Raw genomic sequence first — 288,358 nt, 5'->3', positions numbered from 1 at the left:
AAAATTATTTGTAAGTCCAGAAATGTATTAAAATTACATTTATTGACTGGAGCCAGAAACTTTGGAAACACCTGGGATCTTGTAGACTATGTTTAAGCATCTCCCACTGTGAAATAGTCCCAGACATGAGGAACCCAGTTAATGGATTGTTTTATTTAAATGAAAGTGGCAAGGTTTAATTAGAACTAGAGGAGTTAACTACAACCTGTCAAGGGGATTGTGTTTCACCACCTTATTACCCTACATAACTTTGCATCAGAAACTTCATTGATTTATAGCTAAGAATGTCCTCGAAAACATTTCCCTGTTTTCAAATGAAGGGAAACACCCTTATGTTTTGTTCACCAGGATAAGATTTTTCTCTCTTTAAATTTTGTAAAGCATTTTATCTGAGGCACACTTGGGTTATTTAGTGTAATTTGTTAGTTAGGCATTGTCCTATAACCTCCATAAATTGCAAGCTATATGAAGGCAAGCAGAGCCTCACTCAATTTTTTAATCTCCTGATCAAATATATAAGACACCGATTCAGGCTTTTGGAGAAAAAATTGTGACAAAAAAACTCATAATATAAAGTTTACCATAGTAATTATTTTTATGTATACAGTTCATTTATGCTAAGTAGAGTCACATTGCTGTGAAACAGATCTCCAGAATTTTTTTTTTTTTGCAAATCTGAAACTCTATACAAATGAAACAACTCCTCTTTCCCTGAAAGATTCAAATTTGTAAGTCGACACTATGTTTAGAAGCTATTGACTCAAAGCTTAAACAAAGGACTCCTATAGGTATAATTTTTGCCAAGTTTTGTAGGGGTTGTCTTTTGACTTATTTTTTATAAGACCTTTGTAGATTTTAATGTTTATGCTAATTTACTGACAAAGGATCAGATGGTACATATTAATTTTTGCTTTTTTAATCTAGGAGTGCTAATCTTTTTTTTTTTTTCTTTAGGTTAATTATTAGATGACTCTTGGTCAAGGCAAAAAGTTGAAATATTCAACTTGGGGAGGTAAAGGTATAAAACACTCAGATTAAGGCATCTCTCCTATCCATTTTGTCTATTAATTAACAATTTCCAGAGAAAATTTAGTGATTATCCTCTTGATACTATAAGAAAAAAAAAACATGTTTTTATGAAAATACAAATAAGCTCATTCTCCTAAAATGTATCCAAAGACTTGATATGTCATGACTTTATATAAATTAGAGCTGTTGTTGAGTCCTCCAGATGTCAGTAATTCTAAGTTATCATTTTAAACTGTTTGGAGGATTGCAGTCATGAAAACAATTAATTTAGCAAGGTTGAATGTCTGAAGGGCCATAAACTCTTCTAGTACTAATGCATTTACAATAGAGAAATTGTTTTTTTTTCTTTCCTCCTTCCTTTCTTTTTCTATTTTCCATCTTATTTTTCTTCCTTTCTTCTCTTCATTCCACCATTCTTTCCCTTACCTTCTATCCTCTGTTTTTCAGAATTGTGTAAGGGAAAAAAAACAATTAAAATTTTATGGCAAAACCAATCCCTTGAAAATTGAAGAAAGCTTTACTATCTGAAAGGTAATGTATTCAATTAAATTTGATATTTAAATGTTCATTTTTTGCTTTCAAAAGTCTCCTGGGGATTTAGAGAGGAAGAGTCATGTGAGAGGCAGGGCCATATGATGGGCTCAGCTGTAACAGTTCCTCACTAAGTCCCCATGAGACATTAGGAAATGCTTAGTTGTAAGAGAAACTCCAAGTCTTACTGAACACTTTCTGTGCCAAAATCAGTAAAGATGGAGACATGAAGATCACTGAGGACCCCTCTGCTTTCAAGTAGCTTAAAGTTACATTGGAAGATACAGGAAAACATAGAAACCAGTGAAAGTATATGCTAGATACAGAACAAATATACAAAGTACTATACTTTAAAAAAATGTGAAATGTAATGTGAGTTGGAGGTAGAAGATAAGAGGGAAACATATTTAAGACTGAGTTTGAAGAACAGATACAGTATTTATAGGTGAATATTTAGGTATAGAAATTTCTAGGTGGAATAGCATGAGAAAAATAAAGGTTTTAAAGAAAGTTCCATAACAAGGGAAAGTAGAATTATTTAAACAGTATAGTAGGTATTTGGTTGAATAATTAACTTTCCTTCACTCTTTTTATGTATAGACTAAATTTTATTAGCATCTGCCTCACAGGATTCTATGATAATTAAGTGAGGTAATAAATGGAAGGCACTTAGTAAAATATATGGAACATAGTGATTGCTAAAAAAAAATTAGTAAACTTATTAAGAAAGAAAGAGAAACAGTGTAAATGTGAGGACTAATTTATAGTTAATTTTGGTTGGACCCTAGTGACCAGATGAAAGAATTATGAGAGAAAGTACTCAAGAGATTGAGAAAAGAATCTAATTTGAACACTTCTGAGAAAAGGAAATTAAGTCTTGTGTTTATATGATTAGGATTTCTGCTTCTACTTCATTTTCAGTTATATGATTCCTTAATGTAGTATTTTATTTTAAAAATTCTACTTATTATAGTAATCCTTTAAAAATTTAAAAAATAAAACTAGTCTCTTACTACAGTGAATATGAATATGTACATCCTTTGTATTGTAAAATCATAGCATTATTATTAAATGTCAAAAGTGACAATAAAAACAGAACTAATTGTGTGTCATCAGACAAAATACTGGTTGTTATTAAGTGTGTATACAAGCTTTAACATTTATAAGAATAACGCTAAATATGTCATTCAAAACTTAACTTGTAGAGTATTGTAGGAATACCATTTATAGCTTAATTTGGTCTCCGGAGACCTTTTAAAATATAAGATTGCTCAAAAGCAAATGCTCTTTAAAAGTTGTATTTAATTTATATTATGGTCATTTCTTTTATACTTTACATTAGAACTTATAATCCTTTTTTTCCTCCTGACATCATATATTAACTGTTGTCTACTTGTTGATACATAACCCACGTATGCAGGCCAAACAATTCCCAGAATGCTTTTGGAAAACCTATCCACTTCTCTTTTTCTCTTATTCAATAAAATATATGAAATTGCAAGTAATGATACAGCATTATTCTAGGGAAAACTTTGAATCTTTTCCAAATTTTTAAAATTTCTGACTGAGATGTTATTTTAAATAACATAAAAATAATTTACCTGTTACACGTCAGAAAATTGGTCACTAATCACAGATTGCTGTGATACTGTGGTATATAATGCTTTCTCTGAGAAATTTGGTTCAATTGAGTCCTGTTGAGGCCTTTTGAGAAAATTCATATCTTCCAGAGGTAGTTTTTCTTTTGAATGAAGATATTTCCATGGTCAGTAAGTGAAAGTATTTCTTATTCCAAATCCTCTGAGGAAGTGAATAATTTGGTGGGAACTCAGCCAGCTGTGTTGGGAGGGGTGACAATTTATAATTTGTGAGTTAAATAGGATGCTCAAAATATTGGTCTCAAAGGCAATCAGAGGAAATGGAAGGTATCAGAAGTCATCTTAGCAGGCTTTATCATGTACACAACAGAAATGAGGAAGGGTTGGAGGATACAAGCTTGAAAAGATGATGAGTCTAGCTAAATTAACATTATGTAATATAAAATTTCTATCACAACCTGTCTATCAGGAGCCCCAGGGTATATAACCTTGTATCTTTTCTTGTAAACTGTGTCAATAAACATGTATTATCCCAACCCCTCACCCCACCTCAACTAACCAACAAACATACCTAAGATTGATTTACTTAGGCATCAGAACAACTGTTTTCCTTTTAAGCCTGAACCATTTTGTAAGTAGAGAAAGGGCACCTTGTCCTACCGTCTTGATATTGTGGTCTTGGAGCTCAATGCTCATAACATAGGAGAGTTCCTTTGCTTAAGGAATTTGAATTTGGCTCCAAAAATTTCTCCTTCATGATCTATATAGAATTATACACTTTGATATATAAAAATCGAGTTCTCTACTCTCCTACTTCATTCTTCTGGGACTTCTACTTTATCATTCTGTGTTTAAGCATAGCCATAAGTGTGGCATCATGGTATAATATGCCCCAATACCATGCTATTTGTTCCTGTTACTTGAAACTCCACTCTCATGTGCTACACTCTTACTCATTCTTCAAGATCCAACTTAAGCATCTCTTGTACTGTGAAATCTTTCCTCAGCTTGCCAGATGAAGTTAAGAAGTTAGTTATTCCTTTCTTTGTGACAACCCTGAATCCTATAATTTTTTTTCTATTTAAGCACAGATCATACTCAATTGAAATTATTTGATTACTTGTTTGTTTGCCTTCCTAAACTATGATTTTCCCTGCACTATTAGAAAGTATATGATTAATAATCTGAAGTTCAATAAGATATGATGAATAACTGAAGATAAAATGGAGACAAAGGTAATGTAAAAAGAAATTTATAGCAGAAGAAAAACAGAGTATTTATTCAATTAAACACTTATTTAGCAAAACACTTAGAAAAATAGTCATATATATGACTATAACAGCAACTATCTAGATTTACTACAAAATAGAATGTAATTCAGTTTAAAGAGAAATCTAATATGTGAAAGAAGTAGATTCAAAGAAAAATACAAAATTTCATCAGTAGCAGTTGTGATTGTTATAAGGATCAGCTCATAATCTAGCCCATGTGTATTGAACTGTACTCTGAATCTTAGGTATATAGAAGAAACCATAAACTCTGATTATTTTTTTAAAGCAACACTCATTTTAAAGAGCTTATGGTATGAAAAATAATTTCTATTTTGGCTCCCTCTTTGTGGCAGGCAAAACAATCTGTTTGTGTGTTTATTTATTAATTTCTTTAATTTTTTATCTGTTTAGTCACAAAACACAGAAAGGGGGCTTACCTGTTTTCTTTCCAGGCTTTCTCTGTCTTCTATGGAGGCTTGCTTTTCAGAAATACTGTGGTTGCTTTCTAAGGTTCCTGCTTGAAAGATACAACTGACACATACCGAGAACACACAGAATGTCTCCTGGCAAAGTGGAAGGGTTTCTAAGTCAAGAAATATAATATAGATGGATTGCTAGGATCCCTGATTGGTACATAAGAAGGTCTTTATGTTGAAGATTCTATGTGTTTATACTCATTTTCTTATGACAATCAGGAAGAATTAAGCAACATTGACATTTATTACACATACACTAACATAGTAGTGTATGTGTAATTTATAAATTAACCTGTGTGTGTGTGGGTGTGTGGGGGGGTGTGTATTTGGGGGCATGCCAATAAAAACTTTTATATTTATTTTTTTTATGAATGGGGGCATGTCAATAAAAACTTTTAGATAGTGCTAATATGCAAAGTGGTAGTCACTGATGTATACAGAATAGAGAGTTACTAGGAATGTGGTAATCAAGTCCAGAAATATGATCAATTTCCTGATCTAGTTATATTCAAAATATACAGGAATATAAATATTATATAAAATTGCATTTGTTTTCTTGCCTGAGTATTACATTATTGCTGTTGTTTCTGTTGTTATTTAATTATGATGATGATGATGGTGAAAATGATGACAACGATGATGGGGGTTTTGGGAATACTTCTTCCTCAACTTTGAAGTGTCTACTTCACAAAAAGAAAAATTGTTATGCTTCTGGACCTTTATTTTGTCTTTTCTATTATTGATACATAATGAAGAATAAGTGCATGGTTGGCTCCCACTACACATTTTCTTTTTTGGGTGGAGAGGGGAATGCATCTGCTCAGCAAGATCACAAGATATATCTATTCTTTAATGTCATAGGTTGATGCAAACACCTAATTGCCTAATTCTGGGATTTAGTTAGAAAGCTCATAGGCCAATAGAATTAAAATCTTATTTTCCAATCTGGACTCATTTAGTTTAAAAAAAAAGGTTGTTTTGCTTCATCTTTACCCCCTAAATGGTCGGATGCTCTCTCTGAGACTTCAACAGTAATTATGATGTTGATCTAAACTGAATAAAATCTTAGATAAGAAGATGAACACAAAATTTTACCTACATCCTGTGCAGCAGGAGTCTGACTAAACCAGGCACACAAAAACAGTGGGAACAGAAAGTATTTGACATGGATTCTAAGTAGTTAAAAGTGGTGTGAAGGGCTTTAGCACTATTGAGTATATTGCTATCTGTATTAGATTTCTATTGCTGTTGTAGTAAATCACCACAAAATTAGTGGCTTAAAACAACACACATTTATTATCTTATAGGCCTGGAGATAAGAAGTTCTAAAATCAAGGTGTTAGCAAAGGCTGAGTTCCTTCAGAATTCTCTAGGGAAGAATGCATTTTCTTGCCTTTTCCAGCTTCTAGAGGCCATCCATGTTCCTTGATTCATGGACTCTTCCTCAAACTTCAAAGCTGGCAGTGTAGAGTGTTCAATTATTTTTCTCTCTCTCCTTGACCTCTTTTTCCATGTCACATTTTTTTTTAAGACTCTGATTTCCTGCTTCCCTCCTTTAAGAGTTCTTATAATTATGTTGCATCCATCTAGGTAATTCAGGAAAATATCCCTATTTTATGATCTTAATCTGACCTGCAAAGTCTCTTTTGTCATGTAAGGTAACCTATTCATATGTTTCAGGGATTAAGATGTAGCAATCTTTGAGGACTATCATTCTGTTTATCACACCATCTTTTTAATAAGATGGTAAATCCTTTAAGAATCATTTCTTGCAAATAGATTTAATGGAAAATTAGAATATATGAAATAAGAAAGCCATGACTAAACATTTATTCAAGTTTAGATTTTATTTATTTATTTATTTATTTATTTATTTGCAGTTTGTGGGTCTCTCACTGTTGTGGCCTCTCCCGTTGCAGAGCACAGGCTCCGGACATGAAGGCTCAGTGGCCATGACTCATGGGCCTAGCCGCTCCACGTCATGTGGGATCTTCCCAGACCGGAGTACAAACCCATGTCCCCTGCATCAGCAGGCAGACTCTCAATCACTGTGCCACCAGGGAAACCCTAGATTTTATTTTTATAATTTAACTTTTCATCTGAAATAATTTCACATTTATATAAATGTTGCAAATATAAATAAAATATTTATTTCCCATATATCCTTCACTTGACTTCCCTAAGTGATTATATTTTTCATAAACACATAAAATTATCAAAAGTAGAAAATTATCATTGGTACAATGTATTAACTAATTTATTGGACTTGCTCAAAATATATTTGTCCCACCAATATCCATTTTCTGGGCCTGCCTGGACCATATCAAATATCTTATATTAAAATTAGCAGTCTTATTAATCTATTTTAAGATCCTTAGCTTTTCTTTGCTGTTCATAGCCTTGATATTTTGAAGAGTACTTGTCAATTCATTTATAGACTGTCCCTCAATTTGAATTATCTGATGTTCCTTCATGATTAAGTTCAGAAGTGATGTTGTGCCTTTCTCAGCACATCATATCAGGGAGTATATGATATATTGACCAACAATATAGAATTTAAAGAGTCTTTCATTCATTAAAAAATAAATTAAGTAAAAACTTACTACAAATATACAGTAATCAAGTCAGAATTGTACTGGAAAAACAAAAGATGTTTAGGTCAATGGAATAAAGCTGAGAGTCCAGAAACAAACATCCACATTAACAGTGATTTGATTTTTGAAGAGATTGTATCAAGGAAATTTAATGGGGGAAAAGAATGGTCTTTCAACAAATGGTTCTAGGAAAACTGGATATCTACATGCAAAAGAATGAAGTTGGACAATTACATCATACAGAAAAACTAACTCAAAATGGGCCTAAATGTGAGAGCAAAAACTATAAATCTATAAAAAGTGTTCAGTATCATCACCCATAAGATAAATGCAGGTCAAAAACACAATGTGATACCACTCACACCCACTAGGATGACTATAATCAAAAAGTCAGATAATGTCAAGTGTTGCCAAAGATGTGGAGAAATTAGAACGCTTATACATTCTTAGTAGAAATATAAAATCATGCACCTACTTTGGAAACAGTCCAGCAGCTTCTCAGCATGTTGCACATGGTGTTATCACTATATGATCCAGTAATTGCACTTCTAGGTAAGTACCTAAGATAAATAAAAACATATGTCTACACAAAAACGTGTTCATGGATATTCATTACAGCATTGTTTATAATAACCAAAAGTTAAATGTCCATCAACTGGACGTATTGCAACCGAATGTCCATCAACTGATGCAATATGGTATATCCATACAATGAAATATGATTTGCCAATTAAAAAATGAAGCATTCTTATATGCTGTAACATAGACAAATTTTGGAAATATTATGCTAAGTGAAAGAAATGAGTCACAAAAGATCATGTATTGAATGATTTCACTTACATCAAATGCCCAGATTAAGCATATTTACAGAGAGAGAAGGTAGATTAGTGATTTCCTGCAGCCGAAGTTGGGGATGCGGTGGGACAGTGATTAGGGAGAAGTGGGAAGTGCTTGCTAATAGGTACACATTTTCTTTTCAGAGTGATGAAAAGCTTCTAAAATTGATTATGGTGATGGCTGCACAAGCCTGTGAATATACTAAATCTACTGAATGTTACAACTTTAGGTGAATTGTACAGTAAGTGAATTATATCTCAATGATGGTGTTATACTAAAAGACAAAAATTACTTGTATCTTTCTCAACATACTTTGCTCTATTATCTTTAACATTTTTTTATTCCTCAAACATATTCATTATTTAATTCAATAAATATTTATTGAATGTATACTGTGTGTTAGGAATTAGTACAGCCATTTGGACTACAGGAGTGAAAATTGAGGCAAAAATTACTGCCTTAAGAATACATTTTAGTGAGGCAGATAGAACATGATCAAGATTAGAAGTATAAATATCATGCTAGATAGAGATATTACCTAAGAAGAAAAATAAATAAATTAAGGAAAGGAGAATTGTTCAGGCACAAAACTTTAGACAGCATAGTCAGGGAGAGTCTCATTGAGAACATGGTCTTTGAAGACTGGAAGGAAATGAGGCAGTGAGTCCTGGATTTATCAGGGGAAAGAGGAAAATAGAGGAGACAATAAGTGTAAAGTCTGTGAAGTCTTCTCAGGACTATTAAGAGAACATTGTAGCTGAAGAATATCAAGTGACGAAAAAGAAATAGTAAATGAATTTAGGAAGAAAGTGTTGACAAAATCACATAGAGCTTTGTCTATTATGATAAAGATTTAGACATTTTTTTGATTGAAACAAGAAAACATTGGTAGATATTTGTAATAATAGTAATGTCATGTATATGATATTTTTAAAGAATTGATCTTATTTTGGTTTCAAGGATAGTCTGTAGCAGGGTAAAGGATAAATCCAGAGACCAGTTATGAGGTATTTGCAGTAATAGTGGCAAAATATATTAGCTTATATCGAGGTTATGGTTCTGAACCCAACACACAGAATATAGTGTGAATGGTGCTCCTTGGAATTTTGCCACATGCAGACTTTAGTTAATGCAGTTGGTGTAAGGTGTCAAATTCAAAAATATTTTGAAGATAGAACCAACAAAATTTATTTACAGATTATCTGTGGAGGAATTTGTAAGTATAAGAGAATCACAAAATATGATCTTAGGTCTTCAGCCTGAGCTCCACTAAGAAAGGAGTTGTAATTTCTGAAATTGGGAAGATTGTAGGAGAATCATGTGAGTAGAATATCATGAGCTCAGTTTTGTGCAAGCTAAGTTTAAGACATCTATTAGATATCCAAATGAAGCTGTCTTTGCAATTAATAGATGAAGTTGAGGGAAGAAGTCTGGTATGGAGTCATAAATTTTGGAAATATCAAATGGATGCTATTTAAAGCCAACAGCCAGAATGAGAACATATTAAGCTTTTTAAAATTCTCACCGAATTCATCACCTCTTCAATTAGACTTTCTCTATGCATCCAAACTCTGTTAGATGCTCCTCCCATGCACTTTTTAAGTGATCAGTACAGCATACTGCAATGCCATAACATTCTTATATGCTAAATGTTGTGTGTGGTGGGAATATGCACCACCTTATTACTTCGGTGTAAGCTTTATTTCTGTATAGCTTTTCAAAGAATAAGGCATTTATAAATATGTATAAAATGGATGAATGAAGGAATTTTGAAGCAATCTACAAGGTCTGAGATAAAAGGATGACTCTAAGAAATGAGTTTGTAATTAGTGTAATGAATTCCCTTATGAGATTATGAGAATCTCATCACTGAAAGTATCCAAGTAAAATGTAAAATATTTAATTTCTGTCAAGAATCTTGTAAAGGGCAGTCTTGTACATGATGGACAGTAGCTCTGAGAAATCTAGCAACTAAAATTTTAATATCTATGAATCAAATGAATTTATTAGTAGGGCAATGAAATAAGTGAATAATACAATTGTAGGAAGATCCACTAAAATAAAAGGTAGTGATGTTAAGGTATCATCTGCATGTCCAGCTGTCTTTCTAAGAAAAGGCATCAATAAAATCTTATTACCTTGGCAATTTCATCAAATTCCATGTTACATCTCTCAGCCAGATCCTCAAGGATTTAAAGATGCTTATTTATGAACAGAGAATTCACAAAAGACTTGATATTGTATTAATTTATTATACAATGAAAAATTGAACTGTCAAGCGTATAAGATAGTCAAATAAGTCTGAACAGTTTTCTCTGTAGGAAAGCCATAAGGAGAATGAATTTAGCAAAATAACATCTTGTTTAGCAGGAACAAGAAGTCATCACAAGAGGAAATATAGGTTTATCATTTGAACGTTTCAATGTTTGTTCAGGCTTGGATGTTCTAAGGCCAATCTTCTTAATAGGATGCACTTCCTCTCAGTACTCTCTCCTATAGAGGTGTTAAGAACTTTGCCTCTGGCTGTTGCTTTTCTATGTTCCATTTCTTCCTAACACTACTCTGATTAACTTGTTTTTTATAGATATATAATGACTTCAGTTTAATCTTGTTCTTCTTATGAAATATTCCCTTTTGTTAAACCATCTGTTATGGTTAATGTACAACGTTGTGTTAGTGCCAGGTGTATAGCAAAATAATTCAGATAAACATATATGTGTGTGTGCATACATATATAAATATATATAAATATATATATTTATATATATAAGTGTCTTTACCTGTCTCTTCTTGATAAATGATGAGTTGAGGAATGAATTAAAGCAGCTGGCCTGCTGTCCATTCAATTTGTTTAAAAAGAAGACACTCCTAGAAGCAAGAAAACAAGGCAGGGAACCATGTTCAGTCTCCTTTTCTGCTGGACCTCTGCATAAAGAGGAGGGAGACACTTCACCTCTGAAATGATCTCAGGATCTGTTCTGGCTAAGGGTATTCTATAACTAATAGAGCCTAGGATCTTTGAAGCATGACAGGGGAATGTCACCAAAGCACACAGCTACATAGAATTAAAAATAGAGATATTTTGGGACTTCCCTGGTAGTCCAGTGGTTAAGACTCCAAGCTTCCACTACAGGGAGCATGAGTTCAATCCCTGGTCGGGGAGCTAGGATCCCACATGCCACATGGTGTGGCCCAAAAATAAACAAACAAACAAACAAAAAAACCTTCTCTAGAGCGAGCACTCACCAATCCCACTGATTTATCACTTTAAAAAAATAGAGGTGTTTTATAAATTAAGTGCTCCTTATTGATAAGAAAATCTGCAGACTTAACTCAGACACCTCATCTATCTGAGCCAGAGGTGCATGCCATACATAGTAACAAGAACCTGGGGAGCCACCCTCAATGTCATAGATGTATTTCTGCTTCTTCTGAGCTTCTAATTTATGGTACCCTTGAAATTACTTAGTAAATCTTGTTACTGGGTAAGGTCTTTGGTTTCTGTGTGGCCGATTTAACAATCAAAACCTATGAGTTAGATCAAATGATAGAAGAGATATCTTATTCCTTCATCTCAAATATGTAGAAGAGTGAAAAGGGAGATCACTTCATTATTACCACTATGTAATATCTCCAAGTGTTATATCTGTAAAGAGTTTTTAAATACACATATGCATATATATATATATATATATATATATATATATATATGCTTATATGTGTATGTATGTAATTCAAATAATAGAATGGGACCATTAATCCTATGACTAATACAAATATGTTCAAATAAATTTGAAGGTTTTACTAGGTAATGTGATGTAGAAAGGTGATATAGAAAGTATTTGATGGTTATAGAACTAACCACACTGTTTTAGCAATATTCATTCTTTGAAATCCTGTATGCTTTGAGTGCCAGCTCAATAATATTTGTAAGAATATGATCTTATTTATCTATAATGAGATGCATTACAAAACTATATAGCATTTAACTTCTTTATGTACTACAAAGCTTATTGTTCCTCCTTTACAGCTCAGTAATCAAGACCCTTACAATTTATGTACATTGTTCAATATCACACAATTATTAGCACGAGGGACAGAGCTATAACCCAGATTTCTGACTTTTCTTTTACTGTTACCTCCACTATAGAAAAGTATGAAGCACGAAATTCATGTTTGAAAATCTCATACTTGTGAAGGGTGGGTCTATAAGGAAAAATGTAAAATATTTTTCTGATGTTGTTTTGCTTTCTTTTTTTTCTTCCTTTTTCTTCTTTTCTCTTTGAGAAATAGTGTTTTGTTGACTCTCTCACCCTTCTAGGTATGTTACTGTGTGATCTGTATCTAGAAACCGTAATAAAATTTGTCAGTTTTCTAAGTCTAAGCAATTTTCTTAAACAGTATAATTTATTTGTAAGAATGCATCAGCCAACCGTAAAGTTTGCAATTTCAAATTGCAAGTCAGAAACTTATTAAAATACAAGATTTGCCATAAAAGTAAAATGATAACAATAGCAACCAAAGCAATTGAAATCTAACATGTAAAAAAATTGCATCTATGTTATTAGGAAAATTATAATTAATGCTATGTCAAGAACTTTCAATAGGAGATCCATTTTTAGGGTGTTTATAAGTTAAACATACCATTATTAATTCTGATAAGTATAGTAGTTTACAATAAGAAAGCATAGACATTTTCTATGGATGTACAAAATAGAAATTATCTTCAAAAAGTAGTTTATTTTTTCACTAGCAATAAGGTGGTTTCTTGAATATATATAATAAGCTATTACATAGCTAGTAGGTCTAGATATTTTAGTGAATTAAATTTTAACCGAATTTTATATTTATTTCCTCAATTAGCTGTTCATTTCTATGTTTAATTTAAAACATAAGATCATATAAAATTATATTTGAACCAAACCATATAGTGTAAATTTAGTGTGGATGCAACAAACCTATCTCATTTAAAAAATGTCATTAACAATATATATATACATAAATTTGAGGTAACAAATCTCCCCCCAAAATCTAACATTTGGCAAATAATTTAGATTTAGAAAACAAGTCCTAACATCCCAAAATGAAAACAAAAACAGTCCCCTAAAAATGTGCAATAGGCTCAAGAAATCACTTCACAAATGAAGATATAGGAAGGGCCAACACATTAAAAAGTGATCAGTGTCACTGGTATCAGGAAAATAAACACTGAAACTACATTTTGTTACCATTTGAAACCAACTGTAATGAATTGAAAAGAAAGACTGACAACACCAAATATCAGTGAGGATGTAGAACATATGTTACTGGTGGGAATGTAAGTGGCTTACCTATATTGTAGAACTTCTTTTGCAGATTTTAATAATTTTAGAGATATCTAGCCAAGAGAAATGAATATATATATTTCAGAGAAATACTATAGTCTTATTAATTTAAAAAATCCAAATATCCACCAAAAGGAAACAAATTTTCATTATGTCATATATATTCTGCTATTCAACAACAAAAAATAATTTGATATGCACAAAAACATGAGTGAATCCCACAGTCATTAAACTAAACAAAAGAAAAACTGACATAAAAGTATTTATACTGTAGCATTACATTTATATAAAGTTTAAGAACAGGAAACATTAACCCTTGTGCTAGAAATTAGAAGAGTGGCAGTCTCTTCAGAAAGTGAGGATGACAATTTGACTAGGAAGGATACAGGGGCTTTCCTGGGTAAGAAAAGTGTCATAACAAGTGTGATCCAAGTGTGGTTTACATGAATGTATACCTTTGGCAAGACTTACTGAATTTTATGCTTAAGATCTATTCACTTAACATAGATTATACTTCACACTTAAGAATACTTGTTCATCTTTTGTCTTCCAAACTAAATTGTATTTTCATGAAGGCCAGACTTATACTACATTGCCTAATATAACAACTTATGTATAGTGGCCAAGTGTTTATTGAATCAATGGATGAGTTTGATGGACTGATCTTGATGAACAAAGAAGATAAGTTAATTATGACGTGTATTTTTGGTCTGACAAAAAGTGGATGGATATCAAAATTAGTCAAATGCATTTGATTTGATAAATACTGGAGGAAAATCTAGTTATTTTGAAGAGATAAGTTGAGTTTTGAATATGTTGACTTTAATGTAAATGTATGGCAACCATAAGATATTACACAAAATTTGTATCTTAATTTCTATTATTTGTTCCATAATAATCCAGAGAGCAAGCAGATATTTCAATCCAGCTCAGTCATGATTGTTGGGATGAACTCCATTATTCATTCCACCCAAATGATGGACAGATATAAAAAATGAGAAAGTCTCATTCAAGACTTTTGGCAAATAGAAACAAAGAAAAGCTATTCTCTTTCTGGATAAAAAGAAAGGAACACATTTCCCAAGTTGCTACTGGCGGCCAACTTGTGACTCTAAAAGGAATTAATATTCTTACAAAGTTAACCTACAAAAAAAATCATAAAATTGTGTGAAATAAAATATGGCTTTCTGATGTTTCTGCTAACCCACAGAATCAACCAACCTTTGAGTGTATCTTACCTGTGGGATTATAATTGGAGGTAGCAATTCCCTTATTGGTTAAAAAACATGTCAGAATTTCTGCTACATACAGCCAGAAATATCCTAACAGATCCAGTTAACATGATGCTCATATTACTAAAAAGAAAATGTGTACTCACTCTTTCATTACAATGACATAATGTTACTGTGGGAAAGACCAAGTACCCCTAAAGTGTTTGTTATCTATTTGTAATCTTGTTGAGATAACCCCTCCCGAGTTGTCAAGACTCAGTTAGCTGCCTTAAAGACCTGTCCCTCTAAAAGACCCTTGACTAATCATTGATCAAACACACAATCCTGAATGAAAGACTGAATGTATGCCCATGACCCCTTTCCTTCCAGCTAATTTTCTGAATTTTGACTTTGATTGATTGCTCACATCCTTCCCTAGAACTAACAGGTAAAACCAAAGTTTGATTTAATACCCCAGTTAAACTCAGTCACACCAGAAATCTAAGCCTCCCTGACCATTCACTTTTCACACAGATCCTTATCCTCATAATACTCTGTACATCTCCCAGATATGACCACATCAACTCCATTCTTGCCCATAGCAAAGATTTCCTCTGTCATCAGTCAACAATATTTCTCATCAAAAAACCCTATATCTATACACATTTTTATAAAGTTCTTTTCATATTCTTGCTTTAATTGAAACATGTTTTTCCCCTTAAAATACTATTTTCCCTATACCCCTCACAATTATAGGCTACTTACATCATTACCTCTTCATATTCCCATGTACTTTGAGGCCTAGAATTGAAGACATTATTCTTTTTGCAATTTATTGCTTTTTTCCCAACTACTTTTCTTCTTCACTCGTTTAAAACCCTAAGACATTTCAAGCATGTATTGTCAGATTCAATACATTTTATTTTCTAGGAGTCATCTTTTCTGCAAACAAGTAAAGATCAGAAAATGACAAAATATTATAGTTTCAAAATTCAGATCCCTACACACACACACACACACACACACACACACACAGGAGTAAGATAGAGGGTCTTTTGTCAAGAGACAAAATAATCAACAGAATCAGATTCAGAGATAACCAAGCAGTTGGAACCAATAGAAAGAGAGACTTTAAAATAAACATAATTATGTCTCCAGGACAGAAGACATAGTGAAAAAGATGTGTACCATATAAGAACAAATTCAAGATATTTCTTTATAACTAAAGTAGCACATAAAGTATCTCCACATGAATCAAAGCCATTGAGTTTTGACATACTCATGACTATTCATAAGAGTGTGAAATCAGAAAATTGGAACTGAAGAAAATCTTGAAATGTTCTTGTAAGTTTAAAGAACAAACAAAATCAAAGATGTTTGTGAGTGTATGTGTGTTTGTAATTTTATTGGATATCCTGTGTAGACTGAGAGAGACTGATGTAAATATTATTTATGTCTGAGAATAAAAACACCTCTCTTAAGGCATTTAGAGTGGGATCAAACCAATCTAATCAGGAGTTTAGATAGATTTGAGCTTTGTTGCTTGTCTGGGTATCTTCAGTGTACCAGAGGGTTCAGATTTCTCTAATGATTCCATGTAATTATAGTATGCTGAAGGGTTTTTCTTGATATAAATGTTCGTTCCACCCTCAACTTTGAGCCATTCTTATATGTTTGCCTCACAGAGGGTTCTCTCTCCATGGTCTTTCCTCTCCTTCAGATTTACACCACTGTTGCTCATTATTAGGTACTTGCTAGGTTTGAAGTAAAAAGGCAGAAGAGGTTCCTCATTTCTAAGTTATTTTTCTTAACTTTACTTTTGGGTAGTCCATGAATGCCTGGCTTCAGATTTAGGATTTTCTTGCATTTTGGCCACTCCTCATCACAGTTAGCCAAATTATTTCTTGTAACTCTGCTCAGGAGGAGCAGGCATTTGTGTCTTTACCCACACCACCACACTATTTCCTCTTCTATATCTGCACTGTGAAGGTAGGCTCTCTCCAGTTTTTTCCCTGTCCCCACTCGTTCTTGTGAGTAGCTAGTGAAACTCTGTCAAAAACATCTTTGATTAGGTTTAAACTTCTTCTGTGTGTTTCTAAGAATTTCTATAATAATATGCTAGCCCATATTAGTAAATGTTATGTCGTTTATTGAGTACTAAATAATTTATTGAGTACTATATATGTTTAAAATTCTACCAGAAACTGAAGACTAATAACTGAAACATAATCATAGATATTTCAAATACTAGTTCTAAAAATGAACTTAAAGATCATTTATTTTAACATCTACTGAATTATTGTCCATAGATATTAACATATTTTAGGCCAAAATATTTGCATATTTTAAAACATATATAAATGTACATTTAAAAAAACTGTCAAGTTAAACAAAGTTAAATATTTTTCTTTATCTCATGATTTTAACATTTAATGCCCCCTGAGAAATACCACAATACAGATATTTTAAGCAGTGTTTGTCAAAATCATTTGACTAGAGAATTCCTAACTTTCAGAGAAAATTTCTACTGAACAATTGGACATTTATTGGCAGATACTGATCTAGTCTAACCCTTTCATATAAAAATTTGCATGGTGAAGCTCAGAAGGTTAGGTTTTTTGAGGAACTAAGTTGTAATATATAAAATGCTTAATTAAATATTAGATCTGATATATCTTTGAATTTGTGTAGCATTTTATAATACACAAAATAAGGTCCCTTAGTTTACCACTAAATCTACAGAAAAGCCATAAAATATATTATTATCAGTTCCACTACAAATATTACTATTAATTCCAAACTAGTTTCAAAGAAGTCAAATGACTTATCCAAAGTACTAGCTCTAAACAAATAGCAAATTTTCCAGGAATTGAAATTATCCTTTCTTATTCATTCTATTACAATGAGTGGATTTTTCTTAGAGAGAGAGATTTCTTTTCTATAAGGAAAAAACTTTTCTGCAAACTAAAATGATTCAAGAAGGCTTCATTGCAAATTGGCAACAGTTACTGGATGAGTTGCATTTGGACAGGTAGAGAAGAACATGGTTTATGCAAAGAGCATAGTATAAAGAAAGGTATGAAAATAAGAATAGAATGGCAAAAGTGGAGGGAAGTGAGGTAGAAAACCTAGTTAGAGTGCAGTGTGCATAGGCTCCATGGGAGATAAGTTTGGGTAGACCAGGAGGAGCTCTGTTAAAAGATACCTAAAATAGTTCTAAAACATTGTTTTTAAATTTGCACAGGAGAGATAGGGAAGAAGGCATCCTTTTTTAAAACATTGATGTTGAATGCAAGATTAAAAATAATGCAATTAAAATCATGAATGCAGTAGTTAGACTAAGAATTACATTGCAAATTTAATTCCTTCACAGTACTTTATAAATTTTATCCTCATTATTCCTTGTGGGTAGAATTTGGTCTGTGCTCAAAGCCCCTTATTTCTTAAAAAATATACTTGTGGTATTTTTAAATCCATTCATACAGTTTTGAGTAATAAGTAATAGGAAACTTTTGTCCATTTAGAAGAAAAACACTTCAACTCTTTTTTTTTTCCCTTTGGTATAATTCAAAAACAAAAACAAACAAACAAAACAGAAGCTGATGCTGAAGCTATAGAGCTCCAAAATTGGCAAGAGTGCAGTTTTTACTAAGGTAGGATAAATTATACCATATTTGAAGAAAATTGGTTAAGTATTTTTGGAATTTTGAGGATTTAAGATATGCATTAGAGTATGTATAAGGAAAATGTTCTTATTTCTGTTCAATGGCTACCTCAACTATAGCCATTTAAGAAAGCATCAGCTCAAAATTCTTCAGTAAAGATAGTTTTTCTGGATTAGGTCCAAATTATGGATACTAAAGCAAAAATGAATTTTCTATGTGTAAATGTGTATCATCAAAGGAAGCAATTATCAATTGAATGAACTAAAGATTCTTCCTTTTTTTCTTTATAAATTGCCAGTGAAATATAATACATTTATGTAGAATGTTCCCACTCTAAAACTTTCAGTGTGCTTCAACCTCACTGAGGTAATATTTATATGATGCTGTTGTTTGAAGGAAGGATTTGTGGATGTATAAACCAAATTTGGCTGTAGTTTTCATATGGGACCAGAATTTTCCTTACCAATTCTTTCAAGTGTTTTTGTATGATTTACTCTACAGAAAAGAGATATCAATAGTCTCTTACTCGTTCATGCCATTCTGAGTTTTGCAATGCTTATTTTTATTCAGCACCATTAGAGCCAGTCACTTTGTAGTTGAAGAATACAAGCCTTATTAAGCATAAATAACTTGGTCAAGGTAATGAAGGTAAAAAGAAATAAGACCAAGTTTCAAGACCTCCTCTATTTGATCATAAAGTCCAAGCTCTTCTCATGACCAGAGACTCACTGCATAAAAAAGAAATGTAATGTGCCTTTGTCTTTTTTGAAAATTATAATTTATTTCAGTGTGAAAAAGATGTGTAAGAATAAACACTACAAGTTAGAATATATTTAAATACTAAATTGGGTGATACAAACATTAAATGCTATTAACATTTTAGTGGGGGACATAGTGAGGTCTAGTATACTCTACCAAGTCTAATGAAGTGGGTGAGACTTGCTCTGTTGTACAAAACTTGAGAATCATTTAGAAGAGTAGAGAAAATATAATTGTTAATATTTATGTTTTTCCAAGAATATCCTCTGATAGTTAATTGCCATCTTCCTTCCTTCTGAGATCACTGCATAATCTTGTCAGGTGACCCAGATTACCCCTTTTATCTATTCCCCTAAGTTTGGCAAAAGAGACCCCGTGATAGTGATGTCCACACCCTTGTTATGGCACTATTGGTTCCTAAGGTGGCTTCACCACATAAATTGTATGTTTATGTGTATGTGAGTATGATACCTCCAAAGGATGAAATCCTTTTGAGGACAAGGTCTATACCTTCTTCAGAAAAACTCTGTATACTCAAGAACTAGTATAATTGTGATATTTAGTCAATAGGAGTCCTAATAAAGGTATCTAATGGATTGAACATAAATTACTGTACTTCTGACTCCTGTTCTAAGTTGCAGAGGCCAGGAAATAGGGTTGCTACTTAAGCAAAGCATAACAAAACTAACATCTTTATGATCTATTGAGTATATCAAAGAATTGAGGTCACATGGCCTTAATTTGGCCCAAATTCTAAGGGAAGAGAGGTGACTGGAGGTGGGGGGGTGTTGCTTAGGAGCCATGAGCATGCACTTACTTACAGGATACAACTAAATATAAAAGAGTTTATCTAGAATAGTTCACTAGTTGGTGAGTTGGTGAAGGCCATGTACAGGATGGCAGGACTGTGTGAAACAAGATAATCACAAGCATTTGAAGACTTTAAAGCATTAAGTGTTATCTGAGCAAAAAAAAAGAGTCAGTCTTAGCTCAAACCGTAACGAAAATAATTCATAACTCTTCACTTAAGGCTTAGCAAGAGGGAAATATTTACCTGTTTCCAGACATTTAAAAGTATCTACCTCCATTTCTGCTTACTTACATGAGTTGTCCATCTTTCAATAAAATATTACAAAATATATGGAAAGACAAGAAACAACACACTTCCAAGACACAAGGCAATAATCAGAATGAAAATAAGAGATGACACAAATGTTGGAATTATCTGATAAGGAATTTTAAATAACCATGATTAGTATGTGAAAGTTTTAATGGAAAAGTGGGAGCGTATAAGATGGGATGGGTAATCTCTGCAAATTTATGGACTCAATGTAAGAATCAATTAGGAATGTTAATATTAATTGAATGTTAGGAAAAAAAAAACTTAGTAAAAATGGTTTTCAATGTTTCCATCAACACGCTTGACATAAATGATAAAAGAACTAGGGAACACAATAATAGGTAAACATAAAATAGCCAAAATGAAATAAAAAGAGAATAAATAGTGAAGTAAAAAATACAGAACATCTAAGAGCAGTGGCGCAATATTAAATGTTGTAAAACATGTATAATTAAAATCTCAGAAGGACAAGAAATAGAGAAAAGAAGTAGAGATTGAAGAAAAAGTATTTGAGACTTTCAAAAATTAATGACCGACACCAAACCACAAGCCCACAAATCTCTGAGAGCACTAAGAAGAATAAATAACAAAAGCAAAATGAATGTCAAACTGCTGGAAAAAAACTCAATATTCTGTAATAACCTATATGGGAAAAGAATCTGAAAAAGAATGAATATATGTATATGTATAATTGAATCACTTTACTGTACACTTGAAGCTATCACAACATTGTAAATCAACTATACTCCAATAAAATTAAAAAAAAAACAAAGATAAGCAAAAATTTTTAAGGCAACTAGAAGAAAAAATAAAAAAAGAAAGAAACATTATGTTCACAGGATAAAAGATAAGATTATAAACGGCATCTCATAGGAAACCATGCAGGCTAAAGACAATAGTGACATCTTTAAAGTGCTGAGAAAAACAGCAACAACAATTATCTACACAGAATTCTACAGTCAGCAAAAATATCTTTCATAAATGAGGAGAGAAACCAAAACATCTTATACAGATAAAAACTGAGAGAATTCATTACTAGAAGACCTAATCTACAAGATTAGGAATTTAATTCAACTAACTGGTTACTCAGATAACAAAACTACTGATAAATCAATTAGTGATGCAATCTAAGGTTAAGAGACAGCAGCATCAGATTGTGGCTCTGAATAAAGAATAAAGAAGCTCTGCTGTATAGCAGGGGCTAGAACTCTGTTACCAGAAGCATCTGGAATCTCAGAGAAGCCACAACCACACATAGAGATGCTTCCTGAAATAACAACTCCCTCTGGGAATTCAATTGGCTAAATGAAGCTGGAAAAGAGTCAACTCCCTTTGGGAATTCAACTGGCAAGCTAGGGTAAATTAGCCGAGGGTATACAGACTGCAGCATTCAGCCTCTCAGAGATATAAAATAAAGAAAGAGTAAGAATTGCATCTGAGAGAAAAGAGACAAATGACCTATCCCATTCACATTTAAAATATTTTTCTGTAACCATTTCACCACTGTACTCTAACTCCTAAACAAAACGTCATGTCTCTGTCTAATATTATGCAACTATATTTCATAAAACACAACTAATCTTCCTCTCTCTCCAAAGTCTCATCAGTCATCACATTAATTTCAATAGCTTGGGATCTCCAGGTAATATGAAGACTTCCCCATCAATTCCATATATAACTTCTTGTGGTTTTGTGACACATGGACTAAATTGAATATTTAAACATCATTCATACTCTTCATAGAAATAACAGGACAGAAGGAGGGAGACAATAGAATTAGTTAATATATACAGGTTAATGTAGTAGTATACAGCTATATATAATCTCTTTCTCTGTCTCTGTCTCTCTCTCTCTCTCTCTGTTTCTCTCTCTCTCACACACACATGCACAAACCTGCTAAATTCCTCATTGCCTCATTTCTATTATTTTCTAGAGAACTGTAATTATTTATCACTTCCTTTTTCTACTACCTATAACTCCTTTGTCCTAAGACAGCACCTCAGCTGATCACTTTTTTCTTTAAGAATCTTGTTGAGCTAAATTCATTCCAGAAAGGTCTACATATTTAGTTATCCAGATTTTATTGAGTTGATGTACTTTTTACTTAATGTTAGATATGAGACATGACAGTAATCAGGAGAATTCCAGTGATTCCTCTGGTTCCACAAATAGACCCACAATTGCATTATGGAAACAAAAAAACCCACTTATCCCTGACAATCAAAATGAATCATCCCAGCCAGTACAGACCTTGTTTTTGGCTTATTGAGAACCAGTGATATAACATAAGCACCTAAGAAATCCAGGCTTCCAGTAAGAATTAATGGAATCATTCAAACAGCAGTAAATGTTTCTAGCTATGTGTGGGAGACTTGTTAAAAATATTGTTGAGTTAATGTTGACTTTTAGAATATTAACTTTGATATTTTCTCACTATGAATTCCCTATTGTTAAACCTTTAGTGTTGGTCTAGCACAACCTTCACTCTGAAGTCAGTTAATACAGACAAAAGTTGTGTAAACTACGAAATATATTCTTTCAAAAAAAATATGACAATCTACATAGATTTAGGAGAACGCTGTTAGCTCTGAGAAGCTTGGCTTATGGAAACTAACTGGTTTCTCATTTTTTTTTTTCCATAGTACGCAGGCCTCTCACTGCCATGACCTCTCCCATTGTGGAGCACAGGCTCCAGAAGCGCAGGCTCAGCGGTCATGGCTCACGGGCCCAGCTGCTCCGCAGCACACGGGATCCTCCCGGATTGGGGCACGAACCTGTGTCACCTGCATTGGCAGGTGGACTCTCAACCACTGTGCCACCAGGGAAATCCTAACTGTTTTCTCTTAATGACAGCTATCCTGATTAGGTTAGCTTTAACTGCTTGCATTAACTGCAGCTCTTTTAGATATGTCTGTTTAAAAGTCACAGGAAGGATTGAATATACTGAATATACTGAATTTGATCTGCAACAAGACAAATAATGGCTAAACAAATGTCATGATTAAATGCACAGAAACCAACCAAACTGTTGAAGTATGATGACTTTTTCGTTCCTCAAATGTAGTGTTAGTTTACAAAGAATAAAATTCAATATTATTGCATTTATTGACATTTTAAAATGGCCACATTTTTAGTTAAAACCAAAAACAGCAGAATTAGAGAAAACAAGTTTATGGAGATTGATATGCTTCCTATAATTGCTGAGGATATCAAATTTTCCATTAGGTGAATTAGATTTGAAATGCCTTAGGGTAAGAAAATTGTAGTTAGTAAATATAAAATTAAAGAAAATATCTGTGATATAAATAATTTCCTAATTTTTTGTAAACTTTTTTTTTTTTGCGTGAGGTTTTCTTGAACAGGGATATACTATAATCTATATATCCTAATTGATATATGATTTAGTTACTACAAATCAACCTTAAAGTTTCTTTACTATCCCACTTGAATATTCCTGAATGTCTAGGGAACTCAAATGAAAGAGTGGCCTTTAATTAAGAGATAAAAGGGTGCATTTCTTAAAACAAAAACATGTGGCAGGATTATTGACTCCACTTTGCCACCAGCTCAGTACATTGGCTGATGGTATTGATTGCTGAAATACCGACAAATAATGGGACCCTAAAAAACTGCAATTGTCTTTTGCTATCATACCAGTATCAAGAGGTACCAAAAGCAGACTAGTTGCCTTCGGTCATTTGAAAATTACAACAATCAAATATATTCCATCAGTGATTTACAATATAGCTGGGTTTTGTTTCAGGAGCTTTTCTTACTTTGTTCTTAAATTTAAAAACATATTTCAAATTAGAATGGTTGAAATTTGTGTGAAACATATAGGCTTCAAATACCAACTACTTAGAATTTTGCTGCTACCAGAAAGAATGAAAATATTAATTCAAAATATCACTGCTTCTTTCTTAATGATCTGTTGTTCTCTGCTGCTAATTATATATTCCAGTAAGGGAGACAGCAATAAAATGCAAACTTCTCCCCACTGCTCTCAGATATTCATGAATTTCAGTTTATATCATAAATTCTATAAAGTAGAAGAGAATGTTGCTATAAAGACAGATCTTATAAAACCAACATTATACTGAAATGCAAAAAAAAAAAAAAAAAAGAATTTCAGACATTGTACAGAACCTAGACCTATTTCTATACCTATACATGTCTTATATGAAGGCTTATTCACATGCTTCAAATTTTTCACTGTGAAAGAAGTGTCTTTAAAAGACTTCTGGGATATTGCATATTCAAGTCATTAGTAAAAAGAAGATGCCCTTTGTATTTAAATAGATTTGAGATTCCTTGTGTGTCACTCACCAGCTTTTATTTACTTCTGTTTAACCTTGAGAAAGTTACATTTTCTAAACCTTAGTTTACTATATGTGTAATAAGGAGATTTAATTATTTATGTATTATATTAATAAGAAATAAAAGTGCTTTGCATCTTCTAAGCATTAAATGAATACGTTTTCCTTGTATGCTTCATCTTCCCCTTTAGAGTTCCTTCTAGCTCATCCTATGGTACCATCCTATGATTCTAATAAATACAAAGAATATTAAATAAAGCTAGTGTTACTATGATAATTTACTTCAACAATATTTGATGGGTATAATCATCTTATTTGCTTACTTGAGGTATTCCAGTCAAATAGTTTGCAAATTATGCCATAAGAGTAACCCTCACATTAAAAAAATTGTGGTTGAGTGTTTCTAAAATTACCATTTGAAAAAAAAAAGCTGTATATCATAAGCAGTATAATTTTCTCTAACAAAAATATTCCTTTTAAAATAAATATTTATTGTATTTCCTCAGAGAGTTATAATTTTTTTTATTCTAACAACTTTTAATTTACCAATTACAGGATTGCATGTTACATACTAAAATTTTTTTCTTGTTCAGTCAAAGCTTAATGTTTACTCCCAAGCATGGTTAAAAGAAAAAATCAACCTTAGAACTTATTTCATTTGACCTTTCTGATATAGTATAAAACACAGTTCCAAACCTATATACCTCCATGTTCTGTGACCAATAGGCCTATGGCTTGAAGCTTTGGGTATAGAGGACTCTTACTTGGGAGATAAGGAAACACTGACCTTTGTTCGAGGGGCAGAGTTAAAAAAACAGGAAAAATGGAGACCAAGAGGCAAGATTAATCTCAGTCTAACTTCTTTCAGTATATCAGTTTTTTTTTTTATTAGTTTCTGCATTGTAACAAAGTGAATCAGTCATACATATACATCTGTTCCCACATCCCTTCCCTCTTACATCTCCCTCCCTCCCACCCTCCCTATCTCACCCCTCCAGGCGGTCACAAAGCACCGAGCTGATCTCCCTGTGCTATGCGGCTGCTTCCCACTATCTATCTACCTTACGTTTGGTACTGTATATATGTCCATGCCTCTTTCGCTTTGTCACAGCTTACCCTTCCCCCTCCCCATATCCTCAAGTCCATTCGGAAGTAGGTCTGTGTCTTTATTCATGTTTTACCCCTAGTTTCTTCATGACATTTTTTTCCCATAAATTCCATATATATGTGTTAGCATATGGTATTTGTCTTTCTCTTTCTGACTTACTTCACTCTGTATGACAAACTCTAGGTCTATCCACCTCATTACAAATAGCTCAGTTTCGTTTCTTTTTATGGCTGAGTAATATTCCATTGTATATATGTGCCACATCTTCTTTATCTATTCATCTGATGATGGACACTTAGGTTGTTTCCATCTCCGGGCTATTGTGAATAAAGCTGCAATGAACATTTTGGTACATGTCTCTTTTTGAATTATGGTTTTCTCAGGGTATATGCCAAGTAGTGGGATTGCTGGGTCATATGGTAGTTCTATTTTTAGTTTTTTAAGGAACCTCCATACTGTTCTCCATAGTGGCTGTACCAATCCACATTCCCACCAGCAGTGCAAGAGTGTTCCCTTTTCTCCACACCCTCTCCAGCATTTATTGTTTCTAGATTTCTTGATGATGGCCATTCTGACTGGTGTGAGATGATATCTCATTGTAGTTTTGATTTGCATTTCTCTAATGATTAATGATGTTGAGCATTCTTTGATGTGTTTGTTGGCAGTCTGTATATCTTCTTTGGAGAAATGCCTATTTAAGTCTTCTGCCCATTTTTGGATTGGGTTGTTTGTTTTTTTGCTATTGAGCTGCATGAGCTGCTTATAAATTTTGGAGATTAATCCTTTGTCAGTTGTTTCATTTGCAAATATTTTCTCTCATTCTGAGGGTTGTCTTTTGGTCTTGTTTATAGTTTCCTTTGCTGTGCAAAAGCTTTGAAGTTTCATTAGGTCCCATTTGTTAATCTTTGTTTTTATTTCCATTTCTCTAGGGGGTGGGTTCAAAAGGATCTTGCTGTGATTTATGTCATAGAGTGTTCTGCCTATGTTTTCCTCTAAGAGTTTGATAGTTTCTGGCCTTACATTTAGGTCTTTAATCCATTTTGAGCTTATTTTTGTATATGGTGCTAGGGAATGATCTAATCTCATACTTTTACATGTCCCTGTCCAGTTTTCCCTGCACCACTTATTGAAGAGGCTGTCCTTTCTCCACTGTTCAATTATTTTGTTAAATAATCATTTAAAGACTTAATCTGAAATGCCTATAACAATGTATCATTGGTTATAAAATCTTCTCACTTTGTCAAGTGAATGAGTATTTATCACTGCCTAAAGCTAATCACCACTTCATTCCCTATGGGTCTGATAACAAATTATTTAAACTACTACCATCATTTTAATTTTTCCAATAATATAGGAATCTTAAGCAATCTGTATGGGCATAAGTAGGCTTCTGATGAAGTACTGTAAGATATTAAGAAAAGCTCATGTGTTTATTTGGAGGGAAATGAACAAATAATGATATATCAAGTAAACATTAAAAAAAGAAAAACAGAGAGAGAAATGGTTTTACAGAATTATAGAGTGAGCAGCTAGTGTTTCTGTTAGAATCTAGAATTTGTTCCTCTTACTGAATAATTGTTACTCAAATTTTCCCAATAATGGCAAATTTATGCCTGTCTCAAGACTTAAAGTTTGGTCAAGAGAAAAAAAAAAAAGAGTTTTTCAGATTCCCTGCAATTCTTGAAGAACTGCAAGGTTTGGGCCAAAAACAAACGGAGAGACTATGTATTGAATAGAGTTCTAAGTTCAAAATCCAGCTCTGCCTCATTTTAGTTGTCTTGGGCAATTATTTTTGCAATTCTAATTTCAAGGGTCCTTATTACTGAAATTGGATAATAATAATAGTATATTCCTTGTAGACTTACTTTAAAAATGAAATGATTTGATATATGTAAAATGGCTATTACCAAGTCTGATATAAATGGTTACTAACTGAAATAAAATAACACAAACAAAAAATGTGAATAGTTGGGAGAAACCCACTTTTCTGTGGTGTAGCTAGACCCAGCCAGATTGTCACATGGTCACTAAAGTACTCATCTCAGTCTCTCCCCCTCCTTCCCTTCCCACCTTTCTTCTTTCATCTGCTTCCCCCATGCCCTACCTCATTTACACACACACCTATATTTTAAAGTATAATACTAAGGGTTTATTGTTGTTATTTAAAGGTGAAAATATGGGAGTTATAATTCATCTTAGTAAGATTTTTATTGTCAATATTTTTCAACTCCTGTAGATATATCTATATTAACATACAGATGTGTTAGTACTTTCTGCTGGTCTGAAGTTCTCATAGGCTAGTTTTTCTATTTCCATTTGTCCTGAGTTCTCTCCTTATAGAGTCCCTAGTGATTAGGTACCTATTTGGGTACCAGATGTAGTATGCGGCCAATCAGTTTAAAAATACACCAGTGTAAGCAAAACGTTCATGTGCAGAACATGTTAGGGTTTTGAAACATTTTAAAGCTATACAAAACATTTGAAACAACTGTCCTCATCTTTTATGTAGATAAAAAGGTGAAGTGTCCAAAGGCAGAATTTGATCTAAATCTGTAATAAAGGAGTAAAAAAACACTTGGAAAACATAAGAGATTATTTCAATCTATTCATGAGTTAAACTCACTTATAAGCAGAAAACATTGTTTAAATTGCAAATGTCCAAAATTAGTTAGAAAACATTTAGAAATAACCACATTTTGTCCCCAGCACATCCAAGCTAATATTAATTGTAAATAAAAACTTTAGTCAGAACTTTCCATCTTATGAATAAATGAATAGATGAAATTATCTTGATCCAAGGAGGTCTATCATACCCAGGCAGAATTAATAAATAAGTATATGGAAATATCCAGGAAGATTTATCAGGTATTGACTCAGAGCAAAGCTGAGTCCTCATTACCTTATTAGTACAAAATATTCAGGTACCTCTTATTTGTGCAGTTATGTTCCAAGAACATTGTGATTTTATACTCAAAGATACCAGTGATAAAGGTACTTTTGAAAGAAATGAAACAATACTATTGCTCATCTGCTAATTTGTCTTTTATCTTTAAAAATTTGGTGTATCTCAGGGTTGGTGTTTAGTCCAGTATTACTTCATTAATTTTATTGAATAAAAATCAAACATTTTGTAAACTATATCTTCACTATAATACTGCTTGGGCTCTATCCTGTTAAGGCCCTAAATGATATTACATTATGAATATGAACATTATGTATAAGTATGAATATATTAACATTATGTTTAAAACTAAACAATATTGAATATTGGACTAGATTGAAATGTGTTAAATTCTAGGGCTAGGCTCTAGCAGATACCTACTTATTGTTGTAAGTTCCTTCACTTTTCTGTGTCATCTCTGCTTGTAAACTCTCCAGGCAGTTGATTCTCTCCTCTCTGATTGAAAGCTATTGCCTTGCTTGGTTGCTGTTTAGAGATTTATTGAGCAAATAATTTTTGCTTTCTGCCACAGTGCTTCTAAAACTGAATATTTGCCATTTTCTTGCTTTAGGAGAAACACGATATTCTATGGTGTACATTTTAAATGCTAAGGAAGCAATAAACAAAGCTCCCTTATTTTTAACTTTTTGGTGTGTTTTTTTTTACCCCCTTCCTTATGCAGTTCTTTAATGAAAAACTCAGATTCATTCCCATGGCCTCTGTGGTAATATTCATTGCAAACATCATTACGGATGTGAGGTCTCTCCCTTAATTAAGAACTAAAAGGCTTCATTTCCTAAAACGAAAGCATGTGGCAGGTTTTATTGATCTGGTTTGTGTCACCAGCTGAACACATTAGCAGAGATTATTGATTACTCTAGTGGTAATGAGCTTGGGTTCCTTGTCAGGTGAAGTCCACATTCCTTGGGAGCATTTTCTTGAAATGGGCTAATGTGCAAGTACATGTTCACTGTGATATATGATTCAGTAGACTTTTTAAGCTTTATGGCCAATGAATCATTCTTTAAAAATATAACAGCAGTCATTAAAAAGGTTATTTTCCAGTCATTATCTTTTGATAATTTCTTCTGAGTGCTAACGATGCATTTATGAATAGATGTTAAACCAAAACTAGTGGAACATTAAAGAGATGTGATCACATATGGCTCATACTGCTTTTAATAAGTTTTCAAGTAACTGTCTTCATTATCATCTGATGACCAAGCTGGGCAACTTAACTAGTTCAGCTTCATCATGATAAATAGTCATGATCTCCACCCATTGTTTGAATAAGAATTGATGAAAACAACTTCAAGGACTGATGAATAATAAGAAATGGTAATCTAGGTAGTAAATATGTGTGACGTTTCTTAAGAAAAATGATGTAACTTCTTCATTACAGGAAATGCTTTAGATAAACATTGCTAAAATGTATCTCACCACAAGATTTCTATTCAGGTAAAAGACCTACTTATTAATTCATTAGCGTGGAACTTTGCCAAATGGGATGAATGAAAGCAATGAGGGGCTTATTATCCTTTTGACAGGATAACGTCATGATAGTTGGACTTCTTGGATTATTATAGATATATATGTGTTCAGCCAAAATAAACTGGGTGATCTTAAAAACATTCAGAAATGTCTCTGGGAAATCATTAGAATATTTGAGTTTTGAATATGCTAGCTTCATTACAGATAAATTCAAAACGACCTGAGGGATAAAATTCTATCCTGCTAAATGGAAGGAAGAGACACTCATGAAAATACTGTGCAATGGTTTAATAAGTAGTACAGCTAATGAAAATTCTAAGAGATGTTATTCAGAGCCTGGAATTTTCATGTTGATTTTGGACTTATGAAAAATTATTTCATTTCAAACCTTCAGTCTTTTTATAGTCTACTGAGAGGTTTCTGCTCAGTCACTGAATGTGTTACAAGGCCCTCTGGGGCCCACTTCCAGACAAAGAAAACATCTACCTTTCCTCTCTGACCATTTCTACAACACCTGATTGAAGGAACAAAATTGTTTCTGACCTTTGAATCAACCCAATTCCCAATTCTCATCAGTCTGCAAAAAAGTTATCCACAATACATTGATAGTTTATATTGCTTCCATCTCTGGTAGATCGTGCAGTATGTGAACCCTAATGAAGTGATATATAAAGTTAATGGAGATGCAAACAAAATGGACAAAATAATATGTTATTTGTAATTTAGAATAAGTTCACCTTTGAAAATGGAAAAAAATTTGATATTTGGCAATGTGGAATCAGCAGCAGGTTTCCAAAGCCAGGTTTATCAATATAGCTACAGAATTTTGTTAACAAATTCTTATCCAGATAATACATAGTTCTTCTGAAAATTTGCTTACCTGTTTCATTTACATGGCAATTTTTTTTTGCAGTATGCGGGCCTCTCACTCTTGTGGCCTCTTCCATTGCGGAGCACAGGCTCCGGACATGCAGGCTCAGCGGCCATGGCTCATGGGCCCAGCCACTCCACGGCATGTGGGATCTTCCCAGATCGGGGCACGAACCTGTGTCCCCTGAATCTGTAGGCGGACTCTCAACCACTGCGCCACCAGGGAAGCCCTACATGGCATTTTATATTGATTACATTATCATGTTAAATGACAAACTTTCACGCAGAATAATTTTTTCTGAATGATTTAGTATTTGTTAGGTAGCATCAGTAAAACCATCTTGCATGGTAACACAAATGGGTCCACCTCATACCAAAAGTTCTATACTCTTCAACGTTGGTAAGTGTGACAGGCTATACATTACATACATTTTTATTTTCTAATAGCATGATTTTTAGTAGAGATGGCCCAATTCTTGAAAATAAAAATTGAAAACTTTAATTCAATGAACATCTATAGAGTAAAATATAAATCCTCATCACAAAATCTCAATGCCTCCAAGATCTTGCCCTACTATCCTTCCCAGGTTAGCTCATTTGCACACACACACAAACACACATATACACACACACACCCCACAACAATAGCAGGGAAATAACTTTTTTTTTCTTCTCTAGACATTTTCTTTTCTCCAGTTCTGTCTGTCCTGTTTGCTCTTCTTGGAATGTCCTCTATTCCATCTCTACTTGGCAAAGTTGTTCCTGTGGCCAAGTGGCCCAAATCCAAGGAGACTTCTCTGACTTATGGAATAATAATAATAATAAAACTATGCTCACAAGTGTTTTTGTACCTTTATCTCACAGTTTAATTTACATAGAACATCTGTTGCCTTCCTAGGCCTGAATATTCTGCCAATATAAGTTTTGAGGCATGTACCTCTGTTTCTCTCTAAATATCTGGAACAATTTCTTGCATGCAAAAAGTATTTATTTGAATAAAATTGAAATGATACCTTAGAATGCTCTGTCTAAATGTGCTGTCACTTAAATGCTATAAAAGGATTTCACTTCCTAAATACAAAAAGGGTTTGTTGTTAGGGGTTCTCTTTATCTATGGATAAAATAACTGATAATGTATGCAGTAGTACTTTCTAACATATGGAAATTGAGAGTAGCTGCAATATACCACCCTCCCCCCTTTTCTCCTTATTCAGGCTCTGGATTTTATTTTTTTGTTATCAAAGAAAACAAAGTATATTTGTCCTATACTGCTTCTTCCTAATATCACCATCTTATTCCATCTGTGGTGTGGCTTTTCAGTAAAGACTAAGGTGGACCTGGGTTCAAATCTAGCTTTTTAATACTTAAATGTTCTGCATTACTTTGCATGTTATTTATCAAGTTTCAGTTTCCTGATCTGCCTCACAAGTTTTTCATGAAAATTAAATTAGTTATGCAAGGAGATATTGAGAATGGTATGGGCTTTGAAATATGATTAACTTGAATTTACATCTTTGTTCTACTGTCTACTAATCTACAGCCAGGTACCTCTCTAGAGCCACAATTTCCTTGTCTTTACATGAACATAATAGCACCTATTTAATAGAAATGCTGGAAAAATATTAAATTAGACTATTTCTGTACATGAATTATACCAATTAATCTACAAACGTTGATATATTCCCTTTCTATCAAATACACAAAATACACACACACTGATAAGTTGTTGATACTGATGATTTGTTTGATATCCACATCAGAACACATGCTTGTTTTTTGTTTTCTACAAATACTCCATTTAATAGTACATAAATGATGTATTAAATAGGGTCTAATGCACATGTGGATTTTTAATTGTTTTCATTTTTCTGAAGTGTATAATGTTTTTTGGGGGGTAGTTTCTACCTATTTAGTACTCTGGATAAGACAAGTTATAGCAAAGTATCATAAAATTATCTTTCTTCATCACTTTAAGAAAGGAAATAGGATATATTATCTAGTGACATACTTTTTTGTGTGTGTGTGGTATGCGGGCCTCTCACTGTTGTGACCTCTCCCGTTGCAGAGCACAGGCTCTGGACGCACAGGCTCAGCAGCCATGGCTCATGGGACAGCTGCTCCGTGGCATGTAGTATATTTCTGGACCAGGGCATGAACCCATATCCCCTGCATCGGCAGGCGGACTCTCAACCACTGTGCCACCAGGGAAGCCCATACATTCTCTTCTTATCAAACATTCATACCTCCCTCCATATCTTTCCCTACCTATTTGATTCTATTCAAATTTGTCATATCAATCAACATTTTACATCATAATGTAGCTGATCCTAAACTGCTCAAAATTCTTATGGAAGTCATTAGTTATATGAAGAAATTTATCTTAAATTAATTCATATAGTCTCAGGACTTCCCTGGAGGTCCAATTGTTAAGACTCTGCACTTCTACTGCAGGGGGTGTGGGTTTGATCCCTGGTCAGGGAACTAAGATTCCATGTGCTGGGCAGCATGGCCAAAAATAATAATAATAATAATTCATATAGTCTCATAATATCAAGTGTACTGATTATACAATATGTAAGCCTCTTTAGACTGCAGCAGATAACAAAGCTCTAGCAATGTCTAAGAGGGTGATGCAGTCTTCTATCCATCTTTATGGAAACCGTCCACTCAGGTCACACAGAAGCAATGGCTTTGCACCACACTATATGAACAATCTTGAACAGGCCCTTTGTATGAAGATAAGAAAGTGAGAAGTGTGTGTGCTGCCTAGGAAGCCACAGGGAAAGAGAAGAAAGTGACCTCTACATTTGTAACTAAGGCTCTTCATTCTTTTCTGTACATAATACATTTTAAAATAAACAATTTCAATTCTGTCACTGACATACTTTAGTCAGGGCATTCTTTATGACTATTTTTCAGACAACTATTATACTCTGATTTGAAAAAATACATATTAATACAGATTTTCTTTTAAAAAACATGGCATAGAGGGGAAGTTTAGACTATTCACTTCTACTGACAGAGAAACAGGATAATACAGATTACCCACGCAAATACTTATTTTGAATTTTAAGTCCTAGAGATAACTGAAAGAATTTTTAAAATCTCATTTTTTCTGATGCCACTTTAGAAGGAATAATATGGTAACAGCACAGATGACATTTTTGTTTAAAAATCTGCTTTGATTTATCTCATATAAGCTTTAGTTATAATTTCCCTTGGGTGTTTTCTGGTGGATATTCTTATATATTGAATAAATTCTCATTTGGTTCAAATGATTCAGCAAAATGTGATTTGTTTCACAATATATGTCATGTCTTAACTCACACCTTGTTTTAGTCACATAAAAGAATATTAGTTAATAATTAAAATTCATAAATGACAATAACATGCAAACATGTGAATTAATCTAGCAATATGATAAGGGGAAAATACTACCAAATGTTTATACATATTGCTATATCTTTCAAGTAAACAAAAAGTCATTTAAAGAAGACATATAGATTTAAAAATATATATATATATAAAAGAGAGAGAGAATGATGAAAGCAGGATTTGAGATAGTAGCTACACTAGTGAAAGGCAGGAAAATAGATTGGTGGGAGGCACTATGTGATTTGATAGGCTATTGGGGCTGTTGATGTCAAAAACTCAGCCTCTGTGCACTGGCACTGAATTGAATCTCAGAGGCAGATTTTCGTGTGAGGTAGACAAGAATAGCTTTATTGCTTTGCCAGGCAAAGGGGGACAGAGTGGGCTCCTGCCTTTGAAAACTGTGTGTCCCAACCTGGGAGGATTTGGTAAGGAGTTTTGTAACAGTGGTTCAAGGGCAGAGTTGCTGATAAGATTAGGGTGTGTACAGGGTCTGCACTCTTTTAATCTGGGCTCAGGTAATCTCTTGATGAGCTTCTCTGGTTCCTTTATTCTGGCCTCAGGTGGTCTTCTCTGGCATGAAGAATGCTAACTGCATTTGTTGAGTGTTTTGTTCTGTAAAGAGCTCAAAGATATTGTTATGTGTATTCCTTGAGGTGGAACCAGGGCCCTGTCCCAAGGCTGCACTATTATTTCTTGGCTGCTCCTCCCTTGTCTCTGCATTCCCTCCCTTCCCTGATTAGCAACTGTTTGAACCTACCCTTTTGGGACTCAGGGAAGGTCATGGAGCCTGGAGTCTCTTTCCAGCAAACAAGGAATGGAGGGGCACAGAAAGCCTTCCATACCCAGGAACCCCATAGTGTCCTGCTTGGTTTCACTATTGATCCTAAGTTTTAAGATAAGTGTTGGCCAAAGATATGGCCAAAGATAAATAATTTGAGTGTCAAAATATATAATGTAGAAAATAAGTCCATTCATATCTAGATAAACAGTTGATTAGTTAAATAAATTGGAAAGAATAACTGCATCTCCTGTATAGAAGATTCCAAATAATTTATGTACCTACTCCTCCCTCCAGGAGGGGAGCTAACATCTCCCAACAACTTGAATATGGGATGTACTTAGTGAACTTGCTGCCCAAGAGTAGAGTGTAGAAGAGGGAGGAGGGGAAAAAGTAAATTTACAATGAAGAAACCTGGCAAATACTAACTCTGCCAGGTGATCAAGTTTAATATAATCAATTACATCATGCTGATAGTATGTAGCCTTGATATGATGTAAGGAAAAGACATTTCACCTCTGTGACTTTCCTCTTAAAACCCAGTGAGCTCAATCTAAACATGAGGAAAACAGCAGACAAACCTAAATTGAGTGTATTAGTCCACTCAGGCTACCAATACAAAATACCACAGGCTCCATGATTTAAATAATAGACATTTATTTTCTGACAATTCTGGAGGCTGGAAGTCCAAGATCTACATGCTCACAGGGTAGTATCTGTTGAGATTTGTCTTCCTGGCTTGCAGATGGCCACTGTGTCCTCACATAGTCTTTCCTCTGTGGGAGAACACAGAAAGAGAGATCAAGCTCTGGTGTCTGATCCTCTTCTTATAAGGACACCAGTCCCATCAAAATAGGGCCCCACCCTTATTACCTCATTTAATCTTAATTACCTAATTCAAAGCCCTATTACCACGTAAAGTTGCATAGGAGGTTAAAGCTTCAACATGTGAATTTGAAGGACACAACTTAGTCCATAATATTGAGGAACATTATTGAAAGCTAAAACTGTATTCCACAAAACAATCAAGGTCATTAAGGATAAGGGAAGTCTGAGAAACTGAATAGAGGAGCTGCAGTTAGGAAAACATAATAGCTAAATGTAATGTGGTACGTGGATGAAATTCTAGAAGAGCAAAGGAACACTGGGGGAAAACTTGTGAATTCTGAATAAAGTGTTCAGTTTAATTAATAATAATGCATCAATATGTGTTTCATTTTGTTACAAACATAAAAATGTGATGGAGGGTATTAACATTACGAAAAAGTGAGTGAGGGGTATACAGGAATTCTGTGTACTATGTTTGTGATATTTCTGTAAATCTAAAATTATTGTAAATTTAAAAATTTATCTAAAAAATAAAATTAAAAATTACTAATGGAGGACCAAAGTAAAAGAGAAGCAAAGAAACAAAATTGTCCATGGGTGAGCTAATTAATGTGTAAGCTTTACTAAAAAAGGCTTATAATTGTGTTGGGGCTTCCAAGGACAACTCTCAAGCTCAACAACTTGCTAGAAGGATTGACAGAGCTTAGAAATTCATTATATTCATGCTTATGATTTATTAGAGAAAGGATGTAGTGAAAATTAGCAAAGGGAAAACACACATAGACAAAATCCAGAAGAAATCAGGCAAAAGCTTCCAGGTGTTCCCTTCAAGTAGTGTGGTGTGGAGATGCACTCAATTCTCCCAACAGCAATGTGTGACAACTCTTGTTAAGTATTGCCAGCCAGCGAAGCTCACCTAGTCCTTGGTGTCCAAGATTGTTATTGGGGATCAGTCACGTAAGCATGAAGTACTCACAACTCAGTCTCTAGCATCAGAGATCAAACAGAATTAGCATGGCCCAGAGCCTCAGGCAATCCAAAGCACTCTTATCAGGAAGGACATTCCCCAGGCTTGGAGGTTATCTCCTAGGGTCTGGTTAAGGGCCAGCCCTCCTGAAGGCAAGCCTGTCTTTGGAATGTGGGGGACTTGGGCAACCCAGGCCTGATGAGTTCTCTTTTTTTACACAGTAATTAATTTGATTTTGTATACTTGAAGTGCTCAGTAATATATGTAAGGTCAGATCTTAACAAACGGCATCGCAAAACAGAGGAAAGCTTCAAGTGAGCTTTATTAGGGGGTGTTCCTGTGCGAGGTTCACTGGTCCGAGAGAAAGGGGCCAGAGAAGTTGCACCCAGGTGAGGGTTGCGCAAGATTTTATAGGGGAAGAAGGGAAAGGGGTGTGGTGAATCTGGGTGGGCGCAGGGTATTCCTTATTTGGTGGTCTCTTCGGGTATCATGGCAATATCTGGTGCCGGTTACATCAGTCTTGGGACCGCTAGTCCCGCCCCTGGAAAGGCGGGAAGGCTGGGCCGGGTGGAAAGCCCCCAGGTCAGTTCCTGGAACTGGGTGGTCTGGAATGTCTCCAGGTCAGTTTCTGGAACTGGGTGGTCCAGAGAGTTTCAGGCTGATGCAACCTGTGAATCTGGTTGCGTTCCCCTGCCTCGGGCCAGTTGGCCTTACATCCCGACATCTTTGGTGTAATGGGGTGGCATTCTGATCTCTGGCTACTTCATGCTGAATGGGGGTGTCAAAAGGGGAGTCAGGCAACCAGAGGTCCGAGGCTTAGGGGAGACCAGTTGGGGGTCCTGTAGGAAGCAAGGTGTAAGGACCGAGGAACATTTGGTTTGTGGCCACCCAAGAGACTTCCTCCATGAGCCTGTGAAGGAACCTAAGAAAACAGGGGGCAAACATGAGCAAGATACAGATGAGAATTAAGGGGCCTAAGATTGGTGTTAGCCAGGTATAGAGGGTGGATTGCCACCAATCGAAGCGATGGAGGGCGTTTACGTTGTCTTCGACGAGTCCTGTTTCATTGATGTAATAGCAGCATTCTAGGAAGAGGCAGGTACATCCTTTGTCAGTGGTCAGGAGATCCAGGGCTTGTTGATTCTGGACAGCGACTCAGGCTATGGAGGTGATTTGGTGCTGGAGAGAGGAGATGGAGGTGGCGGAGTCTTCAATGGCTAGCTGGAGTTTATGTTCTAAGTCGCGGGATGTTGAAACACTGTGTTAGAGCTCCCCGCTCCCCCACGAGGCCTGCAGTGACCAAGGAGGAGGCGAGAGAGATGCCTGCAACCAGAGGAAGAAAGATAGCTCTTTTCCATCGGGTAAGGGGCAACGTGATTAGCAAGGAAAATTCAGCTTGGCTATACAGTGTGAGTTGTGGGACGAGAGTAACGGGGATACATGGGAAGGGGAGGAAGAATTGACCTCTTTTGTGAGGTAACCATTGCACCACAAAACATGCCTGGTGGTGCTTCAATTAAAGTGTTTACCGTGAGGGATGAGTTGCAAAGAAACCCAGTATCAGCTAGATTTGGGCAGCTGCCTTAGATTTTTTGAATCAAGGAATATGGGGAATAGTAGGTGGAACTCCTGGATACGGGGGGTGCCCAGGAGGGAGAGAGAGACTTGTGGCCTGGGAGGTTGACCAGTCGGTGGGAGGAAAACACAGTTAGTGGGTGGGCCAGAGTCAGTTTGAGTGTTTGTTTGGTCAGTTCGGCTGCTGCTGCTAGGGCCTGAAGGCATGGTTGCCATCCCAGAATGGTTGGGTCTAGCTGTTTGGAGAGGTAAGCCATGGGGCAGTAGGAAGGCCCTACAGGCTGGGCAAGGAGTCCAGTGGCTATTCCGGCCCGTTCATCCACAAAAATGTGAAAAGGTCGGTTTGGGTTAGGCAGAGAAAGGGGAGGAGAAGATATCAGAGCGTTATGGAGGTTGAGAAAGGCCTGTTGAACGGCAGAAGGAGAGGTGAGGGGTCCTTGAGGGGTTTCTTTAGTGGCTAGATATAAGGGTTTAGCGAGGAGAGCAAAGTTAGGGATCCAGTGTTGGAAAAAATCCTGTAAGGCCCAAAAAGGAGAGAATTTATTCCTCTGTTTCCGGAGGCTGGATTTCACAGATAATCCGGGTGCGATCAGCAGTTAGACCTTTTGTGTTAGGGGTGAGGTGGAGCCCCAGGTAGGTTACAGAAGATACAGATAACTGAGCCTTGGCTGGGGAGACCCGACAACCGTGAGAACCAAGGTAATTGAGGAGATCTGCAGTATGTTGTCTTGAAAGGCTGAGAGATGGGCTACAAAGGAGGAGGTCATCTACATATTGAAGGAGTGTGCTGGGGGTAGGGAGCAGGAAGTGAGGTCCCGTGCCAGTGCCTGACCAAAGAGGTGAGGACTGTCGTGGAAGCCCTGGGGAAGAACTGTCCAGGTGAGCTGACTGGAAGTATGAGTATCTGGATCCACACAGGTAAAGGCGAAGAGGAAATAGGAGTCAGGATGTAGGGGGATAGTGAAAAAGACATCTTTGAGATCCAGAACCGTAAAGTGGGTTGTGGATGGGGGGATATGGGAGAGCAAGGTGTATGGGTTTGGTACCACTGGGTGGAGAGGAATTATGGCCTCATTGATTAGTCAGAGGTCCTGGACCAGGTGATAATCCCCAGAGGCCTTGTGGACAGGCAGGAGGGGGGTGTTGCAGGGAGAGTCAGTGGGGATAAGGAGTCCCTGGTTTAGGAGTCTGGTGATAATAGGTTGTAGGCCCCTAAGGTGAGTCTCAGAGATGGGAAATTGGGGCCTTGATGGAAATTTGGAGGGGTCAGTTAGGCGGATGAGGACGGGGGAATGGTGTGTTGCTATTATGGGCTTAGAAGTATCCCAGACTTGGGGATTGATTGGGTTCGGTGTGATTGGAAGAGGGGGATAGGAGGGGGAGGGTTCTAGAGACAGGCCAAGAAGAGGAAGCAGGAGTTGGGAGGAGGGGACCTTAGGGTCAAGTCTAACCAGCTGGGGGAGGCCCTTAAGTGGAAAAGGACATCTCGGCCTAGCAAGGGAACTGGGCAGGATGGTATGACTAAGAAGGAATGAGTAAAAGGGAGTCCTTCATTATGACATGGGAGTGGACTGGTCTGGAGTGGGAAGGATGGTTTGCCATCAGTACCCATGACCGAGATCTGGGAAGGAGAAACTGGCCTGGAATAAGTAGGCAGGACCGAATAGGTAGCCCCCGTGTCCACCAGAAATGAAATGGACTACCCGCTACCTGTAGCGTTACCCTGGGCTTGGCGAGTGTGATGGGGGTCTTCGAGTCCGGGCGCCATCACTCTTCAGGCAATCCCAGCAGTTCAAGTGGTAATGCCGTTGGGTCGGCCTGCCCCCCCGTGTGGAGACACTGAGGGAGGGCCAGTCGTAGGGCAGTCACTCTTCCAGTGGCCCGTTAGCCCGCAGCTGGGACAGGGCTTAGAAGGAGGTTGGGGATTGGGACATTGGCGAACCCAGTTGTCTTCTTTTCCACATTTGAAGCAGGCCCCCGGCGGGGTTGCCTTTTGCGGACCCTGTGGATGCTGTGATCCGTGGGAGATGGCCAGCCTTAGGGCGGCTACAAGAGCTTGGGTTTGGAGGGCCACCTTCTGGTGCATCCGAGCCTGTCAGCTGGATCCTGCCAAATCCTCATGGCCATTGTAGACTTTAAAGGCCATCTTTACCAGATCTCGAATAGGGGTTTGAAGGCCATCTTCTGCCCGTTTTAATTTCTTTCGGATGTCCAGGGCTGATTGGGTGATAAAATGGGTGGCTAGGACCGCTGCCCCTGCTGGGGTGTCAGGATCCAGCCGGGTGTAGAGAGTTAAGGCCTCTGTAAGGCGATTGAGAAAGATAGCTGGATTTTCGTTAGGTTCCTGGGTTATCTCTTTTAGTTTTTCAAAATTTACTACCTTATGAGCAGCAGCCTGCATGGCAGCCAGGAGGCATTGGATCATGAGGTCGCGTTTACGATGGCCATTTTGGCCATCCTGATAAGTCCAGCCTGGATAGGTGCCAGGTACAGCAGTCGCTCCGACAGGCATGGAGTTGTCGGTAAGGTGAACCTGATCTGCATGGTTTCGGGCAGCAGTTTGAATTCTTTCCCTCTCGTCAGGGCTCAGAGTAGAAGATAGGATCACAAAGATATCATGCCAGGTTAGATCATAAGCTTGAGAGAGGTAGCGAAATTCTTTAACGTAGCTGGAAGAGTCGGCAGAAAAGGAGCCTAATCGCTTTTCTATTTGAGAGAGATCTTGGAGGGAAAAAGGAACAGGAACTCTAACTAATCCTTCCGCTCCTGCTACCTCCCTCAGAGGGCAGAGGAGATTTGAATCTTGGGAGTCATGAGAGCGTGTAAGTGCACTAATTGGCGAGGCAAGGGGCATGGGAGGAGAAACCATTGAGGGAGGCGGGGAAGAGGTTGGATGGGCCGGAGAGGGTTTGGGAGGAGGAGGAGGGAGAGCTTCAGGGTAGGGTGGAGGCTGGAGAGGAGCTCTGGAGGGGGGAGAGGCGAGAGATTCGGGTGGGTTGGCTAGTGGAGAGGGGTCATCATCAAAGAAAATGAGGGGCTTGGATGTAGGAGATGTCTGTCTGGCAAGAAGGATCTGGGAAGTGGAACAATGGACACAGAGGGAGGGGCGGGAGCGTAAATACCAGAAGGCCTGAACATAGGGGACCTCAGACCATTTGCCCTTCCTGCGGCAGTAATTATCTAGATCACGGAGGATGTTAAAATCGAAAGTTCCTTCAGGAGGCCATTTGAATTGATTGTCTAGAGGATATTGTGGCCAGGCCACAGTGGAATAGAAAATAAGTCATCGGCGACGGAGATCTTGGGAGAAACCAAGGGCTGTAAAATTGCCTAGGAGACACCCCAGGGGCGTCTTAGAATCTGGTTTCGATTGTGAGATTCCCATGACCCCCAGTCTGTCCCTGAGTGAATGGAGAGGGAGAGAGGCGTCCCTGGTCTCTGTCTCCAATTCACGGCAGGTCGGAGGGCGGTCAGGCAATTGGGACATCTCCACAGTTGGCCGAGGCCCAGAGAGAGGACGGAGGAGTCCCTGACACGGCCGCGATTAGGGACAGGGAGTCCGGTGGGTAGGGACTCTGGGGTTTGGAGGGAACAAGGGAGGAGGACTTACCCCGTTTTCTGCCAGATCGGGTGGATAAGTAGAGGTTCCCTAGTTGTCTCCTGGGGGAGGGGAGGAGCGGCCCACGCAGTAACCCACGGGGCTTGGTACCCCTCCCGGGTTTCAGCACCAAATGTAAGGTTGGATCTTAACAAATGGCATCGCGAAACAGAGGAAAGCTTCAAGTGAGCTTTATTAGGGGGCTCTCCCGGGCGAGGTTCACTGGTCCGAGAGAAAGGGGCCAGAGAAGTTGCACCCAGGCGCGGGTTGGGCAAGATTTTATAGGGGAAGAAGGGAATGGGGCGTGGTGAATCTGGAAGGGCGCAGGGTATTCCTTATTTGGTGGTCTCTTTGGGTATCGTGGCAATATCTGGTGCCGGTTATATCAGTCTTGGGACCGCTAGTCCCGCCCCTGGAAAGGCGGGAAGGCTGGGCCGGGTGGAAAACCCCCAGGTCAGTTCCTGGAACTGGGTGGTCCGGAATGTCTCCAGGTCAGTTTCTGGAACTGGGTGGTCTGGAGAGTTTCGGTCTGATGCAACCTGTGAATCTGGTTGCGTTCCCCTGCCTCGGGCCCGTTGGCCTTACAATATAGTATAATGAATAAAATTGTATCATGCTTATATACTTGAACTTAAGGAGTATAAAACTATAGGCAATATAATCATGTACAGGAGAAACTTACAAAGCAATATAATTAGTGATTTAATAAAGAAAATGAAATTTCAACATGAACCCATAGGAAAGAAATTATTGTATTTGAGAAGTGAGGTCGACATAATTACTTTAAAAATATATATATATATCTGCCCAGTACAGCACCATCTTCTTTTCTGAAAAGCCCTTTTCTTTGTGGTTTGAATGGGAGTTTCCATGCAGAGCCCAACCAGCTGAACACAGCTGCTCCTAAGTAGACACTTTATTGATGTAAGTTAATTAACATGCTTCTTTAGGATTTTTTTTTTTAACTTGGAACTACAGAGAGTGAACTTGAATCCCTTAATAATATGAAGTTTGGACTTACAAGTTTTGGGTGTTGTGAAACTCCATGTTATCAATCTGTGTAGAGGAAGTCATGCAAAAGACTGAAGACAGGAAGAAAGAACAGGTGTGAGGTGCAGAGAGTCATAAGTACATTCAAACCCCTGATTCACCCCTGCTTGAAGTTCATATGCCCTCCTGTATTACTTGGTATTTTGTTTCTGTTTTGATCTGTGTTATATCAAGTTATCACTTGATTGTTACCAAAGGTATCCTTCCTGAAACAACCAAGTTAAGACTTTCATAGAGGAAATGGCATTTGACTAATTTTTTAGAGACTAATCATCACCAATATTTGTTAAAGATGTTCTATGTTTCAGATACATGCTAAATGTTGGAACCTTTAGGCCGATAAAATATGAACGCTGTTCTCATATAGTTGACAGTAGAATGAAGATGAACATGTAAACAGTTTAGAGGGATTTAGCATGCTTAACACTCTAAAGAATTATAGTAAAAATATTGAGGCATGAATCTGATTTTGCTGGTAGAAAAGAGAAGACACTACATTCTAGGAACAAAGTATTCAAAATGATTTCGACTAGTTGAAGTATTGGAAGTAGCTGAGATCACTCAGAAGGAGTAAGATATTAATATAAATATTACGGCACCTAGGAAAATGTTACTCTTACAGAATGAGTTCTAGAAAAGTAAAAGAAAAAACAAAGCAAATAAATATCACGAAAGAAAAGAAAGGTAAGTCTAATATTTTCCAAAGAGATTTCTTTGTTAGAATGAATTAATGCTTTAAAAAATGATTTATTTTGAATCACCCCTGAACATTTAAACTAAATCCAATTCCTTAAAACTGGTTCTAATTTTCATACCTCTACTATTAAAAAATTATGTAAGAGACCCTGAAAAACTTAGTCCCCCAAACTGCTCCTCCCCACCCACACTGATAAACCCAAGCTTCTCAACTGGGTGACTACAAAATCTCAAGAACAGTTTCTTCATTTTCAGAATACATTTTTTAGCCCTCTATCTCTGAAGCAAACTGAATTTTCAACTCACTCTTTTCTAGATAAAGCCTCTCCCCCAACAAAAAACAAAACATTCTTTCAGAACCTTCTCATGCCTGGGATTTTAAATCCCAGATTTATGCTTAATGATACTCTAGTTGATTTTCTTCAGTTTCATGTGTTGTGCCTTGAATCAGTACTGGACCCCTTCTGCTCAGCCCAGGACCTCAAAGAGGATAGATCCTGTCAAGTAATCCTTGATGGCTCTGTTCCTCAGAGTCCCATTGACTACACACCTGAGTAAATTCTGTTCCCAACAAACCAGTGCCCTTCCCTTTTTACACTGATGCACCACATAAGCCTTTATTCTTCTGTCTTAAGTGTGTTTGGGACAATCTTTGATTCATTTTGTTTCACTGTTCAGGAGTCTCATAGATGATGCAGGAGCACAGGGACAAGACTCTCTGTATGTGACTGTGTCTTGTTCATTCTGGTCGTTTGAGTATGAGCAATCATCTGTCATTCAACATGTCTCCAGTTTGTTGCTTACCTTCTTACATGTGCAAACATTACTTTACATATCACACTGTGATACTAAATTTGGTACATACATAAGCACTCTGTGTGATACCTTAAAATAAAAAGATTCAAAGATTCTAAGTATTCAATGGTCAGCATTTTTTTTTTTTCTTTTTTTGCGGTATGCGGGCCTCTCACTGTCGTGGCCTCTCCCGTTGCGGAGCACAGGCTCCGGATGCGCAGGCCCAGCGGCCATGGCTCACGGGCCCAGCTGCTCCGCGGCATATGGGATCCTCCCAGATCGGGGCACGAACCCGTATCCCCTGCATCGGCAGGCGGACTCTCAACCACTGCGCCACCAGGGAGGCCCAATGGTCAGCATTTTTTGATTGGCATGAAGAAACTGCAAAAAAAAATGAAAACCCTAAAATTACTTCCATTAAGAATTTATTTAGAAAAGCCTAATAAAAATGTAGAATTTGTTTCCTCTCCCTCTTCCAGCCCTACTGAAAATTGATATCCCTACTGTACTCTTTTACATGGACTTCCTCTTCCCTCTTACTCTGCTCTCCCTCCTCCTGTACCTTTTCCAAACTTTTTTGCCTTTTCCATGACCACCTCTATCTAAACACTCCCCTGTCACTGGTCAGTATTTCTCCTAATGTTTATCCTGGGTGGAGAAAATGCCCAGCTCCATTATTTCTCTAGTTTAGAAATTCGGTGAAGGTCAGATTTGCAAAATCTAGCTAGGGACTTATCCATCCCTCATAACAAAAGACAAGATTTCACTAAAGAACTTAGAATTGTTCTAAGAAATTACAATTCAAAATTATTTTATCTAGATGAATTAGTTATATCCTCAAGAGATGTAAAATTGTCAAAACTTGGTTAGAAAAATCAGAATGAATGGATTACTAAGAAAACTTTAAACATATGCATGGACAGTTGAACTTGGATGGATATGAAAATAGTATAAAATAGATCAAGACCTTTTAGCAGCTATCCTTTTGTATTTTCTATTAAAATTGCCTGTTTAAAATTCAGATGTGTAAACAGAGAAATGATAAATTCTTCCTTGATTTCAGAGTTCACTTAACTACCGTCTTCTGGGAATACTTTGATTTTAATAAGGGTGAATATATCATAACTACCTAATCTACCTCTGTTATTGTTATTGTTGTTGTTGAGTGGCCCTCCCAGGGTAGTGTATTCAAGGCAGTAGTCCTTATTCTTATGATCTAAAATCATGTCAATCTTGTTACCACTCAGACTGAATACCAGCCCAGCCTCTCTGGATGTCCACTAGGGAAAGGAAAGATGCTTGAAGACCAGGAATATTTAAGGTAGAATCTTGAATATTCAAAAAAACATCTATATAGCATCCCCTGCGACCTCCACTTTGTCCATCTCAGTACTTAAGTAGACAAGAGAAAGTCATCCCTTCCTGGGAATAGTTACATTTAATGAACAGACTGCCTTATTAAGATGTGTGTACCAGGAGGACATGAGAGAAGTAGAGGTAGGCTATCAGCTTTTTGAGTAGTTTCTGCCATAAAAGTCACAGATTGAAAACTGCCATCAGTCTGGAATGCTGAACACATGACCCATATTAATTGCAATGGCCCTATCAGTATGGCAGGAAGAGAAACAGAAACTGGCTAAAACTCAATACTGGAAATGTCACAGATGACACCAATGCTCATCAATAGCCAGTGTAGTCAATCTGTCAGAATTAACAGAAGACCATGATCCATAGGATGTTTCCTTTCCCATCTTGCAACTATTGGTGGGAATTACAAATTTGACATGCAATTATAGCCTCTGCATCAGAAACAGAGTCTGTTTTGTTTTGGTTTGCTTTGGCTTGCTTTGGGTGTTTTTTAGTGTCTAGTCCACGATGTGAGCATGTTCCCGTGATTGGTGTGGTGGATTTATGCAACAATCTGGTAGTCCAAGCAATACAGACACTGTTAAAAGCCTGATGCCAGTTTGTTTCATCAGTGTGGAGGTTCTTTCTGTGGGCATCTATGAGTCACCCAGACAGTTCAATCAGCAACTACAATTTGATTCCATGGTTCATGTCCCTGAAGAGACATTGTCTCTCTCTAATCTGCAACAGTCCCAGAGTTTGAGTTTCATCCACTGAATGGAGTGACCATGCCCACTTTCTGTTCATGAATTTAATCAACTCACATTTCTTATCAAATTATGTGTATGGATTGTTCCTAGGTAGGAAAGAGTAAATACTGAATAGTATATTTGCCTGTAGATACTTACAAATTCATAGTACTTTCTGGGGAGACCATAGTTGATATGTCAGTTACACAAATTTTTCCACGAATATCCAAATTCAAATGTTTGGCAAAATATTCATATTTTTTAAAAAACATTTTTCAGTGTGACAGATTGATAGGTGCCAGTTAGCTCTCTGTTATGGTAGGAACTCTGAGTTTACTTATTAGGCATAAGCAGCTTACCTACTATCGCATTTGTAATTCTATGTCCCTGAAAGTCATGGTCTGGACTCTCTTCATTTCACAAGTGCCTAAACCAGTAAATAGGAATGAAAAAAAAAAAAAGAAAAAAGAAAAAGAAAAACCCACTTTGTGGGGTTGAAAGTCTAAATGAGTTCTTCATGCTAAGTTAATTCTGTAAATGGCCACTTCAACAAAAACAATGTAGCTTCAAAAAGAAAAACTAATATATTGTTTTACGGAAGGATCTGTCTAGAAGAAATGGTAGACAATTTCTTTATAAAAATAAAGATATGTATTTTCTTTCACTGAGAGCTTTATTAGAATTCTAGAAGAACAAGCAAAGTAAGATAATAGAATGGGGCTGATTTTATGAAATTAAAGTAAGATAAATATGTTGATTAGGCAACTGAATAAAAATCCAGTACAGGTCAGATATGCAAATTAATAGTTTTAAAAAAATTTAATCAGAGATATCTGTATTTGAAATTCTAGTGAATAGAATCCAAAGCTGGGAGAAAAAGGCCCAGGGCATTTTCTCTAACTATGCTACCACTTCTTATATATTTATGTTGTATACTTGAACTATGATTTTTTTATACATACAATTTGTTACAATACAACAGGACTATTCAGGCATATCATATATAGAAACATATAATTTACATAATCATATGTAATTTCATCATTTTTAAGCTATGATCAGTATTATGTATTGGTTACTAACATGTTTAAATTTTATTTGTTAATTTCATAGACCTTATATTTATAGAGGAAAAATAATATTTTTATATATTTGCAATCTTAAAAGCATATGGCTTCTCAAAAGAATTCCGACCAAGACATTCATTCACTACATTTTTACTGTTTGTGTAAAATTTTTCTCCCATTCTTCAAGCAAGGGCCACTAGAAATTGTATATATGATTTTGAGGGAAAAAAAGCAAAATCGACTTGGAGTGTATGAGGTTGTTTTTATTCACAATATGCTATTTTACAGTCTCCAGCTCTACATATCAGATCCAAGTCAGATAGAGAAAAAGGGAGCAATCATCAATAGAGACATTTTGAATCTTTTCATGGGGTGACCTTTTGAATAAAACCTATTAGTATTCTGTGAAGATACAGAGGACTGTACATTCAAAATAGAGGACATGCAAAAGAAACTGAATTCTCAGAAAAGAGTTACCTGCACACATATTCATCATCAAAATAGCCAGCTAACAGAAAATAGGGCTGCAGACATTACATGTAACCCTGGACAGCTGTAGCTCTGAGTGGGTCCAAGAGGAATGGGATCCACACAGCCATCTGTTCTTAGATATTTCTGACATTCTAGAATTAATTTGCTACTATCACAAGTCAATTAAGGACATTTGTTTTTAACAGGACATACAAAAATAGGAGACAAGATAACATTGAACCGCCAACATTTTGCTCTGATGGCTCATCCTGAGAATAGGAATGAATAAAAAAAAAAAAGTGAATTGTGAATATGCCTCTTTTTTTTTTGGTAAATTTATGTGAGCAACTCTAATATCTCACAAATGATTCCTTTCTCAAAGAAAGATGTAGACATAGACAGTTGGAAACCAGAGGACCTCTGTTCCATTTTCACAACTGATTGAACATCAGGAATATTGGTATATACCAAATTTGTATTAACGCTGACCATTAAGGAAATTATATTCTTAGGTTCTATAAAGCTGTCTTTATAATTAAAATACATTTGGAGCACAGATGTATAGTTTGCTACTTTCACCTGGGGATCTCAAAATGCTTGCAACACGTTAACATTTTTAAAGTTTGGCTACATCTGAATTCACATAAAAAATACATTTGTGCTGGAAAACGCTATTACAAAAATTAGACATCTTCATCAGTGTGTTAATTATGGCAGTATATGTGAAGTGATGAAATTGAAACAATTCTTACTGCTAAACAATTCAGATTTCATAACTCACACTTGAGCCCTCTTTTCATGGAACCTGCATGTACTTGCCCTAAGAGAAAGATTTCAGCATATGAAAATGCAAATAATCACTTCTCTTTTTAAACTAGGTAGCATCATAGTTCATTGATTATTGAAATGACATTAGTAATGGCAGCAGTATGCTATAGATGAGCAGCAAATGCTTTTAAGGGTGATTTTGTCATGGCATTTCCACATTTACCCCATTTATCTAGCATTTTATCTGTACCACCTAAGAACATGTGGAGAGCAATTTTAAATAATTTACAGGTGGAAGAATATTCCTCACATATATAGTCATGTTTAGTCTTCACAGTGATTTTGTAAGGTAAGCTTGGGGCAAAGTGTGAGGCAATCAGGGAGGTATGAAATATAGAGAGTAGATACTGTCATAAGATAGTAAAGGCTGCTATTGACTATATTTTTAAAATGATGTGACTAGTATATATTTTTAGTTTAATTCATTTTTGGTAAAAGTTGAAATTATAGGATTTTAGATATACATTTAAGAGCCATGATGTTAAGAGAGTAAGACTGCCAACCCTCAGCAGGTGATGTCTCTGAATTTCACACTAGTTCTTTTCAACTTAGAAAATGTGAATAAAGTAAAGCTTGGCAGAAACAAGATAACTCACTAGAAGAAACAGTGGAGTAATCGTCTGCTGAATAAAGTTCAGATATGAGAAATGCAACAGAGTTCTGTTTTATATGTAATATTGCACGAATTAGTGCAGAAGAATGAATAACATGTGTACACTTTGTGTGAGATTTGGTGTAGGTAGAGAGAGAAGTACAGAAAAGAAAATGTAAAAGAACACAAAAGTCAATGTATAGCCATAAAAGTGCATTACAAAGTCCAACCCTTCGAATATATATATATATATATATATATATATATATATATATATATATATATATATATAATTTTTATTTTATTTTTTCTATTTTAAATACAAACTAAGGGTTTCCCTGGTGGTGCAGTGGTTAAGAATCCACCTGCCAATGCAGGGGACACAGGTTTGAGCCCTGGTCCGGGAATATCCCCCATGCCATGGAGCAACTAAGCCTGTGCACCACAACAACCAAGCCTGCACTCTAGAACCCGCAAGCCACAACTACTGAACCTCCGTGCCACACCTACTGAAGCCCACACACCACAACTACTGAAGCCCACGCACCAAGAGTCCATGCTCTGCAACAAGAGAAGACACCATGATGAGAAGCCTGTGCACCACAACGAAGAGTAGCACCCACTTCCTGCAACTACAGAAAGCCTGTGCACAGTAACAAAGACCCAACACAGCCAAAAATAAACAAATAAAATAAATAATTTTTTTAAAATTTAGAAAAAAACAAAAATTGACACAAAGTTGTCACAAATTTTTGGCTCTCTAATGTAAAAGATTGATACAATTAACATTTAATACAATGTTTATGAAGATTCAAGCAATAAAGTGATGCATAAGTACTTCTAGAATAACTCATAATTTTTGCATATCAGACCAAGTATTCAATTCTTGAAATACAGAAATGCTTCTACATTTCTAAGTGGCACCTGAAAATGCAGAGGGACAGTGTTCCTGTATTGCCCTCGGGAGACAGTGGAAGGTAGGGAGCCCTCAGAGTCTGAGAAGGTATGACAACTCCGCTTGTGCAGCCTTTCTTGCTTTCTGTCTATAATTTCCTTTGGAACGTGGCAAGGACAATTCTAACCTGAGAGAAATGCATTGACCTTAACAGACAAGGGGGGCAAGCAACTTGGGTTTATTATTAGATGTGCTTTTCAGAAGTGAAGTTTTTTAAAATGTTTCAGAAAGTGGTGTTTAAATTGCTATAGCTGCAGGCACCTGCAGTTTATGTGCTAACCATGTATGTATGTTTTATGAAGCTTTATAATCTGTAATTCACTTTTTTAAAAAAGGCAATCACCATAGAAACTATCAGAAAGTTTTGTGCTGGTTTTGATACACAGAGTACCCAAGCAGATAATGTCATATATATCCTATGAAGCCTGCTTAAGCTAGGAATGCCTGGTTTCAGGAAAGTGAGAGTTAACCCATTATTTTAGTCTTTTTTTTTTCTCATCACTTTAGGCAAATGATGAGGGTGCTGAAGTAAAAAAGAAGTAAAAAACTACTGAATGTGAAGTATACCACTGCTACTGGCTGAGAGGCCCCTTCATTAAAATGACCTTAGCAATTTTAGAAGAAAGCCTAATATAAGAGATCAGAATTTTCCTTTCAATCATAAGGTATTCTCTGTAAGGAAAATAATTATTTCCCTTCATGATCACATAAATATGATTTTCACATTAAAAATTCACAGGAACTATGGAGACTAACTAATTTTTATCCCAGTAGCATGGTAAGGCTACATCCATTATAAACCATCTTCACCTCATATCAGCACAAAACAGTGAAAAAAAAATTTTAATACTTATTGTAATTTTACCAACAATAAAAAATTGAGAATCTGATAATTGTTATATTTTGATGATATCGAAGTACCTGATATTGTTTTCTTCTGCTTGTAATAAAATTAATAGATGTCTTTTATAAATAGAATATTAAACATGTTTGCCTATAAAACCTGATTAAAACAAATATAATTCCACAAATGTATCCTCAATTTTGAAGCTTTACAAAATGATTTTTTTAATTTTTATTTTGGAACTATGTTTTAATGTGGGATTTTCATTCTTAAATCTCAGTTATTTAAATGTAATTCTGAAAATATTTCAAGCAAATCATCGTTAGTAAAATAATGACAATCTGGGTCATAGTTAATAAATAATAATTAACTTATCATTCAATTATGTTAATCATTATATATTTATTGAACATACTTTATTATATGTGCATGACTTCTAGGTATTACAGGGATAATATTTCAAACTATTTATATGATCCCTGCCTCTAATTTGTGTGTACTATAAAATGAGATGATAAATAAAAGACAACTTAAGAGCTAAATTATGTGCTCCATGCAATAAGCAATCATCTGATCATCTTCACATCTACTTCATGAAATCCACAAGGAAGGCCGCTACAATCTTTTGTTCTTATCTTTATGAAAGGAGATAATCACATGTGTATTATTTCCTCAAGGCCAACATATATCCATGGAAAATTACATTTATGTTCACATATCTGCTGGGACTTTGAGGAGTAAAGTTTAATCTTGGCTTAATCTCCTCTATGGTGGAGCTCCACTTTTCTTTTTGCTTTGGAAGTCAGCATGTGGATTCTACTGCCATAAAAGACTTCATCACCCCAGCAAACTCCATCTCAGATGCACATCAGGCATGTGACACATGCTTTTACTTTTCTGGTTGCACACTTGACCCTGAGATATTCACAGCCTCACCTAAAGCTCAAGATCGGGTTTGTCTTAGACTTTTGAATCTTTGCCTGATATCAAGGAACTACCTTACTTGATTCCCAACTAACTTCATTTTGTTCCTCAGGATCTGAACGTTGGGATATTTTACACGTTTATTTGTTTATTTATTTGTATGTCTGATATTCCATTTGTTTCTTTTGATCTTAATTTGTAGCCTCAAGTCCATATCCTGCTTCTAACCCATTTCTCAAAGGGGTGGTATTTTTTCCAATTGTTACTCTTAGCCCCATTCACTTCTGTTTTCCTGAAGAATCTTCCTCTACATTTTTACTCAGCTCTTTCTAGAGTAGGGAATGACCCTTCATTTGTGAAAAGAATTATAGATGTCAGTAGACACATAAAATGTATGTAAAAGATTTTCATGTGTAAACATTTACACATTTCTTTCCTGGAGAGAGTTTTATAGCTTTTATCGGTTTCCGTAATGGGTCACTGACCCTCTAAAAGTTTGACTATTATTGCTTATATTTCCAATATACACACCCATTTACTCCTAGACACTGCACCTTCTACTGGCTTCTTTTCCTTCCTTCTTCTCCATTGCTGGGTACTACATTGAACTCAGTTTTTAACCCTGCATTACATTGTCTGCATTAGAGGAGATACCTAATTTCACTACTTTGGCTGCATGTGAAAAAAGAAGTCCTCAACATTTCTGGCCCAGACACCAAATATTATTAAATTCAAATTAACTAAAATTGGACTGATTATCTTTCTTCCAAAATTAGATATCTCACATATATAGGTGGCACTATAATTCTTTTGATCCACTAAGTGCAAAGCTTTGGAAATATCCCTAGGTGGAATTGACCTCCAACACTACTGCATCATACAATATAAACTTGCTACTATCGCCTTCCATTTATCTCAGGCTAAAATTATTGAAGTAGCTTGTTTTATCTTTTCTTATTCTACAGTTCATCTTTAAACATTACCATCAGAAGAAAGTTTCCTAATGTTTTATCATTTGTTTTCAATTTACAGAAAATTTCTGGTAGATGCTAATTGTCCCAATGCCAAATCTCATACTTCTACACCTATTATTAAGAGGCCTAACAATTTGGTTCTTATTACTGTCCCCAGACTTACATCTCCAGTGTTATACAACCTAAACCTCTTTCCAAAAGAACCTGTTGTACAAATATACCATGTGCAATATTGCTGTTTTAATGTTGTACCTAAAACTGTCACTCTTATCTTTGTCAAATTATGTTCATTATTTTAAAAAATCATTTTAAAGTTCTGTATTATCCAAGAAGGCTTTCCTATTTTTTCTACACGTTCATGGTTTTCACTCCTGAAAATCACATTAAAAATACAACCACTCTTTATTTTCTTTGCAAAGTACTTAGCACATTTAGAAGGCATGAAATAGTTTAGTGACCTTGACATTTTGTGAACATTTCTGACTAGCATGTGAGGTCCTTAATGGCAAAGATTGTGCTTTTACCATATGTTTTCTAATCCAGAGATTTCTTAGTTATGCGGGCTACATACTCAGAGATTTTTGTGTAAAGAATGAATTCCATAGAAGCATATCAGTTTTAAAATTGTGTTTATAATAGGGTTGCCAGATAAAATAGTGAATATCCAGTTAAATTGGAATTTCATAAACACAAAATAACTTATGAAATAATTATTTATGATAATTAATGAACAATTTTGGTACACATGAACCATGCAATGTTTGGGTATATTTATACTAAACAACATCTGTTATTTATATGAATTCAAATTTTACTTTGTGTCTGTATTCATATTAATTGAATCTGGCAACTTTAATTTTCTTTATAGGGATAAGCAATTATATGGAATTTAAAACTAAACAATAATGATGTGAAAGCTGAACAATAGATTCAGTGTTTTCTTCCCTTCCCATTTAGAATATAATAGAATATATTGTGAAAAACTATCTAGAAACAGATATTTTGAATTTTGTGGCCTGAGGTTCAAAACCAACTGTCTTTATTTCATTGCTAGTTACCATAGTCTCCCAAGTGAGTTGATGGCTTATTTGTCTCTTTTCTTAATCAGTGTTTATTTAGTTTTTCAATCTTTATCATACTATAAAAGCTTGATATGTGCCAGGTATTTTTTTACCTTTTTACCTTTAGATGCTGGTGTTATAGCAACAAATAAGACCAACAGAATACCTACTTGAAAGTGACAAATATAATAATATAAAAAGAAAAAAAAAATTCAGACAGCAATAAATGCTATGAGGACAACAAATCAGGTAGAGTGATAAGAGTTGGATGGTCAGGGAGCACCTGTGGAGGAGGCCACAGTTGAGTTGAGTAGAGGTTTGAATGATAGGAAACAGCTATCCATGAGAAAGGGTGAAGCAAGGGCATTCCAGGCAAAGGCAACAGCTGAAGGAAAACTCAAATGGAAGAACAAGCTTGACATACCTGACAAACCAAGGAATTGTATTGTTACTAGACCATATAGAGCTAGGGAAAGGTGAGTGGTTACAGATGAGGAGGGAGAGGTGGATAGAGGATAGATCATGCAGAGTCCCATTGCTCTTGTTAAAGGTATTGGATTCAATATTAAATATCTTAAAGATCTACCAAAAAAGGATCGTTTTAAATGACATGTGGAACATTAATTGTTGAGGGTGGAGACAAGAGCAATAATAGAGCATCCAGTGTGGTAGCTCTTCTGGTTGCCCAGAGAATACACACTGGTGCTGTCTACTAAGGTATGAGAACTGGAGGTAGTGACTCACAGACAAAATCAGGATTCATTTTGTGGTCAGAGATAACAAATTGTGTTAATAGAATACTCAAGGCAAGAGAGGAATCCAGGGTAAATTTTTAGTTTTGATTTGAGTATCTGGATGAATGGAAAGCTAGAGGAAGAACCATGATTAGCAGTAGTGAAATGATTCACAAATTCAGGCTTGGGGTGAAATACCCATTCCCTTGTCTAGAGTTCTGGATAAAATTGCATTTTATTAGGGCAAGAGAAAAAGTCCTTGCTAGGGATTATGAACCCTTTCTGATCAGTTTTAGAGAGTAAATAATGGTTGACAAATCCTACCCAGGTACAATAACATGTGTATTATTGGAGGGGAAATGTTTTAGGAACATTAACTTCAATTAAATGTACATGCCAATATTTAAATTTCTCAAAGCCAGAGGTCAGTCTTATTATTAATCTTTGGTATAAATGTCTTATACACTTTATGCCAAGTGCCTAGTAGATGTTAATTAATAACTTTCCATTCTTAATGGGCTCCTTTCTGTCTATACCTGTATCATATTAACTGAGTTCACATTATTTTCTCAGATAATCTTCTAATGTTTTTTTTAATCCACAGTCTTCCCGTCTAAACTCTGGCTTTGAGACCAGAAAACTAGTTAAAATATCTTTTTATATTAAAAGATTTTTTCACATCATTATTGAACAGATAAAACCTACTCATAAGCACATGTTAAATGAAAGAGATTCATACCTTGGGGAAAGAAATTAAATTTGAAAATAATTCTAAAACCACTTTTATTTTTTGTATCAGGTTTATAATGGGTAAGGTCATAATAAAAAAAGTCAGCTTTAGAGACTGTATCTCATACTGATATCAGCATGTGAATCTCAGCAGGGATACTAAATTTTGAGCATTAACCAGGTTAATCCACAGAGCAAACATCATAGCTCTCAAAATCTAAGGCAGCTTTTTGACCCTTTATGTCATCTCTATCTATAAACCTTATAGTTCACATAAGGATTCTGTTCTTTCTTTCTTTTTTTTTTTTTTTTTTTTTTTTTTTGTGGTACATGGGCCTTTCACATTGTGGCCTCTCCCGTTGCGGAGCACAGGCTCCGGATGCACAGGCTCAGTGGCCATGGCTCACGGACCTAGCTGCTCCATGGCATGTGGGATCTTCCCAGACCAGGGCACGAACCCGTGTCCCCTGCATCGGCAGGTGGCCTCTCAACCACTGTGCCATCAGGGAAGCCCAGGATTCTGTTCCTTCTGATTCAGAGAGGAAGAAAATTCTGTCACCTAAATCAATATCTTACTAGTGGAAAAACAGAGAAAATTATAAATAACAGCAGCTACTTTCTGTGATTGGTGAAATGCCATGGCAAAGCAAGCATGATTCTCTCCAGGGCTAGGAAATTCAAGTTTCATCTTAGACATCTCATCTTCATCATTTCAAGGTTTAAATGAAAACAAAATATGTTTTCATAGCATTTTACACAATTATATTTTAAGTTCCATGAGTAAAACTAACCACAACAATTACTAACATTTGACCTTTCTACCTATATTACCTACTTCATAGGATTTTATGAGCTAATATTTGTAAGTACTTAGAACATTGCATGGCATATATTAAGAATAATATCCAAGGTTTCAATATAAAAAAGTAAATACCATTATATAATAAGTGCAGAGGCATATTTTCTGGTTTTTTTTACTTTAATTTTCATTTCTTTATTAATCAGAAAAAGTAATCATTTTTCAATTCCACAAAGTGAGGAAGACATAAATGTTTGGTGTGAGTTTAAGAGAGTATTCTTTAGTTTTTTGTGTGTATGCTTGTTTTTATATCTTTATTGGAGTATAATTGTTTTACAATGCTGTGTTAGTTTCTGCTGTACAAAAAAGTGAGTCAGCTGTATGTATACATATATCTCCATATACACTCCCTCTTGAGCTTCCCTCTCACCCTCCATTTCCCACTCCTCTAGGTCATCACAAAGCATAGAGGTGATCTCCTTGTGCTACGCAGTGTCTTCCCACTAGCCATCCATTCTACCTTAGGATATATATATATATATATATATATATATATATATATATATATATATATATATATATATATATATATCGATGCTACTCTCTCACTTTGTCCCAGCTTCCCCTTCCCACTCTGTGTCCTCAAGTCTGTTCTCTATGCCTGTGTCTTTGTTTCTGCCCTGCCACTATATTCATTAGTACCTTTTGTTTTAGATTCCATATATGTACATTAGCATCTGGTATTTGTTTTTCTCTTTCTGACTTACTTCACTCTGTATGACAGACTTTAGGTCTATCCACCTAATTACAAATTATTCCATTGTATATATGTGCCACATCTTCTTTATCTATTCATCTGTCAATGGACATTTAGGTTGCTTTCATGTCCAGGCTATTGTAAATAGTGTGGCAATGGACATTGGGGTACATGTATCTTTTTGAACTATGGTTTTCTCTGGGTGTATGTCCAGTAGTGGGATTGCTGGGTCATAGGGTAGTTCTATTTTTAGTTTTTTAAGGAACCTCCATACTGTTCTCCATAGTGGCTGTATCAATTGATATTCCCACAAACAGGGCAGGAGGATCCATTTTCTCCACACCCTCTCCAGCATTTATTGTTTCTAGATTCTTTGATGATGGCCATTCTGACTGGTGTGAGATGCTACCTCATTGTGATTTTGATTTGCATTTCTCTAATGATTAGTGATGCTGAGCATCCTTTCATGTGTTTGTTGCCAATCTGTATGTCTAATTTTGAGAAATGTCTATTTAGGTCTTCTGACCATTTTTGGATTAGGCTGTGTGCTTTTTTAATATTGAGCTGCATGAGCTGCTAGTAAATTTTGGAGATTAATGCTTTGTCAGTTTCTTCATTTGCAAATATTTTCTACCCTTCTGAGGGTTGTCTTTTTGTTTCATTTATGGTTTCCTTTGTTGTGTAAAAGTTTTTAAGTTTTATTACATTTCATTTGTTTATTTTTGATTTTATTTCCATTACTCTAGAAGGTGGGTAAGAAAGGATCTTGCTGTGATTTATGTCATGCAGTGTTCTGCATATGTTTTTCTCTAAGAGCTTTATAGTGTCTAGACTTACCTTTAAGTCTTTGCTCCATTCTTATTTTATTTTTGTGTATGATGCTAGGAAGTGTTCTAATTTCATTCCTTTGCATGTAGTTGTCCTGTTTGTCCAGCACCACTTATTGAAGAGGTTGTCTTTTCTCCATTGTATATTCTTGCCCCCTTTGTCAAAGATAAGGTGACCATATGTGTGCAGGTTTATCTCTGGGCTTTCTATCCTGTTCCACTGATCTATATTTCTGTTTTTGTGCCAGTACCATACTGTCTTGATTACTGGAGTTTTGTAGTATAGTCTGAAGTCAGGGAGACTGATTCCTCTGGCTCTGTTTTTCTTTCTCAAGATTGCTTTCGCTATTCATGGTCTTTGGTGTTTCCATACAGATTGTAAAAATTTTTGTTCTACTTCTGTGAAAAAATGCCATTGGTAATTTGATGGGGAGTTCATTGAATCTGTAGCTTGCTTTGTCTAGTACAGTCATTTTTACAATGTTGATTCTTCCAATCCAAGAACATGGTATATGTCTCCACCTGTTTATATCATCTTTGATTTCTTTCATCAATGTCATATTTTTCTGCATACAGGTCTTTTGCCTCCTTAGGTAGGCTTATTCCTAGGTATTTTATTCTTTTGTTGCAATGGTAAATGGGATTGTTTCCTTAATTTCTCTTTCAGATTTTTCATCATTAATGTACAGGAATGTGAGAGATTTCTGTGCGTAATTTTGTGACCTGCTACTTCACCAAATTCATTGATTAGGTCTAGTTTTCTGTTAGCATCTTTAGGATTCTTTATGTATAGTATCATGTCATATGCAAACAGTGACAGTTTTACTTCTTTTCTGATTTGGATTCCTTTTATGGCTTTCTCTTCTCTGATTGCTTTAGTTTTATTGATCTCTGCTATTGTTTCCTTAATTTCTTTTTTATTTATTTCCGATCTGACCTTTATGATTTCTTTCCTTCTGCTAACTTTGTGGGGTTTTTTGTTGTTGTTGTTGTTCTTCTTCTTTCTCTAATGGCTTTAGGTGTAAGGTTAGGCTGTTTAGTTGAGATTTTTCTTGTTTCTTTCTTTTTTTTTTTTTTTTTTGCTGTACGCGGGCCTCTCACTGCTGTGGCCTCTCCCGTTGCGGAGCACAGGCTCCGGACACACAGGCTCTGCGGCCATGGCTCGCGGGCCCAGCCGCTCCGCGGCATGTGGGATGCTCCGGGATCGGGGCACGAACCCGTGTCCCCTGCATCGGCAGGCGGACTCTCAACCACTGCGCCACCAGGGAAGCCCTTTTCTTGTTTCTTGAGGTAGGATTGTATTGCTATAAACTTCCATTTTAGAAATGCTGTTTCTTCATACTTCGGTTTTGGGTTGTTGTGTTTACATTGCCATTTTTTTGGTAGGTATTTTTTTATTTCCTCTTTGATTTCTTCAGTGATATTTTCATTGTTTATCAGCATATTGTTTAGCCTCCATGTGTTTGTATATTTTAAAGGTTTTTTTTCCTGTAATTGATAAACTAGTCTCATAGCATTGTGGTTGGAAAAGATGCTTGATATGATTTCAATTTTCTTAAATTAACCAAGGCTTGATTTGTGACCAAGACATGATCTATCCTGGAGAATGTTCCATGAGCACTTGAGAAGAAAGTGTATTCTGTTGTTTTTGGATGGAATATCTTATAAATATCAATTAAGACAATCTGGTCTAATGTGTCATTTAAAGCTTGTGTGTCCTTATTTATTTTCTGTTTGGATGTTCTGTCTGTTGGTGTAAATGGGGAGTTAAAGTCACCTAATATTATTGTTTTACTGTTGACTTCCCCCTTTATGGCTGTTAACATTTGCTTTATATATTGAGGTGCTCTTATGCTGGGTGCATAGATATTTACAATTGTTATATCTTCTTCTTGGATTGATCCCTTGATCATTATATAGTGGCCTTCCTTGTCTCTTGTAATAGCCTTTATTTTAATGTCTAATTTGTCTGATATGAGTATTGCTACTCCAGCTTTCTTTTGATTGCAATTTGCATGGAATATCTTTTTCCTACCCCTCACTTTCAGTCTGTATGTGTCCCTAGGTCTGAAGTGAGTCTCTTGTACATACACGGGTCTTGTTTTTGTATCCATTCAGCCAGTCTATGTCTTTTAGTTGGAGCATCTAATCCATTTACATTTATGGTAATTATCTATATGTATGTTCCTATTACCATTTTCTTAATTGTTTTGGGTTCGTTATTGTAGGTCCTTTCTTTCTCTTGTTTTTCTTGCCTAGAGAAGTTCCTTTAGCATTTGTTGTAAAGCTGGTTTCGTGGCATTCAATTCTCTTAACTTTTGCTTGTCTCTCAACCATTTGATTTCTCCATTGAATCTGAATGAGATCCTTGGTCAGTAGAGTAATCTTGATTATAAGTTTTTCCCTTTCATCACTTTAAATATATCCTGCCACACCCTTCTGGCCTGTAGAGTTTCTGTTAAAAAATCAGCTGATAACCTTATGGGGATTCCCTTGTATGTTTTTTGTTGCTTTTCCCTTGCTGCTTTTTATATTTTTTCTTTTAATTTTATTTTTGTTCATGTGATTAACATGTGTCTTAATGTGTTTCTCCTAGGGTTTATCCTGTATGGCACTCTCTGCACTTCGGACTTCATTGTACTATTTGCTTTTTGGGAAAAGTTTTTCATCTCTAATCTCTTCAAATATTTTCTCAGACACTTTCTTTTTTTTCTTCTTCTTCTAGGATGCCTATAATTCAAACATTGGTGTACTTAATGTTGTCCCAGAGAGAGGTCTCTGAGGCTGTCCTCCATTGTTTTCATTCTTTTTTCTTTATTTTGCTCTGCAACAGTTATTTGCACCATTCTATATTCCAGCTCACTTTTCTTTTCTTCTGCCTCAGTTATTCTGTCTTTGATTCCTTCTAGAATATTTTCAATTTCAATTAATGTGTTGTTCATTACTGTTTGTTTGCTCTTTAGTTTTTCTAAGTCCTTGTTAAACATTTCTGGTATTTCCTCTATTCTATTTCCGAGAGTTTGGATCATCTTTACTATCATTACTCTGAATACTTTTTCAGTAGTTTTGCCTATTTCCTCTTCATTTATTTGGTCTTGTTGGTTTTTATCTTGCTCGTTTGCCTGCAATATATTTCTCTGTCTTCTCATCTTGTCTAGTTTTCAGTATTTGATGTCTCCTTTTCCCAGGCTGCAGGGTCATAGTTCCTCTTTCTTCTGTTCTCTGCCTCTGGTGGTGAGTTTTGTCCAATGGCTTGTGTAGGCTTCCTAGTGGGAGAGGGACTTTTGCCTGCATTCTGTTGGGTGGAGCTGAGTCTTTTCCCTCTAATGAGCAGGGCCATGTCAAGTGGTGTGTTTTGCGGTGTCTGTGAGCTTAGTATGCCTTTAGATAGCCTGTGGGCTGTTAGGTGAGTTTGTTTTCCTGTTTTGTTTGTTGTTTGGTGTGAAGCATCCAGTGCTGGGAGCTTTTGGCAGTTAGGTGGAGCCAGCTCTTGGGTTCATTTAGAAGCCTCCGTGAGAAGTCTTGGTGAATAATCTTCCTTGGGGATAGAAATTCTCTAGTGGTCTAGAGTCCTGGACTTGGTGCTTTCACCCCAAAGCCTCAGGCCTGACCTCTAGTTAAGGGACCAAGACCCTGCAAGTCACTCGTCACAGCAATAGGGCGATAAAAAAAAGACTAACAAAACCCCAACAAATGGTAAAAAGTAAAATCAAACAAACAGAAACAGAAACAAGGAAACACGCACACACACAAAAGAAACAAATACAGAACCAAATAAATCAAAAAGCAAGAGAAAAAATAGACAAACAAAAGAACCCAAGAACAAAATCAAACAATTAAAAAGAAATCTGACAAAAACCTAAAACCAAAAACAAAACCGAAGCAGATTTCCAATTGAAGAATGAAACAAAGAAACAAAATGAACCAAAAATATTTTTTTATTAAAGAAAAAGAAAAAGAGAAAGGCGAAAGAAGACAGAACAGAAAAGCAAAGTAGAAGTAGAAATATTTTTAAAAAAAGAAAATATACTAAAGAGAAAAAAAAGACAAAACCCCAGAGAAATGGTGAAAACACAATCAAGCAAACAAAAAACAGAAACAAGGAAACACATACACATGTAAAAGAAACAAAAACAGAGCCAAATAAAACAAAAAGCAAGAGAACAGCCAGACAAATTGAACTCAAAAACAAAATCAAACAGTTAGGATTAAAACTAACAAAAACACATAACCTGGAAACAAAACCAAAGTAGTGGGCCAACTGAACAATAAAGCAAGGAAACAGAGCTAACTGGTAAAAATGATTTAAAAAAATAAAATAAAATAAAAATGAAAAAACACTGGTCAACAGAAAAGCAAAGTAGAAATGGAAATATAAGAAAATATATTAAAGAAAAAGAAGAAAAAATAAAATGAAGGAAAAGAACACAGAACAACAGAAAAGCAGATTAATAATAGAATATATAAAAAAATAAAAATAAAAAATATCTTATAAAACATAAAGATCCCAAAAGACTGAATAAAAAAAAAAAGAAATACTAAAACACCAAAGGAAAAAAGAAAGTAAAAAAAGAAACAAAAACAAAGAAGCCAGACCCAACAGAATGAATCAAAACATGATAAAATTCATAGTAATAATTATGTTTCCCTGGGGTCTCCATTGTCAATGTCCTTGCACATGCTGTGAACCACAGCCCACCTCTGCCTCCACAAGAGGCTCTACTCTGCCTCTGGGCTGGTCTCTGGACCTGTTGTGGACCCTGTGGGCAACACTCAGACTCTGATCTGGCCCAATTCCTGCATGTGCTTGCCCCTAAAGTCCACAGATGTTAGAGCTAGACTGTTTTCATTTGTGGGAGCACTCATAATCTACTCAAATATTCCATAGACACAGGGTCTACCTAGCTGATTAAAGGGATCTAATCTGCATCTTGCATTGCTGATGGAAAGATTTTTAATCTTCTTCATTAATCACCCTATCCCTGGGGTTCAGCTTTGGTTTTATCCCCACCTCTGTGTGTGGTCCACCAACAGGATTCTGTCCTGATGCTGCCTTAGAGTTCTTGGTCCTGTGAGGACCAGGCACAGAGGTGGTAAGACTGCTTGGATCTCAGAAGCCCCAGCAGTGCCAAATGGGCAGGGAAGCTGGTGGCCATGGGTACAAGAGATATGACCCTAGTGAGGACCTTTTCTGGCACCCGGAATAAGACACATGATGGCCAGCCCTGGCTGTGCTTTTTCTGGCACCCGGTAGCAGGCGTGGGAGGGCTGGGTCCAAGGGGTTTTTTTTTTTTTTTTTTGCTCAGCATCCAGCGCACAAGAGCCAACCCTGAGCTGGCTTCTTTTATTGTCACTGGCAGGTGCTGGAGTGTGGGGAAAGAAAGGTTACAATAGTGGTTCTGCCCCCTGTGTGTGATTCAGCAGTAGTGCTCTGCTCCCCTGGCAGCCCAGTCTTCCCCATAGGCATTCCCTGCTGCAGATTTCCTCCCTCCTGTCCCCTCAGTCAGTCTCCCCACAGCCAACAGCAGTTCCTACTCTGAGCCTGTTCTCCAAGCCCCACACACTAGCTCTCAGCCACTTGAATAACTGTGAACACATGTCCCAGTCTGGGACACGTAAGGCCATGGTTCAGACCGTCTGTGTATTTCTCATTCTGTCTCACCTGCCACATATAGGCTGCTTCACCCTCCGCCAACAGCCTCAAATGCTTCCCTTCTGTCCCAGTAGATTTCCCTGTTTGGTGGGGGGTTTCTCCATCCAAGTGGGTTTCCGCAAATTCGGGAATCTCTATTTTGCTTCAGCTCCCCTGCCCTGGGATTCAGAGCCAATCCTAATTCCTCTCCTGCTCCTTCTCCCTTCTTTTCTTCATCCTACCCAGTTATGCAGGGATCTTTATAGTCCTTTCCAGTGTCCAAGGTCTTCTAAGTTTTCAGCTGGTGTTTTGTGAGAATTGTTGCATCTACAGATGTATTCCTGGTGCATCTGTGCAGACAGATGAACTCTACGTCCACCTAATTCACTGCCATCTTGAATCTCTTGAGAGTTTTCAATTTTGTGGGCTCTGGATTTCATCTCCTCACTGCTTCTGCAAGTCCACAGGCGCCTATCACACTGAACATGTGGGCTTGATCATTTCACCTTCCCCAACAGCTTTGTTGTCTGGCCTGTTTTTTTGTGGTTAAATATAGGCATTACTGTGCCCCTTCACATCAGTGATTTGTATAACCAGCCGTGTGCTGGCAAATTTTTAACAAACTACTCTCCAAAGGAATAAAAACAAACAAAAAAACAAACAATCCTGATTTGTAATATTTGACAATATCTGTGGTATAAATACTCCAACTATGGATGATTTTGAACTATTTATGTGACGTCATTGAATGGTATAGTTTGGAGGAAATGGGAATTATCCATTTTCATGAGCTAGTATCAGTTGTACTACATATAAAAGTTGTGTATGTGAGAGTTACCATTGTTTTTATCTCAAATCAAAAATCTTAAAATATAGCAACCTAGAATACCTTTAATCAATATTAACAATGACTAACATTTATGAAATTACTTCCATGTGTTTATCAGTACTCTAAATAGTTTGCATGTGACAATTCATTTAATTATCCTAATACTATTAAATAAATTCTATTTTTAAATATATTTGTATCTATAATGAAATCAAGAAACAGAGAGATTAAATAAATTTCTCTAGGTTTATGTGTCTCAGATATGTAGAACCTAGGATCAAAGCCAGATATTTTGAATTTCTTATTTTACTTTCAAATCAAGATCTCATCTTCTTCTTTAAGTATTTTCCTAGAGTCCTTTAACATCCCCATTTCCCCAATTCTTCTGAAGTCCCTGTCTTCATTGTCCTTTTTCAAACACATCTACTAAGATTATTATTAGACTATTTTTCTCATAAAACTAAGCAAAATTCAAAATTATATTATACTTTTATATTGTCCAATTCAAGACCATAAAATCTTTTATCAGCATAATTTACTCAGATTTTGAGTTCTAAGCACCAAATTGACTTTTTCCTAAAATAATCATAGGAACGCTGGACTGGCTGCTACTTCATTTTATGCTCCATATGATTGAGTTACAGGTTTGTTTTTTTTTTTTTTTTTTTTTTTTTGTGGTACATGGGCCTCTCACTGTTGTGGCCTCTCCTGTTCTGGATCACAGGCTCCAGATGCACAGGCTCAGTGACCATGGCTCAGGGGCCCAGCTGCTCCACAGCATGTGGGATCCTCCCGGACCGGGGCACGAACCCGTGTCCCATGCCTCGGCAGGCAGACTCCCAACCACTGCACCACCAGGGAAGCCCCTGGGTTACTCTTATATTCTTTAGGAAATATATAAATTAAGTACTCATTTTCTAACCCTTAATTGATATTATTCTGTATTTCAAAGTGGTATACATGTTTTCATTCCTATGTTTTTTGACTTACATTAGTTGTGTTTTCTTTATTATTATTTATATACATAAATATACACCTAGTGAAATGTATATAAACAAATATATAAAACATGATATTTTTCCCTTGAAGAATATACGATATATGGAGGAAAGAAAAATAGGAAAATTGAGGGGAGCCAGAGGAAGATGGCGGAAGAGTAAGATGCGGAGATCACCTTCCTCCCCACAGATACATCAGAAATTCATCTACACGTGGAACAACTCCTACAGAACACCTACTGAACGCTAACAGAAGACCTCAGACCCCCCAAAAGGCAAGAAACTCCCCACATACCTGGGTAGGGCAAAAGAAAAAAAAAGAATACACAGAGACAATAGGATAGGGACGGGACGTGCACCAGTGGGAGGGAGCCGTGAAGGAGGGAAGGTTTCTACACACTACAAGCCCCTTCGCAGGTGAAAACTGCAGGTGGTGGAGTGGGAAAGCTTCGGAGTAGCAGAGGAGAGCACAGCAACAGGGGTGCGGAGGGCAAAGCGGAGAGATTCTGGCAGAGAGGACTGGTGCCCTCAGGCACACACCAGCCCGAGAGGCTTGTCTGCTCGGCCACCGGGGCGGGCAGGGCTGGGAGCTGAGGCTCGGGTAGCAGCTTTAAGTCGGAGCGCAGGGAGAGGACTGGGGCTGGCGGCAGGAAGAGAGCCTGAAGGGGTTAGTGCACCACGGCTAGCCTTGAGGGAGTCCGGGGAAAGGGTCTGGAGCTGCCGAAGAGGCAAGAGACTTTTTTCCCTTTTGTTTCCTGGTGCGCGAGGAGAGGGCATTAAGAGGGCTGCTTGGGGAAGCGCCGGAGACAGGCGCGAGCCGCGGCTAAAGGCGCGGACCTCGGAGATGGGCGTGGGACCCTGGGGCTGCCGCCGCCGCCGCCGCCACCACGGGGCCTGTGTGCGAGGGTGGGTCACTGTCCGCCCTGCCTTCCGGGGGGCCTGTGCACCCCGCCACTGCCAGGGTCCCGAGACCCGGGGACGGCTTTCGCGGGAAAGCACACGGAGTGCCATGGGCTGCTGCAACATCACGCCGGTCTCTGCCGCCGCAGGCCCGCCCCACACTGGGCGCCCCTCCCTCCCCTCTGCCTGAGTGAACCAGAGCCACCGAATCAGCGGGTCCTTTAAACCCGTCCTGTCTGAGCAAAGAACGGACGCCCTCTGGTGACCTACACGCAGAGGCAGGGCCAGGTCCAAGGCTGAGACGCGGGAGCTGTGAGAGCAGAGACAGGGAAATCTCTCTGTGCAGCCTCGGAGGCAGCGGATTAAAGCTCCACGGTCCATTTGATGTGCCCTGCATCTGTGGAGTGCATGAATGGACAGCGAATCATCCCAAATTGAGGAAGTGGACTTTGAGGACAAGATTTAAGACGTTCCCCCCTTTTCCTCTTTTTACAACAAATTATCCCAAATTGAGGAGGTGGACTTGGAGAGCAAGATTTTTGATTTTTCCCCCTGCTCTCTTTTTGTGAATGTGTATGTGTAATCTTCTGTGTAAGATTCTCTCTGTATAGCTTTGCTTCCACCATATGTCCCAGGGTTCTATCGGTCTGTTTTTTTTTCAATAATTACTTTTTAATTTTAATAATGCTACGATATTTCATACTTTATTCTATTTTACTTTACCTGCTCTTTCTTTTTTTCCTACCTTCCCTTCCTCCCTCCTTCCCTCTGCTCATCCTTTCCTTCTTTCTTTTTCTTTCCTCCCTCCCTCCCACCCTTCTTCTTTCCACTTTCTTTTTCTTTCCTTCCTCCCTCCCTCCCTCCTGTCTTTCTTTCTTTCTTTCCTTCCACCCTCCCTCCCTCCCTTCTTCCATTCACTCTTCTTTTGCTTTCATTCCTCCCTCCCTCCCTCCTTTCTTTCCATCTTTCTTTCCATTCTTCATCCCTCCCTCCCTCCTTTATTTCTTTCTTCTGTCCTTCCTTCCTTTCTTCCCTTCTTCCTTTCTTTCCCTCTCTCTTTCTTTCTTGTACTAATTCTTTCTTTCTACCTTTTCTCCCTGTTATTTTGAGCCAGGTGGATGAATGGTTCTTGGTGCTGCAGCCAGGAGTCAGTGCTGTGCCTCTGAAGTGGGAGAGACAAATTCAGGACACGGGTCCACAAGAGACCTCCCAGCTCCAAATAATATCAAGCAGCGAAAATCTCCCAGAGATCTCCATCTCAACACCAGCACCCAGCTTCAGTCAACGAACAGCAAGCTACAGTGCTGGTCACCCTATGCAAAGCAACTAACAAGGCAGGAACACAACCCCACCTATTAGCAGAGAAGCTACCTAAAAACATAATAAGGCCATAGGCACCCCAAAACACACCACCACACGTGGACCTGTCCACCAGAAAGACAAGATAGAGCCTCAACCACCAGAACACAGGCATTAGTCCCCCCAACCAGGAAGCCTACACAACCTACTGAAACAACCTTAGCCACTGGGGACAAACACCAAAAACAACGGGAACTACGAATCTGCAGCCTGCAAAAAGGAGACCCCAAACACAGTAACATAAGCAAAATGAGAAGACAGAAAAACACACAGCAGGTGAAGGAGCAAGATAAAAACTTACCAGACTTAACAAATGAAGAGGTAATAAGCAGTCTACCTGAAAAATAATTCAGAATATTGATAGTAAAGCTGATCCAAGATTCTATTTCCAAGATCCATAATCGTGGAAATAGAATAGACAAAATGCAAGAAACAGTTAACAAGGACCTAGAAGAACTAAAGATGAATCAAACATCGATTAAAAACACAATAAATGAAATGATAAATACTCTAGATGGGATCAATAGCAGAATAACTGAGGCAGAAGAACGGATAAGTGAGGTGGAAGATAAAATAGTGGAAATAACTGATGCAGAGCAAAATAAAGAAAAAAGAATGAAAAGAACAGAGGACAGTCTCAGAGACCTCTGGGACAACATTAAACGCACCAACATTCGAATTATAGGGGTTCCAGAAGAAGAAGAGAAAAAGAAAGGGACTGAGAAAATATTTGAAGAGATTATAGTTGAAAACTTCCCTAATATGGGAAAGGAAATAGTTAATCAAGTCCAGGAGGCACAGAGAGTCCCATACAGAATAAATACAAGGAGAAATACGCCAAGACACATATTAATCAAGCTGTCAAAAATTAAACACAAAGAAATCATATTAAAAGCAGCAAGGGAATAACAACAAACAACACACAAGGGAATCCCCATCAGGTTAACAGCTGATTTCTCAGCAGAAACTCTATAATCCAGAAGGGAGTGGGAGGACATACTTAAAGTGATGAAAGAGAAAAACCTGCAACCAAGATTACTCTACCCAACAAGGATCTCATTCAGATTTGATGGAGAAATTAAAACGTTTACAGACAAGCAAAAGTTGAGAGAGTTCAGCACCACCAAACCAGCTTTACAACAAATGCTAAAGGAACTTCTCTAGGCAAGAAACACAACAGAAGGAATATACCTACAATAACGAACCCAAAGCAATTAAGGAAATGGGAATAGGAACATATATATCAATAATTACCTTAAATGTAAATGGACTAAATGTTCCCACCAAAAGACACAGAGTGGCTGAATGGATACAAAAACAAGACCCATATATATGCTGTCTACAAGAGACCCACTTCGGACCTAGAGACACATACAGATTGAAAGTAAGGAGATGGAACAAGATATTCCATGCAAATGGAAATCAAAAGAAAGCTGGAGTAGCAATTCTTATATCAGACAAAATAGACTTTAAAATAAAGACTATTAGAAGAGACAAAGAAGGACACTACATAATGATAAAGGGATCGATCCAAGAAGAAGATATAACAATTGTAAATATTTACGCACCCAACATAAGAGCACCTCAATACATAAGGCAAATACTAACAGCCATAAAAGGGGAAATCGACAATAACACAATCATAGTAGGGGACTTTAACACCACACTTTCACCAATGGACAGATCATCCAAAATGAAACTAAATAAGGAAGCACAAGCTTTAAATGATACATTAAAAAAGATGGACTTAGTTGATATTTATAGGACATTCCATCCAAAAACAACAGAATACTCATTTTTCTCAAGTGCTCATGGAGCATTCTCCAGGATAGATCATATCTTGGGTCACAAATCAAGCCTTGGTAAATTTAAGAAAATTGAAATTGTATCAAGTATCTTTTCCGACCACAATGCTATGAGACTAGACATCAATTACAGGAAAAGATCTGTAAAAAATACAAACACATGGAGGATAAACAATACACTACTTAATAACGAAGGGATCACTGAAGAAATCAAAGAGGAAAAAAAAAATACCTAGAAACAAATAACAATGGAGACACGATGACCCAAAACCTACGGGATGCAGCAAAAGCAGTTCTAAGAGGGAAGTTTATAGCAATACAATCCCACCTTAAGAAACAGGAAACATCTCGAGTAAACAACCTGACACTGCACATAAAGGAATTAGAGAAAGAAGAACAACAACAAAAACAACAAAATCCCAAAGTTAGCAGAAGGAAAGAAATCATAATGTTCAGATTAGAAATAAATGAAAAAGAAATGAAGGAAATGATAGCAAAGATCAACCAAACTAAAAGCTGGTTCTTTGAGAAGGTAAACAAAGTTGACAAACCATTAGCCAGACTCATCAAGAAAAGAAGGGAGAAGACTCAAATCAATAGAATTAGAAATGAAAAAGGAGAAGTAACAACTGACAGTGCAGAAATGCAAAATATTACGAGAGATTACTATAAGCAACTCTATGCCAATAAAATGGACAACCTGGAAGAAATGGACAAATTCTTAGAAATGCACAACCTGCCAAGACTGACTCAGGAAGAAATAGAAAATATGAATAGACCAATCACAAGCACTGAAATTGAAACTGTGATTAAAAATCTTCCATCAAACAAAAGCCCGGGACCAGATGGCTTCACAGGCGAATTCTATCAAACACTTAGAGAAGAGCTAACACCCATCCTTCTCAAACTCTTTCAAACAATATCAGAGGAAGGAACAGTCCCAAACTCATTCTGCGAGGCCACCATCAGCTTGATACCAAAACCAGGCAAGGATGTCACAAAGAAAGAAAACTACAGGCCAATATCACTGATGAACATAGATGCAAAAATCCTCAACAAAATACTAGCAAACAGAATCCAACAGCACATTAAAAGGATCATACACCATGATCAAGTGGGGTTTATTCCAGGAATGCAAGGATTCTTCAATATACGCAAATCAATCAATGTGATACACCATATTAACAAGTTGAAGGAGAAAAACCATATGATCATCTCAATAGATGCAGAGAAAGTTTTCGACAAAATTCAACACCGATTTATGATAAAAACCCTGCAGAAAGTAGGCATAGATGGAACTTTCCTCAACATAATAAAGGCCATATATGACAAACCCACAGCCAACATTGTCCTCAATGGTGAAAAACTGAAACCATTTCCACTAAGATCAGGAACAATACAAGGCTGCACACTCTCACCACTCTTATTCAACCTAGTTTTGGAAGTTTTAGCCACAGCAATCAGAGAAGAAAAGGAAATAAAGGGAATCCAAATTGTAAAAGAAGAAGTAAAGCTGTCACTGTTTGTAGATGACATGATACTATACATAGAGAATCCTAAAGATGCTACCAAAAAACTACTAGAGCTAATCAATGAATTTGGTAAAGTAGCAGGATACAAAATTAATGTACAGAAATCTCTGGCTTTCCTGTACACTAATGATGAATAATCTGAAAATGAAATCAAGAAAACACTCCCATTTACCATTGCAACAAAAAGAATAAAATATCTAGGAATAAACCTACCTAAGGAGACAAAAGACCTGTATGCAGAAAATTATAAGACACTGATGAAAGAAATTAAAGATGATACAAATAGATGGAGAGATAAACCATGCTCCTGGATTGGAAGAATCAATATTGTGAAAATGAGTCTACTACCCAAAGCAATCTACAGATTCAATGCAATCCCTATCAAACTACCACTGGCATTTTTCACAGAACTAGAACAAAAAATTTCAAAATTTGTTTGGAAAAATAAAAGACCCCGAATAGCCAAAGCCATCTTGAGAACGAAAAATGGAGCTGGAGGAATCAGGCTCCCTGACTTCAGACTATACTACAAAGCTACAGTAATTAAGACAGTGTGGTACTGGCATAAAAACAGAAAGATAGATCAGTGGATCAGGATAGAAATTCCAGAGATAAACCCACGCACATATGGCCAACTTATCTTTGATAAAGGAGGCAGGAATGTACAGTGGAGAAAGGACAGCCTCTTCAATAAGTGGTGCTGGGAAAACTGGACAGGGACATGTAAAAGTATGAGATTAGATCATTCCCTAACACCATACACAAAAATAAGCTCAAAATGGATTAAAGACCTAAATGTAAGGCCAGAAACTATCAAACTCTTAGAGGAAAACATAGGCAGAACACTCTATGACATAAATCACAGCAAGATCCTTTTGGACCCACCTCCTAGAGAAATGGAAATAAAAACAAAGATATACAAATGGGACCTAATGAAACTTCCAAGCTTCTGCACAGCAAAGGAAACCATAAACAAGACCAAAAGACAACCCTCAGAATGGGAGAAAATATTTGCAAATGAAGCAACTGACAAAGGATTAATCTCCAAAATTTATAAACAGCTCATGCAGCTCAATAGCAAAAAAACAAACAACCCAATCCAAAAATGGGCAGAAGACTTAAATAGGCATTTCTCCAAAGAAGATATACAGACTGCCAACAAACACATGAAAGAATGCTCAACATCATTAATCATTAGAGAAATGCAAATCAAAACTACAATGAGATATCATCTCACACCAGTCAGAATGGCCATCATCAAGAAATCTAGAAACAATAAATGCTGGAGAGGGTGTGGAGAAAAGGGAACCCTCTTGCACTGCTGGTGGGAATGTGAATTGGTACAGCCACTACGGAGAACAGTATGGAGGTTCCTTAAAAAACTAAAAATAGAACTACCATATGACCCAGCAATCCCACTACTAGGCATATACCCTGAGAAAACCATAATTCAAAAAGAGACATGTACCAAAATGTTCATTGCAGCTCTATTCACAATAGTCCGGAGCTGGAAACAACCTAAGTGTCCATCATCGGATGAATGGATAAAGAAGATGTGGCACATATATTAAATGGAATATTCCTCAGCCGTAAAAAGAAACGAAACTGAGCTATTTGTAATGAGGTGGATAGACCTAGAGTCTGTCATACAGAGTGAAGTAAGTCAGAAAGAGAAAGACAAATACCGTATGCTAACACATATATATGGAATTAAAAAAAATGTCATGAAGAACCTAGGGGTAAAACGGGAATGGAGACACAGACCTACTTGAGAATGGACTTGAGGATGTGTGGAGGGGGAAGGGTAAGCTGTGACAAAGTGAAAGAGGGGCATGGACATATATACACTACCAAACGTAAGGTAGATAGATAGTGGGAAGCAGCCGCAGAGCACAGGGAGATCAGCTCGGTGCTTTTGTGACCGCCTGGAGGGGTGGGATGGGGAGGGTGGGAGGGAGGGAGATGCATGAGGGAAGAGATGTGGGAACAGATGTATATGTATGACTGATTCACTTTGTTATGAAGCAGAAACTAATAAAAAACAAAGAAAGAAAAATAGGAAAATTGAGAAAAATTAGGGAGCAGTGAAAAGTGTTGTATTGTTAGCACAATAATTTTAGATAATCTTTTATTTTAGCACATCTATTTCAATTAATTATTAATATATAATTCTAATATTTAAGAATCTCTAAAGCACAAAAGGCATCTTAAAATATTTTTATTTGAGTATAATGTATACCAAAGGAAACAATAGAAATTACATCTCTCTTCTCCTCCAGCCTCATCCTCAAATTCTTTTGTGCCTCTGGTCAAAACTTATTTACCAAAAAAAAAAAAAAAAAAAAACAAACTTATTTACATCTCTGGGATTTTTTCTGTTGTTTTTTGTCTCTGTATAGATACTACTGGCATTCATTGTAACAGTAATACTTCAGTTAGAAAATGCATTTTTTTTTGTAGTGGCCTCCATTTTTTTGTTTTCTGGCTTTTTTCCTTTGAGGAAACCAACAAGGTCCTGAGGAATCCTAAAGCATCATTTGACAAAAGCAAGATGTCCACCACTGAGATGTGTGCCTCCTTACAGGGCTCTAGTTCCATCACTCTTTTATTTTGTCCATCACAAAGATTGGCCTCAGATGCTTCACTCTACTCCTAAGTGGTTAAAACATAAGTGAAGTATTTTCACTGATTAGCTTATTTCCTCCAAAGAGTGTAGAAAATTATTATTCTAAATATTATTAGCTCAAAGAATATTTACTTTAAAAATACACATCATTAAGTACTAGAAGAAGAGAGGAAAATTGACCTAACTAAATATAGTTAGAATGCTATTTCTCTTTTTTTTTCAGTTTAAGAGGAGAAAATCATAACATACTGTGTAGAAAAAATTTAAGAAATAAAATATCTACTTTTTCCATCTTCATTCTCCAGGTATACAGTAAAGATTTTATACATGTAATGGATGGAATTTTGTGCAAATATATGGTAAAAAATTATTTTGGTTTTTGTATTTCTGAAAATTTTATTTTGCCTTTACTTAAATATATATGGATATAATTTTGTTTTATTTTAGTTTAGTTTAGTTTAGTTTAGTTCTGAGTCTATTTTATTTCTTATTTAGTTTATTTAGTTTAGTCTAAATTCTTAGATTTTTTTTTCCCTTCAACACTTTAGATATGTTGTTTCACTGTATTTGGCTTTCATAGTTTTGACATGCTACTATTCTTGTTTGTTCCTTTATATGTACCATGACTTTTTCCTTTAACTGCTTTTTTTTTTTTTTTTTTTTTTGCAGTACATGGGCCTCTCACTGTCGTGACCTCTCCCATTGCAGAGCACAGGCTCTGGATGCACTGGCTCAGTGGTCATGGCTCATGGGCTTAGCCGCTCCATGGCATGTGGGATCTTCCTAGACCGGGGCACGAACCCATGTCCCCTGCATTGGCAGGCAGACTCTCAACCACTGCACCACCAGGGAAGCCCTTAACTGCTTTTAATTTTCTCTTTATTATTGGTTTTAACAAATTTGATTATGATGTACATCAATGCCATATTCTTGATGTCTTTTTGGCTTCGGGCTCATTGAGCTTTTTGCATTTTGAAGCTTATATTTTTTTCTTAAATTTTAAATACTTTCAGATGATGTTTCTTAAAATAATTTTTCTGTCCCTTCTTCCCTTTCCCATCTTTACTCCAATTATACATATATTAGGCTCAGGGCTAGCTGATACTGTATTCAGATTTCTTAAGTTATTAATCATCTGTGTTACATTTTAAGTAGTTTCTACTTCTATATTTTGAAATTCATTAAACTTTTCTTCTGTGTCTAATCTAACTTTTTAAATCCAAGCCAGTGGTTTTCTAAATTTAAGATTTAAAAATAAAAATCCGTAGAATTCTAGATTCTCAATTGAGCTCTTTACACACCTTTCATATGTCCATTTAATATGCTCTAGTTTTCCTGTATTTTCTTGAGAACCTGGAATATAATTACAATACATTTTAATGTCTTGGAATACTTATTCTATCAACTTAATTATTTCTGGATCAGTTTCAATTGAGTTTTTCCTTTTTACACAAGCTGTAATTACCTGTTTCTTTTGCAAGAGTGGTAATTTTTAAATTATATTTTAATTTAATTTAATATTTTATTTTATTTTTTGAATGCTAGCAATTGAAAATTTTATGTTTTTGTATGCTGGATCTTATTGTATTATTTTAAATATTTTGAGGGTTCTTTTCTTGGATGCAGTTGAGTTATTTGGAAAGAATTTGGTCTTTTTGAGGAAGCTCTTTAGGGTCTTTTAGACAGCACCACTGCAACATTTAGTCTAGGGCTAATTTTTATCCACTACTGAGACAATAGCTTTCTGCATACTCTGATGACATGTGAATTACAAGTCTTTTCCACTTTGATTGTTAGGAACAAATTTTTTTCCTGGCCTTATTTGAGCCTCAAGGATTGTTCTATCCATTCTTTCAGATAGCTCTTTACATACATTTATTTCTCACCACTCAACTGAAGACTTGGTGAGTACTCTCTAGAGATCTCCATAGTTGCTTCTCTCTCTCTCCCTGTCTTTCTCCTAATCTCTCCTCTCTTGTGCTCTGTTGTGCCATGCAAGCTCTAGATGCTTTGTGCTCTCTAAATCCCAACTGCATTTCCTCAAATCAGGAAGATGATAAGGCTCTGACTGGTGATTGATGGCATCCTGGAAAATTTCTCCAAGTGCTAAACTAGAGCAATCATAGGACATTCCTTATTTGTTTTCTTTTCTGAGATCACACTCCTGCTCTGACTGTTCTCCAAACTCTAAAAGCAGTTGCTCTATAAATCTGTCCATTTTTTAAAGTTGTTACATCAAGACTGACCTGAATTGGAAGTATTGGAATAGTTTCTTTAACAGAGCTTGAGAGTTATTTAGTTCTGTATATTCAGAGTTAATTAATTAGTATATATATATATATATATATATATATATATATATATATATATATATATATATATATACAGAGAGAGAGAGAAACTATTATATATCTGAGTTAAATCATAGATATTGATCTCAGGTTGTTTGCAGTCTAAAAGTCAATCTAAAAGACAGATGAGCAAAAAAATGCATTAAATGATCCATCAAAGAGTACAACTACTGCAAGGGACTAATAGGAGGCAAGAGGTGGATTTGGCATTACAATGTAATGATAACACTTCTGGCAGTTTTAACAACGACAACAATCAGTGGCTTTTCCAAATAAAAGTTTATTTCTCATTTGAGTCACGGTCCTATATATCAGATGAATCTTTCAGATGTCTCTCTTCTGACCAGTTAAATGAAGGTGTCAAATTCCTCCATCATAGCATATTTTTCATTTTTTAAAAAAATTTCTAGCAGCATTGGTGAGAGAAAGAATCAACCAAAGATATCTCAGGAAATAATAAGGACCAAAACTTCAATTAGTATACATCACATTTAAATACATCAATTAGCTAAATTAGTTCACATGAACTGGATCTAACTGCAAAGGAGCCTGAGAGATAACTTTATAAGTACTCAGAAAAAATAATCAGGATTGGGAGTACTTAGCCAGTGTCTTCCATTGGCCTATGTGGATGACTAACGAGTTCCACCTTATTATTGATAGCTTGGATATGGATACTGTAAAATAAGAGGAAAGAGGCAATTTGGCGAAAAAAATGATTCAGGGCTTTGAAATCCACACAGAAACGTTTGGGATATATAGAATAAGAAATATGGAACTATTTTAACTTCTTAAAAAATGTTTATATGAAAGATAGATTTGGGAAAATTCATGTTACAAAATTCATGTGAGACAATTAAAGAGGATGCATGATTGAATTGGGCAAAATCTTGGAAGTTTTGTTTTACATGGTGGTACAAAATGATTAGGTCATTAACCAGAAGATTAACAATTAAAAATCTAGTGGTTAAGAGTCCACTTTCCAATGCAGGGGACATGGGTTTGATCCCTGGTTGGGGAACTAAGATCCCACATGTCACCGGGCAACTAAGCCCACATGCTCTAGGGACTATGCACCACAACTAGAGAGCTATTGCACCATAATTATTGAGCCTGCACCCCACAATGAAAGACCCCGCATGTCACAACGAAGATCACACATACTGCAACTAAGACCTGATGCAGCCAAATAATGAATGAATGAATTAATTAATTAATTAATTTTTAAAAAGTCATGAAAGTTGAGACTCAATGAAAATTTCAGAGGAAAGAGACATATTCTTGGTGATAAATAAGAAAAATTGGAAAAATTGAAGGGAGAATTACAAAATAAATCCAAAGTCAACATAATAAAAATTTCTGTGGAAAACAGAGAGCATGTATCCATTAGAATCCCTGGACAAACTTAACAAATTAGAAGATTAACCTAAGTTTTGTTTGTAAAAATGTAATGATGTTATATATTTTGCCTCAAAGGCATATGCATAGAAGAACAAGGGAATAAAAGGAGAAAAGGGTGTCATGGCTATGTGGCTAATTTTAAGAATTATCAATGAGCCAGATGGTTTTACACCTGTCACAAGATACTCATGACCAATGAAAAAAGAGCTTTGGAAAATGACTGAAATAAGAATATAAGAAAGTTCACAGTAGCAAAGTTTATTGCTTATTGTAGCACTGAGGAAACTAATCTCCATATACTATTACTATGAATGTACTAAGTACAATATGTTGGAGGTGAAACTTCTAAACTGGCAGAGAAAAATGTGCAGCATATAAAGAGATAAGAAAAGTAATGGAAGATATGTAAAATAAGTAGTAGGAATAGTAGTTACAGCTTTCCATGTTGACATTTAGATTTTCCAAAGACCTTCTTTTTTGATGTAATTCTCTTGGAGAAACCTTCATACAGAAAAGATAGCTATCTGGGTAAAAATAAATGCATGGCTAAAAATAATGACTTCAATCCAAATGTTAGCAGTTTGATCAAGAACAGGGCTGGAGGTTATCCTTCCCATTGTAGGAATTTTACTCATTCCTATAATGAGAAGATTAGAAGTTGAATGGAATCACATCTGGGTAATGTATTTTATAATGGGTTACATATATATGTTTGTTGACTTAAACACAGCACATGTGCACACACATGCAAAATCAATTATTTGTATTGTCATCAATCAACTATTGAGGCAACACAAAGTTTTCATCACTGAGCTAAAATTTAAATCAGGAATATAAAGATAAATAACATATGAACCCATTCCCTGACGACTCCTACCAATAGTATTATCATTTTTTGTACCTTAGTGACTGAGTAGGGACACCCTAGGTGGTATCTTCAAAACAACTAATTTCAAAACCTTATTTTATAGAACTTCTGTCAGAATAGGTCTCCTATCTCTATTGGGAAGCCTATCTCATGAATCTGAATGTGACCCATGAAGAAAAATTCCTCTCTAATCTACTTTATTAAAGCACACAAATTGAAGTTTTGGAAAATATCTTTCTGTCTGACTGTGATTCTATGCATTAGAATTATTATTCTGTTATTAGAAATATATAAAGATTGATAAAAATCTATGTCTCCAGCCAATACAATGAAAATGAGAATGCCTATTTATGTTTTATGTGTATTCTGAAAGCACATAAATAAAAAGGTATTAAATTTTCATTATCATACCTGTTCAAACATTAGGCATGATTATTATAATATTGTAAGGTATACTAGAGATTACACGTAAAAATAAAGTTATCTAAATTATGTCAGTTCTGTAGAACAGCAGTCCCCAACCTTTTTGGCACTAGGGACCAGTTTCTTGGAAAACAATTTTTCCGCAGAACGGGGTGTGGGGGGAAGGATGGTTCAGGTGGTAATGTGAGCAATAGGGAGCAATGCGCAGCAGCAGATTAAGCTTTGCTCACTCACCCATTGCTCACCTCCTGCTGTGAGTTCCTTTTCTAACAGGGTGTGGACCAGTACCAGTCTTCCGTTCAGGGGTTGGGGACTCCTAATGTAGACCATTTATTACAGAGAATGACAGATTCAAGTACTAAATATTTACTTCTGATTCTATTATCATCCTTAGCTTATATATAAAGTAAATACTTCCAGCTCTTCAGAAAACAATGCTCAATGCCAATGTAAGACATATTAATAATAGCATAAAAGATCAAAGTCTGAAATAACAAAAAATACTAGGAAAATATATTGCAAACCTCACTTTAAGAAAGAAATATCTCCCCTTTAACCAGAAAATGCATGTGGATAATTTTAAAGCAGGAAATGAAATTCTTCTAACAATCATTAGTTCTCTAGAATTTTTTTACTCTATGTGAAATCACTTAGTGTGTAGGACTTGTCAAGATGGAAGGAGACACAAAAGACCCATGAAACCAATGATACCACTCTTGTATTTTCTGTGTGACTTTTAACAGTTTTATGAACAGTTGAGCTGAAAATGAATTTCAGTCATTGGAGTTAAAATTTGGATAAATATGTCCTAAACACTGATCTGAGTGTGGGGACAAGTCTCCTAGTTCCAGATAGGTTGTTTCTTAGAGGGAATGACATAATATAGGTCCCTATGTTTTTCAGTTTATCCTTGGTGTTGGTGATTTCATCTTGACCATTATAGTGAAAAGTTGCTCAGCTTCTTTTATCCTACTATAATACATGACTTTTTGGAAGCCCTAAGCAACAGTTCTCTTACTTAGTTTTATTTTTTTCTAATACTTCTTTGTGAAAGTCTCTGACAGATCTAAACTCATGATAGAAATATTATAAATGAAGGCCAGGTTAAAACTGAGGAAAATGTCAAATGTTCTTCATATTAGAAATTGTTCAATGACATTTTCTAAGCTGTTGAGAAGTGAAAGTAAAGAAAATAAGATTTGTACGTTCTGCCCTTTCCAGCACAGTAATAGGTGTTCCTGTAAAAACATAACAGCAGAGGATCCTTTCCGTTGAACAATATCAGTCAGAAAGTGAGATGATGGGGAGTGCCACATGGTATACAGGATGATGAAATGCATCAGGGTTTAAGGACAGAGTTAGGAAAAATACAAAATAGGAGTTGATCAATCATATGAAAGAAAAAGTGCCTCAGGCTGATTTGCAGTAGTATTTTTGTTCAAATAGAGACCAAAAAAAGAATTGTGTTATTTCACTGAAGGGAAAAAAAGATTTTTGTTTTGCTTTGTTTTTGTTTTTCAGAAGATATAATAATTAATGTTTTATAAGAGTAAGCAATTAGCTTAGAAACGAAATTATTGCTTTTACTTATTTACATATGCCTAATGATGCCCAATTTTGTTTACAATTAATTGAATAATTAAAATTAATTCACAAAATAGTAGATAAATAAAGGAATAATTGACAATCAGAAGAAAACTTATTGGTGCCATTGGTGGCTTATTTAGTATGACAGAGAAATCTTTCTTCCACGGTATTCATGATGTCCTTTTCTCCATAATGATAAAAATTTTTAACCTGGAAGTGGTCAGGGAAAGAAAAGACTATGTTACACACCTCCAATACATTTATATGAGGCCACAGAACTATGTTCTGGCCAACACACAGAAATGTGAAATATCAGCTTCTGGAAAATTTACTTCAAATATTTGTTACATGCTCTTTGCTCACTTTTTAACCCTGTTTTTTACATCTTACTGCTTGGATCATGGATGTGATGGGAAGGTATCCTTAAAGAGTGGTGAGAATAGGATTAAATTTTTCCTATAAAGCTACATAAAGTCTGGATCCTCAAGGACACCATGGATTCCAGTCCCCATCCTTATCCTGACCACTTACCTCTAGCATCTGTTTATGAAAGAGAGAAAAAAATATATTGTATCTCATTTCAAACACTTTTTTTTTCAGTATTTGAATTCAATATTATTCTATGTGAAGTAGATCTGAGAACCTGGAAATGATGATTTTTTTAAGCTTTTAACTGACTCCTACAAATAGAGAAAAACTCAGGCTAGAACCAATTTATCTGACAACAGAGGTGGAAGGGGTTATAGCTTTGTCAAGTGAGAGTCTATCTCTCTGTAGCCTGAAACCTAAGCTGATGAAGAGAGTACAACTAATTTGGAATTTTGGAGGATTGAAAAGTTCAGTGCATCTGGAGTACAAACTGAAGCACACATAAAAACAATGACAATGAAGAGGAATACTTAGCAAGAGATAACTATTGTCCCAAACATTTTTTAAAGAAATTTTCACTGATATCTCCCTGTCAAACAGAGGGAGATGAGAGCAGTAGCAAAGATCAAGTTAAAGCTGCTACTTTACTACAGATGCTAAAAGGAAAAAAATATAAGAAACTTAAAGCTTAAAAGTAGTTCTAGGCAAGATCTCGGCTATGGTTACTTGCAAGTATGCCGTCTAAGATTTGGGGGAAATTATATTGCCAAAGAATTTATAGGTCTAAGCAATAAAAGCCTGTATTTATACCTCTAATGCAACCCTTGGAGCCTCAATTTTGCATCAGCAGAAAGGAAATGGTTAAAGTTGTTATGATTACAGAAATGGATACTCTTCAATAATAACTTTATTTTTGCTTATAGAGGTAAAATATATGTAGGAAGTACTGAGAAAACAGAGCCGGGAATTATGGCAATGAACAAGATTATCTGTTCCACAGAGTAGAACAAGAAAAGTCTGGATGAACTCACAAAACAAATTGTACTACTAAAAATATAAGTATTTCTATTTCTACCCAACAAGATGTGATAGTTTTTGTAGACAATGAATGCTAGTTGCCTATCCTCATTTCCAGGTGGAAGTTTTTATTGCAGTTGTCTTATTCTTATCCTACCATCAACATCACATGCTGGGTAGGATGGATATGGTAGAAAGTCGATTTCACGTTCTTTGGTTCAGAGGTGTCTGGAGAAACCACATTCACATCTAATAGAAAAAAAATTGTGTGGCACCCAAAAGCTCTGAGCTTTGAGCTGGAGGCAGAAACTGGATGAGACTTTATTGGTATTTTTCTCCTAAGGTAGTTAGTACAGTCTATGTGAACAAATAATGCTGCACATGAATATTGAGGTTACCAAAGAGTAAGATTATGGGAAAAAGTTGTACCGTTATACCTGTTCCTCATGTCTTCCATATTAATAGAATGTTCATCTGTTCATAGAACAGAAGAGAAATTCATCTGTTTACATGTGACTATATGTGACTGTCTTGGCTAAGTGTCAGGTTTTATATTATGCAAAATTATCTATGTAACAGTCTTTAGTTTAGGTTTCAGGTTTAGTTAAAGATCAACTGATGCTACCCTTCTGAGACTTCGTCTTCTCTCTCTCTCTCTCTTTTTTTTTTTTTTTTTGGCCCTGATTCTTGAACTATAATCATAATGTTAGAGACTCTGTCTTGGACCGTGAGAATTAAGGTACACCCTGGAGGTGATGGAAAGATATAATGAGCCTGGGTCCCTGAGGACAACATAGAACAGAACTAGTATTGTAGCAGGAATGAACAACTTCTAGACTCATACATAAGAGGCAAATAAACTCATATATTATCGAAGCCACCTTTACTTTGAATTGCTGTTAAATCACAGTCAAACATAATTTTAATAACATAATTAAAGTAATCACCTAATTCTGAACCTTAAATGATAGGTTTTGTACGAATTGCAGATGCCCTTCCATATTCTGCTGTTACACTACTGTTGTATTTATTTTTAGACTTGTTGTTTTGATGAGACTTTCTACTCTTTGTTTATAATCTGAGAATTTGTTCAAAAAATGGTCTATATTGTATCTCAGTCAAGGTTTTATAAATATGTGAAACTCACCTTATCATTTCCTGGTTACTTTTTATGTAGGGCAGCTTTACAAAAGTCCCTTATAAGTCTTAAAACTATAAAAACCGAACCTTAAACTAACAACTCTATAAGAAGAGAGAGACCAAGGGTGTCCAATGTTTAACTAGGAAACTGATGGAGCTGAAATGTGTATCTCTTAGTGACAAGTTTAATAGTCTCTCTCTATACCTTGTTCCTTTACAACAATATCCACAACCTATTATGTATTATCAATGTCTTTAGTCACTGGTAGTATTTACACAATTTTAAAGTAATAGAAATATATTATTACCACCACAGTTCTTGGATCTCTAATTTAGACAATGATTCAATTCATTTTAATTCATTTCAGAATATAAGTGTTAGATGTCAAATATACAAATATGATTAAATATCGATTATTCATGAGATGTCATATAGTCTAGTGGGAAAAATAAATAAGAGTAGATAATTTGAATGTAATGTTATAAGCACAAAGATAGAGGAACACACAGTGGATTCTGAGAATAAGGGTGGTTGTCCCATCCTGGGGAAGTTTAACTGCTCTCTTGACCTCAGCCTCCACATTGATGACTCTTGACCTCCGTAAGGAGGGGATACTCAACAATAGTAACACTTTAGTTTCAGTCTACAGCACGAGAAACTCACATGTTTCTGAGCAGCTGTCTCCTAACTTGTCATTCTCTACAATGTTTCCTTCACTCTGACACAAACTTGATAGGTAATTCATTATTTTTAAGATATATTCAAAAATTTACTAATCAGCATGCTTATTTTCTCTGCCTGTGGAGAACAAATAGTTAACTATTTAAAGAGAGAATCCTGGACAGTATTAACTTTTAGTTATCTTTTGCTTTAAAATGAGTTACTCATAATTTTAGAAAAATATGAAATATAAATACTTCTGGAGAATAACTACTATTTAATTTGACTATGCAATGCAGTAAGTCCTCTACATATGAACAAGTTCCATTCTGAGAGCACATTCATAAGTCCAATTTGTTTGTAAGTCCGACAAAGTTAGCCTAGGTACCCAACTAACACAATTGGCTATATAGTACTATACTGTAATAGGTTTATAATAATTTTCATACAAATAATAAATAAAAACAAAAATAAAGAAAACATTTTTAATCTTACAGTTCAGTACCTTGAAAAGTACAACAGCTGACATACAGTGGCTGGCATGCAGTGAACAGGCAAGAAGAGTAACTGACTGGAGGAGGGAGAGGAGGTGGGAGATGGTAGAGCTGAAGGATTATTAACAATAGGAGATACTGCTACATCTTAGCAGTACCAGTTACATCACTGCTGCTTTTATGCTTGCTTCCAGACATCCTGGGCTTGTACTAAAGATACTGTACTACTGTACTCTATATAGTACTGTACAGTGAAGTACACTAAAGCACACCTACTTGTAGAGGATGCATGCATGTGACATTGTACGCCAGACTCGTGAACTAACTTACGTGACTGGACATGTAAATGCACATTCCCATATGTTTTTTTTTTTTTTTCACGGTACATGGGCCTCTCACTGTTGTGGCCTCTCCTGTTGCAGAGCACAGGCTCTGGATGTGCAGGCTCAGCGACCATGGCTCACGGGCCCAGCTGCTCCGCGGCATGTGGGATCTTCCCAGACCGGGGCATGAACCCGTGTCCCCTGCATCAGCAGGCAGACTCTCAACCACTGCACCACCAGGGAAGCCCATATTCCCATCTTTGAAAGTTCACAACTTGAAACTTCATATGTAGGGGACTTACTGTATTAACTTTTTGGCAGAATTTACTTATATAGCTATAGTTTCAGATTCAGAAATGTATTGTAGATTTCATTCAAAATATAGTTAATACCCCTTAGCTATTACAGATATAGTTGCAATAAGGCAAAAATCTTTTTGTTTTAATGAATTTATACTGAGATAAACTATTTATTAAATGGATATTCATATAAATATTTTGAAGGGTAATTTGAAAGTGTGTACAAAAATTTTTAACTTTTGAGTAGAAATTTTTACCTTCACATTATTCTTTTATCATTGTATACTGATGCATCTGTACATTGAAATACTGGACAGATACTAAAATTATGATAAATAAAATTTATGATGCTATACACTGTATATTCACATTATTCAAAAAGATCTATAATGTACAGTTAAGTAAAAATGGTAAGTCATAAAACAGTATATATAACATGACTCCATCTTTACAAAATATAAAGGTATATGTATGAAAAGATTAAACACAATATATACTAAGAACTAACTTTGCAGCAGGTATTGAATTAAGGACTTTATAAGCATTATCTCATTTATTTATGGTATTGTGTTATAACCAATTTGAAGATATACACAATGAGTCTCAAAGATTAAGTTTTGTATGTAAAATCACAATATTGCCAGCTAGTGGCAGAGTCAATACTGAAAGTAAAATCGGCTGAATGAGAAAGTCCATACTTGTAATAACCTGACTACATGCATATATTGCATTATGGGTATAGACATATAAAATGTAAACTTCAGAGAATATACAGTAATATGTTTACTTGTGGAATAATTTACCCACTCAAATGATCAGCATAAATAAGTGAGTTATCAAGAATTGTAACCTTAAATACAATTTACCATATCTCACACTTACTTTAACCCAATTTCCCTCAAAAGTTGAGTGGCAAGAATTACTAGGTACAGGCATAGAATAATTGGAGTTGGGTGAAGGGAAGGTGGGGCACTATACAGGTGAACTTAGATTATGTCTGACAAAATAATTTACTTATTCTGTTAAACATAAATATTTCTATAATGTTGTTTTGAAATCAGTTAAAAAAGAAAAAATGTGCGAAAGAAAGTGGCTGTAGATGGTAAAATAAATATTTGATTTGGTTTGGAACAGTTTTGCTGATTAATCAGGTTCTCCCATTTTACTTTTTTTGCTAGTAAGATTTTGTCCACTCCTCACCTAATTTTTAAAAAAAAATCTGTGAGAGGGCACTAGGTGTTCAACAAGACATCAGTATGTTCCTGGCTCATTTCATTTATTATTTCACAGCAAATGAAAGCTCAGGCAGTCCAGCCCCATTTTGCAAAAATTAAACAGGAAGGGCTGACTTTAATTGCTTTGCAAGTCTTCTGTTATTCAATGACTTGCATAGATGGGTTGGAAATTTATTGGCAAGCAGCTTGATTGTTAGAGCTTAATCTCCAGTTAACAATTCCTTCTGACTTTGTTCTTCATTGAGTGGGCCTCCCTCTGCTCAGATTAAAATGCACAGAAACCCCTGTTCTCTCAGTCTTTTCTAAACAAAGAATGTCCCCAGTGCCAAGCCTATTTTGATATAATAGAAATGACATTAAAATTCACTAAACTCACTTAACCCAGCACATTGTGTGCTTGTCTGTTCAGAATGACTTTTCAGTCACTCTTTACTCTATTTGCTATAAGAAAAGAGCATTGAAGCCCATATGTTCACACAATCGTATGGCAGAGATGAGGCTGCTGAAAAAAGGTAACAAGCAGAGAATGCTTTAGAGAAAACTATTATGTACTTCTGGGAATAGTCCTTGGAAATGACACACCGAAGGATGAAAATCAGTACCCAGAACACTCCACTCCAGCTAAATGCTCCATATATGTATTGCTAAATTGTTCTGAGATATATATATATGTGTGTGTGTGTGTGTGTGTGTGTGTGTGTGTGTGTGTGTGTGTGTGTATATATATATATATATATATATATATATATAGAGAGAGAGAGAGAGAGAGAGAGAGAGAGAGAGAGAGATTCTCTGAAGAAAGTGAATACAAAGTAATATCTTGGAAATTATAAGGATCCAGAAAAGTGGTATAAGTGTGATCAGAATACTGAAAAACAACATCAGGAAACTTCTCCACATAGTAAGAGCCCTTAAATGTGAATGAAATGAATGGATGGGGAAAGAAAAGACCTGTAGTCACTGATGTTCTCTTGGGTAGCAGTTCTCTGTCAAATTGATACAGGAAATCAGTCATCTCATTTTAAATATCCCTTTCAAGGTTTCAGAGTAAGAACAAAATGTTATAGTTTTCATACTCTACCTACCTTAGGTTATGAACACTACAAATAATCCCTGAAATCTGCCATGAAAAATGTGGCTGACCCCAGAGTGTTAGGATATCTGGTCCAGTTTAAATTAAATCAAGGAAGCAGAAACAATTTTTTTTTAAGTATCACAATAAGAAAAAGAGATTGAGAAGGAGATAGCTGGATCTTTGATTATTCAGTCCACTGCTCAAAATATTTACATACAACTGGTCACATAATTAGGGCTTTTATCCTTCTGGATCTCTTCTTTCTTTCTTTCCAAGTAAACTTCCTTTATATGGCTCCTTCCTGCTTGCTCACAATTCTTCTCATCCTGACTTATCATTTATTATCTTAGCAATTTCTTCCCTCTCTCTTCCCCTGATAATTACCACTCATACATGCTGCCCCTTTTTTAGTATCAACAATATGACTTTTAAGTTAAAATACTTAATTATTTAACTTTAACAATCTATCAAACTCAAACATGGGTTTCTCAAAGTAGGTGATTTTAGAGAGCTACCATTATTTTAGATCATATTATAAGAAACCAGTAATGATTTCTGAGTTTTGATATAACTGAGGCTATTAGAAAATAAGTAAAAGAAAGAGAGAGAGATAGACACCCAGGGAGGGAGGATGAGAGGGACAGAGGAGGGACAAAGGCAGAAGGTGAGGGAGAGAAAAAAGAAAAAAGAAAGAGAGAAAAAAAGAAAGAAAGAAAGAAAGAAAGGAAGGAAACGACATAGGCACATGGCTATTCACTGCAGTGTTATTTGAAATGTTAAAGACTATTACAACCCAAATATACATAAACAGGCTACTGGTTGAAAACGTTATAGTAGTAGTCTCTTATGATCCTTTGTATTTCTGCAGTGTCAGCTGTAATTTCTCCTTTTCCATTTCTTATTTTTTTAAATTGGGTTATAATTGCTTTACAATATTGTCTTAGTTTCTGCTGTACAACGATGTGAATTGTTATATGTATACCTATATCCCCACTCTCTTAGACCTCCCTCTCACCTCCCCCCATCCCATCCACCTAGGTCACCATAGAACACCTAGCTGAGGTCCCTGAGCTATAAAGAATGTTCTCACTAGCTATCTGTTTTACACATGGCACTGCATGCACCTCAATCACAATCTAGCAATTCACTCCAGTTCCCTCTCCCCCATGTCCACATGTCTGTTCCCTACATCTGCATATCTATTCCTGCTCTGATCACCTGTACCATTTTTCTATATTCCACATACATGCATTAATATATGATACTTCATTTTCTCTTTCTAACTTCACTCTGTATGACAGATTCTAGGTCCACCCATGTCTTAACAAATTACACAATTTCATTCCTTTTTATGGCTGAGTAATATTCCATTGTATATATGTACCACATCTTCTTTATCCATTCATCTGCCAATAGACATTTAGGTCAATTCCGTTTCCTGTCTATTGTAAATAGTGCTGTAGTGAATATTGGGGTGCATGTATCTTTTAGAATTATGGTTTTCTCAGGGTATATACCCAGTGGTGAGATTGCTGAGTCATATGGTAGTTCTATTTTTAGTATTTTTAAGAACCTGCCATACTGTTCTCCATAGATGCTGTATCAATTTACATTCCTACCAATAGTGCAGGAAGGTTCCCCTTTCTCCACACCCTCTCCAGCATTTAATATTTGTAGATTTTTTGATGATGGCCATTATGACCAGTGTGAGGTAGTATTTCATTGTAGTTTTGATATGCATTTCTCTAATAATTAGTGATGTTGAGTATCTTTTCATGTGCCTCTTGGTCATCTGTAGGTCTTCATTGGGGAACTGGCTATTTAGTTCTTCTGACGATTTTTTGTTTCTTTCTTTTACATATATATATATATATATATATATATATATATATATATATATATATATAGAGAGAGAGAGAGAGAGAGAGAGAGAGAGAGAGAGAGAGCTTTATGAGCTGTTTGTATAGTTTGGAGATTAATCCCTTGTCAGTTGCTTTGTTTGCAGGTGTTTTCTTCCATTCTGAGCATTGTCTTTATGTCTCATTTACAGTTTCCTTTGCTGTGCAAAAGCTTTTAGGTTTCATTAGGTCCCATTTGTTTATTTTTGTTTTTATTCTCATTACTCTAGGTGGTGGGTCAAAAAAGATCTAGCTGTGATTTATATCAGGAAGTGTTTTTCCTATGTTATCTTCTAAGAGTTTTATAGTGTCTAAGAGTTTTACAGGTATTACATTTAGATCTTTACATTTAGATCTTTAATCCATTTTGAGTTTATTTTGTGTATGGTTTTAGGGAGTGTTCTAATTTCATTCTTTTATGTGTAGCTGTCCAGTTTTCCCAGCACCATTTATTGAAGCAACTGTCTTTTTCCCATTGTATATTCTTGCTTCCTTTGTCATAGATTTGGTAACCATAGGCATGTGGCTTTGTCTCTGGACTTTCTATTCTGTTCCATTGATCTGTATTTCTCTTTTTGTGCAGTACCATACTGTCTTGATTAATGTGCCTTTGTAGTATAGTCTGAAATCAGGGAACCTGATTCCTCCAGCTCCGTTTTTCTTTCTCAAGATTGCTTTGGCTATTTGGGATCTTTTATGTTTCTATACAAATTGTTAAAATTTGTTCTAGTTCTGTGGAAAATATGCCATTGGTAGCTTGATAGGGATTGCATTGAATCTGTAGATTGCTTTGGGTAGTATAGTCATTTTCACAATAGTGATTCTTCCAATCCAAGAACATGGTGTATCTCTCCATCTGTTTGTGTCATCTTTAATTTCTTTCATCAGTGTCTTATAGTTTTCTGCATACAGGTCTTTTGCCTCCTTAAGTAGGTTTATTCCTAGGTATTTTATTCTTTTTGTTGCAATGGTAAATAGGATTGTTTCCTTAATCTCTCCTTCTGATCTTTCATTGTTAGTGTATAAGAATGCAAGAGATTTATGTGCATTAATTTTGAATCCTGCAACTTTATCAAATTCATTGATTAGCTCTAGTAGTTTTCTGGTAGCATATTTAGGATTTTCTATGTATAGTATCATGTCATCTGCAAGCTGTGACAGTTTTACTTCCTCTTTTCCAATTTGGATTCCTTTTATTTCTTTCTGTTCTCTGATTTCCATAGATAGAACGAAAACTATCTTGAATGATAGTGGCAAGAATGGACATCCTTATCTTCTTCCTGATCTTAGAGGAAATGCATTCACTTTTTCACCATTGAGAATGACGTTTGCTGTGGGTTTGTCATATATGGGCTTTATTACGTTGAAGAAGGTTCCCTCTATGACCACTTTCTGGAGAGCTTTTATCATAAATGGGTGTTGAATTTTGTCAAAAGCTTTTTCTGCATCTATTGAGGTGATTATGTGTTTTTTATTATTCAGTTTGTTAATATGGTTTACCTCACTGATTGATTTGCTTATATTGAAGAATCCTTGCATCTCTGAGATAAATCCCACTTGATCAGGATGTATAATACTTTTTATGTGTTGTTGGATTCTGTTTGCTACTATTTTGTTGAGGATTTTTGTGACTATGTTCATCAGTGATATTGGTATGTAATTTTCTTTAAAAAGTGGTATCTTTGTCTGGTTTAAGTATCAGGTTGATGGTTGCCTCCTAGAAAGAGCTTGGGAGTGTTCCTTCCTCTGCAAATTTTTGGAAGAGTTTGTGAAGTATGTGTGTTAGCTTTTCTCTAAATGTTTGATAGAATTTGTCTGTGAAGCCATCTCATCCTTGACTTTTGTTTGTTTGAAGATTTTAAATTACAGTTTCATTACTTATGATTTGTCTCTTTATATTTTCTATTTCTTCCTGATTCAACTTAGGAAGGTTGTATCTTTCTATGCATTTGTCCATTTCTTCCATGTTGTCCATTTTATTGGCATATAGTTACCTGGAGTAATCTCTTATGATCCTTTGTATTTCTGTGGTGTCCTTTGTAATTTCTCCATTTTCATTTCTAATGTTATTGATTTGAATCCTCTCCCTTTTTTTCTTGATGAGCCTGGTTAAGGTTTATCAATTTTGTTTATCTTCTCAAAGAACCACCTTTTAGTTCTATTGATCTTTCTCTTGTTTTCTTTGTTTCACTATCATTTATTTCTGCTTTGATCTTTATGATTTCTTTCCTTCTACTAACTTTGGCTTTTCAGTTTTTTATTGTTTTGTTTTGTTTTTCTTTCTCTAGTTTCTTTAGGTGTAAGGTTAGATTCTTTTTTTTTTTTGAGATTTTTCTTGTTTCTTGAGGTGAGATTGAATTGGTATAAACTTCCCTCTTAGAACTGCTTTTGCTGCATCCCATAGATTTTGGGTCATCATGTTTTCATTGTCATATGTTTCCAGCTATCTTTTTCTTTCCTCATTAATTTCTTCAGTGATCTCTTGGTTACTTAGTAGTGTATTGTTTAGCCTCCATGTGTGTTTTCTACAGTTTTATTTCTTGTAATTGATTTCTAATCTCATAGTGTTGTGGTCAGAAAAGATGCTTGATACAATTTCAGTTTTCTTAAATTTATGGAGGCTTGATTTGTGACCCATGATGTGATTTATCCTGGAGAATGTTGCATGTGCACTTGAGAAGTAAGTGTATTCTGCTGTTTTCAGGTGGAATATCATATAAATATCAATTAAGTCTATCTGTCCTCTTATGTCATTTAAAGCTTGTGTTTATTTTCTGTCTGGATGATCTGTCCTTTTGTGTAATTGAGGTATTAACTATTATTGTGTTGCTGTCAATTTCCCCATCTTTGGCTGTTAGAATTTGCCTTAGGTAATGAGATACTCCTATGTTGGGTGCATAAATATTTATAATTGTTTTGTCTTCTTCTTGGATTGATCCCTTGATCATTATGTTGTGTCCTTCCTTGTCTCTTGTAACAGTCTTTATTTTAAAGTGTAGTTTACTGATATGAATATTGCTACTCCAGGTTTCTTTTGTTTTCCATTTGCATGGAGTATCTTTTTCCATCTGATCACTTTTGGTCTGTATGTGTCCCTACGTCTGAACATGTATATGGATCTTGTTTTTGTATCCATTCATCCAGTCTGTGTCTTTTGGTTGAAGCATGTAATCCATTTACATTTAAGGTAATTATCAATATGTGTGTTCCTATTACTACTTTCTTAATTGTTTTGGGTTTGTTCTTATAGGTCTTTTTCTTCTTCTTCTCTTGTGTTTCCCACCTAGACAAATTCCTTTAGCATTTGCTGTAAGGCTGGTTTGGTGGTGTTCCATTCTCTTAACTTTTGCTTGTCTGTAAATCTTTTGATTTCTCCATTGAATCTGAATGAGATCCTTGCTGGGTTGAGTAATCTTGATTGTAGGTTTTTCCCTTTCATCACTTTAAATATATCCTGACACTCCCTTCTAGCCTGCAGAGTTTCTGTTAAAAAATCAGCTGTTAACATTATGGGAATTCCCTTATATTCTGTTTATTGCTTTTCCTTTGTAGCTGTTTATACTTTTTTCTTGAATTTAATTTTTGTTAGTTTGGTTAATATGTGTCTCAGTGTGTTTTTCCTATGGTTTTTGCTGTACGGGACTCTCTGCCCTTCCTGTACTTGGATGGCTATTTCCTTTCCCATGTTAGAAAGTTTTCAACTGTAATATCTTCAAATGTTTTTCAGATACTTTCTCTTTCTCTACTTTTTCTGGCACCCCTATAACTTGAATGTTGGTGGGTTTAATATTGTCCCAGAGGTCTCTGAGACTTTCCTCATTTCTTTTTATTCCTTTTTCTTTATTCTGTTCCACCCCAGTTATTTTCACCATTCTATCTTCCAGCTCACATATTCGTTCTTCTGTACAATTTATTCTGCTATTGATTCCTCTAGTGTATTTTGTTTCATTTCAGTTATTGTGTTGTTCATTGTTTGTTTGTTTTTTTTAGTTCTTTTATGCCCTTGTTAAACATTTCTTTTTTTTTTTTTTCTTGATCTGTGCCTCCATTCTATTTCCCGTATTATGGATCATGTTTACTACCATCCCTCTAATTAATTTTCAGGTAGCTTGCTTATCTCCTCTTCATTTATCTGGTCTTGTAGGTTTTTAACTTGCTCTTTCATATGTAATATATTTTTGGTCCTCTCATTTTTTTTTTATGTGTGGGGCTGTGTTTCTGTTTTGCTGGTTGTTTGGCTTGAAGCATCCAGCAGTGGAGTTTGCTGACAGTTCAGTGGAGCTGGGTCTTGGTGTCAAGAGGAGTACCTCTGGGAGACCAAACACTGATTATTATTCCTTAAGACCTGAAGTTCCCTGTCAGTCCAGTGGCTTGGACTCAGCACTCCTACCACAGGAGCTCAGGCCCAAACCCTTGCCTGGTTACCAGGATCCTGCAAGCCATCAGGCAAAGCAAAAAAATAAAAAGCAAAAATAAACAAAAAAGCAAGAAACATAAAAGAGCAGAATATTAACAAAGAAAAGCATAAAATAAAATTTTTAGAAATGAAAAATAAGCTAGAAAAAATAATTAAAATGAATCAAGAACAACAAAACAAAATAGAACCACAACAATAAATAAATAAAAAGTAAAAAATAAAATAAAGAAAATAGAAACAATTAAAAAATAAAATATAAAAATTAAAATTAAAAAACTAAAAAATTTCCTAGTTCCTCCTCTGTCAGTGTCCTTGCCCCCAATGTGAGCTATGGCCTACCCCTGCCTCCCCAGTAGGCCTCCAAGACCTCTAGGTAGGTCTCTGGTCCCTCTGTGTCAGCTTCACCTCTGCATGCATTCCTTTCACCACTCTCTATTCCTGGAGCTGGTCTGGAGCACATGTGCAAACACAGGTCATCATCCACAGAGGACAGTGCAGTTGGAGGTGGCCTTGTGGGGGGCTGTGCTCAGCCTGCCTGGATCTGCATGATCAGAATAGGCCCTGTCACATATGGCACTAGTCTCCAACATATTTCTGTCTTCTCTTTTTGTCTAACTTACTGTGTTTGAGGTCTCCTTTCTGCAGGTTGCAGGGTAATTGATCTTCTTGCTTCTGGTGTCTGCTCCCAGAGTGTGGGATGGACTGCTCTCTGGTGGGTGAGCTGGACCTTGTCCTTCTGATGGGCAGTGCCATGTCAAGTGGTGTGTTTTGGGCTGTCTGTTAGCTCAGTACGACTTTAGGCAGCCTGTCTGCTGATGGGTAAGTTTGTGTTCCTCTCTTGCTTATTATTTGGCATAAGGTGTCCAGAACTGGAACCTGCAGACAGTTGGGTGGGGCTAAGTCTTGCAGTCAAGATGGAGACTTCCTGGGGAGCTCTTGGTTAATATTCCCTGGGGCTGGGAATCCTCTGGTGGTCCAGCATGCTGGACTTGATGCTCCCACACCAGAAGCTCAGGCCTAACCCTCAGCTGGACAACCAAGACCCAGCAAGTCACAGGCTGTGGGAAAAAGAAATATGCAGGTTGTGTGGGGTGGGGGGAAGAAAACAAACAGACTAAGAAAACCGAAGACAAATAGCAAAGACCAAAACAAACAAACAGTAACAACAACAGCTAAAACAAAAACAGACAAATAAAACCCAAGACAAATGGTAAAAGTAAAACCAAAGAAAGAAACACACACACATACAAAAAAAGAGAAACAAAACAAAACAAAACAAACAAATACAAAGAACAACCAGACAAATAAAAGTACCCCCAAAATGAAAGCAAACAATTAAAAACAAAATGAACAAAAACAGAAAATAAGAAACAAAGCAAAAGCAGAATGCAAACTAAAAAATAAAAAAACAAAGAAAACAAACACACAAATATGATTAAAAAACATTAAAAACAAAAGAATGAAAAAACACAAATCACTGAAAAAATAAAGTAAAAATAAAAAAATAAAAATAATAAAAATATGTTTTTTTAAAAAAAAACTAAAAACTAAAAATAATAAAAAAAGGGGCCTCCCTGGTGGCGCAAGTGGTTGAGAGTCCGCCTGCCGATGCAGGGGATACGGGTTCGTGCCCCGGTCTGGGAGGATCCCATATGCCGCGGAGCGGCTGGGCCCGTGAGCCATGGCCGCTGGGCCTGCGCGTCCGGAGCCTGTGCTCCGCAACGGGAGAGGCCACAACAGTGAGAGGCCCACATACCGCAAAAAGAAAAAAAAATAATAATAATAATAATAATAATAAAAAAAGAACAAAACAAAACATTAAAATAATAGTAATAAACATATTTTCTTGGGATCTCAGCTTTCAGTGTCATTGCCCCCACCATAAGTCGCAGCCAACCTCCAGCTCCCCAGGAGACATTCCAATACCTCTAGGATGGTCTGTGGACTCACTGTGGGCACTATGGGGGCAGCTCAGACTCTCACCTGGTCCAACTTTCACCTGTACTTGCCCCTGTAGACGAGTCTCTGTTGTGGGAACACTCGTTGTCCATACAGATATTCCATATACACAGGGTTTACCAAGCCAATCGTGGGGATGTAATCTGTGGCTTGTGCAACTGAACGGAAAGATTTTTGTTCCTCTTCTTAGTTGCCCCACCTCTGGGTCTCACCTATGCTTTTAGCTCCACCCCTGTTTGTGGACCACTTGCAGGGGTCTGCTCCCAAGTGTGCCCTGGAGTACTCTTGTGAGGAAAGTGCACAGAGGTGGCACAGCTACTGGGGCCCCAGGAGTCTGGCGGTTACAGTTGCATGGTGGGGCTTGGTGGCCACAAGAGATCTTGTCCCACCAGTGAGTAGGTGTGGGGAAAGCCGGCAGCCTTGTGTGTGAGAGATCTGGCCCCAGTGGGAGCCTTTCTTAGCACACATCAGCCATTGTGAAGAGATCAGCCCTGACAGTTGCCTTTCCTAGTGCCTGGCAGCACGCACACAAGGGCCAGCCCTGGCAGGACCCTTACTTAGTACCCTGTGGCAGATGTGAGAAGGCCAGTCCCAGTAGGGGTTTTCCTAGTGCTGGGAAGCAGGTGTGTGTGAACCAGCCTTGGCAGAGAACTTTCCTAATGCCCAGAGGCAGGTGTGAGAGAGCCAGTCTTGGAGGGGACCTTTCTTAGCACCTGCAGGGGCAAAGGCCTGTGAACGGGGAGAGGCTGCAATGACAGCTCCACACTGTGCATCACACAACAGTGGCACCTTGCCTCTATGGCAGTCTGGGTTTCCTCCATAAGCACTCCTGGTAGCAGATTACCTCCCTCCCATCCCTTCAGGCTGTCTCCTCACAGTCAATGGCAGTCTTCTCCTTGGATTTGCTCTCTAATCCCCATGTTCCAGCTCCCTTGCACACCTGTGGGCACACGTTCCAGTCTGGGGCACACAGGACTGTGACATGGACTGTCTATATAGGTCATACTCTGTCCTGTCTGCCACAGACCGGATATTGCACCCTCTTCCAACAGCCTCAGATTCTCCTCTTCTGTCCCAGCTGATTTCCCTGTTGGTGAGGGGCCTTCCCTGCATGCGGGAACGTCTCCTCTTCCTCAGTACCCACACCCTCAGGGGCACAGGTCCCATCCCGTTTCCTCTCCTCTTCCTTTTCCCTTCTTATTTCTTTTGTCCTACCCAGTTATGCAGGGATCTTTCCTGTCCTTTCCAGTGTCCGAGGTCCTCTGCTAGTGTTCAGCTGGTGCTCTGTGAGAATTGATCCTTCTGTAGATATATTCTTGATGCATTTGTGAAGAGAGGTAACCTTCACGTCCTCCTACTCCTCTGCCATCTTGAAAAAAATCTCAACATTAGTTTTGAACTGGCAGAGTACACAATGAGTAAACTTGAATATACACAGATAAGTTATGCAAGTTGAAAAATGGAAAAAGAATAGGAAAAAAATGACCGGAGACTCAGAAAAATGTGGTATACCATTAAAAGTATCAACAAGCATGTAATGGGAGTACTAGAAGAAAAGGAGAAAATAAAAAATTCAAACAAATAATGATTGAAAACTTTCAAATTTATAAAAAAAATATTTAAAAAATAACTTACACATCTAGGGAATTAAAAGAAAACTTTAAGTAAGAAAAATATGGAGACCCACAACCAGATGCAGTATAGTAAAAATACTCAAGGTTAAATACAAGGAAGAAAAGTCTTGAAAGCAGAAAGAGAAAAGCAATGCATCACTTATGAGGGGAAACCCAGTAAGATTAACAGCTGACTTCTTAACAGAAAATTGAAAATAAATGCCAGAAGGCAGTAGGGTATTGTATTTAAAGTACTCAGAGGAAGAAAAAAATAAAAATAACCTGTCAAGACTCCTATATCCAGCAAAGTTATCTATCAAAACTGAAGGGGAAATAATTTTTAGATAAACAAACACTATGAACAATTTTTGCTAGCAGACCTGCCATAGAGGAAATACTAAAAGAAATTGTTCCATATGAAAGAGAGTGTCCCCAAACATTAATTCAAATCCACACAATGAAACAAAAGGAAGAGTAAAAATAATTATGTAATTATTAAAGACAAAATAGTTTATATTTGTCTTTCTTTGTTTAACTGATTTTAAAAAGTAATTGTACAAAATAATGTATATAGAATAAATTTTCAGTATATCTATATAGAAGTTAATATGTGTGCAATATGTTTGCCAGTAAAAGTACAAAAGAGGTGGGTGGAAACAAAGCTGTAATGGGCAAAAGAAATGACTACAGATGGTAAAGAAATAATCATAACAATATATTTTCAGGTTTATAACAGTAATAGATTAATATCAATAAAAATAATAATCCCCCAAAAAGGGATGAGAGGATAGAGCTATATGCGAGTAGCAAGAGACTAGACCTATACAGAAATAATCCTTTTTGTATCTATTATTATTATTCATATTAAATCTGTTAATGTCATATATGAATATATATATGTATATGACAGGGTTTCAGGATACAAAATCAATATACAGAAATCAGTTGTATTTCCATTCTGGAATTAACAATCCAAAATAAAACCAAGGAAAGCAATTCTACTTACAATATCAAAACAAATAAAATATTTAGGAATAAATTTAACAAAGAATTGAAAATCTTACACTCTGAAAACTACAAAATGTTGTTTGAAGAAATTAATGAGTAGCTAAATAAGGGAAGAAATGTCCCATGTTCATGGATCAGAAAATTTACTTTGTTAATATAACAATACATCCCAAGCTGATCTCCAGATTTAACAGAATCTTGATGAGAATTCCAGCTGACTTATTTGTAGAAATTGCCAATTGGATCCTAAAATCAATAGAGAATAGTAAGAGACCTGAAGAGTCAAAACAATTCTGAAAAAGAAGAAGAAAGTGGTAAGCTTCACATTTTCTGATTTCAAAACTTACTGCAAAGTGACATTAATCAAGACAGAATATTATTGGAATAAGGATAGATAACAGTGGAGTAGATCTAATAGTCCAAAATCAAACCTGTATATTTATAGTCAATTATTTTCAACAAATGTTCAAAGACAATTCAATGGGGAGAGTACAGTCTTTTCAACAGATTGTACTGGGACAACTGGATGTCCACCTACAAAAGAGTCATGTTGAAATAGACACTTTTCCTAAGGATATGTACAAATGGTCAATAAGCACTTGGAAAAATGCTCAGTATTATTAAGAATTAGAGAAAGGCAAATCAAGACCACAATTACAAGCCAATTCACACACAATAGGATTGCTATAGTCAAAAAGGGAAAACAAACAATAAGAAGTGTTGGCAATGGTGTGGAGAAATTGGAACTCATACTTTTTTTTCTGGGAATGTAAAAGTAGTACAACCACTTTTGAAAACAGTACAGCAATATTTTGAAATGTTGAACATAGAATTATCATATGATCCAGGAATTCTACCCCTAGAAAGTCATTGCATTGTTTTGGCTATTATGAATAATGTAGCTCTAAACATTCATGTGAAAGTTTTTGTGTGGATGCATGTTTTCATTTATCTTCTAATGTATCTAGGAGTGGAATTGCTTGGTTCTGTTTTTTAATCATTTATTTTATTTTTCAAGAATATTTTGTGTTATGTTTGATTTTCTTTGTTGTTTTTAATATTTTAAATGTTATCCTAAGTGTAATGACATTCAAATTATACCGCATATTCTATGATTCTATATATATGGACTTTAAAAATATATATTATTCCATTTAAGTAAAGTGTCCAGAACCCAAAGAAATAGTAGGTGAGATGTTGGGGATGAGGAATAACTACCAATAGGTAGGAAGTTTCTTTCATAGGGTATTAAAAATATTCTAAAATTAGATTGTTTTCTTAGTTGTGCAGCATTTGAATCTACAAAAATTATTGAACAGTTTAATGGGTGAATTGTATGTTATATATTATATTTCAAAAATGGTTATTAAAAAGGTAATTTACTGTTTGAACAATAATAGACTATCAGACAATTCACTGTGGGTTTATAACACATGTAAAATATAAGGTATGAAATCATAAAGTCTATGAGAAATGTTAGTATACTACTGCACAATTCTTACTCTATATCTGAAGTGGTATACTAGCATTTGAAGTAGACTTTCATTTAAATAAATCTATGCTTTTTCTGTAAATCTAAACTTTATACTATAAAAGCTAAAGCAACACTAAAGTAGTAAAAAAAAAAAGAGTGTTATAACCAATAAGTTAATAGAACAGATAATATGGAAACATTGTTTGTTTTTCTTAAATTACTCAGTAACCTCAAAAGAGAATAGGAAAAAAGGATAAAGGAAACAGAGAACAGATGGGACAAAAATAAACCAAATACTAAATGATAAATTTAAAACTAACAACATTAATTATCTCTTTAAATGTATATTGTTTATACATTTCAATTAAAAACAGATTTTTGACTACATAAAAGAGCAAGATCCAAGTCTATTTTGCCACCAGAAACATATTTTAAATATAAAGACAAAAATGGTTAAAAATTAAATGTTGGGGTAATATATACCATGTAAAAACTAGTAAAAAGAAATGTGAGTAAATGTATTAGTATTAATGCACCTACTAATAGAGCTACAAAATATAGGAAAAAATAACTGATAGTACTAAAAGGAGAAATATACATTTCAACAATATTTGTGGAGATTTCAATTCCTCTCTTTCTGTCTCAATAATTTACATGAGGTAGACAAACACTATCAACCAATTTGACATGATTAACATTTATGGATCAATGCACCTAATGATAGCAAAATACACATTTTTCTCATGTGAATATAGAAATTTGCAGACCTTAATCTGGATCTTATAAAATGACTCGATAAATTTAAGCAGTTTAGAAACAATACCAGAAAACTCTAAAAAACTCAGAGACAAGAATCACAAGATGTATCCATTCAGATATGGAATTACTTGAAAATAGAGCAGAACAAATCAGGATGCACAACAGTTGTGTAAATTAAGCTCCTACACGGGAATGTGTATTTATATGGCAGGGAGTTATTGTTGGAAGGTTATGTAGGAAATAGGTATTTTCATTTGAAGGGTGGAAATATAGGTCTTTAGAAGCAAATCTAACTTTTCATTATTTACATTTCATAATTGCACAGAAGTGTATATGTTTTATAGTGTGTGGACGTCTATTACTTCCATGCTTCAAAAGTTTGCCTGTAGTTGGGAACACTCATGCTCATTTGATTTCTTGATTTCATCTTTCGATGCATTTTATTTATTTATTTATTTATTTTGCAGTACGTGGGCCTCTCACAGTTGTGGCCTCTCCCGTCACAGAGCACAGGCTCTGGACACGCAGGCTCAGCAGCCACAGCCCACAGGCCTAGCTGCTCCATGGCGTGTGGTATCCTCCCAGACCAGGGCATAAAATCATGTCCCCTGCATCGGCAGGCGGACTCTCAACCACTGTGCCATCAGGGAAGCCCCTGATGCATTTATTTTTGCATGTATTTTTGATTTAGGAAGAAAGCTAAAATAAAGTTTACTTATCTTGAAATTGTAGGAATTAAAATGACATAAAATTTGTCATCATAAATCAATATAAACATTGATGTAAAATTACCTTTTCAAAAGAAAAACATAGTTAAAATTATTTTAGGTATGAACTCTGCCAAATTTGGGTTTTTTAAATGTCTGTCTCAATAAACATGCACTTAAAAATTTATTGACTCATTCAAAATTTTGTTGTGAACTTGTACAAGACGTGTTGTTTTTCTAGCACATAATTGACAGTACATATGCACCACAAATTTTTTTTTATAATTTGCCAATAATACAATAAAAATTGCAATTATTTTCTTGAAATATATGAGAGTAGGCAGAGAAAGTGTTGTAACATTTGATGTGCACATCATATCATTAAATTATAAATTTTAACTTTACAGCATGGTTAATATAGTGAAAAATACGAGGCTAAAGATGGAGGATACACTTAAAACATTTTTTTCCTTACTGACAATTAATCAACTCTTTTCATTTTACCAACATTCTTTCAAAATTTATGGCTTCCCAGGACTAATTAATGACCCTCTTAACAATATTCCAGGTTAGAATGTACTCTCCTGAACGACTTGAATTCTCTTCACACTGAACTAGAAACGTTATTGCAACACCTTTGGGTGAACATCGGGGACTTGCTAAGCCTTTCAGCATGTATAACATTATGCTGTATTTTGTTCCTGTAATCAGTATTAATATACCCACAGTATTCTTTTAGTTTTAAGAAGTGTTTAATTTTAAAACAAAATGTTAATGACTTTATTCATTAAACACAATCGGAAATACTTAGGTGACTTTTTTTCTTTTTTTTTTTTTTTTTTTTTTTTGCTGTACGCGGGCCTCTCACTGCTGTGGCCTCTCCCGTTGCGGAGCACAGGCTCCGGACACACAGGCTCCGCGGCCATGGCTCGCGGGCCCAGCCGCTCCGCGGCATGTGGGATCTTCCGGGATCGGGGCACGAACCCGTGTCCCCTGCATCGGCAGGCGGACTCTCAACCACTGCGCCACCATGGAAGCCCAAGGTGACTTTTATAAAGTGATCACATGCACTCAAAGAACATCCTAATTAAAGAAAAAGAATATTACATATTTTCTAGCAGTATATGTGTGTTTCAATATCTTTACATTACATCAACTCTTGTTATCTTACATTTTGATTCTTCAAACTCTAATGGATGTAAAGTAGCATTGCACTGTGGTTTTGATTTACATTTTCCTGATGACTAATAATGCCAAGCATTTTTTATGTGTGTATTATATTTTGAATATAATCCTTGGGAAATTTTCTATTCAGATCATTTGCTATTGTTTTAATGGGGTCATTGGTCATTTATTATTGAGTTAAAAGTTAATTATGTATTTTAGATACAAATTCCTTATCAGATATATGTATTATAAATAGTTTCTCCCATTCTATGGGTTGTCTTTTCACTTTCTTGATTGAGTATGCTTTTAAATTTCTACATTTGTGAATTTTCCAATATTTTTTTCTGTTATTGACATATAATTTTATTTTATTGCTGTCAAAGGATATATGTTGTATGACTTCAATCCTTTTAAATTTTCTGAGATTGGTTTTATGACCTATATATAATGAATCTTCAAAAATATATCCTGTACACTCAAGAAGAATGTTTATTTTGTTGTTGTTAGGTGGATTATTGTGTAGATGTCTTTTAGGTCTAGTTGATTTGCAGTGTTGTGCAAGTCTTCTCTTTGCTTATTGATATCCTGCCTAATGGTTTGATCCAGTATTAACAATAGGATATTAAGTTTCCAATTACTAATGCTGAAGTATCTAATTTTTCCTTTAATTCTGTAATTTCTGTTCCATGTATTTGGGGTTCTATTGTTAAGTGCATATATGTTTATAAATGTTATATCTGTCTTCCTAGGTGATGCTTTTATCATTGTAAAATTTGGCTCTTTATTTCTTTAATATTTATTTACTTTAAAATTGATTTATGTGGCTATTTTCAGAATAAATATTGCAGCTCAATTGTGGTTATTGTTTGCAAGGTATATACTTTTCTCTTTTACTTTCTCAGTTCTTTCATTTTGATAATGTTATATTTAAAGAGTATATAGTAAGATCCTTAATCTGTTATCATGCTATTACTCTTCTAGTTTTATCATATGTTTAGTCCTAATAAAAATGTTTGTTGTTTTGTTTGTTTGTTTGTTTTGTGGTATGCGGGCTTCTCACTGCTGTGGTCTCTCCCATTGTGGAGCACAGGCTCTGGACGCACAGGCCCAGTGGCCATGGCTCACGGGCCCAGCCACTCTGTGGCACATGGGATCCTCCTGGACCAGGGCACGGACTCACGTCCCCTGCACTGGCAGGCAGACTCTCAACCACTGCACCACCAGGGCAGCCCTGTTGTTGTTTTTGTTTTCCTTTTATTTCAGAAAAGTTTAAGATAAAGTTTGTATGTTTTCTGGGATTTATGTATTCACTTATATTATTAGTAGGGTTATTATTTACATTTTTTTGTAACTATACTTAATTTTGTTGACTATCCCAGTGAATGACAATATCAATATTTATCCATTATATACTTAATGTATTTGGGCTGTTTTCCATTTCTTTTCCAGTTCATACAGTGCTGCTGTCAATATATGTGTACATGTCTTCAGCTATATGTGTACAAGAGATTTATTGAATTCATGCATACTAAGAATGGAGTTTCTGTGCCAAGGTATATGTGATAGTAAACATCAATATGGTACTAAACTCTTTTAAAAGTGGTTGTACCAATGTATAATCATACCTGTATGAGTTTCTACTGATCACATTTTGATAATTTTGATTAATTACTTTATGACATCAGGTAGATGCAGAGTACTGTTTCATTTGGGTGCTGTGAAAGACTACTTTGTTCTAAGATACAAAATTTCCTTGCTTCCTTGCTTTTATATTATTATTCCACATTCTGCTTTGATGATTAACTAGAACCCCATCTTGCTGTATCTCCATCTTCCTTGTATGGGTTGCCTTGTTTTCCTGTATAGCCTCCATTAGTTTTACATCCAAGTGCATATGTAATATAATCCAAGGACAAAAACAACCTCACTAAGTAATGGCAAGAGAAGTATTTTAATAGTCTGTGAGCACATAATTTACATAATTCTACCATGTGCCCCATCACACAGAGGCATGTAGTTTTCAGCTACAGCACTGACTCATAAATAACATTTTGCTGGTTTCAGATACTCTTCCTCAGAATGCAATATTTGCACTGAAGCAAAAACAGATTTTTAAAGCAACTATTTGAAAAAAAATCATTATGGAATTTGATTTTTTCTACTATTTTTAACAAAAAAGTTGAAAATATTTTATATGTATCAAAATATACACACAGAATTTGCTAACTAAATCATGGAGCCCAAGAGATTAATAGTATCCAAAAATATGGAAGAAAATTGCATTAATTAATTTAAAAATATAAATTTACCAAACAACTAATATATTATATATAGCAAACTTGATCATCTTCTGAGGATATAAATTTTAAATAAAAATAGTTCTTTCAGAAGTTCAATTACAGAAGAGGATCACTGCAATGTATTTTATGAGTGTAGTCTACTATATAGAAAATATTTACTGGAGGAGCAAATGACTTTTATCTAAGCTAGCTTTTGTGGGTTTTTCTTTTTCATATGCCAGAAATAATAAAGTAAGATTATCTTTATTTTAAGCATTAAATAATCTTATGTTTCATTACCAGAAAATTTTGTAAACATAATTTTACTTGCTCATGAGACTTCCTGTTCACCCAGAATATTTCTCAGGCTAAGCTATTAGCATCACAGTTTTTTTTTTTTTTAACTAAGGGGGCTATAACCTTCAGGTTTAGGCAATTGCATTGGTATTTTTTTATTCTAGTTTATGTATAAAATTTGTATTTCAAGATGTACACCTATAATCAGAAGTAATCAAAGATGGACATTTCACTAGAATGAAGTTTTCATATTAATCAAGCCATCGTTTCATTTGGATTTCAGAATATTTTCCTACACAGTTTCACAAAGACACACACACACACACACACACACACACACACACACACCTAAAGTAAAGTAAAAATTGTTGTAATCAAGATGTAATAACTTTATCTTGTATGACACATAAAGAGGTGTAGTTTCCCTGAATAATGACAGGAGTTGTGGAGAAGAGAAAGATTGTTATCCAGGTACCAAAATTCTTATAAACAAAGATAAAGTACATAAAGATCCTCAACAAATTCAGGAGAAGAATAGACGGACACAGTGAAAAGTTTAACAAAGAATCAAAAAATTTAAAGAAGAACCAATAAAATACACTCAAAGGAATCAACAGTAGAGTACCTGATACAGAGGAAAAAATCAAGACAGAGTAGTGGAAAGAATTCAAGCTGAACAAAAAGTAATAATTTTTTAAAATGAGCACAATTTAAGAGAACTTGGGGACAACATTAAGCATACTAACATTCACATTATAGGATTCCCAGAACCAGGTGAGAAAGGGAGAGAGAGAGAGAGAGAGAGAGGCAGAGAACTTATTTGAAGTGATAATAGTGAAAAACTTCCTTAACCTGGGAAAGAAAATATGCATCCAGTTCCAGAAGTACAGACTCCTAAACATAATCAACCCAAAGAGGTCTGCATCAAGACATATTTTAATTACAATGAAAAAAAATCATAAAGAGAATATTAAAAGCAGCAAAGGAAAAGTAGCTAGTTACTTACATGGGAATTCCAAAAAGACTGTTAGCTGATTTTTTAGCAGAAACTCTGTAGTCCACAAGAGAGTGGCATGAAATATTTAAAGAAACGTTAAAGGGACTTCATTTATTCTTCAAACTTCCCTTATTTGTCTCTGCATCTATATTTTGGAACCTCTTCTTCCCTACATAAGAACAAGTTCCACTTCTTCAAGGGGTTTATCTAAAAACAAATAAAAAAATAGAATAATAAAAATATAATAAAATATAGCAATATTAATAACAGCAATAAAAATAGTGCCTTTCATTTACTATGGGCCAGGCATGGTTTTATGTCAGTGTTTTATGTGCGTTATATAGTTCAAATCCCCAAGATGTAGGTAATGGCATTATTCCTATTATAAATGAAGGAAAATAGCTATAGATAGGCTAAGTGGTTTCTCAAGGCCTCAAAAATGAAAAACGGCGGAACCATCATTTGTACCCAGGTTGATCACTTTCCAACGAAAATGCTATTAACCAGTTAGCCAAAATGCCTCCTCCCGTTCATATCATTTTCTGCTTCAAGTCCTAGGAAGGGACTTACTCCTATTCTCCACCATACAAGTCAATTTTTCATATTTTACAGACCATACAACAATTTCCCCCCTTTCTCTATATTCCCAAAGCTTCAATATTCTTCAATTGTCACCCTCACCTCCATATTCAGAGGGACGATTCTAATAAGTCCAAGCCAATTAATGCATGACATCCTTGAGCCTAGTTATTGGTCTAGGTTTAGTTCTCTGAACTATGTAGCGCCAAACATGTGGAAGGAAAGAATTTTTGTTGCTATAGTCTTGTTTTGTTTCTTATTTCAGAGAATGCTGTTTTTCTGTCTCTCTCTCTCCTGAAGAACATGATAAATGAAAGTATGCCTTCCAGTTGTCATAGGCAGCCATTTTTGACTATGACAGGGATCAGCAATGGGATGAAGCCAACACAGACAACTGCAGAACAAAGAGAAAGAACTAGACGCTTGAACAGCAAATCATAAGAAGCATGGAGCCCACTCTACTCCTTTTTTCTTCCCATTCAATTTTTCATCAATTTCTACTAAATATTTTACTTTTAACAAAATTCTGAGAGAGCATTAAAAATGGCATCTTTAGTAGAATAAATCCATGTGGTGGGTCAAAATTTCTCATAAAACTATAACATTTTGTATTTGGAAAAGCACCTTATTTTGTAGGTTGAATGAGGTAAGGTTGTTGGCAGGAAGATGATAAAAATAAGTTAACTTATAAACCCATTTTCTCAGTGTAGCCCTAAAATTACCTAACATAATAGCTCTTTTAGTCTCAGATAAGTCTATAGCTCCAATAATTTTTAAATGAAATTTCAAATAGATAAAGCCAATTAACAGGGTTTTTAGCAACTCCCAGCAAAAGATAACTAATTGACACCTGTGGAAAGTGTTGCACAAAGAAAATTACAAACTTCCCTGGGCTTCATTTTATCAGAGCCTTTAGCACATGAACAAGTGAAGATACTCAGCACATCTTCCTACTTTAACCTGAGTACACTTGATTCACTGACATTTACCATTGGTCACCAAAAGGTTATATATATATATGTGTGTGTGTGTGTGCATGTGTGTGTATGTGTGTGTGTGTGTATTATATGTATATATCCAGTATTTCTAGATATTATATATTTACATATTCAGTGTATTATATGTATAATATAATAAACATATATATCAGAAATAACAGAGTTTAGATGCTTTCTTAAAGTGGCACATAATAACTCTGCTTCATGGCATATTTTATTTTATTTTATTTTATTTTATTTTATTTTATTTTATTTTGTGGTACGCAGGCTTCTCACTGTTGTGGCCTCTCCCATTGCAGAGCACAGGCTCTGGACACTCAGGCTCAGTGGCCATGGCTCACGGGACCAGCCACTCCACAGCATGTGGGATCCTCCGAGACCGGGGCACGAAGCCATGTCCCCTGCATCGGCAGGTGGACTCTCATCCACTGCACCACCAGGGAAGCCCCATGGCTTATTTTTAAACCATTTCAACTTGGAGATTTTCTGACATTAGGACTCAAAAGCACCCTAAGTGATTCTAAGATTAAAAAAAAAAAAGTTCATTTAATGTAAAATATTTTCTTATTCTTTGTACATTTTAACTACTGCCCTGTTACTTTGCACTGACCTTTTGTCCTTCTGGATCCTATTTCTTCTCTTTTTTTCTTTTCCCATTTGGACATACTATTTGTATTGCACTCACTTCGTTCTGTGATCCTCACTATTTACCTGTATCCAAACTCTGGCTCCTCAAGGCTTCTTTTGACATTGCGAATCCTTAATGTTGACTTAGCTATCCCCAATCTGCCTGTTGCTACTCACAGCCCAAGACACCCTCCATAGACCTCCTTATCTAGACACAAAATATTTCAATCATTTTGAAAGTTAAATAATAATATATATATATTTTAAAAGCACATCACTTCTAGATGAGATAATGGTTAGCTAACTCAGTTGCCATTCTTGATCACTTAAGCTATACTAACAACATTATATTTATGAACCTAAAGTAGAGATTAGGCCAAATGGGAGTACAGACAGTGCCTACTTATATATTTTTAAAGTTACATTTGGAATAAAAACAAAGATATGTGTGATAAACAATGCTAGCAATTGATGCTTAATTTGACATTTGTTTTGCCCTGTAAAGTGAGACCTTAATATCTGAAGGTTTGGTTTCAGAAATGTTACCTATAGTAGTTATTCTTGATATCCTTGATACTTCAATTCTTAAAAGTTATCTTCTTGGCCTTTTGTCCTATCCACTTTGCCTTTTCTTTCTAAATAATATGCTTTATCTTTTTATAAGGTCAATAGACAACTATAAGTTTATCATATTATAAATTGTTAATATATCCTTTCATTATCAGCTATTTCCTTATGACTTTATTATAATTAATAATTTAATTTATAAAAGACCCTTTCTGAGTCTCATATTAAATATATGCTATAGTTAAAGCATAATAAAATAAACATTAAAATCGAATAAATATTTAAAAGCTCAGCAAACTGATATCAATAAACCTGTGTGACAGAACTTGTCTCACCCAGGATGCTGAGAAGGAAGGCAACCTGTAATCACATTTGGTTGTTCCTTATTTTCAAAGGCAGTTGCTTCTGTTTACATGGTTTTTACTTTAGTAAGATTCTGGGTTTTTTTTACTATTATTGGTCATTCTGTCATTTTGAGGGATGAATGGAAAAACATTTCAGACTTTAAAATATCTGAATGGAGAACTGGCTCCTCAAACAAAATAACATTAGTGAATGTACTTAACAACCTTTAAATAGCTAAATTGGATGACTCCATGTCTGGCTTTATTTGACTAGATCTAATTTAACTGATGTCTTCAGCATAATTAATCAGATACTGCACTTTAGTGAATGCTATCATTTCATGTCTTGATGACGGTGCTAAAGAGACTGGTTTTAGTGTTTTGGGGTCTTGCTTGTCATTCGCATGACCACCTAGTTTTATTTCACTTTGCTTTTTTTTTCAGATCAAAAATACTATGCTCTTTAAATTGAAATGTGTCATTTTAGTTGATAAATGAGATGTTTGATATGTGCTCCCACCTTCACCAAAAAGAAGAAATCAAAATAAAACAATTCAGAAAAATATTGAATGACATGAAGGAAAAAAAAATCCAAGGGGAAAATAATATTAACATATTCCAGTTATCTATAAAAATTATGGATACTATATTTTTGCAATGGAAAACTACAATTAAAGATAGAGTTCAGAACTGTAAGGATAAGTTTATTTATAAATTTGTCCAATGATATTTATGTATATAATTTGAGATAAAAATTAAAATAGAAAAAAAAAAAAGCTTCACCTACCAAGCTAATTCAAACATCCAAAAATTAGATCACTTTTTTTACATACATATCCCTCATTAATCACTTGACTACTTCTTTACTCACTGTAGTATATGACTGATTTCATATTTTGATCCTTGAATCTCCATTTTTACTCAGTCTTGAGTATCAGATCATCAATATCATTCCTGTACTGTTTGATAGTCTGGAAACAAACAAACAAACAGAAACTGGAATTATCCATCCTTTTAATTACTAAATAAATTAATGTAACTGAAAGGTGATAGATATATGTATATATATACATCTTCATATATGTAGACGTATATATATATATATATATATATATATATATATCTTGTGTCTCTTTGCTGGTAATAGTTATATTAAAGGAAGACAGTTGAAGAGGAGAGCTGCAGATGACTGATAGGGCAAAATCCACCATAAAGACTAGGAAGCCTGACTTTGAAAAACATCTTTCAGAATAAAGTGAAAGAAGAAGATTGACAAATTAGTGGAAAGGTATTTCAATGTCAAGATTTTTTTTAATAAAGGGGTGTTATGATTTTTTTTTAGAAAATTACCTTACATAATCTGTGAAAATCTAGCCAGCAGATTTTAAAGTTAAATGCAAATACAGCCAAAGGAGTCAGGGTTAAAGTTTGGGCAGTTATTTAGCATCCATGAAACAGTTTACTAACTCATTGTTTTTCTCTTCTTAAACACTTATAGTGAAATAAATACATATAAAAATAAAAATTTATATTGTACTTCATAACAATATTTTTTATGTTCATTCACTTGTGTAATTTCCAAAACAACCTTCTGAGATAGGTATTATGAGAAAACAGACTCAGAGGGACTCAGATATTGAGTAACATTTACATAAATCTATATTACAACAATCTACATTACATCAGTTTTGTGTGATTCTGTGTAAAGGTGATTATATTATGATCAGGCTAAAGATAAGCCCTACTCCCACCAAACTAAATATTTTTAATTAGGATACATATACAAAGGGTGAAATCCATGAAAGAATGTAAGAAAAATAAAAGATTAACATAAAATTCAGGAAAATATTTATTCAGCAAGAGTGAAGAGAGGGAATGAGGTAATGAAGGAAAAGTATATAAAATATATATATATATTTGTTTGTTTGTTTATTTGTTTATTTATTTATTTATAATCCCCTAACCAATGCAGGTTTTATATTTTTGATACCAAGCACAGGCTTTTGGATTTCCATGTCATTGCTATCATTTATTTTACCCTGCCTTATCTCCTGTTAACATAAATAAATGGTAGGTGACTTCATTCTAATCTCATGTAGTCATGCCTACTGAAGAATATAGTTCCAGAAATGCCTATCCTCACTTTCTTTTGAAATATCAACTCTTTCTTTTCGATTGAGTCTTCTTCATATTTGAGATGAATTTTGGCCTACTCCAGATCTCAGTCTTTGGTTCACTTATATTCTCTATCTACTTTCACTTGTTTGAATATGTCATCCAATCTCATGGTTCAAATACTAACCAGAGGATGATATCTTACAGTTTATGTTTCTAGCCTAGTCCTCTCTGCAAGCTCCATGCTTATTTATCCAACTGTCTAGTTGTACTCATTGCAAATTTATTTTGTCCAGAGATGAACTTCTGACCCCCTTCTCAGTCAATGCAACACAACTTGTTCTCTTCACCAGGCAAAGTATTAGCATAATCTTGATTTTATTCTTTCTTTCTAGTTGTACATCCAATATGTTACTAAATTCCATTGTTTTTATCTTCAAAAGATATCTGGAATCTAGCCAGTTTTTTCATCCATGCCAAAACCAACCTGATCTGAGCCCCCATTGTTGTTACCCCATATAATCACAATGACCTTCACTGGTTTAACAAAGTCTATTCTTTCTCTGCTTCACTCTATTTTTTTCTTAAAAAGTGAGTGTGGCTTTACTAAAATATATGTAAAATCAAGTGATTTACCAGATCAAATCCTTCAATGCCTTTATATATGATCCAGAAGAGAAACCAAATTCTTTATAATGCCTTACAAATAGGTAAACATATAATCTATTATCCAAACAAGGATAGTTTTGAAAATGAAAAGGGGGCCCAAGTCATAAGTATACTAGTCAACATGTGTGAACTAAGATTGTCTTGGACAAAACTGGACATATGGTTACACTACATCAAAGGTCTTATACAATCTGTTCCCCTGTTACTCCTTCAATTGAATCTCTTTGTATCAACCTTTTTAATCACTCTACAGCCATACTAGCCTCCTTGCTTTTTCTCCAAAATGCAAGGGGCACTTACACATTTGCACTGGCTATTCTCTTTGCCTGAAACACACAGCTCCAAGATACCTCATGACTCATTTCTTTATATACTTCAGATCTTTTCTCAATTGTCATGTTTTATGCCAGCTCTTTTTGACCAAGTTATTTAACATGTCAACTTAATAATACTTGTTATCCCTCTTGCTGCTTTATATTTCCTCCATAGCATTTATTACTATTAGAAAACTGTGTATTATTTTATTTATTGCTTGTACCCTCCCATTAGAATATAAGCTTTATGTGGAGAGATATTTTTTTTGTTGGTACTTTTTTTCTAATCTATTTGGGATTTAGTTTTATAAAGAGGTGTTTTTTAAACCTTAAACCTTGTATAAGCATATGTGGATTTTGTTTTCTCTCTCCCAAACCACACTTGTTTGAAAACCCTTATATTCAAATCCACAAGGTCTGGCAAATGTCTTCAATACCTGCTTTACAGACTATGGCTGACTTTAGTACCAAATCATGAATAGAAGTTGAAGATGAATAAGATGAAGAAGATGAATAAGATGATGTTACATTAAAAATATTTTTCAGCATATGTTATTGCTTTAAGTGAGAGATTGAAGGAGGGGAAAATGTCATTGCAAGTATTCAGTCCAACGTGTTACCAGGAAATGAAATTTCCAAGATAGGATTGTTTTCCTTTCTCTTTTCTTTTCTTTTCTTTTTTTTTTTTTTTTTTTTTTTTTTTTGGCTGTGGTGGGTCTTTGTTGCTGCCGGCAGCCTTTCTGTAGTTGCAGTGAACATGGGCTACTCTTTGTTGTGGTGCATGGGCTTCTCGTTGTGGTGGCTTCTCTTACTGTGGAGCACGGGCTCTAGTGCATGGGCTTCAGTAGTTGTGGCACACATGCTCAGTAGTTGTGGCTCGTGGGCTCTAGTGTGCAGGCTCAGTAGCTGTGTCGCACAGGCTTAGTTGTTCCGTGGCCTGTGGGATCTTCCTGGACCAGGGCTTGAACCCATGTCCCCTGAATTGGCAGGTGAATTCTTAACCACTGTGCCACCAGGGGAGCCCTCAAGATAGGATTTTAAAAGTGACTAAATCTAATAATTTGTTGCCTTGTGCTTTGATTTGATCTCATTTCCCAAATGCCTCCAGATGTATAAAGCTTGTGGATATATTAAATCAAAATCAATATTCATCTTATCTATTTAGGCATGATTAAGGGAGCTAGAGCATTAGGTGGTTTCTTAATGTTCTTTCAGATTATTAGAATCCTCACTCTGTCTCATATTTGTTAAGTTCTCTAGTTTAAAAACCCCTTAGACTAGAGTAGTACCAGTTGTGCCGATGCCTTCTAAGAAAACTGTACTTTTTGCCTGTTGCTCCCTAAAGGAGAAAGACTAATTTATATCAGTAAGTAAGCTATTTTATATGAGAATTATGTCATAATTTTTCACTTTAGCAGATGGCAGTGTCCAAAATCTCTTAAATGGAGTTTTTATCTGTTTTTATCTCTACCTCTTCTCTCTTCATAATGGATCAAAATACTGCCTTGTCCAGATAAAAGAACAGAAGCCATGTCATTTACTTAATTATGTTTTATCTAGCCATGCCTTTTGATTAAAAAAAAATCCCTTACATATAAACTTAGGAAAACAAACATAAGAATATATGTCACCCAAATTTGGGTACCAAATTTTGACTTTAGCTAAAGATGCTCTGTGACATTTGACAATGTTATATTAGCCTAATTACTTCTTATCTTTCAGAAGATATCTCCTAAAGAAATGATTACTGTATCATGAACAAAATATTTTTTACCTACTCATAATGAATTTTGATTGTGTTTCTCCACCTACATATTTTCTTAAAATAATAGTCATTTTATGATGGATTAGCCCAGGAAGAAAAAACAATTATTCTTGTCTATGACATGTCTTAAAAAGATGTTATAACATCCCATTGTTAATGTGTTAAATTCTTTAAAAATCAGCTGTCTCTAGTTTCAAAGTTTAACAAAGATGACAAGTTTTCTTGCCCAAACTCCTTAAATACTCAACTGTCAGAGGAGTACAATTTGTTATTTTCTAATTCAATATGCAGTTGAAGATATTCCTTACAGGCATTACTGTTCCTTATTGCATGGTTTAATCAAAATAAATATATATTAATCACTTGATATTCAAATGTTGCCTAATATTCATACATATACTAGTGTTAATTTATAATATATTGTCTTTACCTTCTTTATCTCACATGTCCTAAGAATTTTGTGAAAGTCAAATATTTCTGAATGCAGTATTATTTGATAGAAATAACAAGAACTTTGCATTCAAAATGACTAAGCTGTTCTTAATTGCCTTTCATCTCATGAGCTATGTAATTTTTGAAAATGAAGCATATCTTCCTCTGCCTTGCTTTAGATCTCTGAAAATGGGAGTTATACTTATGATCATGAATATTTGAACCCAGTAGAACTCGTGCAAGTAAAAAAAAAAGGACTTGTTAGTAGGAGGAAGCATTTGAAGATGTCTCATAAGAATGGGCATGTGACTGAAGTTCCAAATGGACTGAAATCAAGTCCTAAAGCCCCGTGAAAAAGCCAGCAAGTCACTCAAACTTTATATTGTGTGTGGTTCACTCTTTCTTTTTCTTCAACTCTAGAGAACTTGTTGACTTACAAGTTCACATGGGCAGGAAAGTATCTTTAAAAAAATCAGTTTTAGAATTTATCAATTCAAAAATATATCTGAACCTAAGCTAAACTTTTCTTGCTTCAATTTCAAATTCCCAGTTGATAGTCAATTTTTGACCCATTTTTATTCAAGTAAGCAATCACTTGGGGACCAATTTCCAGGGACCAGAGTATCAGTGCCAAATTGTACAGAGCTGGTTTCTGCTGCAAGCAAATGAACAGATGGAATAGGGTAAGAAGAGATATTTAAATGGTAAAGGATGTCTGGTTTTTTAATAGTTGCTCACTCTAGTCAGGGAGTTACTATGAGAACTGAAAATAGTAAGTATGGAGTCTGATTAGTAGTTGATACTTACATTTACGTGTACCTAGAAACTTTGCCATTCCAGTGATATGGTATAATCATTCTTTTAGCAGTTATACAGAACTAGCAAACCACATAATAACACAAGCAACTTAATAATGCCTTATAAAATAGGCATCAGTGAATGGAGTAAGAATAGGAAGAGAATACTATATTAGATACAATGTGGTAGCTGAGAGGACCTTCCTTGTGAGCACATTTGAAAAAGCCCCTGTGAATACATAACACAATTACTTATTTGTAGGTGTATTTGAATGGATTCTGGAAGTCTTATGGTATTTCATAAATGGTATTGTTATACATGCATCAGGATTGGTGAAAGTAGTTTGGCTTCCAGATTAGTTTGGCTAAGAAACATGTATCTACATGGGAAGCAATTACTGTGATATAGAGACTGTTTATATTGTCAGCATTCAGCTCTCATCTTTTTAGGCAGTCAATAAACAACATTACACAAATCCTCTCACTTCAAGCTGGAAACATGTGGCTATGTTCTGGACAATCGTAGAAATGATACAGGAAACTTCGAACCTGGTTATATAATGTACTATATGCCATGATCCTCTTGGCATGTCTAGGTTTTTGGGGGCCTAGAAGTCAGCAGAGATGCAAAGTACAAGAAATGTCTCCCTAGTTCTCTGCTTATAACAGTCAACCAAGGAGACTACTCAACAAGGAACATCCTGGTTTGTATAAAAAAATAAATCTTTATTGTGTTAAACTACTGAAATTTGAATTGCTTGTTTCAACATCTAACATTCATCCTGGCTATTATAGAAAGAGTTCAATATAAAGTAGATTAAAGGTCTGAGATATTAGAACAAAAAGATTAAGTGATGGAAAATATGAGCAAAAATAAAACAGAACTAAAGAATCAAAAGAGAAGATCTAAAATCTGACCAGTGGGATTTCCCAGATGGGGGAAGAGAAGAATAGAATAGGAATCATCAAAATATGATAATGATGATAGATGATGCTTATGATGATGATTATGATGATTTCTAGAAAGAATAAACATTTCTCTTAGAGAAGAACTAGTCTCAGAAGAAAAGAGATTACTTGGCATGCACCATTTCTCAGATTTTTCTCAAAGTAAAAAGGAAAGCAGAAATCTTCAAAGAGGAAGATTAGAGATCTAGCAATCAGAGGTTATTATTCTTCCAGGGAAGGAAGGCTCCTGGATGCAGCCAGTACCAGACCTACAGACAGCACATCCATTTTAGGTGGGATGATGGGTGGCTAAAATAGGAAGGCCATTATGAGATAATGGACTTATATATTATCTGATATACTAAATGTTTTGAAAAAAATATTAATGGACATTGGAGCATTTGGGAAAAATTGGTAAATTGTACTAAGAAAACTAGGAAAATTAAAAAAAGCTAGAGCTATTAATTTTGGGGAAAATGTACAAGAAATAAATTATTATAATATACTCTTCAACTGAGAGGAGAATGTTATTTGCATAGTCATAATAATATAAATATTCATAATCAATTTACTAAAAGTATGGCATAACTCATGTTTTGTGGGGAGGTAAAATTGTGTGTGTGTGTGTGTGTGTGTGTGTGTGTGTGTGGAGAGGATATTAAAGTGAGCCAACACCCTCAATTATCATACATAATAGAGAGTCAATGACTGATGTCTAATATCTAAATTAAGAAATAAGCATGTAAGCAAGTAACTTAGAAAAATGGAAGTAAGTGTCTGAAGATATATCCAGAGAATTAAAAAGGTTGTGCCTGGGGAACAAATTTATGTACTGCATAAGAGTGAGACAAATGACTCCTATTTTTCTTATTAGCACTAATTTATTTTATGTTCATGAATATCTTTAACAATTTTTTAATTCAATAAAATATCCAGATATACATGGAGTGGATTGATATAGACTGGATTTGTTGTTTAATTTCAGTTAAAGAAAAATATGTTCTTAGTATTAAAACCCCAATTATAACCCACATATAACCCCAATTTAATGTATCTGTCTAGTAGGTTTCAGTGATAGAACCATAAGGAGTATATATTTTGTAAAGGGGAATACAACCCCTTATTTTCTTTATTCTTTGGGTGAAAATCACAGTCAGACATACTTGGTTATAATTATTCCTCACATTTTTTCAGTTAAAAAGCCACTAATTTTCTGAAATGTTCCAGGTCACCATCATTGAATAAACTTTCACCCAGTTCAAGCATAGTGCCTATGATGAACTTTTTGTTCTAAACTAAGCAATACATCTTCATCAGAGGTGTAAGAAAAGATGACCTGCAACATACAGATTCAGTCTAAAGTTTTGAAAACGCAGGTGGGTAAGATCAATAGATTCACTGCCAAAACCAAAATAAACAAACAATTTATTTTAACTGCCAAAATTTTATTTTTCTCTCTTACCAATACCTTATACTTTTCATTGAAAATTACTATGGAGAAAAATACAAAAAAGTATCAAGTACTCTATATCCCCCCAAAACGTGTACTGTTAATAGTTTAGCATATTTTTTCATTCATTTTTAAACTTTGTAGAATTATATTGTGCACAAAAGTTTAATCTTTTCTACACTAAACATTATAACATTAGAAATGATCTTTATGATAACAATGATTTTTTTAAATTTCACTTTACTGACTACAAGATCTTTCATATCAGTAATAATATTGTGTTTAACAATTTTACTTAATGTTCTACATTTATTTTTTTTTATACCTCATGCAAAGTTGCATTGAATATCTTTGTATACTAATGGATTTTGGCTACTTCACAGAGCAAATTATCACAAATGGAATTAGCTCATTTTTAAAATGATAATTAATGCATACTTCCTCAATCTATATATCTAATTACTAATATCAAGGCAGTTCCATGAGCATGCTTTGATGGTGGTAACTGGAAGAACATAGGATATATCATCAATGGATACTATTTTCCCATATATTATAGGTTTAATTGTGTCCTCAAAAAAGATATGTTAATGCCCTAATCTCTAGTACCTCAAATGTTATGTTATTTAGAAATAGCATAGTTGAAATAAAAATAGTTAAGATGAAGTCATACTGGAGTAGGTTGGGTCCTTAACCCAATATGACCGGTGTCCTTAGAATCAGAGTGGAAGAGAAACAGACACATAAGGGGAGAGTGTCATGTAATTGTGGAGGCATAGATTGAAATTCTGCAACTACAAGCCAAGGAATTCAAAGGATTGCAGGTAAAACATCAGAAACTATAAAGAGGAAAGGAAGGATTCTTCCATACAGACTTCAGAGAGAACCTGGCTTTGCTGACATATTAATTTTGAACTTCTAGCCTCCAAGATTGTGAGACAATACATTTATATTTTCTTAAGACATATGTACTTTGTAGTAGTTTGTTATGGTAGCAAATACACTATACAAATTATACACTGCCACACATATGTACACACATACACATACATACAATCTCTATCCAACCTTCCCCTAATTTACTCTTAGTACTATCCTATTCACTTTTCCTTCTTCAGGAACTTTTCTGTCTATATTATGAATCCAGATAAATTCTTCCTATTTCCATCTTTGAGCTGATCTGCCTCAGGCTACCAAAAACCTGCTCATGGTGAAGTTCAACTTGCTTCAAAATCTCCAGAATTTTCCTGCTTTAATTAGTTCTAGGGCATCAACTCTCTCTTTATATTTTCTAATCTTCTAAAGAAAATTCCAATAACTTTCTTTTACTGATCCCTTTTTTTTTACCCTCTCAACTTTTCGGATATTTTTTCTCATTTCCCAAACATGTATTCTAACTATATATAGAAAATCATTGAATCAATGTTCTAAAAAAATCACATTTACATTTTTATTTTTTTAGCCTCTTTCTAACAAAGAAGAAAAATATTTATATAAAGTTAAAAGTGATATGGGAGGCAATAGTATGTTTATTATGAAAATGACTTTTTTCCACTAGGAAGGGAAAATATCTTACAGCTACTAGGAATCAGTACTGAGCTTATTCAGTGAGTTACAGTTTGGATTAACTTGTTATTTCCATTGGAAGCTTTCATTTTTTTCAACTAAGATGTTTAAAGATGAATTTTAATAATAAACTGCCACATTATTCATTTTAGGTGATTTGTAGCAATGTTTAAAGAACAGAGAAAGTTGATTAAAATAACTTGCTGTTGTATTTGTCATCCAGGACTATACATTTTGTGGTAGTTTAATTCCTTTTGTTTAAATTTCAACTAAGCCTTCAGTTTGCTTGAAAGAGTGGTTCAAGGAAAGGGAGATGACATCCCCTCTAAAAATATTGTCAGACTACAAGGCCTCACTTAAAATCTTAGCAAAAAACAAGGGTGTTCCCAAAAATTCCTTATCAAGACAAGCCTCTTATTCTCTTTTCTAACGACATTACCATTCTTACATGCCATGGATATAGAAACTCTGAAGTCCTCACTGCTGTTATACACAGTTTTTCTCATTTGGAAATATCTAGAAACAGGTGTGATATATTTACTTTAAAAAGCTAATTTTTTTCCACAAACAAATAATTTAGGACTTCACTAACTTAAGAAGTAAAGATATAATTCTCTACTTCCCCAAATAGATTCCAGAATAATGATAAAACTTCTCTCTCTCTCTGCAGTGGAGGATGTAGCCAGATTTTCTTGTTTGAAGCTCACTCTCCTATAAGGCATCTAACTGCTTGTGTAGATACAACCTGTCTCACACCATGTCATGCTTCTGAGTTTGGGGCTTGGGGAACAGATGCAAACTGTTGCTCTAGCTGCTGAATTTGCAATGAGTAAGTAAGTCTCTGAGTAAGAGGCAGTCACTCTTAATACACACACACACACACACTATATATATATGTATATATATATATATATATATATATATATATATATACACACACACACACACTCTTAACTTGTTAGCTCATAAGTAGGATATGCCAACTAAAATTTGACACTTGCCATTTACCTCTGCAAGGATTAAGTTAGTAGCCACTGCAGTCACTGACCTTCAACACATCCTGAAAAGAGTTCAGAGTAGAGATCAGGAATCAGTAGCTCTGTCATCTGGGAAATATTGGCAGAAGAGGCCTGCAGATATATAATTTTAGGAGAAGAGTTTATGAGCCCAAATTCTTGCATCTTCTCATATCTGGAAAAGCACTAAACTCATTAATAATGACATCTGCTCCTGATGACGACTGGCAGCCAGCCTCTGCCAAAATGCGTGCTTGACTGCATGTACCTCCCCTTCACTAAAATCATGTGTAATACTGACCTTCCCCCTACCTCTTAAGAGCAGTTCCTCAGAGCTATCTGTGACACTGTCCATCAAACTATAGTCTTCATTTTGCCCCAAATAAAACTGAATTCAAAACTCTCACATTGTGTATTTTTTTCTTCAGTTGACAGATTAAAAGTTCAGACCCTTCTAATTTAACAGATCTCTGTAACATTCTTTATAATATTGATGCAGGTTTAGATTTGCCTTAGGCAGATTTATAATATGGAGTATACGTTAAAGCATGGCATTATGCTAAATTTCTTGATTTTGAAAAATGTTCTGTCATATGTAAGAGACTGTGACGATTCTTTGAAAATATACACTAAATCATTAATGAGTGAAAGGGCATGATATCCGAAATTTACCTCAAGTCGTTCACACAAAAAAATTTCAAAAGAGAGAGGTTTGTAAAGTTAATGTAGCAAATGTTCACAGGTAATGAAACTGGGTGAAAGGCATAAGAGAGCTCCCCAAAAGGCTTCTAGAAAAGCCCATTGATAAGGTATAGATAAATTTACTGGACCTCCTGCAGTAAGGAAGAATCCACGGGGACCAAGTCTTAGCAGTGTCTCAAGTAGATGAATAAAGTGAATAATATGACAGGTCGTGTGAGATAGGAAACTGATTAGGCTTGGAAAGAATTGATAATGAAATGACTTTGGTTTGGTGAACATAGAAAAAAGAAAGTCTTAATATAGTTCTTGATGAGCAAGCTATTAGTCTAGATAAGTGGTTCAGTCTAATCTCCTTAGAGTAGATATTTCCTGGAGAAGCAGTTAAGACATTTTTGCTTGATCCCCAAATTAACATTGGGACAGGAAATTATTTTGGCTTTAGTACTCATAACTTTTTAATAAATTTTATTTATAACAGAATAAAAATTTCTAAAAAATGCATAATATTATCATCTATTGATGTAGTCATTGGGTAAAATATTAGATAATTGCACAGGCTGTCTAAAAATAGAGACTGAATAACTAAATGCATAAACATAATTAAAATAAAGGCCTCTATGAGTTTAGTCATCATAATTTCTTAGCCACACAATATCAGAGTAGAATAATGTCTTAACTACCTTTTTTTTGTTTGTTTGTTAAGTTAGACTATTGTGCAAAAGAGTCAATAATCTCTCTAACACAATGAACAGTTCCTTTGCCTTTACACAGGTGTCAGAAATCAGGTTTGAATTCACAAAAGCATATGGTGCAGAAATACATATAATTCCATGTAAAAATATATCATAAACAAGCAAGGTAGGAGACTCATCAAAGCCTTGTTTCCAAAAGTGGTTGTTACTAATTATGCTATAATTTTTGACCCAAATGTTTATACTCACTATCATACAACACCCTGCTGTGAGAGACTTGCCAAGAATATTAGCAAACATAAATCCTCACATTGTAGTGTTTTTATTTTCCACTTTACACAATATCTTTAAACTTATGGATTAGCTGTGTGAAAATGCTAAATGTTATCAAAATGCATAGTGAGACCCAAGGAAATCAAAGTTGTCATTTTAAGTTTTAAATTTTCTTGGTATTTTCCTGCCATATTTCTACAAAGGTGTAAGTTTCATACTGAGAGCACAATGATCTCAAGAAATGAAAGACCAATATTCCATTTTCAAGCATCTATAATATACTGACTACTTCACAACATATTTTTTATATTCATATATTTTTATATTTAAATATATAGACACATACATTAATATATATTGAATATATTATAAAAATACAATATCCATAAATGCATACTCAACATTTCAATGCCTTCAAAATTCAGAAACAAAGCAACAAATTATTCCTAACCCATAATAAATATTCACATATATATGTATATTATGTATATATGAACTCTCTCTCTCTTTCTCTCTCTCTCTCTCTCTCTCTCTCTCTCTATATATATATATATATATATATGCACACACATATGTATAAATATATATATATATACATATGTGTGTGTGTATGTGTGTGTGTGTGTGTGTAAAGTAAATGTAGCAAATGTTCACAATTAATGAAACTGGGTGAAGGATATAAAGGAGCTCCCCGAAACCACACCAGAAAATCCTGTGCATAGACAGCCATATGCTTATTTGACAGGCAAATTTCTCAGCCTTGTTTTTTTTATTTCACCTTCTGCTCTTTAACATGTTCACTTCCTCAGAAACCTAAGTAACAATTCTCAGCTTCTTAAATATTGCCTAGTGTTACAGGAAAAACAAGCAAATGTGTTGCATAAAAGAGGCTCAATCAAGCTTCCTTTATGGATGGGCATGGATTATGGAGTCTCATTTGCATTTTTCAAAATCACATTTGCACATTTTCCTGGGGCATGAATCTGTAGTGACATGTTGGTATCACACTTCTCAAAGCATGATCACAGAAATAGATCTGTGCATAACTAAGGTAACAGAGATGGCCCAAACCATAAGAATATAATTTAATGTATTCATAAGTAGTATACCTGCACTTATAAATGTCTAGCATTGTGGAACTTTTTATGTTAGATTTATAAGATAACTGTAACATTAAAGATTGTTCCTAGATGTGTTCAACATTGATGGCTTTTTGGTTAGGTTTCTTTTTAATAGTCTTGATAGACGGTGTTGACTCATACCATACAGTCATTTAAAAAAATAGTTTGTAGTAAATTATATTTTAACTAACCCACTTCTTACTGGAGAAACAACTTTCTGGTTCTATATCTATGGAGTGAATTTAGATTTATTATTTAATTTTGTCATGTACTTTTCATTTGTCTTAAAACTGAGGTTGCATATCAGCAACATAGTGGAATTGTAGTTAAGAGGAAGGTTGTAGAAACAGATTGGGCTGGAATCCATGTTCTGCCATATACCACTTGTGTGACTTTGACAATACTTACTATCCTTGTGCTTCAGTTTCCTCATCTGAAGAAAGATGACCTACCTTAGAGTTTTTATGAGTATTATGAGTTAATCCATATTAAATATTTAAAATAAGGCCTCTTTTATAATAAGCATCTAATAAAATGTAGCAATTAATTAAACAGCATGTATTAAAATAATGCTACAAAGTATTCCTGGAAACAGCTCCTCTCATATATTGTTTACAGGAATCAAATTCAAAATATATGTAACCTTTAAATAGCTATTCTCCTTCTAGAAATGAATCTCTACTACATTTACACAAGTATGCAAAAATAAATGTCTGAAGTTACATCACTGATATTATTGAAATATTGGATAATATAAGTTCACAGTAGAAAATTGTTTTAAAATGTTGGCAATCCTCTTGCAGCTGAGTAAAGATGACAAAGGAAAAGTTTACATATGTATTTTGTGAATGAGGGAAAATACAGAGCAATATGATCCTATTTGGTATATATGTGTGTGTTTAAAGGCAAAAACTGGAGCAACTTATATGAAGATGTGGTGTACAAAAGGTAATTTTGGAATATATTTAATGTTAAGAAGAACAATAACAAAACCACTCACATATATAAAGTAGTCTGTATAGATAAATGTCTGTTATATTAACATACCATATGCCAAAGCATTAATATTAGGTAACTTTGGTTTATGAGATGCAGGAAGCTATAGTATCCATTTTATATATGTCTATATTATTTGATCTTTCCATAGTAAATATTTATTACTTTTGTAATAAGAATAACATTGATGTTAAACTCGGTCTACAGAAAACCATGATAAACAATATAAAAATATCAGTTTGATGACTTAACAAAGTCACTATGTTGCACTAATGAAAAAAATTAATGTGTTTATTTTTATATCTTACTTTTGCCCATATTATCAATTACAGTGAATTGAACTCATCCACTGCTTACAAAGCTATCTTCACCCTGTCCACAACTGTGGTTCTGTGTATGCTGTTATTCCCTGTTTGCACTTTCCCTTGCCTATTCAAATTCTGTCCAATTTTTTCACCACACATTTTTTATGAAAACTCATTGACCTGTTTAATCCACAATTCTGTAATTTCTCTACCTACTTTCTAATTTTACTATATCTCTTGAAATGTCATATTCTATTGCTGTTCTATTTATATTACTATATTTTTTCTAAAAACTATAGTAATTTATTTATTTATATCCTTATTCTTCCTAATTTGGTGGTTACCTTTTTGTGGTAAATAAATAAAATGTATTTATTTGTCTCCCAACAAAATCACTCATAATAACTGTACCTGCATAATGAACAGTAGGAGTTGCTTACTTAATTGATTGATTGATAAAGTAATTATAATTTAGATAGGATAATTACCAATTTTTGCCAATATTTACATATTCAAGAAAATTATTCCCAACCACAATGTGATAGAAGTATATATTCAAATTTCTGATTGCCTGGAGAAAAGAATGATGAAGTCTGAGTCTATAGGGAAAAAACACTTAAAAGGCATTTTCACAGACTTTATCTGTGCTCCTGAGAAGTCCCTAATATCCAAGAGATCAGGAGTCCCAGAGTATTTTTCAAGATTTGATTTTGGGGAAATTCAATGCAAATTACAGCAGCCATTATTGTTTTCGGTAGGTGAGGTCAAATTTTGTTATCTTTTTATAATGTGTTTAAAAAAACTTTTTTAAAGCAAAAGATTTTCCCTTGGGGAAAGAGTAGTTAAGGAAATGACTTGTGTATATTTCCTTATAATATGAGCCTTCTGTTTTACTCACACTAAGAATGTAGAAAGTGGTACATAAATCCTGTAAAATCATGGTTAAGAACTAAACAGAAGACCACAAAAGTAAAACCCATTTAAATACGAAATGGAAATGTAGTGTGAGGCATCAGCCATCAGAATATGTGTACTGGGTCTATAATGCACACAGGGTATCTAGAGAATATATATATATATATATATATATATATATATATATATATATATATATATATATATATATATATACCTCATTATGTGCCTGATCATGAAAATTCCTTGTCCCTAGTCATAAATTCCTTGAAGTATGTCTGCACTGACTCTCACTTTAGAAGTGAGTAAATTGAGGTCCAGAATGTTAATGAACTCAAAAGTTAGTAGTAGAGTTTATGTTTCATGATTCCCTATTCCACATTTTCTCCAAGGGTCTCTTATGGCTGAAAACTGTTTAAGTCACACAAAATATCATTGAAAGACCTTTTAATAAAGTGAAAAATGTATTAGAACTTACTTCAGTAAGGGAGCACACTTTTTTGACATTTTGACAGTGTCTCAAAAGGGGAAGAAAGAAATGGGAAATTTATAAGACTTTTCAATCTGGGCCCATGTGGGTTAAACTTTCAAGGTGGAGAACTTACTAGGATTGGGCAAAGTTTGTGATATATTTTTTTAAATGTTTAAGATTGGTGGACACAATAAAGAGAACATCTTTAAGTGAACCTGATGAGCAAGCTGTAAATAGTTGGCAAGTTGTCCGTCAGTAGACCACTATATCTGATAAGTCTATGTGTGAGAATTTTCTTAAAAAGTAGTTAAGTTTTTCATTGTCTTATCTTTCTCATACAAAATTTTGCTGGAAAGCACAACTACATCATGTCATGTTGATATAGGGGATCTACATTCTTAAAAAAATCTTGTTAACATACCAACTCAATTTTCAGTTCCACTTATAGTCATTCTTACCCCAAGCTGGAATTGGACTGGGACAGTGATCAGTCCAATCCACACCATGGTTTGAAGAGTAATGAATACACATCAGGGTTCCAGTGGTGGCTGTTTCAACCATGATGTTAGCATATTTTATGTGTTTTGTTGAATATTTCTATGTTGGAATAATTAATTGGACAAGGTTATAAATAGCATAAAAAGATTTAAAGATTACACATTTGAACAATGAAATGCAGATAAATATTTAGGAAAACATTATGATAAGAGTTTTCAGTCTACCTCAAGTCAGAAGCCAAGATTCCCAGTTAATCCAAGACTACAGACCCTATTCTCAATCCAAAAAAGCTATCGGAGTCTCATATAGGAATATTATCCAGATATTTAATTATCATGATTTTTTTCTGTTTTTGTGTTTCCTGGATATTATTAATAATATTAAAAGTCTCAGATGTAAGCAGGAATATAAGTACAACATTCCTCCCCTGGAAAAAAAAAATTGAAAGGCTAATATTGTGTCTAGGCTGCTCTGATTTGAAACAATGACTCTTGGTCTCACAAACTCCTTGGGTAAGAATTTCTATGAGCTTACTGACATTGGGTATCTACCTTGTCAATTTTTGAATGATAACATGCTTGATTTTACCCATTCTCTATGCCTCCTGGAAACCATGGTATAAAGAGGCTTAAGAACAGAAGTAAGTCATCCAAAATCCATCTTAAGGTTTTATTGTTTTAAATCTTAAATTAAGGCCTTTATTTGAATGGAATCAAATTATCTAGTGATCACTTTCTCTGATTTGGGAAAACTATGGGTCAAAATAGACCCTGATTGTTTATGATAATTAAGAAGTTCCAGTGGAGGGAGTGTTGAAAAGCTAATGTTAAAACACAGCATCCCCGGGCTTCCCTGGTGGCACAGTGGTTGAGACTGCCTGCCGATGCACGGGACACAGGTCGTGCTCTGGTCCGGGAAGATCCCATATGCCGCGGAGCAGCTGGGCCCGTGAGCCATGGTCACTGAGCCTGCGTGTCCGGAACCTCTGTTCCACAACGGGAGAGGCCACAACAGTGAGAGGCCCGCGTACCGCAAAAAAAAAAAAAAAAAAAAAAAAAAGAAGAAGAAATCACAGCATCCCCGTTCATATTTCGGTTCCCGGGTAAGATATTGGTTACTGTGACTCAGTTAAGTCATATGGAAGTGTGACTGTTTCAGAAAAGTAGGACACCCATTGTCTGCAGTAGCCAGTGTGTCTAGGAAAATTCCCGAATTGTTTCTTAGTAAACAGTGCAAGAGAGATGTAAATGATTGTTAATCTTCAAAGGTGAATAACTTATTCATTTGGGATAAATTATCATAATTAATGTACTTAATTTTGACTAAATTTTAACTTTTCTTTGGAAATGTTATATCCCTTCTAAGCTAAAACAATAAGCAGATAGATGGAATCATGCTTAAAGCTCACCTCATCTTTATCAAATATTTTGCCTGCTTTTGGTTTTAAGGTTCTTTGGATTCGCTGACAAAATAACCACTCGTCTCACACAAATAAACAGCTTTAATCAATTATTTAGTGAAAGGTGATTTAACTTAATTTTAATATACAATCATTAGAAGGAAAGGAATAAGAATATTAGAGAGACATAACAGGGTATACATCACCAAATTGGGCCGACACCTACTTCCAGATCCAAACATAGCTGGGATGTCCCGAGTGACAGCAATCTGGATCCCCAGCTGGGAAGGATGCTGGGCGGTGCATCCACCCCATGCGTAAGACTTCAGATTGGAGTTCTGGGGGCTTCCATTTATAGTTCCAGGCCGCAAACTGATATCATCAGTTTGCCTGCAAAAATGCAGCTCGATTCACTTTAACAATGCTGTTGGTTTCACCACGTGAGTCACAAGATTTTCCAGACCCTGAGGGACTGGCCAGGTCCCCAGGGCTCAAGAAATTCCAAGACACACTTCCTTTTTTATCATAGGTGCCACTTGACTCGCTAGGAGCAATTGTTACATGTGCAAGCAAGAGCGCATTCCGGATAGAGTCAGAGGCCAGGCAAAGCTCTGCTTCTGCCTCTGAAGCCTGAAAAAGTCTACTTTACTAGTTTTCCCAACACCAAAGTCATCCATCTGTTTACTGGATAAATGTAGATATCCAATAAGAAAGTGTAACTTTATGTCTATGTCTGTGGACACAGACATAGACATAAAGAAAAGTAGGAAGGAGCTTCAGTAAACATATGGGACATAGTTACTCAGGCGTATTATTGATTTGTCTAGGAAAAGACAAGTTTTGACTATCTTGACCCAGTGGTTGACTAAAGAAAAAGAACACAGATCTGTAATACTAGAATATGTGGCCTCAGATGTTATGAAGATAAAATAACATTGGGTTGAATACCATAGGGAAATAAAGTATAATTACACTATTTATGGCTATAAAGTCCTTAGCAAAGCAATATCATTGTCTTTTGGGTTCCTTGACAGGAGAAATGAGTCCACTATGGTTGTTGCAAAGCATGATTGCTTGCTTCTCTATTAGATTTTCAATTACTAATTTTAGGCTCTCTTTAGCTGCCAGTTTTAAAAAGTACTGTGCAACTTGGGTAGATTTTATGTATTGATCTGAACCTTGTTGCCTTCACTGCCCACTAATTCTGCCAATCTTAATGGAAATTTTGGTCACAAAGAGTGTAATTTCATGGAAATCTTGAATTTAGTCTTGATCTAGTCACTACTATATACGTTAGTCGATGTCCAAATAGCTACAATCTGATTACAAATAAAAGAATCCTGGATATGTCAAGAAAAAGAACATTTTGAAGAATATTTAATTTGACAATTTCATTTGCATAACAGATCCCTACTTATTTTAATGGCTCTGGTGTCAAAATGGAAAAAGGAATGTTCCTTAGTTAAGGATCCAAAGATAACAGTTAAGATCTGAGATTGGAGACTACCTTGTGGATTATTAGAAATACCTATTACTCACAAAATTGACACTGAGGGACAGACTGTGAGGTTTTCAGGGTTCGTGATGGATATTATGTTGCTGGTATCAATACAATATACAGGATTTACTTTAAGATTCAGAGAACATTCTCCTAATACATTTAATAGTAAAAAGAGAAATCCAACAATTCTTTTCCTCTTAAAGCAGCTTCATTAAGCCTTACATATTATTTTTTACCTCTCAGATATGTAGCTAATATAGAATAATTGTTTGTCCAATGATTATTCTGCTTACAGTATCTTCATGTATCCCCTAATGGTTAATGACAAGTAGGAGCAATAACTGACAAAAATATCAATTTATTCTTAGTCTTATCATGTTTTTGTCTTGATAATCTTTCTAAATGCTCATTAAGAGGTAAGGGATCTGACAGAAGAACTTTATTCCAATCCAGATTCCAATTTTTTTTACTTCATTGTAAACATACTGTTTCTGTCTTAAGGTCATCAAAAGGTGGAGAGCTGGGGTCAGGTCTGCATTGGGATTTACTCCTGAATGTTCTCAAAAAGTATTAAGGATTCTATCCTGAAGATGATTTAACTTTAGAGGCAGTTGAGCTTTGGAGGTTTCTGACTGAATGAGAGGTTATAGTAGTGAATCAGAAAGAGGGCTAGGGGCACAAGTAACAGCACAGCAAAAGAAGGGAGAAGTGGAATAGTAGGATAAAAGCCATTAAGTCCAACTTTTGCTTATGGTATATCTAAAACACATCATTTTAAGGCTCACTTATTTTTCATTTGCCTTAGCCAATAATATTTTAGGAAAACAATCTTGGAATTTGATTCTTTTAAAACTTCCTCATACAAATTAAAATATAAGGATCTTTAAAAGTTTGGAATTAAACTCCTGTTCCATTCTAAGACATCTCTCAAATGAACAATTTTGTTCAAATCAATATTTCCCCATGGAATATGGTTCTGCAATAAAACGGTGTGAACTATTTTTCCTTTCAACAATTAGTATAAATATTAAATGTATTTCACTAAGTTAGAGAAGGCAGACCAAAAATTACATGCATACAAAGAAATACATTCTTATGATATTCTGGGAAAGGCAAAACTATAGGGATTGCTATAGACTGAATGTTCATGTCTCCCCAAAATTTATATGTTAAAACTTAATCGCCAAGTTGATGGAACATGAAGGTCAGGTCTTGGGAGGTCATTAGCATGAGGGCGGAGATCTCATTAATGGAATTAGTGTTCCTGTCAAACACATCTCAGAGATCTCCCTGGCTTCTTCAACCATGTGGGGACGCAGTGAGAAGATGGTGAGGAATAAAATTTTGTTGATTAAGCAACACAATATGGAGTATTTTGTTATTGCAGATCAAAAGGACTAAGATAGTCACCTATGGATGAATCTGAGTCTATATCTGACCTCTGCTGTACTAATCATACCAATACCTCTCTAACTTAATTATGATATATAATTATAACAAATCTTGATATTTAGTGGAGAGTTGTCCCCACCTAGTTCTTCTTAAGGTGGTTTTAGCTATTCTTGTTCTTTTGAATTCCATATAAATTTTATGAGTTTCAAGATCTCTACAACATTAATGATTTCTACTAGAATTGATTTGAATCCAAACATTTATTTGAGGAGAATTGTCCTCTTAAAAATATCGAGTCCTCAAAACTATATACATTTTGTTTATATTTATGTGCTTATATGTTGCTTTATTTATTTTATGATTTCCTTTTTTGAGTTGTTGCTGTATGTAAACATAAAATTGATTTTATATTAAATTTTATCTAGAAATATGTCTAGATTATTAATTATAGTAGTTTTTCTGAAAACCCATTGGATTTCCCATAAGTCCTACATATCATTGTTGAAAGATTTGTTTGTCTTCTTTTCCAATCTTTAATTTTATTCTTTTGCTTTTTCATTACTTCATGGCTAGGAAATTCAGTAGTATATTATACAACAGAAGTGAATTAAGCAGCTTACCTGGTTCATTACTCTTTGAAGTTGGCTTTCAACATTTTATTATTCAGTATGGACAATTTATGAAGTTCTTTTTTTTTATTTTCTAGGCACTTCTTCTAGCAAAATGATTCAATTTTGTTATACATTTGAATTTTTAATTTTTTTCCAGTTTTATTGAGATATAATTGACATAGAGCACTGTATAAGTTTATGGTGTACAGCATAATGATTTGACTTCCATATATCATGAAATGATTACTACAATAAGGTTAGTGAACATCCATCATATGTATACAAAATAAAGAAATATAATAAAAAATATATTTTTTCCTTATGTTGAGAACTCTCCACATTTACTCTCTTAATGACTTTCATATATAATATACAGCAGTGTTAATCATATTTGCTATGTTGCACATTATATCCCTAGTTCTTATTTATCTTATAACAGGAAGTTTGTACCATTTGACTACCTTTATCCAATTCTCCTCTCCTCCCCCAACATCCCCACCACTGGTAACCACAAATGATCATATCATTTGTAAATACTTTCTCCCATTCAGTAGGTGGTCTTTGTGTTTTATCAAGGATTTTCTTTGCTGTGCAAAAGCTTTTAAGTTTAATTAGACCCCATTTGTTTGTTTTTGCTTTTGTTTCCTTTGCCTTAGGAGACACATCCAAAAAGATATTGTTATAATTTATATCAGAAAGCATTCTGTCTATGTTTTCTTCTAGGAGATTTATGGTTTCCAGTCTTACATTTTGGTCTTTAATTGACTTTGCTTTTATTTTTGTATATGGTATGAGAAAATGTTTTAATTTTATTCTTTTACACATAATTGTACAGGTTTCCCAGAACCATTAATTGAAGAGACTGTCTTTTCTCCATTGTATAGTCTTGCTTCCTTTGTTATAGATTAATTTACCATAGATGTGTGGATTTATTTCTGGGCTTTCTATTTTGTTCCATTGATATATGTGTCTGTTTTTTATGTCAGCACCATGCTGTTTTGATTGCTGTAGCTTTGTAGTACAGCCTAAAGTCTGAGAGGATGATATTGGCCTGTAATTTTCATTTTTGAGTATCTTTGTCTGGTTTTTGTATCAGGGTGATGCTGACTTCGTAGAATGAGTTTGCAAGTGTTCCTTCCTCTGCAGTTTTTTTGAATTGTCTTAGAAGGATGAGTGTTTACTCTTCTCTAATAGTTTGGTAACATTCATCTGTGAAGCTGTTTGGTCCTGGAGTTTTGTTTGTTGGGAGCTTTTTTAACAGCTTATTCAATTTCATTACTAGTAATCGGCCTGCTCATATTTTCTATTTCATCCTGGTTCAGTCTTGGGAGATTGAACACTTATAGTAATTTGTCCATTAGGTTGTACATTTTATTGGCATAGAGTCACTCATATTAATCTCTTATTATCCTTCATATTTCTGTGGTGTTGGTCATAATTTCTCCTTTTTCATTTCTGATGTTATTAATTAGGGCACACTCTCATTTTTTCTTAGTGAGTCTGGCTTAAAGCTTCATCAGTTTTTTTTTTTTTTACCTTTTCAAAAAACCAGCTCTTAGTTTCATTTCTCTTTTCTATTGTTTTTTAAGGTTTTTTTTCATTTATTTATGCTCTAATCTTCATAACTTTTTCCCTTCTACCAATGTTAGGTATTGTTTGTTTAGGTATTCTTTTTCTAGTTTCTTTAGGTGTAAGCTTAAGTGGTTTATTTGAGATTTTCCTTCTTTCCTTAGGTAAGCTTTTATTGATGTAAACTTCCCTCTTAGAAATGATTTTGCTTAGTCCCATAGGTTTTGGATCATAGTGCTTTCCTTTTCATTTGTCTCTAAGTAATTTTTGATTTCTTCTTTGATTTCTTTAGTGATTCATTGGTTGTTTAGTAGCCTATTGTTTATATTTCATGTGTTTGTGTTTTTTGCATTTTTTTCTTGTTCATTTCTACCTTCACAGCATTGTGGTCAAAAAGATGCTTGATATGAGTCAGATTTTCTTAATTTTACCAAAGTTTATTTCGTGTCATAGCATGTGATTTATCCTGGAGAATGTTCCGTGTGCATCTGAGAAGAATGTGTATTCTGTTGCTTTGTTGCTTTTGAATGGAATGTCCTATATATATCTATTAAATCCATCTGCTGTAATATATCATTTAAGGTCAGTGTTTTCTTATTAATATTCTGACTAGATGATCTTTCCATTGAAGTAAGGGGGGGTGCTAAAATCCCCTACAATTATTGTGTTTCAGTTTCTCTCTTTATGTCTGTTAATATTTGCTTTAGGTACTCCTATGTTGGGTTCAGATATATTTACAATTCTTGTATATTCTTCTTGGATTGACCCTTTGATCATTATGTAATGTTCATATATCTCTTGTTATATCCTTTGTTCTAATGTATTTTTTAAAATCTTTCCTTTTTTAAAAATAGATCTTTAATGGAGTATAATTGCTTCACAATACCATGTTAGTTTATGTTGCACAACAAAGTGAATCGGCCATATGCATACACATGTCCCTATATCCCCTCCCTCTAGAACCTCACCCCCATCCTCTCTATCCCACCTCTCTAGGTCATCATAAAGAACTGAGATGATCTCCCTGTGCTATGTGCTGCTTCCCACTAGCCTACTATATTTTGTCTGATATAAGTATTTCTACCACAGCTTTTCTTTTGTTTCCATTTGCATGAAATAACTTTTTACATACTTTTAGTTGGTATGCATCTTTAGATCTGAGGTGAGTCTCATGTAAGCAACATATACATGGGTCTTTTTTTGTATCTATTCAACCTCTCTATTCCTTTTGATTGGAGAATCAATCAGTGTACATTTAAAGTAATTATTGATAGGTATGTACTTATTGCCATATTGTTCATTTTTTTGGTAGTTCTTTTTTTTTTTTTTTACTTTATTCTTTTATTCTCTTCCATTGTGATTTGATGACTATCTTTAGTGTTATGTTTGGATTCCTTTCTCTTTTGAGTCTGTGTATGTATTATAGATTTCTGATTTTTGCTTATAATGATATTATATATATATATATATATATATATATATATATATATATATAATTATTTTAAGTTGCTGATCTATTAAGTCTGAATGCATTTTTACAACCCTGCATTTTTATTTCACCCAACATTTAAAGTTTTGACCTCAAATTTTATATCTTTTTGTTTTGTGTATCACTTATCTACTTATTGTGGATATAGATGATTTGACTACTTTCATTTTTAAGTTTTCTACTAGATCTGTAGGTTGTTGATCTACTCTCTTTACTGTATATTTCTCTATATCAATGATATTTTTCATTTCATAATTTTAATTTTTTTTAGTTGTGGCTTTTTTTCCCCACTTAGACAATTCTCTTATATTTGTTGTAAAGTTGGTTTTATTGTTCTGGACACTTTTTTATTTTGTTTGTCTGTAAAATCTCTATATCTCCTTCAAATCTGAATAATAGCCTTTCCAGGTAGAGTATTTTTCATTGCAGGATTTTTCTTTCATCACTTTAAATATATCATGACACTCCCTTCTGGCCTGCAGAGCTTCTGCTGTAAAGTCAGCTGATAGCCTTACATGAGTTCCCTTGTATATAGCTAGTTAGTTTTTCTTGCTGCTTTAGTATTCTCTATCTTTAATTTTTGCTGTTTTAATTACAATATTTATTGGTATGGTCCTCTTTGGATTGATCTTGCTTGGGACTCTCTATCTTCTTGAAATTGGATGTCTATTTCCTTTCCTAGGTTAGAGAATTTTTCAGCTTTTATTTCTTCAAATATGTTCTCTGACTATTTCACTCTCTCTCTTCTTCTAGGACCCCTATATGTGAATGTTTATAAGCTTATTGTTGCCTAGAAGTCTCTTAAACAGTCCTCATATTTTTAATTTATTTTTTCTGTTCAGCTAGAGTGATTTCTACTAATTTGCCTCCCAGTTTTTTGCTGATTCATTCCTCTGTATTATCTAAGCTACAGTTGATCCTTCTAGTGTATTTTTTATTTCAGTAATTATAATCTTCATCTCTGTTTGGTTCTTTATATTTTCTAACTCTTTGTTAGAGACTTCTCACTTCTTACTGTGTTTATCTATTCTTCTCCTAAATTATTTGAGCATCTTTATGATCATTACATAGAACCTCTTTATTGTTTAGATGACTTACACTTTACTTTGTTCTTCTAGGGTTTTATGTTGTTCCTTCTTTGGAATATATCCCTCTGTTGCCTCATTTTGCCTAATTTGCTGGGGTTTTTTTTTTAATGTATTTGGTAGATTGGCTACATTTCCCAATCTTGGAGAAGTGGCCTTACGTATGAGATATTTTTAGAGGCCCAGAAGCATACTCTTCTCTGGCTACTGGAGCTATATGCTCTAGGGGTTCCCTTTATGTGGGTTGTGTTGGTCCTTCTCTGGTGGCAAGCTGATGCTTTGGGCCACTAGTAAGCTGTCCCCTGGTTAATTGGTTGTCAGGCCCTGCCTAGTGTGGAGACTGCTGCTGGTAGCTGGTTGGAGATCTGGGTCATGGCATGGCTGGCTGCATGGACCTGAGGAGTTCCTGCCCTGGTACAGGATCACTGGTGGGTATGGCCATGTCTTGAGACAGCTGACTGCTGAGTCCCAAGGAGTCCTGGGTATAGTGCTGGACTCCTAATGGGCACAGCCATGTCCCAGGTTGGCTGACTGTGGGGCTGGGATTCTAGAGCTAGTGTTGGACTATTGGTTGTTGTGCCAGGGCCAAGGCATCCTGGTTTGTGGGCTGGGTCCTGACATGGCTGGCTAGGGGGCTATGGTGCTCCTATGACTAGTGTCTACCCACTGGTGGACATGGCTATATACCATGGGGTCCTAGCACTGATGTCTCCATTGGTGGTTCTTGGAGTCTCTGACTACATGGCCTGGAGGCCCCAGAGCTTTCAGCCCTTTCAAGGGCTCGTCCTTGTCCCAGTGGCTGGCTGCAAGGCCTCAGGCATCAGAGTGGAACCAGGACCTGGAATGGGAGCTTGGGGATTCCTGAGGCAGCTTACCTGCTGGTGGGTGGGACAGTGTCCCTGACCTGACTGGCTAGTCATTTGGCCTGGTATGTCCCAGGACTGGTGCTGACCAACTGGTGGTTGAACCTGGATCCTTGTGCTTATAAGCTAGGAGGAGGATTCTAAAACGGTGTTTCTCAGCACCAGTGTACACATGATACATGTTCCTCAAAATGTCTACTGCTAGTGTCTCTGTCCACAGAGCATGTCCCTGGAGAGGCAGGAGGCTCTCCAAATCAAAAAGTGGGTCTGACACAGGCTCCTTTCTAATTAGTGTTTCTACCCTGGGTCTCAGAGTGTGTGAGTTTTGTGTGTGACCTTTAAAAGTTGGTGTCTATTTTCTACAGCCCTCTGGCTCTTCCAGAACTAAGCCCTAATGACCTTCAAACTCAAACGCTCTGAGGCCTCATCTTTCCAGGGTTGGTCTCCCAAGTTGGGGACCTGATGTGGGGCTTGGATCCCTTGCTCCCTTGGGATAATGTCTGCAATTGTAATTATTCTCCCACTTTTGGGTCGCCTACCAAGGGATACGGGTCTTGACTCTACCTCATCCCTGCCCCTCAACCCATATCATTGTGGTTACTTCTTTATACCTTTAGTTGTAGAAGATCTTTTTCTGCTAGTATTCAAGATATTTTCATCCATATTGCTCTGTTAATAATTGTAATTTTGGCATGACTGTGGGAAGAGGTGAGTTCAGGGTCTTCCTGCTCTGCCATATTGGCCACTCCCTTTTAGGAACTTTTTAAAAATTAAATTAAGGAAATTTTATCTTATTCTGAGTTTTCTCTGGGCCTTCATTATTAAAGTTTGGTGATGTTTTTATCATATAATATTTATGTACCTATTAAGATGATTATATGTTAACCTTGAATGTATTAATATAGTTAAAACTGATTTTTTAAAATTAAACTTGTGTTCTTCTTATAGAATCAAATTGATGATTCATACCCTTTTTTACTTAATTTGTATTGCTAATATTTTGTTTAGGAATTGTTCATCTATATTCATGGAAGAGATTTTTCTATAGCTTTTAACTCTGACAATTTTTGTCTGTTAAATAGAGCATTTATTCCTTCTGTAATGCATGAAATTATATTTATACAATTGATTTTTTATTTAAATCTATTATTGTATATTTTTTCAAGTTGCCTCACTGTCCTATTCCTTTTTCTCTACTTTCCATGTGTTTTTGATCAAATATTTGAAATTATTTTATTTTTTCTTAACAATTTATAGTTTAATACATCAATTTTTAAATTTTAATCATTTGTCTAAACTTACAAAATACATATTAAAATTATCAAAATGTAATATTAATGGTTATCTATAGTTTTTTCATAGACCATCTAAGAAATTTAGAACATTTAACTCCAAATATATTGTTTATCATTTATATCTCACCATTTTATTTGAACATTGTATTGGGGTACTTTGCCAATGGGATAATGCAAATAAATAATAAAAGACTATGTGAAATAAAACTACCACTCTTTACAGATACATTATTATTTATATAAACAATTCTATTTTTAATTTACAAAAAACCACTGGAACTGGTAAGTAAGTTGGCAAGTTGATGGGATCATAGTTCAACATACAAAAATGAGTGACATTTCTATGTACCAGAAAGAATGTAATTTGTAACTTAAACTAAATAAGTAGCACCATCTATTACAGAAAAATATAAAATGTTTTCATCCATGTCTAATAATATAGGAAAAAACTGTACATTAATAACTACAAAACATACATGAGAAAAAAGAAAAGATTTAAATGAATTATATACTCTGCTTATGAAATGACTTATAATTGTTAATAGTCCTTAAGTGAGCCTATCAGTTCGACAAAATTCCTATCAAATTCCCAAAAGGTTTTGGTAAAAAGTGTCCAGTTGATTCTAAAGTTTATCTGAAAGTGCAAATAATCTAGAAGAGTCAAAATAATTTTAAAAAGAAAATAAAAAAACAGTTGGGGATTAGGGTCCCTACTTATAACACTTAGCTATGAAGCTACATTAACCAATGCAGTTAGTCATTGTCATAAATACAGATATATATGGAAAGAAATATAAAGTACAAATAAAGAAAATACATACAGCCAAATTATTTTTAACAAATGAACCAATGCAATCAATGGATAGAATATAATCTTTTCAAAAGTGGTAATAGAGCAATTAAGTATTCAAGTTCAAAAAATAATAGTTTCATACTTTCATTACATCATATAAAATTAATTTGAAATCTATCATAGATATCTATGTAAAATTTGACACTATAAAACAATTTATTTTCAAAATTGAGGAAATCCTACTTACTGTAGATTAATCCACCATTTATTAAATATAAACAGAAAGAGAACCAAAAATTTGAATAATTGTTCTTCATCAACATTAAGAATTTTGTTATTCAAAATACACTATTAAGAGTGCTTAAAAAGTCAACTGACAGACTGGGAGACAATTTATCTGTTGAAGAACTTGTCTCTGGAATATGTAAAGAACACTTACAACACAGTAGTAATGATTCAAACAGTCAAGGAAAAAGTTTGATGTAGGCAGTTTATTCAAGAAATACCTACATGGTGAATAAGCACATACAATTTTGCTCAACACTACTAGTAACTATTAAAATGTAAATTAAAATCACAGTTAAGTACCACTACAATTTATTTTTTTCAACCCAGTAAACATGTAAAGCAGATTCAGAGGTTTAAACCTGTACCCCAAGAGAAAAAAAAAATTACCTACTAGAGTTCAGTGTTTATATACAGTATGTAGTTCCTTTTATCTTTAGCCAGTTCTGGAGAAGTCCAAGATCAGGTGATAGTAGATTGTATGCCTGGTAAGAGCCCATTTATTAGTTCATAGACATCTGTCCTATGGTGTGTCTTCACTTGGTGGAGGGGACAAAGAGGCTTTCTGGAGTCTCTTTTATAAGGGCACCTTGAGGATTAAGTTCAACATATGAATTTGGGGTGTTGGCAGGGGGGGACAAACAGTTTATAGCAGTGACTCGGCAAGGCAATTGGGAAAGATAAGTACTTCAACTAAAGATCATGGAAAAATTGTGTCTGTATGGGGGGGGCGGATGCAACAGAATACGAATTTAAACTATACACACTCAACATTTTAAGTTGGGTTTTAGAGCCAAATGGGAAGTGAACACAATAATATTTTACAAATATATGAAGAATATATTCATTACCTAGTTATAAGAAGGGTTTTCGTAATTAACATCAAAAATATTGACCATAAATTAAAAATAGTAAAATGGATGACATTCAAATTAAGAATTTCACTTCATCCAAAAACATCATTAAGACAATGAGAATGTCAACAACAAAAAAGAACATATTTACCTACATATAACTAAAGACATATATTCTGAAGATATATTGATTTTCTACAAAGTAATAAGAGAGACAACTTAATAGAAAGATGTGGTAAAAGCATTGAAAAGAAGCTACAAAAATAAGGAAATTTAAAAGACCAAAGAAACATTTAAAAGGGTGTTCATAATTTAATAATAATAGTGAAAATTCAAACTAAAACCAAAATTACATAACCCAGAAAAACGGTTCCTAATTATCTAAATTTGACAGTTTTAAAACCCAGTTTTTCATTATTATGTGTAGAAATGGGAAATTATAGACATTGCTCTGAAAATATAAATTGAGTTCGATCATTTTTATTTTTATTTTTTTAATATTTAGGGCTTTATTTTTGTGTAGAGCAGTTTTAGCTTCACAGCAAAATTGAAAAGAAGGTACAGAGTTTGCCATGTACCCCTTGATCCACATATACATAGCCTCCCTCATTTTCAGTAACCTCCAAAAGAGTAGTACATTTATCACAAAACATGAACCTATATTTACACATCTAATCACCCAAACTCCATAGTTTACCTTAGGTTTCATTCTTGGTGTCATTCATTCTATGGGTTTCAATAAATTTAAAATGACGTGTATCTATCATTATAGTAAAATACTCATTATTTTTATTCCCTTAAATATTCTCTGTGTTCTGCCTATTCATCCCCCCATGCCACCCCAGCAACCACTGATCTTTTTACCTTCTCTGTAACTTTATCTTTTCTAGGATGTCTTATAGTTGTAATCACACAGTATCTATTTCATTTTGGCATCTTTCACTCAGTAATATTTATTTAAAGTTCCTCCTTGCGTTTTCAATGGCTTTATATAATAGTTCATTTCCTTTTACTGCTGTCTGGATGTACCACAGTTTATATATCCATTCACTTAATGAAGACTACCTTGGTTACTTCCAGGTTTTGGCAATCATAAATAAAATTGCTATGAACACAGGTATTGTGTAGACATAAGGTTTCAGTTCTTTTGGGTAAATACCAAGGAGAATGCTTGTCAGATCTTATCATCAGGGTATGTTTAGGTGTTTTTTTGGACAAATATTAACATTTTTAGTGCAGATGGTGGGAACATGAGCATCTTTGCATGTCTGAAATAATTCAAAAACATAAAAGGAAAGGAATCACAAGCTCACATGAAAGATTTTTTTTAAAAATAACTCAGTTCTGAGACATGGTCCCTGATCTGTACACATTCAACCAAACATTTATTTTCTCTGAAGTCTATAATTCCTGAATCTGTAGGACCAGGGTTCCAGATTTTGCAAATTTATGTTATTTATATTTTTACCATGGTGATCTTGAGTATGTAACACCCTCTGTCATTAGAGAAGTATTCTGTGTCCATTCTATTCTTACTTCAATGGAAAATTTAGCTAAAATATTTTAGGAAAAATTTTGACAAGTGTTCATTCAAACAAAATGATTTTTCCTGTTAATCTGGAATTAGGTAGAAATTAACTTAATGATAGCTTTGCATTCCTTGAAGATTCTAGCTTTTGCAAAATTTTCTGTGAATATAAGTAGATTAGATACATACTGCTTTTTACCTTAGGCAATGTATTCAGTTCCACCAATAAAAATGCTTATGAAATGCAATATTATAATAAAATATACAGAAGATAACATATTATTTTCTGTAAGTTTACATGACCAATTCACATTTGCTATGTTTTTATTTCTTTTATGTCCAAGGAATTTTCAGTATGACAGTGATTTTATGTTTTTAATGACAATATGATTTATTTATTGAGCACTTACTGTTTGTTGGGAAAAAATGTACACAATCTTATCATTATAATACTCTAACCAGGAAATGCCTGCCTTCAACTATGAGATAACTGAGTTTCAAAAATCTTCAGTCAGTTATGAATGTTCTATATATAATTGATATCATTTGGAGCCAAGACTGGTATCAGGCTCTGTCCACCAAATTATACTTTTGCACAGAGACACTTGAAAAGAAAGTTCCACTGCCTTTATTCACTAGACAGATTATCTCCATGGCCAACGCAGCCATAGGATGTGTTTTCTCATGATAAACTTAACTGTTTTTGGATTTTTTGGGGGGTATTTGAGCAATCATTCTGTCAATTGAGGCTTTGATAATTTCCCATGTTCTGCATATAAGAATGATGAAGTTAAAACATTTCCTTAAACTACACATTTGGTCTCTCTGCTCTTCAGACTTTGGTTTTCAGTGCCAGTCTATGCAAAGAAAGTTAGGGGCTGGGAAAATGAATTCATGACCCCCAACTCTCTAAAGGCAATTATATCAATAACAGCAAAACTAAACTCCACCTTGATGATGTAGGAAGTGATGGAAACAATCTCTATTCTCTAAGGAAGAAAGAAATTCAGATCAAAGAGTAGGCTGCTTAATGAATCCCTGGGATGAGATCTAGAAGGGAGGTGAGGAGGGAGATAGAGAGATTGGACATGTATACATCTAATTTGGCACACGTTCAGGTTGTGCTGGAAATGGATTCTCCTGGTCTCACTGCTCCTCTTTTCATTTGCTTTTACCATCGCATTTGCATCAAAATGCATTTATCTTTGCTGAAACATTCAAAGGATTTTGGATTTGGAATATGGAAGAAAGTCTGGGATAAGGATATGTTTTTTTTTTTTAATTTTTGTTGGAATATAGTTGATTTACAATGCTGTGTTAGTTTAGTTTTATAGGAAACCACCAAACTGCCACCCAAAGTGGTTATAACCTTTGTGATTCTCACTAGCAATGAGAGTTTCTGCTGTTCCACATTCTCAGTAGCAATTGCTGTCATCAGAGTTCCAGTAGGTACTGTATAACATTGGTTTAATTTGCATTTCTCCGATAATATATGATGTGAAGCATCTTTTCATATGCTTATTTGTCATCTGCATATCTTCTTTGGTGAAGTGTCTGTTAAGGACTTTGGTCTAATTATTTAATCCTATTGTTTGTTTTCTTGTTGAGTTTTAAGAGTTCTATGCATATTTCACATCATAGTCCTTTATCAGATGTGTATTTTACAAATATTTTCTTTCAGTCTATGGGAGTTATAAGCAAAAGCCAGGATAAATGTTACCTTTAAGCAATGTTGGAGGCATTCGTAATTAGAAAGAAGGATTCAGAGAAATTTTGGGGTTCTATCAATATTTGCTTTAGAATAACTGAAGCTTTATCCTTAATTTTATGCAGTTCTCTGTAAGTTTCATATATTCTAAAATTTTAATGTAGACTGTGTTCTTAACTCTAAAAAACAAACAAAAAAACATGCCCAAAGCCTTTTTTTGCATCATTCTAAAAACTGTTTGGAACCTCCCCTAAATCTACTATTTTGTATATATCTTCTTACTCACATGCTATAAGTAACTTCATGGTTAAATATTGTTATTTCTATTCCTATATGAAGAACTTAGGCCCAGAGGATTGAATATAGTAGTATGTGTTCATTAGCAAGTTTACCTGAGACTAAGATTCTAATATAGCATTTATTGAAACTTCAACTTTAATATAACATTTCTTTCTCTAAAATTTATATAACTTAACTTATTGTTTCTTCTCTTCAGACATATGCTCCATACATTATGTTCTATTTGAACATTGAAAGGACTTCAAACACTTAAAAATAAATCATTTAATTCTGGGAAATAAGATATAAAAATAGAATCACGCCATAAGAGAATAAACCAGAATGAGTGTCATTAAGTCAAAAAACATATAACACAATGTTATAATGGTAGTATAAAAAAAGTGTGAACATTGTCACTGTATTCAAAATAGACACAAACATGTTAAGAGTGTACAAACTCATAAGAGTAAAGGGTAAAGAAAAATATAAATTATGATAAAATTATTTTGATTATTTCATACAAACTTTTCATTTTGTTCTTAATATTGTTAACAATTCAGGTCCCCAGTATACGTAATTAAACACATGAAATCCAATCAGGAATTATTGCTCTTGACTAAACAATCATGACCTAAATGTTTTGAGCTCAAGCATGAGTGCCAGTCTTACATAACAAGGGCTGAAGTACACCAGAATCAAAAAGCTATTTAGAGACCTGTGCCAAGACCAAACAATAAATTATTACCAGGTACTCTCAAGAATTTTGAAGGGATTATACATTATTGCTTTCTCTGTCTGGTCCTCACAGGAACTACCCACAACTCAAGAATTTTTTTACTGATAGATTTCCTATTTCTTGCCAATGTTTTCATCCTTCCTGTCTGTTTCTCACCCTCCCCACCTATTACCTTTTTCTTTCCAATATTTCCAACTGATCACATTTTTTTTTTGATTTGGCATTTAAAAAATATTTTAAATGTTTTAAAATTTACATTACATAAAATGTAGTTTCTTAAGTGTACAGTTCAGCATTTTTCTTTACTTGTAAAGTTCAGTATGTTAAGTATATTCTTATTGTTGTGCAACCAATATCTGGGACCTTTTCATATTGCAAAACTGAAACTCTATACCCATTAAACATAACTTCCTATTTTACCCTCTCCCCAACTTTTGAAAACCACCATTTTGCTTTCTGTTTTTATGAATTTGACGATTCTAGCCACCTCATATTAGTGGAATAAATAGTATTTGTCTTTTTATGACTGGTTTATTTTACTTAGCATAGGGTCTTAAAGATTCATCTATGTTGTAGCATGTCACAGGATTTCCTTTTTAAGACTGAATGATATGCCACTGTAGGTATGGACCATATTTTGTGTATTCATTTAACTGTTGATAGATATGTGGGTTGTTTCCACTTCTGTGCTATTGTAAATAAAGATGTAATAAACATGCATATGTAGATATGTCTTCCAGACTCCACTTTCTATTATTTTGGATGTACCCAGAAGTGGAGCTGCTGGATTATATATAATTCTATTTTTATTTTTTTGAGGAATTGCCATACTGTTTTCAGTTTACATACTCCCAAGAGTGAACATTGGTCACACATTTGGTAGTAAACATATGGCAATAAATTTCTAACCATTTCCCCTTAAATACAGTGCCTTGCTTCTTTCTGGAGTTGAACATCATTCTCATTGTTACTAGTATCATATTGAAATTAACATTCTTTCAAATCCTCACCCTTGAGCTTCAGGGCATTTGTCTTCACCATTACAAAATACAAATAGAGGACCTTTTCTATCCTAGTCCTCGTTTTCTTTCTTTCAGCTTTAGTGAGAGTCAATTGACATACAGAACTGTATAAATTTAAGGTGTACATCACAAAGATTTGACTAACAAATCATGATATGATTAATACAAGTTTAGTGAACAACCAATTCATATAGACACAAAATTTAAAAAAAAAGAAAAAGTATTTTTGTTGTAATGATAATTCCCAGATTTACTCACTTGTCAACTTTCCTATATGACACCAGAAATGTTTATTATATTAATCATGTGTATATCACATCCCTTTCTTTTCATTTCCATCTGCATGGAATACTTTTTTCTATCCATTCACTTTCAGTCTGTATGTGTCTAGATCTTTAGTGAGTCTCTTTTAAGCAGTATATCTATGAATATACTTTTATCCATTTAGACACTCTTTGTATTCTGATTGGAGCACACAGTCCATTCAAATTGTAAGTAATTACTAGTAGGCATGTACTTATTGCCATTTTGTTAATTGTTTATTAACAAACAAACATTGTTTATAACAATGAGACATTGTTTTTGTAGTTCTTTTTTGTTTCTTCCTTCTTATTTTTCTCTCTTGCCTCATGATTTGATTACTATCTATAGTGTTATGTTTGGATTCTTTTCTTCTTTGTGGGTATGTATCCATTATATATTTTTGGTTTGTAGTTACTATGAAGTATATGTGTATATATAATCATTTTAGTTGAGGATCTCTTAAGAAATGCATTCTGACAAGTCTTCATTTTTACTCCCCCTTCCTACATTAATGTTTTGAACATTACATTTAATATTTTACATCTTTTTGTTTTGTGCAGCCCTTAACTACTTATGGTAGACACAGATGATTTTAATAATTTTGTCTTTTAATCTTCCTACTATCTTTATGGGTTCACTACCTTTACCATATATTTACCTTTACCAAAGGAATTTTTCTTTCATAATTTTCATATTTCTAATTGTAGTCTATTATTTTTCACTTAGAGAAGTCCCTTTAACATTTCTTTAAATATTTCATGCCACTCTCTTGTGGACTACAGAGTTTCTGCTAAAAAATCAGCTAACAGTCTTTTTGGAATTCCCATGTAAGTAACTAGCTACTTTTCCTTTGCTGCTTTTAATATTCTCTTTATGATTTTTTTTCATTGTAATTAAAATATGTCTTGATGCAGACCTCTTTGGGTTGATTATGTTTAGGAGTCTGTACTTCTGGAACTGGATGCATATTTTCTTTCCCAGGTTAAGGAAGTTTTTCACTATTATCACTTCAAATAAGTTCTCTGCCTCTCTCTCTCTCTCTCTCTCTCCCTTTCTCACCTGGTTCTGGGAATCCTATAATGTGAATGTTAGTATGCTTAATGTTGTCCCCAAGTTCTCTTAAATTGTGCTCATTTTAAAAAATTATTACTTTTTGTTCAGCTTGAATTCTTTCCACTACTCTGTCTTGATTTTTTCCTCTGTATCAGGTACTCTACTGTTGATTCCTTTGAGTGTATTTTATTGGTTCTTCTTTAAATTTTTTGATTCTTTGTTAAACTTTTCACTGTGTCCGTCTATTCTTCTCCTGAATTTGTTGAGGATCTTTATGTACTTTATCTTTGTTTATAAGAATTTTGGTACCTGGATAACAATCTTTCTCTTCTCCACAACTCCTGTCATTATTCAGGGAAACTACACCTCTTTATGTGTCATACAAGATAAAGTTATTACATCTTGATTACAACAATTTTTACTTTACTTTAGGTGTGTGTGTGTGTGTGTGTGTGTGTGTGTGTGTGTGTGTGTCTTTGTGAAACTGTGTAGGAAAATATTCTGAAATCCAAATGAAACGATGGCTTGATTAATATGAAAACTTCATTCTAGTGAAATGTCCATCTTTGATTACTTCTGATTATAGGTGTACATCTTGAAATACAAATTTTATACATAAACTAGAATAAAAAAATACCAATGCAATTGCCTAAACCTGAAGGTTATAGCCCCCTTAGTTAAAAAAAAAAACTGTGATGCTAATAGCTTAGCCTGAGAAATATTCTGGGTGAACAGGAAGTCTCATGAGCAAGTAAAATTATGTTTACAAAATTTTCTGGTAATGAAACATAAGATTATTTAATGCTTAAAATAAAGATAATCTTACTTTATTATTTCTGGCATATGAAAAAGAAAAACCCACAAAAGCTAGCTTAGATAAAAGTCATTTGCTCCTCCAGTAAATATTTTCTATATAGTAGACTACACTCATAAAATACATTGCAGTGATCCTCTTCTGTAATTGAACTTCTGAAAGAACTATTTTTATTTAAAATTTATATCCTCAGAAGATGATCAAGTTTGCTATATATAATATATTAGTTGTTTGGTAAATTTATATTTTTAAATTAATTAATGCAATTTTCTTCCATATTTTTGGATACTATTAATCTCTTGGGCTCCATGATTTAGTTAGCAAATTCTGTGTGTATATTTTGATACATATAAAATATTTTCAACTTTTTTGTTAAAAATAGTAGAAAAAATCAAATTCCATAATGATTTTTTTTCAAATAGTTGCTTTAAAAATCTGTTTTTGCTTCAGTGCAAATATTGCATTCTGAGGAAGAGTATCTGAAACCAGCAAAATGTTATTTATGAGTCAGTGCTGTAGCTGAAAACTACATGCCTCTGTGTGATGGGGCACATGGTAGAATTATGTAAATTATGTGCTCACAGACTATTAAAATACTTCTCTTGCCATTACTTAGTGAGGTTGTTTTTGTCCTTGGATTATATTACATATGCACTTGGATGTAAAACTAATGGAGGCTATACAGGAAAACAAGGCAACCCATACAAGGAAGATGGAGATACAGCAAGATGGGGTTCTAGTTAATCATCAAAGCAGAATGTGGAATAATAATATAAAAGCAAGGAAGCAAGGAAATTTTGTATCTTAGAACAAAGTAGTCTTTCACAGCACCCAAATGAAACAGTACTCTGCATCTACCTGATGTCATAAAGTAATTAATCAAAATTATCAAAATGTGATCAGTAGAAACTCATACAGGTATGATTATACATTGGTACAACCACTTTTAAAAGAGTTTAGTACCATATTGATGTTTACTATCACATATACCTTGGCACAGAAACTCCATTCTTAGTATGCATGAATTCAATAAATCTCTTGTACACATATAGCTGAAGACATGTACACATATATTGACAGCAGCACTGTATGAACTGGAAAAGAAATGGAAAACAGCCCAAATACATTAAGTATATAATGGATAAATATTGATATTGTCATTCACTGGGATAGTCAACAAAATTAAGTATAGTTACAAAAAAATGTAAATAATAACCCTACTAATAATATAAGTGAATACATAAATCCCAGAAAACATACAAACTTTATCTTAAACTTTTCTGAAATAAAAGGAAAACAAAAACAACAACAGGGCTGCCCTGGTGGTGCAGTGGTTGAGAGTCTGCCTGCCAGTGCAGGGGACGTGAGTCCGTGCCCTGGTCCAGGAGGATCCCATGTGCCACAGAGTGGCTGGGCCCGTGAGCCATGGCCACTGGGCCTGTGCGTCCAGAGCCTGTGCTCCACAATGGGAGAGACCACAGCAGTGAGAAGCCCGCATACCACAAAACAAACAAACAAACAAAACAACAAACATTTTTATTAGGACTAAACATATGATAAAACTAGAAGAGTAATAGCATGATAACAGATTAAGGATCTTACTATATACTCTTTAAATATAACATTATCAAAATGAAAGAACTGAGAAAGTAAAAGAGAAAAGTATATACCTTGCAAACAATAACCACAATTGAGCTGCAATATTTATTCTGAAAATAGCCACATAAATCAATTTTAAAGTAAATAAATATTAAAGAAATAAAGAGCCAAATTTTACAATGATAAAAGCATCACCTAGGAAGACAGATATAACATTTATAAACATATATGCACTTAACAATAGAACCCCAAATACATGGAACAGAAATTACAGAATTAAAGGAAAAATTAGATACTTCAGCATTAGTAATTGGAAACTTAATATCCTATTGTTAATACTGGATCAAACCATTAGGCAGGATATCAATAAGCAAAGAGAAGACTTGCACAACACTGCAAATCAACTAGACCTAAAAGACATCTACACAATAATCCACCTAACAACAACAAAATAAACATTCTTCTTGAGTGTACAGGATATATTTTTGAAGATTCATTATATATAGGTCATAAAACCAATCTCAGAAAATTTAAAAGGATTGAAGTCATACAACATATATCCTTTGACAGCAATAAAATAAAATTATATGTCAATAACAGAAAAAAATATTGGAAAATTCACAAATGTAGAAATTTAAAAGCATACTCAATCAAGAAAGTGAAAAGACAACCCATAGAATGGGAGAAACTATTTATAATACATATATCTGATAAGGAATTTGTATCTAAAATACATAATTAACTTTTAACTCAATAATAAATGACCAATGACCCCATTAAAACAATAGCAAATGATCTGAATAGAAAATTTCCCAAGGATTATATTCAAAATATAATACACACATAAAAAATGCTTGGCATTATTAGTCATCAGGAAAATGTAAATCAAAACCACAGTGCAATGCTACTTTACATCCATTAGAGTTTGAAGAATCAAAATGTAAGATAACAAGAGTTGATGTAATGTAAAGATATTGAAACACACATATACTGCTAGAAAATATGTAATATTCTTTTTCTTTAATTAGGATGTTCTTTGAGTGCATGTGATCACTTTATAAAAGTCACCTAAGTATTTCCGATTGTGTTTAATGAATAAAGTCATTAACATTTTGTTTTAAAATTAAACACTTCTTAAAACTAAAAGAATACTGTGGGTATATTAATACTGATTACAGGAACAAAATACAGCATAATGTTATACATGCTGAAAGGCTTAGCAAGTCCCCGATGTTCACCCAAAGGTGTTGCAATAACGTTTCTAGTTCAGTGTGAAGAGAATTCAAGTCGTTCAGGAGAGTACATTCTAACCTGGAATATTGTTAAGAGGGTCATTAATTAGTCCTGGGAAGCCATAAATTTTGAAAGAATGTTGGTAAAATGAAAAGAGTTGATTAATTGTCAGTAAGGAAAAAAATGTTTTAAGTGTATCCTCCATCTTTAGCCTCGTATTTTTCACTATATTAACCATGCTGTAAAGTTAAAATTTATAATTTAATGATATGATGTGCACATCAAATGTTACAACACTTTCTCTGCCTACTCTCATATATTTCAAGAAAATAATTGCAATTTTTATTGTATTATTGGCAAATTATAAAAAAAATTTGTGGTGCATATGTACTGTCAATTATGTGCTAGAAAAACAACACGTCTTGTACAAGTTCACAACAAAATTTTGAATGAGTCAATAAATTTTTAAGTGCATGTTTATTGAGACAGACATTTAAAAAACCCAAATTTGGCAGAGTTCATACCTAAAATAATTTTAACTATGTTTTTCTTTTGAAAAGGTAATTTTACATCAATGTTTATATTGATTTATGATGACAAATTTTATGTCATTTTAATTCCTACAATTTCAAGATAAGTAAACTTTATTTTAGCTTTCTTCCTAAATCAAAAATACATGCAAACTTCCCTTCAAACTTTGAAAAATACATGCAACATTAATAAAATTTTTCCCTCTGGAAAATAGTGTATTTGGAAATATTAACAAGTATTCCTAATATCTAAGAAAACTAGTTATTATTTTGTAACCACTGATGATTTCACAGAGCAGCATAAGCAGAATATGTGCTTAATTATGTGATGTAACTTGTTCTTGGCTCAGTGACTTGTCCTGAGTGGCAGGAAATCATGCCACAGTAAAGCAATCAAAGATGCTGCCGAGTTAAAGAGTTTAAATTGTATGGCTAACATTTCTCAGGACAAATTTATCACAGCACATTTGAAACAGCAAAACAAAAATAATAATACCATTATAGTGAGAGTTCCTGTGGAAATTAATGATACACGCCTAGAGATGTGTCTGAATCCAATGCCAAATTTACTTTGTAATCATTTTATGAGATGGAGAAAACCTGAAGTGAAAGAACATCAGTAATTGCAAAGATAACTCCAGATATCTACCTTTGTCACAATTCCTGTTTTTCCTTGTTTCTGGCAATTACTAATTAGTAACATTCAACAAGTTATAGGGGTAGAAAAAAGTTTAATTAAACTACACATGAAAGTTTATATTCATAAACTGTATATTTAGTTGTAGTCCTATGTTAAGAACTGTAGATAGATTTACAGTTTATTTAATCAAAAAAGCTTCCAAATGATTCAAACATGAAAGCTATCATACAGATCTCAACCTCCTACTGCTTTCAGTTACTCAGTTACTATGTTCCAGTTTCTAAGCCATTTCATATACAATGTCCATATGTCTACAGAATGTAGAGGATGTTTCTAAGAAAAGCCACAGTAGAGGAATCATTTCATTTCTCCCATTTTAATGGGCAGAAAGATTGCAGTGCTGCAATAAACGTCAAAAGTACTCCTACAAGTCAGGACACAAAGAGTGTATCACAGCTTGTCAAGGCTGCTGAAGGCAATTACTTGTGCCACTTTTCTATTATAATAGCAGCAAAGCTTCTGCAAGGTCTCATGATCAAAAACACTGATTTATTCTTGTCACAGGCCTTCAGTCTTCTTCTAGCTTTTAATTAATTTTAATTTTTTAAATTCAATCCCACTTACATTCTTTTTTGCCTTGTACGCCTTCTGTTGTACATAAGATAAAGCCGGTGCTGACCCGGATCACCCTCCTTGGCTTACATGGTTATGGCCGTACTATAGGAAATGGGGGTGGGGAGTACTTGGCCACTGTAGATTGACACTACAATGGATAGTTCAATATGTAAATTAGAATTACTTAAAATGTGAATAACTGCAACAAATCTTCGTTTATAATGTGATTTTAACTCTATTATATTTTAACTCTATATGGACTTGTTTAAACAGTTCTTCAAAGTAGAATATACAAATGTGTGTTTACATGACCACATCCTCTTGAGTGACAGAGGCACTTAAAACCCTGAATTTTTATGAGACGTACTTTTATTTAAATACAATAAATACAATGAATAAATGACTGCATGGTAGAAAAGTGTCATGGTTGAATATGGAGTCAGGATTTTTTTTCCTGGTTTTGCCATTCACTATTGTAACCAAAAGCTATTTATGTAACCTATCTAAGCTTTTCTTATGTGTAAGTTGAAAAAAAAAAAACAATAATACGTATCTTGTAGCATTGCTGTAAAGATAAGAAAATTCAGATGGTGTGCTTAGCATTCAGTAAATGATCAGTACAAATAATTATTATTATTATAATTATTAAACTTACAGCCATAATATTTGCAATCTTGTGTATTTTTTTCAGCAAATGTTTAGTTCAGACTTGCTTTCTTTTACTAACTTATTTAGAGTTCATTTCTCCCTGTCACAGTTTGACTATGAGCTAATTCTATAATCAACTTAATTGACAGCATTCTCACCCAAATATAATAAGTAAAATATAGATGCAATATTAAATATTGCATGTAATCAATTTTAAATCAAAATATTATTTTGTTATATGCATCTCTATTATCATGGATACTTGGAGGTACCTATATATTTATCAATAAGGCAATATATTTTATGTCTCAAATATATTTGAATAAGCATGAATAACTTTTCATCATGAATGCTACACTAGACTTTTTATATCATTAGAATGATTAAATATGTTTTCAATAAATCCAGAGCCCAAAGATACCAGGTAAGTTATAAAGACTGACTAGCACATCTAGGAGCCTAAAGGGTTGATTCTCAGAAAGACTCAACATGTTTGGGTTTTTTTTCTGTTTGTGATGTGTCTATCTAGAGGCTTTAATAATTAAAAAGTAAATAACTCCATAAAAATTTCAAACATCATAGACAATTATATTTCCAAAGATAAAAATTTAAAGACTGAAATATTTCAATGTAAATATTTTAGTGGGAAGATAATAGGATATACGTATTTGCTAACATCTACCCTAAACCAAAACAGTCAGCAACTAGGAAAATCTTATTCACATTCAGCATTATTCCTGATTTTGGTTTTATCATGAGTCCTTATCATATTATAAATCCTAAATGTAATCAGAATGCTGCCCCTAAATTTCCTAAATTACTCCTTTTCTAGATTACTACAGCATCTGTGAAGTGAAAAGTTACAGGAGACTAAAAGCAATTTTGAGGCTATACAGTCACAACTGCGAATCTGAACTCTCTTCTCAGCCCTATCAGTCCATCAGGCTCTTTCATAGAAGAGAGGGATCACAGATTCCCAACATGGCTAATTAGTGTATCAACTGTAGGCCATGATCCTTTCCAGTGATCGTTCCAAAGATGACCTGATAAAATAAAATCTTATATAACACAATCATTTGCAAATGTCAGCATTGCCTCTTAAGTCAAAAGAGAAGGATTCTTGTCCCAGACTCTCACTTAGTCTTTATTCATGCATTAGGTATTAGTGAATGTTGCATTTGAGACACAAGCCCATGACTTCTTACTCCAGGGCAAGACAGATGTGTTTAGGGTATTGTAGCTTACAAAGTACAGCACCTAATAATTATGTGGCTAAATAGTCTAAGATTTTGTTTCCTCCATATAAATAAAGTTATTAACACTTCTTAAAGTTAATTTGATAATTTGCATAATATATGAAAGAATGGTCTTAAATACAAAGTTCTGTACACATGAAAAGTGTCCTTTTCTTGGGATATCATTTAGAGAATGACATTTTGTATTGACAAGCATAAAATACATTGTGTTATAAAAGCTCAGATACCAAGAGAGGAAATGCCAAAACAACAGTTAGAAAGCAATTTGAAATAGAATTAATTTTATTCTTCTCAAGTTCTTAAAATGATATCCTCTGCTTTTTATATATCTGACATTCTGCTAGGCTTCTTCAATTCATTCTACTAGGCAATTCCTTTGAAGTCAGATTATGTATTCTTTATTTGAAACCCTTAAGCTTGTGTTAATATGAAACATAGTTGCCTTTGAGAGTAAAAAAAATTAGGTATATATGTATAATATATATGAAGGGAGCACAGCGCTAGATATTTTATTGTTGTTAAAGCTCTTTTCTCCTCACAGGGTAGTAACTGAAACTGTCACACAAACTCACAATGTCCACTGTAAGTTTTGTGATAGACACAGACAAAGACAAAAATGTCAATCAGATGGTCAATTTCAAATTTAGTGATTTTGTGTTATTTAAAGAGTCAGCAGGAATTGAGACTTGAACACATGGCTCATTACACAGGAATTTCAGTCTAGCTTGTCCATGAACAGGTTAAAATCTCTCTTTTGCTTTCATTTATCTTTATACATTCCCTGTTAAAATTAAAAATGCAAAACAGCATTACAAAAGAAATGACAAAACAAAAGAAAGTCATTATAAAGTGCATACCAAAGGTATCCAATTAAGTATATGCACAAATTTTTCTAACAAGTAATGACATTCTTAAAAACTTCTGTGTTACTTAGAAACTATAACAGCTTCCATATAATAACCTCAAATCTAACAAATACTTAGCATTTTCCACATTACACTGGAAGTCAATATATTTTTAAAAAACTAAGCTGAGTCATGAACACTAAGGGTGAAGTACAAAATTGTTTTTGTCACTCCAATCCGAGTTGTTTTATATATTAAATAAGCTGTAATAAAACATTCCTGTTATATTCACGACCTCACCTTTCTTTGCTTTTATTTAATGTCATAAAATGATGTTTGGTTTAAGGAAGTGTTCCTCTGTTACATGCACTATCTTGAAATCCAAACACAAAATACGATTTGAAATGTGACTGTCATGCTTTCTCTCTATTTTGAAGGTAACATTTACATTAATAGTATATACAGCATAAATACATACTGGAAAGAAGAATTATAAAGAATTATAACTACTCTCGGATTTGGAAAGGATTTTTTTTTTTGCTCTATCTGTTTAGAATTAAACAATATAGTTTTGCCAGCTTCTGAAAATTTACACAAGTAAAATCATACCATACTTTCCCTTTGTGGCTTCCTGAATAGTATTTCATTGTATTAATATATCACAATTTTTTTCTTTTTATCCCCTCCACTGCTTCCACTGGATGTTTGGGTTGTTTCCATTTTAAGGCTATTATAAATACTACTTCAGGCCCATTATGTATGCTCATTGGAAAATTAAGTTTTATGAGATAAACCTTAAGAGTGGAATAGTTGAGTCATAGGTTATACATTTCATCTTAATCAGATATGTCACAAATGTGTGTATTTTTGTGTGTTTGTGCATTAAAAAAGATATATGAATTCCATGAATTCCCATGTTTACTAGTTCAGAAAGTCTTGCTTTATCATTATGATATGCTGAGTTGTATGACTTATGTACTCTTATATTACTTAAGTAATACCATTTTAAAGTTTTTATCAGTCTTTCCTCATTTAAATATTTTTTTCTTTTCTCCCCTTTTAATATTTTCTAGTCTCAGGAAAATGATGATACTACTGGCCTTTTCAATATTTTCTCATTAATAATATATTTCCTGGGCCTGTTAATTAAGCATGTATTGAATGGACAAAGTGTAAATAAGTAAATCTCCTTTTCCTAAAGAACTCCAGAGGTTTACTCACAAGATATAGAGGAATGGAGAGAATAAGATATTTTTTTGTTCTTTCATTTTGCTTGAAGGAAGTAACCTACCATCTATTAAAAGTACTACATTCTACATTTTTTAAAGTGCTTATACCATTTAATTAAGATTGTTTACAAATATGATAACAGAATGGCTACAAAGCGATTTTCTTACTTTAAAAGCAGTTGACACGTTTGGAAATGAGAGAATTACAGTCGCTGTGAAATGGGCAGTACTCAGTGAACAACATCAGTTCCCCTGTCAGCCCTTCTTTATTCCCAGTGTTTAGACATGTGTTATATTTTATAATCCGTATGTACTGTGACATGTTTTATTGTAAGAATTGAGAGGGGAAATTATCTCTCAAAGTGCCAGTCCCAAAATCACAAATAAATCTTTTGACTTTCTCATTCATTTAGATTTCTAAATTTAAACGGATCAGAGAAACTGGTTTTTGAACGAGAACAACAATAATACTATTTTTATTGATGGTTACAGTAGAATAGAGTCAAACTCACCTGAAGCCACATTACTGTGAAAGACAAACATCTTAATTTTTGAAGGTCTTCTTAAGGAAATTTAACTATGGTGCTTCAGTCAAGGTCTACTTCAGAAAAATGAAAATGATGACATGTATTTTAACAAATAGGACTTATTATAAAAAATGTTTAAACATGTATTACCTTCAAAAATGGAATAATGAAGTATCACAGACATGATAATCATATCGGATAGTCACCATCCCTACAACTGTGGGAACAAATAGAACAAAGAATTTTGAAACAGGGGACCCACAGGGCTGGGACTGAGATCTCTGAAGAACAGGTCGTCACCAGCTGGACTAATATCTTTGAGATTGGAGGAAATACCAGTTGGAACCAGGGCATGAGTTTCTAAGAAGAGGGCACTACTTGGTTTAGACTAGTAATTTAAGGGGCACAACGTTGCTGATTCTGGTAATCTGAAAAAAAATTCCTGGAAATTGAAACCAATGGTCGTTACTGGAATGAACAGCCACTGCCTTGGTGCATAGTTATTGCTTCTGTGAAGGTTTCAGGAACAGGAAACAAACAGAAAGGCTTCCTCCTCAAGCCTATTAATCTCGTTTCCTAGCACCTCCCAAATGGCAGGGTATAACAGGGAACCAGACTGCAATGTGAAATGTGGTTTGCCAAGTCCCTGCTCTAGCATCACAAAATGCCTAGAAGAGTGGGTTTGAAGCTAAAAGACAATAGCTTAAAAACAGGCACACATGGAATTTTATAAAATCCCTCATCCCTTAACTAATAAAAAAAAGTATAACAACCATCACCTGATGAATGAACTTCAATTTTCTGAAGGATAAAAAGATTATGTTTTCTTCTGTGTGTTTGCTATTGGCTTTGAATATTGCTTCTCCTGAATGATTAAAAGACACCTTTCTCCTAAAAAGAAGCAATGGATGAGATATGGAATTCAATATATTTCAGAATGATCTAAAAGAAAATATATTTTTATTTTACATACATACATGTAGTCCCTGAAATAAATCTATATGTTTGCAGAAAAAAGGAAACCATAAACATTATGAAAAGACAACCATCAGAGTGGGAGAAAATATTTTCAAATGAAGCAACTGACAAAGGATTAATCTTGTATGTCAAAATATACAAACAGGGCCTCCCTGGTGGCACAAGTGGTTGAGAGTCCGCCTGCCGATGCAGGGGATACGGGTTCGTGCCCCGGTCTGGGAGGATCCCATATGCCACGGAGCGGCTGGGCCCGTGGGCCATGGCCGCTGAGCCTGCGCGTCCGGAGCCTGCGCGTCCGGAGCCTGTGCTCCGCGACGGGGGAGGCCACAACAGTGAGAGGCCCGCATACCGCAAAAAAAAAAAAAAAAAAAGGAAAAAAAAAAAATATATACAAACAGTTCATGCAGCTAGATATCAAAAAAACAAACAACCCAATCAAAAATTGGGCAGAAGACTTAAATAAACATTTCTCCAAAGAAAACATACAGATGGCAAAGAGACACATGAAAAGATGCTCAACATAACTAATTATTAGAGAAATGCAAATCAAAACTACAATGAGGTATCACCTCACACTGGTCAGATGGCCATCATCAAAAAATCTAGAAACAATAAATGCTGGAGAGGGTGTGGAGAGAAGGGAACGCTCTTACACTGTTGGTGGGAATGTAAATTGATACAACCACTATGGAGAACAGTATGGAGCTTCCTTAAAAAACTAAAAATAGAACTACCATATGATGCAGCAATCCCACTCCTGGGCATATATCCAGAGAAAAAAATAATTCAAAAATATTCATGCACCCCCAAGTTTATTGAAGCACTATTTACAACAGCCAGGACATTGAAGCAATCTAAATATTCATTAACAGAAGAATGGATAAAGAATATATGGTACATATATACAATTGAATATTACTCAGCCATAAAAAGGAACAAATTTGAGTCATTTATAAGGATGGGGATGGACCTAGAGACTGTCATATAGAGTGAAGTAAGTCAGAAAGAGAAAAACAAATATTGTGTAATATTGCTTATATGTGGAATGTAGAAACATGATACAGATGAACTTATTTGCAAAGCAGAAATAGAGACACAGACGTAGAGAATGGACATATGGATAACTGTGGGTGGGGGGGAAGGAGTGGGATGAATTGGAAGATTGGGATGGACTTATATACACTACTATGTATAAAATAGATAACAAATGAGAACCTACTGTATAGCACAGGGAACTCTACTCAATGCTCTGTGGTGACCTAAATGAGAAGGAAATCCAAAAAAGAGAGGATATATTTATACGTTTAGCTGATTCACTTTGCTGTACAGCAGAAACTAACACAACATTGTAAAGAACTACACTCCAATAAAAATTAAAGATAGAAAGCTATATGTTTACTCATAAATATAGGTGGTTAAATATAGAAAATAAGAGGAAAAAAGATAACACAGAAGCATTTAGTTTTGAAATTAAAAAAGTCTTCTTAAGTTTGTGGTGTAAAAGTTGCTTCTACATTCATGCTATCATGATTATATTGGTATTATTTTCTTACTAGAATGATTAAATATAATTCAAATAGTAAAAGAGCAATGGCTTATGCTGTATTGTTTAATGCATCATCAAGGTGTCAGTTGTGTTTAAACTGATAAATTCTACCTGCCAGTTGTTTTATTGTGAAGTATAAAATCCCACAAATCAAAACTATTATTCTAATATGGAAAAGATTATTTTTAAAGAGTATGCAGGTGAAAACAAAATTTAGTATAATTTTGTCTTTAAGGAACGCATGCAATTGTTAATAGGAACATTGTGATTCTCATAGTTATTGGTAAAGCTTGGTTATGGAGACATGGATTTTCATATTATTACTATTATTCTCCACGACATTCATTCATTCATGTCTGATATATTTGTATACTACAGGCATAGTATGAAATTTTAATTATTTTTGGATTTATTTGCATATTAAACGTGGGTCTTCAAGAAATGAAGATAGTCATGTACATCACTTGGAATAAAAGTATTAAAGCAGTGGCATGATTTAGACAAGTTTAATACTAACAATTCCTAAATAAATAAAAGAATTTCTGATACAGAATTTAAATTTAGGATTAACTGCTGCAAATTAACTTTCGGTTTTAAGTACGCAGGATAGCGTGGCCAATTTCAAGGAATAGGATCATTGAAGAAACCTTGCAAAATTGTCCTAGGATTATCCAAAAAATATGAGTCCTAGCCATGGCTCCTGATGCAAAACTAAAATAAGATACTTAGGCAATTGTTCTTGGTCAAATATTGCTAGAATTTTCCTTCCTCACCTTATGAAAAACACCTTAATTTCAAACATAAGAGTTGAATGCCATAAATCCTTGTTATTGTAAAGTAACCACTTTACTAATTTGACTCAAGACACATCTATGCTACTTATTTCCCTGAGGCTTTTCCTCCTCTCCTGGGTGACACAACTGATAGTCAGCAGCTAGCTGAGCAGATGTTGTTCCCCAACTAGTACATAATTATTTTCTTCTGAGAGTAAATGTTCCCATGTGTGTACCCTCCATTTCTGATCAGTTTCCCTGTTATATAAACAACAGATTGTGTTGTTGTTTTCTTAGAATATAGACCTTTAAGATATTTCCACACTACATGTATTTCCTAAAATTTGCTGGTAACTAAGACAAGCTCTCCTTCACTCTTCGTTAATGTTCTCATTCTACCTTTTAAATCTGGCTCTAAAAAATTATTTGGCCTTTTGAAGTTGTTTCAGAATAAATTTTATTTAATTACATTATCCAATATTTGTATATTTATTTTCATTTTAATTGTTTTATCTTGGGTACAAATATATTACTTAACTTTTCTCAAAACTCAGATGTTAACATATTTTATCTTGATTTTTATGGGGAAGATAAAAAAAAAAAACTAGACTAAGGTTTAATATTAAATTCAGTTCATATAATTTCCCATATGATATTGTGGTTTTTTTTAATCCTTTAATTCTGAAGCTCTAAATTCTATATCCTAAGAAGACTAGAAATTGAAATGCAGGGATTTCATCTCTTTGTCTCCTAGTTCAGAAGCTTATTAGACACTCTTGCTGAACCCATAATTTTTACTGCTTCTTACTAGACAAGTAAAAGCAAGCTCCTACTCTCACGCTGTACCCCACAAAATTAGAATAATAAATAATAAACTTAAATTCCCCTTAAAACAAATGGAAGGAGAAAGTATTCCATGTGTGTGCTGTATTTCATGGCATCTCATCAACCACATCACCACTCATCCAGAGACTGTGCAAAAATTACACATAAATTATGGGAGTATGGATTTAAAATGAATCTTCTTCATTCTTACTTACTTTTCAAATGACAAGATCCTATCCAGAGAGGAAATGATACTTTTGAATGATCACTCACTAGTTACTAGCAGGACAAATTCAGTATAACATAAACTTTATTAAATCGATTATTTTAATTTTGTGTTTACTGTTAAATCAATAAAAATTAACTTTAAAAAGTCTCTTGTGTTAAACCCTCTATAATGAAGTGCATTTTTTAACATCTTTATTGAGGTATAATTGCTTTACAATGGTGTGTTAGCTGCTGCTTTATAACAAAATGAATCAGTTATACATGTACATATGTTCCCATATATCTTCCCTCTTGTGTCTCACTCCCTCCCACCCTCCCTATCCCATCCCTCTAGGTGGTCACAAACCATCTAGCTGATCTCCCTGTGCTATGTGGCTACTTCCCACTAGCTATCTATTTTATGTTTGGTAGTGTATATATGTCCATGCCACTCTCTCACTTTGTCACAGCTTACCCTTCCCCCTCCCCATATCCTCAAGTCCATGCTCTAGTAAGTCTGTGTCTTTATTCCTGTCTTACCCCTAAGTTCTTCATGACCTTTTTTTATTTTCCTTAGATTCCATATATATGTGTTAGCATACGGTATTTGTTTTTCTCTTTCTGACTTACTTCACTCTGTATGACAGATGCTAGGTCCATCCACCTCACTAGAAATAACTCAGTTTCGTTTCTTTTTATGGCTGAGTAATATTCCATTATATATATTTCTGGCAGTTTGCTTAAAGTGGTTTCAGAATATAACCTGTAATCAGTGCTAAGCTTGGGATAATACAACATAATCAAATGTATTATGTTTGCATATGGGAGTGCGTAGTTGCAGATGCAGACATCTGTCTATCAATTGTTAGGTGTTTCTGAGCCACTTGAACAGGTGGAGATGCTGAGTAGTTTTCCCATGATGGGATTTTAAATGCCCTAGAAGAGAAACTGGCTCCCCTTTTCACCAGTAAGGATTATTTAGCTTTTGGTACTCTTATGTCGATAGTTACCAGTTTCTTTAGTTCTAAACTTTGACTCCTTTGAAAATTTAACTATCCTTTCAAAAGCTATGATGTTAAGAAAATAAGTATTGATAGCATCACATCTTAGTGGTATAAATACCTTACTTAGGAATGAGTTTTTGTAATTGGGTTATTGACTGACTTCAATCTTTAATAATTATAACAGGAGAATAGAATTTGTACCCAGAGAGTGAAGTTTAATATTTGACACAAATTGATTTCTTCATAGTTATTTGTTTTTGTTTGTGTGTATGTGGTTTGCTTGTTTTATATTTTTGCCATAAAAACCAGAGGAATAAACTTGGTAGCCAACCAGCCAAGAGGGTTTGCCTTCTCTTTGTCAGACCGCAGGGCTGGGGCACCCTGTATGTGGCTTGAACATCTCACTTCGAAGGTAAGGTCACTACCAATGTAATCTCACTTTTCCTGTGAGGTCCCTCCCAGGGGCACAGGTCCCGACTTGATCACTACTCTTCCCCTCCTACATGATTCTGCGTGAATCTTTCTTACAGCCTTGGTTATACAGGAGTCTTTCTGCTTATGTACAGTTAGTTTTCAGTGAGAATTTTTCCATGGGTAGATGTATTCATTTTTGATGTGTTCATGACAGGAGGTGACTTCCACATCCTCTTACTCCACCATTTTGATTCGACCCCTGAAGCTTTATTTTTGTTATTTGTGTCTAATTCCATGTGTTTGTGGAGTGTTTTCTGCACAATGTCAATCTTTTTTTTTAATGTTTTGAGGCGTTTTATAATTCATGTGGTCTCTCTTGGTGAATATTAGATGTGCTCTTGGTAAGAATATATATATTGCTGTTGTTGAGTAGAATGTTGTATAAGTGTCATTCAGGTCTAGTATATTCAGTGGTATTATAGTAGTATTTTCTATCCTCATTGATTTTCTATTTACTTGTTCTATCCATTTCTGGGAGAGAAGGGTTGAAATTTGAGACTATAATTATAGACTTTTTATACTTCTCCCTTCAGTTCAGTCGTTTTTCTGCTTCATATATTTTGACACTCTGTTTTCTGATGCAGAAATATACATTTTTGTTATCTTGATGAATTGACAATTTTATTACCATAATATGTTATTATTTATATCTGGTCATATTCCTTTTTCTGCAGTTTATGCCCTATGATATTAACATTAACATAGTCATATAAATTTCCTTTTGAATAGCATTTGCACAATATATATTTTTCCACCATTTTATTTTTATTGCATACATCTGTAAATATAAAGTGTGACTCTTTTGGAAAGAGTAAAGATGTGCTTTTTTAAAATTAATATTTATTCTGGCGATCAGTACCTTTTAACTTTGGTATTTAGTCCACTTAAAATCAACACAACATTGCGAAGCAACCATACTCCAATAAAAATTAATTTAAAAAATGCATTTTTGCTAGGGAAAAAGTCAATATAACTATGAGTATGGTTGAGTTGCATTCTATCATTTTTTTTGTCCCCATCCATTTTCCCTCACATCCTTCCTCCTTTATGATGATTTGAGTAATATTGGCATTCCATTTGGTGTCCACTCTTGGTATTTTGACTATGCTTCTTTGTTTTATTTCTTTTTAGTGATTGCTCTAGGGCTTATAATATGCATCTTTGACTTACCACTTTCTATACTGATATATTACTTCACATGTAATTTAAGAATGTACAAGAATATGCTTCCATTTTTATTCCTTCTTCTTTTAGATAACATGACCATGTACCTTCAGTATATATTATAAAATCACAAATTTTCTTGTTAAGTTTTGTTTCACACTGTCAATGATTGTTTTAGGTCATGAAAACGAATCAAAAAACCCCCAAAAAACAAAACCATGGGTTTATACTTATCTGAAGTTATTATTTCCTGGTTCTTTATTTCTTTTATAGCTCACTTTTCTGTCTAATATAATTTCCCTCCATATGACAGAGTTCCTTTTCATTTACTTGGGAACAGGTCAGCTGAGAATAAATTAATTTAGTTCAGTAGGTCAGAAATAAACCTGGTTTTGTCTTTATTTTTGGAGAATATTTCAGTGGATAAAGAATTTTAGGTTGATTTTTTCCCCTACATTTCCAAAATGCTGTTCCATTGTCTTGAGTTTTACAGTTTCTGAAAACTGTGACATTCCTATTATTTGTTCCTCTGTATGTATTCATTCTTTTTTTTCCAGCTGCTTTAGGTTTTGTTTCACTAATTTCAGCAAATTGATTAAGCTATACTTCAGTGTGCTTGTATTTATGAAATATCCTTCTTGGATTTAATTTAGACTTTTGTATCTGTGGATTTGGAGTTCTCATCACATTTGGGAAAAAATTACCCATTATTTTATTAAATATCCTTCCTCTCTTTTGGGGGGCCAGCAATTACATGAATGTCAATCAACTTTATATTCGCAGTCACTGAAGCTCTTTAAAAAAATTTGGTTTTGTTTTGTCCATTTTTTGTGCTGTCCTTTACTTTGGGCAGGTGCCATTTTCTTCAACTATTTGAGGTCATTGATCTTTTCTTCTTCAGTCAGTGTTTTAACTTCTCTTTTGATGTATCCTTGTGAATCTAGGGAACTGTGAACACAAAGTGCTTCCACTTGAAGGAGATGGAGCTAGAGCTAGAGCTTGTCATTTTGTTTCCTAGGATGTTTCAGGTTGATTTCTGAGCTGCGTAAAGACAGTCTTTGCAATTACTGTTAGCATACCTGAATATTTTGTAAAGTATAATTTTAAAACTTTAAAGTCTTCCCTCTATAAATTGGACATACACAGATTTTACCTTTCACTATGCATTTTAAAATACTGAAATAAATTTCCACTATATTTCCATAGGACAAACTGATTCTACTTTTACTAGAAAAAAAATTCCCATTACCTACCATGTACTAATCCAAAAGACTGAAATCATAATAAATATAATTGTAACAAAGTAATTAACTTGTGTTTCACTTAGAAATCTGAGTGAGTGCTTGTAAAGTGACTGCCATACGGTCAGATTTAGCAGAAAGCAAAGCACATGAATACAAATAAATTTCTACTCAATATAACTCACATCCCTTCTTGCCCACCTAATATTGACAAACATTATCATGTAAATTAACATGATCCAAAAATATGGCATATAACTTTAAGAAGCAAAGGTACATAACATTAAAATTTTGCTTAATAGTCAATGTTTTAATACTCCATCTTATTAGGAGCTATTTATCTATATAATGATTATCCATTAATTAACCCAATATTATATTATTCTGAAGTTTTAGCTTTTAAGTTATTTAAGGCTCTTGGAAATGTTCAAATTTTTAAAATATGATGATTAATGCATAAAATCTTTGTCAAAAGTATGATTCAATATAGTTCATTAGAAATTTACCAGTTTCATATTCTAAAATGTTAAGGAAGTATAACATTAGCTTATTTTATCAGTAAACCAATACAATATAAGATGTTCAAGAGGTTCAGCTTAATTAGGTCAATAGTATAGTCAATATAGATTGGATTTGTCAAGTTAGTCCATGTTGCCATCTTGGTTGAACTCTCAAAATTGCTAAACTATAATTTTCAACTGGTAAAATCATGATTTTTCAAATATAAAATGCCATTTGTCAAATGTTTCTTTCAACACATTAATTAATATGGAAAGAAAGAAGATGTTAAGATGGATTCAAACAGCATTTGAAAGCTTAGATGTTTAAAGAAAATTACAGTAAACAGGTGTTACAGTTTACAGAAAAACTGGGTTCCTTGCCAGTTTTTAAAACTTACAAGGTGTATCTATAATGTATTGAGATTAATTTTATAAAATATATTTAAAATCAGTCTCACAGTATTTTAGATTAATTTGGGTTACATTTGATAATTCTACAATATTATAGAAATTGAAACTCATATTCTTGTGCAATTTTACTATTTCCATTATATTTCCCAACTAAAAACTGAACAGTGGAGTTCTAAATAAATATTAACAGTGGAATATATTTTCAGTTTGGGGGGTGGGATTGGGATGGCTAAGAACTGCAGTTATTTATCATAAAATAATACTGCAGGATACTGAAATTTTAAATATAAATTTTGTTGGACTATTTCACTATAGTTTAGGTTTTCACAAATCAGAGTTCCATGAAAAGGAGTCAATAAACTACATTCAAACAGCTAGTTCTATGATGTATTAATTTGTACATTATGTTTTGCTGAAACACAACCGTGTTCATCAGTTTACATTTTGATTTGGTTACTTTCTCACTACAATGATGAAAAACCATGTGACTTGCAAAGGCAAACATATTTACTACCTGGCCATTTACTGAAATAACTTGTAGATACCTTTTTTTCAGGAGAAAACTTACTGCTGTTTTTATTTTAAATCTTTACTAATACATACATAATATGAAGCAGGAGGTAAAACTGCTTTGAATTTAAAAAAAAAAGCAATTTGAAATACAATTTATGCTTGCTGTGAATCTTGTCTCACTATTAGCCCCAAACCTTTCAGGATATGTTTTCTCACCCTTCTACTCTGTCATTGGAGCATCTGATTATAAAATTATAAGTCTTAGAATACGTTGATGTTTTTGCACAATATAACTTATGAATGCTTACTTACTGCTTAAGGAGGAAGTTCTGGTTAACACAACTGCATGTGAAATATATGACACTAATATACTCAGTCTGGGTCCCATAGCCAGGGTAAAGTTGGCATTTGCTTAATGTTATGGTAGGGAGCACAAATCAGATAAGAAATCCCATGTGACCCATAAGCAATAACAACATGATCTCAATACTATTTTTATTTGCTCTACAAAATTGTCTTGATAATAGAAACTTTCTAGGCATACACAGATCGAACAAGAGAAATCTCTGCAGGACAAAATCAGAAGCACACTTTTCTTACATATTACTCTTTAGGATTACTCCAGGATTTAGATTTTGCCTGTGATGGGAGAAATTGTGTATGAAGGATGTATACTTGGACAATATTATAAAGCATTACTTACAGTTAATTTATACATACATCTGTTCTTTACAAGAAAAAGAAAATCTGGAAGTAACATCAATATTGCCATCAAGGTGCAAGGACAAACCATGAAAGTTAAAATATAAGTTTACCAGTTATAATGACAAAATCATGAAAGAAAACTTACAGAATAACGTTTACAATCTAGAAACATTATTGAGAATAAGAATCTCTAGAACTTTATAATGCAACTTCAGGTAAGAGTTTATTTTTCATTTATCTTTTGCAAGGCATTCAAGGAAAAAACTAATTAAAAATGATAAACTGACACAATTTCTTCCAAGTACATGTTCCTTTTCATTAAATAAATTCTGAAAATGAATGATCTTGGTGTAAATAAACTATAATGATTTTTTCCTATTAGCTTCATCTTAATGTTTTTCATTTCTCAATTACTGGTGATGGAATTTGCCTAAGTTGACCTGTAATTAGAGCCAATTATAATTGCCAGCTTATCACAGCATGCATAAAAAGGCACAGTCCTTTCTTCATTGAAAGCAAAAGAAAAGACTGAGAAAATTTTATATTCTATATTATAAGTCATAATGATATCCACTATTAAAATGATGCCAATAAATGCCACGGTATAATATGGATGTAATTTGTCTTTAATAAGACAATGCAGATATTTTCTTTCTGTATCGCTGGCATGACTTATTCTTCATCATTCCTTTCTGATATATTATGACCAAATCTAAATGACCAGTGAAGTGGAAATATGACCACTGGTGGATGGTTGTATAATTATTATCTCTAGGTGATCATTTTAACGTTAACCTGAGATTACCACATAACCATAATTTGTAACTAAATGAAAGCAAGCAAGCCCTCCCGAGGTTTCCTTAATTATTCTTTAATTATGACCTTCTGAAAGTAGGTTAAATGAAAGAAAAAGAATAGAAGATATTATTATTGCTATAACAATTATTCTATTAGTTATTTGTTTACTTTATCAATAATTTAAATCAAACTGCACAGATAAATTCTAGCTTCATTTATAGAGTTTATCAAATAAACCATAATTGTGATTGTATACAGTCAGTCTTCTACTGGTCACTGTTCTGGAATGTTGTAGAAAAAACATTCTAAAATTTTTTAATGATATGTTTATCAGTATTTAATATTTATGAATTGTTTCAAGAACCAGGTTTTTCTGTCAAAATAGACATTTTAAATGAGCAAATATAAGAGCATTTGAAAAAAGGGATTTAACAGAAAGACAAACAGTAAGACAGACACATATAAGGAAAGAAATACATTTGCATTAAGGATATATTCCCAAGTAGTTATATTTTTAGCAATCAAATCATATTTTATAAAAGATAAATATATATTTAAAGAATGTGGGGAAAATGACTTGTGAAAGATCATTTATATGGATAATATAATTATAATCCATAATTAATGTTTTTTATAATTCTGATATTTCAAACAAATGAGAATTTTACAGCAAAACTAATATATTCACAGGAAGAAAAATTAAATGATTAACAAGGTTGTTCTGATATAAAACTTCTGGGGCAAAATCCTAAATTTATTGTGAAATTCTTTGTATTATTGTAGTTATTATTTATATAGTACAACATGAATAATATTTTATAAAATAAACACAAAATTTTCATAAAGTAAACATGCCAAATTCAAAATATATAATAATGCTAGCTCCTCAGATACCTCTCTCGTAATGCTATCAATACTAACCCAACTTCCTAACTAACTTAATCTCCTAACTTGAAACACGATAGAATAATTTGGTTGTCTTTGAACTTTATACATAACAGTATAGAGGTGCTCTTTTGTGTGTGATAACTTTGTCTCAATTTTTTTTTGTGAAATCCATCCATATTTTTGCATTTGGTTGTAGCTGATTCATTTTTACTTCTGCATAGTATTTCATTTTATTAATATACCAAATGTATTTGTCTATACAGCAACTAATGAGGATCTGATTTTTTTATAGTTTTGGGTTATTTTAAATAATGCTGCTATGTATATTCTTACTCATATCTTTTGGTGAACATATGTAGTATGTTATGTAGACATGGGGTATGTATGTAGACAAGGAATTGATTGGTCAAAGTTACACATTTGTTCAATTCCAGTAGAAAACTGTCTGGTAGTTTTCAGAAATGATTGAAAACAACTTATATATCATCCAGGAGTGTATATCTGTGGAACTGGTTTCACACCCCTGTAAAACTTGTTATATTCAGTTTTGGTTTTGTTTTTCCATTTAGCTATTCTCTAGTGTATATAGTGGTATAAAATTATAGTTTTAATTTGCAACTCTCTTGAAGACTGAGGAATATGAGGATCCAAACCTATGTTTAGTAACAATTTAGATATCTCCTGTGAAATGTCTATTCAAGTCTTAGCCTTATTTTTCTATTGGGTTCTCTGCCTTCTATATATTGATTTATATGACTTCGATTTTTATCAGCTATTTATATATACTAAGGAAAATTCTTTGTCATACAAATAAGTGTATTTCAAACATTGTTCCTTATTCTGTATCTTGACTTTCCTCTCTCTCAATGGTGTCTTTTTATAAATATAAGTTAACTATTTCTTAAATATACACATATATTTGATTAAGTTTAGTGCTTTTGTGGCCTATGTAAGAATTTATAACCTACTCCAAATCATGCAGATATTTATATTTCTTTTAAGAGGGTAATTGTCTTAATACTCTTATTAATTATATATTCCATCTAGAACTGGCATATAAAAATGCAGGAAAATATACCCCATTAGTTACCTATGTGAATAGCTTATTAATTCAGCACCACTGTTTGCAAAGATCATTCTTTTCCCTGCTGTACTGAGCTATTATATATGTCATGTATTGAATGATCATGTAGATTTGTCTGTTTCTGGACTATCTATTCTTTTCTGTTTCAGTATTTGTCTATTCTTGCACCAAAAGAACACTCAAAGTTGCTGCTCTAATAAAACATATATTATAGTGGACAATAAAATAATAAAAATGGAATAATTTATTTTAAGAGAGTAGTAAGTGCTATGAAGAAAATAAACTAATGTGATAGAGAGTAGAAGGGATTGGGTGGTTAGGAAAGACTTTACTGGGGAGGCCACATGTGTAAGGCTGAATACAAGAAGGAGCAGTCCATGAGAAATGTGAGGTGGGAATACTCTAGACAGAGGGAATAGCTGAAGCAATAGCTCTGATTCAGGAATACATTGGTTATATTTGAAGATATGATGGAAGTTCACTGTAAATAGACTTTAAAGAGCTAAGGAATAAGTGCTTAAAGTTAATATGGGAGATATGTGAAGAGGGCAGACATGTAGGTCCTCATAGGTCATGTTAAAGATGTCCATTTTTGGTTTAAAGGCAAGATTTGGAAAAGATTTAAGCTAGGTGTATGCAAAATGTTTTAATTTTTATTAAAGATTACTCTGTCATGTGAAAATTAATCATAGGTGGTCATGAGTAAAATTAGGGCAAACGATTTGGTGGCTATTTGGGTAGCCCAGACGAGAAACACTGATGACGAGTATTTATGTATTGGTACTGGAAATGTTGAGACATGGCTAAATTTTAAATACATTGGGAAATTAGAGCTAAGGAAATTTTCTGATGGAGTAGTTGGAAAAAAGGAGGAATCAAGGAAGACATCTAGAAAATAACCTACAGAATTCAGAGAAATTATGGTTCCATTAACTAAAACTGGGAAGACAGTAAAAGTGATTTGGTTAGCAGGATTGGTATAGAATCTTGAGTTCAAGCTTCATGATTTATAATTATTTCTTTGTTGCATCATCTATATTTATTTGTTTTTATTCCATACTACTCCCACTAATGTCCTTTTTCTGTTCCAGCATCTAAGCTAGGATATCATGTTGCATTTAATCATCATATCTCCTTTAGTCTCCTCTGATCTGTGAAAGTTTCTAAGACTTTACTTGTTTTTCATGATCCTTACATATTTGCACAGTACTTGTCAGGTATTTTGTAGAATGTCCAGAATATAGATTTGTTTAAGTTTTCTGAGTATTAGACTGGGATTATGGATTTTTGGAGGAATACTCCTGAATTCTAATGCTCCTTATATCAAGAGATACATTAAAGAAACATGATTTGTTGCTGGTGATTTTAATGCAGATCACTTGGGTAAGGTAGTGTCTGCCAGATTTCTCCACTGTAAAATTACTATTACTTCCTTTCATATTGTGTTTTTTAAAGACAAGTCAGTAAGTCCAGCTCCAGCTTATAGTCAATAAGAGGGAAATTAAATTCTACCTCCTGGAAGAAAGAATATAAAACTATTTATTGGCATATATTAAAACAACCACAGTAATTAAGAAGTATTTGGGGAAAAATATTTAGAAGCTACAAAACCACCCTCTTCTTAAAGTCCAGCACTCCAAGTTTGCATTCATCAGTGGATCTTGGCTGTGAATATCTAGCATACTAATAGTGATTTTCTATTTCCCTTTATATTTTTAACTTTATCATTTGTAATCATTCTGCAAAGCAGATTTGTCCTTTTTATCTTCTTTTATTTAATATTTTATTTATAGTAGTATGTTGTGGTGGATATGTGTGTGTGTGTGTGTGTGTATATATATATATATATATATATATATATATATATATATATATACTTTCAGGGGGTTATAATCCAATCTTATTGTAACAGTTCTGAAGACATTAGCAAAATACATTTAATATTCATTCATGTGTTGCTTGAATCAAGAGCTCATTCATTTTTATTGTTGATTAGTATTTCATTGTATAGATGTGTTTTACATATTTTATTCATTAATCTATTGAGGGCAATTATTGTACATATGATTAAGATGTGCCTTAAATGAAGGCATTGGGTTCTTATGGTCGATATCTGGTTTTAACAAATACCACAAGGACAGTATATATTTCTTAAGACTAGTCAACTTTTTGTCTCCCCTTCCCTGCTCTGCCTTCCTAGATGCCTTATAAGAACTTTCTTTAGTTGGTCCACATACAGATGACAAATGGATTAATTATGTTACCTTCCAAAGCTATTTGATCTATGTCACTATATCCAAAATTGCAATCTTCCTGGAGGTTAATGCTTTTAGGTATCATAATACTATTTAAATTCCTTTCATAATATTTACATAACAGAATCTCAAATTATTACATTCATGTCATGTTTATTTTCTGTTTCACATTACTGGGCATATGTGCTTTTTAAGGGCAAGGGACAGAATGTTCTTACAGCTGGAAACCATATTTTTTTCTTCTTTCATTTTTTTTTTGTCTTTCTTTGGTGGTGGGGTGAGTGGTGGTGGTGATGTATCAAATGGCAGAAACAAGCAGAATGTTTATAGCCTGATTGATATACTACTTTGCTTCAAGTGAATTATATTCCCTTTGGCATTAACTGACAATTGGAGAGATGTATAAGAAACAGTTTCTAAAGCTTAAGTTTTACTCCTATTCTGAAGTGTGATTTGTGGAAGTTCTTTTCAGTGGCCAATTTTCAGTAGAATTAGAAGAGTCCTGTGCTTATGTCCTTTAGAATACAATGAAGGGCTACCAAGGAATTTGGAATCCTTTAAAATGACAAATTAATCATCAGTCTGCCACTCACACTGAAAACATTTGGTAACTTTACAATTTTCTTTCAAATAAGTGAATCATAGATTATTTTTTTCATGAAAATATGTTTATTGTTTACAAAGTGGAGTAGAAAAATTTCATGTGATAATGTCTTTAAAATCAACTTTAGAAGTACTGATGCCACTTATCAATTATTTGGACTACTGTAAGTCTCCTTAAAGTATAGAAAATGATTTTGTTGTTTTCACAAACTTGTACTGGATTTGTGTTTCCTGGTGTAAGAGGCACTATTGCTCATGTGTAGGAAAATATTTTAATCTCACCATCATTTTATGGAATAATTTGCATTCCTTCCTTTGGCAGTGATAGTTACATGGGGCATTTTCCTATTTATTGGCTTGTGAAAAGAGAAGACACTCTGTCCACATCGTAAATATAAAACTTTGTCAATTTTAGATGAAGAACACAGAGTTTTTGCATAGTTCTTTGTCATTTTGTTCAGTATTTTACCTTATGTTTAGTTCTGCAATATTTCCCAAGAAAAAAAATAATTTATATAGGTGCATGTCCAAGGAGATTGCCAAGGCAAAAATTGCCTAACATTACTGATATCATCATGTACATGAGAATCACTATTCATTAGATTTAAAGTGTCTGATTTAGTTGAGCTGCACGTGTGTGATTGTTAGTCCATTAATCCCTTTTTTCCCTAATTATACACTGAACTAACATTAAATTACATGACTTTGAAAAAAATTGTGAGTGCCAAAATTATCACATGTAGTATTTTCATCAGTATTTACCATGACTAAAATGACTGTATTGTCCCACAAGAGTTTATAAACTAGTTGAGGAGAAGAGAATGGAATGTGAAAGATAAACACTAGCAGGCAGCATTATATGAAATATCTCAGTAGCCTATCATTTACTTCCAAGTAAATATTGATAAAAGTAGTAAATATTCCATAAAGGTCTTTAGAGATTTGTCTCCATAAGAGTATCTCAAAATATATTACAGCCGTGTTATGACTAATGAAACCTTTTATGTTTGCTTTTGTGGTGAATTAAGACATATGTGAAATATACTTTACTTCAGTGAAAAATCTAAAATATTTTGCTTCTATATCCCTGATTTTGTAATTTGTTATAACATAATAATTTTCAAATTAGTAGTACTAATAAGAACGTAAGCTTATGGTTTTCATGTTCTATGCAAAAATTCATATCTGTAAGATCATTAATACATTTCTTAAACTTTCTGAGCCAATTTCTTTTCTATAAGCATAACATGATAAATCCTTTTACAAAGCTTTGGTGTGACTATAAAATGTGTTCCTATACATAAAAGACACCTAGTGAGGTGTGAATATTTAGTATATAATCAAAATAGCTCCCTTCACCACAATGTCTTGAACAAATTAGATATTAAAATCTCTTTTCTAAAAATTTTCAAACTGATCATTATCATGTCAACACAGATTTTAAGAATTTATAAACTTGAATACACATATGTAACCAATTTATCATCTTGTTATCTTTCCTTAGAAGAATATACTTTAATTATTCACAGGACTAAGTATCATTCACACATAAAAAGGACAAAACTTGGATAAATCATTACCTTAAGACTGAAAATAAAGTATCTTTTTACACAGGAAAATGTTTGCATTTGGGCAAGCTGTGCAGAGAAGCTAATGGGAGTGGAATTCAGAAGGGAACATGTAAGTTTAAAAATATCTTTCTATAAAAAAAGAAAAATGGAGAGAATAGAAAAATTCCCTAGGGATGCAGCATGCAATAAAGTGTGAGACTGATAGTGAGAAAGGCTATGGAATTCAGTGAATAACAAAATGTCCCTGATTAATGGTGTGCATATGTTTTCTGTAGACCCATTTGACATTTTTCTGTGTGGAGCTTCCAATTTGGAATCAGGTTGGAACCATAATCTACACAGTTGTGTGGTTCTTTTACTTTCTATTTTTTAATCAATGGAATAGATGAATTTCAGAAAGCCTGTATGAAATAGAGAAAAAAGCACTAAGTAAAAACTGTAAGTCATTTTTGAGAGTAGTGTCAAAAATTCAGCTAAAGAAAAAAAAAGAATACACAGTTTGGATTCATTTTTTTAAAACCCCGAATTTTTCTATGAATATTTACTTTGACATCAAATATCTCAAGAATACATTTGGAGAAAATTAAGGGAGCAGTATTATTTGTTCTGTCATTTCAATCACAGTAAAATTGTTCTTATAGTTTAACGTTATCAAGAAAAATCATTTATAAATGTTTGGTATACAAGGAGAAATATTCCAGCTTTCAAGTTTTATGTAGTGAGAAAAACTGATACTTTGTACCTAGTCTCACTGGTGTTTATGATTTAAACCTTGACTAATATTCCACTTTAAAAACTTTGAAATAAAAAATAGCTTAGTAATTTTATGCAATAATGTCATATTGAGCCAATCCAAGCCACTGCTCCTATTAACATTTATTTTTTAGGAACTTGAGGTCTCCATTCAGGTTTTAGTAGGCAGATGTTGTTACACTGCAGGAACATTCTGTCAATTAGTACTACTTTGGCTTTTCCAAGTATCTGCAGAGAATTAAAATTAGAAACAAGATAGAAACTGATATATATTCCCACAATGCACTAGAAACATTCATTTTTAGTTATTGTGGAGAAGTTTTTCAAATATCATGCATTATTTTAGTGATTTATTTTTGATAAAAGTCAAACAATAATCAATTTTAATATAATTATTTAAATCATGCATAAATAAATTTCTAAATAATAGAGCACTGTAACACATATATTATATCCTTAAGATGTACTTGTCTTATGTGTTAAAACATTATAAAATTAGATGGAAATTTGATGATTTACATAAGAAAAGTTGCCAATTGAGAATTATCCTATACTTGTACTATTTGCAAAATTGTATTACATAGAAAATAAAAATGTTTCATTGTTTTAATTTGAATAATATATGTGAGTCTAAAAAATTTGAGAATCTTCAACATTATCTTTATTTCAGTCTGTCTACTGTTTTTAAATTTCTTTATAATCTGACATTTAATTATATTTCTTGTATTTTCCACAAATGCCAATTTATTCAAGATCATTTGTAGAAAAGTATATTATTTATTTTGTGAGGAAGTTAAGATCTTGGCTATTTAAAAATGTAATGAAGTATTCTTGGGTAGTTAGGTTTGCATATTCTTAACTTTAGCACGATAGAATGATAGACCCATCCCCAACAGTAACAGTAAAATGCTACAGCCATGATGTGGTCTATTATTATATTGGTAGTGTATATATTTGTTGTGGATGGTGGAGGGGAGAAAATGGAGTGGGAGGGCTGAAAGTCTTAGGGACTTGTATGTAGTTTGAAAAAGTCTGTGAAGGGATTTTGATAATTCTATTGTTTTCTCTCTAAACAAGATTGAAAACTGCATATAATTAATTTTGCAATGCTTTATATTTTGAAGCTTATAATACCAATCTGCTTTGTTTTCTTTGTTATTTATTTATTTATGCTTTTGGGAGATAACAGAACCAAAACAGCACATTGGTCATGTGTTCAGTCCGGGAAACACACCATGTGTGTTTGGAATGCATAACATTGGAAACTTACTTTTCTGGTGAACTTATGCTTTGCCTGGTGTTAATACAGTTGTGCCTGGGAGCTACATATCTTGCTCTCTCTTGCCCTTACTATGGCTCTGAGGTTCAAATATGGGTAGAGGTGATATTAGATAGAGCTCACAGTTTTGGGAGTTGACAATTCAGAAGCTGTACATAAATACATTTTACTAGCAGAATTATAAAGCAAATTGTATTCATAGCACTGCAATTTCTTTTATGTTAATGTCAGCACAATGATTGGGTATGAATGAGACCCTGAAAATTGAGTTGGAAACACATGGACAGATTCATATAAAGATGAAAATTTTACTTTAAATTTTTCCTGAGACCATTTTGCCACTAGAAACAGAGTCCCTTCCCTGCTTCAGTAGGTATATTTCCAGTTTTCTGAAGAAATTAAAGAACAGTTATTAGGTAGCTGCTTTACAGCAGATGCTAGTTCTCATTCAAATCTACCCTCACCATCTCTCATTGCCTTTATACCTATAACCATTCTAAGAAGCCTCTCCACTCATCTCTCCAAGAGATACTCAGAACCAATTTTCAGTTGTGCTCTTTCCAAATCCATGACCTTAGGCACTGCTCTGATATAAACCCTAAAGAGGGTTGTAGTGCTACTCATGTTCTCTTTTGGGTAGTGCCAGCATATTATGCAGAACATTCTGTAAACAAGATCCAATTTTTATTTCCTCATACAACTGTTCATAGTGAATACCTCAGGAGATCATAGATGTGTTCTGAGACAAAGACATCAATATTGCATGAGAAGCAGCCATATGAATTGGAGTCACTTGCTCATGCAAATTATGTGTGCCTTCAGGAAGGCTCAAGTCAGATCTTTTATATATCATAGCCTCTCAGTGACAGCGTGATGTTTTGTATACCTAATTTTTTGCACCGGTGTACCAGGTTACACTGAATTCATGATGAATAGCTCAGTTTTTTGTGAAAAATTGGTGGGCTACGGCCAAGCTATTTTTATGTTGACTAGGGTCCAATGGCAAATCAAAATATATTTTCAGAAGTAGGATAGCTGTCTGCAAAGGGTGGAATCACTTTGCTCCAAAATTGCAAAGGTCTGACCCATTCTTCACTTACAGCAACCTGCCAGAAGTTCCATACAACATTGTTCTGTGTTATCCTAGACCTGCTGAGTCATGTGGCTGAGGTAAGCTGAGCAGTTTGCATAGCAACCATGTATTATAGCAGTCTTCTCTTCATTCCACATGAAGAAAACAAACTAAAACATTCTTTTTTATGCCATTAAACTAGGATAAGAAGAAAGGGACTACTTTACTTCCTCGGGTGATTAATCTTGAAAATCAAGGGGGGCATGTGTTGTTACTGTATAATGGAGACAAAGTGTGTGTCCAGAACCCAAGACATCCTTTGAAGATCTGTCTAATATTTTCATATCCTTTGTGAAAGCTAGATGGAGATGATTACCCAAACACAGGCAAAACTAAAAATGTCCCAGGACCTTCAGTATTTAAAGGTTTGTTAGTCTGGATTTTCCTGAGAAACAGAACCAATAAAATATATGTACCCTATATATCCCAGTATATATCCCATTTTATATAAATTAATATAATTATAACATAATATAATATAAATATATATTTATAGAAATATGATAATTATGTGTATATAATGGGATTTACTATAAGTAATTGGCTCATGAATTATGAAGTTGAGAAGTCCCATGACCTGTCATCTGCAAGCAAGAGGTCCAGGAAAGCCATACTTTTGGATGTGGTAAACAAGTTTCTGGCCTTGATTATAGTGATAGTTTCAGGGGTTTATACTTATCTCTAAACACATCAAATTATATACATTAAATATGCATATCTATTTGTATGCCAATCATACCTCAATAAAGTGGTTAAAAAATAAACTCCACTCCAAGTTCAAAGGCTTGAGAACAAGGAGCAACAATGATGGTGTAAGTCCCAGTAACAGAGCAGGAAAAGACTGATGTTTCAGCTCTAAGAATCAGGCAGAGAGTTAGTATTCAACATTCCTCCACCCTTTTGTTTTTTTCATGTCAGTGAGTCAAATGATGCCTACACCTTAGGGAGGACAACATCCTTTACTCTGCCAACTAATTTAAATGCTAACTCTTACAGAAAGAACCTCACAGACACATCCAAAAATAATCTTTAACAAGGTATCTGGGCATCCCTTGGTTCAGTCAAGTACACACATAAAATTAATGCTCAAAGAAAGTTTAGGTCATTCCAGCATCTAAGGGAACACAAAAACTGAGGTGCTTCTTGAAAGCCAAGGGTATATGGAGTAGGGAGTAGAAGATATGAGTAATAAATCAAAGCTATGGCCATATATGGTAGGCAGAATTCTAAGAGAGCCACTTGGTCTCACTGCCTGCTGCTCCCCTTTGAGTATGGGAGGGATTGTAAATATGGTGGATTTCAGTTGTACAGAGACAAAGCTGGTAAAATATGTTGGCGGCATCAAAGACCTGGGAGTGATCCCCTAGACAATAGCCAACAAGAAAGTGGAGACCTCAATCATACAATCATATGGAAATAAATACTGTCAACACCAACATAAATTTGAAACAGGACCCAGAGCTACAGAAAGGAGTGCAGCTTGGCTGGCATCTTTATTTTAATTTTGTAAGATCCTGAGCAGAGAAACCAGTTATGCTATGCCCAATATCTGAATGACAAGACTGTGAGATAATAAATGGGTATTTCTTTAGATCCCTAAATTTGTTGTAATTTGTTATGCAGCAATAGAAAATTAATACACAATATGACCAGTTATGGAAGTGAAAGCAGTCGCATTTGCTTGTGTTCACTGTGTTTATATGAATATATTCATATGTGTGTGTTTATTATTTTCTACCTCCTCACTCTTATTATGTAATGAATTTTAATATTCTCTCTATTAAGTTGACAGATATCAAAGACAGAGTGAATCAGTTTCAGGAGGAGTAAACATTACACAATAGTGGTTAAAGTAACATGTGGTTCGTGCATGTATTTATTTAACATGTATTTACTTAACAAGGTAGAGGGAAATCCTGTTAGGTGGAGACAAGTTCTTATATTCATTCATGTGGGACTGAAATACGGCTGCTAAATGAAGTGGACATGAATGACAAATTGAAAAATGGTAGTCTGTAGTGGATGTTGCTAATCAACATAATTGGAGCTGGGAAACACATTTCTCAAAACCTTCCTCCCTTTAAGGCTTGGGGTTAGAGTTGGCCACAAGAGGAATGTGAGTACTATATGGATGGTAGAAGTGAGGAATACTTATTAATATCAAAATGTAGTGATGATATGCAATGGACAGATGCAGAGTCACCTAGCTGGTCCTATTTTATCTTCTCTTTTCTGCTCTTCATCCACCTTATCTTCTCAGCCATGTCCCTGCTGATAAACAGCATCCTGAGAACCTAACCAGATGCTTGAGTGCAGAGCACAGACATTTTAACTTTATAGAGGTAACCAATCCCCATACACATCACTTTGAGCTCCCACTTCAATCTGACTCAGGTAATCTGACATGTTTTGCTTGTCAAATTTCCTTGCAAGCCCTGAGTTCATTTCCTGTGAGCCAGTTATTCATCCTTTCCCTGATACTATAACATCCTTTCCATACTTTCACACCCCCAGCAACTTCCATATTTGTGTAAGATCTAATTGAGGCAGGAGAGAGATTGGTTGCAGGTTAGACATTTACAACTGGCCTTCTGTTTACATTTCATTGGTGAGGAAAAATTGTGTTTCAGGCTGGCCACTTACAACTAGTCTCCTGTTTGCCTTTCCTGAGACACGAGATAGGTGGGCTTCAGGTTAGACATTTAAAATCAGCCCCCTGTTTGTCCTCCGAAATGGAAGCAATGACAGAGAAAGGGTAAATAACCAAACTTTGTCTCTTGTGGATGCCGTAAGATAACAGTCATGGCAAGAACAAAGAGGGGCAAAATCTTGTTTGAATAAAGGATCAAGAGGTCTCCGCTCCCCGTCTCCTTGGGGTAAGAGAGGCACTACACGTACACAGAAAGGCTCCTTGGGGGTCAACACTCGGGGGACAACCTCAGGCCATAATGAGTTTTGCTTCCCCCAGACGCCTTTGCGTCGAGATCCATCTTGGCTGAGAGGTGCGTGCACACCTAAGGGGAGGGTCCTGAGACAAATTAGCTAGGGGGGAATAAGCAAGATTATCTGTCAGAAGGAAGAGAAAGACCCGGAAAACCGCTCCCTTATAAAGGACTTAAACTTCCCAAAGGCACAACTCACTCTGAGTTCACCCATGCGTCTTCCCACATGTTCTTTGCATTTCCAATAAACTTTTTACTTTTTTCTTTACCTTCTGCCTCCTTGTCTGAATTCTCTCTTGACAATGCAGGCAAGAACTGGGGGATTAGGCCCTAGCTGCTGGCCTTTGTGGTCTAGCAGTTAGGACTCCTGGTCCGGGAACTAAACTCTTGCTTCCAGCTACTGATCTCTGGGGCTTGCTGCAAGCTGCCTCTTACTACTCCATGAATCTGAAATCATGGTAACTATAAGAAATTTCTTATTCTTATAACAAGTGTAGGAGCTCTGCTTCTCTGACTGAACCATGACTTACACCGAGTGTCATTAGAAGGGGCTTATTTAGATATTTTCACTATCTCATAAGGGAAGAAACAATGGAATTTCAAATGAACAAGTGGCAGGAGTTAACAAAGGATTTTAAAGAAGTAACATTCCATTTTAAACAGTACGAAGTGCTGCCCTGTACTATAAATACCCAAATTCATTGCTCTAATTCTTCAATAAAATGTTGCCTCCCTTGTGTTTGTGGCCATTTAAGAAAATAAAAGAAAATAAAAGAATTGCAGTGTTAGCTAGCAGTGAAATATGCACAAAGGGAAAAATAATGTGAAAGAGAAGAAATAAACACAGAAAATGATTCAGAAATATTAATCTCAAGCTAACAGAAACTAGGAGAAACATTGAAAACCCCCCTCACTTTTCAAAGGTCAGCCACAAACATTTCATAATAGCCGTACCATATTTTACTTTGCATTACAGTTATTTGTGAATATCCTATATCTGTCTAACTAAATAGCCAGCTTTTATATGCCTCAAAGAGTGTGCTGTACATATTTTTCTATTGGCTAACTGTCCCTTCTACTCCTCTACATCACACCCAGTATCTAAAGCAGTATCTTGCACAGAGTAGCTCAAGTGAACATGTATGTTCATGTATGTTGCCTTTGCTGGTAACATACTTCCATGGATACCTACTCCTCTCCTGTTCCACAGAGTCCTTCTGGGGCTATCAATAACTTGATTCTCTCTTTCTTGTTATATGGCTTGTGTGTGTGTGTGTGTGTGTGTGTGAGAGAGAGAGAGAGAGAGAGAGAGAGAGAGAGAGAGAAATCCAAGGAAATTTACTAATAGAAAATTTTATTTTTGCCTTTAGGAATGATTTAAGAAAAAACATATGACCCAATCAAAGCTAATTAGACATTTTTCTATGGAAATGGTATATGATCATTTAATAAAAAGTAATATTATTTTCCAATAGTGGATTTAGATGTGGAGCAAATTAGTTATTATGAAAGACAGAGGCAGAGACAAAAAAGTGATGTTATAACATAATTTTGAACACTTTGCCCTTCAGTATTCTACTCTCAATTTTCACATCTATGTGAATTAGTAAATTGTCTTTTGTTTAAGTTAATTTATATTTTCTATCTTGCATCAAGTAACAGTGTTACTCAGAAATGGGAAGTTAAAAGTGATGGATCTTAAAATACAGAATTGACCAAATGAATTTGGGTTGACAAGTTAGCAGTTTTTATTTGTGAAACATTGTATTAGAATTCACGCTATACATTCATAAATTATAAAGATTTATGTGGCTTCTTGTAAAATTAGTCTTGAACTCTTGGCTATCTCTTTTCACCTACAATTAAATGTTCAAAGAATTTTCAAGCTTCTTTTAGACTAATCCACTCTAGAAAAAGAGAAGGAAGCGATGTGATGCTGCTTTTGAAATATGGCACATGTTCTGCCTACAATCAAATAACTAAAGTTACCAATTTTTTTTTAAGATAATCATATCCTTACAGAACTGTGAGTATGTTTTTTGGAAAAAATCAGCATGAAGAAAGGAAGCAGAGGAATACAAAACTGGGACACAGGATGAAAAAAAGCAATTGTAAGTTTAACTCACAAACTGGTTACATTATTGAAGTAGGGGAAATATTAGGTCTATCTTACTGCTTTAGCCTATGCTCAGATAAAATCTATTAGGCTGTGGGCTTTGGACATGGACAGCACATAAAGACTTGTTTCTAAGGGACAGAAATCTTATTGCTGGTGTCCAAATTCAAGATTTGTGGCTCCACTCAATTTGACTTTGGTTACATTTCCTGAAATAAGCAAAAACAAAGCTGGCCACAGGCTTTCTGTGGTTTTCTAGAGATATGTTCCCAGAGGAAGGCTTGTACATGGGTGATATTAATGTCCAGTCTTTAAATCATCTAACCCTCCTTATAGTACATTTAGGCAGTAGACAGCAAACTCTGCATACCTGGTTGAAGAGAAACCACCTCCCTCTGCTTATCCAGATTGGTTCATGGAACAGCATAGACAAGATTACTCAATTAGCCATATTGAGAAATCTAATAAGAGGACTTTCAGTATGTAGAAAGGAAAGCCTTATTGAACCTGGCTCACAGACAATGGTGTACACTAAAAAATATTAAATGCCTTATGTTATCCTTTTTCATCCTTAATCTATTGTTTTTCCACCTTTGAATACTGAATGGAGATCATAGTTAAATTCTTCATTTAGTCAATATATTGCAGAATACTGAAAAGGAATCACCACAGAATTAGATGTGTATCTTGGACTCACCTTGTTATCGACTATTATCACCCTGGAATGAAGTATTTGGGAATAATTTGGTTTGATTCTGTTGTGGAGACGACAAGCTCTGTTTCTAGTCCATGTTGGAAAGTTATATTATGGTAAATTGAATGTGTTAGAATAAGGGTATAGTGAGTGAAGAATAACAAAGGGATATAATATTCTGCACATTCATCTCTGACTGTTAAAGCTGTCTTGTATATCCTGAAGAAAGATTATACATGAAGACTTGATTTAGGACAAACCATGCAGAACTGATATATTGTTAAATGTTCATAATTACAGTAGTCAAGCCCCTGAATACAGCTCTATCTGAAGGCAGATTATCCTTGGAAAACTTTGAGATAAGCCAATAAATTTTACTTGCTAAAAGTATTTTTCCCTCCTCATATTTAAATATATTGTTGTATGGACAAATTGCAAAATATTCTTAATAGATAAAGCAGATGTGGATATGGCTATACATACTGGCTCATAAATAAGGAATCCAGTGAGAGTACTTTATGTTGCAATACCTGATATGACATTGGTTGGTCTACTTTTGTGAAAGGGTCGAGTGCACTTTCTGCTTACTGAATAATCAAAAGCAATTGCCATACTCAGAAAAATGGATTACAGTATTTGACCTGTCCTCAGGGACATGCTCATCCTGAAAATCTTGACTAATATAATATAAATATAAATAAAATTTAAGAATAGTTTTCTTACTATGGAGTGTACTAAATTCTACAAGAGCCCTTCATTGAAGCTATACTTTTCATAGATGAGTAAATCCACTCAATCCTAAATAAAGAAGTAGCTGAAGAAAATATTTCTCATTTCCATAAGAAGCTTAAAAATGAGAACCACTCACTGTAAAACGACCTAAAACGTAAATGGAGAGCCTAGACATAGCATATCAAAGGCAAGCAGAAAAGTATACTGGCACCATTTAAGGGAGGAAGTTGGGAAGCAAAGCCCAAGAGCGATGCCTGTGAAGATTTTAGCTGAGGAGAACATGTATCTTTCCTCAGTGACATAAAAAATTGTGTACTTATACTCATTAATTAACAAGTTGAGCTTTATTTTTATTTTTTTATTTTTTTTATTTTTTATTTTATTTTTTATTATTATTTTTTTTTGCTGTACGCGGGCCTCTCACTGCTGTGGCCTCTCCCGTTGCGGAGCACAGGCTCCGGACACACAGGCTCCGCAGCCATGGCTCGCGGGCCCAGCCGCTCCGCGGCATGTGGGATCTTCCGGGATCGGGGCACGAACCCGTGTCCCCTGCATCGGCAGGCGGACTCTCAACCACTGCGCCACCAGGGAAGCCCGAGCTTTATTTTTATAATGAGCAAATTTTTACCTGTAATCTTTGAAGAGGTATTACTTGTATTCATATTTCTTACTTAAATATTTTCAGATGGAGATAGAAAACAATTTTGGAGATTTATTTTAATTTATAAGTTAAAGTAAATTATTGAGTTTAGTTTACCATTTAACTAGATTTTATCTTTTGTTTTATATATATATAGATAGATATGTACTTATTTATATATATTGATATATTTTGTAGCTACTCAGCTACTCACACCCTACTACTATCACTACTTCATATTAGATGAGTTCTTACATTTATTTACTATAAATATTATTATCTTAAAAATCCTAGGGATTGGGTATATTTACTATTCCTACCAGATAGATGATAAAACTGAAGCCTAAGAGAGGGTAAACAATAATGGGAGAAAATTCTCCATTAGAGAATGTATATCTTATGAATAGAGGTACTAACATATTGTTTCCAACTATATTTGCCTTGAAAAACAGAGACAGTATTTCCCACTGGAGTAGAGGGCAGTTGTCTTTGCTGTTCAGTACAATAAATATAATGTGTCCCTCTGAGGAAAGTTTGGGCAGGTTGATTGGAGCTCAATATAAAAGGAGGATTCTTAAGGTTTGACTTTCTTTGGCTTAGATGCAAATCTACTAGGCGTGGTGATGCATGCATCTAAGCCCACTTTTGTCTCAACCATGGGGCTGGGAGACATGGAAAACTGGTGGAAGCATGGAAAAATGATGCCATCATGAGGCCCATTATGCTCTCTGTACCAGAAGATGTAAAGTCCTTTGTCTCCAACCAGGAATCTTACATCTTCTGCTGGCAAGCTAACTTGTTAGTTCGAAAGTAGGCAAGATCCCAGGTCATTCATAACTCTTGTTAAGCAAGCACATATGCTTAAGAATACCCCGAGAGTCATCAAGAGAGTCAAGTTTTACAACCAGAAATAACAGTTCCTGGATCTCTTTTTTATTTAGCAACTGCATTGCATTGGCTCCTATTCCAGTCATGGAGCACTATTATAAAAATATATTAGAATTTATACTGAGGTTTAACTAGATTAGCAAATAATCATATTAGAACAATATTATTTTTACTTCTACTTATAATTCTACCTCAGAATGAAAAGAGAAATATAAATTAAAATTTTCAGAAAAAACCTTTAATCGCCTTGAAGAGGATAAGAAAGCCATAACTTTAAAAAAGGCAAACTATTTCTATGATAACATCTTGAGAATTCATCTCTTAATTTGGTGTTTAGCATTTCAAGATGCAGGATAAGTTGGCTGATCTAGTTAAATAATGAGTTCACTCAGAAAAGGAAATGGTATCCATTATAAGTGAGAAGTCATAAATGGAAGATTTACCTGACTAGTACTGGCAGGGAGAGGATAAAATGTACACATTCAATATGTGCTTTATTTTGTTATTTTGACATTTGCATATTTTTTACTGCATTCTGAGAGCATCTATTTACAATTAATAAACCATAAGTAAGCAATTAGCCTAGAGTACCACCAAGCAAGCTCAGATCTAAATCTTCACAAAATTCTATTTTTTAAAAATTTTTAACTAACACTCTCCACTCATCCTCTCTCCACTGCTACCCTTTGGGACAGACAATTGCCCAATACAGTTTCAGTGAATAATTTAGTAGTCAATAATTATAGAATTTTATATAAGTACCTTCGTGTGAAGAACATTTTACAAAATTTCTTCTAATAATAACAATATATAAATTATTCTCTACACTTTACAGAGGAAAATTGAAGCCCTGAGACCTCACCTAAAGTCGCCAAGGGCAAACAGCTTATAAATAAGAGTCCACTTTGAACTTAAATATTATTTCCCACAAATAATAGAAGATTTTTATTTCACTAAAAAGATTACCAGGAAGTGCATTGTATTCAACTGCCAAATAACTATAATTCACCTGGGGTAGATGCTAGTGACCACTCTGCATAGTGCCATATACAGAGGAATACTAGGAGTTAACATGGTTTCTATTCTTGTCTAGCATACAGTATACTGTGAAAGTAAAAAAATAAAAAAAATAAAAAAATAAACAAGTAAGTGATTATAAAATAATGAAGGTTCATAAGGAGAAAGAAACTATGTGGTACTTTAATGGAAAATATAATGTTGGGATGGATTGTGTGTGTTTATTTAGTAAAGAACACACTGAGGAGGTAATATGTGAGGAAGGTAAGAAGTACCTTCTGTAGGAAGGTAATGAGCCAGCTATGTGAAGGGCCACTATAAGAGAATTCTAGTTAATGTGGATACCACATCCAAATGTCAGTGAGATATACTATTGAAAGGTTTGAAAGAATGAGCAATGGCCAAATTTGCTGGAGAACAGAACATAGAGAGGCTACAGAGTAATTAGGCAAGGAGTAAAACAATAAGATTATGAGGATACTCTAAGTTCAGATAAAATGCATTCATTATCTTGCAAGGCAGAAAGATTTAAATAGGGAGAGCTGTGATCAAGTATGAACTGAAAAGTTGTCCTGGCTGCATTGTAGAGAAGGAATGTGGGAAATTGTTAAAATGAGATGCAGACATGCAAATTAAGAAGCTAGTATATTGAATAGCTATTATTGTAAAATCAGATGATTAATGGTGGTGAATGGAAAAAGAAAAAAATATGATCCAAGAGATCTTACATAGGAAAGAGATTCCAAGAGATAAAAAAAGAAAAAAAGAAAAGAAAAAAAATGACAGGTATTGATTGTGGATTTTAACTGAGAAATAAGGAAGTAGAAGAAGAAAGTAAAGATGCTGCACCCCTGTTTCCTGGTATAAGCATTTGATTAAATTGTTAATACAATTCTTAAATGGTTATAGTTGTTGAAGTTCATTTACTGATATTTTTTTTAAATGTGTTGTTTTTACTTAATTATTATTATTTACAACCAAACACAAATACCATAAAGGAAAATTGAAATTTACCTGCAACAGTCTGAAAACCTCTCTTCTTACAAAATATATAGATATGCATAAATTACAATAAACATACCATTTCAATGAATAATAACCTAGAAGTAAATAAATATCCACAAGGAATAGTTACTAATACCAGAGCAGTAAGCCCTGAAAACAATACTATTTAAAGAAGATATTGATAGAGAATTTTTCAAACTTTTGCTACATATTGTTTATAAAAGACACTTTCCAAACATGGGAAAACTAAAAAGTAAAATGATGAAATACCATATATATAAAGCAAATGCTGAAGAGAAACAGAAAATGAACAAAAATTCTGTAACTAGACTGCTAAGAATTAAATTATAGTCTGTCCCTTGTTAACTGTTTAAATTTGCTCATTACTTACAAATGAGCATAATAATAGAACTGACTTAGAGATAAGTTTGTATATAGTAACATATGCATGAATTATTTATACTTATGTATATGTATATATTGCAAGTATTTGGCCATTATTGTTCATATTTATATTTGACAAAATATTATCTCATGTAAAAAAGATTTTATGTATAAATCAAATCTCCACATGGCAATAATGTTGAATTTACTAGGAAGAAATTATAATTTAAAACGTGTACACACCTAATAACAGTGTATCACAATAACATACAAAATAATCATTGATAGAACTACAAATAGAAATAAGTGAATCCAATATGGTGATAGGGTACTTTAATCCATGTCTTTCAGTAATTGATAAATAAAAATAAAAAATAAAATTATATGTGTATGTAAGTATATATATGTGAACAACAAAAAGAAAAAAACAATATTATACAGTCACTGAGGAAACTCAGATACTTGTAGACAAACTCAGACTTTGTAGACAAAATCTTATGCAGATATTTTTAAAAGGTTCAAAGATATAAAGTAAACACTCGCTCTTGAAAGAGCACCAGAGTCACAACTAACTGCTGAACAATAATTGACAAGAAGACACTGGAACTCACCAAAGAAGATACCCCACATCAAAAGATAAAGGAGAAGCCACAGTGAGATAGTAGGAGGGCACAATCACAATAAAACCAAATCCCATAACTGCTGGGTGGGTGACTCACAAACTGGAGAACACTTATACCACAGAAGTCCAACCACTGGAGTGAAGGTTCTGAGCCCCACTTCAGGTTTCCTAAGCCAGGTGTTCAGCAATGGGAGGAGGAATTCCTAGAGAATCAGACTTTGAAGGCTAGGGGACTTTGACTGTAGGAGTTCAACAGGACTGGGGGAAACAAGGACTCCACTCTTGGAGGGCACACGTAAAGTAGTGTGCACACTGGGACCCAGGGGAAGGAGCAGTGAACCCATAGGAGACTGAGCCAGACATACCTGTTACTGTTGGAAGGTCTCCTGTGGAGGCAGGAGGTGGCTGTGTCCCACCATGAGGACAAGGACATGGGCAGCACTCCTTGGTGTGAGCCCTCCCAGAGTCAGCCATTAGCCCCACCAGAGAGCCGGGTACACTCCAGTGCTGGGTCGCCTCAGGCCAAACAACCAACAGGGAGGGAACCCAGCCCTACCCATCAGCAGAAAAGTGGATTAAAGTTTTACTGACCTCAGCCCACCAGAGCAACAGCCAGCACCACCAACCACCAGTCCCTCCCATCAGGAAACTTTCACAAGCCTCTTAGATAGCATGTCCACCAGAGGGCACACAGCAGAAGCAAGAAGAACTACAATACTGTATCCTGTGGAACAAAAACCAAATTCACAGAAAGATACACAAGATGAAAATACAGAGGGCTACGTATCAAAAGAAGGAACAAGATAAAACCCAAGAAAAGCAACTAAATGAAGTGGAGATAGGCAACTTTCCAGAAGAAGAACTCAGAAAGATAGTGAAGATGATCCAGGACCTCGGAAAAACAATGGAGGCAAAGATCGAGAAGATGAAAGAAATGTATAACAAAGACCTAGAAAAATTAAAGAAAAAAACAAACAGAGGTGAACAATACAATAACTGAAATGAAAAATGCACTAGAAGGAATCAATAGCAGAATAACTGAGGCAGAAGAACGGATAAGTGACCTGGAAGACAATGGTGGAATTCACTGCTGCAGAACAGAATAAAGAAAAAAGAATGAAAAGAAATGAAGACAGCTTAAGAGACCTCAGGGACAACATTAAACACAACAAGATATGCATTACAGGGGTCCCAGAAGGAGAAGAGAGAGACAAAGTACCTGAGAAAATATTTGAAGAGCTTATAGTCAAAAACTTCCCTAACATGGGAAAGGAAATAGACAGCCAAGTCCAGGAAATGCAGAGAGTCCCATACAGGATAAACCCAAGGAGAAACATGCCGAGACACATAGTAATCAAATTGCCAAAAATTAAAGACAAAGAAAAATTATTGAGAGCAACAAGTGAAAAATGACAAATAACATATAAGGGAACTCCCATAAGGTTAACAGCTGATTTCTCAGCAGAAACTCTACAAGCCAGAAGGAAGTGGAATGACATATTTAAAGTGATGAAAGGGAAGAACCTACAACCACGATTAATCTACCTGGCATGAATCTCATTCCGATTCTATGGAGAAATCAAAAGTTTTATGGACAAGCAAAAGCTAAGAGAATTCAGCACCACCAAACCAGCTCTAAAACAAATGCTAAAGGAACTTCTCTGAGTGGGAAACACAAGAGAAGGAAAGGACCTACAAAAACAAACCCAAAACAATTAAGAATATGGTAATAGAGATATACATATTGATAATTACCTTAAACGTGAATGGATTAAATGCTCCAACCAAAATAAACATGCTCGCTGAATGGATATAAAAAAAAAAGACCCATATATATGCTGTCTACAAGACACCCACTTCACACCTAGGCACACATACAGACTGAAAGTGAGGGGTTGGAAAAAGATATTCCATGCAAATGGAAATCAAAAGAAAGCTGGAGTAGCAATGCTCATATCAGACAAAATAGATTTAAAATAAAGAATGTCACAAGAGACAAAGAAGGATAATACATTATGATCAAGGAATCAATCTAAGAAGAAGATATAACAATTGTAAATATTTATGCACCCAACATAGGAGCACCTCAATACATAAGGCAACTGTTAACAGCTCTAAAAGAGGAAATCGACAGCAACACAATAATAGTGGAGGAGTTTAACACCTCACTTACACCAATGGACAGAGCATCCAAACAGAAAATTAATAAGGAAACACAAGCTTTAAATGACACAATAGACCACATATTTTTAAGTGATATTTATAGGACATTCCATCCAAAAACAGCAGATTACACTTTCTTCTCAAGTGCACATGGAACATTCTACAGGATAGATCACATCTTGGTTCACAAAGCAAGTCTCAGTAAATTTAAGAAAATTGAAATCATATCAAGCATCTTTTTCTGACCACAACGCTATGAGATTAGCAAGCAATTAGGGAAAAAAATAAATGTAAGAAAAACAAACACATGGAGGCTAAACAATATGTTAAAAATAATCAAGGGATTCCTGAAGAATTCAAAGAGGAAATTAAAAGATACCTAGAGAAAAATGAAAATGAAAACACGACGATCCAAAACCTATGGGATTAAGCAAAAGCAGTTCTAAGAGGGAAGTTTTTAGCAATACAAGCCTACCTCAAGAAACAACAAACGTCTCAAATAAACAATCTAATGTTACACCTAAAGGAACTAGAGAAAGAAGAACAAACCAAACCCAAAGTTAGTAGAAGGAAAGAAATCATAAAGATCAGAGCAGAAATAAATGAAATAGAAACAATGAAAACAATAGCAATGAGCAATAAAACTAAAAACTGGTTCTTTGACAGATAAACAAAATTGATAAATCATTAGCCAGACTCATCAAGAAAAAGAGGGAGAGGACTTAAATCAATAAAATTAGAAATGAAAAAGGAGAAGTTACAAGAGACACCACAGAAATACAAAGAATACTAAGAGACGACTACAAGCAAACCTATGGCAATGAAATGGACAACCTGGAAGAAATGGACAAATTTTTAGAAAGGTATAACCTTCCAAGACTGAAACAGGAAGAAACAGAAAATATGAACAGACTGATCAAAAGCACTGAAACTGAAACTGTGATTAAAAATCTTCCAACAGGGTCTTCCCTGGTGGTGCAGTTGTTGAGAGTCTGCCTGCCGATGTGGGGAACATGGGTTTGTGCCCTGGTCCAGGAGGATCCCACATGCCACAGAGCAGCTGGGCCCATGAGCCATGGCCAATAAGCCTGGGAATCCAGAGAATGTGCTCCACAATGGGAGAGGCCACAACAGTGAGAGGCCTAAGTACAGCAAAAAAAAAAAAAAAAAAAAAAAAAAAAAAAAAAAAAAAAAAGAAAGAAAGAAAAAAAAAAGAAAAGAAAAGAAAAGAAAGACAAAAATCTTCCAACAAACAAAAGTCCAGGACCTGATGGCTTCACAGATGAATTCTATAGAACATTTAGAGAAGAGCTAACACCCATCCTTCTCAAAATCTTCCAAAAAATTGCAGAGGTAGGAACACTCCCAAACTCATTCTATGAGGTCACCATCACCCTGATACCAAAACCAGACAAAGATACTACAAAAAAATAAAATTACAGACCAATATCACTGATGAATATAGATGCAAAAATCCTCAACAAAATACTACCAAACACAATCCAACAACACATTAAAAGTATCATACACCATGATCAAGTGGGATTTATCCCAGGAACACAAGGATTCTTCAATATACACAAATCAATGAATGTGATACACCATATTAACAAATTGTAGTATAAAAAAACATATGATCATCTCAATAGATGCAGAAAAAGCTTTGGACAAAATTCAACACCCATTTATGATAAAAACTCTCCAGAAAGTGGGCATAGAGAGAACCTACCTCAATATAATAAAGGCCATATACGAGAAACTCACAGCAACCATCATTCCCAATGGTGAAAAACTGAAAGTATTTCCTCTAAGATCAAGAAGAAGACAAGGATATCCACTCTCATCACTATTATTCAACATAGTTTTAGAAGTCCTAGCCACGGCAATCAGACAAGAAAAAGAAATAAAATGAATATAAATGGAAAAGAAGAAGTAACACTGTCACTGTTTGCAGATGACATGATAATATACATTAAGAATCCTAAAGAGGCCACCAGAAAACTACTAGGGCAATCAATGAACTTGGTAAAGTTGCAGGATACAAAATAAATGCACAGAAATCTCTGGAATTACTATATACTAATGATGAAAAATCTGAAAGAGAAATTAAGGAAACTCTCCCATTTACTATTGCAACAAAAAGAATAAAATACCTAGGAATAAACCTACCTAGGGAGACAAAAGACCTGTGTGCAGAAAACTATAAGACACTGATGAATGAACTTAAATATGATACAAACAGATGGAGAGATAGACCATGTTCTTGGATTGGAAGAATGAACATTGTGAAAATGACTATCCTACCCACAGCAATCTAGATTCAAGGCAATCCCTATGAAACTACCAATGGCAATTTTTACAGAACTAGAACTAAAAATCTTAAAATTTGTATGGAGAAAAAAAGACCCCGAATAGACAAAGCAGGCTTGAGGGGAAAAAATGGACTTGGAAGAATCAGGCTCCCTGACTTCAGACTATACTACAAAGCTACAGTAATCAAGACAATATGTTACTGGCACAAAAATAGAAATATAGATCAATGGAACAGGATAGAAAGCCCAGAGATAAACCCACAAACCTCTGGTCAACTAATCTATGACAAAGGAGACAAGGATATACAATGGAGGAAAGACAGTGTCTTCAATAAGTGGTGCTGGGAAAACTGGAAAGCTACAGGTAAAAGAATGAAATTAGAACACTCCCTAACCCCATACACAAAAATAAACTCAAAATGGATTAAAGACCTAAATGTAAGGCCAGATATTATAAAACTGTTAGAGGAAAACATAGGCAGAACACTCTAAGACATAAATCACAGCAAGATCCTTGTGGCCCACCTCCCAGAGAAATGGAAATAAAAACAAAGTAAAAAAATGGGACCTCGGGCCTCCCTGGTGGCGCAGTGGTTAAGAGTCCGCCTGCCGATGCAGGGGATACGGGTTCGTGCCCCGGTCTGGGAGGATCCCATATGCCGCGGAGCGGCTGGGCCCGTGAGCCATGGCCGCTGGGCCTGCGCATCCGGAGCCTGTGCTCCGCAACGGGAGAGGCCACAACAGTGAGAGGCCCGCATACCGCAAAAAAAAAAAAAAAAAAAAAAATGGGACCTAATGAAACTTAAAAGCTTTTGCACAACAAAGGAAATTATAAACAAGACAGAAAGACAACCCTCAGAATGGGAGAAAATATTTGCAAACCTATCAACAGACAAAGGATTAATCTCCAAAATATATAAACAGCTCATGCAGCTCAATATTAAAAAAACAAACAACCCAATTCAAAAATGGGCAGAAGACCTAAATAGACATTTCTCCAAAGAAGACATAAAGATGGCTGAGAAGCACATGAAAAGCTGCTCAACATCACTAATTATTAGAGAAATGCAAATCAAAACCACAATGAGGTATCACCTCACACCAGTTTGAATGGGCATCATCAAAAAATCTACAAACAACAAATGCTGGAGAGGGTGTGGAGAAAAGGGAACCCTCTTGCACTGTTGGTTGGAAAATAAATTGATACAGCCACTATGGAGATCAGTATGGAGGTTCCTTAACAAACTAAAATTAGTATTAACATATGACCCAGCAATCCCACTACTGGGCATATACTCAGAGGAAACCATAATCCAAAAATCACATGCACCCCAATGTTCATTGCAGCACTATTTACAATAGCCAGGTCATGGAAGCAACCTAAATACCCATCGACAAACAAATGGATAAAGAAGATGTGGTACATATATACAATGGAATATTACTCAGCCATAAAAAGGAACAAAATTGAGTCATTTGTTGAGATGTGGATGGATCTACAGACTGTCATACAGAGCAAAGTAAGTCAGAAAGAGAAAAACAAATATCATATATTAATGCATATATGTGGAACCTAGAAAAATGGTACAGATGAACTGGTTTGCTGGGCAGAAATTGAGATACAGATGTAGAGAACAAATGTATAGACATGAAGTGGGGAAATTGGTGGGTGGGGGGTGGTGGTGGTGTGATGAATTGGGATATTAGGATTGACATGTATACACTAATATGTATAAAATGGATAATTAATAAGAACCTGCTATGTAATAAAATAAATAAAATAAAATTCAAAATTTCAATAAAAAATATCTAAATTAAAATATATTTCAAGAACTAAAGGAAGGCATGAGAGCAATGTGTAACCAAAGATAGCATCAATAAAATGATAAAAAATTATATTATTAAAAAAGAACAAAGTAAATTTCTGGAGGTGAAAAGTTCAATAAATTAAATAAAAAATTTAGTAGTGTGACTCAACTTCAAGTTTGGGAAAGCATAAGAAGGAAAAAATGAACTATAAGATGTGAAATTGGGGCTTCCCTGGTGGCGCAGTCATTGAGAGTCCACCTGCTGATGCAGGGGATGCAGGTTCATGCCCCGGTCTGGGATGATCCCATATGCCGCAGAGCGGCTGGACCCGTGAGCCATGGCCACTGAGCTTGCATGTCCAGAGCCTGTGCTCCACAATGGGAGAGGCCAAAACAGTGACAGGCCGGCATACTGCAAAAAAAAAAAAAAAAGTGAAATTGAAGTATCCCATCTTAAATGCAGAAAGTAAAAAGAATAAAGAAAAATGAACAGAGCCTCAGAGACATGTGGGCCTCTAACAAGTGTACCAACATATGCATAATGGAGGCCCAAAGGATGGAAGAGGAAGGGGCAGACAGGATATTTGAGGAAATAATGGTTGAAAAACTATTAAACTACACATCAAAGAATCTCAATGAACTCCAAGTAGAATATCATCAAGGAAACATAATAAACTGTTGAAAGACAAAGAAAAAACAACTTGCAAGAGAAAAGCAACTCATCACAAAAAAGCAATGCTCTATAGGATTTGCAGAAGATTTATCATCAGAAACCATGGAGGGCAGACAGCAGTAGAACGACGTATTAGCAGTGCTAGTAGGATAATAGTGTACATCAAGAATTCAATGTCCAACAAAACTATTCTTCAAAATGAATAACAAAGACATGCCTAGATAAATAAAAACTGAGAAAATATATAGCTAGCAGACCATCCCTTCAGTATAAGAAATATTAAAAAGAGTTGTTAAGGCTGAAATGAAAGTATACTAGGCAAGAACTTGAATCCACATAAAGAAATGAAGAGCACTGAGAAAGATAACTAAATAAAAGACTGTATAAATATATTTCTTTTTGCAAATATATTTTCTTCTGATTGAACAGACAACTGCATGAACAAATAAGTCTAAACATGTGTTGTTGGGCACATGATACATAAAGATATGAGTTCTATAACTGACAGCACAAAGGAAGAAATGAAGCTATATGGGAGCAAAGTTTTGTATACTACTGAAATAAATTCATAACAACCAAAACTATATTGTTATAAGTTAATATGGTATTTGTCATCCTTAGGACAACCACTGAAAGAATTCTAAAATCTATCATGGTACAAAAAGACAAAGGACTTAAAATAGGACAGTAGGAAATATCTATTTAACAAAGAAAACAAATAGTCAAAGAAAAATTGAGGAACAAACAGGACATAAGATAAGTGGAAAAAAATATCAAAGTGTCAGACATAAATCCTAAATACAACATATAGAAAATTATGAGATACAGCAAAAGCAGTACCCAGAGGGAATTTATGAAACAAAAAAAATATTTCAAATCAATAAACCTAACCTTCTATCTTAAGAATTCAAAAAAGAAAAGCATCCCAAACAGAAAGTACATAGAAAGAAGAAAATTATAAATATGAGTGCAAATGAATGAAATAGAGAATAGAAAACAATACAGAAAATCAAAGATACTAAGAATTGATTCTTTGAATAGATTAACAAATTTGACAAACCTTTACCTAGACTGAGGTAAACAAGAGGTAAAACAAGAGGTAAACAAGAGGTAAAACCATTAAATCATTAAAATAAGAAATGAAGAAGGGAACTTAACTACAACATTTTGGAAATAAATGGGATCATAAGGTATAATATGAACAACCGTAAATCAACAAATTAGATAACATAGAATAAACAGACAAATTTCTAGGAATATACAATCTGCTGAAACGCACTCAAGGAAAAATAGAATATCTGAATTGATTTGTGATAATTAAAGACATTCAATCAATAATCATAAACTTGCCACAAAGAAGCACCCAGGAACAGATGACTTCTCTGGTAAATTCTACCAAACATTTAAACAACTAACAATAATTTTTCACAATCTATGAAACAGGTATTATTCCAATACCAAAACTATTTAAAAGATATTACAACCAAAAAATGCAGCCAATATTATGTATAAATATAGGTGTAAAAATCTGTAACAATTTAGTTGCCAATTGAATACAGGAACATATAAGGCTAATTATATACCATGACTAAATGGGACTTGTCCCAGTAAGGTATAGGCTGTCTAACATACAAAAATCAGCAAAGGATTCTGGGAAGATTCTGGAATATGGCAGAGTAGGAAACACCAGGTATCTGTATTCCCACCTAAACAACAACTGCACTGGCAGAATCTTTCTGATGTAATGATGGAACTATTTTGGAACTGTCGAGTCTGTTGAAGTCTTGAAACTTCCAAGAGAAGGATTGGACAGTACTATGTGGTTAATTTAGATCAAGTTCAGCTCCTAACATTGTAGCAGTTTTCCCTCATCCATCCCTCAGCTTACACACAGTTTGTGGGAGCCAAGGTGGGCAAAAAAGACCGTGTCCTCCAAATATCAGGGATCTGTTCTCTGATTGTTCATTGCAGCTTCTGATCACAACGGTGCAGACAAATACGTGAGCAGTAATTGTTGATGCATTTTTCCCCAAGGTTGGAAACTCCTCCTCCATCTGAAGTGACTCCTAGGAAATTCAAAGTCAGGCATCCTACCTCCTCACTTTGTTGTTCTCTTCTCTTCCTTTTGGGAGCCAGAATTAAGACTAAGACATTCAATAGTAAAGGCATATAAGGGGATAATTATACAATATCCACAAATGCCAGGGAAGAGGCTCATAAAAGACCTGAGAAAAACTTAAGGTTATACTTCAGGCTGACCCTTAGCACAGAGACTGTCTAAAGCAATCAATAATAATAATAATAAAATCAGCAAACCCTGGGGAAGGGGTAGAATCTGATTACCACATTATTAGATTCAAATATCCATTTAAAAAAAAGACATGCAAAGAAACAGGAAAATATATCCCATTTAAAACAAAAAAAATAAATCAACAGACACTGTCACTGAAAAAGATTTGATGTTGCAATTACTAGAAAAAGCCTTTAAAAGAAGTGTCATAAAGATGATCAAAGAACTAAAGGAAGATGTGGAGAAAGTCAATAAAATAATATGTAACAAAATGGAAATATCAATAAAGAGACAGAACATCTCAAAAAAAAAAAAAAAGCAAAAAAAATTCCGGAGCTGAAAAAATACAACTGGAATAAAAAAAATTCGCCAGAGGGAGCCAAAGCAGATTTGAGCAGGCCAAAGAAGGAATTAGCAACCTAAAATATAGAACAGTAGAAATTATTAAGTCCAAGGAATAGAAAGAAACAGGGTTAAGAATATATATATATACTACTGATACTATGTATAAAACAGATAACTAATGAGAACCTACTGTATGGCACAGGGAACACTACTCAGTACTCTGCAGTGACCTAAATGGGAAGGAAATACAAAGAAGAGGGGATATATGTACAGGTTTAGCTGATGCACTTTGCTGTACAGAAGAAATTAACACAGCATTGTAAAGCAACTCTACTCCAATTAAAAAAAAAAAAGAAAGAAAGGAAAAGTGAACAGCGCCTCAGGGACCTGTGAGTCACCATCAAGCTGACTAGTTAACATATTGTGCGAGTCTCAGGAGGGAAAGAGAGAGATAAATGAAAGAGGATGTTTGAATAAGTAATGGATGAAAACTTCCCAAATTTGATGAAATACATGTAGATAAACATCCAAGAAGCTAAACAAACTCCAAGATGAACTCAGATACCCACATTGCAACACATTATAATCAAACTTTCAAATGCCAAACGCAAAAAGAAAATCTTGAAAATAGGAAAAGAGAAACCATTTGTCGCATACAAATTATGCTCAATAAGATTATAAGCAGATTTCTCATCAGAAACTTTGGAGGCCAGAAGCCAGAGGGCTGATATACAAGCATACCTTGAAGATATTGTGAGTTTGGTTCCTGACCACCACAGTAAAGTGAATATTGCAATAATTCAAGTCACATGAAATTTTTGGTTTTCCAGTGTATAGAAAGGTTATGTTTACACTATACTGTAATCTATTTAGTGTGCAGTAGTACTGTGCATTAAAAAATGCACATACCTTAATAAAAAATACTTTATTGCCAAAACATGCTAGCCATTAGCTGAGCCTTTAGTGATTCATAATTGTTCTGATGAGGGAGGGTTTGAAATATTGCAAGAATTAGCAAAATGAGACACAGAGATACAAAGTGAGCAAATGCTGTTGGAAAAATGACACCGATAGATTTGCTTGATGCAAAGTTATGAAAAACCTTCAACTTGTAAAAAATTAAATATCTATAAAGCAAAATAAAGTGAAGAAATATAAACAAAATATGTCTATATTTAAAGTGTTAAAATGAAACAATTGTCAACCAAGAATCCCATATCTGGCAAAACTGACCTTCAAAAGTAAAGGAAAAATTAAGACATTCCCTGATAAACAAAAGTTTAAAGTGTTCATTGTCATTAAACCTCCCCTGCAAGAAATGCTCAAAAGAGTCCTGAAGGGTGAAAACAAAGGACAAGAAAATAACTCAAGCTGTATGAAGAAATAAAGATCTCAATAAAAGTAAATACATAGACAATTATTAAAGTTATTATTACTCAAACAATAATTTGTAACTCACTTTCTGTTTTCTATATGATTTAACAGAGTAATGTATTAAAAATATATTAATCTAAAAGCTAGTATTATTGTAACTTTGATTTGTCTCCACACTTTGGTTTCTATATAAAAAAGACTAATGCATTTAATAGAGTTATGTTTTTTGTTACAAAGTATACGAAGATGTAATTTTGTGACAACAATGAAAGGAGTAGGGGCAGAGCTTAAAAGAGCAGAATTTTTATATGTTATTGAAGTTAAATTAGTATAAATTCAAATTAGGTTTTCTTAACTTTAGGATATTAAATATTATGCCCCTGGTAACCAAAAATAAAAAAAAAATAGCTATGGAATACTACAAAAGGAAAGAACATAGAAATTAAAAACTTCACTGCAAAAATCAACAAAACACAAAATAGTATAGTAATGTGGGAAATGAGGGACCAACAAAAAGCTATAAGGTGTACAGAAAACAAATAGAAAAATGATAAAAGGTAGTCCCTTCTTATCAATAATTATTTAAATGAAAATGGATTAAAATCTGAAATCAAAAAACAAATTTACAGGGCTTCCCTGGTGGCTCAGTGGTTGAGTGTCTGCCTGCTAATGCAGGGGACATGGGTTCGTGCCCCAGTCTGGGTGGATCCCACATGCCACAGAGCAGCTGGGCCCGTGAGCCATGGGCACTGAGCCTGTGCATCCGGAGCCTCTGCTCCACAGCAGGAGAGGCCACAACGGTGAGAGGCCCGCATACCACAAAAAAAAAAAAAAAAAAAGACAAAATACAGATTGGATAAAAGCACATGATCCAACTATATATTGTTTACAAGAGATTCATTATAGATCTAGAGACACAAATTCATTGAAATTGAAAGGATGTAAATAAATAAATAAATAATAAATACCTTATATTGAAACCTTAGTGTTCACAGAAATTGGGCATAATGTTGCCCATGGCTTACTCCATATGGTCTTCCAACAACCCTTTGAAGGAAATTACTGTTATCCCCATTTTACAGATTTGGGGGTTGAGAGTTAGAGATGTTAAATAAGTAAAAAAATGTTATACTCCCACGAAATATCAGAACTGTGATTCAAAACCAAGTCTCTTAGATGACAAGGTGCATGTTTGTAATCACTGCTGTACTAATGATCCTAAGATTATAATTATGGATGCATATTAAGAGAGCATAAATATGCTGTCATTTTAACATCTGTGCATAGGATAAACCACAGCTTATTATTGTCACTGAATTATGTAAGTTTTATTTCATGAACAAACATAAATGAATATGTAAAAAGAAAGGATGAAAAACCTTATTCCATGTAAATAGCAGTCAAAAGAGTGCAGGGATGGCTATACTAATATCAGACAAAATGGGTTATAAATCAGAAAAGTTTATGAGACAAAGAACATTATATATATTAATACAATGGAGCAAGAAGATGTAACAATTATAAACATTTACATACTAATAATAAACCATCAAAATATAGGAAGTAAAAACTGACAGAATTAAGGAGAAAAATAGGGAGTTCTACAATAATAAATACTTCAATACCTTACTCTCATTAATGGGTAGAACAGACAGAGATAAGTAAGGAAATAGAGGGCCTAAACAACACAATAAACCAAATAGATCTAATACACATATACAGAACACTATCCAGTAACAAAGCATATTCTTCTTAAGTGTATATATGTTAGCCCACAAATTTAGTCTAATAGATTTAAAAAGTAGATGTCAAAGTATCTTCTCCAGCCACAAAATCATGAAGTTAGACATCAACAACAAAAGTAAAACTGAAAAATTAACAAAATTTCGAAAATTAAATAACTGACCCTTAAACAACCAATGCATCAAAAAAGAAAACACATAGGAAATTAGAACATATGTAGAGATGAATGAAAATGAAAACACAACAAACCAAAAACCTATGGAATGCAGCAAAAACAATATTAAGGGGGAAATTTATAGCTATAAATAGTCAAAGAAATGTAAGAATGTCAATAAGCACATGAAAAAAATGCTCAAAATCTTTCATCATAAGGAGAATACAAATCAAAACCACAATGAAATACCATGTCACATACACTAGTATGGCTATATTAAAAATCATGGGCAATAGCAAGTGATGTCAAAGATGTGAAGAAGTTGGAACTCTCATACATTTTTGATGGGAAATGTAAAATGATGTGGCTACTTTGAAAAACAGTTTGGTAGTTTCTCAAGAAGTCCTCTAAACATAGATGGCCTGGCACTTCCATTCCCAGGCTTAATAATCAACTGTTGGGAACTTATGACTAAGACTAAGCAAACCTTGTACATGAATATTCATAGCAACATTATTCATAATAGCCCAACAATGGAAAGAACAAATATGTCCATAAACTGATGAATGGAGGAATAAAAATAGTATACCAATACAATGGAATATTATTTAGACATAATATGGAACTAAATAAAGATACCTACTATCCATGGATGTAGCTTGAAACATTATGCTAAGTGAAAAAATACTAGATTCAAAAGGATACATACTCTACGATTCCTTTATTTGAAATTTCAAGAACAGGCAAATATATAGTGACAGGAATAGTCTTTGCCTGGGGTTGGGATTAGGAATATAGGAAGTGACTGGTAATAGGTAAGTTTGTTTTAGGGAAGATGAAAATATCCTGGAATTAGATACTAGTTTGCTTTCACAACCTTGTCAATACAACAAAAAATACTAAATTATTCACTTTAAAAATGGTTATTTTGTGGTATGTGAGTTACACCTCAATAAAAACGTTATGAGAGAAAAAATGATGTGCCAAGTAGAGTGACAAATGTCCTAAGAACAGGAGGTTATCAAATGTATAACTTACTTTAGCACAGTATCTCATGATTGTCAGTTGTTTCAACGTGTTCTGAATATATCTGATACTTAAACAGTTTTCTGAAATGATCATGGAAATTAAAATTATCTCCATTTTGCAAACAAGGAAACATAGAGACATAAAGTCACTAGGCTAACATCACACTTTGTGACTTGGACAAAATTCAAGGCTGCTATTTTATAGAGACATTGCTCTATTATGCCAGTTAGAAATGTTCTCCAATAAAAGACTAAATTTAATTCTGATCTTTTTAACAGCCGAGCATAACATTAAAATATATTGTATATTTATTATTGTTAAATAAGATGATATATATATTATCATATACATAAAGTTCCCTTTCACCCTAATTTTTACACAAAAAACAATTGATCATGTTTTTAGAAATAAGATGTGCACAGATTCAATTATCTCTTATCCATGTTAGTAGAGGAAATCAGATATGGAGGGCAAGATGGGGTCTGTATATGTCAGGAATGTTTAAAAAATTATGAATGTAAGATAGACAGTAAACCACAGACAGTAGTCAAGTCTTTGACAATCTACATTTTATTTTACTAAGTGTGGCAGTTGCCACTTAGTTTCAGAGAACTATTATATGAGGGAGGTATCCCTTGTATTAGCAAATCTGTAGATTTTTCAAGAAAAGCTGGGACTATGGATATTAATGTAAAGTCTCCAGATTGATAAATACTCTTTTCACAATTTTTAAACACTGATCAGGCCAAACAGCACATTTCTAATGAATATTTTTGTATTTAACATTGTGATACCTGTTCTAAGATAGGTGCATAATAAATGCATCACATGTTTTTTTGTCTTTGAAATAAAAACACTGGTTGCACTGTTTCTAGCACTAATGTTATTTTAAGGCTAAGACGATAGAAAAATATACATGTTACATACTGGAAAGAAAGCCTACAGATTATTTAGAGACATAAAGTACTGTATTTGCAAATCAAATCTCAAAATGTATGTAAAAATACATTATGACTAACTTGGATTTATCCCAGGAGTGCATGATTCACATCAATAGATTAAAGTGGAATATATCATTATTATTATTATTTTTAAATGGTGAAAGACTTCTTTAAAAAGGTTTTAAAACTTTGTTGAAGATCAATATATCTATTATTTATAGTATATATAATATTGACAATTATAAGCAACAGACTGAGCAAAATTTCACCAAAGAAATTCAAACAAAAAGATGCAAGATTAGTTAGAATAATAAACAATAGCAAAGTATATTTCAAGGCAAAAAGTATTAAAGAGGGCAAATAATCCTCATAGAAAAAAGCATTTGGCTGAACTACATATTGTTGAATTTATATGTCAGAAATTTTTAGACATACAAATATCAAGTACACACAAATGAGACATTAACCAGCCAGCTGCAATCTTTCAATATAAATGCAAAATACATATATCCATGCTCTCTGTGTAAAAATATAGTTTACATACAAAATGAAGAGAAAATTTAATCTTTGCTTTTATCTACTCCCATTGGCATAAACAATTGTGTGTTGTAAAGCACATTTAATAAAGCTAACTTTGTAGGATAGCTCTTATGTTTTTCCTAAACAGATTCAAACATTATTAGACCATGAAGAAAATCTCAGTAAACTCCAATGAGCAGAAACTGTATCAGTCACACCTTCTTTCAAAAAAGTAATACAATTATAAATTAACTGACAAAAATTTCACTAAAATTATTCATTTGAGTAAAATAACATTTCTCTAAAAACTTGGCTCAATTACAATGCTCTACCTACAATTAGAAATTATTTGTGAAAATAGGAATACTTTATAAAAAAATTGTTTTTCATTCCTTTTTTTTATTAGTCTCTGTTTTACAACAAAGTGAATCAGTCATACATATACGTGTGTTCCAAAATCCCCTCCCTCCTGCATCTCCCTCCCTCCCACCCTCCCCATTCCACCCCTCCAGGCGGCCACAAAGCACCGAGCCGATCCCCCCGTGCCATGCGGCCACCCCGCACCATCCATCCACCACACACCCGGCAGTGTATACACGTCCATGCCTCTCCACTGCTCCGTCACAGCCCCCCCCGCGCCCATATCCCAAAGCCCACCCCCAGTAGGTCTGTGTCTCTATTCCTGTTTTACCCCTAAGTTCTTCATGACATTTTTTTCTTAAATTCCATATATATGTGTTAGCATACGGTATTTCTCTTTCTCTTTCTGAATTACTTCACTCTGTATGACAGACTCTAGGTCTATCCACCTCATTACAAATAGCTCAATTTCATTTATTTTTATGGCTGAGTAATATTCCATTGTATATATGTGCCACATCTTCTTTATCCATTCATCCGATGATGGACACTTAGGTTGTTTCCATCTCCGGGCTATTGTGAATAGAGCTGCAATGAACATTTGGTACATGTCTCTTTTTGAATTATGGTTTTCTCAGGGTATATGCCTAGTAGTGGGATTGCTGGGTCATATGCTAGTTCTATTTTTCGTTTTTTAAGGAACCTCCATACTGTTCTCCATAGCAGCTGTACCAATTCACATTCCCACCAGCAGTGCAAGAGTGTTCCCTTTTCTCCACACCCTCTCCAGCATTTATTGTTTCTAGATTTCTTGATGATGGCCATTCTGACTGGTGTGAGATGATATGTCATTGTAGTTTTGATTTGCATTTCTCTAATGATTAATGATGTTGAGCATTCTTTCATGTGTTTGTTGGCACTCTGTATATCTTCTTTGGAGAAATACCTATTTAAGTCTTTTGCCCATATTTGGATTGGGTTTTTTGTTTTTTTGCTATTGAGCTGCATGAGCTGCTTATAAATTTTGGAGATTAATCCTTTGTCAGTTGCTTCATTTGCAAATATTTTCTCCCATTCTGAGGGTTGTCTTTTGGTCTTGTATATGGTTTCCTTTGCTGTGCAAAAGCATTGAAGTTTCATTAGGTCCCATTTGTTAATCTTTGTTTTTATTTCCATTTCTCTAGGAGGTGTGTCCAAAAGGATCTTGCTGTGATTTATGTCATAGAGTGTTCTGCCTATGTTTTCCTCTAAGAGTTTGACAGTTTCTGGCCTTACATTTCGGTCTTTAATCCATTTTGAGCTTATTTTTGTGTATGGTGTTCGGGAATGACCTAATCTCATACTTTTACATGTCCCTGTCCAGTTTTGCCAACACCACTTATCGAAGAGGCTGTCCTTTCTCCACTGTACATTCCTGCCTCCTTTATCAAAGATAAGTTGACCATATGTACGTGGGTTTATCTCTGGGCTTTCTACCCTGTTGCATTGATCTATCTTTCTGTTTTTGTACCAGTACCACACTGTCTTGATGACTGTAGCTTTGTAGTATAGTCTGAAGTCAGGGAGCCTGATTCCTCCAGCTCCGTTTTTCGTTCTCAAGATTGCTTTGGCTATTCAGGGTCTTTTGTTTTTCAAGACAAATTTTGAAATTTTTTGTTCTAGTTCTGTGAAAAATGCCAGTGGTAGTTTGATAGGGATTGCATTGAATCTGTAGATTGCTTTGGGTAATAGAGTCATTTTCACAATATTGATTCTTCCAAACCAGGAGCATAGTATATCTCTCCATCTATTTGTATCATCTTTAATTTCTTTCATCAGTGTCTTATAATTTTCTGCATACAGGTCTTTTGTCTCCTTAGGTAGGTTTATTCCTAGATATTTTATTCTTTTTGTTACAATGGTAAATGGGAGGGTTTCCTTGATTTCACTTTCAGATTTTTCATCATTAGTGTAGTACAGGATTGCCAGAGATTTCTGTGCATTAATTTTGTAACCTGCTACTTTACCAAATTCATTGATTAGCTCTAGTAGTTTTCTGGTAGCATCTTTAGGATTCTCTAGGTATAGTATCATGTCATCTGCAAACAGTGACAGCTTTACTTCTTCTTTTCCTATTTGGATTCCTTTTATTTCCTTTTCTTCTCTGATTGCTGTGGCTAAAAGTTCCCAAATTATGTTGAATAAGAGTGGTGAGAGTGGGCAGCCTTGTCTTGTTCCTGATCTTAGTGGAAATGGTTTCAGTTTTTCACCAGTGAGGACAATGTTGACTGTGGGTTTGTCATATATGGCCTTTATTATGTTGAGGAAAGTTCCCTCTATGCCTACTTTCTGCAGGGTTTTTATCATAAATGGGTGTTGAATTTTGTCAAAAGCTTTCTCTGCATCTATTGAGATGATCATATCGTTTTTCTCCTTCAATTTATTAATATGGTGTATCACATTGATTGATTTGCATATATTGAAGAATCCTCGCATTCCTGGAATAAACCCCACTTGATCATGGTGTATGATCCTTTTAATGTGCTGTTGGATTGTGTTTGCTAGTATTTTGTTGAGGATTTTTGCATCTATGTTCATCAGTGATATGGGCCTGTAGTTTTCTTTCTTTGTGACATCCTTGCCTGGTTTGGGTATCAAGGTGATGGTGACCTTGTAGAATGAGTTTGGGAGTGCTCCTCCCTCTGCTATATTTTGGAAGAATTTGAGAAGGATAGGTGTTAGCGCTTCCTAAATGTTTGATAGAATTGGCATGTGAAGCCATCTGGTCCTGGGCTTTTCTTTGTTGGAAAATTTTTAATCACAGTTTCAATTTCAGTGCTTGTGATTGGTCTATTCATATTTTCTATTTCTTCCTGATTCAGTCTTGGCAGGTTGTGCATTTCTAAGAATTTGTCCATTTCTTCCAGGTTGTCCATTTTATTGGCATAGAGTGTCTTGTAGTAATCTCTCATGATCTTTTGTATTTCTGCAGTGTCAGTTTTTACTTCTTTTTCATTTCTAATTGTATTGATTTGTGACTTCTCCCTTTTTTTCTTGATGATTCTGGCTAATGGTTTATCAATTTTGTTTATCTTCTCAAAGAACCAGCTTTTAGTTTTATTGATCTTTGCTATCATTTCCTTCATTTCTTTTTCATTTATTTCTGATCTGATCTTTATGATTTCTTTTCTTCTGCAAATTTTGGGGGTTTTTTGGTTCTTCTTTCTCTAATTGCTTTAGGTGCAGGGTCAGGTTGTTTACTTGAGATGTTTCCCGTTTCTTAAGGTGGGATTGTATTGCTATAAAATTCCCCCTTAGAACTGTTTTTGCTGTGTCCCATAGGTTTTGGGTCATCGTGTCTCCATTGTCATTTGTTTCTAGGTATTTTTAAATTTCCTCTTTGATTTCTTCAGTGATCACTTCGTTATTGAGTCGTGTATTGTTTAGCCTCTATGTGTTTGTATTTTTTACAGATCGTTTCCTGTAATTGATGTCTAGTCTCATAACATTGTGGTCGGAAAAGATACTTGATACAATTTCAATTTTCTTAAATTTACCAAGGCTTGTTTTGTGACCCAAGATATGATCTATCCTGGAGAATGTTCCATGAGCACTTGAGAAAAATGTGTATTCTGTTGTTTTTGGATAGAATGTCTTAAAAATATCAATTAAGTCCATCTTGTTTAATGTATCATTTAAAGCTTGTGTTTCCTTATTTATATTCATTTTGGATGATCTGTCCATTGGTGTAAGTGGGGTGTTAAAGTCCCCTACTATGATTGTGTTACTGTCGATTTCTCCTTTTATGGCTGTTAGTATTTGCCTTATGTATTGAGGTGCTCCTATGTTGGGTGCATAAAGATTTACAATTGTTATATCTTCTTCTTGGATTGATCCCTTGATCATTATGTAGTGTCCTTCTTTGTCTCTTCTAATAGTCTTTATTTTAAAGTCTATTTTGTCTGATATAAGAATTGCTACTCCAGCTTTCTTTTGATTTCCATTTGCATGGAATATCTTTTTCCATCCCTTTACTTTCAATCTGTATGTGTCTCTAGGTCTGAAGTGGGTCTCTTGTAGACAGCATATATATGGGTCTTGTTTCTGTATCCATTCAGCCAATCTGTGTCTTCTGGTGGGAGCATTTAATCCATTTACATTTAAGGTAATTATTGTTATGTATGTTCCTATTCCCATTTCCTTAATTGCTTTGGGTTCGTTATTGTAAGTCTTTTGCTTCTGTTGTGTTTCTTGCCTAGAGAAGTTCCTTTATCATTTGTTGTAAAGCTGGTTTGGTGGTGCTGAACTCTCTCAGCTTTTGCTTGTTTGTAAATGTTTGAATTTCTCCATCAAATCTGAATGAGATCCTTGCTGGGTAGAGTAGTCTTGGTTGCAAGTTTTTTTCCTTCATCACTTTAATTATGTCCTGCCACTCCCTTCTGGCTTGTAGAGTTTCTGCTGAGAGATCAGCTGTTAACCTGATGGGGATTCCCTTGTGTGTTATTTGTTGTTTTTCCCTTGCTGCTTTTAATATGATTTCTTTGGGTCTAATTTTTGACAGTTTGATTAATATGTGTCTTGGCATATTTCTCCTTGGAGTTATTCTGTATGGGACTCTCTGTTCCTCCTGGACTTGATTAACTATTTCCTTTCCTCGATTAGGGAAGTTTTCAACTATAATCACTTCAAATATTTTCTCAGTCCCTTTCTTTTTCTCTTCTTCTTCTGGAACCCCTATAATTCGAATGTTGGTGCGTTTAATATTGTCCCAGAAGTCTCTGAGACTGTCCTCTCTTCTTTTCATTCTTTTTTTCTTTATTTTCTCTGCATCAGTTATTTCCACTATTTTATCTCCCACCTCACTTATCCGTTCTTCTGCCTCAGTTATTCTGCTATTGATCCCATGTAGAGTATTTTTCATTTCATTTTTTTGTGTTTTTAATTGATGCTTGATTCATCTTTAGTTCTTCCAGGTCCTTGTTAACTGTTTCTTGCACTTTGTCTATTGTATTTCCAAGATTTTGGATCTTGCAAATAGTATCTTGGATCATCTTTACTATCATTATTCTGAATTCTTTTTCAGGTAGACTGCTTATTTCCTCTTCATTTGTTAGGTCTTGCGGGTTTTTATCTTGCTCCTTCACCTGCTGTGTGTTTTTCTGTCTTCTCATTTTGCTTATGTTACTGTGTTTGGTGTCTCCTTTTTGCAGGCTGCAGATTTGTAGTTACTGTTTTTTTTTTGGTGTCTGTCCCCAGTGTCTCTGGTTGTTTCAGTAAGTTGTGTAGGCTTCCTGGTGGAGGGGACTAGTGCCTGTGTTCTGGAAGATGAAGCTGGATCTTGTCTTTCTGGTGGACGGGTCCACATCTGGTGGTGTATTTTTTGGTGTGTGTGGACTTTTTATGATTTTAAGCAGCCTCTCTGCTAATGGGTGGGGTTGTGTTCCTCTCTTGCTAGTTGTTTGGCATAGGGTGTCCAGCACTGTAGCTTGCTGGTCGTTGAGTGAAGCTGGGTGCTGGTTTTGAGATGGAAATCTCTGGAAGATTTTCGCCATTTGATATTATGTGGAGCTTGGAGGACTCTTGTGGACCAGTGTCCTGAAGTTGGCTCTCCCAACTCAGAGGCTCAGCACTGACCCCTGGCTCCTCAATTTGTTTTGATTTGTTGTCTATTCATGTATTCCACAGATGTAGAGTACATCAAGTTGATTGTGGAGCTTTAATCCGCTGCTTCTGATGCTGCTGGTAGTGATTTCCCTTTCTCTTTTTTTTTCTCACAGCTCCCGGGTCTCAACTTTGGATTTGGCCCCACCTCTCCATTTAGGTTGCCGGAAGGCATCTGTTCTTTGCTCAGACAGGACACGGTTAAAGGAGCAGCCGCTTCGGGGACTCTGGCTCCCTCAGCCCGTGGGGCAGGGAGGGGCACGGAGTGCAGGTGGAGCATGCAGCGGCAGTGGCCGGTGTGACATTGCACCAGCCCAAAGCATGCCGTGCTTTCTCCCAGGGAAGCCGTCCCTGGATCCCTGGATCCTGGCAGTGATGGGCTGCACTGGCTCCCCAGAAGGGGGGCGTGGACAGTGACCTGTGCTCGCACACAGGCCTCGCAGCGGCGGCAGCAGCCCTAGCGTCCCACGCCCATCTCTGGGGTCCTCAATTTCATCCGCGGCTCGCGCCCGTCTCTGGAGCTCCTCCGAGCAGCGTTCTTTTTTTTTTTTTCTTTTTCTTTTTCTTTTTTTTTTTTGTGGCACGCGGGCCTCTCACTGTTGTGCCCTCTCCCCTTGCGGAGCACAGGCTCTGGACGTGCAGGCTCAGCGACCATGGCTCACAGGCCCAGCTGCTCCGTGGCATGTGGTATCTTCCCAGACCGGGGCACGAACCCGCGTCCCCTGCATCGGCAGGCGGACTCTCAACCACTGTGCCACCAGGGAAGCCCCTGAGCAGCGCTCTTAATCCCCTCTCCTCATGCACCAGGAAACAAAGAGGGAAGAAAAAGTCTCTTGCCTCTTCGGCAGGTCCAAACTTTTTCCCGGACTCCCTCCTGGCCAGCTGTGGTGCATTACCCCCTTCAGGCTTTGTTCATGCCGACCGCACTAGTCCTCTCCCTGCACTCCGACTGAAGCCCGAGCCTCAGCTCCCAGCGCCGCCCACCCCAGCAGGCAAGCAGACAAGCCTCTCGGGCTGGTGAGTGCCAGTTGGCACCGATCCTCTGTGCGGGAATCTCTCCACTTTGCCCTACCCAGGTACGTGGGGAGTTTCTTGCCTTTTGGGAGGGCTGAGTTCTTCTGACAGTGTACACTAGGTGTTCTGTAGGAGTTGTTCCACGTGTAGCTGTATTTCTGGTGTATCTGTGGGGAGGAAGGTGATCTCTGCATCTTACTCTTCCACCATCTTACTCGGAAGTCTATCACTGTTTTAAGCCTGATGAAGGATGCATTAAGAAGCAAAGATGGATGGGTAAGAGAGAAAAAAAGAGATGGAAGGGAGGGAGGAAGAGAGATATCTGTGTATCTGGTTAGAGGTGTTATAACAGTTGCTGATTTTCTTTAAGTAGGAATTTAAAATGTACGAATTAGCTATTTGACTTCAGGCAAATATTGCAATTTCTCAATGGCATTCCCCGCTATTAAAATGAAAAAATATTCTCAATCATTGGGATATTGTGATTGTCATACTGGAGGTATGGGAATGCACGTAAAAATAGCAAACCATTATAAAAATTTTGTAATCTTAAAAATTGCAGTTTTTTTAAATAGAACATATTTCATACTATACATTTGGATGGTTTCACTAAGGTAAAACTATATTAAAAAAAACTTAGAAAATATTATGTTAAAAGAACTTGGTTAAGGAACAATAGAGAAAGGAGTCTGTAACTTTTCAGGAAAAAATATTGGAAATGTATATGTCAAAATGTAAATTTAAGTAGCATTGCATTGGTACCAGTCAGGGTTCTGTCTCCTTTTAACATATGACTTAATCCTCTAATCTTCAGCTATCTCTTTTGAAACATTCAGTGACTGATTCTTTGTATATCAACTATTAATCTCTTTCCAGTATATGATTGTCCTTTCCCCGGTGAGAGTTTTGAGGGAAATAGATTTTCATTCATGCACTCAACAAATTTGAAATGAATTTTTGTGCCAATCAGGTACTTTTATAGGAAGTAGAAATACAGAAAAATTAAACAGTACCTGAAGAAAAAAAAAACTAGTTAGGAAGATATATAAACATTTAATTACATTACTGTATCTAAATGTTGAATGCTATTGTGTTCAGTTCACTTCAATAATAGAGCATTAATAACACTACTTAGAAGAGTTGTGGATGGCTTCACAGAGGAAGGAGCATGCATATTTGAACTTGAGTAATGATCCAAAATTACATTTTTCTTTTAATTCTCTATTCAATCACAAAAAAATTAATGACAAAATAAAAACTTAGATGAAACTGGTTTACCATGCCATAAACACAAATGTGGAAGTGAAATGCACAGATATTAAAGAAAAAGAATTGCAAATTTAAATCTCAAAAGATGAACTTTGTACTCAATAGAAGGGCTTTTTCTCTTAAGAATAAAAACATTATATTTCATTTGTTATTATGTCTCTTTTTGTTTAAAACAAGTAGTATTCAGATTATCATTGTTATATGTGATCAACTATAACAAGAACTTAAGTCGAAAACTTTAATGTGAAAATAAATAGAGGTACAATATGAGCTGCAAGAAAAAAAATAGAATACTTTTTCTTAGTGTTTCCTTTTGCAATATAGATTTTTCTAGGAGTTGTATATTCTCAATTCAAAACATCTGCAGGGATCTAAAATCAGAGCTAACGTTGACATTATAAAACAAGTATACTTGGGGCTTCCCTGGTGGCACAGTGGTTGAGAGTCTTCCTGCTGATGCAGGGGACACAGGTTCATGCCCCAGTCTGGCAAGATCCCACATGCCGCGGAGCAGCTGGGCCCGAGAGCAATGGCCACTGAGCCTGCGCGTCCGGAGCCTGTGCTCCTCAACGGGAGAGGACACAACAGTGAGAGGCCTGCGTACCGAAAAAAAAAAAAAAAAAAAAAAAAAAAGTATACTTGACTCAGTGTCAACCCTTATTAGGAAAACACTGTTTTCTCTGAGACAGGGAAATATGTTTGTAGGGCAGTGGCTTGCAAGATTTTCCTTCCTGGACCCCTTAGTAATGATATAAGCTATTCTCACTGGCTCCTTCAGTTTTCCCACATTACTGAAAGGTAATATATAGCTGCTTCTGAGACTCTATGACTTGGAAACCGCTGAATACCAAATTACATGTTTTCATCACTTTACATTGGTAAAGAAAAATCTGCTATCAGCATGATCTCAGGAGTGGAATGTTCCAGTTAATCAGATATTCTTATGCTCTACTACTTCTTCCATTCTCCAAATCAGTCTTTCAGATTCCCACCCCTTCCACAGATGCCTCTAGGCTATATTTCCAGATGTCAATGGTTAATATAAGAAAATCAGATTTTACATCCTCTGTATTCTTCATTCACTGATTCTATTACTCAGGTAATTAACCTAGTGGCTGTGATTTTAGTTTTATTTTATTTGAAAAATGAGGATAGAAATGATATCTCTCTACATCGTCAGATCAATGTAGAGTATTACTGACAATGCAGAAGCCTCTTTTACGTCTAGTCATATATTATTATGGTCTTCATTTGCATTTCTCCTATATGTTTATCAGATTTTTAAATATCCTCTTTTTGTAAAGACTTGTCCAATATTTTTGCCATTTTTTGAGGTGACTCTATCTTCTTATTAATTTTTGGAAGTTCCTTACATATTCTACATATGAGCCCTCTCTCTGATATATGTATTGCAATATATTTTCCCTTTATTTAACTGACCTTATATTCCTTTATTGGTGTGCTTTGATGATTATGCATTTAATTTTATAAAGGTCTATTTATTTATTTTTTTCCTTTATTGTTAGTGCTTTCTGTATCCTGTCAGAGACATGTTACATCCACCTCTGCAAGGTAATAAAGATGTTCTCGTATGGTACCAATCAAGGAACTGCTTTACCTCTTCCATTTATGTCCATAATCCATGTGGAATTTATTTCTGAATATTGCATACTGTATTCGATTTTTCCATGTAGATATTCAATTGATCTAGATATGGAAGACTGGTGTTTTCCCTACTTCAATTGTTTTCATTAGTGAAGTCATCTTGTGCTATAGTTTTGAGGAAAGGTTCTTAGTAATAGCCTAATTTTTGTAAATAGACACAGGATTTTTCAGATATTCCTATTTATTCTTGTATCAGGTTTTATAAGTTATATTCTCCTGGATTAATTTTCACTTTATATGACATTTTCTTTGTTAACATGAAGTTACTCTCCTTTTGGTTTTGTTCTTTTCTCTCTATGGTGATGTACCTTTTTATATTCTTTATATTGATAATATGTGTATCCCAGCTTGATTAGTCTATGAATGTATCATTTGTATTAATCTTTAAAATAAAAAAATTAACTTTTCATTTTTTCTATTAGTATTGATTTGATGTTAATTTTCCTTTCTTTTATTTATATAGATTATTTTTTCAGCACTATCTTTAACACATAACATTCCTTCCCTGTATAAGCCTTATTGTCACAAGCTTGGATATATATTGTTTTCATTTATATTCAGTTCAAAACATTTAATAAATTTCTCTATGACTCATTTTTGACCCATGAATTAGGTAAGACACATTACTTAATTTCCAAATATTCTGAGTTTTTGAATTATTCTTATTGATTCCCTGTTTAATTCTAGTATAATCAGACTACATATTCAGTATCAGTATAAAACTTTGAAATTAGTTGAGCAAATTTTTGGTAATTGTTCCACAGTCACTTAAAAAGAATGCACATCTACAGAATGTCCCATACTCTCTAAGCTATCAAATCCATGGTTAATTCCCAGTTTTAATTGAAGATATTAACACCTTCCTTACTATTTTCATTGCCATCACTATTTAGAGTACCAATTCCCATATTTCCATCGAACACCCTATCCTCTCACTTTCTTTACCTCATGCTAACACAATTCACCTCAGTCACCTACTTCCATGGTCTTACTCTAAGCCAGAGTTTCTTATCATCTTGCTGTGGTGGTGTGTATTTGTGTCATCATTAAGATACTGGTATATTCCTTTGGTCACAAAGGCAACTGTGTGGAACTGTGAAGGCCACAGCCCAGAATCTTGCCACCCTTAGATGAAAGGAACTCTTTCTACAGTTATCTGCTGCTATGTTCTATATGTCACTCTTGTTAATTTCATGGTTTAAGTTTTCTATATTCCAAAAGATAGTTTTCTATACTTGTTACTAAGGAACATTTGTTAAAAATTTCAAGTGTAATTTTAGATTAGTTAAATTCATTCAGCTAATTTTTCTCAGTTTTTACTCTCTATATCTTAAAGCCATGTCATAAGATACATGCATATTTAATACTGCTTTGTCTTAGTTTTAAATTGATCCTTTTTTATAATTATGATTCCTTTTTATCTTAACTAATATTTATTGTCCCAAAGTTTATGGCTTCTTATTTCAATATACAATACCAGCCTCCTTATAAATGGTATTTTTATAGTATATCTTTTTCCAGCCTTCTATTATCAACTTTTTGTGAACTCGTATTTAAGGTGTAAGGATAATTGAGGTGGTCATTTAAGGTTAATTGAGGTTAATATGTTGCTAGGAGTTGGGCTACAATGTTTACTGTAGCTGTAGCTCTAGGGTCCATGATTTTCCCTCTCCTTTTATTTGTGTCCTTCCCTAAGAACTCTTCTTAAAACAGAGAGCTTGTCTTATAGAGCTTTCATCTGCAATTTACAATTATTTTACTGGAGCTATGGTGATGTCTTAGTAAGGTGTGGAGGAGGGGAAGATTTTATAATCTTATAATTAAACTGAAATTTTTGGTGGGTGTTTGTCCTTGGGCTATATAATGACCCCTTCAAAAGTGTTTATTTTCTCCCCCTCTGTCTTTTATAAGAGATAGAAATATCTAGCATAGCTGTCATTGGGTACTTGCCCTTCCCTCCAGGTGAGATAAGGCTCTCCTAAAGTCTTATCTCTTAGAAAGTAAGTCTTTATTATAGAAAATCTCTTGAAGGTATTTCAAAATGGTTACTTTCATCTAATCCTGAGGGGATCTTTAGTGACTCCTCACTGTGAAAACTTGCTAGATTCCTAGAATTAGAACCCATGGAAGTGTGCCACCCCTGGAGTTTCTCACTCTCATGCTAGTCCATCCTCATTCATACTCTCCAGCAATTCTAGCATTCCTACCAGTTAACAGCTCCAGGGACTTTTGCTCCAGATAAAAATATCTGTCTGCTTTCTTGTATGTACCTCTCTCTCTCCAAATTTTGGAGTAGCAGTTTTCTTTTACCTCCATGACTTGTAGCAATTATATGAACTGACACTGGCAGTCCTTTCCAAGTCTTCCAGAGCAATCAACTATGAATTACATAAACCAGTAATTTGATTTCTCTGTTTGGTATTAATCTTTACTTCAGTTAACTTACACTGTAATATTAGTTTCAGATGTACAACATGGTGAATCAATATTTTTGTAGATAATACTCCATATAAATTTATTATAAAATATTGGCTATATTCCCTGTGCCATACATTATATCTTAGTAACTTATTTATTTTATAACTAGTAGTTTGTACCTCTTAATCCACTTCCTCTACTTTGGCCCTCCCACTACCACTTTCCCCTCTGGTAAAAACTAGTTTGTTCTCTGTATATCTGTAAGTCTGTTTCTGTTTATGTTTTTCATTTCTTTTATTTTTTAATTGCTTATATTAGAGAAAACATACACTATTTGTCTTTCTCTGTCTCACTTGTTTCATTAAGTGTGATACCCTCCAAGTCCATCCTTGTCACAAATGGCAAAATTTTATTTTTGTGGCTGAGTAATATTCCATTGCATATGTATACCACATCTTCTTTATCCACTCAAATGTTGATGGACACTTAGGTTGCTCCCATATCTTGGCTATTGTAAATAATACAGCCATGAGCATTGGGGCACATATATCTTTTCAAATTATTATTTTTTTATTTTCTTTGGGTAAGTACCCAGAAGACAAATTGATGGATCATATGGAGGTTCTATTTTTATTTTTTTAAGGGTTATATCTCATTGCACTTTTGATTTGGATTTCCTGAATAATTAGTGATGTTGAACAGTTTTTCATATGCCTGTTGGCCATTTGTATGTCTTCTTTGAAAAAATGCCTATTCAGGTCCTCTGCCCAATTTTTAATCAGGCTTTTGGGGGTTTGGGGATATTAATTTGTATGCATACTTTATATATTTTGATACTAACCCTTTATCAGACATATTATTTGAAAATATATTCTGCCTTTTAGTAGCTTGACTTTTCATTTCATTGATGATTTACTTCCCTGTGCAAAAGTTTTTAAGTTTGATTAGGTCCCATTTTCTTATTTTTGCTTTTGTTTCCCTTGATTGAGGAGATAGATCAAACAAATATATTTAAAAAACAAATATCAGAGAGCATACTGGTTATACTGGTTATGTTTTCTCCTGGGAAATTTATGGTTTCAGGTCTTATGTTTAGATCTTTAATCCATTTTGAATTTATTTCTCTTTATGGTGTAAGGAAATGTTCTAATTTTATTTTTACTTTAGCTGTCCAGTTTTCCCAACAACACTTATTGGATATTGTCTTTTCCCCATTGTATATTCTTCCCTCAAATGTCATAGATTAATTGACCATATATGTCCAGGTTTATTTCAGGATTATCCATTCTGTTCCATTGATCTATGTGTTTGTTTTTGTGCCAGTACAATACTGTTTTGATTACAGTAGCTTTGAAGTATAGACTGAAGTCAGACAGCATGATACCTCCAGATTTGTTGTCCTTTTTCTCAAATAGCTTTGGCTATTTAGGTTTTTTTGTGGTTCCATACAAATTTGAGGATTATTGGTTCTATTTCTGTGAAAAATTTCATGGGTATTTTGAAAGGGATTACATTAATTATGTAGATAGCTTTGGATTGTATGTGTCTTTTTACAATATTAATTCTTCCAACTTAAGAACATGGAATAGTCATTTGTTTGTATAATCTTCAATTTTCTTCATCAATGTTTCTTAGTTTTCAGAGTATAGGCATTTTACATCCTTGGTTAAATTTATTCCTAAATATTTTATTCTTTTTGAAGCAGTTGTAAAAGGGATTTTTTTCTTTCTGATATTTTATTATTAGTGTATAGAAGCACAGATTTCTGTATATTAAATTTTGTATCCCATAGCTTTACTGGATTAATTTATTTGTTGTAATAACTTTTAGTTATTAAGTTTAGTTATTAGTTATATAACATCTCTAGAATGTTGTATACATATTATCATGTCATCTGCAGATAGTGGCAGTTTTACTTCTTCCCTTCCAATTTGTATGCCTTTTATTTCTTTTTTTTTGGTCTGATATCTGTGGCTAGGAATTCCTGGACTATGTTAAATAGAAGTGTCAAGAGTGGGCATTCTTGTCTTGTTTTGGATCTTAGGATGTTACCTGTGGGTTTCTCATAAATGGCCATTATTATATTGAGAGATATTCCCTCAATACAAACTTTGATGAGGATTTTTATCATGAATAAATGTTTAACTTTGTCAAAGTTTTTTCTGCATTTATTGAGATGATCATATGATTTTTATCCTCCATTTTGTTAATGTGGTATATCACATCAATTTTCAAATTTTAAACCATCCTTGCATCCCTGGAATAAATGCCCCTTGATCTTGGTGTATGATCCTTTCTATGCATTGTTGAATTCATATTACTAATATTTTGTTGAGGAATGTGTATCTATGTTTATTGGCCAGTAATTTTCCATTGTTGTAGTGTCTTTCTCTGATTTTGGTATCAAGGTAATGGGACTCTGTAATTCCTGTGCCTGGATATCTGTTTCCTTCTTCAGTTTGGGTATGTTTTCAGCTATAATTTTATCAAATACACATTCTGTCCCTTTCTTTCTCTCTCTTCTTCTGGGACCCCTATAATGCAAATGTTAGTGTGCTTCCTGTCCCACAGGTCCTTTAAACTATCTTCACTTTTTTCTTTTTTCTGCTCTGATTGGGTGATTTTCACTATTCTAAGTCACATGTGTTCTTCTTTATCACCTCATTTGTTGTCAATTCCTTCTAGTGTAGTTTTCATTTCAGTTGCTGTATTCTTCAGCTCTAATTGGTTCTTTTTTCATATATTCTAGTTCTTTTTTGAAGTTTTCACTGTGTTCCTTCATTCTTTTCCAAAGTTCAGTGAGAGTTTTTATTACTATCACTTTGCACTCTTTATCAGGTAAATTATTTATCTCTGTTTCCTTAAGGTTTTCCTGGGGTTTTATCTTGCTCTTTCATTTGGAATATATTCCTCTGTCTTTTCATTTTATTAGACTTTCTCTGTTTGTCTCTATGAAGTTAGGCAGAACAGTTACCTATCCCATTATTGTGTGGGAGCATCCCTATGCAGTCTATGTGTGCTCAGTGGCTTTGGTTGGAGAGCTGGATCTGAAGAGAGCAAAAGCCATGTCTTCCCCCTAGGTGCACTGGCAAACACTGTCTTGGTGAGAGATGGGCTGGAGACAGCTCTATCCTGGGGGCAGGTATGAGCTGGAGCTCCTCTCAGGCTCACTGATGGTTGCTGCCCTGTTAGGGGTTAGGGCCAGGGCCTGAGGGGCTGGATCAGGAGCCCTGAGGGAGTTGGGTTTCTTCCTGTAATAACAGCAGTTTCCACTTTGGTTGGAAACAGGACCAGGTCCTGAATATTTAGAGCCCCACCTCTGAACTGGTTCTAATTCTCCCTGGTACATGCATGTGATGGTGATTAGGTTGAAGTTTCCTCCTTGGTTAGGGGTGGAGTTGGGGCCCAAGGGGCTGGAGCTGTACTTCTGAGCTGTTTTTTTTCCTGGTACATGAAATGGCAGTCTCCACCTTAGTAGAGAGCAGTAGCAGGCTGGGGGTACACTGTGGTGGTCCTGGCAGGCTGGCCAGAACACCAGGCAGTTCTTAACCTGCTGTCTCTGTGCTGAGACTGGGAGCAGGTAGTCTGCATGTTCCTCAAGAGCAGAATCTTGATTTCTTCCAATCCTCTGGTAAACCCCACTGGTTTTCAAACCAATTAAGGGGGCTTGTCTTCCCAGTGCCAGGCCTCAGGTCTAGATGCCTAATATGGGGCTCATACCCCTTGCTTTTTTAGGGAGAATCCCAGAACCTGTGGTATCCCTTCCTCTCTGGGTCACCTGTTAGGGACATGGGTCCTGACTATATTGCTTTACCTCTCCCTCACCACACTCGTTTTTATTCTTTCTTTATAGCCTTGGTTTCAGGAAAGCCATTCTAATTATGCTCATCTTCAGGTAATTCTCAGCAAGAGTTGCTCTCTATGTAGTCACAGTTTTGATGTTTGAGGGGAGAGGTAAGCTCAGGGTCTTCTTACTCTACAATCTTGATTCCCTTTCAGACACAAATGAGACATTTTTGCGCATATGAGATTTTCTAGGCTAAATAATTTGGAGGGAAATTACTAATTCCAGGATATTAACATCTTATTTACTAAATTTTATGAAATTGCTTTTGTCTTTTCTTTTTCTTAATGGTTTGTGTTTTTAAATACTTGATATTAGTAATTTTTGTATGTTTGACAAAGATCTGATTCTTAGTTGATGATTTACCATTTTTATTTGGGGAGGAAAATGTTTAATGTTTATATAGTTTTATCTAATTTTTGTATGTCTAAGATAATAGTATATGACTATACAATTTTTTAAAAAATTGCTTTTCTTCTTACCACCTTGAAGATATTGTTTTATTTTCTTCTGGCTTTTCTGGATACCATTGTGAAGTTTACTTTATGTTTTAATATTGTATCATTGTAAGCAGGCTTTCCTTCTTTTGATTATCTTAATGTCTTCTCTTTAAAATTTTTATGGTCTGTCATTATGATGCTGAGGCATAGAATATTAAAATATATACCTGAGTTCTACCAAACCAGAAGAAATTCCAGCTAATCGAGCTGGGAGTAGCTTGAGGTCCCCTGGATCAGGTAAGGAGTACATATTTAACCACAAGTGCACATGAGGGAAGGCCAGAACCAAGGTGCATAAACTAATTTTCTAATTTTGCTTTTTTTTTTCTTGAGGACTGATTTATTTTAGTCCATGTTTATAATGAGGGTAAATGTATCTGTGGTTCCTAGTTTTATGTTAGAGTTCCACTTTTCTTCCTTTTACTCCTTTTCCTTTCATGGCTGCTAAAAAACACTTCTATATGTTTCAGAAATTTATAAATTTGCTTAGCATTGCCAGCATAATATCTTATTATCCTGCATCAATTTTTGTTCCTAAGGATTGTTTCTTCCTTTTTTTGACCAAAGTTATGATGTTAGAAAGATAGTTTGTTATATATTACTAGGCATTTCATTGTGTTTTATACTAGAACAGTTCATAGTATTGCATTTTGCTGGACACAGAAGAATCTTTGCATTGTATTAATAATTTGTTTCTATACAATTATTTTAATTTTATTATAATAATTGTGTATTCACATGTGATTGTAAAATATAATATACAGTGAGAAAAACCTTTCCAGTTTCCATAAATGGTAACAATTTAGAAAATATAATGCAGTATCACAACCATGATATGACACTAATACATGTTTTTATTAATGTTGTAATTTCCCCAGTTTTGCTTGTTCTCCTGTGTATTTGTGTGCATGTGTGTTTAACTGTACATATTTTATTACCTGTGTCAGTTTGTGTATCTACCATCATAGTTGAAATATATACAGCTCCATTACCAAAAACATCCTTCATGTTACCCTTTTATAAACACATTTTCCTCTCCTACCTCTCCCACTTTCTCCTGTACACAATTCTCTAATACCTAGCAACAATTTATTTGTCCTCCATTTCTAAATGCATTTTGTCTTTTCATATCTCTCAACTGGTCTTACACAGTGCAAACGTTTTAAATTAAAAAACAAATTATTGAGGTCTAATTCATCAATTATTTCTTTTATGGATCATGTTTTTGATGTCATCAGAAAACGCTTTCCTAGTTCTAAATACAAAATAATTGTGTTTTATTCTAGAAGTTTTATACTTTTATGTTTTATATTTAATCTAGGATCCATTTGAGTTAATTTTTGTATAAGGTGTGAGGTTTAGGTAATGGTTTTATTTTTGCCCATGCATTTTGAATTGTTCCAGCACAATTTGTTGAAAAAACTAACCTTTCTCCATTGAGTTCCTTTCACACCTCTGTAAAAAATCATTCAAACATATTTGTGTGGCTCTATTTCTGAGCTCTATTCTTTTCCATTGAATTATGTATCTCTACTTCCACCAAATTCATGCATTCTTGATTATTGGAGGTATTTAATAAACCTGAATGAAGGGTAAAGGAATTCCTACCACTTTATTCTTCTTTGTCGAGATTTTAAAAATCTATTCTAGGTCTTATGTCATTCTATATAACTTTAACCTGTCTATGTCCATAAAAATCCTTCTGGGAATTTAATATGAATTTTATTTTTTTATAGATCAGTTTGGGGGAGAATTGACATCTTTATTATATTTAGTCTTCCAATCAATGGACAGATTGTATTTATTTGGTATTTGATTTGTTTCATTAATATTTTCAGCATAAAAGGCCTTCTATGTGTTTTATTAAGTATATGCTTTTTAGGATTTATGTACTTCACCTTCTTTGGAGTGACTGTAAATTTTATTGTGGTTTTAATTTTGGTTCTGAATTTTCATTGTTAGTATACAGAATTATAAATAATAATGATTTTTATGGGTTGATTGTGTATCTTATGACATTGTTGAATTCACTTATTATCTTTAGCAGGTTTTTGATTTTTTTCAAATGTAGATTCCTATGGACTTCCTTCATAGATTATCATGACATGTATGGATAGGGACATTTTTATTACCAATATGTATGTTTTTCCTTGGCTTATTGCAGTGGCTAGAATGTCCACTATTATGTTGAATGTGAATGGACATACTAGACTTGTTCCTGATCTGCAGGGGGAAACAACTAGTAATTATCCACAGAATGATACTATTAGTTACAGGGATCTTTAAAGATGCACATGATCAAATTGTAAATTATTCCCCTCTACTCTGAGTTTGTCAAGAGGTTTATCATTAATAGATATTGAATTATCTCAAATAATTATTTTTCTGCATCAATCCACATGATAATGTAATTTTTTTCTTTTTAATCTGTTAATATAGTGGATTGCATTGATTGATATTCACATTTTGATCAAACATTGCTTCTCTGTAATAAACCTCACTTGGTCATGGTATAAAATTTTTATTCACTATTGAATTTTGTTTCCTAATATTTTGTGGGTTTTTTTGTATATAAGTGTACAAGGAATATTTTTATAAATTCATGAGATATGTGCATCTGTAGTTTTTTTTGTGTGTGTGTACTATCTGATTTTGGCAACAGGGTAATTGTATTCTCATAAAATTTGTCAGGTTGTGTTTTCTATTTTTCTATTTTCTGGAAGAGATTTTGTAAAATTGAAGTTCAGTTTTCTTAAACTGTTAATTTTCCAGTGAAACCATCTGCACCTGGAAATTTGTTTTTTGTGAGTGTTTTAATTATAAATTCAATTACTTTAATTGTTATAGGATGATTCTGATCAACTATTTCATCTTGGTTCATAGTGGATTCATCTATTTCTTCTTGCAATTCTGTCAGCTTTTACCTCATACACTTTGATGCTCTTTTGTTAAGCACATGACAATAAAGATTGCTATGTTATTTGAAATATTGATCCCTTTATCATTATGTAATGCCACATTTTATCCCTGATAACTTACTTTGCTCTGAAGTCTTCTCTGATAAAAATTAATATACTACTCCCTCTTTCTTTTGGTTAGTGTTAGTATGGTATATCTTTATCTATACTGTTACTTTTAATCTATATATGCCATTATGTATAAAATGAGTTTCTTTAAATTACATATGATTAGCTCTTGCTTTGTGACTCACTTTGATAACCTGTCTTTTAATTTGTGTATAAATACCATTGATGGTTTAACTGATTATTGATATAGTTGAATTTGTATCTAACATACATGTTACTGTTTTATTTTTGTTGCCCATTTTTTATTTTTGTTCTCTACTCTTTTTCTGTCATTTATGATTTAATTGTGCAGTTCAAATGATTGTTTTTTGTAATTTTCTTATCATAGTATATACCTTTTTAAAATTTTTTTTGTGGTTGACATAGAATTTGTACACCTAATACTAATCCAAGTCCACTCTCAAATAACACTTCACTCCTTTGCATGTAGTACAAGTACCTTACAATAATATATTTTTTAAAACTTAATTTCTCTCCTGTCCCTCATGTCACTACTGTCATTCATTTCACATATATAAGCATACATACATTAGATCAGTTTACAATGTAAAAAATAAGTTGTTTTACTTATTTAATATTTTCAAGTTTATGACCCTTTTTTTTCTCTCTAAAAAACTTTATTTAAAAAAATGCTTGCAGGGCCTCCCTGGTGGCGCAAGTGGTTGAGAGTCCGCCTGCCAATGCAGGGGATACGGGTTCGTGCCCCGGTCTGGGAGGATCCCATATGCCGCGGAGCGGCTGGGCCCGTGAGCCATGGCCGCTGAGCCTGCGCGTCCGGAGCCTGCGTGTCCGGAGCCTGTGCTCCGCAACGGGGGAGGCCACAACAGTGAGAGGCCCGCATACCGCAAAAAAAAAAAAAAAAAAAAAAAAAATGCTTGCAAGAAAGATCTATTGGCAACAAATTCCCCCAGTTTTAGTTTGTCTTAGGAAATCTTTATTTCTCCTTCAATTCTGAAGGATAATTTCACATGGTACAAAAATCTAGGTTAGGTTTTTTGTTTTAATCCCAACATTTTAAGTATTTTGTACTACTCTCTTCTTGATTGCATGGTTTTTGAAGAGATGTCAGAAATAATTATTGCCCTTACTTCTCTATAAATAAGATGATTTTCTGCCCTTTGGATACTTTCAGTATTTTTATTTCCTTAAATTTGATTTTTTTGAGGTTTGAATACAATATGAGTAGGTGTAGATTTTTTTGACAGTTATCCTGCTCGGTGTTCTCTGAGCTTCCTGAATTTGTGGTTTGTTGTCTGTCAATTACATGGGAAACTTTCAGTCACTATTGCTTTAATTATTGCTCTGTTACTTTTTCTCTTTCTATTCCTACTGTTATTTCCATTATGCATATTCTATCCCTTTTGTAATTGTTTCACAATCGTTGGATATCCTGTTACATGTTTTCAGTTATTTTTCTCTTTGCTTTTCTGTTTTGGAAGTTTCTAATAAGATAGTCTCAAGCCCTGAGATTCATTCCTCAGCCATATCCACTCTATTAATGCACCAAAGGCATTCTTTTTGTTACAATGTTTTCTTTTTCTCTCAAGCATTTATTATTATTATTTATTAGAATTTCCATCTCTCTGCTTACATCTGTTATTGAAGGTTGTCTATTTTTTTTTAATTAAAGCCCTTAGTGTATTAACCATAGTTTAAATAAAAATTCTTTGTCCAATAATTCTAGAATTTCTTCCATATCTGACTCTGGTTCTGATACCTGTTCAATGTCTTAAAGTATGTTTTTCTTGTTGTTGTTGTCATGCCTTGTAATTATTTTCTTGATAGCAAGACATGATGATTCAGGCAAAAGGAACTGCTGTATATAGGCCTTTAGTAATTTGGTTGTGAGTCATATAGAAAGGGGAAGAATTCTATAGTACTCTGATTAGTTCTCAGTTTTTTTGTGAGTCTGTGCCATTTTCATGAGTGTTTCTCAGTTTTTTCACCCCCTTTAAGTATGAAATAATAACTAGAGTGCTGTAGAGTTGGATATTTCCTTCCTCCCAGGTCAGTTAGGCTCTGATAATAAATACCCCGGTAAGTTAGGCTCTGGCTAAATAGTTTCCTCTGAAGGTAAGTCTTACAAAGAACAGTGTGTTCTGCTGTATTTCAAAATGGCCCCTTTTCACCTCCCACTGCCTAATTTTGAAAGGAATTTTCTCCAATATTTATTGTGAGAATCTATTCAAGCTCCTGGTGGTAAATCTCACAATATTGTGGGAGTCCCTAGATGGAGTCCCCCTGGAGATTCTAACTCTTTGAGACTTCCACTCTGAGCCTCTAACAACTTGTCATTTAATGTTTAGCTTTCTTTACCCTGGTAATTGTTCCCAGGACAGTTTCCACTCATGAGTCTCTGTTCTAGTAAGTAATGGCTCCGAATATCTACTGTCTGTCTCTCCAGTCTTGGCGGCTGTGGAGTCCTGTGCCCTCACCTCTCATAAGGATATTAGAAGAATTATTTTTTCACTCTGTTCAGCTTTTTACTTGTGAGGATAAGGTAAAGACTTTTAAACTCTCAGTTTGTCCACACTGAGCTTCTGCAATTTTTCAATTATACTTCTGTGTTTTTGTTTTTTGTTTTCTGTTTTGCCCTGGCACTGGTTCATGTGAAGGTATCTGCTGATCAGTTTCTACTCTGGTAAGTTGTGATTCTCTGTTCTCTGTATCTTCCCCCAAATCAGAGAGAATCAATTTGCACTGTGGCATCATTTTTCTGATGAACTTAAGAAGAGTTTTATTGTCGTTGCTGTGTCTTTTTCATTTTGGCATTTTACTTGCTGTTAGGAAGTAGTGGTGACTTCTAAGATCCTTATATGTTGAACCAGAAGTGGAAGTCTAGTTTCCTTTTTAAAAATTTATATTCTTATGTTTAAAGAAATTCATCCATGATCTTTAATGGCAGGTGTCCTTTAAGCAAATTCCTCTATTTTTCATTTGTCTGAGAATGTATTTACTTACTTCTTGTTCCTTAAATATACTTCTTCTGGATATAGGATGCTGGGTGGAAATGTATTTTCTTTCAGAACTTGACAAATATTGTTGGGCTTTGTTTTGGCCTCCATGGTTTTGAGTGGAAAATCTGTTGTCATTCAATATGTCCCCCTCAATAGGTAGTGCATCCTTTCTTTGTGGAAACTTTCAAGATTTTTTTTCCTGTCTTTGGTTTTCAAAAGTTTAAGTTTGACATGTCTTGGCATGGATTTCTTTGATGTTTTTCTTCTTGTTTGGGTTTTGATCAGCTTCTTGACTCTGTAGATTTGTGTCTTTTGCCAAATTTGAATTTTTTTCAACTATTACTTAATTGAATACTCTTTACAAACCATTATCTACTCTCTTTCTGGGATTCTCATATTATAAATGATTTTTGTTACAGTTCGACAGGTTCCCAAAGCTCCATTTATTTATTGTTCTAAATTCCACTTTCTCTGTCATTCAGATTGTTTAAATTCTGTTGATTTCTCCTCAAGTTATTTATTCTATCCACTTTTATTGCCACTCTACTGAGCCCATCCAACACATTCTTAAATATAAGATATTGCATTTTTCTCTTTTATAAGTTTTTTTTTCCATAGCTCCATTCTTTGATGTTTCTTTTTTTGTTGATGTTTAGAAACAATTTGTAACTAAAGAATTGTTTAATGCCTACTTTAAAATCCCTTTCAGATAATCCAAACATTTGATCTATCTCATTGTTGGTGTCAGTTGATTCTCTTTTCTCATTCAAGTTGTGATTCCTGATTTTTGCTATGATATGTGAATTTTTAAAATTGTATCTTGGACATTTAGTCCACAATGTTAGAAGACTCTGGGTTCTGTTGTTTAACAGGCAATCACTCTATTTAGGTTTAGCATGCAGATTCCTGCCTAGTATTATTACAGGACCTTTACTCAATCTGGGGAAAAATTATGGTTCCTGGGCTGCCTCCTGTTGCTAAGTTGGAAGTCAGGAAATACCAAACCTGAATTACCATTTCCTGTTGAATGGGGACATAAGGTATCCCATTGTTTCTTTTGTTTTTTTGCAGAGCATTTCACCTTCTTCTTACCATCTTTCAAAAAAACTTTTATTTTTGGTTGTCACTTGTATTATTTTCAGGTTTCATACTGTACTTAGTGGGGAGGAGCAGAGATAATGAATCTATAGTAGTCCCCCTTTACCCAGGGTAGGAAAGTTCCAAGACCCCCAGTAGACACCTAAAACCAGGAATAGTACTGAACTCTATGCACACGTTTTTATTTTTTCCATACATACATCTCTATGATAAAGTTTAATTTATAAATTAAGCACAGTAAGAAATTATCAACCATAATTAGTAACAAAATAGAGCAATTATAACAATATACAGTAATAAAAGTTCTGTGACTTTTTCATCTTTACTAAACACTTATCACTCACTGTATCAATAACTTTTGCAGTTTGAGGTGCAACAGCAAAACTAGCATGAATTTCTTTTTCCTTCTTCACAATTTCACAAATAGAAGAATGATTTTTACTGTAGAACTTAGAAACCTCAGTATACATTTTTTTCTTTCATTTATATTAAGTCAAGAACTTTCCATTTTTCACTTAAAATAAGTACTTTATAGCTGATGCAAATTGCCAGCATCACTACTTTTGCACTTTGGGGCTATTAGAGAGTAAAATAAGTGTTACTTGAAGACAAACACTGTGATACCACGATATTCATCTGATAACCAGATGGTTACTAAGTGACTAATGGACAGGATACACTGGACAGAAGGATGATTCACATCTTGGACAAGATTGAACAGAATGGCGCAAGATTTCAGCAAGCCATTCAGAATGGCACAAAGTTTAAAGTTAATTGTTTATTTCTAGTATTTTCCATTTAATATTTTCAGAAATGGTTGAACGTGAATAACTGGAAACATGGAAAGCAAAACCACAAATAAGGGGAAACTACTGTACTTCATTTTGTCTATACTGGAAATGCTCTTGGCTTTAACATTACAAAAGATTCAATTTATAAAATCAGCTCAGTTAGGAAGCATTTCTTTAATGCTTTTGGCAAAGACATAGATCATTTTTGTGTGACTTCTATATGCCATGTAATTCAGGAAATTTCTCACATGTTAGTACACATAATCAAATAAACATCCTGATGAAAGGATTATATTTTTATATACAGGAAAATATAAAGAGCTAAATAAAATTAAGTCATTTTTTTCCCACATCCACCTATCTGGCATATAGCTGGAGACATTGTTAAAATAAAAATAATAAACTTTTCTCCTTGCAGAATTCCAATACATGTCTATGTTGCAGGGAAAAGTATCAGTGCAAGTTCAATTTCACAGTTAAAGTTTAAAGATATTTATTCTTAGAAGTGACTTAATTTTGGGAATTACAGATTAATAATTTAAATAATCATTGGAAGGACTAAGGAAATGGAAACTAGAGTGAGCACTCCAGAAAAATTCTCAAAAAATAAAACACATAAATGAAGTTGCCAAGGGAACTATTGTCTTGTTGTGATTCAAAAGATAAAACATAAGAATAGTGCTAAAATTGAAAACCACCAGGGTCTTTCCCCATCTACTCAGAATCATACCATCAAATTGATTCCTCATTACATTTATCTTTCCCAAGTCAACTCAATTTAGAAATTAAGAGCATATAATCAGGCAGAATTCTAACTTCAAAGGAAGTCTAGTAAATATGAGTTCAGATTTCCAGGCTCCACTATATAACACACACTAGAGAGAGGTTGCTGATATATACACATAAATACTTGGAGAGGTAAAATTATCATTTTGTTTACATGAGGAAGAAATAAATGATTTACTCTGCAATAGTTACAGGAACTACTAGAATTCAGAAAACAGAAAATATTCATTTGCAGGACAATGGAAGTGATTGACTGAGGCTTTACTAGATTTGCAACTTGGAAGGTGGATATTATTTGATTATAAGATAGGACATCCTTTCTTCATATATAAGTTCTCATAATGTTTTATTCACAAAGAAACAATAATCTCTATATATGTATATGTTAATGCATATGTATATGTATATCTATGTCTATAGACTTGAATTAAATTTCACTTTAATTTTAAAAAGCAGGGGGACTTCCCTGGAGGTCCAGTGGTTAAGACCCCATGCTTCCACTGCAAGGGGCCTGAGTTTGATCCCTGATCTGGGAACTAAAATCCCACATTCCATGCAGCACAAAAAATAAAAATCATTCCTTAAAAAAAAGTAAAATAAAATAAAAATTAAAAAGTAGGATAATGAAGTTTATAAATTTAGATATGAGAATAGCCTGTTGTAGCAAATGATAAAGGAAACAGTCTGGGGAAAAACACAAGCCACTTTATAATTGCATAAGGTGGAGTGCCAGAGAGGAAAGAGATCCACATAGAGGGGGCTCCAGAGATCTGAAGAGGATCACCCTGAAATTTTTAGCTGAGCAATAATCAGTGCAAGTATGTAATGAAGCTATCCATTGTTAGGAAAAGATATGCCCCAAAACAATTAGAGAGAATAATATCCTTAGGTAATGCAGGGTTAAGAATAGATTTGGTTCCTACCATAAATAACCAAAATCCTCATAAATAACAAGATATTGAAAAATATTAAGAGGAATTTTGCCAGCAGTGGTTCAAAATTAGCCCTAGACTAATAGTCCTCTAGTCTTACCAAATAATGCCTAAAATAAATACTACAAAGAACCCAGCTGTTTCCAAGTAACTTAACTATGTACCAGAATTAAACACAAAACATAACTAGGAATGCAAAAATATCAAGCACCCAACAATATAAAGTATAAAAATCAGGAAAACAGAACCAATTATGAAGAGAAAATTTAGTCAACCGAGATCTTACACAGATGATAGAATTAGTACACAAAGAATATAAAAAACAAGTATTGTAACTTACAATTGTCCAACATGCTATAGAAAAGGCTAAAAATATTAAGTAGGAACAAAACACATTTTTAAAAAGACCCAAGTTAAAGTTTTAGAAATGGAAGCTACAAGGATAAAATGAAAAAAAATATACAACTGGATGGGATTAATGGCATGTCAGACATTGAAGAAAACAAGGTTAGTAAACCTGAAGACACAGCACTAGAATCTACCCAAAATTAAGCACAATGAGAATAAAGATTTTTAAAAATGAACAGCATTAATGATCTCTGGAAAACTCCAAATGACTTTATATACATTCCTTAATTGGGATGGTAATGGAGAGGAGAAGATCTATTTGAAGAAATAATGGCTAAAACATTTCCAAATTTGATTAGTAATATAAGCTCACATATCAAAGAAGCTCAGTAAAACCCAGACAGAATAAATATGAAGAAAAGTACAACATATTATATCATGACCAAATTGCTGAAAACCAGTGATAGAGAAAAATGTTTAAAGCAACCAGGGGATGGGGGATAAAAGATCAGATTGATAGCAGATTTCTCTTCATTTAATAAAGCAGGAGACATTTTAAATTTTTTTGAAGTGCTGTAAAAATAAAAGGTGTCAAATTAGAAATCTATATTTCTTGAAAATATATTTTAAAAATGAAAAATAAATAAAAAATACTTTCAGACAAACAGAAGCTGATTCATCACTAGCAGACCTCCATTAAAATAATTTTAGAAGGAAATCTTTCAGGCAGAAGAAAAATTAGACCAGAAGGAAATCTAAATAAAAGAAGAAACAAAGAAAACTGGAAAATGTAACTTTTTTGTATTTAAAACAATAATTGATTAAAGCAAAAATAATGACAATGTATTGTCAAGTTTATGACATATTCAGTAGTCAGATGTTTAACAGTAGTGTAACCATCAAGGAAAGAATTAGAACATTTGAAGATTCTTACACTATGCATGAAGTCATATAATATCACTTGAAGATAGACTATACTAAATTTAAGATGAAAAATATATTCTTTTTTTTTTTCAAATTTAATCAGTTATACATATACATATGTTCCCATATCCCCTCCCTTTTGCGTCTCCCTCCCACCCTCCCTATCCCACCCCTCCAGGCAGTCACAAAGAACCGAGCTGATCTCCCTGTGCTATGCGGCTGCTTCCCACTAGCTATCTACCTTATGTTTTGTAGTGTATATATGTCCATGCCGCTCTTTCACTTTGTCACAGCTTACCCTTCCCCCTCCCCATATCCTCAAGTCCATTCTCTAGTAGGTCTGTGTCTTTATTCCTGTCTTAACCCTATGTTCTTGATGACATTTTTTTTTTCTTAAATTCCATATATATGTGTCAGCATACAGTATTTGTCTTTCTCTTTCTGACTTACTTCACTCTGTATGACAGACTCTAGGTCCATCCACCTCATTACAAATAGCTCAATTTCATTTCTTTTTATGGCTGAGTAATATTCCATTGTATATATGTGCCACATCTTCTTTATCCATTGATCCGATGATGGACACTTAGGTTGTTTCCATCTCCGGGCTATTGTAAATAGGGCTGCTATGAACATTTTGGTACATGTCTCTTTTTGAATTATGGTTTTCTCAGGGTATATGCCCAGTAGTGGGATTGCTGGGTCATATGGTAGTTCTATTTGTAGTTTTTTAAGGAACCTCCATACCGTTCTCCATAGTGGCTGTACCAATTCACATTCCCACCAGCAGTGCAAGAGTGTTCCCTTTTTTCCACACCCTCTCCAGCATTTATTGTTTCTAGATTTTTTGATGATGGCCATTCTGACTGGTGTGAGATGATATCTCATTGTAGTTTTGATTTGCATTTCTCTAATGAGTAAAGATGTTGAGCATCCTTTCATGTGTTTGTTGGCTGTCTGTATATCTTCTGTGGAGAAATGTCTATTTAGGTCTTCTGCCCATTTTTGGATTGGGTTGTTTGTTTTTTTGCTATTGAGCTGCATGAGCTGCTTATAAATTTTGGAGATTAATCCTTTGTCAGTTGCTTCATTTGCAAATATTTTCTCCCATTCTGAGGGTTGTCTTTTCGTCTTGTTTATGGTTTCCTTTGCTGTGCAAAAGCTTTGAAGTTTCATTAGGTCCCATGTGTTTATTTTTGTCTTTATTTCCATTTCTCTAGGAGGTGTGTCCAAAAGGATCTTGCTGTGATTTATGTCATAGAGTGTTCTGCCTATGTTTTCCTCTAGGAGTTTGATAGTGTCTGGCCTTACATTTAGGTCTTTAATCCATTTTGAGCTTATTTTTGTGTATGGTGTTAGGGAGTGATCTAATCTCATACTTTTACATGTCCCTGTCCAGTTTTCCCAGCACCACTTATTGAAGAGACTGTCCTTTCTCCACTGTACATTCCTGCCTCCTTTATCAAAGATAAGGTGACCATATGTCCGTGGGTTTAACTCTGGGCTTTCTATCCTGTTCCATTGATCTATCTTTCTGTTTTTGTGCCAGTACCATACTGTCTTGATTACTGTAGCTTTGTAGTATAGTCTGAAGTCAGGGAGCCTGATTCCTCCAGCTCCATTTTTCGTTCTCAAGATTGCTTTGGCTATTCGGGGTCTTTTGTGTTTCCATACAAATTGTGAAATTTTTTGTTCTAGTTCTGTGAAAAATGCCAGTGGTAGTTTGATAGGGATTGCATTGAATCTGTAGATTGCTTTGGGTAGTAGAGTTATTTTCACAATGTTGATTCTTCCAATCCAAGAACATGGTACATCTCTCCATCTATTTGTATCATCTTTAATTTATTTCATCAGTGTCTTATAATTTTCTGCATACAGGTCTTTTGTCTCCTTAGGTAGGTTTATTCCTAGATATTTTATTCTTTTTGTTGCAATGGTAAATGGGAGTGTTTCCTTGATTTCACTTTCAGATTTTTCATCATTAGTATATAGGAATGCCAGAGATTTCTGTGCATTAATTTTGTATCCTGCAACTTTACCAAATTCATTGATTAACTCTAGTAGTTTTCTGGTAGCATCTTTAGGATTCTCTATGTATAGTATCATGTCATCTGCAAACAGTGACAGCTTTACTTCTTCTTTTCCCATTTGGATTCCTTTTATTTCCTTTTCTTCTCTGATCGCTGTGGCTAAAACTTCCAAAACTATGTTGAATAAGAGTGGTGAGAGTGGGCAACCTTGTCTTGTTCCTGATCTTAGTGGAAATGGTTTCAATTTTTCACCATTGAGGACGATGCTGGCTGTGGGTTTGTCATATATGGCCTTTATTATGTTGAGGAAAGTTCCCTCTATGCCTACTTTCTGCAGGGTTTTTATCATAAATGGGTGTTGAATTTTGTCAAAAGCTTTCTCTGCATCTATTGAGATGATCATATGGTTTTTCTCCTTCAGTTTGTTAATATGGTGTATCACGTTGATTGATTTGCGTATATTGAAGAATCCTTGCATTCCTGGAATAAACCCCACTTGATCATGGTGTATGATCCTTTTAATGTGCTGTTGGATTCTGTTTGCTAGTATTTTGTTGAGGATTTTTGCATCTATGTTCATCAGTGATATTGGCCTGTAGTTTTCTTTCTTTGTGACATCCTTGTCTGGTTTTGGTATCAAGGTGATGGTGGCCTCGTAGAATGAGTTTGGGAGTGTTCCTCCCTCTGCTATATTTTGGAAGAGTTTGAGAAGGATAGGTCTTAGCTCTTCTCTAAATGCTTGATAGAATTCACCTGTGAAGCCATCTGGTCCTGGGCTTTTGTTTGTTGGAAGATTTTGATCACAGTTTCAATTTCAGTGCTTGTGATTGGTCTGTTCATATTTTCTATTTCTTCCTGATTCAGTCTTGGCAGGTTGTGCATTTCTAAGAATTTGTCCATTTCTTCCAGGTTGTCCATTTTATTGGCATAGAGTTGCTTATAGTAATCTCTCATGATCTTTTGTATTTCTGCAGTGTCAGTTGTTACTTCTCCTTTTTCATTTCTAATTCTATTGATTTGAGTCTTCTCCCTTTTTTTCTTGATGAGTCTGGCTAATGGTTTATCAATTTTGTTTATCTTCTCAAAGAACCAGCTTTTAGTTTTATTGATCTTTGCTATCGTTTCCTTCATTTCTTTTTCATTTATTTCTGATCTGATTTTTATTATTTCTTTCCTTCTGCTAACTTTGGGATGTTTTTGTTCTTCTTTCTCTAATTGCTTTAGGTGCAAGGTTAGGTTGTTTATTCGAGATGTGTCCTGTTTCTTAAGGTGGGATTGTATTGCCATAAACTTCCCTCTTAGAACTGCTTTTGCTGCATCCCATAGGTTTTGGGTCGTCGTGTCTCCATTGTCATTTGTTTCTAGGTATTTTTTAATTTCCTCTTTGATTTCTTCAGTGATCACTTCGTTATTAAGTAGTGTATTGTTTAGCCTCCATGTGTTTGTATGTTTTACAGCTCTTTTCCTGTAATTGATATCTAGTCTCATAGCATTGTGGTCGGAAAAGATACTTGATACAATTTCAATTTTCTTAAATTTACCAAGGCTTGATTCGTGACCCAAGATATGATCTATCCTGGAGAATGTTCCATGAGCACTTGAGAAAAATGTGTATTCTGTTGTTTTTGGATGAAATGTCCTATAAATATCAATTAAGTCCATCTTGTTTAATGTATCATTTAAAGCTTGTGTTTCCTTATTTATTTTCATTTTGGATGACCTGTCCATTGGTGAAAGTGGGGTGTTAAAGTCCCCTACTATGATTGTGTTACTGTCGATTTCTCCTTTTATGGCTGTTAATATTTCCCTTATGTATTGAGGTGCTCCTATGTTTGGTGCATAAATATTTACAATTGTTATATCTTCTTCTTGGATTGATCCCTTCATCATTATGTAGTGTCCTTCTTTGTCTCTTCTAGTAGTCTTTATTTTAAAGTCTATTTTGTCTGATATGAGAATTGCTACTCCAGCTTTCTTTTGGTTTCCATTTGCATGGAATATCTTTTTCCATCCCCTTACTTTCAGTCTGTATGTGTCTCTAGGTCTGAAGTGGGTCTCTTGTAGACAGCATATATATGGGTCTTGTTTTTGTATCCATTCAGCCAGTCTGTGTCTTTTGGTGGGAGCATTTAGTCCGTTTACATTTAAGGTAATTATTGATATGTATGTTCCTATTCCCATTTTCTTAATTGTTTTGGGTTCGTTATTGTAGTTCTTTTCCTTCTGTTGTGTTTCTTGCCTAGAGAAGTTCCTTTAGCATTTGTTGTAAAGCTGGTTTGGTGGTGCTGAACTCTCTCAGCTTTTGCTTGTCCGTAAACGTTTTAATTTCTCCATCAAATCTGAATGAGATCCTTGCTGGGTAGAGTAATCTTGGTTGCAGGTTTTTCTCCTTCATCACTTTAATTATGTCCTGCCACTCCCTTCTGGCTTGTAGAGTTTCTGCTGAGAGATCAGCTGTTATCCTGATGGGGATTCCCTTGTGTGTTATTTGTTGTTTTTCCCTTGCTGCTTTTAATATGCTTTCTTTGTGTTTAATTTTTGACAGTTTGATTAATATGTGTCTTGGTGTATTTCTCCTTGGATTTATTCTGTATGGGACTCTCTGTGCCTCCTGGACTTGATTAACTATTTCCTTTCCCATATTAGGGAAGTTTTCAACTATAATGTCTTCAAATATTTTCTCAGTCCCTTTCTTTTTCTCTTCTTCTTCTGGAACCCCTATAATTCGAATGTTGGTGCGTTTAATGTTGTCCCAGAGGTCTCTGAGACGGTCCTCTGTTCTTTTCATTCTTTTTTCTTTATTTTGCTCTGCATCAGTTATTTCCACTATTTTATCTTCCACCTCACTTATCCGTTCTTCTGCCTCAGTTATTCTGCTATTGATCCCATCTAGAGTATTTTTTATTTCATGTATTGTGTTTTTAATCGATGCTTGATTCATCTTTAGTTCTTCCAGGTCCTTGTTAACTGTTTCTTGCATTTTGTCTATTCTATTTCCAAGATTTTGGATCATCTTTACCATCAGTATTCTGAATTCTTTTTCAGATAGACTGCCTATTACCTCTTCATTTGTTAGGTCTGGTAAGTTTTTTTCTTGCTCCTTCTCCTGCTGTGTGTTTTTCTGTCTTCTCATTTTGCTTATGTTACTGTGTTTGGGGTCTCCTTTTTGCAGGCTGCAGGTTCGTAGTTCCCGTTGTTTTTGGTGTCTGTCCCCAGTGGCTAAGGTTGGTTTAGTGGGTTGTGTAGGCTTCTTGGTGGAGGGGACTACTGCCTGTGTTCTGGTGGATGAGGCTGGATCTTGTCTTTCTGGTGGGCAGGTCCACGTCTGGTGGTGTGTTTTGGAGTGTCTGCGGACTTTTTATGATTTTAGGCCACCTCTCTGCTAATGGGTGGCGTTGTGTTCCTGTCTTGCTAGTTGTTTGGCATAGGGTGTCCAGCACTATAGCTTGCTGGTCGTTGAGTGAAGCTGGGTGCTGGTGTTGAGATGGAGCTCTCTGGAAGATTTTCGTCATTTGATATTGTGTGGAGCTGGGAGGTCTCTTGTGGACCAGTGTCCTGAAGTTGGCTCTCCCACCTCAGAGGCACAGCACTGACTCCTGGCTCCTCAATTTGGGATGATTTGTTGTCTATTTCTGTATTCCACAGATGCAGGGTACATCAAGTTGATTGTGGAGGTTTAATCCACTGCTTCTGAGGCTGCTGGGAGAGGTTTCCCTTTCTCTTCTTTGTTCTCACAGCTCCTGGGTCTCAGCTTTGGATTTGGCCCCGCCTCTGCATGTAGGTCGCCGGAGGGCGTCTGTTCTTCACTCAGACAGGACAGGGTTAAAGGAGCAGCCTCTTCGGGGACTCTGGCTCACTCAGGCCGGGCGGGAGGGAGGGGCACGGAGTGCGGGGCGAGCCTGCAGCGGCAGAGGTCGGCGTGACGTTGCACCAGCCCGAGGCGCGCCGTGCTTTCTCCCAGGGAAGCCGCCCCTGGATCCTGGGACCCCGGCAGTGGCGGGCTGCACAGGCTCCCGGAAGGGCGGTGTGGACAGTAACCTGTGCTCGCACACAGGTTTCTTGGCGGCAGCAGCAGCAGCCCCAGCGTCCCACGCCCGTCTCTGGGCTCCGTGCTTTCAGCCGCGACTCGCGCCCGTCTCTGGAGCTCCTTTACGTGGCGCTCTTAATCCCCTCTCCTCGCGCCCCAGGAAACCAAGAGGGAAGAAAAAGTCTCCTGCCTCTTCGGCAGCTCCAGAGTTTTCCCGGATTCCCTCCCGGCTAGCTGTGGCACATTAGCCCCCTTCAGGCTGAGTTCTCACCGCCAGCCCCAGTCCTCTCCCTGCGCTCTGACCGAAGCCCGAGCCTCAGCTCCAGCACCGCCTGCCCTGGGGGGCGAGCAGACAATCCTCTCGGGCTGGTGAGTGCCGCTCGGCACCGCTCCTCTGTGCGGGAATCTCTCCGCTTTGCCCTACCCAGGTATTTGGGGAGTTTCTTGCCTTTTGGGAGGTCTGGGGTCTTCTGCCAGCGTTCAGTAGGTGTTCTATAGGAGTTGTTCCACGTGTAGCTGTATTTCTGGTGTATCCGTGGGGCGAAAAATATATTCTTAAAAGAAACTACTAAAATGATAATATAGAAACTATAGAGAAAAACAAAAAAAATGATAAAATGGAATCACAGAAATATTCAATTAATCCTAAGGCAGCAAGTAAAAGAGGAAGAATTAAATAAACAGATAATACAAGTAGAAAACAAATAGAAAAATGATAGATTTAAGCCCAAACTTATTAAAAATTGTTTTAAATGTAAATGGTCTAAAGACTTCAATTAAAAGGGAGAGGTTAGTAGTGTGTATTAAAAAGCAAGATTCAACCATAGGATGCCTATGAAATCCATTTTAATTTTAAGGCATAATTAGATTAATAGCAAAAGAATGGGCAATGATAATTCATGTTAACACTAATCACAAAAAGCTGAAGGGGTAATATTAACATCAGAAAAAAAATATATTCCAGAGAAAAGAATATTACTGATAATAAAAAGATTATTTAATAATGTTAAAGGGGCAAATTCACCAACAGGAACTACATTTCTAATAAACTTGGAGTACATGAGAAAAAATAAATAGAATTGCAAGAAAAAATAGAGAAATCCACAATAAAAGGCATAAATAAATAAACAGAATAAAGCACCTTTTTCTATTTATAGAAAAAGTAAAGAGGAAATCAGTAAGGTACAGAAAATCTGGTTGTAAATTAGATAAAAATAACTTGTTTCATGTCTACAATATTTATGTTATTGCAACAGAGGTAAACACAGTTTAGATATCTTTACTAAAATTGCTGAGAGTATCTCTGTTACAGTTTTTACCTGTCACCAGCATTATCACAATAGAATTTTAAAGTTTGTATGTTGACAGCAACCCAAGCTTCAGTCTCTTTAAAACTTACAAATGGAATTGAGTTTTTCTTTGTCATTTGTGTTTCTTATCCTTAGGATGATTTGAAGTCCTTTAAGCCAGAGAAATACAGTTCTGACAGTAGCAACAAAATTTCTTGATTTTCATATACTCAACCTGGGTATTCCAACCTCCACTTACAGTGGCACCCATTTTTAGTGGCACTGTTATTAAGAAACTTTGAAAATCCTATCATTTACTTGGAAAATGTATTGTTGCCATCAGTCTCAATCAGAAAGAAATACAAAACTGATGGCATTCAAAAAAAATAAAACTGGCCAAACTCTCTGACATTCACAGATTTCCTGCTTAAATATATTACCCCTGGTCCTCAGGTCCATGAGACCCAAACCCTTTAGTATTCCTCAAATCTCATCAGATGAAGTTTTAACACGTTTTCTGTGTATTTGTGTGTTTTTCCCTGATTTCAGACTTTGCTTCTGGTGGAGAAGAATACTACAGAGGATTCACGTAATACACACAGAATTATTGCAAACTATATAAGCTGCCTATCCTTCTTATTCTCTAAAGTAGACTATTCATGAAATTGATAGGAACAGAGTAGAGGAACAAAGTAGGTAATTAAATAGTTAATCCCACTAAGGGATTTTAAGTAAAGAAAAAATATGGTAGACTCCTGTAAACTAATGATCACTCAAGAAAGCAGGTTTGCTTATCACAAAACAAAGCAGGCTTGCTTAGCAACAAAACCATGCAACAGAGCATGATACATGCCCCAAAATAATAAAACAATGGTAGCATGAGACCCATATCTGGTCCATTGAACTCAGTAAATTAATGACTTCTAGGACATGCTCTCTGCACACATAAAAAACAATAATTCATGGAAAGGTAACATTTCAAAGTGAAAGATCCTCATTGTGCTGAGACCTGAAATAATTTTTCCATAGTGCCATGACAGTCCCAGTTTGACCATGTAGGGACAAGATAACTCCCCCGCCCAACATAGAGGAGGAACTGATCATGGAAGCATAGTGCCTACTCAAGAATGAAGAAGAAGGTGGTCTTTTCCCCTTCCCTACTTTTCTTTTGGTAATACAACTGTAGCCCACTAAATTCTTGGCATGGTAACTTCTTCCTTGCTCACTTGTGTCACAAGTCCTATTCTAATAAATCACTTCTTATCTGTCACTTTGCCTCTCACTGAATTCTTTCAGCACTGAGACATAAAGAACTGGGGCTCCTCAGAACCCCACAAAATGCCACCTATTGGTTTCAGCATGAAACTCAGACACTTTGTCTCTTAAAAAAGATAGTGAAGAAAGTTACTTTAGCCAAAGACAACACCATAGCCAAGTTTGTTTCTCTTAAAATTTCCTCCAAAATAATATAAACAACAAAAAGGGAAAGGGAATCTATACCAGAGCCATGCTCTCAAAAACATAAAGGCAGAGAATGTGTAGAATCAAAAATAACTATGAGTAACAAGAAAATAATAACCAAATCCCCATGCTCAGTCACTAGTTTAGCTATCCCACATCCACTTCACAATGACTTTATGTTAAGCAAAGGCAAGAAACAAACTAAACAAAACAGAAAACAAAAACAAACCAGTAAATGTGGTCAAGAGACAAAGGAGAACTATAGTTAAAGGGTCTAATACTGATATTAAAAGTCAGTCAGAAAGATTGAGTCCACACTAAATCTTGAAATTCCAAAATTCAAGTGTCTGGACAAAAGTACAGACTATATAGAATAAACCATAACATTTGCATAATTTAAAAGAACAGCCATGATTAAAGGGTAGGAAAAGTTAGAGGTGCAGGAGTAAAACAAAAAGGAAGTCTTAGAATCATATTGGCTCTGAGAGAAAGATAAAAAGAAGGAAGAAGCACCCTTTAGCAATTCACATGTGAGGAAGATAGAAGAAAAATGAGAAAAGTACAGTTGTGCAAGACAAAAGAAAACCATAAATTTGGAACACTCACAACTCCCTTCCCATGAAAACCAAAGAAATATAACCTGCTGAATGACTTCAATATAATTAGATCTGCATGTACCATTAAACTAGAATATTATAACCCCCAAACCATAAAATAAACAAGAGAAAAATTTCATACACATCAATTGAAGAAAATAATTTACCCCTGAATAAAACCACGAACCAGAAGAAAACTTTGTAAGTACTCCAAAGAGAATCAAATATATAAAAATAAGTATGTGAGGGTATGAAAGACAACTAGAAACACTAAATCCAGAATTTAAAAACAGAAATGTGCAAAAAATAGGAATAAAAATGTAGAGTTAATTGAACTCAAGTGAAAGACATAGTTATCTCAGAAGTGGAAAATAAATTGTATCATGCATAAAAGGGAAAAGAGTAAAAGAAAGTAAAGGACAAAGACAGGAGAGCAATCAATAAGAGAAAGAAAGTAATATCAAGAAAGAAGTAAAAAAGGCAAAAAGAAAACAGAAATTGAAGACAAAGAAAGAGCAACATATTATCAAAATCTTTTAAAAAGTAAAAGAAACCAATAGAACAGACCTAACATTTAAAAGTATAATCCAATAAATATTTTCAGAAAAATAATCTGAAAGTTGAAAGGACTCATTGAGTACTTCAGAGTGGGGAGAGAGGAGGAAGAATGATCCATTCTGAGAAATAGCCAAATAAAATGTTTAGCTTTCAAAAGTAAAGATGAAGTCTTCAAGGCAAAGGTCTGATAAATTTCAAAGGCAAAAAAATTAGGCTGGCATCAGGAATTTCAAAATCAACATACAAAGCAAATAGCAATGAAGCAGGGTTTTTTTTTTTTTCTAATCCAATGAACAAAGGTAAAGAATTTTATATCTAGCCATGCTGTCATTAAAATATCAATATTATAAAGAAAATCTTCTCAACATTAGCTTAGAAATTTCTGCATCCATCAGCACTTCTTGAGTAATATACCAGAGGTGACCTTCCTTCAAAAAAATGTTGCCTGAAAACAACTCAGCAAAAGTCCTAATGGTGAGTATTTTATTTTTTTATTTTTTTATTTTTATTATTTTTTTTTTTTTTGCGGTATGCGGGCCTCTCACTGTTGTGGCCTCCCCCGTTGCGGAGCACAGGCTCCGGACGCGCAGGCTCCAGACGCGCAGGCTCAGCGGCCATGGCTCACGGGCCATGGCTCACGGGCCCAGCCGCTCCGCGGCATATGGGATCCTCCCAGACCGGGGCACGAACCCGTATCCCCTGCATTGGCAGGCGGACTCTCAACCACTTGCGCCACCAGGGAGGCCCATGGTGAGTATTTTAAAATGACTAAATGTACACCTAAGGCCAAAGCAAAACAATAGATGAGGATGGAAAAATAATTTTAAAATTAAGTTTTGATAAAACAGAAATAATACAACAATAAAGTAGGAGGAGAAGGAAAGGAAAATGGGAAATTATTGTAAACCTTTTTAGTATTGTCAATAGGTGGCACTAAATGATATAAAAGAAAGTGGAAAATTGGTAAAATATTAAAAAACTAGAAGACTAAAGACAATAGAAGTGTACATGTACAAGAGTAACAACTACAATTAAATAATAAAAGTTCTTTAAAAAGTACAAACCTTTTCTTATGTGCAAAAAAAAAATCACATCTTGCAAAGAAACAAATAGCACATAAAGCAAATTATACATAATTATAAAAATTGTGACTGAGCTTATACTGAAGACAGTCACATAAGTATCAATAAATGTCAATTGAATTAACTCAAGTAATTAAAAATATTTTATCAATTTGTCTCACAAATCAAAATCTAACTATGCTCTACTTTGAGGCACACCTAAAACCAATTCAGAAACACTACAAATAAAGAGTGGACAAACGTATTATGGTTACCAAAGGGAGAAGGGGAAAGGATAAATTAGGAGTTTGGGGATTAACATATACACACTACTATATATAAAATAGATAACCAAGACCCACTGTATAACACAAGGGAACCATACTCAATCGTTTGTAATAACCTATAAGGGAAAAGAATCTGAAATAGAATATATATATATATATACATATATACATGTGCATATACATATACACATGTACATATACATATATGTCTCTATATATAACTGAATCACTCTGCTGTATACCTAAAATTAACACAATACTGTAAATCAACTATACTTCAATTAAAGTACATCAGGTAAAAAAAATGAAAAAAAGCAGGAGTGAATGTGTTAATATGTAGAATATATATGTAGAATATAAACTCCAAACATTAACCCTGACAAAGAACACTTTATTAATGCTAAAAGCCACAATTCACAATGAGCACATAATATATATTACAATATATGAACCAAAGAACATAGTATCTGCCTGAAGCAAAAACTGCAGAGGATGCAAGGACATATTAATAGAGTCACACTAATAATAAGAAATGTTAATATGTCATTCTCAGTACAAAGTGAATCAAGTGGACAAAAAAAATAGGAATATAAAATATTTAAACACAATAAAAAATGTAGACTCAGAGATATATTTCACACTCAACCCCTTGATAAGAGAGAATACATCTTTTTTCCAAGTGTCCATGAGATATTTACCAAAAAATTTATAATAGGTTTAAAAGAAACATGATTAATTTTTAGAAATTAGAAATATTGCAAACAATATTTTCTCATCAAATACAAAAAAAAAAACCTAGAAATTACTAACAAAAACAAAGAGAAGACAAATAGAAAAACAGACAGGTCTTTTATACCTAGAAATTTTTTAACCTTTTATCAAACAAATCTATGCACTGAAATTACAGACTTAAAAAGTTAATCACAAAGAAACCAATTCACATCAGAATACATGGTACATTCAATTTATTAATAGACAAAATTCATATCACTAAAAATTTTACCAGTAATATAGAAAGAATGAAAATTAATGAGTTACTCTTTATAGTTTAGAAGACTAGATAAATGAAAACAAAGTAAAGCTGTATGTGGAAATCAAAGGAAGATAATAATGGCAAAATATGAGCTAGAGAATACAAAAAATATATAGTTAATAGGTCAACATTCAGAGACTGTTAGCTAATTTGTTCAAAGAAAAAAGAAAAAAGCACACACACAAAAAATAGGAAATGCAATGGGAGAAATAACCATTGAAACACAAGTGACTTAAAAAATTGTAAGAGACTAATATGTAGATCCCTGTGAAAATATGAAACCTTATATGAAATCAATAATTTCCTAGAAAAATGTAGACTATCAACATTGATCTCATGAGTTAGCTTACATATTCCAAAAGGAACTCAAAGAAATTGTGATAGTTATTAGGAAAATATCGCCCCCCCAAAAAAAAAATCAGCAGAAATAAAAGACTTCACAAGAAAATTCTGCCAGATAATGAATGATCACATAGTCCAAATGTTGTATAAGTTATCCTAAGCATTAAAAAGGTAGAGACACTTCCCAGGCCTTTGTAAAGCAAATACAATACTGTACATAAAACTACAGATCAATCCTTCTCATTAATATATGACATAAAAATAATAAAATATCAGTGAAAAGAATCTGACAAGCGGATGCTGGTGGTCTCATATAAAGATGCACATCTGAAATGATCATCTCCACACATCTTCCAGCTTAGGGCAGAGAATGACACATAGTAGGTTACTGACAATTGATATAACCAGCATCAATAGTACTCAATTGACAACATCTCTGTTAACACGACTCTGTTACAGGAAATTTTTATTGGGGAAAATAGGATGGTACGTAAATAAGAAATTTTACTGTTTTCTTAAAGAAATTCTTACAAACCAATTTGTCTAGCCAAATAGTTTGTTCATGAGGACAAGCTTCTCTCATATTGCAACAACAGATTGCTCACATGGAAACAGCCCACTTACCAGACAACAGTTTTTTTTTTTAATACCTTTTCCACAAATATTATGTTATTTTTATCCAATCCCTATTAGCATCCCACCTTAAAAGACTTACCTTAAAACACCAGAGCCTAGACACCAAAACTCTATAAATATCCTTCTCCAGCCTACTTCTGAGACACTATTATCAAGGTATGTTCTCCCTTGATGTGGTAAATTTAATGAATTCAGATTTCCTTTATCAATATATTTCTCTGCTAGCCTTTGTGGAGCATTCAATTGTCAACACAATGCCATTTCATGTTGAAAATATAATCACCACCATAGAAGCATATATTTAATTTAAAGCTTTGAAATCAACTAGTTACAAGTAACCCTTCAGACAAATTTAAAGTTAGAACTCAAAAGTTGTCAAAGATTTAGAACTAATTTTTGCATTCATTTGCACATGTAACATGTTCACACACATTCTTATTTTAGTGGGAACAACTCGTTTTAACAGACAAAATTCAAACAACAAAAGATAGTTTTGTAAAAAAGCTCACCTTTCCTATTACTTATTTTATGTATTTTTCTTATAACTATCTGTTATAGTCTTACAAACTCTTTGCCACATGGCCTAGTAGTTTAAGGTTAAATACAGTTGTATTATTCATTTTAACTTTATGAGTACAAGGAAGTCACATTACCTCTCAATGCCTCATAAGAAAAATTGTATCTATCATCAATTCATATTTTGAAACTGTTTTATAATCCTTTACCAAATTATATTATAAAGTTGTTTCCATATAAACTTTTAAACATATAAAAGAGTGCACAGTATTATATTTTCCTTCTTACAAATTTGTAACCCTCACTGAAAAATTCATTTGCTCCAGCTGTCATCACAAATTTTTGCATGTCAATTAAGGTACTAATTGATATGCAGATCTGTTTATTTACTGAGGTGTCTAATGGCCTTTAGTGGTTCACTACATACGTGTACTATGAAAAGCAAACTTGCATTTTCCAAAACATATCACTGAACAACAGCTGGATAAGAGGATTGAGTTTTACAAAATCATTCATGATTTGGAACACCCAGTATGTTTTCTGCCTTCCTTCTATCTATATATCTGTCAAGGACTAGGAATACATTCCTTATCCAGGTTAGAGTAATTCCTACAGTAACAACAGAAAAAAATGGGAGTACAGAAAAACATGAAACTATTATATTTATGTAAAGGTCATGTGGGAAAATGATTTCAAGTATGCAAAAGACTCTGTTCAAAGTTCCTGAAAATAGAGGAACAGCAAACTGTCTCCAACTTTCAGTTTCTTGGAGTGTTCTAAAGTAAAGTGACATCTTGATACTAAATAATAGTATTAATAATAGTACCATTAATGATACCAAGCTCTTTCTGAACACTTTTTGTCAAAGAACCTTACTCAAATTATTTCTAATCCTCACAACAACCATGCAAACAGTCCATTTTAAACTTCTTAAGAGTGAGAGAAGATAGCTGTTTCCTTAGGTAACAAAGTTAGTAAGAATAATAGGTAACATTCAAATAAATACCTGTCTCATTTAAAAGCTATTTTTCTTTATATGATGCTATATTTCTTATTCCACCAATGATAATGAGACATATGGAATACCTGTGAGAGAGTTATCATTTTCCTTTAGTATCTACATCTGTAAGTTTCCCACCCTAGTCCAAATCAATGTATTCCCTTCCTGCCTTGCCAAAACACTTTCTTTGGTCACTTTAGCCTCCTCGTATTGATCATTGCCCTCATCTGTACCTGGACACCTCTTAACTCCTATTTCAGTACTCAGATGAAGCATTATTTAACCAAGAAAATCCTTCCTCAATTTCTAAGAAACAAACTCAGTTCCGCTTATAACATACTCATAGACACAATTCCAAGCATTTGAATTATCACAAGTATGATCAATAATTGAACATGAAATCATATTTTTCAGTCAATATTCTTCATTAGATTCTAAGTTACACAAAGTCAGGGACAATATTCACAGGTAGGACCCCAGTGTCTTATACAATGCCTGATACATAGCAGGAGCTCAATAAATATTTTTTAAAAAAATAAATAAATAAGGCAATGTTATTTGAGACCAGTTCTCTCTTTGTCTCTCTAAGTTTCTGTTTCATGGAGCAGTTGAGTAATATTCCAAATAGAGACAGATTTTAGTTTTGAAAAAATCTTTAAATTTCATTTAGTTATAGGTCAAATACTTGCCCCTTAATTATAGCATCTCTTTAAATGGTCACCTGTTCTGTGGTTAAACATTTTTAATTTCAGGAAATTCAGTATCCAGAGGAAACCCAGTAGCATATTGTTATTCAAGATCAGATTACTAAATCCAGGAATTATTCAATTAAAGTGTATATTTGGGTAGCAGACTAAACTCAAATCTAACAAACTCATTACTGAATTTCTACTTTTCCAACTAGAGAAAGGAGGTCCAAATAACAACCAGAAAATATTAAGAATGATATCTGTTGACCTTCTACCTGAGTGTAGACAATGCAGATCCTTGGACAATACATACCCTTAGATATAATCTGTCGATCATTTTGACAGTTGGATGAAATTCCATCTGTGCTTCAGGGAAAAGTCTGTTTGCTAAAACATTCACTGTAGGAGATTTTTCCAGCTCAGTGGAATTCTATTATTTAGAGGATGATATCTAACCCAGAACAACAAAGCTCTATGATTTTGAAATGCCACCATTTCAAAATGGCTATAAATTGGACCCCTCTAAGAATGTTTATATAATGTTTGAAGAAAAAAAACATGGAATGATAGTGGTACAGTAGGATAATTTTCCAGTTGTCAGAATGCTATTTTTGTATTAAATACTGGAGACATATACACCCAAAAAGAAAATTTTCAGCGATTCACTTCATTACTAGAGTTACAATTATGTTATAAAACTTTAATGTTGCCTAGTCTTTTTCTTCTTCTTTTTTTTACATTTGTCTTCTGAAGCATATGTGTTTAAAGTGGAAACACGTAAATACCTATGGCATTACAGGAAGGAAAATCACTACCTGTATTTAATTTGTCAGTCTTCCCTGGTCCTCAAGTATGAGAAGCTAGCTATGTTAGAATCTCTTACATCATTCTGTTAGTGAAAATAATTTTTTTTGCTAAAGTATCTTTTTTAAATCTAGGATTCCTCACAATAACTATGCTTGCATTACAAACTGCTTTTTCTCATTCATTGGATTGATTGATCATCCCCTGCATTTCCTATAAATAAAATGCCAAAATAATATTAAACAATTGGCAAAGAGAAATGAATATACCTGCATGGGTTTGCAGTCACAACTAATTATATACCCATAGCAGGTGGCAATATATTTTTTAAAACACCGGCTGATGTTATAGAAACACTCACCTTTACCCACAGATTCATGTTGTTCCTCATGGTGCCTTGCATTACTTGTCTTCCTCACAAGGAACATTCAAGAATCCAACATTAGATCACTTTCAATTAACTATGAAAGAGTGGCAGACAGAAACTAAGGGGAAGATACATTTTTACTTATGCCAGTATAAAACATAACAGTTTTTACTCTGGAAAATATTGGTGGTGCCAAATAGAATTCCAGGTATTATAGAATCAAAGTTGTCATAAAATATTTATTGGATAATCAATATGATTTTTTTTTCATTTGTTTTCTTTCACTTTTAACCAGAGTGGGAAAACAAGGTTATTAATTTGAGCCCCTCCAAATACTCCTACTAATAAAAAAATAGTCTCAACTCTACACCCAGCCAAGTACCATTTCTTTTTAAACCTCTAACAAAATGGAAGGGAATAACTAATATAGATTTGAAATGTATCAAGAAATCACTTTGATGGAGGTAAAAGAAAATAATTTTAAGAAGACTATAATAATAATAATATAAATAATTCCATGAGACAGAGTTAAGAAACCAAACATACTGAATCATTTCATTGAATGCATTATAGATTAGGTAAATTGACAAGGAAATGTGCATACGACTGTGCTTTATTGAACACCTTAGGGCTTAGACTCTAAAGCTTTTAGAGATTTGATTCCTTATATCTGTGCTTGACCATTTTTTCAGAGACTTCAGATGGTAATATCCAACAGATTCTTTGGAACTTCTTTTGACACAGAGTATCAGATAAAAGTTTTGTTAAATATCTGGCAGATGGATAACTATGTAAGCAAAACAAACCACATTTATTATACAAAGCTATCCAAAAATCAAATGGAAATTTGTGAGTTTTCATTTTATAAAGTTTATTTCTCAAGGACAAGATCAATGCAGAGTAGAGGACAAAGTGGGAAGGCTAGCACCAGTCTTGGTGGTAGTTTAATAGTTCTAGAGGAAAAGGATATTTCTATTTCAGCACATTTGGCCTAGATCCTATCATAAATCTACAACTTTATATTTCAAAAATTATATTGATATTAATTTCTTCATCCACCCACTGAAGTGTAGATTGAATGTGTATGTGCTATGTATCCTACTCTAAGCTACAACTTATCTGATTTCTCAGCTCTTTTACCCTCACACCACATCCAAACCAAAGAAAATATCAAATATGCTTTTCTATTATTTTGAATACACTACAGGCTTCTTATCTTTTTGGAAGATTTTATTTTATTATGAATCCAGAGTACAATCCTCATACTTTATTATTCAAGTTACTGAGCACATTCTGCATTTTATCCTAAGGTAGGTTTCAGAAAGCTCTGTATTAATCACATTGTTCCAATGTCAGTTCTTAACATGTAATCCTCACCCTTTCAGGAAAAGAAAAAAAACAAAACAAAATAAAAAAAAACTAAGCTGTTTTCTTTCCTTTTTTTTCCCATAGTTTTGACGTTTATTCCTCATTAACTTTTTTTGAAAAATTTTTATTGCAGTATAGTTGCTTTACAATGCTGTTTAGTTTCTACTGTACAGCAAAGTTGAATCAAAAATATGTATACATATATCCCCTCTTTTTTGGATTTCCTTCCCATTTAGGTCACCACAGAGCATTGAGTAGAGTTCCCTGTGCTATACAGTAGGTTCTCAGTAGTTATCTATTTTATACATAGTATCAATAGTGCATATATGTCAATCCAAATCTCCCAATTCATCCCACATCTCCTTTCCCCCTTAGTATCCATATGTTTGTTCTCTACATCTGTCTCTATTTCTGCTTTGTAAAAAAGATCAGCTATACAAATTTTTTCAGATTCCACATATATGTATTGATATTCAATATTTGTTTTTTACTTTCTGACTTATTTCACTCTATATGACAGTCTCTAGGTCCATCCCCATCTCTATAAATGACCCAAATTCGTTCCTTTTTATGGCTGAGTAATATTCCATTGTATATATGTACCACATCTTCTTTATCCATTCTGCTGTTGATGGACATTTGGGTTGCTTCCAAATCCTGGCTATTGTAAATAGTGCTGCAATGAACATTGGGGTACATGTCTTTTCTTGAATTATGGTTTTCCCAGGGTATATGCCCAGTAATGGGATTTCTGGGTCATATGGTAGTTCTATTTTTAGTTTTTTAGGGAACCTCCATACTGATCTCCATAGTGGCTGTATCAATTTACTTTCCCACCAACAGTGCAAGAGGGTTCCCTTTTCTCCCACACCCTCTCTACCATTTATTACTTGTAGATTTTTTGATGATGGCCATTCTGACTAGTATGAGCTGATATCTCATTGTAGTTTTGATTTGCATTTCTCTAATAATTAGTGATGTTGAGCATCTTTTCATGTGTTTGTTTGTCATCTGTATATCTTCTTTGGAGAAATGTCTATTTAGGTATTCTGCCCATTTTTTGATTGGGTTGGTTTTTTTGATATTAAGCTGCATGAGCTGTTTGTATATTTTGGAGATTAATCGTTTGTCAGTTGCTTCATTTGAAAATATTTTCTCCCACTCTGAGGGTTGTCTTTTTGTCTTGTTTATGGTTTCCTGTGCTGTGCAGAAGTTTTTAAGTTTAATTAGCTCCCATTTGTTTATTTTTGTTTTTATTCTCATTAATCTAGAAGATGGGTCAAAAAAGATCTTGCTGTGATTTATGTCAAAGAATGTTCTGCCTATGTTTTCCTCTAAAATTTTATAGTGTCTGGCCTTACATTTAGGTCTTTAACCCATGTTGAGTTTATTTTTGTGTCTGGTGTTAGAAAGTGTTCTAATTTCATACTTGTAGCTGTCCAGTTTCCCCAGCACCATTTATTGAAGACACTGTCTTTCCTCCATTGTGTATTCTGGTCTTTTTGTCATATATTAGGTGACCAAAGTTGCATGGGTTTATCTCTGGGCTTTCTCTCCTGTACCATTGATCTGTTCTGTTTTTGTGCCAATACCATACTGTCTTGATTACTGTAGCCTTATAGTGTAGTCTGAAGTCAGGGAGCCTCATTCCTCTAGCTCCAAAATCACTCAACATAATAATTAAATTATTATTAATAGTAACAAGAGTCAACCATCATACTGAGTTATTAACATGTTTACCAATTTCTTTGCTCACCCTCACTGATAACTACCCAATCTTTTCTTATGAATTTAGTTTCCTCCTTGTTGTAATACACTGATTTTATTTTTTTAAATATTGATTTTTTTTTCTGTGTTTGACAGTTGTTTTTTACTTTCAACATATTGGTTGAAGGTATTAGTTAACAGTTTTATGGACACCGTTGAGTCTGGTGAGAAGTCTGATGTTAGAAACATTATTATTATTTTGATTGTAATATACTATTTAATGATTGTTGTTGTAAAGATATATTTATATTTTTTAGTTTCAAAACATTGTGTATGGAATTGTGTTTAGTCCAGTTAATTAGTTGATGTGCTCCTTTACTCTCAGAACTCATGCTTGTCTTCAAATCTAGGATACTCTCAACTATTATCTCTTTTAATTTTGCCATACCCACATTATATATAAGAAACCTTAAAATGGATAATTAGATATATTTTTCTAGAGAAACTTGAATTAAGTGGTGACATACATTTAAGTAGATTCAAAGTCAAACTCCCAAGTATATTTGCTTATGGAACAAATGAAGTTGTAAACAAACTAGACTATGGAGATAGTTATAACAGGCAGAAGATACCCTATCAGAAGAGACTTATTGAAATCTAAAAAGAAAGAACAATCAGAAGAGTACCACAGAGTAATAGGAAAATATTGGAAATAAAATTAATGTCAAAGAATGCCATGGTAACTCACCATACATAACTATTCTATTGCATATAGAACAAAAAAAATGATACAACATATTAATGTCCATAGATCAGTAAGGAACCCATGGGTGTATTATCCTAACTTTTTACAAATAGACCAAAGGTCTCCAAAAAATAACAAGGACATCAGAAGGGAAATTTAAGGTCTGACATTAGCCTAACTTCAGTGAAAACTTATATATAATTAATGCAAATATCAGCCAGCTAGCAGGTCAAATATTATTGGAATTAGGGAGGGAAAAGCCAAACAAATCTTGTGAGTGTAACCTTTAGAGGACAAGATTTTGAGTCTTGGAGAATAAGATCAGAATGAAAATATGTCAGATTTTGGATAAAATGAATAGATTGCCCAAGATATTAACCAAACCGAGACCTTACAGGCTTTGACTTATCTAGATAACACTAATTCTACCAACTGGTAAGATACGGTGAGAACATCCCCTTGGCTCTATTGACACATTACGACATAAGAAGGGCATACTTGAAGGCAAAAAACAGTAGGGACAATGACATTTCAGGGTGCAGTTTAATGGATCTTGTTGCAAGGTCTTAAGGCAGAACCAAATGTGGACCAGGTTTCATAAATGAGATGAAATACTTTGTATTAAAATTCCCTAAGTCATGTTTTTATACTTTTCAAAAAATAGAAAATGGTAAGTAGTATATTATCAACTGGTGAGTTAGAGTAACACAGAATATTTTTTGTAATTATAATTATCATTCATTGTCTCTCTTGAAATATTTTCATATCAGCTTTAGAGAAAATATACTATATATTGTGAGAAAAATAGAACTCTAGCTGAATCTGATGAAGTGTAGTTATGAAAACAAAGAATGGCTAACATAATAATTAATAGTGAAATTTTAAAAGCTTTTTCCCTATTCAATAAAATACTTTTTTAAAAGCTTTTCCCCTGAGTTTAGGAAAAAGTGAAAGATGTCTACTCTCACCATTTCTATTCAGCATTGTACTGCAGATTCCACCTGGCTCTATAAAAGGAAAATAAATAAAAGACATACATATTGGAATGGAAAAATAAACTAACTTTTTTTCCCAGATGGCATATTTGTATATGGAGCAAATGCAAAGGAATCTACCAAAAACAATTACAACAAGACGTGGAGATCACCTTCCTCCCCACGGATACACCAGAAATACAGCTACACGTGGAACAACTCCTACAGAACACCTACTGAATGCTGGCAGAAGACCCTAGACCTCCCAAAAGGCAAGAAACTACCCACATACCTGGGTAGGGCAAAGCGGAGAGATCCCCACACAGAGGAGCAGTGCCGAGCGGCACTCACCAGCCCGAGAGGCTTGCCTGCGCGCCCGCCGGGGGCGGGCGGCATTGGAAGCAGAGGCTCGGGCTTCGGTCACAGCACAGAGAGAGGACTGGAGCTGGTGGCAAGAACTCAGCCTGAAGGGGGCTAATGTGCCACAGCTAGCCAAGAGGGAGTCCGGGAAAACTCTGGAGCTGCTGAAGAGGCAAGAGACTTTTCCTTCCCTCTTAGTTTCCTGGTATGCGAGGAGAGGGGATTAAGAGCGCTGCCTAAAGGGGCTCCACAGACGGCCGTGAGTCACGACTGAAAGCGTGGAGCCCAGTGATGGGCGTGGGACCCTGGGGCTGCTGCTGCCACCGACAAGAAGCCTGTGTGCGAGCGCAGGTCACTGTCCATACCGCCCTTCTGGGAACCTGTGCAGCCCGCCACTACCGAGGTCACGGGATGCAGGGGCGGCTTCCCTGGGAGAACTCACGGCGCACCTCGGGCTGGTGCAACGTCACGCCGACCTCTGCCGCTGCAGGCTCACCCCGCACTCCGTGCCCATCCCTCCCACCCGGCCTGAGTGAGCCAGAGTCCACAAAGAGGCTGCTCCTTTAACCCTGTCCTGTCTGAGCCAAGAACAGACACCTTCCAGCAACCAACACGCAGAGGCGGGGCCAAATCTAAAGCTGAGACACAGGAGCTGTGAGAACAAAGAAGAGAAAGGGAAAACTCTCACAGCAGCCTCAGAAGTAGCGGATTAAAGCTCCACAATCAACTTCATGTACCCTGCATCTGTGTAATACATGAATAGACAACAAATCATCCCAAATTGAGGAGCCAGGAGTCAGTGCTGTGCCTCTGAGGTGGGAGAGCCAACTTCAGGACACTGGTCCGCAAGAGACCTCCCAGCTCCACATAATATCAAACGGCGAAAATCTTCCAGAGATCTCCATCTCAACACAAGCACCCAGCTTCACTCAACGACCAGCAAGCTACAGTGCTGGACACCCTATGCCAAACAACTAGCAAGACAGGAACACAACGCCACCCATTAACAGAAAGGTGGCCTAAAATCATAAAAAGTCCGCAGACACTCCAAAACACACCACCAGACGTGGACCTGCCCACCAGAAAGACAAGATCCAGCCTCATCCACCAGAACACAGGCACTAGTCCCCTCCACCAGGAAGCCTACACAACCCACTAAACCAACCTTAGCCACTGGGGACAGACACCAAAAACAACGGGAACTACGAACCTGCAGCCTGCAAAAAGGAGACCACAAACAAAGTAACATAAGCAAAATGAGAAGACAGAAAAACACACAGCAGGAGAAGGAGCAAGATAAAAACCCACCAGACCTAACAAATGAAGAGGTAATAGGCAGTCTACATGAAAAAGAATTCAGAATAATGATGGTAAAGATGATCCAAGATTCTATTTCCAAGATCCAAAATCTTGGAAATAGAATAGACAAAATGCAAGAAACAGTTAACAAGGACCTAGAAGAACTAAAGATGAATCAAGCATCGATTAAAAACACAATAAATGAAATAAAAAATACTCTAGATGGGATCAATAGCAGAATAACTGAGGCAGAAGAACGGATAAGTGAAGTGGAGATTAAATAGTGGAAATAACTGCTGCACAGCAAAATAAAGAAAAAAGAATGAAAAGAACAGAGGACAGTGATGAAGGAGAAAAACCTGCAACCAAGATTACTCTACCCAGCAAGGATCTCATTCAGATTTGATGGAGAAATTAAAACGTTTACAGACAAGCAAAAGCTGAGAGAGTTCAGCACCACTAAACCAGCTTTACAACAAATGCTAAAGGAACTTCTCTAGGCAAGAAACACAACAGAAAGAAAAGACCTACAATAATGAACCCAAAACAATTAAGAAAATGGGAATAGGAACATACATATCGATAATTACCTTAAATGTAAATGGACTAAATGCTCCAACCAAAAGACACAGATTGGCTGAATGGATACAAAAACAAGACCCATATATATGCTGTCTACAAGAGACCCACTTCAGACCTAGAGACACATACAGACTGAAAGTAAGGGGATGGAAAAAGATATTCCATGCAAATGGAAACCAAAAGAAAGCTGGAGTAGCAATTCTCATATCAGACAAAATAGACTTTAAAATAAAGACTACTAGAAGAGACAAAGAAGGACAGTACATAATGATCAAGGGATCGATCCAAGAAGAAGATATAACAATTGTAAATATTTATGCACCAAACATAGGAGCACCTCAATACATAAGGCAAATACTAAGAGCCATAAAAGGAGAAATCGACAGTAACACAAGCATAGTAGGGGACTTTAACAGCCCACTTTCACCAATGGACAGATCATCCAAAATGAAAATAAATAAGGAAACAGAAGCTTTAAATGATACATTAAACAAGATGGACTTAATTGATAGTTATAGGACATTCCATCCGAAAACAACAGAAAACACATTTTTCTCAAGTTCTCATGGAACATTCTCCAGGATAGATCATATCTTGGGTCACAAATCAAGCCTTGGTAAATTGAAGAAAATTAAAGTTGTATCAAGTATCTTTTCCGACCACAATGCTATGAGACTAGATATCAATTACAGGAAAAGAGCTGTAAAAAATACAAACACATGGAGGCTAAACAATACACTACTTAATAACGAAGTGATCACTGAAGAAATCAAAGAGGAAATTAAAAAATACCTAGAAACAAATGACAATGGAGACACGATGACCCAAAACCTATGGGATGCAGCAAAAGCAGTTCTAAGAGGGAAGTTTATAGCAATACAATCCCACCTTAAGAAACAGGAAACATCTCGAATAAACAGCCTTACCTTGCACCTAAAGCAATTTGAGAAAGAAGAACAAAAATATCCCAAAGTTAATAGAAGGAAAGAAATAATAAAAATCAGATCAGAAATAAGTGAAAAAGAAATGAAGGAAATGATAACAAAGATCAATAAAACTAAAAGCTGGTTCTTTGAGAAGATAAACAAAATTGATAAACCATTAGCCAGACTCATCAAGAAAACAAGGGAGAAGACTCAAATCAATAGAATTAGAAATGAAAAAGAAGTAGCAAATGACACTGCAGAAATACAAAAGATCATGAGAGATTACTATAAGCAACTCTATGCCAATAAAATGGACAACCTGGAAGAAATGGACAAATTCTTAGAAATGCACAATCTGCCAAGACTGAATCAGGAAGAAATAGAAAATATGAACAGACCAATCACAAGCACTGAAATTGAAACTGTGATAAAAATTCCTCCAACAAACAAAAGCCCAGGACCAGATGGCTTCACAGGCGAATTCTATCAAGCATTTAGAGAAGAGCTAACACCTATCCTTCTGAAACTCTTCCAAAATATAGCAGAGGGAGGAACACTCCCAAACTCATTCTACAAGGCCACCATCACCTTGATACCAAAACCAGACAAGGATGTCACAAAGAAAGAAAACTACAGGCCAATATCACTGATGAACATAGATGCAAAAATCCTCAACAAAATATTAGCAAACAGAATCCAACAGCACATGAAAAGGATCATACACCATGATCAAGTGGGGTTTATTCCAGGAATGCAAGGATTCTTCAATATATGCAAATCAATCAACGTGATACACCATATTAACAAATTGGAGGAGAAAAAACATATGATCATCTCAATAGATGCAGAGAAAGCTTTCGACAAAATTCAACATCCATTTATGATAAAAACCCTGCAGAAAGTAGGCATAGAGGGAACTTTCCTCAACATAGTAAAGGCCATATATGACAAACCCACAGTCAACATTGTCCTCAATGGTGAAAAACTGAAACCATTCTCACTAAGATCAGGAACAAGACAAGGTTGCCCACTCTCACCACTCTTATTCAACATAGTTTTGGAAGTTTTAGCCACAGCAATCAGAGAAGAAAAGGAAATAAAAGGAATCCAAATGGGAAAAGAAGAAGTAAAGCTGTCACTGTTTGCAGATGATATGATACTATACATAGAGAATCCTAAAGATGCTACCAGAAAACTACTAGAACTAATCAATGAATTCGGTATAGTAGCAGGATACAAAATTAATGCACAGAAATCTCTGGCATTCCTATATACTAATGATGAAAAATCTGAAAGTGAAATCAAGGAAACACTCCCATTTACCATTGCAACAAAAAGAATAAAACACCTGGGAATAAACCTACCTAAGGAGACAAAAGACCTGTATGCAGAAAATTATAAGACACTGATGAAATAAATTAAAGATGATACAAATAGATGGAGAGATGTACCATGTTCTTGGATTGGAAGAATTAACATTGTGAAAATGACTCTACTACCCAAAGCAATCTACAGATTCAATGCAATCCCTATCAAACTACCACTGGCATTTTTCACAGAACTAGAACAAAAAATTTCACAATTTGTATGGAAACACAAAAGACCCCGAATAGCCAAAGCAATCTTGAGAACGAAAAATGGAGCTGGAGGAATCAGGCTCCCTGACTTCAGACTATACTACAAAGCTACAGTAATCAAGACAGTATGGTACTGGCACAAAAACAGTAACATAGATCAATGGAAGAGGATAGAAAGCCCAGAGATAAGCCCACGGACATATGGTCACCTTATTTTTGATAAAGGAGGCAGGAATGTACAGTGGAGAAAGGACAGTCTCTTCAATAAGTGGTGCTGGGAAAACTGGACAGGGACATGTAGAAGTATGTGATTAGGTCACTTCCTAACACCATACACAAAAATAAGCTCAAAATGGATTAAAGACCGAAATGTAAGGCCAGACACTATCAAACTCTTAGAAAAAAACATAGGCAGAACACTCTATGACATAAATCACAGCAAGATCCTTTTTGACCCACCTCCTAGAGAAATGGAAATAAAGACAAAAATAAACACATGGGACCTAATGAAACTTCAAAGCTTTTGCACAGCCAATGAAACCATAAACAAGACCAAAAGACAACCCTCAGAATGGGAGAAAATATTTGCAAATGAAGCAACTGACAAAGGCTTAATCTCCAAAATTTATAAGCAGCTCATGCAGCTCAATAACAAAAAAACAAACAACCCAATCCAAAAATGGGCAGAAGACCTAAATAGACATTTCTCCACAGAAGATATACAGACTGTCAACAAACACATGAAAGGATGCTCAACATCTTTACTCATTAGAGAAATGCAAATCAAAACTACAATGAGATATCCTCTCACACCAGTCAGAATGGCCATCATCAAAAAATCTAGAAACAATAAATGCTGGAGAGGGTGTGGAAAAAAGGGAACACTCTTGCACTGCTGGTGGGAATGTGAATTGGTACAGCCACTATGGAGAACGGTATGGAGGTTCCCTAAAAAACTACAAGTAGAACTACCATATGACCCAGCAATCCCACTACTGGGCATATACCCTGAGAAATCCATAATTCAGAAAGAGACATGTACCAAAATGTTCATAACAGCCCTATTACAATAGCCCAGAGATGGAAACAACCTAAGTGTCCATCATCGGATGAATGGGTAAAGAAGATATGGCACATATATACAATGGAATATTACTCAGCCATAAAAATAAATGAAATTGAGCTATTTGTAATGAGGTGGATAGACCTAGAGTCTGTCATACAGAGTGAAGTAAGTCAGAAAGAGAAAGACAAATACTGTATGCTGACACATATATATGGAATTTAAGAAAAAAAATGTCCTGAAGAACATAGGGTTAAGACAGGAATAAAGACACAGACCTACTAGAGAATAGACTTGAGGATATGGGGAGGGGGAAGGGTAAGCTGTGACAAAGTGAAAGAATGGCATGGACATATATACACTACCAAACGTAAGGTAGATAGCTAGTGGGAAGCAGCCGCATAGCACAGGGAGATCAGCTCGGTGCTTTGTGACCGCCTGGAAGGGTGGGATAGGGAGGGTGGGAGGGAGATGCAAAAGGGAGGGGATTGGGAACATATGTATATGTATAACTGATTAAATTTGTTATAAAGCAAAAAATAAAAAAATAAAAAATATATAAAAAACAATTACAAATAATAATTTAATTTAACAAACTCATTGGATATAATTCATATATAAAACTTCTTTTATTTCTGTATGCTAGCAAACAATATTAAATAGAAAAATTAAAATACCACTTACAGAAACATTTCATGTAAACGTCATGAGAAATAAAATATGTTCAAACCTCAATGCTTAAAACTATGGCTCAAACATTTTTTCAAATAATTAACAAAGACAAATAACTGCAAATATCTGACTCTGCCCTTAGATTGGAAGACTCAAAATTAAATTAACAAGTTTTCTAAGATTTTCTAAAGATTTAATGTAATCCCAATCCAAGTCTCAGCAGACTTTGGGAATGACAAACTTATTCACTACCAGATATAAAAATGTAGAATATAGATATAATAATTAAAAGACAGTGTGGGGCCTCCCTGGTGGCGCAAGTGGTTGAGAGTCCGCCTGCCGATGCAGGGGATACGGGTTCGTGCCCCGGTCTGGGAGGATCCCATATGCCACGGAGCGGCTGGGCCCGTGAGCCATGGCCGCTGAGCCTGCGCGTCCGGAGCCTGCGCGTCCGGAGCCTGTGCTCCGCAGCGGGGGAGGCCACAACAGTGAGAGGCCCGCATACCGCAAAAAAAAAAAAAAAAAAAAAAAAAAAAAAAAAAAGACAGTGTGGTTACTAGAACAAGAAAAGAAAAAAACATTCAGACTGAGTCAAAAAAAAGAATAAAAAACGACCCCCACACTTGATTTTTTACAAAGACATCACTTAAAAATGATGGAGGTTTTTTTTCCTCTATAAATTGTTCTGGGTAACATATATTTACATGAAAAACTGAACTGTGTCTCTTAGCTCACAGTATACTAAAAAACTCTGAAAACCACAGTATAGACTCTGAAACAAACAAGTTTCCAGAACAATTCACAATAGAATATCTTCATGATCCTGGGGTAGGCAAGACTTTCTTACATTTAACACAAAATGTGCTAACAATAAAAGAAAAAATAAATAAATTTTGTTGTATTATATTAAAAGGAAAAAGTTTAGCCATCAAAACACACCACTAATAAAGTGAGTAGTCAAGCTACAGACAGGAAACAGAAAGTATGTGATATGGATGGATATTTGGATAGAGACATAGATATATCAATAGATGAATATGATATATTTGTTACATATATGATAAAGAGCACATATATAGACATACATAAAGATTAATAAAAGCAATAATAAATAAGTTATTCATACTTTCAAATGAATAGCAAACAAATAAAAACATAAATGCAGAAATCCAGAATGTTCTAGAATATAGAGACTTCACTCTTAAAGGGTGTACACAAATACCACATGATCCAAGACCTAGGACAGAAAAGAGCCTGGGTAAGATACACCTGCTTAATTTTGGAAACAAATTAAACCAGAGACTATCCAAATGGCAAATAAGATATAAACCATATGTAATATTTATAACATTGCTAATTTTCAAAGAAATGCAAATTATAACCACTATACCTCTAGCACAATAGCTAAAAGGAAAACAAAAACTGATAATAGCAAATGTTGTTAAACTGGATGACCTCACTAACATATTGCTGAAGAGAGTGTAAGTCCCTATGCCTTTGGAAAATTGCTGGGCCCTATACAAAAAGCCAAATATTTTCCTACTCTATGACTCAATATTTCCAATCCTAGGTTAAAAAAATTGTATATTTATCTTAATAGCTATATTTCCCTCACTTTTTTTGTAAGTAAATAATTTTAGTCATGGAAGATGTAGAGAAATGTGGAAGATTAGATAAATCCTAAACAGAAATGAGTAGATAAGACAAAATCTTTATTTTTCTTTTTTTATTACTACATAAATAAATTTGAATATACTGGTGGTAATAATTTAAGTGAGTTCTTGTATTGTAGTACAAGTTTGTCAATCCAAATAAAGAAAGAAATCAAAACAAAAATTTGCTTCATCACAGCAAAATGAATATTCCAAGAAATCTGGAAAAATATTTTTATTATTCATGTTTTTTCTTACCAAACTTAACATTTTACCACAGTAATATATTCAGATTAACTGTGAAGCCCATTAAGCACTGTAAATATTTTAGTTACTGAGAAATGTTTCCTAAATAATGTGTTAAATATTTTTAAATATTTCAATATGATCTCTTACATCAACTACTTAAAATAATGTGGTTTCTCCCCTCCCCAATTTAGGAGCTATTTAATAAAATAGGGGCATATACTCTCTATATAATAGAAATATAGAATGTGCAATTGAAAGAAACAAATTCTGGTTTTTAATGTAGCAACAATTTGGGCTCCAATAATTTAACTCTATGATGGCTGTATTTTGAGGAATAGAACAGCTTGCTTTTTTATAATAGAACTCTGTTATGAAAAATTACAAATGCCTAAGGAGTGGCCAAGATGGCAGAGTAGGAAAAGCATGAGCTCCTTTCCTCCCATGCGAACACAAAAACTGTAAATACTTAAAGAGCAATTCTTTAAGAGAAAGACTAGAAGACTAGCAGAAAAGATCTCCTACAGCTAAACACCACAAGATGGGTAGGATGGGTGGAGACTAGGTATGGTCAAGACCCATATTCCTGGGTGGGTGACCCACAGATGGGAGGATAATGACACTGTAGAGGTTCTCCACAAGAAGCAAGGGGTTTGACCTTCACTTTGGGCTCCTCAGCCTGGGGGTCTGTACTGGAAGATGAGCACCCAGAATACTTGACTTTGAAGGCCACTGGGGCTTACCATCAGGAAATCCAGAATGTTCTAGAATATAGAGACTTCACTCTTAAAGGGTGTACACAAAATACCACATGATCCAAGACCTAGGACAGAAAAGAGCCTGGGTAAGACACACCTGCTTAATTTTGGAGACCACCCCCTGGAGAGGCAGGCAGCAACTGGAGATCACCCTGGAAACATAGTCACTGGTGGCTGCAATGGTCTACATTCACACCAACAGTGTATGAGGGTTTCCTTTTCTCCACATCCGCACCAACATTTGTCATTTTTGTACTTTTTGCTGGTAGCCATTCTGTCAGGTATGAGGTTTGACTCACAAAACCTCATTGTGATTTTGACATCCATTTCTTTAATAATTAGCTTTTGACAAAATTTATTATCCATTTATGAAAAAAAAAACCTCTAAACAAAGTGAGTATAGGAGGAACATATCTCAACATAATAAAGGTCTTATATGACAAGCTCACAGCTGTCATCACACTCAATGGTAGAAAACTGAAAGCATTTCTTTTAAAATCAGGAACAAGACAAGGATGCTAACTCTTGCCATTTTTATTTACTATGATATTGGAAGTCCTAGCCACAGCAATCAGACAAGAAAAAGAAATGAGGCATCCATATTGGAAAGAGGTAAGTAAAACTATCACTGTTTGCAGATGACTAAATACTATAAATAGAAAACCCTAAAGACCCCCCAAAAGAAAACCACAACTACTAGAGCTCATCAATGAATTTGGTACAGTTGCAGGATACAAAATTAATATACAACAATCTATTGCATTTCTGTACTGTAACAACAAAGAAAACAATTTCATTTACAATCACATCAAAAAGAATCAAATACCTAGGACTAAACCTACCTAGGGAGGTAAAAGACCTGTACTCAGAAAACTATAAGACACTGATGAAAGAAATTTAAGACAACATAAAGAGATGGAAAGGTACATCATGTTAATGGATTGAAATAATTAATATTGTTAAAATGACCATAGTACCCAACCTACAGATTCCATGCGATCCCTATCAAAATACCAATGGCATTTTTCACAGAAATATAACAAATATTTCAAAAAAGTTTATGGAATCACAAAAGACCCTGAATAGACAAAATAATCTTGAAAAAAAAAACAAAGCTGGTAGTATCATGCTCTCTGAGTTCAAAGTATACTACAAAGCTACAGTAATCAAAACAGTATGGTACTGGCACAAAACAGATACACAGATCAATGGAATTAATTGAGAGCCTAGTAGTGAACCCACACTTACATGGGCAATTAACCTACAACAAGGAGGCAACAGTATACAGTGGGGAAAATATAGGCTCTTCAATAAACAGTGTTGGGAAAATGAGACAGCTACATGCAAAAGAATCAAATGGGACTACTCCCTCACACCATGCTCAAAAATAAATTCAAAATGGATTAAAGACTGGAATGTAATACCTGAAATCATGTTACTTCTATAAGTAAACATGCTGTAAGCTCACTGATATTGGTAAAGTAAAAGTTACATAGAAGCAAATCTATCCAATATTTGCAAGAATGTTATGGGAAAAAGTATAAAATGATAATTAGAAACTAAAACTTTCACTGATATTTGTCATTAATAAGTTATCATAAATTTTGGTATTAATAATGATCAATTCAACATTTTCTTCAGTTCTAGAAAATTCTTAGTCCATATATTTTAAAATTTTGCTTCCCTTTACACTGTTCTCATTATCTTTTTCTGAAAATGCTATTAGACTATTGTTGGAGTATCTGAGTTTTGATTTCTCGCCCAACACGAAATTATTCAATTCCTGTTTTTTTAATGTATCTTTCATATTTTCTATCAAATTATATAAGCTCCCTGAGACCAAATATACTTGTTTTTTTTTTTAATCACTAATTCATCCCAAGTTTCTAGGATAGTTGTAGGCACACTGCAGGTACTTAGTGCATATCAGTTGAATGAAAAAAATCATAATGCATAATGTCTCACTGTGTTCTTGGTGAATTCCCAAGTTATAGTCTTATAACTAGAGCACTAATTACAGATTTATGGTTAAAAGAATGGACTCTGGTACCAGAATACCTTGAAGAGAATTTAGCTTCCACCTCTCTGTTAAAAATATACCAAGTGTTTCTGGATACATTGTGTCCTTTAATTTCTTTATTTGCAAAAAGCGGGATAATAGAAATTTGTTGTGATGTTCATGTATAATGTGCTTAGAGCATTGCCTGGCACAGAGTAGGCAATGTCTACTGCTAATCTGCTAATTCCCTATTTAGCTGTCTCAGGTCTGTCAACTAGACAATCTACGACTTTATAGCTTTAGGGATTCCATTTTGCATTTCCAATATGTTATTATTATTCTAAATAACTACATGTTTTAAATATTTAAAAACATTATTGAAGGGGCCTCCCTGGTGGTACAGTGGTTAAGAATCTGCCTGCCAATGCAGGGGACATGGGTTCAAGCCCTGGTCTGGGAAGATCCCACATGCCATGGAGCAACTAAGCCCGTGCACCATAAATACTGAGCCTGCACTCTAGAGCCCACAAGCCACAACTATTTAGCCCACGTGCCACAACTACTGAAGCCCACACGCCGAGAGCCCATGCTCCACAACAAGACAAGCCACCACAATGAGAATCCCGTGCACTGCAACAAAGAGTAGCCCCCACTAGCCACAACTAGAGAAAGCCCACACACAGCAATGAAGACCCTATGCAGCCAAAAATATATTAATTAAATACATAATTTTTTAAAAAAACTAATGAAGTTTAATATAATTCTAAAAATGTTCACATATTTTATTTGTAAAGATTGATGAATTTGCCCAGAATAAAAGCTCATAATCTGTACCCAAATCAAGAAACAGTATTATCAGGATCGCAAAAGCTCCCTTTTCTTCATTTTAGGCATTGCATAATACCTTATTATTGTACAGGATTCCATAATGAAAATATTCCAAATACATCACAAGTTATGTATTCATTACATTGTTGGTAGTTGTTTAAGTAGTCCTCAGTTTTTAAAACAAACAGGTTTTATTTAATTAGCTTCTATTTTTTAATCACTATGTTAATTCCCCCTTTACCTCTTTTTAAATTTAAACACAACTATATAAAATACCTTCAAATTGTTATATTGGTCCTATATTTTATTTTGACCAATGATTATTCGTCAAAATTGTTAGTTTTCTCTTGTACCTTGTAGTTCTTATTTGTGAGTTTCTAATTTAAAGATATTTTTTCCTCATATGTATGTTGTCCCTGGGAAATGATTTCAAAGACCATTAATGTATATAACATAAACCAAGTTTACATTAGTGAATCAAATTTGATTTCTCAACCAACAGAGATATGTTACCCTGGGGCTTTAAACATGTGAGGAAAAACCAATTCCTCAACCATGTATGCATGGCCATGCTTCTGCCCTCAGTCACAGGCAGATTTTTTTTTCAGCTACAAACTCAGAAACCAGGTAAGGTATTCTAATAACAATTATTATGCTGTCTTCCTAGCCCTCTATCTAAGTTGTATATGTAGAATGCAATGTCTCTTATCAAGTAAAGAATGAATTTGACCCCATCTTCTTATATGCAGTAGGATCCTGTCCTGGCCTGAGCACCTCATAAGTAACTCTCTATAGAGCTATGCATTTTATATTTTATATTTCTGCTCCATAAGGACATTTTTTAACACCAGTATATATTTAATATTATTTTTTTACATTGTATCTAGCATATCCCTTTATTTAGAGAAGAGTTTCAATTATGATATTCAAAATCTTAATTTAGAACAGTTATATTAACTTTATAATTTAAAAAAATTGTTTCTATTTCCCTACTCATGAAAACATGTCTACTTGAAATACAAATATTTAAAATCAAAAGCAATTTGCCACTATACCTCTCTTACAATATATCCTAATTTTAATTCCAAATTTTTAGTTATGCTTTGAGTAGAATAATCTTTCATTCATCCTCTTATTTAGTTAACTTGTGTAATAGTTTTCATTACATGTCAAGTATTAAAACACTGACTAAGAGGAAATATAGTTATAATAGCAATACTTGAATAAAGCATTTTCTTTCTCAACTATGTGACCCTTATATTTGGTATATCAAGTGAATGTAACAATATTATTTCCCACCTTTATAAATTCATTCACATTATTCATTTGTGAGTTCATTAATAATAGAAGGAATCTACATTTCTTTTTAGGCCCCAGTGTAATTTGTGATGAATTCTATGTGATATAATATAATTTTCAATTAGAGACAAAATTAAAATTGCCTAAGAGGTTTATAATTTCTCTTAACATGGTGAAGACAATCCAAAGCATCAATATATTCTCTGGTGTAATCATTAGGAGCAAGAGCATTAATTAAAATGATGGTGATATAATTTATTAATCCTCATTCAGTAAGATATATTGCATGTTTATCTTCAAGAATCTAATTATAAATAATAAAGGATTTGTATACATGCCACCATAATAGCATTATTAGACACAAACACTAACTACCATGAATTTTAAGTCCCAAACCACAATATGAATACTTACATACATTGTGTGTGTGTGCATTCATTAGTTAACCTGTGCAACAATATATATAACCATATACACATATACTCACTAATACAGTATGTATATATATGTATGTCAGTATACATACCCTCATTGGTATGGATATAGATATATAAATATCTATATATATTTAGTATACACATATAGAGTATATTTCCACATATACTGAGTATTGATATAAAATCCATAGGCCTTTATATTTAACATCTGTCACATCAACCACCTCAACTGTATGAACCTCCTCCATCCTTGATCCTACTCCATCTTGTTCACTTTGCTTAGTTTTCACATATATTCCTGAAGAGAAACTAAGAAAATCATCTTCTGTCAAGCCTTTGTGACCATCTCTCTCTGGTTAAGAAATTCTTTCAAGGGACTTTAGTATCTCTCTATGCTTAGATATATCTGAAAACTGGTATCTATTATATACATCAGAAATTTTCTGTCTCACCTCTTAGAGAAACACACTTCAAATATCATAGACCTGACAGCACTGCTTCATATAACTATTTGCCCATCTTCTAGAGCAATGCTTCTCAGAGTTTAATGGCCATACTGAAAACCTAGTGCCTTGTTACAAAGGAGGCAAGAATATACAATAGAGAATAGAGAGTCTCTTCAACAAGTGGTGTTGGGAAAGCTAGACAGCTATATGTAAATCAATGACATTAGAACACTCTCTCACACCATATATGAAAATAAACTCAAAATGGTTTAAACACCTAGATATAAGTAGTGACACTATAAAAGACCTAGAAAAGAATATACGCAAAAGATTTCCTGACATAAGCCATAGCAATATTTTCTTAGATCAGTCTCCCAAGGCAAAAGAAATAAAAACAAAATAAACAAGTGGGACCTAATTAAATTTAAAAGCTTTTACATAGCAAAGGAAACCATCAACAAAACAGACAACCTATGGAATGGGAGAAAATATTTGTAAATGATGCAACTTACAAGGAGTTAATATCCAAAATATACAAACAGTTCATACAACTCAATATAAAAAAACAAAAAACCCAGTCAAAACATGGGCAGAAGATCTAAATAGACATTTCTCCAAAGAAGACTCACAGATGGCCAATAAGCACATGAAAATATATTTAACATTCCCAAATATTAGAGAAATACAAATCAAAACCAAAATGAGACATCACCTCCCACCAGTCAGAATGGCTATCATCAAAAAGTTGACAAATAATAAATTCTGGAGATGGTGTAAAGAAAAGTGAACCCTCCTACACAGTTGGTGAGAATGTAAATTGGTGTAGCCAATTAATTAAGTGTAAAACAAAATGCCCAAGGAGAGAGGAAAAGATGAATAGTTGAAGTACAGGGGATTTTTAGGGCAGTGAGCATATTCTATATGACTATAATGATGGAAATGTGTCCTTATAGTTTTGTTAAAAGCCACAGAATGTACTACAACCAACGAAGAATCCTAATGCATTCTATGGACTTTAGATGATAATGATGTATCAATGTAGGTTCATGAATTGTAATAAATGCACCACTCTGGTGGGGTTGTTAATGTCAGTGGAAAATTGTACATACACAGGGGAAGGTGGGGTATAGGAACACTGTGCTTTCCAGTCAGTTTTGCTGTGAGCCTAAAACTATTCTAAAAATAAAGTCTATATATTACAAAATAAGTGGGAGATCCTGTACCTTTGATTGAACTTTATGTTTTTCAACTACAGCTAGGTTTTAACAACCTAATATATTTTGAATATCAGAAATATTAGAAATTAGAAAATGCTCTCTTTATTTGGTAATTGAACATTACTCAACCTATGATTAAGTGAAATAATTTTCAAAATATATAATACTATATAAGTTTCAGACACTGCTATCATGATATACCCTGCCATGGGTCAGGCTCAGTATCTGCTTATGATGAACATATCTTCATAATGTCTTTTAGAAATATCCAAATATCAGAGAGTATTCTGCCTATGTTTTCCTCTAAGACTTTTATAGTATCCGGCCTTATGTTTAGGTCTTTAATCCATTTTGAGTTTATTTTTGTGTTTGGTGTTAGGGAGTGTTCTGATTCCATTCTTTTACATATATCTGTCCAGTTTTCCCAGCACCACATATTTAAAAGGCTCTCTTTTCTCCATTGTATATCCTTGACTCCTTTGTCATAGATTAGTTGACCACAGGTGCATGGATTTATCTCTGGGCTTTCTATCCTGTTCTACTGATCTACATTTCTGTTTCTGTGCCAGTACCATATTGTCTTGATTACTATAGCTTTGTAGAATAGTCGGAAGTCAGGGAGCCTGATTCCTCCAGCTCCATTTTTCTTTCTCAAGATTTCTTTGGCTATTCAGGGTCTTTTGTGTTTGCATACAAATTGGAAAATTTACATAAATCACAGTAAGGTCTTTTTGGATCCACCTCTGAGAGTAATGAAAATAAAAACAAAAATAAGGAAATGGGACCTAATTAAACTTAAAAGCTTTTACACAGCAAAGGAAACCATACATAAAATAAAAAGACAATCTTCCGAATGGGAGAAAATATTTGAAAACAAGTTGACCAACAAAGGATTAATCTCCAAAATATACAAATAGCTCATGCAGCTCAATGTAAAAACAAACAAACAAACAGCAATGCAATCAAAAAACTGGGTGGAAGATCTAAACAGACATTTCTTCACAGAAGACATACAGATGGCCAAAAAGCACATGAAAAGATGCTCTACATCACTAATTATTAGAGAAATGCAAATCAAAATTACAAAGAGGTACTACCTCACACCAGTCAGAATGGCCATTATCGAAAAATCTACAAACTATAAATGCTGGAGACGTTGTGGGAGAAAAGGGAACCCTCCTATACTGTTGGTGGGAATGTAAACTGGTTCTGCCATTATGGAGTTTCCTTCAAAAACTAAAGATAGAGCTCCCATATGATTCAACATCCCCACCCCTGGGCATATACCTGGGGAAAACTGTAATTCAAAAAGAGACATGCACCCCAATGTTCACTGCAGCACTATTTACAATGGCCAGGACATGGAAGCAACCTAAATGTTCCTCAAGAGGTGAATGAATAAAGAAGATGTTGTACATATATAAAATGGAATATTACTCAGCCATTAAAAGGAATGAAATAATGTCATTTGCAGCAACATGGATGGACCTAGAGACTGTCATACTGAGGGAAGTAAGTCAGACAGAGAAGGGCAAATATCATATGGTATCACTTATATGTGGAATGGAAAAAAATGGTACAAATGGACTTATTTATGAGACAGACATAGAGTCACAGATGTAGAAAATAAAAACTTATCTTAGGGGGAAAGGGGGAAGGAGGGATAAATTGGGGGATGGGGATTGACAGATACACACTACTATATATAAAATGGATAACTAATAAGGACCTACTGTACAGCACAGTGAACTCTACTCTGTAATGGCTTATATGTGAAAAGAATCTAAAAAAGAGTAAATATAGGTACATGTATAACTGATTCACTTTGCTGTTCATCTAAAACTAACACAACATTGTAAATCAACTGTACTCCAATAAAAATTTTAAAAATTAAAATAAAAAAGAATAAAGAAAAAGAAAAAAAAATGAAACATCAAAATATATGAAAGGTTTGCATTTCCAATTTTGCAATACTTGCATTATTCTAATTTTTAGGCAGAATTCCAATTTCTCAATATATCTCACCCACTTGGTCTTAACCATAATTTTCACATCTATATAAGCTTTTCAAATTAAGAAAAACAGTTTTGAAATGTGAGGAGACCTGACTTAATACAGATTATTAAAAAAGAAATTACTTTGCTTATTCAGTGGTTTGCTGTAAAACTTGGAAATATAACTAAAACCAGTTTTAATGTCAATACATTTCTCATTTGTTGAATCTCAACTACATGAATTTATTTTATATCTGGGATGCCATAATACAATTCAGGTGATAGAGTAAAGCTTATAAGGGAGAACACAAAACAAATAAAACTCATAACACTTTTATTTGAAAATATGCAATTTCCTTAAAACTCTCTGGGAGTTATTGTGAAAGAAGTTAGTTTACTTAGTAACAAAGACTCACATACATTTGAATCCTAAGCATAAAGTTTATACATCTGCATAACTGAATAATGTCTACTTTAGAAGAATAAATCTGAGATATTATGAAGACAGCAACCATAATTTTGTTCTATGTGGCACTTCAAACGTTCATGCTCAATAAATATTTGTTAAAAATAACATTTCTGGGCTTCCCTGGCGGCACAGTGGTTGAGAGTCTGCCTGCCGATGCAGGGGACACGGGTTTGTTCCCTGGTCCAGGAAGATCCCACATGCCGTGGAGTGGCTAGGCCTGTGAGCCATGGCCACTGAGCCTGCACATCCAGAGCCAGTGCTCCGCAACGAGAGAGACCACAACAGTGAGAGGCCCGCGTACTGCAAAAATAATAATAATAATAAATAAAATAATGTTTCTGCAATCACAAAATATCTGCGGTGTTCAGGAGGACAATTAGCCTGAATAACATTAAATAATAACACTAAATAATTAAACATTAAATAATAACATTAAATGGACATATAGCATAATCAGTTACTAAAAACAGGCAAGATTATTTTTCACTGTGCCCCTCTATAAGGGGCTTCAATTGGGTACTGAGCTTTACAGGCTTACCATTTAAAAATGATTTCTTATTCTTGCCTAATCATAAAAGCTAATCAATCATTTCCACAGTAAAAAGCTAATTGATACATAATAATTCCAATTTATGTGTGTTTAACTATGTCTATATAAATAAAAATAAAATTTAAATCAAAAGTGTCTATTGTGATCTCTGTCAGTGTTATTATGATTAAAATTACCAATTTTCAAAATTCATCTCCAGGTTTCCCAGTTAACATCATGATCAAGACATAATTTTTGGTATACCAACTGCTTGTAATAGTAAGATGTTATCTCTTTCTCCTTTTGTAGTTTGTATTTTTTTAAAATAATTGCTCTGTCTTAATGGACTTGAGAACACGGAGAGGGGGAAGGGTAAGCTGGGGCGAAGTGAGAGATTAGCATTGACATATATACACTACTGAATGTATAAGAGATAGCTAGTGGGAAGCAGCTGCATTATACAGGGGAGATCAACTGGGTGTTTTGTGACCACCTAGAGGTGTGGGATAGGGAGGGTGGGAGGAAGACACAAGAGGGAGGAGATATGGGGATATATGTATACATATAGCTGATTCACTTTGTTATACAACAGACACTAGCAAAACATTGTAAAGCAACTATACTCCAATAAAAATGTTAAAAATAATAATAATAATTGTTCAATCTTGTTGTAATGTCAACAGTACTTTCCCAGTAAACAACTCCACATGGTTTGGTGATAACAAAAATGTTTTACAATTTACTTGTCAACCCTCTTGGAAATGTTTCAACCCTTTCTCATTCAATCCTTTCCCATCCAGTAAGTAGAAGCTGACAGGTGCTATGCCTAGTTAGCTTTGCATACAAACTGCATCTTTATTAGAAAAATGTCCACCTATAATTTGATCCCTGTAATTTTCTTTCCTTAATCTAACTCCTAAATAGAAACATTTATTGAATGTCTGATTGTACTAGCCATATGCTAAGCACTGATTATGTAATTATGAAGAAAGCTTTTCCCTCCTTCAAAAATTCATAAACGAATGGAGTAGAAAGTAAAGTTGTAAATCTTGTAGTATATCCTGTAAAACATGTAAGTAAAAAAAAGTAAATCACAACTAATGGTAGACAAATGCTTAATTTTGAGACTCCTCTTTAAGCACTTGAAAGAAGCTCACTAAAAACAATATCTTAGAAACCAAAGCAATCTAATGATTATAAGCTCATATATGTAGACCTCTCACACCCATATAACTTTCATAATGACTCTTTTGTATTCATTTCTCAAAATTTCTTTTTGACCCCATTAAAATGAACATTTATGTGTGTATTTGTTTGTATGAGTGTGTGCATTAGTGAACTCTTGCTGAAGGGGCACATCTGTTTCCTCATATTTAAAAACTTTAGTATTTGGAAGGAAGTGAGTATAACAAAAATGATTTAAGTCTGACTTTTTTAAGTTTTCAGATTTCATTAATAAATCATTAATAAATGATAATAACTGAACTGGAAGCTTTTTTATTGATGATCTATTTTGAAGACTAAGCAGAGTTTCCTAAATTCTTCAGGATTCAAGCCCTCTCGAATTTTCTTCAATAAATTAAATTAAAATTGTTAATACTACATTTTTAAAAGTTATAATAACATTAAAGTTCAGGCCCAATTAAAATTTTATAGGGTACTGTTGACTAAAATCCCCTATGTTTAAAGACTTAGAATTCCTATAGGCAGCCCATCTGACTTAAATAGTTTAAGTAACATTAATATAATAAGACATGTTTAACATTAAATGGACATACAGCATAATCAGTTACTAAAAACAGGCACGATTATTTTTCACTCTGCCCCTCTACTTGATTCCTATACATTATACCTTAGATAATAAGTTGAACAGCACAGGAGAGATATCATACAACTAATTACAATGCTGAAAATTTATGGCCTCCAAACACACATGGTTTTCCAATGCCTTTTGGTATGTTCCAAAATGTCCCTAATTAGTATTTTCTTCTGCTCAACAAATTTTCTATTTCAAAATATCTCTGCTCTCTTTGATCTCCCTATCCTACCATCATGCCCCCTTAATTTTATCAATTACCTCACTTTTAACTTTATAGAGAAAATAGTATCTGTTACCAATATCCAGCAAGGTCCCTCTCTTAAGGTGAATTGTGTATCTAAAATGGCTCTAGTTTCAAACACCACCTGCCTGATTTCATGAACTTCATGTTTGAGGAGTTCAGCAGCCCTGGAGGCATTGTCTAGCTATATTGCTATTCTTTAATATACTTTCGTGCATATAAGAGTTTTCCTACTTTCTGAGCCTCTTATAAAGCATGAAGTAAAATGTCTTGAAGATTGAAAAAAGAATTCAAATTCATCTTGAGTGGTTAGGGTTTTGGTTCTCAAATTTAGTTTTTCCTTCCTCTGTTTTTCTTCTTCAATTAATTTGTCTAACAACTTTCTTTTCACAGAGGAAATAATAAACCAGAATGGATTCTGGGTGATGTCAGGTCAGGTACTATCATGAAATCAGCAATCAGTTTACAGTGTGAATATGAACTTGTCCAGGTTTCCGGTAGTAGCCAATAGGCTTTTTTGCTACAAATGCATACCAGTCACTGGGGACCATTGACAATCTACTTTTGTAATTCTTTGACACCTCTAATTTTTTAAGAATGGTCCAGTGACAGGAAATAAAATTTGTGCTATTGAGGTCACTTGGTATATTTAAAACAAAAGAAAAGTAGTACATCTTACTTTTAAGATGTACGAAATTACAACAGCTTTCAAATGTATGAAAGTACAAACAAAAGCCTTTCTTAGTTCTCTTTCAATTACTGTTTCTGTGAAAGTTCTATTACAATGAAGAGTTTCCACAAAAGGTCCCTGAACATTAATTCAGAAGAGAAAGGAGCTTCGTTTTCTAGGAATGAAATGAGAGCCAGTTTTATATTTCTGGCTCTCCTGACTAACTGTAATGTTTACCATCAAAAATATCATCTAACTATATATAGAAAACCCTAAGGACTCCACACAGAAACTACTAGAGCTAATAAATGAGTTCAACAAAGTAGCAGGATACAAGATTAAAATTCAGAAATAGGTTGTATTCCTTTATACTAACAAAGAACTATCAGAAAGAAAATGTAAAAAAAGTACCTTTTAAAATTGCACCAAAAAAATAAAATACCTAGGAATAAACCTGACCAAGGAGGTGAAAGACTTATATGGTGAGAACTATAAAACATTAATAAAGGAAATAAAGGAGGATTCAAAGAAATGGAAAGATATTCCATGCTTTTGGATCAGAAGAATTAATATTGTTAAAATGGCAATACTACACAAGGCAAGCTAAAGATTTAATGTGATCCCTATCAAATTACCCATGACATTTTCATAGAACTAGAACAAATAATCCAAAAATTTACATGAACCCTAAAAGGCCCAGAATTGCTAGAGCAATCCTGAGGGGAAAAAATCAAAGCAGGAAGCATAACTCTACCCAGACTTCAGACAATAGTACAAAGCTACAGTAATCAAAACAGTGTGGTATTTGTACAAAAACAGGTATATGAATCAATGGAACACAACAGAGAGCCCAGAAATAAACCTACACACCTACGGTCAATTAATCAACAAAGGAGGCAAGAATATCAAATGGGTAAAAGAGAGTCTCTTCAGCAAGTGGTGCTGGGAAAGTTGGACAGCTGGATGTAAATCAATGAAGTTAGAACACACCCTCACATCAGGCACAAAAAAAATAAACTCAAAATGGATTAAAGACTTAAACATAAGACGTGACATCATAAAACTCCTAGAAGAGAGCACAGGCAAAACATTCTGACATAAATCTTACCAATGTTTTCTTAGGTCAGTCTCCCAAGGCAATAGGAATAAAAAAAAAAAAAATGACCTAATCAAACTTACATGCTTTTGCACAGCAAATAAAGCCGGAAAAAAAAAAAGACAACCTATGGAATGGATGAAAATATTTGCATATGAGGTTACAGCCAAGGTCTTAATCTCCAAAATATACAAACAGCTCATACACCTCAACAACAAAACAACCCAATAGAAAAAGCAGAAGACCTTAATAGACATTTCTCCAAAGAAGACATGCAGATGGCCAGTAGGCACATGAAAAGATTCACAACATCACTAATTATTAGAGAAATACAAATCAAAACTACAATGAGGTACCACCTCACACCAGTCAGAATAGCCAACATTAAAAAGTATTATACAAATAACAAATGCTGGAGAGGGTGTGGAGAAAAGGGAACCCTCTTACACTGTTGGTGGGAATGTAAGTTGGTTCAGCCAATGGAAAACAGTATGGAGGTTCCTCAGAAAAGTAAAAATAGAGTGACCTTATGATCCAGCAATCCCACTCCTGGGAATATACCTAGACAAAACTATAATTCAAAAAGATAAATGCGCCCCTATTTTCATAGCAGCACTATTCATGATAGCCAAGACATGGAAACAACCTAAATGTCCACTGACAGATGAATGGAAAAGGAAGATGTGGTACATATATAAAATGGAATACTACTCAGCCATAAAAAAGAACAAAATAATGCCATTTGCAGCAACATGGATTCAACCAGAGAGTATCATACTAAGTGGAGTAGGTCAGAAAGAGAAAGACAAATATCATACTGCATCACTTATATGTAGAATCTACAATATGGCACCAATGAACCTATCTACAAAACAGAAACAGACTCATAGACATAGAGAACAGACTTGTGGTTGCCAAGGGGGAGGAGAGGAGGGAGAGAGAGGGACTGGGAGTTTTGGGTGCATAGATGCAAACTATTACATTTAGAATGGATAAACAACAAGGTCCTAATGTATATCACAGGGAACTATATTCAATATCCTGTGAGAAACCATAATGGAAATTAATATAAAAATGTATATATGTGTATAACTGAGGCACTTTGTTGTACAGAAGAGATTGGCACAACACTGTAAATCAACTATACTTCAATGAAAAAAAAGAAAAAGAAAATCATACAGAACCAGCAAAAAAACCCAATAATAATAAAATAACATATCATCGAACAATTGAATCTTACTACCCAGGAAACAACTAATTCATTAATAAAAAAATAACAGAAGCAAATAAAGCAAAAACACTAATTCATTAACAAAAAAATAACAGAAGCAAATAAAGAAAAACTGTTACTAAGGGAAGATACAGAACTCCTATAAGAAATGTGTAAAATATCATGAGTTTGGTTGTATGTTTTGAATGATTTATGAGCAAATTTGAACCAGATATTGTATTCAAACCAAGGAGAGATTAAGGAAACAGAAAAGATTATTTAGTATTTAGGTCTTAAAAGTAAGATAGTTAAAGGTAGCGTTAGACAAGAGAAGTATAAGAAAATACAGCAGAAAGAATAAATTAATGCATATTAAACTGTCACTATCTGTGTTAGTGTTCCATGGATCTTGGGTGGGAGATTCCTACATCTACTGTAGTTGTGTAATTAATCTAGAGTCTTGGATAGAAGCTATCTCCTTTCAAAAAGTATCTATAGCTGGAGAAGTCCTAATAATGTTCAGTTTGAGGTCTCTGGTAGGGATCAACTTCCTGTGATTCTGTGAGAATAATATATTTATTTTAATTGAGATATATAAATCCAAGGATTAGTTCATTAAAATATCACTATTGTACTAATTGTTAATGTTTGATAGGATCCTCTCCTTCAAAATTCAAGAGCTGTTTTTCACTGCTGTTTCTTACTGAGAACACAGTGTTTGGTAATTTAGGAAAAACTGATCATACCTCTTATTAATTAGACTATATATGTTGCATGATATTATTTCAGTATTTGCCCACGTCTGTGTGCAATAGTGTCGAGCTGAGAATAGGAAATATCTCTTGATGTGTCAACCATATGCTAACTCATAAAGGAAAAGTTATGCACAGAGGAATTGATCTTATTGTCGTTAAAGCCAGTGTAAATATCATACTTAGGTCAGAAGTCAGCAAACTGCAACCCACTTGCCAAATCTGACAGTGGCCTGTTTTTGTGTGGTTCCACTTCCAAGTCTAACTCTTCATGAGTACTCTCTCTCAGCACTATGAAATCCTTAAAGTTCTCTTTACATTATAGCTCCTTTCCAATCAAAGTTTAAGAATTCTTTTCATTAAAATTCACATTTAGCTCACTATGTGGTTTCTTTTTCATGATTGGACTCAGACTGATACACTAGCCAGTTTGTGGTGAGTGCAATGAATTATCTGGGACTATTTGCCTGTGGTAAAGAATATTATTCTGATAAAGTGAGATCTATTACAACATGTCCTGCTTAATATTTTCCTGTTTCAGTCCTCACATATGACCCATGAACAAACACGTTAAATCTAGGTAACTGAAAGGAGTTTCTAATAAAATTATTTATGGCAGGAATAGCTTGCAGGCAGAGGCTAGACAGTTATGAGTTTTCTCTTTATCAGATAATGGAAGAAGAGATTCTGGGCTTTAAATATTACAATAATGAATGGAAATGTATGAGAAATTGTAACAGAATTTCATTGGAGGTAAGCTTATTTATAGAGAAACATGATGTTACTTTCAGTAAACAGCAGAGAAAATATCAATCTTAAAAAATAAACAAACAACAAAAAAAACCCAAAAACCTAAAACCAAGTTAGCAGATGCATCTAGTAATTTGGTGTTTGAGGGTACTGCCTTATGCAAGATGAGTCAAGAGTGAGACTATAGTGAGCTTCTGCTTTCTAATAATTATCATGCATTGAGCAAGAACCTCAGTGGCTTGTCCAGATCTCCCATATAAGAGCTAAAAATATTTATGATAATTAGAAAGAGAAAAAGGAAGGAAGAAATAATTCAGAGCTTGGATCCAACAGGAGACTTATGTCACTGGCACAGCCATAGAGTCTCCCAGGTGGGAGGCTCAAGGGGCCTCTGAGGAGTGTACTATTTCCCAGACAGGGTCTTGGGCCATAGCTTTGATAAGGTTTCAATTAGATTTTTATGGGAACTGAGACTGTCAAAGATTGGCTCCCACAAAATACCACCAAAATGATTTGTCAACAATGTAATTATGAGCTTATTTTTAGTGCAGTAAGGGAGATAACTGTCTTGATAGATTCTTAGTGTCTGAGGCAAGGTTGGGCAAATTTGGAATATTTACATGGTTTTCAATTCTATTGTAAAGTGGATATTCCAACATGAAGATTTGATTACCATTGAGAAAGGATCATGAGAGAATTGGTTGGGGCTGGTGAACACAGAAAGAGAAGGATTTTAAGGCAAGGGTTTTTAAGAGGCTTGGGAATAAACAGCCGTTTAATGCTGTCTATACCATAGAGACTGAAGTTTGCTGTTGACTTAAAAATTTTAGCAAGAAGTTGTTAAAGAAAACTTTTTCATGACACTTGTTAAAAGCAGTAAGAATGACTTTATTAAAGAGCGACTATTGCAATGAGGGGTTTGTAGAAGGAGAGGGAGATTAAACTTAACTCTGCATACAACAAGGACAAGTGAGAATTTATAGACAAAGAACAGGATGGGGGTCTGTGGATGGAAAATTACTAAGAGGAAACATCAGGAGTACAGAGGATTCTGGCTAAACCAACTTTATAGCATCCTTGTTGAAGGAAGGCCAGTGTGCTAAGATATCCAGGGATAAGGAATTTGATCAGATGAGGAGGGTAATGAGATAGCAAGGGTGGGGGATTTTTGTTAAATCATCTCAACTCATCAGGATTCTTGCTAAGACTGGACTAACTGGGCAAAGGACAGAACCCAAGGCTAGTAGAGGCCCAAGAGGGCTAAGAGGAGCTGGACTCAACTTTGGTCAAAGAGAGAGTCTTTGCAAGGGTGGCTAGGGGAGTTGGAGTGGGTATCGTGTAATGGACAGTGAAGTCATTGACAATTGTTTATCTTTCTTAGAAGAGTTTCCTGAAATAGTTGAGTCAGGTTGTTAGAGATGGTGGAATAATAAAATTATGTTAGTGTCTATAGCTGAAAGTTAAAGTCTTAATGTAAATATGTGGCACGTGAGTAGCTGATTTCTATTTTCAAAACTCATGTAAATGCCATTTGGCAATCCAAATCAAGGGGAATAAGAACACATTTCAGTGCTTCACTTCAGGGCTGATCATTTGGGAGTGGAGAAGGTCCCTTTAATCCCACCTTGTATCCTGAAGTTGGATATTGAGCTAATTGTCTCAAAACTCATTTTTTAAGCATTTTTTTTGTTTTGACATACTATAAATATGGTATAGCCCCTTACTTTAGAATGAAGATGCACATTGCAAAAATTAACATGCATGATAAATGAAGCACTGTTCATAGGTAGTTTATAAAGATGTTTTTCTCAAGAAAAACATGCACATGAGGATGATGAAATTTAAAGTGTACTCTCTGACTATAAGGAAAGTGGGCAGATTTCCCCAGGATTCTAAGATTTCAATAAAAACTGCCAAAAAGAAATGAAAGAAGTTTTTCGGTTTTTTCACCCCTATGGATGTCAAGTATTTTGTAGCACAGAGAAGCAGACTAAGGTCCTTAATCGTTATTTTTACTCTAAAACTTGGAGGTGGCTACATGATTAAAGTTTTATTTTAATTTGAAGACTCTACTATAGCAAAGCATTTAGAGAACTCATTGAAATGCTTAACTCTGTCAGGTTGCTCCCATTAGCTAGACACATTCATTGTCAACGAAAATGAGGAAGAAGCAAAATTTGGGTTTTGACATGCAAATGAGTCCCCTAAGCTCCTTACTTTGCTTCAGAATTTATGTATCTCAGCTGTCACAACACCACTTCCTGAAGCAAAGTAGGTGTGTTGTGGCAACTCTTAATATAGGGATTCTAAAGTTAAACAAGGTGTGTGATGTGGTTATTTGTACTACATGACATGCAAAATATTCACCCAGGCTACTGCTTGAATCTAAGGGATTTAGAAGGACAGGCCTAAATGAAAAGGAATTATCATGCTAAATCAGAACTATGGTCCATCCAGCATAGCAGTGAGTAACTAACAGAATTTTTAAATACCTTTAGGTTTGCCCTTCCTCAAGCAATACTGAAGGTAGACTCTCAGGACAACAGATGTATGGAAGCAACATGTATGGAGAAACATCATCATCAAGTTTTAGCTATAGTAGTCTGAACTTCCTAATGAGTTACACTGGTTATGTCTCACAAACCATTTTCTGTAGAGAGTTTTATTGTAATCTTTTTTTTTTTTTTGCTTTCAATACTTTTTATAACATTATATCAATTGAGACACTATAGTACCATTTAAGGGATAGACACATTCATGATTAAAACGTAGTGGAGATCCAAAAAACAGACCTGTTCATATAAAAGAGTAATGTGTGACAATGTCAACACCACAGATGATTTTTTATTTTTTATTTTTTTGCCGTATGCGGTCCTCTCACTGTTGTGGCCTCTCCCGTTGTGGAGCACAGTCTCCGGATGCGCAGGCTCACCGGCCATGGCTCACGGACCCAGCCGCTCCGCATGCATATGGGATCTTCCCGGACTGGGGCATGAACGCATGTCCCTTGCATTGACAGGCGGACTCTCAACCACTATGCCACCAGGGAAGCCTCGCAGATGATTTTTTAAAATTCTTTTTCAAATTATTTTCCTCTTTATGTTGTTACATAATATTGAGCAGATTTCCCTGTGTATAATCTTCTAATAGATGAGGAAATTGAAGTTTGGAGAAGTCAAGAAACTAACCAAGGTCTCAAAGTTACTCAGTGGCAGAGTAAACATTCAAATCGTATTTGCATTTTTCACCCAAGAATTCCCCAATTTCCTCCTTAAAGTCCTCTTTATCTAGAATGTTCTTCCCCATCATCTTAATTTGACTAAAATTTAATCTCTCTATGAAATATATAAATAAATATCTACATACTTATATCTGTATCCATATATATCCTTTCTGATAAACTGTCCCTAACTTCCTACAAATGAGTTAATGCTTCTCCTTGATGGTCTCATATTCTTAACATTATGTTTAACACATCATAATAGTTAAGTTTATGTGCCTTTCTCTCTCACTAGATAGCACGTCCCTTGATGGCTAGAATAGTCATTCTCAGTCCTTAATCATGATTATACTCCAGTTGGCTAACATTGATTTGTCATGCAGAAGGTACTCAATAAAAGTTTAATTTATGAATGATTGAACTAATGTCTCAATTATGTTGTAGGAAAAGCTGTACCACTTTATTAGCTCTGGTAAATCTTAATTTCTTGGTTTTTAAAATAAATGTGGAATTGTAGTCTAGCTGCCATTCATGTGGCCTGGTCATGTAATTTAAGACTTACGTGACTCATCAGTTTCCTTTTAAGTTATACTAGGACTCACTCAGGTCCCCTCCAGGTTTTTAGCTATCCATGTTACTCATCCATATAATATGTATTCCAGCCTCTCCCAAGCTTAGCCTGCAATAACATATGGAGCGCTCAGCAAACAACTTATAGAGTTCAATATTCATGACCCTGTGCTATTTTTTAAACATTTATGTGGGGGTGGATGTAGAGAGGCTAGATAAAATGAATCAAGTTGAACATTAAATATGTTTCTCCCAACTACTCTGAGAAGAATACTACAGGATTTTACTGAGTGATAGTACTAACTTCATCATTAGACAAATAAACACAGTTGAAATTCAGTGAATTGTATGACCTAGGATAAACAAAATTAAATCTCTTGAGCCTCACTTTTCCTATATAAAAATAGGAAGAAAAATAAATGTATTATTAATGTGAAAATTAATAATATAATGCATGTGAACTCTGTACTCCACAGATGGTACTCAAAATTAGGGTCCTTTCTCTCATTCTTTTCCATTTTAAGAGGTCTCTTTCTTCAGAATTTCTCATTTATAATAGCCTTTGTGGTAGGTGAAGCCAAAATAAGTATTGCCATTTTTTAAACTTTTCCCTCCAGTTCTACATATTATTAAGTTATTGATAGTCTCCTTCCTTTCATTTTTTTCCCTAAAATTTCATATCAAAAGTGCTCATCATGTCTCTGGCTTGAGCTAGGCCAGAGTGAATGTGTGGGAAGCAGGAGGGAGTGATGAGGTTTAGGTTCTGTTCTTCCTGCTATTGTTCCTTCAACATTTCTTTCTCTGAACAGATTCTCATGATTCATCTCATACACATGCCTTTCTCTTACTGTTCTCTTTCTCCTCTCTTTATTTGTTTAGATGCTTGCAACAACTCCTAAAGCATTCCAAGCGTTTCCACAGCTTTCTCTCAGCATGTACCCTTCATTTGCAAACAAGAAACTTGCATTTAAAAAAATGAAGTAGTACCAGTCATGCGGCAATTATCATTTATAGATCGCAATCTTGCTCAGAGACACCAGACTATTTACTGGCTGAGCCCCTCAGGCCTTTATTCCAGGCCAGCTGAACAGTAAGTTTCAAAATAATTTCATTAAACTATTTGTATGTTCTTGGCTACATTGTACTAGAAAATCCTCCCTTTCACATAAAATCAAATATATAGAATTTGAGATTTTTGTTCCTAGTTTTCAATTTGTGATGACCCTTAATGTTATTATATCTAGAAACTGAGAAGATACAAAATAAGAAAAAGAAAGATGGAGGAAGGAGATGTGATTCAAAAAATTAGGCAAAGAAATATAACAAGACATGAAAAATATTTCTACAGATATCTTTGTGTGTTTAAGCTTTGCAGTTGAGTTATTATTATACTTCACAGTCACAGGAGATGTTAATCTTATCACAAGAAGGGACTATATCTTATTAAGTACACTCAGCATGCATAGTGGAACAGGAAGATTTACATCTCACACAGGAAGCACAGGGTTCAAGGTCTGACATATGACACCATGTACTCTTTCCTTCTTTTTTCATTATTGTGTTCCTAATATCAAATCTGGTCATAATAGGTGTTCAAAAGTACTACTGAAAGATTGACTCAATAAACTGGAAGAAGAATTTGAAACACAAAATGTCTTCTTAATTATATATATTTTAGGGAATTTCACAAAAAATTTAGCAGAGGTTATTTAATGCACCTTGCTAAAGGAAGATTGGGTTAATCAGATGCAGCTAGTTGAAGCCATTTTGTTTTAGATATAAGTCATAGACAATAACAATGAAACCTAGAAAAGTTAGGGAGGTCTTTATGACTTTCTTTTATTATTTCAGATATTTACTCATATTTTCTCTCCTTCACTGCCCTGTAACTTCAGCAACATCCAAGTAAAGGAAATTTACTTTCACCTGTTGTGTGCCAGATTTCTTTACCTAAACCATAACAAGTGCACATATTGTACACATAAGAAGTATACACATCATTTAAAATGATACCACGCTGACCCAACACACTTACTTACAGCTTTTCTTAGGAACACTGTGACTCTCCTACAGGGATGCCTTAGAGTGCCACATAGGAACCACAAAGATTGCAAGTGTCCCTTATTAATGAAGCACAGTGACTTATTTATAAAATTACCAAATATGCTCACTTAGCTTAATGGGATACTAAGTCTCCAAAAAAGAAAAAAAAAATTAGTCTCTCCTACTGAAGTATCTTCCAAATCTGGAAATGGAGTAAAACTCTAAATTTATGTGCAGTTGAAATTTCTAAGTCACACTGCTGTTTTAAGCTACTTTTCTTAGTAATTTAAAGATTGCAAGTCAAGAGTGAACAATTAGTTACATGCAGAAAAACTACTTAGGAAAAACAAGTAGTGTTCAATGGAAGTTACAGTTAAAAAATAAAACATAGAATTGATAGACACTAATTTAAATTTTTGATTCACTTGGTTTAAAAAAATTGCTTCTATAGATGTAAACAGTATAATTGAAATAACATCACACTAGGACTGTAACTTGATGAATAGGCTATAGCTAGGCCTTTTGATTTGATAATCCAGAAAAACAGAACCCAATATTATGTAACAAGATAGAACAAGTAATCCTTCATACCGTATTAAAGTAGAAACTTGAGTATGATTTAGCAACTACCCTAGAATAATGATTTAAATGTCAAAGGCCTCAGTTCTGAGCTTTTCTTTCATGTGAGTTGTTTAATTGGTATTAAACTATATTTGCCAACAGACCTGGGTACACCTTCATGAAGACCTATGGAGACATCAGAGCATTTTGTTCACTCATCTGTTTCCTTATCCAGTCTGCATGTTTGCCTATTCAGTAGTAAAATGGAGCAAACATGAACTGAATCTAATGAGTCATTCCAACCAATCTTTGATTAGAGATCAGGTTTGTGACCTGGCTTGACTCATTGCTTTTGTTATTGCCTTGGTTTTCTTCCTAGGTGACTTTAGTGAGGCTACTCCTAAGTCAGTGAACCTCTGTTCCCTTACCTGTGAAGTAAGTATATTATCTTTCTTCCTTTGCCATAGTATATATGTATTGCAAAGATAATGTATATTAAAGCACTGGGAAAATAAAAGATAATATACATGTATGAGTATACCTGTTTGTATATTAGTGTACCATATATTAGGGAAGATTACCTTGAAGTTTTACTTTGAAAACCCTTAAAAACAAGCAAATCCAAATAAAGAAGACATGGTCTAGTCTTCAAAGAACATGTAATCAAATAAAGAGAAGGAGCACAAAACAATATGGTATATTAGTTTTCTATTAAATTTCAGATTCTTTATTCTAACAGTTAGAAACTACTCTTGAACACTTCAAGTGGAGTTTTAATTTCATTTATTACACCTGTCAACTCTAGAATTTACATCTGGTTCTTTTTCATAAATGCTGTATCTTCACTGATAGTCTTTATTTGATTATACATTTTTACTTCTTTAGCTGTATTTGACCAAATTTATAATGGTTACTTTTTAAACCTGACAGCTAGTTCCTCTCACAGTCAGTTTTTATTGTCTGTATGTTTATCCTATGTATGGGTCACATGTTCCTGTTTCTTTGCATGTCTCACTATTTAATTGAAAACTGGACATTTAACTAATATCTTATAGAGGCTCTGGATACTAAATCCCCTATCCTTTTGTTTTTGGTATTGTTTGTTCGTTTACCTGTTTGGTGACTTGACTATTATTTTTAATGTTTTTATTTATTTTATTGTGGTAAAAGTCACATTTTAGTGAAGTGTATTTTACCCACATAGTGAAGACTTTGGTCTCGCTCATCAGAAGTCTCAGCCTTGAGTATGTACACAGTCACCTTGGGGTAATAGTGGTTTCAGTAGAGGTCTGATTATCTTTCTCCTGGACCTCTCCATTGTATTACACCCCACATGTGAGGCTCCACTAATTATCAGCCTAATACTCTATTGTTTTTCACAATGTCCTGGAGCACAAATTTCTCAGCACTCTGATCCAACCAAATTTGGGTGAAGGCAGTTATTGAGGGCAGTCTCTGATAATTTTTTTCTGACTCCAGCCTGTTTCTTCATTGCTGTCTCTCTGGTTCACTAGCCAAATTATGGTTTAGTTTATTGCTCTTAATTAAGATGAACTATTGTTTTTGAGAATGCTGTTAGTCTCCACCTTCCTCACACTGGTTCTAACAAAATTAATTCCTTTGGGGAGAGTATTGGAGCTCTATTTCTTATGGACTTCCTCTGTTCCTGGAATTTTTTTTTTTTTTTTTTTTTTTTTAAGATCTGGGACTGACCCTGACGTTGTGAATGCGGCTGGTTCCAACGCAGAGCCCACAGCAGGAAAGAGACCCCAGTGCATCTCGGGAGAGTGTGTGAGCTCAGGTCCTCTCACTGCCCCCAGCATCCACCTACCACATGACCTCTGGAATAATTTTTGAAGTAATACCTTGAATAATACTTTGAGCGCTGGGAAGGGCAAAATCCTCTGGTCTTCTCAGTCTTGGGTGAAACCTCCACTCTGTGAGATGAACATTATCAAGGCCTCATTTTTCTCAGTTGGCTTCACCTGGGGTAGCGCCTCAATCTTGTACGTCAGGGCTGGGAGGTAGAAAGAAGCTTCCAGCTCTCAACTGTACTCACCAGGGATTTAACCTCTTCATATTGGAGTTGGAGGAGATGATAAGTACTGGTATTTTGCTTCTTCTGCTGATATAGAGTAAGCCTTAGCTGAGGGGGGATGACAGTGAGTGGCCCTTTGGCCATGCCCACCCAGAGCATGGGTGCAGTTTCTGCCAGTCTGAGTTGTTTGTAGCAGGAGGACAGGGTCATGGCTAAAATGCCAAAGAATCTTGTTTCTTTACTGAGTTTCAGTAGATTTTTTTGAATGTGTTTTTTTATTTGCTGCATATCCTTAAAATGGTTGATTTTATTTCTTTTTTTAAAAAATATTTTGTACTAACTTTACTTGTTTTGCAGGGCAGTGTGTCTGTGGAAATCCTTATGCTGACATCCCAGAAGTGGAACTCCTAGTCTTAGCTTTCACCATTTATGAAATGAAGAACCAATACCTATGTCACAGACTGATGTTTGTGATTAAATATAATAATATATGATAAGATTTTATAAACAGATAATTAAGCACATGCATTAATATATTGGTTTTTGTGAGATGACATCTGGAAAACATTTATAAAAGACAAATATTAGGGTTTTTTTTGAAAAATGTGAATGTTTGAGTCAGACTTTAGAAAGAATAATGGAGAAAACACCAGTTAGGAACAGGAATTTAAGCCTAAGATCACATACCCTCTTCCTATTTCTAACAAAAGTAAAATAAAAATGTTCCAGTACTTGCTTTCTGGACATATTGTGGAGATTAAAATGGGAACATTTGAATAAATGTGGCCATGCAAAGAGCTATTTTCTAGATTTTGGTATGAGATTTTCATAGATGAAAGTCTATTTAGCACATTTAAATTGCATAAAATGCATTGTAATATTTCATTTATACTCTTGTTAATTGAATTGGAGATAAAGAAGTTATCTTTATTAGATAGAGATGCATATTAAATCATGGGTACAATTACATTATGTCTAGGATTTTCCTTAAAATGCTTCAACAACACCAAATGCATGATGGAGAAAGAGGAATAAACAAATGAACAGCTTGGCAAATGTTGGACAATTGTGGAAGAGAGATGGTGGATATGTGTAATTTTATTATAAAATTTTCTCTACTTCTGTATATGCTGAGATTATTTTTTGTTTGTTTTTTTCTAAATGTATAGAGTAATGCCTGGAAAATGGGGACAGAAGATAGATATTTTAAATCTAGAGGCCATGACAACAGATGGCAGACTCCTTCCAATCATGGAGTTTTTTTTTTTTTTTTAATGGTGGGAAGCACTCAAGATGGCTACTTACTTGGTTCCATTATACTCTCTCTCTCTCTTTTTTTTTTTTTTTTGCAGTACGTGGGCCTCTCACTACTGTGGCCTCTCCCATTGCAGAGCACAGGCTCCAGACGCACAGGCTCAGTGGCCATGGCTCATGGGCCTAGCCGCTCCGTGGCATGTGGGATCCTCCCGGACTGGGGCACGAACCCACGTTCCCTGCATCAGCAGGCGGACTATCAACGACTGTGCCACCAGGGAAGCCCCCATTATTCTCTTTTATTAGTATATAGGCTTTACTCACGAATATACAGATGCAAATTTGAAAGTGTCTTCGTTTTCAAAATCCACAAATTTTCAAACACTAGATTCTAATGATGTTTGCAGAGCACAATAAAAACTTCTTACATTTTACTTTATTTAGTTATTTTTATTTATTTTATTTAGTTTTACTTTATTTGCAGTTTGGCCTGAGTTGCATGTGGAAGGAATTAGCTCACAGTAGTATACAAACCTAAGATTAGCATATAATTTGTCATCCAAACTGAGACATTTTTGAGAATAAAAGTCGATGCTATTAATAATTATACAAGAATGCAGATGTAGGTTGGGCAAAATTGGCCATTGGTTCATATGTACACCCTACACATACTTGAAAGGAGAAAGACGGTATATGCAGTATGAAACCTTCCTCCAAAAACTGAATAAAAGTATTAAAGAGAACCAAATGTATAAACTGATTCAAATCTCTCTTCTCTCTCTCTCTCTCTCTGTCTCTGTCTCTGTCTCTCCAGCTCAATACATAAATAAATTTCAAAATTGGGCACCAGGAAGTTTAAATGAACTACTTGCTAAAAGTATATAACTCACAAGTGATCTAAGATCATAATCTGTGGATTTTGATAACCAGTACAATGCTCTTTCCACTCAGTGAATAATAACAATAAATTTGAAAACATCAAAATCTATTTATAAGGCCAGTTTTTCAACAGCAGTTACATATTTTAGTTAAGTGCTAGCTAGAAAGAGATGCCAATTTTATGTGCTGATAATTGAAACACGTAAATTCTAACTACACAGAATATACTTTTAAAGTTTTATAATTAAAAAATGGTAAGGAGGTGATACAAGAACATAAAAAGTAAATTTCAAGCTCAATGTCAGAAATTATTTCTGTCAGCGGGCACATTAGGGAAATTAGGGTAACATAAACATACAGGAGAGAGCAGTTTATTTTTATTTGACCTAATGAATGTTTACTGTCCTTATTTCCTATAATTTTATAATAAATTACTTAGAACTTTCTTATCTAGTATGTACTCTTTAGTGTAAACAAATAGGTATTTGTCATAATTGTCAACTTAGTATGCTTAGAATTCTACTAACATTACTTCAAATATTTCCTTAACAGAGCTTTGTTTCAGGGATGGATTCCATTTAATTCAGTCCTGAGAATTTGTCCTGACAAAGCATAGGAGTATAGGCCTGGTAACCTTTTCTCCTACAAAGAGAATTTGCCTGAAGCACTTCTTTTCCAAATGGCCTTATGGTATCTTCACTGGTACTGACAGTCTTCTCTTTGTAATGCTGAAGAATTGACAGCATCAGCCATCCTCCCTGTAATCTGGAAATCAAGACAATGTTACTGATCTCAAATAACTAAGAATAGAGAAGAGCTTTGTCTACAAAATCTGTTTCATTTCTGCAATTTCAAGTATTAGA

Source organism: Mesoplodon densirostris, chromosome 7 (assembly GCF_025265405.1).
Source record: "Mesoplodon densirostris isolate mMesDen1 chromosome 7, mMesDen1 primary haplotype, whole genome shotgun sequence".
Taxonomy (NCBI): domain Eukaryota; kingdom Metazoa; phylum Chordata; class Mammalia; order Artiodactyla; family Ziphiidae; genus Mesoplodon; species Mesoplodon densirostris.
Note: the sequence above shows the minus strand (reverse complement) of the source record.